Genomic DNA, 283,853 nt, shown 5'->3' on the forward strand with positions numbered 1-283,853 from the left:
TGTTGCTTTTTTGTTCTGCTCTACCTTTGTTCTTTCAATTTAACCCATCACATCTTAAGTCATCTCTGGTTTTCCCACTACACTCCTCTTTCCTCATGTCTGTCTGCATTCTAGTTTCCCACACACTGACTTTCTCTCCTTGACATATAACAGTACAGAAATTTTCTACTTTGCCATGTGAGGCCACAATTGCCTTGCTATGCCTGATTTGATTAAAAGAAAACTCAAAGTAAATAAGAAATCTGCTTATTTTTTACTTTAGAACTAATAGCTTACAATTTCCCCAATACAAAATGAATATATAAATAAATGGGACACTTCTTGCCCTGAAATAAGTACATAAATTCTGTTACGGGAACAGAGGGAGGAGTTTTACTGCAAGACAGTAAGGCTCTTACACAAAAAAAGATACTGTCCAAAAGATATCTACTATTACTTAAATCTGAGTGCTGTTTGGAACTGTGGCATTTCATTAATTTATAAAGATATGGGCATTCAAAAGTTAAGTTCAATTAAAATGCTAAAATACAGATTTCCTGGATGCTAACAGTCATCTCAAGTGATGGCACCGCACCAGCCCTCAGCACTATACAGTCACGTGGTCAGATGGTTTTAAGTACTACTGAATTATCCTGAAATATGTGCTGGTCTGTCAGCTGTCCTCTTGTGTTGAATTTCAAAATACATCTGGCATCCTGGGCTTTGTGAAACCAGAATGAAAACATTGATAGCTGTTGGAATAACACAAGAAAGCATTAAGTACTGATGTTTTTATTTAAATCACTCCTGACACTCAGTTATTGATTCAAAATTGGATAAAATGTTTCTGTTATATTTTACAAAGTAAAATTTTAAGTCATAATTTTAAAACTAGTAAATTAAATCAGTAAAATGAGTGTATTTCAGGGGATGAGTGATATCTGTGCACACAAGCAGAATAGCTGTTTAGCACTTCAGATTTGATCAAATGTGCAGTAAAACACTCTGTGAGAATCCACCATATCTTGGCATTGCCAAACACGGTAAGCTTATATATTTTTAATAGTTCTTCAACATTGAAAAATACTATTCTTTCAGACAAATACTCTGTATACCCATGAATTTGGAGGAAGCTGTAGCTGTTTAAAACAGACTGGAAACAATATAGTCCGTATGAACACCATCTATCAGCCCAGCTCCATTGTTATGAACAAACCAGCAAGGAATATCAACGCCATGCTTAGGATCTCTTCTGTAATCCTTCTGCCAGCCCCTGAAAGGGAAGATACAGTCATGGAAGCATTGAAGCAGAAACTGCACTTTGACAAGGTAATCTTTCTTAAGTCTTTGCTAAGGGCTTAATTATTTTTTACCTTGTTACTGTCAGTTCATTGTTTTTAACAATCATTGTGGCATCTGGTTTCTTGGGATCAGACCCAGGATGAATTTCAAGTATGGTGAAGTCAATGGGGTGGAAAAACTGTCCTAAAAATAGAAGCCAAAATTAGCATTTTGGGCATGTTGCACACATTAAAACAGAAAGAAACCAAACAGAAACTCCAGAAATTCTTTCTACATGCTGTTTTCCATGTCCCCTCAGGGTTTTCAATAGATAAGCAAACACCAAGTTTTGTGTAAGGTTGAATGTATGCCTATGGTATTACTTACTTTTTATAAACCAGAATTCTATGCATATCATCTGGATCTAAGTTCCAACTTCTGAGTGCACAGTAAAGTTAGCCTTTTCTAGATATCCTTCAAGATGTCCTCATTTTGTGTCTTGTCTATTCAGTTGTATTTATTACATACTCTCCAAGTCTTTAGCTTTTTTTTAATCAAATAACGATAAAGAGTGTTCATCTCTGAAATTTTCGGATGTGATTATGCTCAGAACAAGGCTGACTTCTAAGGAATTTTCATACCCCTGCCAGAATTAGCTTTCACACACTTTTGCCCTCTCTGGGCTGGTGCAGGATGCTGCTGGTGCTTTGAGTGCTGTAATGAGCACAGATTTTAGATTACTTAGTGAAGTACAGAAGCAAACTCAAAGATGATGAAAATAGTGATGAGATGTGTAAGTCAGTGAACTGTAACATGGTGTACCCACATGTCACGTGGGCTTTTGCAATTTTCTTGCTACTTGCAATTCACACCATAGCAGAATAACTTCTGTGTGGAGAAGTCCTTTAACCTGAGGAGACTGGAGCAGGAAAACATAAATAACATTCTATCCTTATGCTGCTCTTTTTCTGTTTAGTTATAGCATTTCCCACGACACATGGATTTAACATGTACTACCACTGACACCTTGGCTCACTCTCCTCAGGCCTCAAACCGCATACCAAGACCAAAAAGAGTAAGTTCGCAGCAGTTCATTATTTTCCACGGTGAGTAAATTTATTGACCCAAAATGAACGTTTGCTGCTCTTATCTGATTTTGTAAGTGAAAATTGGAAGGCAAGGGAAAATGGCTGCTATGTGTGTATTTTCCAACGGACAATGCACACCACCAAACCCACCACACTGGCAGAAGACAGGATTCAACGGGGTCAAAATTTTGAATCCTGAATTACCAACTTCTCCTTATACTAGAATTAAGAATGTTAGCTAACATGAGGAAAATCTTAGACGATACAAGGCATTCTGTGATTTTAATATATGTTAGTAAATCAAGATATACCTTAACAACAACTTTTCTTACAAGGATGCACTAGCTGAGGTTTGGCAAATTTTGATTGAGCAAACATACATTTTCTCAGAGTGCTTGTACTTAGGAGAAAGTTGATAAGATGAAAGGAGAGATCAAACCATCAAAGAGACTGGAGGAATAGTGTAGTAAGAAAAAAGAAATCTGTATGTGTGATTTAGCAAGATAAAGAGGTTTAAAGACTCCAGTGAGAACAATGGATGGTAGTGCTTTCAGCAGCAGCAGAGAAATTTATGAAAAGATAATGCATAAAGTCTGAGCCCAGAATATTTTGTCAGAAATCTTAATAAGGCCAATCAATGTTATCTCAGTTTCCTCCGCTATCTCAGTTCAGAAAGGCTAAGTATAAGACTATGTCTACAAATTTTGTAGCCTCATAAGGAAAGACAAGCACGAAAACACTAAATGAAGTCATACCTAATAATCCATGGGTCTGTTCAGACAGTTTATCACTTTCCAATGTATATAGTCCTAGGAAATCTTGGTGGAGAGGATGTTTCTTCCATACTTGGTGCAAAACAATAACAAATGAGGCACTGCTGCCCATTGAGAGCACCAGATTTTTTTTTCTGTTAATTATCAAAGTTAAACTGAGGAAAAAAGAAAAACTTGACTTAGGGCATTGTGCTTCCCAGACTTAATAGCAATGAGAAGAAACTTGAGAAGAAGAAACATGTCCAATAAACAAACATGGCTTTATAAATTGCTCAGTGTTTTTCAAAATAGAGGTTTTGCTGCCTAGTTTGGTCCGTGTGAATCTGTCTGTGTTCCCAGACAGTCCAAGACTCATACTAAATTACACTGTAAAAGGTTACTTAGCCTTTAAACTTTTCAGCAAGATGTTTCTACTAAAACTCATCCTATAACAGCACAATTAATCACAGATAGGTTAGTGATATGTAGATACAGCACCTCATGCTCAGTAATAAAAATGTTATTAATAAAACCATCACTTCCTTGCCTGGATGCTACCTGATACCTTTTCCTTTTGTCTTTCAGAAAAGACAACTCCTGAATTGTCTAGGTTAGTGCTAGGATAAAGATTTGCTTCTGATTGTGTTAGTGATCATCAATGTGGCTATCATAATAAAACAAGCATGCTGTATGAATAACAGTTCTGCTCCCGTGCTCTTTCTGTTGCAGTGCCATGCTTTGAGAAGGTATTCATTTTGTTCCAGGTACACAAAGAAAATGTATATGAGGAGGAGGAGGAGGAGATGCTGCCCATTTCTTTCCTAAACTTCCTTTTGCACGGGTATAAATGATTCTGTAATAGATAGATCTCCAGCTGACAGGGCAAAATGTACCTATTCTATAAATATCACAATTCCCATTTCTTAAAATGGAGATTGTTTACAGCACATTATTATGTCTTTGAAAGATTACACACTATGTCTAAAGTTACTCTTGAAATATTTGCATTAAGCATAATACCAAATCTAGTTTTACCTTAGTCATAGTAATAGAAAATCAGGGAAAATTCTTCACTTTTTCCAAGCAGAGGAATTTATGAATAATCATTCAGCAGTTACACAACAAAGTAGAGAACAGAATCCAGCAGGACTTGAATCAATTTCTTTTGTATATTCAGATAACGAACCTTAAAAGTACATTATTGATCAACACTAAAAAAAGTGTAGAAAGTAATACAGGAGCCTGATGCTCTTTCTGTAAGCCTTACCCTTCTTGTTGCAAGGTGACTGAGTCAAGCCAGGTGAAACCTGTTTTTTCATTGCCATTCTGAATTGTGATCTTCTCAGGAGTTACTGTCAGTTTTAAATCCAGGTGCTTATTTGCAATGCCAAGTTTTCCAAAATATGTGTTTTGGATCTTTGCATCACTATTTGCTCTCTTATCACCAATGAGTTCTCCATTGACTGTGATGCCTAATATAAAAAGGAAACATCAAATATTGTTTTATAGATAGGACCTGATCAACTGATATCAAGGAGTGTCATGGAAATTTAACAACAACTCAAGGAAACAAATACATGTTGAAAAATAGATCAGAATTACTTGTGCATGTGTGTACCAAAGTAGAATAAAGTTCTGGGGCCTGTTCAGTGGATTTCCACAAAGACAACAATCACTTTATCAAGAAAAGTTTAGTATTTCCTAGAGCACAAAGAGTCTGTGATGGGCACAAATAGCTTGTGTGACATAGGTCTCTCTTTACTAGGTATTCCATGAAATGGTAACCTAAGGATTATTTTATTGCTTGTATTACTACTCACTGAGACAAATTATGTCTCTCAACTCTCACAGTGGTTTTCAAACAAAGTTGAAAAGTTCATTTTGCTCCAAGAAGTGAAAACACAGTCATGGTAAAGGTAGCCTATCACAGCTACCGGAACTCCTACTAACTTTGCTGGGAAAAAAGCTTACATGGTATAAAAGAGAAACAGCCTTTAAACATAAGACATTTTGTTGTAAGCATCCTGATTTAGTGTATTTAAAAAAATTTAAAACTCACCTGTAACTGGGTCATTTATTAAATTTAAGATAGCACCTGGGTTTTCATTGATATTGAAACAAATGGCATCTTCTTTTTGTGGCACTGATATAATGAAGTGTGGGTCTCCATCAACTGTGAAGGCAAATGACTGGTATTTGTATAGTGATACACAGGTTCAAAGTTCCACATGAACATTTAACATTGTGGCAATGGAACTGCTGATGGTGGGCGCCAGCAGGAACTGGTCCCTGCACAAGCCACATGCCCAGCTTAGTCCAGCCCATCCTCCAAAGGAGTGGTGGGGTCCCAAGGAAGCTGCTACCACCTCCCCAAAGTGAACTACGGCCTTTTCCCCCTCATCTTTCCCAGGTACATGACGTATATCCTGTGTCTCTTGACCACTGCAAGATTTGGCACGTGGATTGTAGGTTGAGGATGGCCACCTCTAAGTGCTTATCTCCGAGGGCCATTAAAGTACTACTGCGGGCCGGAAGTTCATCTGAATAGAGAACCGGCAGTTATGAACACAAAGCCTGCCAATGGGAAGGAGGACTAAGAAAATGACCACATATAATCTCAGTGACTTGATCTTTAAAAAACATTTAGAGATGTTTAAAGTAAATTAAAATACTAGCTCCTTGGAAATAAAAGACGGCTGCATTTGTGGAAGGGAATTATCTAAAAGACTCATAAGAATTGTGCAATTTAGTCTTAAATACCCTCTTCTGTTCTTCTTCTAAGCACACTACTCAAACTACTCACCACTAGTATACCATGTGGGGTGTGACGTATATAGGTAAGATTGTGGAGCTGCAGAGAGTAAAGGAAAAAAAAAGTTAGAAAACCTTACATCAAAATGGAATATTTACACACTATCATCTGCACAGTACATGTAAGATGTCAGGAATTTAATATGCTAGGTAAATTGCTAATTCCATCCTAGTTTTTAAAGCATATAGTCCATGGAATGACAGTTTGTGCCCCTTTTGAATCAAGCAAACCTTCAGGATACAGATTTCACTTGTAGTCTAAATTGCTTTAAGGGTTTCCACAAGGCCCAAGTAATGTATATGTAGGACACAAATGTCTCAGAGTTAAGGATTCAGCTGTCTATCAGCAAGGATGTGCAACATCATCCATTGAAAACTTTTGAGGTTTTGACATTTGTTTTTTTCCAGAATGAATTTAAGTCTTTTCAATGAAGACTTGAGAAAACTAGACAGAGGCAGAGATTGAGAGAGACTGAGACTAATCTCCAGAGCAAAAACTTAAATCTAACTCTCCTATTTCCACGATTGCCCAACCAGCACTCTGAGAGTCAGTTGCTGTCTCTCTCTTGAATAAAACAGTTTCTTTCTGTGTAAGTAACTGAACTTATTAATTTAGCCAGAGATGCTGACATCACAGGAGAGGCAAATTCAAATCCATCCTCAGTTCTTGAGAAACAGCTTTCAGGAAAAAATGGTGGTTTGATGAACTGGTATTTACTCCTTAAAAGCTATTTAGCTGAAACTTTTTCATCTGGTATTATTCAACCTTTAAGTGTGTTTTTAGCAGTGAGCAGAATTTGGAAGTATTTGTTAAAATACAGTTGTAAACCCAGAAAAGGCAGTTTCTATCTCTCTGGTAATTTCAGTTGCGTGAATCAATTCTTTTGACAGATGCTGCTTCATTCAGAAACTTAAACTAATGACTTACCCAGTGTAACACCTGTGACAGCCTGTGCTGTGAATGAAACAGAATGTTTTAGACGCTAGAAAGAATAAAAAACCAATCTTTCCCACTTCCTTCCTTCCACCAAACCCAACTCCAAAATCTTGTAATTATGTATAAATTTCTAAATATTTAAAAAGAAAAACTTAGTCAAAACAGTTTATTTAGTACTGCGACAAAGCAAATGTCATGAACAGGCAGAAAGCACACCCTACTTTTCAGCAAACATGTTACTTCTCCAAAGGCATGGGGTTTGCTCTGTAAGGGGCTGGGACAACCTGCTCTTCCCCGATTCCTCTGTGCCATCTTGTTCTAAACTGTACTACTGGGAAGTCAGTAAGATTTACCCACCTGCTTCCACATTTTTCTAGTCTTCTACTCTTTTTACATCTGAAGCTATGGAGGGGTGTCTGAAGACGGGCTGTGTGCTGAAGAAGTAGCAATCACAGCATCAATGAAGACATCTCTATATGATAGACTGCTACACACAGGTATCTGGGAGCCAACAGTGCTAGCCCTGGAAAGCAACTTAGTTGTACTGGGCCTGAATTTGGTGATGGTGGGATGCTGCAGTTATCAGAGATGGGGGAACCACACTGAAAATGGTATTTACAAACTTTTCCAGCTGAAAAGTTTTTAATCTATTTATAACACAGTCTTGATTTATTCACCAATAATTTTATAAAAATATTGCATCCTAGATCAAGTGATGCAGGAAATAGATCTCTAACAGTTAAAAATATTAAGTAAATTTAATAAGAAATGTACATACCTTCAGCTGTTACCATGGGTAGGTAAGAAGTAAAAGGAAGAAAAAGAGAAATTTACAGTTTCAGTTGTATGATTAAACATGAAGGATTCTGACACTGTTAAAACATATTCTAAGAAAAAAATTAAAAACTGTTTGACAATTCAACCAGGTATCTTCAGTATTTTACAATTCCATTTCTTCCCAATGATACAACTCAATATTTGTAGATCAAACAGAAACCCACTGAAAGTAAAAAGCTGTTACGTGGGGCAGCAAAACTGCAATTAATTATGCATATGACAAGAGGACTATTAGTAATTGTTTTATTGTTATGCCATTTCCACATTGCAAAATGTTCCTTATTGGTTTTACTCTTTTGCAGTTTTCAAGGCATTTGATTCATTCTACTAAGACTGACTGGACGATTCAGTAATCTTATTTGTGAATCTAGACTCTAGAGTGTGTAAAAATTATTTTCTTTTCTTATACAGCAGCAGTGTTTTGAGTATTTTCTTCTATTACTGCTCTATGCTTTCTATATACAGAGATGATTTACTTGGAAAGAGGTTCAGAAGAGGGCCTTTGTACTACAAGTACCTGGAAAGGGAAAGCAAAGAGCTGAAGATCAGTCTGAGTGGATGCCACTTCTGTCAGATGTTTGGGTAAGTTTCTCCATCTTATGGAGTCCAGCTGTAAACTTTAAAGTCATTATGCTGTATAGTGACTTTAATGTTAAATTAACCATGAAGCGTTTTTATGTCAGTATCCCATTATGATAGTTATGAAAAATAATGCAAAAAATTTATTACCAGAATGCTTGAAGAATTATTCAGAATTGGAGGGCACTTAGCAATTAATTGGTTTCAGGACTTACTCCAGCTGAAAGAAAAACCCGCTAACCTCCAGCAAGCATCTCTGTTATACTAAAATGCCATAAGTTACCAGGCCAAATTCAAGACATGAGAAAGTTTTTTATCTAGAAGCCAGATGAGAGCCCACAGAGAGCCTGGGAGGAACTTTTAGGGGTCCTAAGCAAAAGTTTGAGGAAAAAATAATGGATGCTAATAGAAGAGATCGGAAAGCCTCATGAAAGGTTTGTCAGACGTGTTGAATGAGGGAGAGATGAGGATCGCCCGAACAAGACATACAGATAAGGGCTTTGGGGTGTACTGCACAGATAGCATTTGCCTTATTTTGCTAAAGAGGAATAGAGTCATTTTGTTTCACACAGGTTAAACAAAGAGGCTGAACTGTATGAAAGCACAGCCTTTCACTGAGCAAGTAGTTAATAATTAGCCAAAGTATCAGAGGAGTTGAGAACAAATTGTGCACCTTCAATATAATTGCTTCTCTTTCTGCAATATATATGAATACTGTGTTTTACAGATATAATCTCCACCTTTTTACAAGCTGATATATCCTGCATGAGGAAGATCTCATGCAAATTTTCCCCTTTAATGTAGAAAGATGTTACTACATCTACCCCTAAGCTGAAGTATGTAGAAAAATAAAGGAGAAAGTGATGTGAACTAAACTGAATATAGCTGGACTATTAGATTAGAAATGCTTCTTGGGTTTGGGGTTTTTTTTGATGTAGTATTTTATATATTTAGCTTAAAACACAATTATTTTGAGTTTATAGTATTTTGCCTGTATGATTTAGTAATGAAGGATGGTTTGATAGAAATGAACTTTACAATGAAAAATAATTTTGCATAAATCATACACGTGCAAGGCCTGGAAAGTAGATTTTTCAGATATATTTTTCAAACTATGCCCACATGAAAGCCTTTCTTTAGGGGAACATCAAAGGAACACTTGGCTTCTCAAATAAAGTAAAATTTTGAAAATGTCTATACCTTCAATGGGTTTATCAGCAATCCCATCTTGATTGTTATAGTCTTCTGGCTTTGTTACCACCATGGATGTCAGTGGCGTTACAAACTTGTATTTTAGTGAGAGATCCAGGGCTTTGGCTGTAAGATTCTCCTTTTCTTCTCCTGTAGCTGCAATACTGAATACAGGTAGAGACTCCTAGCATCAATGATTGCTAAATTGCTCACTGAACTCTGGATTAAATATTTTTCTTTGAAGTGAAGTAATTTCTCTGCAGCTAATTTATTGATGAGGAATATTTGTTACAGTCTAAGAGCACTTCTGATTCTACTGGCTATCCAAGAAAAAGGCAAAACTGTGCTTCATATTTGCAGTAATTTAAAATTGTTTAATTTGCAACCTGAAACAGGAATACTGAGGTTGGGGAGGAGAATAGGTTGGGGGATTTTCCTTAATGTGTTTTATGCTTTCCCATTGGCACCTCAGTGTGATGTGAATTTCAGCTTCACATCCTAGCAGTTGCACCAGTCAGATGGCTTAGTGGGTTCATAGCTAAGACATTATTCTAGATATAATTACCGTTTTTCCAGGAGTTGTTCAATGGTGAGATAAGCCCAGAGCCTTTCAATGTAGTCTCCAAATATGTATTCTTGTTCCTGGAAAGCTTTATCTGTTTGCTGAGCATCTTGTTGTGTAGTATATGACAGGGCATCATTAGCCTGTTAGGAATATGGAAACTTCCTGTATAAGTAGCCAGGGACTTCCAGAACCTCCCAAAATCAAGACCTTCACATCTGAAAATCTTATTAAATTGAAAAACAGTCTGGTACTATGCAGCATGTGCCCAGGAAATTGTCAGTGTTCTATCAGGATCTTTGTTTCATTGCTTCTGTGAAGGTTAGTAGTGTATGCTATAGGACATAATGAAGTTTCCAAATTCACATGGCATTTTTGTTCATTAGAATTTGGCTACTCAGGATTTAAAGAACTTTGATTATGACACCGATTTCACACAGGAACATGTTCAAGCAGATATGCTGGCTAGCTTACTATTAACACATTATTTGTATTTGAAACATACCTAATTTCATATAATATATTTAATACACCACAGTGCATGGGGCATATATGCAGTTCACAGTATTTATGATAACATGATCTATAGTATGTTTGTGTTGTGTTTCTTGAATATCAGGTGCAATTATTTTTACAGAATCCAGATCTGGAGAGGTATTTAGATCACTTGGTTTGTATTAGAAGTAGACTTCTATTGTAAGAGGAAGGCATTTCAAATATTCAGCTGCCTTATCTATCCATCAGTTTTCTTCACCCAGTGAAGACTAGTGTCTGTGAACACCGAACATTTGGCTCCTGAAAGAATCAGGTAGAGTATTTAGAGACTAAAAAAAAAAAAAAAAAAAAAAAAAAAAAAAAAAAAATCTGTTAGCAAAGCTAATCCAGTCAACTGCACAAAGTTGTTCCAGACTGACCCTTGTATACCTAACTGAGGCAAGTAACTTGCAGTTTTAAAAGCAATGACTTGGGCTCATTTAGTTTCTCACATATGCAGTAACACATCCTGCCACTGAGGTAAAGAAATACCAGTAAATATTTTAAGTATTGCCAGCTTTGAACATTCAGACATTTTGAGTACCTTACTTAAGCCAAAGAAATCCATACTTACGCCTTCTCCTCTCACATCTACAGTCAAATGGTTCTGGTTGTTGTCTATAAAGCGCCCAGCCACCACAATCTCAGACCCATCATAGAAATGCTTAAAATTGTTTTTAGTTAGGTCTAATATTTCATTTTCTGGGTAGTTTAACTCTATATCTGTGAGCATGGGATTCGACACCTCATCATAAAATCCCTGCAGGATAAAAAAAAAAGGATAACATTTAACTACCATTGTTTCTTTAACTCATAGGTAGATCTGTATCCAAAAACATCCTGCTATTTCAGCAATGAAAACTAAAAGTGTATTTTAGAAGAAATATTTAAATATTCAGTTAAATCCCAGAGCACAAGGCCTAAAAATCTACAAATAATGGAAATGAGAAAGGAGATACAAACTCTTCAGTCTCACTAAGAGAGAGGAAAAACACCTGAGAACAACATGCTGTGGATGATGAGTTCCATCAATGTTCATCAAGAGGGATCCCAAGCTTTCCCCTATTTGATGGAAATAAGTTTCTAGATCTATTCCCTGCAGAGACAAGTGACTGAAGTGACAACATAAGCCAAAGAAGACTAGGTATTTGATTTTGGCAGAGCTTGCAATGAAATCCAGTATCTAAATTCTCTGGTGAATTTTTCAAATGGCTGCTATTGGAATGTGAGAAGTAAAGGTCAGCTCTGTACTGCCTATACCTGTTCTCATGCCTTATACAACTATAAAATGCTTCAAAAGTATAGTAAGATACATCTGCTTGCAGTAAGTTCCTAAAGACAGAATATCTAGAGCCTTTATGCTCTGTCATCCCTCTCTTCCCTTGACATGACATTAACTCCATGATCTGTGAGGTATGGGAGATATAATTTTGCTGCACACCAAAGTGTCCTTCAGAACGATGACTTGTGTCACCCTATGCCAAGTTTTGAACCCTCTTCCATAGCCCACAGTGTGGGAGCAGCTCAGAACACCTGGCATTTGTTTTCAAGAGTGAACGTTAGAATTTGTTGTGCTGCATGTTTGCCAAGTCTTTGAAGAACTAGTTTTACAAGGTCAGGTCAGAGGATGGCCTGGTGTATGCCTGGGAAGATGTGGCTGAAGACAGTCATGAGTATGTGTATGGAATATTTTTATCTTTAAGTGTTCTGAGGACTGGCAAACATCCCAGCTGAGCCAGATATGCGCTCCTGTGTTAGTAATATTGGCTGTACGCTGTTAGTTCTTTCCAGATCCTTGTTGAAACATATATAAGTTTGATTCTTTTGTGAAATAAACGGAATCTTGTACAGATAGCTTGAGCGCTTAATTCAGTTGCCGCACACAGTATCTCCCTTTTACTGTCCTTCTACTTTCTGCTTATATAAGGGAAGGGGAAAATTAAATGCAACTAATATTCTGATTACAGCAGACTCTTGAGTATCTCAGTACCAGATTACACTTTGGGATTTTGATTACTTCAAAATAAGAACATCTGTATAGTTATCTGAATTAAGGTCTCTCTCATCTAATTTAAGTGGTGATTACTGTACCTGAAGCTGTAAAGCTGCATCAGAGTCAGGATAAATCCGACGGGCCAATCCTTTATTCTCCAGCGCCATCTTCTCCAAGAAGCTGTAGTCAACACCATAGCCAAAACCAAGATTGTATAAGGGATATTTTCCTTCAATGGCTTTTTTTACATGCTCCTGAATGTCCTGAGTATTTGATATGCCTGCATCAAACCAGAAAAAGTTTGAGTTTTCTTCATAAATAGATAAAATTATCACAAAACAAAATGTGGCTAGTCGTGTTTGGATTTCTTAGGAGGCGTTATCAAAAATTTGTTTTAGTAGTATGATGCTGGTATAGTAGAATTTAAATCATGAAAACATCCAGAAGTCAAAGATGGAGGCCAATTTTAACTGAGCATTTTTTTGTTAGTTAATTCACTCACTTTATTATTCCATCTAACACAAACTTACCTACGTTTGGTTGGCCATCTGTTAACATAATAATTATAGAAGCGCTTCTCTTGGGTACAAGGTTTCTTTCATGAGCAGCATTCAGCATATCAATTCCCCTCATTATACCACCATGTAAATTTGTCACTGCAAGGTAGACATAGAAATTTGGTTTCAGCACAGACATTCAAAATACAGGCCCATTTTTCACTGAAATCTGACGAGCTCTCATTACACTAGGAAAATGAAATATTTGGATTTGCAAGCAGGGGGATGTTTAGATAGAAAAGTACCTGGACTTTGGAAACATAAGAAAAAAATAGATGTCATGTTCTGAGTAAATTTCAACTTTAGAAGTGTCCCATCAGTAATAAAAAAAAAAAAAAAAAAAAAAAAAAAAAAGCTTTAGCATTGTGTTCACAGGCTGAATCGATAAATTAATTTACACAATGACCTATTGGCAAGTCCAGTAAAGTACTTACTGCCTGCAGTGTCAATGCCCCGAACAAACTTCCTTGCTTCATCCAAATTCTCAGGAGTGGCCTTGATTAAAGTTTCTTTCCAGGTCTGTACTTCACTACCAAACAGTATGAAATTGAAGAAGTCATCTTTAATGTCATCTAAGATTTTTAGAAGTGCTTCTCTTGTCTATAAGACAAAGAAATTTAAATGTATGGTTCAACATTTAACAAAATAGGTGCTTACAGATTTTACATGATTAATCTCTCAGCATTTGGGTATTTTTAACTTTTACACAGTATGTCGTGAAAAGATTCTGAGCTTGTTCTGTCCTTGCCAGTCCCTGTGTCTATTTCACAGTAACTCCAGTGGAGTCTATTTCACAGTAACTCCAGTGGAGTCAGCCAGTTGCAATTACATCTGGTAAATCTTTGTAGCTGAGATGAAAATCAGGTCTCATGTCATGGATTGCTGTTTACACTGAGGTAAGCTGGCATGGCAAATTGAAAGTGATGGGAAATGGGTAGCTACGGGTTGGTGGAGAAGCTCATACGCAAGCAAGCGTGGATATTTTGATGTAGCATCAAAACCTGAAAATTCTGAGCGTTAGTTTAGAATGAGGACTCCTAACTATGAAAAGAGCTGCTGCTTCCCAGAGGAGACAGAATGAACAACATAGATAATGCACATAATACTGTATGCACATTTTAATTTTGGAACTGTCCAGTACATGTCACAGAGCTCTCTGGAAATGTTGATATTGAGAGTTTTGAACTAATAATATTTATAAGTAAGTAAATATGGCCTGAATGTATAGAATTTTGTTCTGCAGTAATGCTTCAAAATAGTACTTATGGTAGTGAGCATTGGAGAGGTCACAGCATAAAACCACTTGGTATAGCTTAAGCAGCACATACACACTATAAGCCACCATGTCCCTTCCATCACAACAGAGGCTCTTTCACTGGGACTCTATAGTAATGTAATAACTTACCTGTTCTATTCCTCTTCCAGACATTGAGCCACTAATATCTATTACAAAAATGACATTCTTGGGCAACTTTGGTAGATTTGTTGGTGCAAAGAAGTGTACAAAGTAGCCATTGACAATCTGAAAAACAAAATGTAAAAAAAAAAACACCCCAACTTTTGTATATTATAAAGATAAAATGGATAGAGAACAAATTAGTTTCATTTAGTGCCTAGCCCCTGAGTGGACTAAAAGGTTTTAATGGCCCCGACCAGTCTCACCTCTGTCCATGTGCCCAAGAGCTTCATTTAAGTGCAAGCCTGGGCCTTTAGCCCCTGCCTGAGCTATACTGTAATAATACCTGTCTCCAGCTGTGTCACAGCCATACCTGTTCCTGTCCATGGACTCCACTGATTTGGATCCTATCCTGCAGACTGACATCCCACCTTGACCTCGGGCTGCCTCATCACCACAAACTTGCCTGATGACCTGGACTCTCAGCTGAATTTGACTACCATCTCTGGCTCTGCCTTGCTCAGGTAGTGTGGGGAGTGGGCTCGTGGCTGGTGAAGCCCCTGAGCTGCCAGCTGCGTTGTCACACTCAGGTCCCTCTCCTTTAGGGAACAGCTGGCCCCTGCTGCTCCCTGACTTTTACTATGCAAGCTAAGGTGTTCAGCAGTTCAAAATTTCCAACTGTCAGATTTACCTGCAAATCATCTGGAGCTGTTCTCTTCACATCATATCTTACAGTAAAATCCCCATCCAAGACAGACTGTGAGCAATTTGCACAGGTTCGCTGCTGATCAAGAGTTGGCTTGAAAGAGATATGCCCCTGAAAAGAAAAGCCTTCATTAGATCTGAACCTTAATAGATGAAAATTTTCTACAGAACAAAAAGAAGTTTGTTTTTTTGTAAAACTAGCACATTTATACTCACAGACATGAGAATAACCTGTTTTATCAGGTTAGGTATTAGTTTGTATCCGTATGTACTTATGTATTTATTGATGGGTAACTGATATGTGAAGGCTGCTATCTAGAGCTTTCTTCATATGTTTACTTCCCCATCTGCCTTGGTTCAGCCCTCCACTCTGAATGACACCTTTGATAAGGCTGTTGGGCAGTCTATGTCTTAGGAATGCTACCACCTCCATACATGACAAAACTAGTTGTTACTGACTCAGTTCTTCTGTAAGAAATAGTCTTACTGCTATCTAGGTTTCCAAATACTGCTGTGGGACAAGGCCTACTAGTTTTGGTACAGTATCATGCTAACAGCTATGTGGTTTCTGAACTGCATGGAGATGGCCTTCAACTTGCTAGCTTGGAATTCAAAGCTCATTTGCACAGACAAGCCTTTACTGCATTTTCTCTGGTTTTTTTTTTCCTCTCACTTCCATTGCTAGCACTGACATTATTATTTCAGAATTATAACCATAATAAATAAATTATGGAATGCAGTAGTCATCGTACCTTTTTGTCTGAAAAAGTTTTTTTAATTATATTTTGTAGATCATTGGTGATGAATGTTCCTTCTGCTTCCAGCTCAGTGATACCCTGGGGCTCAAAGATATTTACTTCAATCTGAAATATTAATTGAAAATTCATTGTCATTGATTACCCCACAATATATCACCAACTTAGCCATTTACAGGAGGATCAGCAGGCAACTACAGATGTGAAAGAGGGATTTTCGTAAAAGCAAAAGAAATTTACTTCTGTATTTCATAATGGCAGTCCAAATCCACACTTGTGTGGACACACCATCAGCCAAACAGGCCTTTTTATACATAGAAGTTAAAAACAAAGCTAGAAACAAATAAACCTTAATAGAAATATAATTTGTTTGACAGCTAGATACTAGAATTTTGTAAAATGTCAGTAAATACTCAAGTCCTTCAAAAATATAACCCAGCTGTTATCTGTGAGTTGTGCCCAACTTCACCCTATATTTCAGTATGCCTTCTATCATAGTGTCTTTAAAATAATGCTGCATAAATTCTTATAGATGCTGAGTTTTGTCATGATTTTTACAAAGCATTTTCTGGGTATACAAAGGAGAAAAATTTTGCCTTAGAGCTGGGTTTTAGTAAGGCAGACAGGAGTGATCAAACACAAGTTTTGGCACACAAAAGCTGCAGTATTCTAGAATGCAATATATATACCACTGTAATTTAAGATGATGTAATTTCATGGCGGTGTGAGAAAGGTGTAGTTTATGCTATAAAGGCATTTATAAAAGCTATTAGTCTTCTATTTTACCCCAAGGCATCGTAATGGCTTTTTCAGGTTTCCATACATCATTTCTTTTGGAGGGTTAGTCGCTGAGCCAATTTGTCAGGCTTACAAATAAAAACCTGCACTAAAGCATACTGGTGTGGACTCCCCATGTGATTCATTAGAAATATTATCACGGGCCTTTAGCTCACCTGTGAACCAATGGGAATGACCATGGTACTCCACTTTCAACAGATGTACAGAATTTCATCATCTCTTAAGTTACAGTCCAATTTGATAAAGTTTGCCATTTACCTCAAAATCTTTGACAAGCTGCTTTGGTTTTACTTTGATGAACATCTCATATTTTCCAAACTGTCGCTTCAGCAGTTCCTCATATGTAAGTTCAAAAGTGACTTTACTGGCTGCTTCAATGTTGACGGAGACAGTGAATTTTTCTGTTTTTCTCCCTGAAGCTCTGTATTTAAGTGGGTAAGAAAAAGAATATTTTTATCCTCTTTCACAATATTTATTGTTTGGGTTGGTGGAGTATGATTTTCAAAAAGGAGTAAAACAAAGATGGGACTTTTGATCTATTGCTAAAATCATACCCAAATTGTAGAATTTATTCAAGTTTCCCAGTGAGCTCAATCCTAGGAACAGGTCATACAAAGTCAGTGAAAGTTGCAGAAACAGTCTTTCCATAACTGCAGATACTGCCTGCTTAGTCAGAAGTTATATTTCCCTCTTCTAATTTATACTACAATAAGTCTAACTTAATGATTGTCTTTTGGTCCTGTAAAAAACAAACTTCAGAAATATGCCAGAACAAAGTATTTCCAATCTCACAATTTGCTATGGCATGATGGTGTGGAAGCCACACAAGACATCATTCTTACTTGACAAGACCAGCAGTCTGTCCCTTTGAAACAGCCTTCTCATATTGTTTTTTTGCAACTTCTTTTTCCTTTATGGTTCCAGGATAAGTGACACCATCAATTGTCCTGCAGATGAAAAAGTCCTAGTTTAGCTGAATGGTTTGCACGGATACATGAAAAGTTACTGCAGGCAATTCTCTGTTTATTGATTGGTTTGCTAAAAAGCACTTTCAGTAATCTGATATTGCCAAGATTTGAGGACTTTCACTGAAGCTAGTCTTCTCAGTGAATTTAGCTGGAATGAAGAGCTCTGTGCTCAGTATCTTAAGAGAATCTAAACCAATTTTTACTTTGAAAATTTATTAGATCAAAACTGGGCTGACAGCAACACTACTTACACCTGCCATATTCCTACACTTCAGCAGCTTGACCATCTTGTCTCATCTAATGGCAAGCCAACTCTCCGGATGAGAATCATCTGTCCAAATGTAGCTGTCTACAGCTGAATATTTCATCCTTAGAGTCCTTACACCATTAAACAGGCATTTCTCATAGGGGATTAATCTCATCCTATAATAAAAGTTCTACATGCACTAAGAGTAGTTGTGCCCTAAAAGCTACTGTTTCTTTTCACTGAAAATAAAACAGGCATAGCGTGATTAGCAGAGATCGCGGTGTTTAAACTGAACTAAACCTCATAATGGTGTGAGAATTGCGTATTATTGCAACTAAAGGTACAAATAGAATTACTCCTTTATATTTCCTGCCCTTCATTCAAATATGATTTTTAAATGAAGAGATAAATTAAGATATAATGCCATCAGGGAAATTAAGTAATGGAACTTTTCTGGTTTGATAACACCAGAGTAAGTAAGTGGTATTTCTGAAAAGGTGAAGGGCTCGCCAGAGAAGATTCTCCCATTCCCTGAGGTCCATGATGACGAATAGAAATAATTGAAAATTAGTCATCTTTTCTATAGATGTACCAATGTTTGCCTTTCTCCAAGTATCTTGCATGTTAAGTTAATAGTACCAGAAAATTACTCAGCAGGCATTTAGAAATCTATCAAATGGCAAAGTAAAAATGAACATTTGGGTTCAGTTTCTCCTAGTTGCGTTTGCACAGATTTTTAGTCTTTGCTAACAATATTGTAAAGATTACATACATGCTGAAGTTGGTAATGAAGGCTGTCTTAGGGAGTTCAACATCGAAGAAGACTTCTTTGTGCACATTTCCACGATTGACAGCTCGACTGGTGATGACATTGTGGGCAAATCGGGAAGTTATTTTACTATCAATTTTCATGCTATAGATTTCTATCCCATTGACAACCTGTAGATTGAAAAATGGAAAAAACCCAAAGAGCTAGCTGTTACACTGATGTCTGTGTTAATCAGCCATAATCACATTTTTAAAAAGAAATCACGGCAGGACATTCTATCGCTCCAAAGCAAAACAGGAAAGACCTAATCATAAGAACTGAAGCACAGCTGTGTTTCCTTGGATATCTATCTCACTGCCACCACAATACTATTCCATGAGTTATAACTATAGCCTCTTTAACAAAATACTACCACCACAGCAAAGATACTGCCATTGTAAGAATAATTTTTTTTCTCTACCGAGACTGTGACTTTTATTTATGATTAGTCAAAGAGCAAACAACTTACTGCTGCCTCACTGTATTAGTGACTGTAGTTATCAGCTTAGTGGATGACTCCTAGAGCAGGGATATAAATAGTCATCTTGTTTAGAAATAGACCTAAACAATTTCAGATGGCTCCAAATTCCATTTTGTGTTATTCTCAACTTCCTCACAACTGGGGCTTATTTTTCTTTAAACAAGGAAATGGGTAGGGCAATACTTATTTTCTTTGAATGCTCAGGTATAAGGTTGCTGGAGAATATATGAAAGCATAGGTAACAATAGATGTGACTCCTTAGGCAACTCCACAACAATGTCTGCTTCTTGCAGCAAAACCAGCACTGGAAAGAACCTTGGAGTTTGTTTGGTGGGCCTGATCTCTGGTGGGTTGATTAAGAAGGTCCCCAAACAGTCAAAGCATTTAAACGTTGCTGGAGTCCAGGTGCCAAGTGGAATCACCTCAGGGATGAGGTCTCTTGCCTTCCTTAGAAATAACTACAACATAAAATAAAAGTAGAAATAAAACCAACATAGAATGGATGTCAGAGATACAGAGGTGACTTCACAGAACTTTGCTATTTATTCAAATACAACGAGGTTAAAAATAACTTGTTCATTCTCCTTCCTTGTCCAGGAGTTTCCATCAGAGCTTGGAAAGGAACTGTCTAGTTAGTCCTACTGCCTAAAACAAGCAACTCTGGGCTACTCCCCTCATCATACACAATCAGAAATATCCATTTGCTCAGACTGGACTCACAGAAACATGTTTTGAACACAGTAAGAACATTCTTGTCACTATAAATCTTTCTCAATACCCTGGACAAAACCAAGCCTTACTCACCAAGTCATTATCAGCATTTCGCTTCTGTAAAGAGAAAAACAGGGAAAAAAAATCATGACTAAAGTAGGAAAGCTGCATTTAGAAATAAATCACTTAGCACCTATGTAGTTGTCTTATGCTTCCAAGTCAAAAAAAATTGTCCAGGAGAAGGAAGGCTTGAGAAAGGTCCTCATTAGTAAACTGAAGTAAATCTGGGGGAAAAGCAAGGCATCTGAGGCAGGTATAATTATTTTGCTTACCGTGTTCCCAGTTTTGGTGAATCTTCTGGTTTTCATTTGATGTTAGTGCATCTTAAATATCAAAGGTTTGAAAGATAAGTTAAACTTTGAATGTTGCTGATTTTGTATTTTGGTCACGTGACACAAGAAGAAGTTACCTTCTTTCAGCTGAAAAACAGTAATGGACTGCCTGAGAGATGAGGGGAGAGTGAGGGGAAAAGAGGCTTGAATGCTCAGTGCCATTTATATTTAAATGTCGTCGAGACTAAAGAACGCACTAAAATCTGCTTAATGTGGCTTCCTTGAGTACAGGTTGGCTGTGTGGTAATGTCAAAGTAAAAACAGAGTATCTTGTCCTGAGGGTGACATCTTTTTCTTGGGAATTCCTCTTTCTGGGCCCTGTGGTACATATTTTGTCTTTTCAAACTAATTCTCCTTTGGAAGAAAAAGGGGGTTTGTATCAAAGCATAAAAAACCAGTTTGCACATTTTTTTCCAGTCACACACACATCCAAACTATCAGGCATCCTTATACTCTTTCAGACTTACTCCTAAATTTTTCCTGTTTCACCCCAACAGCCTGCCATTCTAACATGAATAGGTAAGATGGTAATTTGGCAGGCTAACAGAAAGGAGAGGCGGTCACTGTGAAAGGCTGCATGGAGGAAAAAAAAGCCGTTAGAACTTTTTTTTGGCATATTTGCTCCCAGAGTAGGTGCAAATATCAGAAGCTCTACAAAAATACCATGTACTCTCTTCTGAAAGAGAGAACACGCTTCAAATGTACTTACTGAATCATGTTAAAATAACAGCTTGTGTAATTCAATTCCTGTAAGCATAGCTGCAAATACCTTATCTCTTTTGGCTCTAAGAGCCTCATGGGTCACATTTTGTGCAAGCATGTTTACCTGCTCGGCCAAATAGAGGGGTGAAGACACAATAAAGTAGCAAGTCAGATACACATCTCAGGTACATTTAAGGCTTTTGTTACCTTTCACAGTTAGGAGTTTTACAGGTTGGAAACTGAGACACAGAGGGTTATTTTTTATTTTGGAGTTTTTTTCAAGACACTATATTAAATCTATGGTAATGCAAGGTTTTTTGGGGGGAGGCTTCTCAGCTTCTGTAAGAGTCTGGCCAAAAAGTCTGTGCACGTTTCTCTAGGTTCATCTTTCAAACTGTTATTGCCATACAGGTGATTTCTGTGTGTACGTCTCTCCTGTTTCAAAAACGTATGTGGGCTTTTTTAGTGCCTGTGTAGAGTATGTTATCAATTCAGATCCATCCTTTCCCAAACTGAAATTATCTTTTCTATATCTATACTGTCATTATGGCTAATCATTTCCCCTTACAAAACACAAACTGAGGTATGGACCCTGGGAAATGAAAAGCTGGAAGTCACTGAAATGTTAGTTTGGTTGGTACAAACTTTTCCTTAAAGTGGAATTACCAAGCAGTTTAAGAACACAAAAAACTTCAAAAATGTGTTCTTTAGTTACAAATTCTGCAATTCTGACTACTATCGCCTAAATTAAAAGATACTTTACCTTCATTTAACTTTCACGGAATTGCTGTTGTGCACATTCTTTATCAGAATTATGGGTTCTACAGTAGTTTTGAAAGAGTTCTGTTCTGATTCTGTAAATATTTTGGGGGGTACCCTGCCATTCTCATTGAAAAAGAAAATACAGAAAAATGTCTCAGTGAAAGGTAGTCTATTCAGAATTAGTCACTTCGTACTTGGGCTGATCTTCAGTGGAGATACTCAAACCCATCTGGACATCGTCCTGGACTACCTGCTCTAGCTGACCGTGATTTGCACAGCGGAGTGGATTAGGTGACTCTGGGATTCTGTCTTTTTTTTTTTTCATTCTTAATGATTCACTTGGATATAGCTAGAGACCTCACTAACATCAAGGTCATTTTAAGCTATGTGGGCAGAAAGTGATAGTGTCCCACTAAAAAATATGTTATGCAATTCTAGACCAAACTGAGATTTTAATATCCTCTAGCTTGTGTAATTACAGTTACTTGATAAAATGTTTCTATAGTATTTCCACATATTTGCCGTTGCACCAATTATTATAATTTTTTTTCAGTTGTATAACAGTAACAAATTCTGCTTTTGTTTAATACTGTTTTGCTGTGGCAACAACAAAGAATACAGGTGCAAAAAATCTATAGAAATTGGAGAGGAAGAGCAGAGGAAAAAAGAAATTTGAACTCCCAAGAGAATAGGGAGGGACAAGAGGGCTCCCATTACAGTACTTCCTGAAAGAAGCCCTGATTTTACGGCTTGGGAAACTAAAACACAGCATAACTAAATGATTCAGAAAAGTCTGTACAGTTAAATTGAAGTGACCTCTGGGAATTCACAACACTGAACACAACACTGATATATTTGCATATATCGCTAAGTACTACATAGGAAAAATAAGGCATGAAAATTCTTTCCAAATCTACAGCAACATTAAAGATTTCATCATCCCGAGTGATGCTAATTGGTTATCACAGAGAAGAAACCATAATGCAGCTAAGCTATGAAAACTAAACTTCCTTGTGAGCTATGTAGGAGTCTCGCTGCTGCCAAAATGAGAGGGCCATAAAAGGAAGGCCATATCATCGCTACCCATGCTTTGAAGGCTTTGAATATGTAGTTCTACAGGTAAGTTTTTAATCTAGAAAAAACTTTCCTACCCTTAGTAGCTGCATGCATAGGAACAAGGTGTACAAGTGCATGTAGGGATCTTTGATTCGGATTTTTGTTCAATTTTCAGCAGAACTGGGTCTGCCAATTGTGTTTACTTGACTATGGCTTTAAAAGCAGGTTTGACAGCTTCAAGGTCATCAGCCAGCCAGACTTCCAGCCATGCTTCATCACTCCTCACTGGCAGAGAGGGATGGGGACTGAGACCTTCACACTTACATAGCAATCTCCTCCATTCCAATCAAATTACATTTGCATAAAGTATATAACAAAACTGGGAGAATCAACTGACTTTTCTGTAGTGTTCTGCATGTATGGATGGAGCATTGCACAAAGCTTTGGCCATTTTCCATTGAGAAAGGCTTTAGCATTGCAAGACATACAGAGAACAACAGGTAGTATGGTAATCAGGAGGAAAAAGCTACATTATATCTGGGCTACATAATGGTTAAATAATAAGAATCCATAGCATCTCCAATTTGCAGCAGTAAATCTCAAGCTGATTTTTAAAAGTTAGATACGTTATTATCCTGATTTTCCAAGAAAATGTCTTGGCAAAGACCATAACCTAATCAACAGAAATTGACTGTAAATTGTTTCGTCCTGCTCTACCCACTAACCTACAATGCTCCCTAAAGACATTTGCCGTCTGTAATTTTTCATTGTATGTAACTGCTGAAAGAGAGCAAAATAATTTATTGAGGTGAGGAGTAGTGGCTGACAACTTAACTGAAGAAAATTAGGCAGAACATCAGGAAGCACTGCCTTACTCAGAGATCCAGACAAAAAAAGAATGGCCCCTTTGAGGGAGAGAGAGATATTTCGTGTTACGCTAACATGCAAATCCTTTGAGAAAAATCCTACCATGTCATTTGGATAGTAGACATATTTACCTGGATACCATGTTACATCCGTTTTCTGCTTCTTGGAAGCATCTTTTCACTGTTATTTTGCATTGCTTTACAGGTGCTAAAGTCAGTTCCCAAGCTGCACCAATTGTTTTACACATTTAAATATAAGACAGCTAAAACATTTACCATTATGTGATGATGAGAGGGAAAATAGAGGAAAGTGATGCTTTTAAAAGACAGATAGGAGAGCTTCTTCAGAGCTGATTCAAAACTGAGGCTGATTAGAGGTAAACTAGTCTGAGTCCCAAGTCTGATCTTGAGTTCACTGGTAACAGAGAACACAAAGCTCCTGGTGGCAGCACTGTATGAACTGTCTGATAAATGTTGATATATGGCAGGAAGTTAATCTATGAAGAATGGGAGCCCCATTCATGGTTGATTACTTACCTTGATGTTTCTGACATGTGCTACCAAAAAGTCTGATGAAGCAAAGGCAGGAATCAATAAAAAAATACAAAGCAACAGATGGTTTTCCATTTTGGAAAAAAGTAAGGTTCCAATCTGAACGATATGCATAAATATATAATGCTTTGTTTACTGAGTGTTAATAAATAACCCAGTGTGAAAAGTGGGATTAAACATTAGGCATTCAGGAAAAACCAAATACTGAATTTTGAATTTGCATAATCTGCAGAACACAGTTACAAAATAGCGTTACAGAATTTACAGAATATTTCAGCGATGTCTCTTCTATGTAATATCTCCAAACAGAAATTCAACAGCTGTTTCTGTACCAGCAAATGAGATTGACCTCTGCTCCCGACTCACCTCTTTTCCAAACGAAAACCGTCATCTTTCTGATACCTTCTTAAAGGCTGTTCCTGGCTCAAATTTATTACAGCCATAACAGAGCTTGCAGTCTCTTACACCCATTTATGCTCCTCTTCAGAAACTACCTCCTGTAATCCTGCATATCACTCAGGTACCCAGTTTAGGTATCATTATTTGACATGTGTCCTGACTAGTCCAGAAACTTTGTATTACATGCTTTCCTATTCATTGTCATGGCTGAAACCCAGGTCCAAGCTCCCAGGGTCTTGCATCTTGCACAATCAATACCCATTCAGCCTGCTGCTGCAAGGCCCATTTTCTTTATTTGTTATCTTGACAGTGTTAATTCTCTCTTAATCTTTTCAACTGGTTTCATCTCCTCCGTTGTATGAAACACAAACTTTGAGGTCTGGGAGCTAAATGCTCAGTGATAATAAAGTATTCAAGTTCGCAGAATTTGGGGTATTTTCTGTTTTTCCTGAAGTCAGCTTTCTGAGACGTGCAGCTGTGTGAGGGACACAGGACAGGTCCAGGAGGTCCTTTTAAACCAGTCTGGAGCTTTTTTAACCAATTCTCTGGCCCATCCAAAGGTGAGAGGATGGCTCTGGTGAGCAGCTGTGCTCTGCCAGGCCTCCGTGGCCACCTCATGCCCCAGGGTGCACAGCAGGGCGGTGGGGCCCGTTGCGGGGCTGTGGGGCGTTGTGGCACAGCTGCCCACAGGGCTGTCACCGTGTCCCTGTCCCCACCATTCCCCAAGGCTCAGCACACAGGTCCCATGGAGCAGCACGCCAAAGACCCTCGTCAGACACTGTTTTTGAGGGGACAGCTTTGTTTCTCGGACCGTAACAAGAGGGAAAGCCAGCCTCACCGCGACTGTTTGCCGCCTGCCTCACCTCTCCCTCAAGCTCCCTGCCCACTCTTAACATGGCCGCCTCACCCGCTTCCAAAATGGCCGCCGCAGCGCCGCGAAGCGCTCGGCCCATAGAGACGTGCGGCGGTCCGCTCTGCACGCCGCTGCGGCGTGCTCTCTATGGCTGTGGGGGGCCCTGGGGATCTCTATGGCAGCGGCGGCCGCGCTGCCGGGCGGGCGGGCACCGGAGGCGCCGGCCGCCAGGCACTGACCGGGCCCGGGCGGCGGGAGGATGCCCCTGGCTGCCTACTGCTTCCTCCGAGCCGTGGGGAAGGGCAGCTACGGGGAGGTGAGCCTCGTGCGGCACCAGCAGGACAGCAAGCAGGTAGCGAAGGGTTAGTCGCAGGGGGGCACGGCTGCGGCCGAGGCTCGGTGTGAGGGGAATGGCCGTGGCCTGGTCTGGGGGTGCCGCTGGGGCCGTGGCCTGGTTGGGGGGTGCGACCTGTGGCCCGGCCTTGGCGTGTGGCCCTGACGACCGCCCCGGGCACGGCCAGGGTTGTGGCCTGGTGTCAGGGTGCAGCCGTGCCCGAGGCCTGGTGTTGAGGTGCTACCGCTGCCACATGAGCTGGGCTTGCCCGTTGAGGTGTTCCTGTTTTCCTCCCTTGTCTATGAAGACTTTTATTAACGGTGTGGAGAAGACTCCCCCCCCCCCGCCCCTTTTAATCTCAAAAAAACCCAAACCAGACCCCCAAAATCCTCACTTTTTTTTTTTCATTTAAATAAAAGTGCTTATTGGGGTTTTGTTAAATGTATAATGTCTTGTTTTGGGGAGGAAAACCTAGGTTTGGTAGTCCTTTGGGTGACAGGAAAATAACAGCCGGCTTTTTTTAGCGTGAAGCAGAAAAGGTTGCTGTTGGCTTGTTACTGCTCATGTAGTCTCTTCAGGACATGCACGTGTGGTGGGGATAAAAAAGATAGCGAGGACGGAAAAAAACAGCTTCTGGTGTTGGCTTTTGCTGTCATCAACTCTGCTGGAGGAAGATGGGCTTTGTGTTTGCTGTGTTGACTGCAGCAGAACCGGGCAAAGTTATGTCAGATTTGAAGTGCAAGCATTTTTTTCTTTGCCTTTTTGTTGGAAATTTGAAATAATCTGTCTTGCCTGGCCAAAGCAGATGTGTCTGATAGAAAATGCAAGAGGATAAAGAAATGGGCATGGAGAACATCCACAGAGAAGTACTGCAGAAACCTTGGGTGTGAGCCTTATGCCCAGGATTTGACTAGAGATGATGGGAGAAGCGTTTGTGCCTGGTGGTGATCAGAGGGCGCGTCCTTTCCGGACAGAGGCAGGGAAGAGGCTGGAATCCAAAGGCGAATCCCTACGACCTGTGGGTTGGGTAGCAGCAATGGCAGCACTTGTTCGCTCTGGGCCAGTCACCACGGTGCATAGTCCAATGTCCGCAAAGAGTTGCTAACCTCATCATCCTAAAAGTAAACAGTGCATTGAGGTGACTTTCAACCGTATACAGGTCCTTGGCTTTCACCTCTTTGTCATGCTGCTGATTATTAACATTGGCAAGAGCCTTGCTTCCTTATCGTTGTTATTTTATCTTAAATATTTGATGTGTTTTACTGTGTCTTATCTTTTGCCAACTTTTATAAAATTTCTTCTGTAGCAGGATGATTGAAATTTTTTGTTGTGACTTTGGCATAGTGCTACATGTTCTGTGAAAGAAATTATATTTTATTTAAGCGTATTTGCTGTTAACTGAATGGTGGGTTTTTTTGCGGAGAAGGCCAAGTGGCTCCAAATGTTTAAAACAAACAAACAAAAAAACACCAAACCCAATTTGTACACAATTTGGTATCAAATAAGGCAGAAGAGCATCTCAATAGACTTCATGGGAATCTTGCCAGGATAACATGCTCATTAAGCCAAATATAACCAATGTCATGTTTAAAGTTAGGCTATGTGCATGCTTTTTGCATTTTGGTTGTATATCATCTAAAGATAGATACTGATATGAAGCTAAAAGGTTTGGGTTTCCATGCCCAAAAATACAGTTGTAGTTGACTTGTGACACAGAACACAGTAGTTACAGCATTTCTATTTTACTTTAAAGTTAGATGATGCTGTACACAATTAGATTTCTTATATTCCTCTTGGGAGCTGTGCATTGTCACAGGTTACAAGAATTGAGTAGCTTGTCTAATATCCAGCAGACTTCTGAAACACAAAATCAGGAGGTACTGTTGATTTCTGCCTAACTGGTTCCCTTGGTATATAGGGGGCAGTCTTCCTCAACACTAATTAAATGTGCTGGACTAAATTAATAGGGCCAGCCTGGGAAGTAGACACCCTAAACAATTGCTGAGGACACTGAAATTGAGTAAATAAAATTTTTTTTAGATATTTTGATTTAAGAGCTCTCGGGTAAGAGTGGAGTCAGGTGTATACCATGGCATGATTGTTCTGTGGAAAGCTGATGCACTAGAAGTGATTACCACAAAATTTACATCAGGAAGGGGGCCAGGTCAGACCTAAATATTGGTGCTGTGTATGATGAATGTGTGCTATAGATTTTATTGTCTCATCTTCGGCTTCAAGTATATTTTTGCTAAAACCTGAAATTCCTTAGAAATACATTTGATGTAGTACATATTAGGGAAGTAAATTACAACTTTCATATCTAGTTTTAAAAAATTCTAAACTCATCTTAATACAGAATAAAAGAAATTTAGCAATGAGCATAGGACCTTTTGGCTCTTTCAGCATGACCAAGACTCTCTACTTCCCTGTAATAGTTCATTTCTTCTTGAATAAGTTTAAGCCTGCATATGCAGAAACTCATAAATGCAACAGATAGTTTTAGGTCAGGTTTTAAAAAAAGTAAATTACATCTGCGTTCAGGTTTTCGAGAAAGTATTTTTTCAATGTGCCCCTAACTGTACCTGCCCTCCAACTGCATCTCTACTTGCTACATTTCTTTTCCCGATAGAGACGTTTTTCCCATTTTCCCATGCTTCACTGTTTTCTAGACTTTTTGTACAAAGCAATTAATCCCAAGTCAATTCTACCTTGGAGGTCTTCTGCCAGGTACAAGTTTTTTAAGAAAAGAACGAACAGACCTGAAAAGCTCGGCATTATTTTGTGCGTTCAGAAATTCGGGTCTGTTAAGTATTTCTCGTGAATATGACAGTGGGGAATTTGTAATCTAAGCCTCGAAACTGAGATTTTTAACAACTTTTTTGGTCTTCAAATGTATGATCTATGTTCGCCAAATTTGTGAGATGTTATTTCTTGAGTTTCTCTTTTTTTACAAAGAACATACATTTCATTTCTGAAGAAGTGAAAGGAAAAGTCCACCTTTCCTTAAAATTAAATGAAAGGAGTTGCGTTTGGTTTTCTAGCAGAGAAGAGCAAAATAAGTCTAACCAGATGAATTTTATCCTAGGCATCCATTATCATTTTTTGCATATGACTGCATACTTTCCCTAATGTTGTTATATTTTTTAAGTTACTATTGAAATGGCCCATTTTGAGAGTAACTGTGATGCACAAACAGGTATTTCAGGCTTAAGACATGAATGATAGAAACATTTAAAATGGGGGGGGGGGGGGGGGGGGAAATGTGAACATCAGTCAAAAGAAAGCAAAACACCACAAAATTCCTGTGCAGAGTTTTATTTGGGGAGATGAATAGAATAGCCACACCTGTTCCATTTTTACGGTGTAATGGTAGAAATGATATGTAACTGCTAGACAAATTGCAGTCTTCGTATAGAGTAACGTGTGGAGATTTCAAATACTGTATTTCCTTTAGATTTGGGGAATTCCCTAGGGCTTCCGCATAGTTACTTCATCTCTCATGATATACCTTGCGATTTCTTTTACAGTATGTCATCAAAAAGTTAAACCTTAAAAATGCTTCCAACCGAGAGAGGAAAGCAGCAGAACAAGAGGCACAGTTGTTATCCCAGCTGAAACACCCGAACATAGTCACCTACAGAGAGTCCTGGCAGGGGGAGGATGGCCTATTATATATTGTTATGGGATTCTGCGAGGGAGGAGATCTGTATCACAAACTTAAAGAGCAGAAGGGCAAGCTTTTGCCTGAGAATCAGGTGGTGGAGTGGTTTGTCCAGATTGCCATGGCATTGCAGGTAAAATAAAGTATAACTTTGTCACCTTCAGATATAATTTGGCTCTTTCTGCATTTAAAAATTCCACAGTTAGGCTGCAGCCTTTGAATTCCAGTTTGGCTGGGTTAGCATCTAAATACAGTGGTTTTTAGTACATTAAAAATGTTCACAGGTCATTGCAGTCAAATTAACTATTTTAGGTGAGAAATTGCTGTCATATTTTATGTCAACACCTCTGTATCACAGTAGACAGTGGTAACCTCCAGGGTGTTCGCAATTCTAGTCTGAAACGCTTCTCTGGTTTGAAATTTTAGATTAAATTTACAAAGTGTAGTTTAAAAAGAAAAAAAAAAAAGATTTGTTTCAGAAGCATTTTTTGTTCTGTAGTTTTGCTGGTGTTTTTCAATGGTAAATTTAGACTATTAATTCCTCACTCCTATTAAATCTTATCTCACTCTATTGAAATATCGTAACTGGAGGTTATCAAACTTTAAAGACAATTGTTATAGTAATAAAGACCAGATATAAATGTTAACACTAAGAAATAAGAAATTGGACAGAAGATTCTATCTTAAAATTGTCTGTTGTGATCAGACATACGCCAAGTCTACAGTACTGCCTGTTCTTGTTTATTATAAGACTAATTTTCTTCCCTCTTTACACAAAGCTCACATTGTATTTTCCACTGAAATTTTATACTTAAGACTGAGAAATGATTGTCAAGAAATGGAGGCAGCAGAAAGTGAGTTAAAGTCTGAGCCTTAACTTTACATTTTTATTTCCTCTTTTGTGCTGGCTTGTTAGAGCCACACAGGGAGATTTCAGTAAAGCAGTGCCAAGTTTTGGGTCCCTGCCTATATCAGTCATTCTTAATGTTGATTCACTCATACTGTCTTTAGCAGGAGCACTCCTGACTTTGATAGTGATGTATGTGTCTTTGCATTTGTATTTCTCCTCTTTGACTTGTGTAGTGTGATTTTACTTTTCAGTGTAAAAAAAACAATTAGGAGTTACTTAACTCTATTTATATTTTTTTTTTCCCCCAGTATTTACATGAAAAGCACATTCTGCACAGAGATCTTAAAACTCAAAATGTTTTTCTGACACGAACAAATATAATCAAAGTGGGTGACCTGGGAATAGCCAGAGTGTTGGAAAACCAATATGACATGGCCAGCACTCTCATAGGCACACCATACTACATGAGCCCCGAACTCTTTTCTAACAAACCCTACAACTACAAGGTAGAGTATGTTAATGCAAATGTCGTTTCTATTTCATTAGACAACTTATTTTGTTTGTTTGAGAACATTACGATCTTATCTATTGTTTTTAATTTCGTATTGCTTCCAAGTCTTTTTAACGTCCCCGAAGACCAAGCAAAAAAGTAGGGAAGAGATTTGCAGGAACCTTTATTTCTGGAACTGTGTTTGCTGCAGTAAGTGGGAATTCATAGTACGTGATAAGTTATCCCAGCCAAGGTGTTCAGCAGGCTGCATGTACCTATCACACTATGCCAATGTAAACAAAAATATCAGTCTATGTTAGATAACTGCATTTTCAAAATTTATTATATAACAGACAGGAAGCTTTATACTCAAAAGTCTGTATTAGACATAACAGCAGCATTAAAAAAAAATTAAGTAGAGAAATAAGCAGAGTTGCTGTGATTTTAAAATAAAACAAAATAAAGCAAACGTGCTCGTGTATACCTGCTCAGCTCTTTCTGCAAACCACATGCACCATAAATATGACTGTCTACAACGAGCAAGAGCTGAGGGAAGACTGTTCTTTCAATGAAAAATCAAAAGATTTTCATTTGCCAGTTAGAACTGATATTGTACCTTAAAAAAACCCCACCCAAACAAATCCTCCTAGAAACAGCAACTTTTTACACTTCTTTTTGGAAAAATCTGGTGATATTTGGAAGAAAATAATTCAGTTGATGAAAATTAAAAATAAAAGAGTGTGACTGAAGCCAAAAGTTTGCAATGGAGTGGTCTTAATTAGTTTACTGTCATTAAAGGCCTCTTTGAAAGCAGGTGACTAAGTCTGGAGATAAAACTTCTACAATTAATAAAAAGCTCCCAAAACTTTTTTTCCCGTTTTTTTCAGTCTGATGTTTGGGCATTAGGCTGCTGCGTTTATGAAATGGCTACACTGAAACATGCCTTTAATGCTAAAGACATGAACTCTTTGGTTTATCGAATTATTGAAGGAAAGGTAAAAATGTTTAAATTTATTTTATCTGTGCTTGGATTTTCTATCTAAAACTTGAGATTATCTTTTCCAGTCAGAAATACTGCATGGAGTTAAAAATATTTTGCATGTTACATGCATCATCATGTATGTTGTAAGACTGGTACTTCATGATAGTATATGATGTAATATCAGACCCAGGGAGTTACTCGTTTGTAGATATAGCTAGGGTTTCTTGTTACCCTTTTGTGTAACTAGTATATTGATTAATTTTCAAAGTTCTGAGATTACTTACTTTCTTAATTTGTTTCTGGTTTAAGCGTTGTGCAAAAAATTACATCGCTATTCATGTGATGCCATTTTCCTGTTAGGTAAGACTAGCTTATTTAAGTATCTGTCTTGCTTTGGCATATAATGAAGTTAGTATGGATTTATTTTATATAAATTTTTAAGCCTATCCACAGAACTTTAACTGCTGATATTAATAAAAAATTACAAACAGTTCTTAGACAAAACACTTAGAATTTCTATATTCTGTTTGATGTTAAGCACTTGGGTAACTTTCAGCATATGAACAATGGGACTATTTTTTATGCAGAGTACGAAGCTGAATATAACTGTCATGCATAAATAATCTAGCAGTAGCCCCTATTGACAAATCTGTTAAATAATATCAGACTTCCCTTTCCTTTTACAGTTGCCACCCATGCCAAAGGATTACAGCCCCCAGTTGGTCGAAATAATACGAACTATGCTCAGTAAAAAACCTGAGGAAAGACCTAGTGTGAAAAGCATATTACGACAGCCATATATCAAGCACCAAATTTCTTTGTTTTTGGAAGCCACGAAGGCGTAAGATATTTTCATTTGAGTGATTCTGTGCAAAATACTCATGTTACTGTCGTCTTTGTTTTACAACTTTTCCTATTTTTTGTAGCAGGATAAAATTAGTTATGTGCGGTTATAAAGCATACGAACATATGAGTTTCTTTAAATTCTTTGAGAAATAGGAGGGAATTAGAATGGAAACTAGTTTTTTCTGCAAATGCAGAATAAAACTGTGAAAGTTAGGATTGCACAGCTTATTCAGAGAGTTTAAAAAAAAAAAAAAGTAGCGCCAGTATTTTCAAGGAAGTGAAAGGAAATATACATCTTTCCATATGGTTCTTTAAGGCATTTATCAGCTGAGAGTTGTAATAGAAAGTTCCTTTTGATATTCACTGATACAGTTATTTTTATTTGTCAGGTTTAGTCAATTATTTTACTGCTTCCAGATAGGACTGATCTTGGTGTTATGCAGAACAGGTGTACATTGTTGGCAGAGTCTGAATGGTGTTTTTAAGCTCCTTTTTATTGAGATGAAAATGAGTATGTTGTGCACAGTCTGTTGAAAAAGCCCACTATCTTATACTCTCTGTAAGCTGTTTTTTGGAGTGGCTTTTTTTAATTAGTATAATCTAAAGAAATATCTTAAGGTCTTGTTGATCGTGATTGAATGAGCAACTTTTATTTTCTTTACAGGAAAGCAGCCAGAAGTAATAGGAAAACAGTGAATTCTAAACCTAAAGATCCTTGTTCTGTGGTCTCAGTAAAGAATGAATCTCATATCAGGAATGTTACACACCAAAATCACTCCTCTGAGCAAGCCAAGAAATACAAAGTTGTAAGAGATATTTTTTTTTTTCTTTAAGAAAAAACAAAACCCAGTTGCTTTTTCTAGAGAAGAAAACCAGCTTTATAACAAGTGCCTTGAGCATTCGTGAGAATATAGATCTGATTCCTAGCAATGTGTAAAATTCATATTAAGGAAGGAATTGTGTTTAGGCAAGAGTGGAAGTAAATAAGCAGCTGTAGATCAGTAAAACTAATTGCAGTGTCTTAATTATAAGACGTTAACTAAAGAACATCTGGTTTTTCATTTGTGGGTCACTGAGTTACTCGTGGAGTATTTGAGGTCAAATATTTTTTCAAATATATGATGGTGAGTGGTAGTCATTTTTTAAATACATGTTTTTGACTGGAAAAAAACTAATTACAGTTACAACCAAACATTGTTTATTGTTGGAATTCTTTCCAATGGTTAGAACAAATCTTTTGTAATGGTTAATCTTGTGCATGTTTTTTTATTTTCTGTAATGAGTCTGGTATTCTGGGTTTAAGCTTTCAATGCTGAAATACTGAATGTACATGGTGGTGTACATCTTAAAAACTGTTGGTACTTGTTGGCTCCTCCCTTGTGGAAGAGCCAAGGGAGTACAACTTTTCTTTCATGGTCCTGGTGAAAAGTAGGTGTACTGCATGTTTATAAACCAATGCCTGAAATAGGTGATTTGCAAATACAGTGTGTATCTCTTTAAAAATGTGGGTTGCAGCTTTTTTGAGGATCTTAATCTGTACTTGATCATAATTTCCTTGCAGTTTATGTACTCTGGTATGTTAATGATTTTCCTTTGGTGCTTAGAGTATTCTTTAATATGTGCATAATACCCAAAAGGTAATTAATTTTTTTGTTTCCCTTTTAATTCCAGAATGAAGAAGATTGCATCATCAAATATAAAGCCACCAAATTTTGTCCCTCAGAGAAACCAGCTGTTGAGTTGGAAAGAAAACCAAGCAATAATGATTTGAACAACCTGGGAGACTCCTTAGCTACAGTTAGTGAAGTGAATATTGATATCTTACCATCTGGAAGGACGAAGTATGGAAGCGAGAAGTATGGCAGTGAGCATATTCCAGAGAATAATAAAGCAAAGTATTTAAATGTTCCAGGGAGTTCTAAAATAACATCCAGTAGCCCACCAATTAAGGAAGATGGACTACAGCAAAGAGCAAAGCAAGCTTTTAAAGCTGAAAATGTTGAGTCTAAGCAGTCTTCTGCAGATGGTATAGAAGAAGATGGTGACACTTTGAAGCTCCTGCAGCCTGTATCAAAAGACCAAAAGCAAACTGACCTGGTAATGCATTTATGCTTACTCGAAATAGACTTTGAAATAGATTTAACAAATGGCCAGCTCTTAAAATTTAGAGAGCTGCTGCACATGTTTTTCTGTCAAAGTAGGATGCTGCTGATGCAACTATTGAGATGCTTAAGTAGTTAGGAGCCTTGGCTTCAGATTTGCAAAGGCAGCACCGTGAAGTAATTTTAGGCTTGCATCTAGATGATGGAAATGTTCTGGCTAATCTTGAGTTGGTCCTGATTTGGATGGGGGGATAATAGGTGGTAGTTGCCTTTTCATTGCATTTTGGTCTACAATGAGATTTTCATACACACTTTTCTAATGAGAAATCATTATCTATTGTAGAGCTTGGATTCTACTGAAAAGCTGCTAGCACCGTTTGTTCCTGTTGTAATTCAAGTAAGTGTCCTTCTTTGAAGGTTTAGTAGCTTAAAAATGCTGGTACAGCAGGTATTTTTTCTAACTGTCTATCAAGTAAGAGTTTATTGTGGTTATAACTGATATGTTAAGGTGGATGCAGACCAAATAGTAACGTGGCCTGTGTTGATTTTTTTTTTTTTTTTTTTTTTTAAAGGTGTGTATGTGTAAATCTGGAAATGGCGTGTCTACATTTTTTTAAAAATACTTTTACTTATTAGGATGATGTCTGTCATGGAGCTTCAGGAGATGCTCAGGAAAAAATTACTTCCCACTTGCAGCCTCATAGCTCTGTCAGTGAACCCTCTCTCTCACGGCAGCGACGGCAGAAGAAAAGAGAGCTAGCTGAAGTCTGTTCAGAGAAGGTGCAGATACTAAAAAAATAATTTTCCTCTTTCCTTTGAGACTCTTGTGTTTTTTACTCTTTAAAAATGGGACCTATTTTTTTTTTTAAAAGGGTGGGGTTTTTAATGCTGTTCTTGTTTCATCTGCATCTGTATAACTTCATTGGTAACAAAATGCAGAACACTCAAGATGTCCTTTAGAAGCAGTCTGTAAGTCTTTGAAAATCTCAATAACCCTCACAGGTGTGAGGTGGGTGTGCCACATGGGGGCAAGGAAACAGAGTGAACTGTGGGCTTTGCCTTTGCTGTGCTAGTGTCTTTCCTAGCAATTCCCATCAGGACTTCTCATTGTTTGTGACTACAAAATATATAGCAGTACTTTTCCTGACTGTTGTGGATAAGGCTACTTGTAGTGGGTAGTAGATTGCTAGTACTTTAGAGTGGACATGCATAATGGCTGCCCTGAGCTTATGAGTGCAAACTCTAGGAAGAAAATCTTGCCATGCACTTAAGATAGGGCTTCTGTCAATGCTTCCACACTGAGCAGAGAGATTTCTTTGGGGAAAGGCACTGGCTATACAAGGATAGAGAAGAGGGTGATTGGTGATTGATACCCTGTTTCTCTCTTGGGTTTTGCTATTTGAGGGTGGGGACAGTTGTTGCAAAGGCATTGGCTTAAAAATAGTCTGGGAGGAGAGGGGACAAGAGGTAGGGATGGAGGGAAGGGAAGTGGATGCAAACAGTTGTGGAGAGGGAGGGATGAGGTTGGGAGATGTGAAGAGGTTACAGTAGGATCCAAAACCTCTGGCATCGAGCCTTACCATGCAAGAATGTCTTCTAGATAGCAGAGTACTTTAACTTTTAATAAAAAAGGTATAAATTCTTGCTTGCTTCTCTTTCAGTTCAGAACAGTTGCTCCTCGGCCTTTACCTTTTCCTTCTGACGCGAAGGGAAAGGCAACACAGAGGTGTGCAGAGCAGCATGGTGCTGAAGCCTCTGAATCTGTAAATAGCACCAAAACCAGTCAAGTTGCTATTTCAAAGGTTAGTGCTGAATACCGTGTCAGCTTATTCTTGTCTCTCATTCCTTCTGAGCAGTTTGTTCTCTGAGTGCATGCATAGTGAGTAAAGGAATGTATAGTAGCTTCCTATCTAATGGAAGTCCTGTCAAGCACCTGGTCAGTGTGGGGTGAGAAGCTGCCTTGCTGAACCATGGAGGTCAGAAGCTCCTTTTCTAGAGTGCATATTAGTCTCATTGACCAAGACCATTTTGTAATAAATAATGAAGCATTTATTAGATGATCAGAAGGTCTACTCTAATAGCTCTCTCTTCCATGTCAGTTGAAAAGGATTTTTTGCTTTATAGGTGATTAGATAACAAAAGCCATAATGACAATTGCTAATTAATATCAAATTAACTTCTTTTAAAGGAGCGGCCCTTGTCAGCAAGGGAACGAAGGAGGCTAAAACAGTCTCGGGAGGAGATGTTTCCCTCTGGTAACTTTCATGTTTGCATGTTAACATTTTATGTATAAGTAGGCTAATAACTTCTTTGTGAAGAAATTATAAATTCTTGTCAGTTCTTCACTACTATCTTCAGAAAGATGCACTAAGGGTCTAGTTCTGTGTAACATAAAAATTTCTGTTAACATGTGTGTATTTTTCTGCTTCTTAGTTATGTTCAATTGTGTTTAGTGGTGACAACTTGTCTTTGAAATGTATGTGAAGTGCAGATTATACACCTTTCAGATAGAAGCTTCAGTGTTTTCTCTTAACAGAATACCTACCTGCCTGTCTTCTGCCAGTTGATAGATTTTTTTTTTTTTTTTCCTTGCATGAACATGAAACTAATTTAAAATACATGCAGCTAAGTTGTAAATATTGTAAAAATGTCATCCTTCCAGTGATTCCAGCAGGACGAACGTCAAATAGTGCAGTAGTTGAAGCAAAATCACATATGGAAAATCATGTTAAAGTTGCTCAGTCCTCATCAGATCCCAGTATTTCTCAGGTAAACTGGGGTCATCTCCTTTTGAAATCTTTAAATGCAGGCACAATTTGGGAAGAAAATTATATTTAAAAAAAAAAATCTACGTGTGGAAGAAACTCTCAGTCAGTAAGAGTGTACAGTTCTCTGTAAATACTGCTTTGTAGGTCCTGGGGTAGAGTACGGATCTCTAATCCACTTTTTTGTCTGGCAAGATCAGTTTACTGTTTGAGGCTCTGTGTGTTTTCACTCCACTTGTCAGAGACAAAAGCTAGGGAACTCTTACTGATTGTTACATGGGCTCTCTAGATTGCAGTGTGTATTTTATTTTGGAAGGGAAAAAGTTTATCCTGAACTCTCCTTTAGTTACTAAATTTCTATTAACAACACACTCCCTTTAGCCTGGTACATCTAATTTTGCTTTGATAGTGGTGGTTGAACGTTTTTATTTTTATTTTTTTAATCTGTAGTCATGCTAAGTGCATACATTTATGTGCTGGCAATAAGGAATAGTTGCTAGACGAAAAGTGAATAGTTTTTGTTAACATTCTCTTCCTTGTCCAATTAGAAGGTCTTTTTTAAGGTTTTAAACATACATTTGACAATCTTCTGCAACATCAGGGGAACATTATTAATACCAATAAATGCAGAATAGTAACAGTGAAGAAATATTAGTCTGAAATTCAAAGTGTAGGCTCTATTTTCCTCAGCCCAGCACTTGCATGGAAAGTATTTTGCATGTTTTACCTGTGTGTGTATGCTTATAACTGGTATCTAAATGCAAAAGCTTCATCTGCATTCACAAACTGAGATTACATAAAGTTCATATGCACTAGTTGTATGTGCATGTGCTAGTGATGTTTTTGCATATTATGCTATGCACTGAACACAAGACTGTAGAGACACAAGTGGTTAAAATCTGTGTATATTTTAGGGAATGCTGGGAACTTACTGAACTGATAAAACTGTTTTAAATACTGTTTTTAAATGTGTATTAAAGACCAATAGACAGGCTAAGGGTAATGACTTTATAATATAGTTGGCAAAGAACTGACACAGATATATGATTGAATTGTTTTTAATAGAGGCACTTGGTGAAGCATTTATAGTGGTTAAAACTGCATGACTGAGATGTAATGCTAGTCACATAAGCATTTCATAAAGTGTGTTGATGATGTCCTGTGTATTAGCTTGTTTTTAAAACCAAAGGTTACACCTTTTAAATATTACCAAGCAGAGTCTGTAAAAATATGCTGTTGAAAGTGTTTCTTCCGTGTAAGAACAGTAATTCATGCCATATTGATAAATTACTTTCAGCTATTAGAATTTTTGTCATTTATTCCCTCTTCACTTAGAGAAAGAGAGAAACCCATTGCCTGTCTGATGATGAGTTAAGCTCTTCCACAAGCTCTACAGATAAGTCTGATGGCGATTCCAAGGAGAGGTAAGTATTTTGTTCAATACTGTGCAAGAGTTTTCACTGCTATATTGGACCTTGACTTGGAGTGGGGAAAAAAATGGCAGGAATTGCTTTCACACTTCATCACTACGTAGTGAGTGGTTGAAGAAGTATGTGATGCATAAAGAAAATGAACTGCATTTAATTGTTGTCTCTCTGTGACTATAACTTTCGATGCTGAACTTTCTGGGACATGTGATTGTGTACCTCTGGTTTTTGTCAACTGTAGCTTCCCAGGAAATCAGTATTCCAGCATCAAAGGACATATACTGTCAGGATGCATTAAAAGCATGAGTTAGAAGGTGCCGATATGCTTCCTTCCCACTGTGAAAGAGGCTGAATTTATTTCTGATTTTGTCAGTGTAAGCAGCTTTTCAAAAAATATTATTTGTTGCATTACCACAGATGCAGCTACACAGCTAGCTACACAGGCAGCCGATAGGATTGTGAATTGTTGCTAGGCGAATGGGCTCTGAGCCTTTGTTAGATGAAATACTGCTAATGTTGCTATTGATAAAACTGCCCCACAAGAAATAATTTAACATGGAATACTTAGCAGGACCTCACTAAACTTATTTAAAGTCCTCTGAATGCAAGGTGAAAATTGCATCATGAATGGTGACTGAAGTAAATCTTATTTCTCCTCTACTAGAAAAAGCAATATGAATGAAATGAATGACTTGGTGCAGCTAATGACATGGACACTGAAAATGGACTCTAAGGAGAACTCTGAATACTGTGTAACCTCGACTCCAGCCCCAGAGTTTAAACTTCATAGAAAATATCGAGACACTTTGATTTTGCATGGAAAATCACCTGATGAATCAGAGGAATTAAAATTTGAAGAGATTTCTTCAGGTCTGTTGCTCTGTTGATGCTTTAAATGAATGATTGTCGACTGCTAATAACCAAAGAAAACCTGCTAGTGGGCAACAGAATCCACTCTTACTTCTTCTCAAGTCTCAACAATGCTTACAGAAGTAGACATCCTTCTAAATGATTTTGTGTGCAGAACTGCTGTAGTTGTTTACTTGTCAATGAAAGGAATGTGTGATCGATCTGTGTAATTATTAATGAAGACAGAAAGCTGGTCTGCAATATGATTTTTTCCCCACGTGACTTATACTTAAAAGCTTCCAAAATGAACAGTTGGAGTTGAGTATTTTGAAATAAGATTTTTAAGGCATTCAAATGATTTGATAGCTGTAAAGCTTTGTGAATTACAGATAAAGCTGAAATTGTACACAAAGCATTAAACACAGTGGAGGTTTGTACGAGTATAGAAGTTCATCCTCATTGCAGAATTTGGGCAAGCTCATTTTTCCTACATATACAGGTGCAAGAATTGAATCAGTTTTCATATTTAAGGTCTGATTTGGACCTTAAGTATGTATATGTATTCCAAAAAGCAAGAAAAAATTGTATTTGGTATGACTGCACTTACTATACAACAAGAATAAGTGAAAAAGCTGAGTGTAGGTTTTTGAAGTCTCTGACCTTCATGTGCTTATTGTTCTAAATGATAGGGATTCTACTTGTAACTAGACTGGTGATAGGCAAAGTAATGGGAGAACACTGGATTTTACTCTGGTAAGTTGATTCTGCATAGCTAAAGTAAAACAGGTTGAAAGAGGTTGTCTCTAAACAAGTATGACAGAGTGTTGAAGGTACAAATTTCAGTTTGGTGGGTTTTCTGTCTGTTTTTCTCACTCTTAAGTATTGTATAGCAAGATCCTCCAGCTATTTACTTAGTACCATTTGGGATGACAGGGCTACTGCATTTCTAAGCTGAAACTTACTTTATTTAGATCAGATATTTTATTTTCAGAAGGTGACCCATCCTATGAAAGGAGTGTTGGTTAAAAGAGCAAGCTAGCATTCTCAGTTCTGTTCCTAATGTAGGCCTGCCCTTATAAAATGACTATCTCTTCTTGGCAGCTTCAGCTGGGGAGCAAAAGATTCAAAGACTCTTTAGACAGGCAGATGACAGAAATGATGCCATTAATGTTTTACAGTGATTAAACTTTTTTTACATTTGCTGCAAGTACAAATGATTGAATTATTAAAATATTTGGGTGGTGGTGTAGTATTAGAGAATAGTACTTTTCATTCAAATAATATTTGCAATATAGTATACAGGAACTACCTGAAATGAAGTTCAGGGACCTACTTGTGCAAACTGTATCTGCATTGACTTTGTACTGATCAGTGTTTTAACAGTTAGCATCTGAATGCTTCTGATTCACTGTGTTTGTTGATCATGATAGCTAGCCAGTTCAGATAACAGTTACTTCATGCAAATGGTCAGCTGAAATTCTGTGGTAATATCTAACAGTCATCCCATATTCTTCTTCTGCATAGAGTATGAAAATTGACTATACTGAAAGTAATTATGACTGCATTGGGTTTTGGGTTTTTTTTTGTTTGTTTGTTTTTTTAATAGATATGTTATCAGTTCCTGACAAGATTAGGAGAATGGTTGAAATCCTGAGATCTGATGTAGTGCAAGGATTGGGAGTGAAACTTCTTGAAAAGGCATACAGCATCATGGAAGAAGACGATGAAGTGAAGAGAGAGGTGAATGTCTTTCATAATAAAATTGTTCCATTTCTTTATAAACCTGGATAAATGAGCAGGGTCTTTACTCCTCCCTTTCCCCTCCCTGCCTTTTTTTTAGATATTGATACAGTAGTGCAAACCTTGATTCCAAAAAGTAGTCGTTGGCAGGAAAAGGCCTAAGTGTATTGTCATTTTCAATCTTAAAAAAGTTTGATTCTGAATGTAGACTATGTTCAGTCACAGATTCTTCAGAAAGCATAGGAGCTTTAGAATTGTACCATAGTCCCTGAGTTTCTAGAAGATGCAAGGGATGCAAATTTACTCTGTAGTGTTTCTCCAATAATAATTTCTTTTGAGCCATAATTTTTTACCTCAAATTACTTGCCTCGTGCCCCTTATGTTCAAAGTGAGAAACAGTTTAATGTCTGTTCCTAACAGAGGTGAGTGAGCAGTATCTCAAGCTCATTTGATTCAAAACTTAGTTACAAATGAAGTACTGCATGGGTAAGTATAACCTGTGAAGATCTGATTTATATTTTAAATTGTCAGGTGGGATTTGGAACTCTCTTGCCTTTGGACAACAAAGAGTCTTCCATTTTTCTTCCCTCCCATCTATGTTGTCAAACTTCACATGCTGCTTTCACTTGAGTGCTTTGGTATTTTTTTTTGTTAATATTTTGGTAGTTCCTGCTTTTTTCAATGTTAATAAATTTTGTGTTTTTTTTTTTTTTTTTTGTGTGTGTGTTCTAAATAGCTGCAGTTGCGGGAGCATATGGGAGACAAGTATGCAAGTTACAGTGTGAAAGCACGCCATCTGAAATTTCTTGAAGAAAACGTGAAGTTCTGACCAGAACCTTTTTCCTAGAGAAAAGGACTGTTTTATATCTCATTTGATAGATTGAACCAGCTTACATTTATCCATTGACCTCCTTTGCTGGAATAAGGGGGTGAACTTGCAAAAAATGTTAGAGCTTGTAGTAATATTTTTCATGTTAAAATGTGAACCAGGCTATCACTTTCTCAGAAGATAAACTGTTTAGTTTAGTTTTTATTCTCTTAATGAAACTTTAAAAAGTTGCTTTTTATAGATGCAAAGAAGGATGGATACCAAGTTTTGTATACAAAGGAGTATCAAAAAAAAAAAAGTTTTGGTTTGAATTTGTCATAGCAAAAGGTTTTTGGTATGGTCACATACTAAATATGGTAACGAAATCTATGCCAAGGCTATGGTGTGATAGGCTATAAGCTATTACATTAAATAGTTGTGAAAATTTAGCAGGGAGAAACAATTACTAATTTTTGTAGCACCAAAAGCTCTCCAGGTTCTGTAAATTGCCAAGTTAAAGTGCTGGGGGGCAGGGGGGCCTGTACTGCTTTTAAGCAGAGCCTTTGCTTTTGTGTTTTATTGCTAAGGCAATCACCAAGGTGGTGGAAAGTATTTGGTAACTGGATAAAATAAGTCTGAAAATGTTTGAAGGGAACACAGCCATGGTTACCATGGTCCCAGCTGGAGAACTCCCTTTGCCTTACAAATACTAATTCCTTTTACAAATGAAAAGTGCCCAAGACCAGGATCACTTAGAGAAACAGGCATCTTAGCTCTTCCCTGTCTTTGCATCTAGGTTGTGTTCCTAGACATGCACAGGCATTGTCATGTACCATCACTACAGAAAAAGCACGTGTTCTTTTTAAAGGATAAAGAAGTCAAAGGGAATTGAATTTGTAAAATAAAATTTTAAATGCACAACCTGTCTCTTTCTCTGCCTCTAGCTTTAATATTGTAACCTCCAGTACCTATGAAGAAGACTAACATGACAGCCAGTAGTAAAAAAGTGCAATACCTATGGATCCTGCTGCCTCTCACATACTAGATGTTCAAGTTACAAGGTTTTAAGAGCTACTGTACCATGCAGAGTCAAGATGTTACTTTCTCTACTCAGGCAAATTTATTTTAAACAAAAAATGCCACTCTGCAGTCTCCTATTCTAGAACAGTTTCTAGTTCTTAGCATTTTTCAGAACTGTGGGGTATGTACTGTTTTACAGTACTTAAGCTGTCAGTAGTGCCAGGTTGTGTTTTACACATGGTTAGAAATATCTTAGTAGAAGTCCAGCTGTATATTATCTTTTAGGCTACAGCAACAGCTTAGCTATACTTGATTTGATTCACTGTGTTCCTTTTTACTAATGTACTTGAGTGAGATGTGACCTCCAGTAGCCTTCTAAAGTTAATCCCCCCACCCTGCCTTTCCAGTGACTTCACTGAAACTCCAGGAAAAATTTAGTGAGCCTTCATGCTCTCTGCAGATCTTGGTGTGCTCACAGTAAGTATACAAAGTAGTAAGAAAGAACCCAAACACTAAGCCAAGAAGTATCTCCCAGTGGAAACGCATTTAACAAAATTTAACAAAATTTAACAAAGTTAACAGCGTGAAGAACCACATTTTTTAGCTTTTAGCATGTCTCTTTGGCTTTCTGTCTGCTGGCTTCTTTTCTTCTGTTCCTGACTCTTGGACGGGTAGCCACTTCAGAGGATTGCGGCGGTACATAGGCCACGGAGGGAGGGTTAGCTTAGAGAAAAGGAATGAAGTCAGAACATGTAAATCAAGATGCTAGATAAGTGTTTTGTAGAGCTTGTTAGGAAAATCTCATTCCCTAACTATTGTACCAATTAGTCTTAAAAAAGTTCATACAATTTCATACTATAAAACAGAGAAATATACATACATAGTTTAGATTGTATACTGCATAGTCATGCTTAAGTAAGCATGACTAAAGGACCCCAGCTCATTGCAAGGAGGAGAATGACAGCACCCACCCTGAAGAAAAAGGATACCACTGGACTAACGCGGTAACGCCGGCATCCTAGCCCCTCTAACGCCTCTGTGAAACCCTGCAATTATCTGGCATCATAGGTAAGTAATTGTAGCAAGACCTACTTCAGGGACGTTTAGATCAAGAAAGTAGCAGATGGATGATGATGCCATAGAATTATAGCGGCTTTTCAAAACAGTAGTATGTGTGTGTTAAGTAGCAGTTGGTCAAATCGTGTTGTATCTGAATGCTTGAAAGGTATAAGAACCATGTGTAAAACCGCATTTGGTGTGCCACCATTGGAACAGGACACCTCACGTGCACGAATAAGGAATTACTCTTGTAATTCTATACTTTGCGTCCTAGCCTCTCTCCTTGGTTGGCATGGGCCTGGTGCAAAATTTTCATGACAAGCAACTACTGCACAGAAAGCCTCACTGTCCTTTCTGTTATCAGTGCTATCAGCTTGACTTAAAAGTAACACACAATTGAAATGAAAAATTAATTCAAAACCAATATTAAATTGCAGTGTTTTCTAAAATCTTACTAGCATTTGAGAAAAGGCACTTACTGGCTTGTAAAGGACTTTCTTCAGATCAAAGAAAGTAAAAATATGTATTAACAATCTGAGTTATATAGCAAACATTTGTCTGTACTGACAGTCCCTTAATTTAATGATTATTTCAGGTTAAATAGTGCATGTATTTTCTGGTTTGGGGAAAAAAAATTCTTACCAAACATGATAAAGCAAATCCAGCCATAACTATGTAGACAGTCCATCCAAACTGTTCAGTGATGTATCCATAAATGAAACCAATTATCTGGGGGAAAAAAAAAAAATTAAAAAAAAATCAAACTTTAAATAAACAAAAACATTTCCCATGCCATGATTAAGTTTGGGGGCAGGGGGCAGCAGTTAAGTAGAAAAATACAGGTGTTTCAAAAGCACAGTTCATACATCTTTCTAACCTTGTTTTCAAAATTGTAGGCCAATAATGAAAGTAAAGGACTGAAAGAAGAAAAGTCTTAATCTATGACAGCCCCTCTGATCTTGTCTAAAGCTTTTTGTGATCCAGTTAAGCCAAACAATCAGAAAAAAACGTTGTTTGTAAAATCAGAAGACAAAGTCCTTGTTGTTATTGCCCATAGTTCTAGTATACTTACTGCAGAGACAAGAATGATTCCTTGAAAAATCTGTTCTGCTAATTTTTGGCCCTTGTAGTCCTGTAGAAAGAGATACGTTTTTGTCAATTACCCAGAACACAAACCTACCAGTTAAACTCTTTCAGGTTAGAGCCTAGAGTCAGCCTGACCACAGGTTCTCAGCTTTTTCTGTTCAACTTTCAAACCAGGCTGGAATTATTTTTCTTAGTGTCTGGATTTCCAGCGTAAAAGAATTAAGCTCTTAATTCACACTTAACACCTGCCTTCTATTCTTGACCACATCATCTAAAAATAAAAGCAAGCACAGTCTGTTCAGGATAAGTCATGCAAGTTCAAAATACCGTTGCCGTTCGCTTAATACCGCTATGCAAAAGCCGTAACACCAGCAAAGAGTACATGCTTGAGAGGACCCGGTACGCGTGTCACCTGCGCTTGCACGGCTTTAGAAAGCGTGGCTCTCGCTGAGAACGCTTTGCCTTCTGGCTGTACAGAGCACAGACAGACCGGTACAGAGGGTTTCCCTTGCGCAGCTCTACATCGCCGTCACTTCACAGCCCGTTAAAGCTCGACTTTTCAGACCAAAAGATCGAAATGATACGGAGTGCCAGCCCTCGGCCCCGACAGCAGTTCCTCACACGCAGGTACCGACACCGCACGGCGGAAGGGGAACGCTACAACCCGCACGCAGCCGCGTCGCCAGCAGCGACAAGGGGCCGAGGGCCGGGGCGCGGCCGGTCCTCCCGTGGCGGCTGCCCTACCATCTGCGTGGGGATGGAGCGGAAGATGTTCAGCATGGCGGCGGCGGCGGAGAGCGGCGCCTCCCGGTCCTCGTCCTGCTTCTTGTCGTAGGCGTCTCCGCTTTCCTCGCCGGGGCCCCGCGATGGCTGCCGGCTCTCCCTGTCGACCAGCGAGGAGGCGGCGGCGGCGGCGGGCCGGCTCGGCGGGTACCGCTGCTCAGCACGGCGCCCACCCCGCTGAAGCAGGACCGGAAGGCGGCTGCTGAGCTGGCCGGAAACACGCCCCCTTCGCTCCGCCCCGTCCTCCGTCAGCCCGCCGTGGCCTCCTCCCGCCTCAGCCATCGGCTCCGCGCCGCCGCCGCCCCGGGCCTGGGCCTCGGCCTCAGCCTCAGCCCGCCCCGCGCCGCCGTCGCCCTGCGCCGCCATCGGCAACGGCCGGCGCCGACGCGGCGCGGGACGCTGTCTCCCCGGCAACGGCGGCTTCGAGCCTCAGGACCCCTGACTGAGGGGCCTTCAGGCGGCAGGTGCGAGGCGCCGGCGGGGTCGCCTGTCGGGAATCGACGCTGACTTGGCAGCTCGCGGGCGGCCCTTCCCGCCCAAGGCTCGACCTCTCCTCGCGAAGCCGCCGGCAGCTGCCGCAGGCCCGCTAGTGGTGCAGCAGGGCAGGCGCGGCGCGGCCTTCGGCCCTCGCGGCCATCAGGCATCGCGGCGGACACCTGCGGCCCGTTGGGCTTCTGGTGCGCGGCGGCGGCCGCGCGGGCGGCGCGCTGCCGAGGTGGCAGTCGGCGGCGGCGCGGGCGGACGGTGAGGGGAACGGGGGGGAGGTCTCGGTGGAGGAGAGCTGGGCTCGGCCCTGCCGGCCTCGGAGCGGGGCTCCTGGGGCCCCCGCCCGGGCTGTGCCTCCCGCGGGCCGCGGAGGAGGAGCCCCGCCGCGGCGGCGGCCGGAGGGAGCGCGGTTTGTGCTGCTGGGCGATGCAGCGGGACGGGGGGGGGAACGGTCGTGTGCCCGGCTTAGCGTGTGTGAACCGCGTCGCCGGAGTAACCGGCGTTGCGGCGGCGTAGCGACGAGCGGGTGTTTTGAGTGTTTTAGCGTGGGTTTGTGTTTGCACGGACAGTAATTTCAGGAAAAGTCAGTCTGTAAATGCTTTTAGCGCAGGCTGCTGTAGTGTCACTGAAGGGCAGAAGTCGTATGTAGGTGCGTGCGCCCTCAGCATCGCTGCCGCCGGGGCTGAGGAGCATTGCATTGTACTCCTGTAAAGTAAGGCGGCGTGTCCTGACCCGTTTCAGTAGTCCTGTAGGCACGGCACATGGCATTTAGTTGTTGTGCCCGATAAACGTATCTTCCCCGTGGGAGAAGTGCAACAGCGGAAAGAAGATGGTTACGTCTGACACGTATAACAGTCACAACACAGTTTGCAGTATTTTAATTTGGAGATTTTGCAGTGACAGAACTGTTGCTGTTCCGTGAATTTTGCGTGTTGTTATGGTGTGAGTGCTTTCTGTGTGTTACTTGAGAGCTACTTCACATTCCACGTTAAGTAGTTCTTGTTCTGATTTTACAATCACATTTACCGTTAAATAATGAAGTGTGTTTGAATTGCATACCAAAATTGCATCATTCCATTGTGTTTTTACCCCCTTCTATAACGTGATGGTAACACCTTCTTTCACACTTTTGTGATCTTTTTTGTGCAATGACACTTCAGCTGATATGCTGTTACATTTCACGTAGAGAATTTCATGGTTTTGGAAGTGTATAATGCTATTTGTTAAAATCTTATAAACACTGTGTCCTGCCAAAATCTTGCTGTTAGTTATGGAAAGAAATGTATAATCATTTGCCTTATTGCTGAGATGCTTCCATTTCAGATAGTTAAACAAATTTTTTCAACAGTAAAGAAACCACGTGTAATTTTCCAGATTCTTTTCAGATCACTTATGACTGGCAGAAGGAGTTGGTTTTTTTTTCTGTCAGTGAAGTAAGTGGCAAGATCTGTATGTCTCCCTTTTTATCTCCGAGTTCTTCTTTAGATATGTCATTGTAGCTACATAGTTACTGAGATACTATACTCAGTTATTCAAATGTGAAATACGGCTTTGTCTTTTTAAGAGAAGGAAACATTTGCTGCATTTGGAAACTGTTTGGATGTTCCTGGTGATAGTGTGCTATGCCTTGTGTAGGCATGCGCTGGACATAGGAAGTGACTGCTGTATTTTTTCTCTTGCAGGTTTGTAGGAACCTTATGCTAATACATAAAATAACAGAAGAAAAATGACATTAAGGAAAGGTATGTGTATATGTGTGTGTCTAATGTTTTTAAAATCTCTTTTGTACTTTTCTGAGTTTCCCAATCTTTCTCTGGTTATATTGATAAACTTTTTTCTTCTAAATTTTCAGTGAACATTTCCATCCTTGTAGTGGCTGTTGTCATATTTTTGCTAGTTCTTCATCATAACTTCCTAGGCCTCAGTGACTTCTTGAAACGGGAATTGTCAGGTACGTTGGGTTTTATTTTAATTTAAATTTTCTTTCTTTTTTTTTTTTTTTTTTTTAAGGTTGGTGGGAAAGTACATGCTCTGGCCAGGCAGAAACCACCACATTGCTGAAATAACTTGTATGATAATGATCAATCATTTGCATAACAAGATATGATTTTTGTATTCTCTTATGAGTAGACCTTTTCCTGTTCTCATACCCAAGAAACTTCAGCTTGGTGGGCTTGTCTGTTCTTGCTGTCCTGTGACTTTTCTCAGCCAGGAAGCCAGGCAAGATAGCAGTAAGGGTTCCTTCTGGCTTTGAAAGTCATAAAGATATGATTCATTTTTACTTAGCAAAGCAATTTCATTTTCCAGAGTCCACTTCTAAGAACTGCATGTGGTCCCACAGAGCCTCTCCATGTCCCCGTTAGCTGCCAAGCCCTAGTTTGCCACTCCTGGGAGCTGTTGCTTCTGGGTAGCAGTTGTACAGGTGCTTCCCAACAGTGGTAGAATAAGCCTGACAGGCCTTAACTACGAATCAGTTGAAGTCAAAGCTGTTGAGCTCTGTCATTAGGAAGTGGCAAACAGAGCAGAAGCTGAGCTTTGTGAACAGCAGACCACTGCCTGCAAACTGCCAAGTCCCTGTTTGCTATGTTCCTCAAATTATCTAAAATTATCTAATATGTAATAGTCTAGATCATCTGAAAGGTACCAATGTTGTAATAAAAAGTCCGGGTAGGGGGCGATTTGCCAGCTTTTACAGGTGATGTGGTCTAGTAATAAATTTCAATGCTGACCTCCCATTTTCCTATCTGTGCACTGTGAGTATAAATTCTTGTGGTTTGAGCTTAGATAATGTAGTGTGATCTGTGATCCCTGAATAAACATGGGCTGTACTTAATGCCTTGATCTTTGGCGGGAAAAAATTCGCAACAGTGACTTTAATTTAGAATTTTTGTTTTCTTCATTGGTTCCTACCTAAGAGGAAAAGAAAAGATAAGAAAAAGAATGAAGGGTGATGTGGAGAAGACTAGGAACGTGGTTAGGGTAAACAGGAGGGGGAGGTCAGTGAGATTATAGACAGGGCAGAGGGGACCAAGGGTAAGTGCAGCTTACTGTAGTTTAAGCCTCATTTTAGTACCTTGTTGTGCTGTGTGTGAATATGTATGGTTAAATGCATGTAGTTTATTTGTAAGTGTGATGTTTTCCTATTCATTAACATCTCAGATTCTCAAGAGCAGGTGCTCTATTTTAAGTGTTTGATATTGGCACGCTGTAATCTACACCTCAGCTCGGACATCCAAGTCCTTGTGTCTTAGAAATAATTGAAGGTGTTAGGAATTTTAGTGTGGTAGTAATGTCTGTGTTTCATTTGCATAAAACAATTATGTGATGCCATTTGTACTCCACAGATTCAAATCCATTAGGACTTCAGCCTATAGATTTCATACCTGCAGTTCCCCAGAGGCTGGCAGATGAAAGGAATGATAAGGAGATTTCTGTGGTCATTGCAGCATCAGATGAGAGGCTTGGGGGTGCAATTGCAGCCATGAACAGTATTTACCGTCACACCAAATCCAACGTGGTTTTCTATATTGTTACTTTGAATGATACTGTGGATCACTTGAGGTAATGATCTTTTCATTAGATTCCCACAATACTGTAAAACTTAAGTATCTCTGAGAAGAGGAGGAGCTGACTTTCCCTGGAACTGCACTCCTCTAAATTGCAGTCCTATCTGCTGCTTCTTATTGCAGCTTTTTGACAAGGCTGCTGCGGGGAGCCCTACGGTCATTCCTTCTGGTAATGTTTCAGGGATGGAAAAGAGCCATCTTTTCCAGCGGTGTTATATCCAACAGTGGAGTTCGTTGGTGGAGGGGTTGTAAAAAGTACTTCCTACATTTCATCTAAGCAATTCAAATGCTGGCGATGAGGTTTCTCCATTTTTCTAGATTGTTCTTTGATCCTTTTATTTTTACCCACATCCATTCACACTGATACTTTTTGTGAAGGATCTGTGATAACAGGACCACATACTTCCAATAAAATAAGAAGCAACCTCATACCTTTCATGTGTCACAGCTGTGCAGTATGCTGATGGCGGGCATACCCCTGCAGTCGTACAGGACACCACCAACATCAGCCATAGATTATATTCTACATGTATGTTTGTTGGATAGGGAAGCGAGTGGCCAGATCAAGGTCTGTGTCATTGGCAATCGGATCTCTTACTTTTCATTTGATTTTGTTTTATTTAACAAGATCTGTGCCTTTCTCCTGTTTGCAGGCTGTGGCTAAGTAACACTGCTCTGAAAAATTTGAGATACCGAATTTTGGATTTTGACCCTCGTGTCTTAGAAGGGAAAGTACAAGTGGATCCTCAAAAGGCAGACACCTTAAAACCAGTGAGGATGATGTCGATTACTTTTTGCAATTATTAGTTAGTAACACTATATTTTGATATTGGCTTTTGAACACAACTCGAGATCAAAACCAAATCTGTTAACATAGAAGCAATCTTTTATAATCAAATTCCTAAACTTCAGTAAGTTTCCAGATAGTGAGAGATGGATTTGAGTATCTACATATGCATGCCTAGTATCATTTTTTGCTGCTAGCTACAGTGAAACACAGCAGCTTGCATGTCAAGCATGCCAACACATCAGAGATGCTACAGATATGTGTGGAGCAATAAGAAATTCTAATATAGACCAGTTTAAAGTTAGTTTATCAATGCACAAATTCATAGGAAACCAGGAATTGATGGAACCTGTTTATTTTAAATAACGTCTAGGATATTGCTGCCTACCTTACTTCATTGATAGAAGTTGTCTTGGACCTTAGTGCCATAGATAATTGCCAGGAGTATCAGTCAATTTCACATTTATTTGGACAATTTTTCATTTAATTCTTCACTTCTTTTGCTTTCTTGTTTTCACAGTTAACCTTTGCAAGATTCTACTTGCCCAATTTGGTACCTCATGCAGAGAAGGCCATCTATGTGGATGATGATATAATAGTGCAAGGTATGGGACCTTTTCTTAGCCTTTTGCCCCTGGCCTTATGCTGAGGTCAGTATGCCATCTCCAACAGTAACCAAACACTTCTACTTCACAGAAAGATATAGAAACTTTGTAAATATGAATAAATTGGATTAAACTGAGTGGTTTTTTTCTGCTGTAACAATGGACTGAGCAAAAAGTCACTAAGTGCTTCAACAGGATTACTTTTAATTTTTCTGTGCTTACTTCCATTTTCCAGATGATATTCTTGAACTTTACAACACTCCATTGAAACCTGGACATGCAGCTGCATTTTCAGATGATTGTGACTCAACCACTAATAAAGTTGCTGTCCGTGGAGCAGGCAATCAGGTTAGTTTTATTCTGATTCAATGGTAACAATACTAGAGATCCCAGGCTTTGGAAACAAGCACTTGGTTTTAATGCTCTTGCAGTTTGACTTCCAAATGCAGTGAACCTAAAGGTGTGACTGTCCCTACCCAAATCAATTTACTCTGATGTTTGTGTTACAAATGACGCTTGCAGTTTCTGTTTAGGCAAGGTAAAAGCACTTCAAGTTTTTGCTGTGCTTTACAATGAGGGCAATTCCCAGTGTGGAACAGCAGGAGGTCTTAGAACATTAGAGGGAGAATTTTTCATTTGTGAGTGTATAAAAAGTGCTTTTCTGGGAGTGGTACCATATTAATAATATGGTATTATTAAGACTGTGCAGCATTCCTTAAAATATGTGGTTTATATAACCATATTTTTTAAATGTAGACCTCTTAAGCTTTCTTTCTCTCATTTTGAAGGAAGGTATTTGCTTTAACAACTTCAAGTTATGCTTGTCTGTTGGGAGTTGTGCAAAATTTTTCTTCAAATAGTAATTTGACCATATTTTAAGCTAATTTCTACTCTCTTTTTTTTTTTCCCCAGTATAATTATATTGGGTTTCTGGATTACAAAAAAGAAACCATCCGAAAGCTTGCCATGAAAGCCAACACCTGCTCTTTCAATCCAGGAGTTTTTGTTGCCAACTTGACAGAATGGAAATTGCAGAACATCACTAAGCAATTGGAGAAGTGGATGGCACTTAATGTAGCGTAAGTACCCCCAAGCTGGGGGCAACAGTGGGTCAGGGGTTGGGTTATGGTGATGGCATTTAACTGTTAAATGAAAGGCTGTATGTGTATCTGTGGATTCCTGTCATGCAGCTGCAAGTGACAAATCAACTGATTTAGGGCCACACAAGCATCCTTTCCCAACTTTTTTTCATCTTCTCTTCCAGAGAAGAACTTTACAGTAGGAGTCTGGCTGGCAGCATCACGACACCTCCACTGCTAATTGTATTTTACAAGCAACATTCCAGTATTGATCCCATGTGGAATGTCCGTCATCTCGGTATGTATGAAACATTTGTGACACTGTTCCCCCAGTGTGCTTTCCCAGGTCTGTAGCTGGACACCTAGTTGATGATGCAGCAAATGGATCTTTTCTTCCCCTATTTTATACCTTGTTCTTTAAGAAACACTGCTTTGCAACACCATCTTGGGGTTTGTGGGCCTGATCCTTCATGTTCTTTTTTGAACTGCCAGGGGAATAGCTCTTGAATTGAATTACTCTCAAATTACTTCTCATTTTCTTCTTCTTTTTCCACATATATATTGTATCTGTAGGTGTTTCTTCCAAGACTGTTGAGAAAAACAGACATTCGTATCTGTTCTGCTAATGGTGAAACCCCAATGCTGGGAGAGGTTTCTTAGGTTTTGTTTCCAATGAACAATTCATAGGCTGCTGAATACATCTGGGTATTAAGGGGGTTTTAAAGAACTTGGAAGCTAAGGCAGTACATTAAAATAGATACCGAGACAAATCAAAGTGGCATTCAGCTGCGCCTGATTATGTTTTTCACTTTGCCCTGATTTCTGCCTCCCATATCACCTCCTTTCTCCATAAATGACAGCATTTCCTTTGTTGAAATCCTTTGTTTTGAAGTTAAAATGTTGCATGTTGGTGTTTCTGCTGCCTTTATTTCAGGCACTAATGCTTCTTTTTCAATAAAAGGGTCTAGTGCTGGAAAAAGGTACTCTCCTCAGTTTGTGAAAGCTGCCAAGCTGCTCCATTGGAATGGACATTTCAAACCATGGGGAAGAACAGCTTCATATGCTGAAGTCTGGGAGAAGTGGTATGTCCCTGACCCTACAGGCAAGTTCAGCCTGCTCCGCAGACATTCAGAAGCCTATGAAGCAAAGTAGAGTCAATTTTAATAACTGACGGCATTTTCTCAGGAAACTTCTGGAGCCAAGCAGAACTTTTTTTTTTTTTTTTTTTTTTTTTTGCCAACTTGTATTAGAGAGCAGTCCTTGCCTTCTGGAGCACAAGGTGACGCACTTATTCAGGTGTGGTTCTGAAATCCACAGGTCGAAAGGAGACTCGCTTCACTTGTGTGACAGAAAACGCTACTCCAGCAACACTATAGAAAGCAAGGGAGGATCTCCACAAACTAGCACTTTTGTTAGTTCATTTCTGTCTATTGCACGTTCTTCTGCTCTTTACTACAAGTCTTCTACAGGAGGATCACTTTGTCAGCTACAGAAAAGAACAGTGTCTAAGAACAAGCTGCAACTTCAGCTGGTGCTTGCACCACGCAGATCTTGCACAGCAATGTACTGTAATGAAGAGCTGCTTGGGTTTGTTCTGTTTTGGTTGGGTTTTTTTTTGTTTGTTTCCTTATCCTGTGAAGTAGTTTCCTCAACAACCCTTTCTTGCATGAGATCTCCCCCCAACCATTTCTGTGTAAGTCTTGCAGAATTCTGCAAAATTGAATCTTGTTTTTTTGAAAGATGAATTTTTCAAGTATTATTTCACTATGCAAAGTGGTTTTAACTGCCAGTGAACACTAAAACGTTTTTTGTAAAGTGGTGGAGAAAACTTTGTTCAAAAATAAAAGCTAATTTTAACATCGTTGACTCAAACCTCAGGTAAATGGCAATCTGATTCTAGTCTTGATCTGATATATGAAGTGCATTTCCTTTATACTTAAATACAGTAGCAAGTGATTGAAACTGAAGTCAATTGATCTCATCTTTGCGAAAGCAATCTCATTCTAAAATTGCACAAAATGTTTATTTTGGGAATCGGTCTGTATGAATTACAGATTAATTTTGTTACTGTTAAGTTCCTCATAGCTCTCTCAAGTGAGCATGGCTCTGCTATAGAAGTTTTTCCCAGTGTGCCTTTCCCAGTCTGGCCCTTTAAACTCACCAAGCAAGATTCCTGTGCCCTTTTGCAGCTGGCTGCCCATCGCCTTTTCTATAGGTAAGTTGTTTTTTTTCATAGTTGTAGTGTTAAGTTTGAGTAGTGGTTATTATTAGCTGATCTATCCCGGCAGCTACTGTGCCAACCATTCCATTTAATACAGGTTTGAACTCAAGTTGTCATTTTTATTCAATAATACTGCTTGTGAACAGTCTTCAGTATAAGGTGATTAGACAAAAGGCTTTGTGTTAATGCAGTGACGGGCTCAGTGTTGCATGCTCCGAGATACAGGCCAGCAGAGAGCTAAGGGGCTTGTTCATGAGTACAAGTATGGTTTTAGGACTGCTTTGTAATTTAGAAGGATTTCGAACTGCCTGACTCATTGCAGTCGCTGTCTATAGTTCTGTTTCTGTCATGGATGGTGATCTGTGGTTTGTTGCCTATCGTTTCTTTTTCTGGGTTTTGATGAACAAGAACCATTCTTATCCTTGAAGTGGTTAGAAGTAATAAAATAAGTTCAGTTACCAATCTTTGAAAAATTGTACTAGATCAGTTGACACCAACTGAATTCTCATGACCAGGCTGTATTTTAGGAGGCCTAAATAAACTGCATGTGTCTGTGCTGCACTTGATACTTTTTTAAGCTACCTAGGAAGACTGTGCCTCAACATCCATTTAGGGAAAATACAACTATCTATTAGAGAACACAGCAATCAGACCTTTAAGTTAATAGGAAGAAAACAGATGCATAGGAGGAAGATGCTTGGTGTCAGGTGTTTATTCTAAATTCTTAATTCATTGAGCAGCCGCAGGGCCTCTTGGTAATTCTCTTGCTACCCCAGTTCCGCTATAGGCTGAGTGCAGTAACACGTCCTTATCACACAGGGCAACATTTTGCCTTAGTTACCGGTTGTTGCCTTGTATAATAGATGTCATCAGGAAATATGTCTTTTGTTCAAAAGCACTCTAAGAACAAAAAGCTTGTTCCCCAGTAAAGACAGATTACCAATACCATAAGCTAGTTACCTTTCCCAATAAAGGTTCTGAACATAGAAAGCAGTACTTAGATAAAATACCTTATGTCTAGCTGAAGCACGTAGCATGTTCTAGCCAACCTTTACATACAGAAGTTCTACAAGTTTTGCAAAAGTATACTGAAAAGTTACTGACTTAAGTCACGCTCTACAGGTACACTCTCTGTAATCCTCTAGGAAAAAACAATTAAATTTTATGAAGGGAGGATGAAAACTTACCTTGAAATTCAATTGCTTGAACATGACTGGAATTAAACATTTACCATTGTCTTTCAAAGAAAAAGACAAAGGGTTTATCCTTTTGAAACATCTTTTTATAAGGCAAAGTGAATAAACTAACACAGTCCATTAGGAATTTTTTTAAAATAGGCTTTAACACAGGAAATAAAGTTTAGGACTTAAAGCTGAATACAGTCTATTTCCTAGACTTGTATAAAATGTGGAACGATCAAGGGAGATACACTATTATATACATTATTTGACACAGCAATAATTGTGAATCTTTGCAGCAGCTCTGGTATGCAACATTCCTCCAACTTCTGCTGCAACACAAGTCTTCATGACTGTTCTGAAAGCCAGTAATAAGTCTCCAAACAGTGTCTTCAAACATAATTTATTACACATAGTCTGTATTAAAATCATAGGCATCATCTTCATCTGCTGTCTTATCCAAGCTGAGTGATAGTGAATTGGAATGTTCACTTTCTGAGAAAAGAAAATCATGTGTTAGTGAAACCAATGCAAGTGCTGGAGTACTAGAGACTATCCTTCAAGCCAGGGTTTTTAATACAGACCTGCTATCTGCTTTTCTGAATTTGTAGGGCTTGTTTGTTGTTTTCCAAGCTTTGCTTTCCTGGTGACCTGAACTTTGGTTTCCTACAAGTCAGAGAGGTCAGAGATATGCGTTTATGCAGGTATTGCTAATGAAGTCTCCCATGCGAATAAAACCTAGCAGAGACTGATGGTAGAGGGGATGTCCCCTTGTATAGTTGGTCAGGAACACACTACCTTAGAACTGACTTAGAACAATGTTGTTTCCTTAACTAAACAAAAAGCCCAACCCTTATGTCCAGGAGAAAAGCTTTTTGATTACTCCTGGTGGCTCCACAGTGCCTACACATTCTCAGTTTACAGCAGGATACTGACTGGGTACTTGGTGTCAGGATCTAAACAGGTAGAAGCCTAATGAAACCCTGATTTACCTCTTTGACATCTTTTTCTTCTTCTTCTGCATCATCTTGATCATCCTCACTTTCTGTGAAATCCTCCTCTTCTTCTTCTTCCTCCCCCTTCTTGCCTGTTTCCAAGTTTTCCCACTCTGATGCTTCCTCTATCACTTTATTTTCCTCTATTGTCCCATTTGCCATACCAGGTGACTGGAAAATGATGCTGCTTGCTGGACTGGGGTATTTTAAAGCTGGGAAAAAATAGGAAGTGTCAGTTAAGTCACTGTTAGACAGCAACAGATGTAATGCCTACCCCCTGAGAGGACAGCCATTTTAGGTCAGGGCTAAGAAAAGACAGTCTTGCCCCCTCTCTTCCACAAGACAGCACTCCCACATAAGCAGGTAGAACAAAGGACAATTCCCTGAGAATAGCTTTCCCTGAGGCATCTACAGAAGACTGCTAGGAGCTGAAAGACTTGGATTTGAGTATAGATTGTACTGAGTAAAATGTATTTTGTTGGCCTAATGAGCCAGTGTTTATGTGCTCTTCAACGTTCTTTTCCCCTGTTTCCTACTGAGGAGGGTTAGGTGAGATGAGCAGAAACTAAGACCTAGCAGGGGTAATTTGTGTTAAGATACCACACAGATGCACTGTTCTCTTGCATCAGAATCCACTCCATTCTTAAAAGGTTCATATTCACTGCATATTGGCAAAGCTATCATATAAACCCCAGGAGGACTTCCATTCAAAATCTCCCATTAAAACTACTACTACCACTCTTAATGGTAGCAGTGCGTTACAGTAACAGTCCTACCTTGAACAGTGGTGGTGTTTTCTTCTTCTAGGTTCTTTAAATTCCAACACTCCTGCATTTCAGCTATTTTGTCTTCTGTAAGATATGGTGGCGGTCTCTGAGATACTGGAGGTTGTGAGTGGTAGCTTATTTTAGCTCTGGGAAAATAAAATATCAGCATTAAAAAACAACCAAAGATAACATAGTTAAATCACTGTATTTAAAAATAAAACCCAGAGCACAAACCTCTCAAACTCCTCAACCTAACTACTCATTTATTATTGTCTGCTTAACAGCAGTTAAATAGCTATCTAAATTTGACTCTGAAGTTGTCAATAACACTGTCAAGTAGATAGCCCACTCCTGAGAGGAAAAAGAAATGGCATACTTTGTCACCACAAATCACTTGCCTGTAAAATCATGAGCTGCAAAAGCAGCTGAACCACTTGAGCAAGGGAAATACTCACACTCAATTACCGATTCTGAGTTACGTTTATTCCCACCCCCAGAATATAGGAACCACTATAAATTTACACAGAAAATTTACCATGTCCTTTCCCGTCTGTGTAAGAGGACTACATGGACTCAGTATTTGAGAGAAGGCAAATTCCCCTAACAGAGTTATAGCAGAAGTCAGCAAACTGGCTATGGAGTAACATGCAACATGCTCTGACCCTTTCCATGTGCCCTTCACTACTTTAGAAAATTATCCATGGTTGGCGTTCTCTAAATCTGTTAGCCAATCCAGCTCTCTTTACCAAAGTAAAATGTGAGAAAGCAAACAAAGGAAAAAAAAAAAAGCAAAAAAAAAGCAGTCTCTACTTTCTAAGTACTTCACAGGACTCAGGGCTTCTGCTGTGCTGGATTAACAGTGTGAAAAAGGTGAGCAGCGTAAAGCAAAATTCATAGCATACCTACCCTGTCCAGTCACAAAGTAGTAACTTAGCTATATTCTCTATGTCAGGAACACCTCCCTTTTTCAGCATACCCCTTTTCTGAGCAAGTAAAGTCAAAAACTCTTCAGTGTTCTTGAAATCTGGGATACTATAGTGCATCATTACCTAGTGCAAAAGAAAATGGTAGATTCAGAAAGAGATACCCACTTTTATCTTAGTTTTAGGAATAAAAGAGCAAATCAAATTGGATTACAATGAGGATGAACAACTATGTGAAGAGCTGTTTTTCTCTTGCATGTGGGAGTACACATTACAAAGCAAAATGTCTACTTCATCAACAAATTCATCTGCCATTCACCCATACTAGTGGGTGTACAGAGACAGCACAGTGGTTAGTGAAAACACAGTTATCACAGAACTGAATGGGGATCAGGCTTAAGTTAATCTACTTGAAATGAGAGTGAAATCAGAGTTGGATCTGAGGTCTTCACTGTAATAATAGGAAGCAGTGAGAATATCTTCATTTTTCACTCTGTGATACTGTAATGAAGTCTTAAAAGCAGGGTTTTTAAAAATCAGAAAAGTTATTGGGAAAATAGACTCTGGCTGACAGGATCCTGGCATGCTGTTTCTGCCTTCTGTTTATAAGGATGAAAAATCACACTTAGCATTGGATACACTAGCCAAAGTTTGCTACTCTGTATGGTTAGGGGAAAGCAGTGCAAAAGCCACCAGAATTAGTTGAAGTAAAATGAACTTTCGTTATTGGCCTAAGCAGCCTACAGAGAAGTCAAATTCAGTGAGAGATGGGGAAAAAGATGGAGCTCACCTGCTGTTTACTGCAGTGATTTAGAATGGCATCTACTCCTTCAAGCACATCTGCTGAGTCTGATTCTTCAGTGTCTATGATACTTCTCAAGGCCAGTGCCAGTGCACTGTTGGAAGGATCTGCAATTATACTTGGACTGTCTAACATCTTTGTCTGTTTATCAATGTGCACAATTTGCATGGACCTATTCAGAGAGAAAGGCACTGTTAGTAAAGATAATCAACTAGCAAAGGACTGGTAATGGTGAGGAATGCAAGACAAAGCTCAGCATTGGATTGAATGCACTTCATCCAGAGTCAGTTTCAGTGCTTTCTCATCATATGCTTTGTGTAGGACAGAAATCCACATGTACCAAAAGAGCAAGCTTATACACTGTATTCTCTCCTGACAGCTTGCATCACACAGATCAGTATCTTTCACCCTGGAAAACTGAAACATGCATTTAAACCTGCACACAGGGGCATACTTTGCCCCTAATGGATGGGAATTGTACACAAACAAACTCGAGGTGATCAGAACACAAAAACAGAGAAAGGAACAGCTTTTTTTCAGACTTGGCTTACTTGGTAACACCTCTTGCTAGGCCAACATTGCAGGCACGAACTCCTTTAAGACTGTTGATTATGCTGCTCTTTCCCACATTAGGGAAACCTGAAGAAAACCACATAAATCCTTGTAAGTTAAATAAGAAAACTCAACCTATGTAACACTGATCAAAACTGCTTCTTCCAGGTGTCTTTGTTAAAGTACATCTTCAGTGTGAGATCAGAGTTGGATCTGAAGTCTTCACTACAGAAGTAAGACAAAGTCTGTATCCTCATTTCTCACACTGATAATAAAAACACTGAATGTAACACCACAAATCTTATCAGGTAAGAGGAAGGCAGTGCAAGCTGCATGGTATGTAACCTGCTTCTCTTGTTCCCCTAAGTTGGTGAATCAGCTAAGGCCTCACACAATGTGGCTTCCACAGATCACATACACTACATGCATTTAAGTGCAATGTAGATTGCTGTCAACTGAAGTACTACAATAGTGAGTCTTAGATGAAGGTAAGAATAATGACTAGAAAGCCCATTAGCAAGTCATGTGTTAGTTGTTTTACCCAATTTATAATGCAGGATATGAAAGCTTTATGGGAGAAGGAAACTCCTCCTGTCTCTCCAAATGCTTACCTACTACCCCAACCTGAATGGCTTTGTTTTGAGTCTTCCCGTGCTGTTGAAGAAGTTTCAAAAGGCATTTGCTTCCAAAACATTCTGTGGTTCTTGATAAGTCAACACGTGCACGTCTTTTTTTGAACTGTTCCTGCTACAGGATTCAAAGGCAAAAAAAGCCCATGGTCAGGAGCTATTTAGGGAGATAAATAAATCTAAGCATATATATTTATCTACTGTAATGTTTCCAACTCCTATCCTCTATTAGATGATGTTACTGTGTTCTTCTAAACAGAAGAAATTAGTTTAATAAGAAATTGGCTAATCAGTTAAGTGACAGTAAAAAAGGTAGCTGTCGACTACTAAGAGAAAAAGGAATGTGAACTGATGTAGAGGTGTTGTGATGTCAGTTCAGGCTGTATTGCAGTTTTGTTGTGCAACCATAAAATAATCATGTACGTTTAGGTGGTAGAATTCTTAAATCTGCAACTTCACTCAAAAGACTTCAATTTTTTGAAGGATTTGAAGACCTGCTCTCTGCATTGCAGTTTCTGCGCCATTTCACAGGAGGGTCTATTTCACTATGCTGTTATCAGGGTTAAGGCATGTGAAGCATTATGTATTAATACACATTCAACTCAAACGAGCATCTTCAAAGAGTTGAGACTAGGACACAGGGAGCTAACCCCTTTACTTCATGAAGAGTATAATGTCAGGTGCTACCTTTATTGATGGCCAGTCAGGATGAATGCAGTAGTATAGCCTGCACCACTTTATCTACAAAACAACTCAGATATAACTGGTGCAACCATCCTATGTAGAAGATGAAAAATTCCTCATCTTCCTCCCCTCACTGTCCTTCTTACAGTAGAAAAAAGACTTGCTTTTATTCTAGTCCAGCATCCTGGGCACAAATAACAATATGTATTTCAACAGCAAGAATTCACCCACTGTACCACAAAGCTTAGTCAAAGTGGACAGGCATATCCATTAGTCACAGCAGTATAATCAAGCAAAGGGAAAAGGAATTTTAAAGAACAGGAGTTCCTGTTTCTCAACACGTTTCAACATGTATGACTGCAAACACATATGACTTAGTCATGAAACAGCCTGCAGTGCTCTTACCATAGTCCTGTCCTTCATCAGCGTTGCTGATTTAAAAGCAACCGTTGGAAACTCCTTCTTCAAATAATGCAACCATTTCTCTAAGTTCTCCTTTGGCACTAAATCTGGAAAAAAGAGCACAGTCCTTTCACTTCTGTGAATCTTAAATGTCACTGTGTGGAGGAAATCTAATGTATCAGGAACCAGGCTGTATTTTGTCCATTTAGTACGCTTCTTTACTAGGGTTTTCAGCCAAACATTACTTGTCATAAAGTACTGGGTATGTTCCCCAAAGGCACCCAGTGTTGCAAGTTTTAGTCTTTATTTTCTGCCTCAAGCAGAACATACTACATACTACCTGGCCTCTTTGTCAGGTTTTTAATGCTGGGGTCTTGCTAGGAGACTTTTTATGGTACAGAGTGATGTTCTGTGAAGGATTATCCCATCATCCCTGCAAAGGCTACTCTAATACAAAGTTCCCTTTGCTCTTGCTCTTTGTATTTTCTTTTTTTGCTGCTGGTAACTCAGTAATTTCCAGCCTTTTTAGCTGGTTTCACTTGCTTTTGCGTGGATTCTTTCATACAGCAACGGAAGGCAGAAAATACTTCCCAAAGCCAAATTTCAAATCCAACTATTGCATTGATTTGCTGATCTTTAACTCCCCATTGCCTCAGTGGGGACCAGCATTGTGACCTCTGCCTACTCACCTACGTTCACAAAAATGTTATAAAAATTTTAAGATCTTTAACTTCTGTCAAATTTGGCTGAGACTGGCCAATGCCTTCAGAATTTATTGCAAAAGAAAGGGGCTAATGTGCATTTACCTGTCTGTGGTGTTTTCTTAGCAAACTAGACCAAAAGGTGGAGGAAATGTGACCCCGTCAGTAGGGCAGCGAGCTCAGAGTTGGATCTTATGTCCTCAAGGGAATCTCAGATTCCTTTAAAATCTTCATAGCTCACCTACCACAGAACCACACAGTTACCAAGTAACACTTCAAGGAAACCTGTGCTTCTTACCAATTTTGTTCAGAACCAACAGCAGCTTTTTGTCTCCTCCAGAGCAAGTTACAGCTTGCTCCAGTTGAGGACACCGGCAGCCCATTGGATCTCTTGCATCTAAAACCTCTAGAACCACATCTGAGGCCTCAATTACCTAGGTCAGAAAAAAAGAGAGAAGACTCTCAAATAAGACATGACAGACCATTTGACAGATAACAACTCTGGAATAGCTGTGGCTTACAACAGTTACTGTTGAATTTCACAGAATGATTGGTGAGGTTTCATACGACTGTTCTTGTTTGAGCTCCTTTCTTCTGAACTACAAACCAGAAAGCTGAAGCAATTTTCATCTTTTTCCTCCAAAGGCAAGAAATCCTTAGACACTAGTACCTCATTACTACAAGAGCTCTTTGATCACTCAGTATGTACTGACGTTGGCCCAAGAAGTCTAATGCCTCAAAGTGCTGGATGTCTCACTAGCTCACACCAGACAAGACTGAAACCCTCCCAGTTTCTGTTGTAAAATCCCTTACTTCAATGTTGAAGTTTATCACAAGCAACCTTTATACTCTCTAGCAGCTGCACAGTAATGCAAAGAAGGAAAATAACAAGTGGTCTCATTGCTGACTCTTACATAAAAATAGTTGAAGCGTCTCACCTTCTTGAGCTCCCTGCAGAATGATTTCTTTGAATTTTTATCGAGCAGTTTGTTAGTCTTTGCTTTAGATTTGCCAGAGGATTCCTGAATGCAAATAAAAATGAAAGGGAATGATTTAACTGAGAATTAGTGTATTATACTTGTGTGCATATACAGCATGAAAATACAACACGTAACATACTGCTTATGAAGATGTAGTTTCAGGATGACTTTTATTGCTTCCATAAGCTTCAAAGAATCAAAATCATACCACACACCAACCTTTCCCTCTGCTTTTTCCTTGACTTTAGCTGCATTCTTTTTAGCTTCAAGCTTCCTCTTCTTTTCATGTTCTTTCTGTCTGTTGAGCTTCTGCTTTTGTTTTAGTTCTTCAAGCTGAGTACAAACAAAAACCCAAGCCAGATAAAACACATTTGAAAGTGGTAAGGAAGACTGTTCTTTCTCCCTGTTTACTTATTTCTGACCAAAGTTCCTGGGACAGCTTAGTTAGAATTCACGGCTGTCCAAGTGACACTGGGAACTTTTTTTGCATCCTACTGTGGAAAGAATACTGTTGCCTTCAATTGCCTTAAAACCAGAGGCAATACATCTATTAGCTAGACCCCAAAATAACAGCCATACAGCAACGACATTACAACTGTTAAGGGTGCTGCTCTCATGTCATGTTACTCCATGCTGCAGACAGCAGATCCTTATTTTTAGTATAATCACATAATGCCAAGACTTAACTTCTAGCATTCTGATGGGACACCTATGTATGTTAGCATCACAGGCAATTTGGGTTACATTAGAAATGAAACTTCCAGCATGATTTATACATACAGTGATGAAATGGAGGTTAAAAATAAAAGAACAAACTGTTACACACTGTATAATGCTGGAAATAAATATATTATTTTTCAAAAGTACATGTCTACTAGGACCATTTACAATCTACCACGATTGCACTTCTGGGTGCGCACGTGCACACAAAGCTTCCTTGAAGATGGGAATGGTCTCAGTTCTTGTCCTCTTTACCACAAACTGTATTTTACCCTCTGCTTTCTTTGCTCTGCTTCCCGTAGAAGCTCTTCCTTAAATGGTGCAGCACTGGGAACACCGGGATCTTTCTTGGGCTTTTTGCGTCCACGTTTTTTGGCCTCCTTCCTGACTTTTCGGTGGTGTTCTCTGATCTGAAGACAGCAACAAGAATATTTTCTCAGTCTAAGGCAAAAAAAAAAAAAAGGGTTGTATCCTTCCTCTTTACAGATAGAGAGTAAAAAAGGGTACGTTTCTGACTTGAGATTGAAGTCTTTCGATTGCATAATGTCTCATTGTAAAGCTAGACTTGAACGTACCAGCACAAAATAACGCAAAATGTAACGACGTAAAAAACCTACGCTCCTTTCTACATCGTCCTTCAGCCTAGGGTAACTGGAAAGCAAATTCCTCGCTACAGTCCAGACTCCTTAACGTTCAATGTAACATCCTCGTTGTGTGCACGTATACGCACAACATGTTTCCGTAATAGTATATAAAAAAATGCTTTTAGCGTTAAATTAGTTAGCATGGAGCTTTAATTAGAAAACGACAGACACTTCCCCCCCCGCCCCGCTCCGTGGGGCAGGGGCAGCCCGGGGGGCTCCCCACCGCCCCCAGGGCCGGGACTCACCTTCTTCTGGATCTTGTAGCGCTTGTGGCAGGTCAGCCTCTTGCTGGCTTTCTTCAGCTCTGCAAGGCACCGCGTCCCTCAGCGCCGGCTCCCCCCGCCGCGGGGACAGCCCCGCCGCTCACGGGCGCCCGGGGAAGCGGCCGAGCTCCCACCGCCGCCCTTCCCTCCAGCCCCGGTGTCCGTCCGATTCCCCCGAGCCCCGGGGTCTGTCCGGTTCCCCCGAGCCCCGGTGTCCGTCCGATTCCCCCGAGCCCCGGGGTCTGTCCGGTTCCCCCGAGCCCCGGTGTCCGTCCGATTCCCCCGCCCCGGCCCGCCGCCGTTCGCTCCGCCACGGGCGGCCGACTCCCCCGCCCCCCCCCCCCCCCGAACCCCAGCCCGCCCCCGTTCCCCCGGTCCCGGGCCGCCGCCCGCCCCCGCCATTCCCTCGCCCCCGAGCGCTGGCCGGCGATAGTGCCCGAGGCCCGCGGCCACCGGTGCCCCCGCTCCCGCCGCTCACTGGGCCGCTTCATGGCGCCGCGCTCGGGCCGCTGCCCCACGTGGAAGGCCGCGCTCCTTCCTCCTCCCGCCGGCGGGCGCTGCCGTAAAGCGAAGCGGCCCTTCCTCGCCTGAGGTGTCGCGCGGGCTCGGCGCGTTTGGCGGCCGGGCGGGCTTTGCGGCAGCGGCGGGCTCGGCGGTACGGAGAGGCGGCGGCGGCGGCGGCACCGAGGGGCAGCGGCAGCAGCGGTGGCGGGGCGGGCGGCGGAGGGCGAGTGCGGCCGCGGCTGTCGGAGGCGGAGCGCAGCCGGCTGGGTGAGCGGCGCGGCGCCGGAGTCGCGCAGGCGGGGCGGCGGGCCGAAGCCAGGAGGCCGCTGCCTCCCTTTGTGTGGCCGCCGCGGGGAGGCAGCGCCGCCCGGCCGCGCAGCAGCTCCGCCGCGGCGGGCCCCGCGCCGGGCCCGCGGGCGCCCAGCCCCTCCGCCTTCTCCCGTCACCTTCCCCCGTCCCCGCCTCCCGCGGCGACCCCGACCCCCGGCCCCGGCCGCGGCCCCCCTCGGCGTGGCCGTCCCTCAGCGGCGTCCCGGCCCCGGTGTCTCCCTCGGTTCCTCCCCGCGGTGTCCTCCCCGCTGCGCCGTCCCGTCCCGTCCCGTCCCGTCAGCGGGCCGAGCTGGCAGCGGTGACAGCGGAGGCCGGGGCCTCCGGAGCGAGGCCCGAGGGACGGGAGCGGGTCCTGCCCGGGGTGGGTGGCAGCGCGGGTCGGGGAGGGGACGTCGTCCTGTCAGGCCGTGAGGGCGCAGGCTGGCCCGGTGCCCGAAAAGGTATTTTTCTTTGTCTCCTTCGTCTCCTGCCAACAATAACACCTCATAAACTGAGCAAGGTGCGAGCCGGGTGCAGGCGGGGGCCCGCCTGCGGGACGGTTCGGGAGAATTGCGTGTTTTGCCTCTTTGTTTCTTGTCCCAGTGTAGATAAGAGGATCGATGTGCTGTGCCTCTCACTTCTTCACCAACTTTCTCCTTTCATAGCGTCTGGTTGTTGCCCTCCCCCTTTTCCTATGTTGTAGCGGGTTTCAGTGTGATCGGTAATCGGGGGAAATTCTGGCTGTGTTTCCCTCCCGTGTTCCGTTGGCTAAATTTGGCATGATTTAGCGAGTATTTCTGTTGAAACGTGGGAGATCCTGATAACGATAGAATACTTTCTGTGGTATCTATCGGCTTTTAGCTTTTTTCTACTTGGAGGCAGAAAATGAAATGTGAGCTAGAACCTCATTGGCTTGTTTTAGGCGTGTTATTCAAGTGCATGTAAAAACTGTTCATTTAATGAGGTCAGACTGGGTAATACTTGTGGCGATCAGTCTAATACAGCTTTCAGGAGAGGCAGTCTTCCACCCGTTGTGTATATATTAGTGTACGTGTATATCAGTAATGGCCAAAGCATTTCTTATAGAGATGTCTGTGGTTATGTGACATTTTTATGGGCGGTCTGAGCAATTATTAAGAAGACGCTCAAGCTCCTGTTGCACAGGAGATGCCTTGTTTCTAGCGGTGGAGATTCTTGGTGTGACTGTTGAGAGATTTGTGAGTTAGCAGTTACATTGCAGAAGAAAGTCTAGGAGACATGTTCTTAAGTAAAACAGAGTGCATTTCTGTGCACAGTAGGATTATCTGTGTTTACGAGCATGGAGATCTAGAGAGAAGTTTGCATTTTGGAGCCTGATGCTCGGTAGGAGTTTTACGTAAGCAGTTCTCTCACTGAGTATTCATGATGTTCAGACTGATATGTGTTTTGCAACGTCCTCGGTTATTAGAGGAGAAAAATGGTTTTGGAGGCTGTGTACAGAATGGCCAGGTGTTTTGATTATAGAAGTGTACACCAGCGTCTGCGTATGGCTGAGAGCTGCAGCATACATGCCTCAGATGACGGACATGGAGAAGCCTATATGCAGTTTGCAGGCAGGTGCTGGCTGGGGGGTCCCCAGATCTTTATTTCAGGATGGGATTGGACTGAGTGTACTTTTGGGTTCCTGGGTGAATCAGAATTATTGATTCCATTAGTCCCTCCTGCTTTTCTTTCACAACCGAGAACTTGTGTTTTCTAGCAGCCTCCACATCAGCACACGCCTAGTGTTAGCCATTCGATACTGTAGCTCTCGGATAGAAGTTGGAGGCAGTGCCAAAAGCGACGGGCTGATTGACCGTTCCTGAGATGAATTGCCTGCTAATAAAGCACAGAGTTTCCCTGTATGTGCATGTTATGCAAATGTCCAGAATACCGAAGAGGGAAACAGTCTCTCTGGGGTTTGATTGAAGACAGTAGTTGTATGAACTGAATAGAAGCAATCATTTTGCCATAAAATGGTTCTGTACATTTCACGTGGAATTTGTGAAAAAAATCAGACTTGGAAACTGCTTAGGAATTGAAACAGGTATATCTTTAGTGAACCTGTATGACTGGATATTTAATGTTGCTTACTTATGAGGATAAAAATCCACTCTGAAGACTGCTGGAGGTGCATCATCACTAGAGAGTCTATTAAATGTTTCTTGACTTTAAAAATTATTTTCTTATTGTTATAAGCACTGTACTACTTCAGATTCTGTAAGTTTTACTGCTTTCTGGTTTTTACTCTCAGGTCAAATATTGCTTATGTTTACTTCTCCTCTCCTTCATGAATCATTCTCTAGCAAGTGGCTAGAAATCTGTAATACGTATTCAGAAACATTAGAGAAATGTGTTTTTACTGTAAAAAAGACAGAAATGTCTAGCGTTCTGTGTACAAAATTACTTTGTAGAGTTTCTGCTAGGCTAAAAATAGTTACCTTCTGTTTCTTGCTTTTTTTCTCTGTCACTGTAATTATTCAATGTATTCTTTGATTTTATTCTTTAATTATCTATCTACTCTCAGTTTTCTTCTCTCTCTCTTTCCGTTTTCTTGTCTTCCAGTTTTGACTGTACTAACACCATTGCTGGTTAGCTACTCTTAGAGTGTTACCTTCTCCCAGTATCTGTACTTGGCCATCAGACACTATGAGGAGACTGGCTTTTCGAGGTGCTGGTTGTACTCTGGTAAATCTGGTAAATTATTGATTGTATGTGCACCATTCTCTCCATTCCTCTGCCTTAGGCTTTTGCTTTTCTTTATCCTAACTGTTAATTATTCCTGCCTTATTCTTATTCATCTCATTTGTGTGCTTGAAATTAATTCTGTCTCTAACATAAATGCTCAAATGCGGTTATGTTGTGCTGCTATACCTTGTAAATCAACTGTGTGCTTCCTAGAAGAAATTCCTCGATTTGGTTGGAAAACGGGTATAGGCTGGGATAGATGGATCTATTCTTTCTTCAGCCTTTGAGACAGCTACAAATAAAGATATTTTTCTGATGCTGTAACTGGAAGTTGGGAAAGAGCCAAGAACTTGTTCCGTAAATCACCATAGTTGTTGGATGGTGGTTATTCATTTGTCACTGGGTTGGTAAATGGAAAACTATGGCCAATAAAGGAGGTGGCTTTTTCTACTTCTTGGTGATTGAGCCATTCATCCTACACATAAAGTGGGAGTGGTAGGTCACATGATGGTCCAGACCTTTTTTTGGCTTCAGTCTAAGACAAGGTATTCAGTAGCTGTTTGAATTTTCATTTGTAATTTGTTTTCTGTGTGTTTTTTTAGTTTGTTTGTTTGTTTGTGGTTTTTGTGTGGTTTTTGGTTTTTTGGGTTTTTTTTAATTTGATGTGGAATTACATGCATTTACACCAGAACTAAGCGCATGTCTCTGTACAGCTTTTTCCTTTTAAGCAGCGGTTCTCGCTTAGTTATCATGCATGGGATGAGGTATCAAAATGTAGATAGTTTTAAGAACATATCCTAGTAAGAGCTGCTAAATTAATCTTCATCACGGAGAGCCCTAGGCTTCCTGACATTTCTGTCATCGGTTACATTAAAACTGTAGGACCACTTTGGTTTCCCTTCACTCTTGCCAATTTTCAAAAAGCTGGTGTTTAGATATATGGCTTAACTGAACTCTAGTATATAACAAACATATGTGACTCATCCTAAGCATTGCTAACTTTATAGTTAGCTCTCACCAGAGAGTTTAGATGCAATGCCATGAGTTTAAGAACGTCTCTCTTCATTATAGAAGAAGTTGGATTCCATGGGTTCCAAGAGGCGAAGAGCTACCTCGCCTTCCAGCAGCGTCAGTGGAGGAGACTTTGATGACGGCCACCACTCCACGAATATACCAGGCCCAAGCAGAAAGAGGAGGAGACTTTCCAATCTCCCAACTGTAGATCCTGTTAGTACCTTCTTATTATGCACAACTTTTTTGAGGGGGGATACTGTATCCCTGCCTGGGAAATGCTGGATTGTAAAATGGATGATCGTATGTAGCACATACACACTGGCCCTGAATCTGTTGTTGCCTTTGTTTAGGATCTTGTTCAGCTTTGGCTTGTTCTTGTCTCCCCAGTTTCATCTTTTTCTTTCCCATTTTCCTTTTGCTGCTTTTTTTGCTGATGATTTTAGCAGATGGAAGGATGTTGGAGAAGGAGCTGAAATCATAACATGCAGAAGTTGAGAGCTGTGTCTGAATAGCAAATGCAGAGAGAGATAAGTGGGGAACGGCACAGGCAGCGATTGCTGAAGTGTACAATGTCTCTGTTATGCCTTTGATTTAGTAGTCTAATTTTAATTAATTGCAGGGCAGAAGAACCCCTGTTGTTGTTTTAGATGTCTGTAACTCGGAGAGAATTGTACTGAATTAATTTACATTTTGAGTGTGTTCCTTAGAATTAGCATTGAAAGAAAGCTCTCTGTGTTCAAAAAAATAAACTAAAATTCTGCAGTACCTGGCATACTTGTCAGGTATCGTACTAATGTATGAGATGCGCTGATTTCTTGACACTTCTGCTTTAGAGAACGCTGTGGATTGGCAGCTTGTCTTTCCCATTGTAAGCAGGCTTTGATTTGTTACCCCCTTAAGATTTTCTCCTTTTTCATTACTTTGTTGTTCTTACATTTTAGATTGCTGTATGCCATGAACTTTACAACACCATCAGAGATTACAAAGATGAACAAGGCAGGCTCCTTTGTGAGCTTTTCATTAGGGCACCGAAGCGAAGGTAAGACCATGGTTCTGGTTAAGCCTTGAATGTGAGATTTAATCAGGGAGTAAGTAGATATTGAGGAATACTTCAGCATTAATAGCTGTGATAAATTTAAGCTAAATTTGTCATAGTTTCACACCAGTGTTTGATCCGAGTATTTGGTGTAATTATTCAATGGGACATGCTAACACTGGTGCCCTTTTTCAGTCAAAAAAGGATACAATGAATTAATTTAAAATGTTTCTTGTGACACCTGCCTAAAACGTCTATGCCTTTGACTATAAAATATTCCACATAAGTGGTGGAATGTAATGCTAAGGGCATATCTTGGGAAGATTAATAGAAGTGACCTTTGCAAATGCAGTAGATAAAGTAAGAGACTGAATTTTATCTCAAACTCAGAAAATTGAGGATGATAACAGAACATGTAATAAAGTAAGCCTACTAATAGACCACTGTCCAGATCTTTTAGCTGTAACAAAAACTTACTGGAACTTTCTTTGTTTTATTTAGTCAGACACATACGAACTTTAGTGCTGTGGTTTTGGTTTTACCACTTGGAATATAATGCCTGTTTTTGTGATTGCAACAGAAATCAGCCAGATTATTATGAAGTGGTTTCTCAGCCAATCGATCTAATGAAAATCCAACAAAAGCTAAAGATGGAGGAATATGATGATGTGAATGTGCTGACTGCTGATTTTCAGCTTCTCTTTAACAATGCGAAGGCTTACTATAAGGTGAGGAAAATACATATAAAGGCTCAAATTCATTGTAAAAGTGGTAGAGACATGTTCAAATTCTTCCTTGGTTTGGCAAAAAAACTTTTCAATTTAGCCTTTGTTGTTGGTAAGAGAACAGCATACATTGCAGTTATTTGCATATATATTCCCGTACGGTTGACTGTATCTTTGTAAGATGTCCTACCATAGGAATCTTTTTATGGAAAACTATAGAATAATGTGGGGAGGATCTTCATGTAGTTTTCCAAAAGAGAGAGGAAACAAAAAAAGAGATGTAAACTGAGAAAAATACTCTTCTATCAAAGCTTTCCCATTTCACAACACACTCTGTCTAACCTTTTGGAATGGAAAAAGATTTTTTTTTTTTTTTTTTCCTCAAAAGGAAGAGTTTATAAATAAGCAAGCACACAGTAGGAGCGTTGAATCTTTCTCTTTCACTGGCCACTTAATAATATGAAAAAAAGGCACCTTGATTATCGTGGTCAGTGTTGATAGATTGTGAGTGTACATGATGATACATTTCATCAAGGTTGCAATCCCCATGTCCATTCCCTCAAACTGGGTGTATGTTTTATTTTAGATGTTAATGGTTTTCATTGCAGTTGCTGTAAGGAAGTGGGAAAAAAAGATTGGATTAATCTTGTTTAATGGAAGGCTATGTTAAATACATAAAACAGTGAAATTGTATTTAGTGACTGAGATGATACAGCAAATCTAAAACTGCTAATATTACCTTTCATATGTCTTTGACTTTGGAGATGATCCAAATGACTGCTTTCTGAGTAACCCAACCAGCCTAATGAGGTAACATTCAGAAAAGCAGTGTTTATTTTGTTTATGTTTGTGTGTGCGTGTAGCTTTTTGAAAAACAGTCAGATTTATGGATTAATGCATTTGCACATTCTGGTCACAGTAGAAAAAGCACAAAGGTTTCCAGATTCATTGTGTACTCCCAAAGCTTTGCAAGGCACTCGCCCATTAATGTTGGCTTTTTCATGGTTTCTACTGAGGGAGAAGTCCTTGATGGCAGGAGAGAATGATTAGAACTTTACAGAATGTGTGCTGCCTTTGCCTACAGAATAGCGGACTCAGAATTATGCCTGTATCATAAAAATCTTGCATGTAGAATAGAAACAGGTAGTCATCATTCTAGGATGAAGGAATGTTGACGTTTCCAGAGAAATTTTGGAGTTGCGAGCTGGAGATATGACACACAAACGTAGCCTCTTCTTTTTTTGTCTTTTACCTTACCCACGCGGTTCCAATGACGCATATAAAACAGGGACAGCTGATTCATTGTCAGGGTCTTTATTGCAGCAGGTGTTTTATTGGCAATGCTAGATTCGAATGCAAACCTTTGGTTTTTTAGTATTTCAGTTCATGTCTTAGACTTTTGAGCATCTTGCATTAATATAGAAGGAAGGAGACTAGTGGAGCAGAATACCCTTCAAATCTGTTCCTCATAATTAACACCTGGTCTAACGTCTTGAGAATATTTAAGCCTAATAAGGTAAGCTTAAGAATAGTTCTCATGTTGGTTTCTCATTTGTATTCCAAGCTGTCAGAGGTTGAGAGAGTGAAGTAAGAAGAGCATAATCAGCAGTAATAAGGTGACATATCTGCAGGAATACCTGAAATAGAGGTTAAGTGACAGAGGAAAGGGAAAGAAAAATACATAAGAGTGGAAAAGCAGTCTTTTTTCTGGGTAGTGTTCTTAAGTAGTAATGTTAATAGGCACATGCTTGTCTGCCCCTGCCAACTCTGTATTTACAAAACTTAATTTGCTGACTCAATTCTTCTAGCTCTTCCAAAAAATATACTTAGATGTGTACCCAGGTGGTAGCATCTTGTCAGGTTCTTTGGAATTTCACGGTTAATGCTGAGTGTAAATCATTGCAGTGCTTTCAGAGATATTGGCACATTTGTTGGCATTCTTACTCTGTAGAAATTAATTTTCAAGTGCTACACAATCGCAGCAGTACTGGCTAAAATCACATTTCTGGCATACTGATATTTAGTCTATTTTAAATATCAAGTGTTATGCTTCAGCAAAACCTAATGATTTCTCCAGATTCGTCTAATAGGCTTGTACAAGACTGGACCCAAGTAATTTTATTGCTAAGTTTTCTAGAAAAACTTAAATGCTTTGGAGTGATAGAGGTTATATTTTCTAGTGCTTATTGCGATTCTTAACATCTCTGTTGAAGAATGACCGAAGCAGGAATTTCCCAGGTTTTCCATTATTTATTTAATGCATTTAGTACCTTTTAACTACTAATTTATCAGTTTCCTTCAGATAAGAATGATCTGAATTTTGAGTAGAATGTTTGATTTGTTTTTGCAGCCCGATTCTCCTGAATATAAAGCTGCCTGCAAATTATGGGAGTTGTACTTGCGCACAAAAAATGAATTTGTTCAAAAAGGTGATGCTGAGGAGGAAGACGAAGATGAGGAAGGACACGACAATCAAGGCGCAAATTCTGAATTAGTAAGTGTGGGTGGGCATAACAGCTGTAGTTGGAAGAGGCCGTGGCTGTGTATGGCACCTGACTCTGAGAGGGAGATTGGCCTCCATATGTGAAAAAGCATTAAGTCTTTTCATAGTTAAATTATGCCCCAAAAGGTATTTCTTATACAAGTTAATTAGTTAATAATTTCACAGCATTGTATGTGTGTTTCACTTTTGCCTAGCAAAAAAAATTATGAGGTTTTCTGATACAGATAAAACGTGGTTTTGGTTTAGTTGAAACTAATATGGTGTGTGCCTGATATGCCAACATTGAGATTTGATGCAAGCAACCTTCATGTCTAATGACATCGTTTTCCAGCGTGTGTCCCATTCAGTTAGTGCAGCTGTTCCTGGAGTGTTTTATAAGCCAGATAGGATGATAGGAAGTTTGGGCTTGTCTAGTTTTTGTGATGTTGGGATGCATATTTTCATTAATGTTGACAACCAAGTCTATTCTAACAATATGTAATATATGTCTGACAGTCTGCAGTGTAAATGTGAAATTGATTTTTTTCTCATGTGCTTTACCTAAATGCATGAACAATGTTGTTTTCAAAAGTTGTGTCTGTGTTTTATAGCTGATTTTTTCTGTCTTTGAAAAGTAAATTAATATATTTCAGTGCAACCTGAAGCACTCCACTATGGCTGCTATTAAAACTTCTTCTGATTTGATTTCTTATACTAGTCATCTCCAGGTTACCTGAAGGAAATTCTTGAACAGCTTCTTGAAGCTGTAGCTGTTGCCACAAACCCATCAGGACGCCTCATAAGTGAACTGTTTCAGAAACTTCCTTCTAAAGTGGTGGGTATTTTATAATATTGGTTGTGTTCTAAGTTGGAAACCTGGACATTTATGTAACTGATGTTATATGCTATGATGGGCACACTCAGGGTGCAGTTCTTTGTTACTGTCTCATCAGTGGCAAACTCCAGCTGTTTTTAGAGCTTCCCTCCCTTCTTTGCTCTGACCCACTCAATCCCAGCCCTTCACTGTAGATTGGGGCTTGCCCTGTTCTGCCAGTTTCGGTAATTGGCGTTTTTTGATGCAGAGTTTTTAATCTTTGTAAGTATGTCTGATTTCACTGTTCTGTTTCGGGGTGTGGTGTAACAAGTTTAACCAGCAAAATAAATACTCTGAAGACCTTCACCACATATTTGGCTTTAAGGCAGAACAGTTCCTTTATGTCAGTTTATTGATGAATTCTAATTCCTTCTATCTGCCTTATGATCTGGCTTGCCCAAACTGAAGCCTAGTGCTATGTTGATGAAGCTTACACTGTTCTTATCTGCAATTCATCTAATAGCTCATTCTGTGAGCTATTAGAACAATAGCTTTGTGACTGTTTATAGTAATATATAAATTATTTTTGTTTTCCAGCAATATCCAGATTATTATGCAATAATAAAGGAGCCCATAGATCTTAAAACTATTGCCCAAAGGATACAGGTACAGTACGTCAATGTATCAGAGTATAGACTTGTTTAACAGTAAGCATTCTGAAATTGTTAGAAGCCAAATTTTATGATGGTAGGAAAGGCAATGTGTTTTTCCCCTGCTGTTTGAAAATCTGAACACTATGCTGATTTAATGTTCTGTGCTGGGTTAATGCTGCAGAAGTAGCTGTGTTGAAGATCAAGCATCATAAACTGTAGTGTGCTGGCATTGAGCCTGAATATCGTGGATTTCTTGATGTTTAATGGTTTAAAGTAGTTCCTTGGCAAGTACTGCTAATGTAAAACACTGAAGTATTGAAGCTTGGTTGTGCATTATCATCACCTACTTTTGTTGTAGTGCTATAAATAAATGTTTTGTACTGATACATTTTTCATCTTACTTCTCCAGTAATTTGAAATACTGTTCTGTAATTCTAGCATTTTGTGTAATAGTGAGCACACAGACTAATTGAACTAGCAAATAAAGGTAAAATAACATTTTGTCAGAACCCTTCAAAATTAAGATAATCTAATTTATTAAGTATTTTTTCAATCTTTTACTTAGCATTCGTAAGCTCTGTAAGGACTTAGCACTTTCTTTTTGATGACTTTTTCCAGATGCTTGTCTGTCCTCTTTATAAATATGTTCTTGTTTTTCTATAAATGTTCCCTTTATTCTATACGAATTCCCTTTGCTTTTCACTATTGACTTAGTGCTCATGCTGTCTGAAGTTTGCCACTTTAACCAGTTACTTTTTTTTTTTTGTGTAGAATGGAACTTATAAAAGCATTCATGCAATGGCAAAGGATATCGATCTTCTGGCAAAGAATGCCAAAACCTACAATGAGCCTGGATCACAAGTATTTAAGGTTAGTTTCGGTTGTTAATAGTTTGATTTGCGTTCAGATTTTCTTTACTACTTTCTGTGCTAATTGATCCTTAAATAAATCTTTAGCATAAGGACTCTGTTTGCATTTTTTTAAAAAAAAGCTATTAGTGGCTTTTCCTTTGTTTGTATTGCTTTTAGTATAATTGGGGTGTCATTTTTTTTTCTTGAGGTGTATGATTTTTTCCAATTAAATTTTATCTCGGGATATGAGTTATGTGGCTTCTTTGGAGGAATGGAGGATTCCCGTACTTGTGATTGAAGTTGAAATGGCTGAAACTACATGTTCAAGTGATAGTGGTAGCACTCAGCTGTTAACTTCTTTCCAGATTGCAGGAACTGTTTCATCATAACCTTAAAAACTAGTCATGCATTTTTTGCAGGGTTTTTGAAGATCCTCTTCCTTTTAGCCATATTTTTGTGACCAGATTGCACCTGCTATCTTTTTCATACTTAGTTCACCAGCATTTTGTGTACAAATTATCACATCGCTGTTTCCATACACTCTGGAAGTAGGAGAATTTCAGTGGTAAATTATTCCCTTGTGTGTTCGGTTTTAAAGGCTTTGTAGTGAGAGACCTTGTATATGTATAACACTGTTATTTAAGTGGTTCTTGGACTTTTCCAATGGCACTTCTGTTTGGACTGTAGTTTCAGTTCCTAGTGACGTTACTGACACTTGTAACATCGCTCAAAGTTTGTAATCTCTATTTTGTGAACTCTTACTCTGAATATTGAGTCCACGGGTATAGAATGAGAGCATTATAAAGCTTGGTAATGGTAGTATCTTTTTGATTGCAAAGGCACAGAAACTCATTTGCCTGTTTAGTTCGAAGTGGTATTCGCGTATATTTGCAAATTGTAGATTTTTTTTAAAGTATATGACAAAAAATGAGCTCGAAGCTACTCAGCTATTCTATTCAGTTTTTAGAGGCCACTGTGGGTGTATTTCAGGCAGACTTTGTTCTATGCTTCCTTTCTCATGCAAAACTGTTTTATATCTAAATGTAAAAACGCCTCCATTTTTGTTTTAGATTTTTAGATAGATGGGTAAACCTGACTTTCAACATTAAACAAAAAAATTCTTTTAATTGACAGGATGCAAATGCGATTAAAAAAATATTTAATATGAAAAAGGCTGAAATTGAACACAGTGAGTTGGCCAAGTCAAGTCTCCGAATCAGGTACTGCAAATAGAGTTCTTTTTACAATCTCATATAAAAATGTCTATAGACATTCCCTTAATTTTGCTGTGGAGAATATAGTGGGAAATAATTGCTTGAAAAGTTAGTTTATTGTTGTTTAAAAAGTTATAAATAATAAAATAGTTTTTGGAAGGAATCTTTTTACTGAAATACTTCTGTGGTGAAATATTTCTGTGATGTACTTGATTATGAAAAACAGTGTCAGTGGATCTTTTATAACTTAAGCTATGGCCACCTTCCACCACATGTGTTTATAAGTTAATAACAGAAGAGGAATAGTGAAGAACAAGGTGCTTTGATGGGCTTTGCTTTACGAAAAATGCTGGATATTCTTGAACCTTGTTAGGAGCTGCAACATAAGAGCTCACAGTTAATTAGGTAGGGGCAGAAATATAGGAACAAGACTGCAGGCAAAAAATATTTAGAGGGAAGTCCACATTATATAAACTCTTGTTTGAAAACCAATTTCTAGCTATGAAAAGAGGCACAGAACACTGAAGATCTGGACTTATTAATCAGTGAAGCATAGATTTGGTCTTGAACAGGCAGGTATAAAACACTGTTGATAGGTCTATTTGTTTCATGCAATGATTTTATTTAGGAAATAACATTTTCTTCCTGTGACAATCCATAGTGTACAGAGAAGTGACGCAGTCATTTTAGATGTTTCTTATCTGAAATGCAATTAGATTTCTTCTCGTATAAACTTTTTACTTTTGAGTGTTACTCATAAGTAGGTTTAGGTATTATTTGCCAGCATGGGCTGTGTCATTTAACTAAAAAAATAAAGCAATGTCTTGCAAGTCATCCAAGGAGTTAGCAAACTCTTTACAAAGTGGACTCTCTTTATGTATTTGAGCTGTTTACTGGTATTTGATGCTGGAAAATAACTGCTGTCATTTCCTGCAAAGGTTTGTATGATACGACTGAAAACACTACCACTCCTGTACTTTACTGAAAGGCAGTTTAAATTTTTTTGTTTGAAAAATGTGTAGATGGTGTCAGTATTAAAAGTATTGCTTAGGATTATTACATGTGAAAGAAATGGAAGTTATCCGATTGATCTTTACTATTTGATGCTTTGAGACATTCAACCTGTATAGTGTTTTTTCTGGTTCATTTGTTCAACGTTAGCATGCTTCCCATGTTTGGGTGAATCATTGTTGGAGCATATAAAAATATAAAAGCAGAAATACTGTTAGGGAGTAATTCCTGACACATATTTTAATAATTTTCCTTCTTAAAAGTACGTGTAGACCTTGATTCTACAGACAGTGAATATACGTATGTGTTTGCTTTGCATTAACTAGAATTACTTACAGGCATAGAGGTTTTCTATTTAAATTTTGATTTTATTTTATATTTCTCACTGTGTTGGCCATTGATGAAGCTCAGGATGTCATGTGTGTGTGTCATGTTTAATTTTGAGGCTTAACTGTTTTTCTTCAAAATAACGCTGTTTGCATAAGAAGGGATGACAGATAAATCACACTGATATTTGTTAGTTGAATCCTCTCTTGCACTGCCAGCCCATTTCCACTTCTCAGCTACCATATTCTAGATGTTCCCTTATGTACTGTGTTCTCAATAGACCTGCAAATCCTGAAGTAATCTGAATGTCAGAGTAATTGACAGCTCCCCTCTTTGTTTCTCTAACTTGGCCAGAAAAAAAAAAAAATTATAATGCCTGAAGCAGGCTACAGTAATATTGGGCTGAATGCAAAAAAAATTGGGGTGAGGGAAAAGTATCATGAAAACCAAACCTTTCACCTGCTGTTCTGCATTTCACTGGTTGCTTTTTTTATCAAACCATTATGCTTTTTTTTATTCTTTCTGCTGAATCTACATCACTGAATCATTATTTTTAATTTAAATTCCTAACTGCTTAATTGTCTCAAAGGGGGGTCTCCTTTACCTATTGCTGATTTTGGTAAAATACCCCCATAAGTTCATTTAAAGTTAATTTACTATATTTTTCTTCTGAATTTACATCTGTTTTCTATGTCATTGGTGGATCAGACTCAAATTCATCATAATGCTACTAACCTAAGTTCTATAGACATGTTGCCTCTGTGTCAAAAATCATGCTTTTCTATTGCAGAGTTCATTGTATCCTTTGTCATACTAAATTGCTCTTTGTTGGTGCATTTAACTGTCCTCCCTTAAATAAAGTGGCAAAATAAAGTTGCTTGACAATATGCACTGTCAAGCAGCTTGACAGTGATTTTGTTAAGTATTGATAAAACATGATTGGATCTGTATGATTAGCTTTATCTGGATGCTAAGGAACATTTTGTTGGCTGCTTTCACTGCTATTGTAGGCTGAGCTTTGTGTATAGCTATTAATCCTCAATCTAAATGTTACCTTCCTCTGACTTTATAAACAAAATCGATATTAATGCTGGGGCACTAAAAGTATCTTAGTATTACTTTACTTTTAGCTTTAAAACATTTTATATCTGTCTCTGAACCTTTTGGCTGATCTATCGAAGTAATTCTGTAAAAAGCTTTATCCTTGCTGTGGCTTTTCTTGGGTCTAAGGTGGGCCTCTTTTTTTCCCCTTTCCTTGGCTTGTCTCTTCTGCCTTAAGGACTCCATCAAATTTGACTGCTTCCAAGCTGACAGGTCCTTCCTCACAGGGTAAAGGCAGTGTTGGTGATGAGAGAAATTCTTCTAACAAATATTATCGGTAAGTAAATTGTGGACTCGGAGGAAAAGCTGGGTTGTCATCATATGGAATTAATAAAACTTTGGGGTTTTTTTGTTTGGGTGTTTTTTGGGTTTTTTTGTTTGTTTGTTTTATTTGAGAGTGCTCTTCAATATTAACTCAAATACTTTTTAGATTCAAATATATTTCAGTCAAATATCTATTAAGTATTATTTAATGTTACTTTGCTGTAATTACTCTTCCATGTTTGATTTTATATTTAACATTGCAAAACACCTGTTGTGAAATACTCTGTATGCGATTATTTCCTTAGAAATGTTCTGAAGAACAATATGTTAAGCTTCATTACAAAATAAAGCAGGTGAAAAAAACCATGGAATGTGTTGTAAACCTAAAGAATTATATTTGGAGACTAAAAAGAAATAATAAGTAGGACTAAATAATTAAGAGATGGATGGTGGAAAACAATGAAGCCTGTAAAAAGAAAGTATTGCATTTGAGATGCATTTATGACAAACTTGCTGAGTAGACTGGGTTACTGGAGGCTTTCTGGTTTGTTCTTTCAGTCAACAGTTGAGAATTTTGGTACCTAGCAGAGGCCTTGTGTCTACAGTCTCTGGGTTACTGTCTTGATACAGTACTACTCCTGGTTAATTCCCTGTGCGTATACTCTGAAACCATGGTTTTACACAGCAGCTGCAAGGGTGTTTAAGGGACTCAGCATTTGTACAGAGTTGGTGTCATTTTAAGCAACCATCTGCTTTTTCCCAGTCTTCACTTTGCTCCCACAGGGCAAGGCTGAGCCCATTGCTGAAGGTGCCTTAAGAGCTGACATAGTAAAAAAGCAGAGATTGTCAGGCATAGCCTACAGTGTGGGTATGAAATGCTGTGGCCCAGGTTTGGGACAAAAGGGAGGAAGAGAGGGATACTGAAGAAGTCTGTATGAGACCATAGCCAGCGTGGATGCTGACTTACTCCACCTAGAAAGCAGAGGAAGCTGCTTCACATACAGGCGCTCTGTGTGCTGAAAATGCCTAAGGTGGGGATGGGGGAATGGGAGGAGATAGCATATACTGCTTACAGTGTGCTGAATTCCTTCACGTAGACGAATCCCTATAAAACAGGATCAAATAACAAAGTTATTAATTGGGAGGGACTTGTTATCATCCCTCTTCTCCCTCAATAATTCAAATATTCAAGTATTCAAAATAAGACAGAAGATAGCTAGCTTGAGCTCTAGCTTTCTGATTGTGTCCAGTTTTTCAGTCTGATGGACAGCCTCTTAAAATAGAGGCAGACTCATGGGTCATTAACAGTTTCTCTTGTTAAGGGCTCCAGTCTTTTCTTGCATAGTCGTGTCTGTATTCTGATAATGTAGGCAACTGTCATGAGCTTCACTTGTTTACTTACACACTCTGAGTGACTGTTAATGGTTAACATGATAACCTTTTTTTTTTTTTTAATTTTGCACATTTTTTTAACTTTTTCTCTTTTATAGTAACAAAAGATCAGCCCAAGGGGATCGTTTATCAGCAATAACCATGGCATTGCAATATGGATCAGAAAGTGATGAGGATGCAGCTTTGGCTGGTAGGAACTGAAATGCAGTTTCTCTATTTTCTTTAATTAAAATGTTTGGAATAAGCAAAACTGTAGAGCTCCCAATACATTCAGATATCTTTGTTTCAAAAATATTTTGCAGTGTTTCCAAACTGACCCTGTAATTCTGTTAAATCCAGTCCCTGTTTCCTCTTAAGTATGAATTTATAAATGTACAGCTGGTAAGATAGGGTAGGCCAAACTTGTTTGCATGTTTTGAATTTAGTGCGTGTGTTTCCAAGTATACTTATGCAAGCTTTAGGAAACTGTTGCTTGTTTTTATTCTTTCCGATATGAAACAGAGGAGGAGACACTGGAGAAGACACTGGGTGCTCCTTGCAGTGAAAGAGATTTATAGCACTGCAATTGTTTGAGAGAAATCTTGTTCACACTGGCTTGTTCTCTCTTGTGCCATTGGGTTTTCTAAGTACCTGTCAGGTTTTATTTTTTTAAGGTGAAGATAATCTATATGAGGTATAAGGATAGACAAATGTTAGAACTTAATTCAGAAATACCTGGTCTAGCCTAGCAGTTGTGAAGTCTTGCGTGAAGTTTTATGTTAAAACAAAAGCACACATAAAAAGGTATGCCTTCATACAGCATCCTTAGTTTCATACTAAGCATTCTTTAGCATTATACTATAAGCATATATGGTGTAATATATGCTTTATAACAGATATTTCAGTATTGGTCATAAATTGTTACAGGTGGTTGTCTTTTAAGTTAGCTTGCCTTGATAGTTACTGTCTCAGTAAATTCCTTGCATTCATCTCAGAGCAGGTTTCCAAAATGTTTTTGTATGTATACCATTGTTTTATTTTTTGTTTACATTATTTCTGCATTGATGTGAAATGATGCATTGCTTCAATATATATTTTTGGGGCATTTATTTCACACCTGGTAATTGAATTGTACTCACCACTGTTTCCTAGTGGATGGATATGCTGTAGAATTTTTTGGATCATTTTAGGTCTTGCTGCAAGCAAAAGCATTTTTATTCCCGGTTAGCCCAGAGTTCAGTTACTGCTTCAGAGCAGCTGCTTTCTGGGAGGTGTGAGGAGTATTTATTAGCTTGGTTCAGTGTGATTGTTAGCTGCTATTTTTGCAAATTGTAATTCTGTAAAAATGCATAGCTTTTTACATTTTTGTGATTTAAATTCTTGAAGTGATTTAACTGCTTTCAGGTGCCACCTTTGCTATAGACATTACTGTCATTTTCATGGAGCCTTTCATAAGCATCTGAGATTTTTGCCTGGCTGCTGTTGAAGCTCTATCTTTATTACATTTACCTCAGAGGCAATGTCAATTTTTTCGGCAGACATCTGTCACCTGTAAGATTTTCTGTCCCTCCAACGTACTACTTGGACATCCCTATGCTTTCAGTCTCCACATGAAAAGGATTTTTATTTAAACCAAGTGGTCTTTTTATTAGTTGCTCTGGTATCTCATATTTTTTCCTTCCTCTAACACTCGTTAAAATAAGTGAGAACTAGGCTGCATGACTGAATGTTAAGAGAACTTTCTCCTTCTCGATACAGAGAACTAAATCTTTATGAGCTGCTTTGATTGCAGCAGTTGCCTAAGCAATGAAAAATACCTGTTTCCAACTTGGAGTTTATCCTTAGTTTCAGAGGGTGTCATGGTGTGATGGAGCTTGTAGAAGATTTCCAGCTCAAATGTACTTGGACATGAGCAGCTTCTGCAGCTCCCTTGCTCGTCATTATAAATCTGTAGAGGCAGGCGTAGATGGTCATTATTTATTACTTACAAATAAGTATTTCATTTTGTAGTAAAGCTATTTTATTTATTTAATTTAGAAATGTTTTGAGACTGGATGCTGCTTTTGGTTTTACGAGCATCTATCTTCAGTTGGATTTAGAGCATTCATTTTTGTCTATGTGCTTTGGGACCACAAAGGAGACAGTATTTAAAGCAAATCACTTACTGAGTAATGACTAATTTTCTTTCATATACATTCAGATGCTCTCCTCTCTGCTCTTTTTCTGCCTCATCACTGAGTAAGAGTACATGTATATGATATATGCATTTATATCTGATAATAAAGCTCAGTTCACATTGTAAATTAGACGGCTTCCTCCTTTTGCAGTGAAGTTAATTTAACATCACTCCATTATGAAGCTGTCCCTTCATTAGGAAACAGTCACTGTAGTATGGAATGAACAGCAGGAAATACATTTTGTTTGGGATTGTTGAATGGCATATATTTTGTGGTTATGGTGTACTGAGGGGTTTTTTTTTCCTGTATCTGCTAACTGTAGTTGTGGTAACAGCTGCATGGAAGGGGAATAACTGACTGTTACTCTCCACTGCCAGTGTGTGCTTGGTGGGGATATGGGACCTGGTGCTACTGCATATTAAAGAATCTACAGTCTTGCATTAGATTGTTCCATAGCAAAATATAGATTTTTCTGTCTTCTGATCTGAATAATATATTCTTCAGTTCTTAAGAGAACAGTTTTCATATTGGCAGAACACTATCATTTTCTGAATATGTGAGAATATATGTTTGACACATGGCTTTTAAAGAACATATACACATCAGAATGAAATGTTTATAGCTGTATTACAATATTATATAAACACTTTCCTTTTAGTGCCTGTTTAATTTACTGAGATTTTTATTTTAGGGAGTGCCTTCTCCCTAAAGTAGTGTTCTACTTTTAATACAAAGGAAGTACATTTCTCATTTAGGGTATTGAACTGCTTTGTTGCTGGCTGCCACGTGTCAGAGAATAGCAACATACTTGACTAGTTTCTTATTTTTTCTCTTTCATAGAAACAAGTTCTGCTTTTTCTGTTTTGTTTCTTACTTTTTGATGGAGCACTCAGAACTGAACTGAGTAAACAAAACCAAAGACAATATTTTGCTGCATAATCTATTTTGGAAACTTACTTTACCTGATGGCATTCTCTTAGTTGTTAGCATTTATCTCCATGTTCAGGTTGATATGTTAGGTACAGGAAAACATAGTGCTACCTCCAATCTTTTGTTTCTACCCGAGTTATTCTGTCCAGCTCCTGCTTTGCTGGCTACTGTGTAGTAGATGCTACACCATTAAGTGATGCTGATTGGCATTCAGATACATAATTAAGATAATTTTGAGTGTCCTCCCTGAATCAGTAATGAACATCTTCATTATGTGTTTGCATGTCTGCTGAGGTCTGCTTGTGTTTTAGCTTACATCTAACTTGTCTGGTAGGACCCATACGTCATACACTCACATAGATCTGCAATGTCAGACTGCAGAGGAAAAATGATAGTACTATGTTATGCAGTCAGTGTCCCCTGTCTTTGTCATCATTTCAATATGTCTTTACTGAACTTGGATAGAAAGCTTGAAACATTGCCAGCCTCCACTGAGCAATAATGAAAATGCCAGCTGGAAACTTGGCGTGAGTGTTAGAGAACTGTCTTTTGTGTAACTGAATTACCCAGTGTGTCGTCTGCCAAGCTTTCCTTCAAACTTTAACTCATGAGAGGGGAAAAAGGGTGAATAATTTAACTCTAATATGTGCAAAACCACGTAGATTTTGTGTTATGCCTTTTTGCAAGGTACAAATGACACCATTTGTGTTAGTGAGAAGCATGCAAGGGTTGGCCATTTATTGCTTCCCATCCTATATTTCCACTACCAGTGTATTTTCATTCCTGTTGTGTTTCTGTTGCTCATGTAGTGTTTCTTCCAATTTTATCTGCAGTGTTAGTTCTTCATAGCATTTCTTTCATTTATCCTAATCATGAAGCATAATATATGCTTCATATAGATAACTAGAAAAGTTTACTATAAAATTTGTAAATACTTTATTATGAAATGTTTATGCTAATTATTTAATAATTCTAAAATATTTATTTCTCCTTCATTTTGCTGCATATATTAGAAGTGTACCTTCAGGCTTTAGTGTCAGTTTTTTCTGCTAAACTTCACAATTTTTTAATTGAGCTGTGATTAATATGGTCTAAAGGGTTATAGAAGTTTTGAAGTCACCTTTTCAATATATGTGCAAAAATTCATTTTTAATTTCGCCATTTTGCTCAACTGGCTAGGCACCTTTGAAAATTCCAGACATAGTTTGTCAGTTTGTATTCTTGTAGTGAGCTCTTGTCAGGTAGCAGAGTGGCAGTAGTTCAATATACAAATGTATTTGGCACAAATACTAGTATTAATGGTTTGATGGGTAAATAAGGACGTAGCTGTTGTATAGGTAGTGAGTGGCTGAATAGTCCTGTTATGTAGTCTCATATATGAACACTTCTCAGCACTTGTAGGTGGCAAGGGTGACAGTGACAGAACCGAAGTCTCAATCTGATAAGAGAGATTGCAATACCTAGATAAAGTGCTTTTTTTTTTTTTGTTAGCTTGAGGCTCGTAAGATATATTTGTGATGTCCTTTTCTGAGGTATGAATCTGACTGCCAGAGAGTGGCTGAACACCCTTGATAGAGGGACTGGCTTTTCTTCTGGTTTAGATCTTTATCCACATGAAAAGTCAACCAAAAAACCCACTCTGAGTTGTCCTGCTGATTTTCCTGTTTTTCCTTTCTCTCTGTGCAGCTGCTGCTCGTTACGAAGAGGGAGAATCTGAAGCTGAAAGCATTACTTCCTTCATGGACACTTCTAATCCTCTTTATCAGCTTTATGACACAGTTAGAAGTTGCCGAAATAATCAGGGCCAGCTCATATCTGAACCCTTTTTCCACTTGCCCTCCAAGAAAAAGTATCCTGATTATTATCAGCAAATTAAAGCACCTATTTCATTGCAGCAGATCAGGTAAGAAAACAGAATGCAAACTCTTACCTGGTGGGAAACTATTCAAGGGTTTCTTTTATTTCCAGAATCCTATCTGGTGGTCAAGTTGTTGATACCTAATGCAGTGTATACCATCGTTCCTCTACATTTGGTTGCTTCTTGTTTCAAGTCAGTCTGCATCAGTCTTTTGATCATCTTTTACAGATGGCTGCCATTAGGTTTATTTTCCATGGCGTTTCATTTGTAATGTGCCTGAAAGGTTGCCATATCAATAATTCTGAAGGCTAGGTGGGCAGCAGAGATGAAAGCTTCTGCAGAACCCGCCATTATTCTCTTTCCTTGACCCTGATGGCTTGGTTACTTCTTACTCCCATGTTTTTTAAGTTAATAGTCTTCAGCAATGTGAATTGTAGAAAGGTAGTTGCAATTACATTTCTTTTGTCTAGGTCACAGTATAACTGTGGAGAATAATTATTTGCATTCATGATGTAGCTAGTCTGGACTGAAGTAAGCAGTACACCATTTACAAATCTGTGAGCCATGAAGCGTTCATCAACTGCCAGAGCACAGTTGTCAGATTAAAAACCTGAGTGAAAAGAAGTGAGCCATATCTTTCTTTAGTGGTCCAAGATAAGCTAATATGATGGATATGTGTCAGGGTCCTGAGTGCATTAATAGACCTTAATGGCACTGACCAGCCTTGGGTGGCCCTGGCCTCCCACCCAGTGGCCACTGGGGCTCCAGTCCCTGCCTGAGCTACACTGCAGGAGTGCTGGTCCTCCAGCTTTAGTGAGTGAGGACTGGACCCTAACACTCTTCATGGGTTTGTAATCCACTCTAATACATAGGTCTGTTAATTTTAGTTATACCGTAATATTTGATAATATGATCTGCTAGACAAGGTAACAAAGCTGTTTTTTTGGTTTGGTGTCCCCCCCCCCATCATAACCCGTCCGATGGTGTTTTGCATGTTCTGGGGAGCAAGGATGGAGCTCCCACACTGGTTATCTATCCGTCAGTGGCTTTAAAGCATTTTTTTCTTATCTCATAGTACAGCTGTTGGCTTGGCAAAGAAAGTGTCTTGTCTTGAACGAAGCACAAAATGTACTTGATGGGAAAAAAAAAAAAGTGAAATTGAGAAAAATCATTGACAGTTGTCAGGAAGCTTTTTGTCTGAATGTACCAAAGAGTATCGGCTCAAATTATGTATAAATGGATTTAAATGGGAGAGACTTTCCATTAAAAATATACTTGATATCAGTTATAGGACAAATAATTTGCCATAGGGAGGCAGCTGTGTTTCTGCTTTCCTTACAGTTTAAGCAGGCTGCATCTGGCTATGTGAGCAGTACAGAAATTCCATGCCAATATATGAAGACCTGTAGAAAAAAATGACTTATCTTATTGCCTGAGAGCTTAGAAAATAAAAAGGGACAGTCTTTTTAAAAATAGTGTTTGTAGCTTGCAAGTTAAAGTACGTATTTATAATAGTCCAACTTCTTTTAGCAAATTCTGAAATTCAACTGTTCTTTAAATTAGCACATAATCATCACTTTTTTACTATACCTAAAAAGCCTTGAAGTCATGTATATGTGTACTTAATTGATGTGCTTTAGGGAAAACTGAGGCTAGCATGATTTTACTGATACTGCAGATATGTCTTTAGGTATTCAAAACTTCCACTCATTAGGGGTGGAGGTTTTTTGTGGTGTTTTTTTGTTGTTGTTGTTGGTGGGGTTGTGTTTTGTATTTTTGGGGTTGTTTTGAGATATACATACAAAGAGCATGTCTTCTGTTGACAGATGGGGACAGAAAAGTTAATTGTCCTGGTAAAGTTGAAGGTGTTGGAGTGAAGTCTGGCATTCCTGTCTCATGCCTGTTTTGCTTTGGCATCTGGCTACCTAGGCTATCCTGCCAGAATGAACTGTGAAATGTGTGGCTGTTGCAAATTTTATAGCTGGTCATGTATTTCAGGAGTTTGTGTGTGTTAAATGCAGGAAAAGCCTTACAAAATAATATATGATTTCTAGAGGGAGAATATGGGTATGTTTTGTTTTAATGGGATGTACATTATACCTATTCCAGCCTCTCAATCACTTTATGAACATTATAAACTTCAGTCATTTGAGCTGAGTGCTGATCCCGAGCCATTCCTGGATGTGGGAGGTAATCCCCACGTTTAGTTTTAGGTTTTAGTTTTCTGCTAGTTTCCTCAGACTTGCTTTTTACAGCATCACAGAAGAGCTGAGGTCGGAAGGGAGATCATCTGGTCCAATGCCTGGCTGTAGCAGGGTCACCCAGAGCCAATTGCCCAGGGCTATATCCAGTCAGGTTTTGAGTATCTCTACAGATGGAGACTCCACAATCTCCCTGGGCAACCAGTGCCAGTGTTTGACCATCCTCACAATAAAAACTAAAAAAAGTTTTGTTTTTTTCTTCTTTTTCTTGTGTTCAGATGAAATTTCATGTTTCAATTGTTCCTGTTACATCTTGCTCTGTCAGTAAGCACAGCTGAGATGAGTCTGGCTCCCTCTTTGTTCCCTCCCACCAGGTGTTCATACACACACTGATGAGACTCCCTGCCTCAAACAGGACAAAACTCAGAGCTGTAGAACAAGAAAAATGTATTTAAAAAGAGAGGCATGACACTGTGAAGGCTGTGACTTTTTCAGGTGTGATAAAAGTGCATGGTGTGGAGGTTATTTTGCAAACTTAACGTAGCTGGTGAGAAGTCATTCTGTAATTATAAGTGACTGGAGGAATAGTCGGGAAATAATGCTGGAGAATGTGTTCAGTTACCTGGTACATAAGTGCTAAATCCTGGCATGCTTACAAGAACTCTGTTCCTTATTAAATTTTACAGCATTAGTAAGTATGATCCCTAAGGAAAGTGGGCCAGGCTTTCCTACAGCAGAGGAGGGAAGCACTTCAGGGAATTCCCTGGCAGCAGTTCTCTCCTAAAACACAGGTGAGAGTGCTGTGGGTGCACGAGTGCTGAAATCTGTATCTTCTTTGGCACGCCCTGGTGTCTTGCACTCCAGGAAGCTGGGGTTATAGATGAGGTTTAAAAAAGTGCATGGATCCAGTGTAAAACACAGTTGGTTTTGTGTGATGTCTACTATTTGGGATTTGAAACACGTTTTTCTTATGAACGTGCATCCTTTTGGACAATGATCTGCAGCACAGGAATCTAAACGTTACATTTCACTGCACTGGGATGTACTGAGATTCTCCTGAAACTGTGAGATTTGTAGTGGCTCTTGTTGCCTTTGGATTAATTATCAATTATTTGAGTTGAACTTATAGTAAATAAGATCATCTGGTCAAGCATATTTTGCCTTATAATTTAACCACATCTAGTAATATGGCAAATAAAGGAGTGGAACTTATCTTGAAGTAATGGAGACTTCTGTCTGGGTTAAAGCCTGAATGGTTTATAGACATATTTTTTCTTTTTTTAAATAACAGAGCTTAAGCCCATTACAAATTAAGTTCTTAATTTAAATAAAATTAAAATTTACATTAAGATTTTATTATTACATTGACTTTGGAAAAATAATATGACACAGTGTTTCAGTTTGCTTCATTTATGAATGAGCCAATTGGGAAAATATTCTCTACAGAGAAAATGATGTCTCTGTAATACTTAGAATACCTTGTAAATTTTCACTTCATCTGAGATTTAGCAGTTCTTTCATTCCTTTTTCACTTAATATAATTTAATATTTGTTGAATATTGTACATTTTTTAAATCTTCTGTGTAACCAATTTTCCTACCTTAGCAAGTATTTTCTGTGCATATTGTACGTAAGGCCTTTATAAAATCACAGGTTCAAGTAAACAAGGTTCCCAACGTACTTTGTAAGACGACGACTGTCATTCCTCAATAGGACATTTGTCAAATGCCTTTCTTGATTGTATGCATTCATTGTTACTGGTTTTTTTCCTAAGGAGGCAGGACTAGCACTTCACAATTTCTGAATAAAACAAGTTACATGATAACTGCTTTTAGCCATGTGTTTGAATTTGTTTTCTAGGAATTTTTTAGGCATGCATATGTCTAATAAGATGGATCTTTTGATCATATGGAGAGAGTATCTCTCATCTTCAGTTCTTTCAGATATTCCACCTGGAAGGGCTGATGAGTTTCCAGTAGACCCTTTAGGGAGTTGAGTGCCAGCTTACTGTATGTTTTTTTAATTACTATTCTAATTTTGACCAAATTAAATGTCATGCCAGTGTTGTTTTGGGTTTAGTGGCCTTATGAAACTGTAGCCTGCCTTTTAAACTACTTTTTTCCTCATTTTGCAAAGGTCATTATGTTTAAAAAGATATTCTTCCAAGTTTTACTCATGCTTTCAGATACAATTGTATCACTGTCAATTGTTTCACAGAAATTTCTCTTGGTTTCTAGTGTATAAGTTTAGTTTGTATTATACTAGCAGTGACTTTCTGTAGAGCCATGGATTTGGTTGGTTTTAGCCTAGCTTTGCAAAATAAACTGATGTTTATAAAATTCTTTCCTTCCAAGATTGGAAAGATGGCTTTTAAAAAATTTATTGTGAAGCTGCATTTTATACTCTAAATCCAGAAAAGGCACAATACTTGAGTTCTGCTGAGTTTGAGTATAATTAAATCTGTTCAAAGTACTTCTGTGAATAACTTTCTTAGTCATCCTATTGTTTGCTGACAGCAAGTGCATTGAAGAGGATGGTAAGGTAGGAGGTTATTTGCAGACTAGAACAGGATTGCTTTTGTGCCAATGCATTTTTTTCATTCTTCATATGTGTGGTTGGAAGTCGTCTATCTTTCCAAACCATATGGGCTAAGTCTTTATTTTTACTTTTGTTGTCAGGCCTTTCATGAATACTGTGAATCTAGGTTGTTTGCTTAAAGTCAGATAGCCTGCACCTTAATTATTTGGTGTGGATAAACAAATGCTGATAGAAGCAAGATTTTATTTCCTGGTAAGATAATTTGAATGATAGCTCATCCTCCCTTTTTAAGACAATGTTTCCTCTTCCTCTTGTCTTCTGGCTCTAGGTTAAGAGTTAAAGGAGTAAGATATAAGCTGCTTTTCTTCACATGTGAGCTACTGTCAAGGTCCTCACCTTCTCCACCAGCTTAAAGATTTTGTTTCTACAGGGTCATGAGAGAGCAGAGAACAGGTGCACATAGAATGGTATTTCTAAGACTAGTGGCAACTTCTTATGTTTTTTCTGCTTTTTGCTGCTTGAGGGTTAGACTGCTGCATTGTAATATGCATAGGTCACTGCCTAAATCCATACAGATGAACCTAGTGTGGGATACCAAGACTATGTGGAGTAAGTGGTATATTTTTAGATGAAGCATGTGATAGTGGTGTTCTGGGGTCTGCATGAGCTACCTCTCTGCCTCTGGGAGGAGAGGTAAACCAAATCCCAGGCTTGTTAGTGTCAGGTGGCTTGGGATCTGCTGATACGAAGAGTCACCAGTTTCTTTCACCATATCATGAAATCGTACAGGACTGATTTAGAATTCTCTTTTTGTAAAAAGAAAATTGTTCCAGGCAGGATATATTCCCTAGGAAACACTATTGCCTTGCTTGTTCTGCCTGCAGCTTGCTTTGAATTTGTTGTGCTTCAAAGGATATGGCAAATTCCGCCTTTCCTCAGTTTGATAAAACTGGCACCTAAACATAGAGAATTTGATTGATCAGGATATGTTACTAATCAGTAAATCTGATTTATAGTATCATGCTGGCAGTGTTACTTCATAGATTCTGGACTTAGAGGTGATAAGGATATAGAGTTGTCTATTGGCTTTAAGCTCAGGAGGATGGTCATTGATGCTGAGTTTTTAAGTCAGTGTAATCCTAGACCTTCAGTGATTCTTTCATGGCAGCTTTAAGTTGGGTACAGAACAACTCCAAATAAAGAGGAGTAGTACCAAGTGGTAGTAGGTAGAAACAATCTGAACTGAAGAAGTGGTACTTCAATTAAGAGGTAGTCCTTTAGGTTACTCTTTCAGAAAGCTGAATCCAGACCTCATGCAACAGCAATCAAAATGTGAACTTGCAATTCTGTAATTCTAATTTAGTAAATTAATTGGAAGGCTAGAAACTTTTATAGTTTTTATTCTTCCTGCTGCCCACTCTCTTAAAACTTATTTTAATTCTCTGGAAGAAGGCAACCATGCCAGAGTTGCACAACAATGTTTATAAAATACATGCTACTAATATTTAAACAAAATTTGAGCCAGGAGTTGAAAAGCAGGAATGTTGCGTACAGACTTGCTTACTTGCAAAAGGATGAACTGCAGAGTAGATCTTGAGAGGACCTTATCCCAGCTTGGTTGTTATGATTTCTGAAGCATGATTCCTTGTCCTCCAGCAGTTACCTTTATCAGTAAAAAGCATTGAGACATTTTAGACATTTATCTTAAGTATTTAATACTCAAATCTAAGGCAGTTTGGTTGTCTTCACTTTATTAGATTCTTAGTTAGAGCCTAATTCTGCAAAATTGTCACTCTGTGTTTCCACTTGGAAACAAATTATGCTGATACTGTCTACATCCAAGGGGAGAAAAAAAATCTGTTGGGTCAGCATTTCTCGCCAGTGCTGCTCCTTAATTGATTTCTACACAGGATTTGCTGCTTTTTTTTTTTTTATTAAATGTTCTTAATCTCTAAAGTAGTTTAGCTGACTTGGGTACCTTTTTCTAAGATGCAGAATTGCCTTTAGACATTATTTTTGTTTTCCATTAATCCTTTGGAAGTTTGAGTCTATTTTATAAACATCATTAAACAAGGAAATTACTGCTTGTTTACATACTTAATTACCCTATGTGCCTTGACAAATTGGACTGTTCTTAAAGAATTCTGTTTTGAAAAAATTAAAACTCACTTTTGATGTTTTTGATAATTATGAGCTTATTAGTTGGGGGTTTTGATACAAGGTTTTTAAACTTTTCTGTTCCATGTTTTGTTGAGTATTCTCTTAATGATGTGTTAGCTTCTGTAACACCAACAAGTGTTTATGTGCTGAAGTCCTGTAATTGCTTGTTGGACTACAAGAATTAATTACATACATTTTATTCTGTAGATTTTGCTTTCTGTAACAGAGTGTTCAAATTAGCTGCAGAAGATGTAAGGTGACCTGTAGTGTTTGGTACCAGACAGTGGCAAGAGCATGAAATAGACTCAGTGTTTACATCCTCAGTATTTATGAGCCTATGCATCATACGCTAGTGGTTTAGGGCAAAATAATCCTGAATTTAATGGGCTTTTTATTTTGTTTTTGACTTTTTTAATACCAGTCACGTATTCCTTAGCATATGCAAATAATTGTTGCTGGAGTTTTACAAGGTAGAAATGGCAGACTGACTTTGCCTTTTCTTCCTGGCAATTTAACTGGTACCCAAACTCTTTTGCTTTTGGGTGTATGTGTGTTTGTTTGGTTTTTTATTATTATTATTATTTGTATTTTTTACTAATCTAATGAAAACTATATTGGTATGTTTTGGGTTTGTGTGGCAGTGTTTTGGTAGCAGGGGAGTGGGTTACAGGGCCGGCTCCTGTGAGAGGCTGCCAGAAGCTCCCCCGGCTCCAAGTCGGACCCAATCGGCGATGGCGGTAGCGCCTCTGGGAGAACAGGTTTAAGGGGGGGAACCCCCGGTGAGCGGTGGGATTGGAATGCGAGAGGAGCCCCTCCGCGGATACCGAGGTCGGTGAAGAAGGAGGGGAGGAGGTGCGCCGGAGGAGGTGGATGCCCCCGCAGCCCGTGGGGAGGCGGCAGGCTGTCCCCCCCAGCCCGTGGAGGGCAGCGGGGGAGCGGAGGCCGCCCAAGATGGCCGGGACTCCATGGGAAAGCCCGCGCTGGAGCAGGCTGTGCCTGAAGGACTGCGGCCCGTGGAAGGGACCCACGCTGGAGCAGTTCAGGAAGAACTGCAGCCCGTGGGAAGGACCCACACTGGAGAAGTTCGTGGAGCACTGTCTCCCGTGGGAGGGACCCCACGCTGGAGCAGGGGAAGAGCGAGGAGTCCTGCCCCTGAGGAGGAAGGAGCGGCAGAGACAGCGTGTGATGAACCGACCGTAACCCCCATTCCCCGTCCCCCTGCGCTGCCAGGGGGGAGAAGGTAGAGAAAATTGGGAGTGGAGTTGAGCCCGGGAAGGAGGGAGGGGTGGGGGGAAGGTGTTCTAAGGTTTGGTTTTACTTCTCAGTATCCTTGTTTTGATTTGATTGGTAGTAAATTAAATTGATTTTGTTTTTTTCCCCAAGTTGAGTCTGTTTTTTGCCCATGACCACAATTGGTGAGTGATCCTTCCCTGTCCATGTCTCAACCCACAAGCTTTTCTTTATATTTTCTTCTCCCCATCCCGCCACAGGGTGACGGGGAGCGAGCGAGTGGCCTCATGGTGCTTTGTTGCTGGCTAGGCTTAAACCACAACATGGTAACTCTCCTTTTTTTGGATTTGCACAGTGAGTGAAGCTGACAGGAAAACTTTTTGATTATCTGTTGCTTCAGTTGGAAACATTAAAAATAATATAAAAAATAATGCATAAAGGTTTGCAAGATACTGATGACTTGAAGTCTTAAAAAAGGTACATGAACCTAAAATGGTTCATTTTAAATGAGAATGGCAACAAGTAATTTTCTCCACACCTTACATTTAGGATATTCGTCCAAAATTGTTTTTCGCTTTTCTCATAGTCATTGAGGACATACTAGTTCTTCAGATCTGAAAGAAATGAAAAAGAAATACGCTACATTTCAGTAAGGTGCATGCAGCTGCCATCCTGGCAATGTGCAGTTAGTTGGATGTTTCCTGCAAAATGTATTTCCATCATGACAGCTTTATAGACACATGTGCACTTCTCAGTAGTTTTTATAGCAGTTTCAACTCCATGCGGTGTTTAATCCAGCTGTGACTTCCTCATCCTTGGTGACCAGTGAAGAGTCTGTTTAACACAAGTTGAACATTGTTACTCTTTGTTCACTGGTTCAGCTGTAAGGTCACATTGGCAGGTAAGGTTTAGGACTAAAAGATACTGTATTAAATTTATTTTGTGGTAGTGCTTATGTTCCATCAGGAAGGTTTGCGTTCAGCTGGGTGCTGTGGAAACCAGACCAGGTTTAAAGGTGGTACATAACGGGTGGTTGTGACAAGCAAGCGGGTGAGGAAGGAGATGTGAAGGAGGATGACCGTGTTTTGCAGTTGTGATAGGGTTTGGTTTTTGTGTTGTTGCAGATTACTATATTCTGTTGTGTTTAATGAGGTGTTGGAAGGTTTAAAAAAGTTGGCTAGAACTTTCACCACTTGGGCGAGGAAATATGAGAAAACACATTCAATTATTGGCAGACAGTGCACTGATTCATCTGTTTAGCATATGAAAAATGACTTTTTTATTGTTAGTCCTCTTCTAACTCTTTTCACATGAAGCGCACTTTGTGTGTAGCACCAATCAATATCCAGGTGGTTTTAAGAGAAGGCAAAAATTGGAGGGGGTTAACATGAGAGGTGTTGCACACTTTTGGTTCTCACTGAAGATGAGTGGAATTGATGTGTAAGGAAGTCATGGCTGTGCGGAGCTAACCCATCGCGTTGACGTCATACCCAGGACCTACAGGTCACAGCTGAGGTGTAATGGAGTACTCTCAGCAGGTTGTGCTTCTGCCTCATCTGTACCACATCTCGTCTGAGCATGAAAACAGGACTTCAGTCTGCACAACTTTCAAGAGGGAAGCTTTCAGAATTATTAAAATCATTCTTTAAGAGGAGATATGTTTCCCTAATATAGTTACAATTGGAAGATGTTACTGCAGCATCAGGAAAAGAAGACACGTTCCTGTAATTAGAGCACTTTGGATATTGATTTATCATGAAAATGAAGATGTTAAAGAACTGTTTTGCAATGTGTAACTTGTGAAATATCTAATTGGTATTTCTCTTTTGCAGAACGAAACTGAAGAACCATGAATATGAAACTTTAGATCAGTTGGAGGCTGATCTGAACTTGATGTTTGAAAATGCCAAGCGCTACAACGTTCCCAATTCTGCCATCTATAAAAGAGTACTGAAAATGCAGCAGGTTATGCAGGTATGTGGAGTAGAACAATCAAAAGGATATAACTTCACATGTGAATTTATTTCCCCAATGAATATTCTTCCAAAATAATTTTTAACTAGACCTGTATTTGCAGTAGTATTTTCTTGCTTAGAGGGAAGTATGGGAATGAAGAGCATCGTAGGGTGATTTTTCTTCAGCACACCTGCTGCCTTCTGTGATTTCTTTTGGTCACTTTTATTCCTTACTATGACTCTTAACCCAATTAAGTTGTGAGAAAATTGATGATGTGGGGTTTTTTTAGGGTTTGCAGGTAACTGGAGGATGCTAAAACACTTCCAATTTCATGAAGTATTCTAGCTAAGTGCTGCAGTCTGGAATGGCATTGTTTTCAAATTGGTTCCTCAAAAATTCTTCTGACAGTTAAAAATAATTATACTGCTATTTTATGTCGGCCAACTTATGTTAAAGAAATCACTGGAAATGTTTTGATGGTGGTTTAGTCTCAAAACCCATAGCTGTATCTTTCTTTCTGCATCTGATCTGTTCTGATGTTTAATACTGTTCTGAAAATGTCCAGCAGTGAGTTTGGCTTCAGTGATTTGTTCTTTTTTCAGGCAAAGAAGAAGGAGCTTGCTAGGAGAGATGACATTGAGGATGGGGACAGTATGATTTCTTCTGCTACATCTGATACTGGAAGTTCAAAAAGGAAAAGGTACGCACTTCTGTAGCTCCTGCAGACCATGGCAGTGCTACATCTTTTATTTGCTAAAGAGAATATTAAGCCATGGTTTTTAGCCATTTGTGTAAGGATTTATAATTCTGAAACTTAACCTCATTAAGTGTTCGTTCTAATTAATTCAAAACTATTTGCTGACTTTATTTTCCTTTTTTGGTCTATTAGTTGGCAGTTGTCAACATAACTTCAGTTCAGTAAGTGGCATGGACACTGTAGTTGCACTGAATTAGGTAATTTTGTCAGTGGATTTCAGGATTTTTATTTGTGTTTTATTTTTTATTTAGCCTAGTGTTTGGACTATCTTCACAGGTTGTTAGCAATTATTGCTTCTTTTCTACTATTTCTCCGGTATATGACTATTTATGTAGTTTGGATAGCAATTTCAGAATGTAATTAAAGTTAACACTATAGTTGAATAAATTTTTTGGAAGTTTATAGTATTACTGTACAAATATTTTTATTTGGTGAAGTCTCCTGGCATAAACATTTTCATTTTCCATGACCTGAACTCTGCTTGAGAAGTTTTCATCATTAATGTTAGAGGATTGCTTCTCTCTCCCTTCTGAATTTGCATTCTTTGGTTACCTACCTGTCAGTGGCTGGGCTGAGGAGGATATTTGACAAATAGATAAACTGTATAATTTGTATAATGAGTATAATAGGTTGATTATTCTGGATACTGTAATGTAAACAAAATTCACAATTATTTAAAATATACTCTTTTAGTGAGCAATAATAATGATTTATGGAAAGTATTCTTTAACAATGATAGCTGTTGAGTAATTAATACTAGTGATGTGTTTCACTCCAACAAGGGATAGTTTCTCTAGTCTGCCACTTGGTATCATTTGAAATAAGTTCCAACTTCTGATAATATTATTGCAATAGTAGCAACTGCCAGTGTAAAACTGTAATTCAGCATCTTTCTTTGGTGTTACCTATGACCTTCAGCTTCCTGTATTTTTAGTTCTTTTTTTGTCAAAGTAACAGCAGTTGTTGGGGGGAGGAAGGGAGTGAAATAGAGCATCAGGAAAGATTCACTTAAGAGCAATCAAGTAAGTGCAACAATGTAGTCAAACTATCTGCAGAGATAAAATGTTAACATGGACTTAGGTACTACAATCTAGGGGTGCTAGGAAGAAGAAACATACTGAATGGTGAGACCACAGTACCAAGTGAAGATCTGGAAGGAACAAATTGTAAAAATAGCTAGTGTTGTGATCCTCAGATTCAAAGAGAAGTACTAACCTAATCAAGTAAGTCAAACTGTCATCAGTGTCATTTAACTCTATGTTGTTTTTGATCACCTTGTGCAAGAGAGTACTGAAATGCTTAAAAGAAAAAATCTGTCAGGCCTTGTCATCTCAGAACAGTAAAAGAGAAAAAGTTGTGTTCATAGATAAGGGAAATCAAAATTATTTTATTTTTCTCATGCCTGAAGAGAACCTGAAAATGTTTTTGATGTTGTCAGTTCAATACTTGTTATCAGTTTCACTTGCTGAATGATAGGAAGTAAAAGAAGATTGTAAATGCTGCTGATAGCAGAAGTGAAGCACTGAGAGGAATTCCAAAATGTTGCTGAAAAAGGAAACTAATAACCCAGGCAACATTCATCCCATTGTGAAAATAATAGTGACACAGAAGAAAGTTGTTTGAATGTCCCCTTTTATGTCCCCCTTTATTGGCAGGCCTTTTACTATTTCTGCTTTGGTTTTGCTTTACCTACCTCCATTGAATTAAATGTTGAAACTTGGAAACATGTTAAAATGTGGAACTCAGAAGCATGTCTCTGTTCTGGCATTGCTCATCTGCTAGTATGAACCACTAACTGTTTCCAGCAGTGAAGATAATGCAGAAAAAAGTTTTTAACCTATAGAAGATACATTTTGAATTTTCTCACATGTTATGACATTAATTTTCATTACTTAATTTGCTGACCTCACCAAGGAGCAAGAGGTATCTGAGGCATGAGACTATGCTGGATTAGGTATATTTTAAATGTAAGAGGAAAAGGTCCAGATGATGGAAAATCTGTGATGCAGTTTGGTTTCTAGCAAGTTGTACAGTGATGTTTTGCATATTCTGCTAATGAAGATAGTTTTTGTTGTTGTTGTTGCCTTTACTGATAATATGGTGAAAGTTATAACTACTTGAATAAGTCTTACAGAGATTGCAATTTGGAAGCTGGTTTAAAAGACTTTGTAGAGAGTGCATTTCTAAGAGTGCCACGGTATCTGAGCTGAGATTATACATTATTAGCATAAGCTTTCCTCTCTCTTACCTGATTTGCTTATAGATCTTGTAGTATATGTACAGGGAGCCATGTATAACTGTTTTCCTGATAAGCTGTGTCTTGGTTGTGCTGTCAGATTTCTTGAGACAACCATAATAGCTACCCATAGGATGACTGTAAAGGTTGTGGTGATAGCATGTATGTAGCCATTTTCTACCTGGGTTTGCCTGGTGAGCTTTATTGACTTGTAACTTTATTTGACTGTGGTTGACACATATTTAAACAATTCAGACCCTTCTTTCTACTACATTCTTGATGTCCTTATTTTCATGTATCTGGTACTGAAGAAGGTACAGCATTACTCCAAGATAAATAGCTCAAGTCTTTGATATTCTGTATTCAGCAGAGGTAGTCATGAAGATACTGGCTGGGGGGTGTTTCATTGTTTGCACTAGATCTTGAGGTCTTGACTGATCTGTTTTCCCTGAAGCTGGAAAGTGCTTAGAGCTCCTTTTGACCTTTGCACTCTTGAAAACTAGTTATTTGGTTTATTCTGTAGAACACTTAAACTTCAAGGTGAATGAGAGAAAAATCATACCTTAAAGTTGGTTTCCTGTTTATTTAGCAGACTGCTGGTTACAATGCTGTCATTATTTGCAAGTGGACCTGTGTTTCTAGTACACTGTCTTAATGTTGAACTTCTTGTGTGTGTTTTTAGGTGGTTGTGGTTGTTTTTTCATGGTAGAGCGTAATGTCATTTTGATATTAGTATTGGAAGCGGGGAAAAGAGCCCCTGACGTTTATTCTTTTCCTTTTTGTTCTTTTCCTTAACCTAACAGTAAAAAGAATATACGAAAGCAACGAATGAAGATCTTATACAATGCAGTTCTGGAAGCTCGAGAACCGGGCACAGGCAGACGGCTCTGTGATCTGTTTATGGTTAAGCCATCCAAAAAGGACTATCCAGACTATTATAAAATTATCTTGGAACCAATGGACTTAAAAATGATAGAACACAACATCCGCAATGATAAGTATGTAGGGGAAGAAGCCATGATTGAAGACATGAAGCTCATGTTCCGAAATGCAAGGCATTATAATGAAGAAGGCTCCCAGGTACTGTTTTGATTCTGCAGTCACACTTACTTTTCTGCTTCTTTGCAGACATGTAAGTTATGTTAGGATGCTTTAGCTTTGACTATTACTCACATTACTTATGATAATTGTTTATTGAACTAAAATAGAAATATGACTTTTTCTTTCTGCTGATGTTTTAAATTCTGTCTTCATCTATAGTTGTATGAACATAAAATGCAACACGCTCCTTTGCGAAGGTTAGACTTATTTCCTGTTAGCTAAACTCCACTACAAAGAATGCCAGCTGAATGTTTCCTAGTACGTTTTTAAAAAATAAGCTGGTTATCAAATTCTCATTATTCATCCTCATTTAATCACGTGAAGGTATTTGCACAGTGAATGGTCATCAGCATGTGATTTGGAGCTCAGAACCTCTAAGAAGGGATGTCTTAGTTGGAAAGAAAGCAGCTTTGTTTTCATGGAAGTGGAGGGGTGTGGGACATCAGACTAGAAGACCTGACTTGTTTAGCCTGGCAAAAGGAATCTGAAAAGAATATGCTTTTCATCTACAAATATATGGTAGGGTGTTTCTATGTTGTGATGTTTCTCAGCCAGCAAGCATGCTGTCATGGAACAGAGTGGTGGTAAGAAACCTCCAGCTATTTCTAATGAGGAACTTGATCAGCTACTGTACAGGACTTTATGATGAAGTTGTGTTCACCGGGGTTGGATTCGAAGACCCAGGAGGACTGTTCGAGTCCTTTGTACCTTGATAGAATCACAATAGTTCAAGAGATCTTTCATTGCTCAGCAGAATGGTTTGATAAGGGCGTTGATAAGACAACTGCACCTTGCCGTTTTGTAGTCTTGGGAATAGAAATGCAGCTTAATTCGATAATTTATTCAAAGTTTTATCTCCCTGATTTAGATGGTGTTCATCAGTTCTGCTTATCTGTATAAGTCTATTAAAGGTATACATTTGAGAAACAAGTCCTTCTTTTTAATCAAGTAGTTGGTTTTACATTCAGCTTTTTCAAACTAACATTTAAATGTTTCTAGGGGGCTAGTTCTAAACTAGTCTAAGCACAGTAAACCTTGTTTTGTTTTGTTTTTTGATTACTTTACTGATTAATAGGTGTACAATGATGCCCATATGCTGGAAAAGATCCTTAAAGAAAAAAGGAAAGAACTGGGACCCCTAGCTGAAGATGATGATGTTGCATCCCCTAAACTAAAACTAAGTAAGGCAACGTCGTACATTGCTATGTCTCATTTCAACACTTATGTCTCATTTCAACACTTACGAAAGCCCAACAATACAGATTAAAAGATCTTCCTTTTAGAACAGAAGACATGATCTGCAAATTTACACTGACATGCAAAGTAGAATTATGTTTTCAGAATCATGACAGCAATGGTGTGTTTATATGTGCATATAATAGAATTTAGTTGTTGCATATAGCATTTTCTAAGAAAAGTAACTCAGAATGAAGAAAGAAAATGTAGGAATTGTTGGAATGACTGGCATTTAGTCATGTGGTGTTATCCAAATGTTAGATGTTGCATTATGTGCTCAGTAACACTTCATTAGCACACTTCATGTGTGCTGCTGGGTTTGCTTACAAGTAAGGTGCTTCTCAAACTGAGTAAAGCTCTTAATTTCCCTAGTCAAATGTCTGGGATTTCCACAGAATGATAAAAGAAATGTGAGCTTTTTTTTGAAAATTATTGAAAGCTATGAAACCACAGAAGTAAAATTTCCAACAATGTCTGTTTCTACAGCTGTTGCCCTTACAAACTAGATTTGCTACTACTCAAATCTTATGTCCCCTTAATATGTGTTCAGAACTTAGCAAACTGAGAAGGATAAAATTGCACAGAAAAGCTTAAAGAAAATAACTGCACACAGCCCTCTTGAAAATAGAAACGTGCAGCTCTTAGGTAACATACAGGTAGTAGAGAATTCACAGGCAGAGACTATACAGTACAGTAACAGAGATTCTGAACTAAACAAAAAGCTAATCTGATTGATAATCCCATGGGAGGCCTTATTTTACATTTTACCTGTAATAATCCTCTCTAATTTGGCATAAACCTGTCATAAAGGAATCTGATAATATTTAGAATGCTTAATTTTAGTGATAGCAAAACCCCTGTGACGACTGGATTTTTAACAGCTGTAGAGAGAAATTCATGTAGAGCTAGTAAGACCAAATTGAATTTAGAGGAGTTATTAATAACATTAAGTAGGAAAAGATGTTTTCCATGCTTTAGTCTGAAGAGACCTTTGCCAGGTGGACCACATAGTAACATATGATTCTCTGTTTGCCAAAAATAACATTTTAAAAAAAATTTTTCATACAATTTTGAAAAATAAAGGAAGCTACAACTTGGAATGGGCTCCATGTTGTGAGTCTTCTGGTCATACCATAAAGTGGTTCTTCAGTAAGCAATTCTCCAGTGCAAGGGAGATGGACAAAGAAGTGTGCAAGCTCTGTTTTTTATAATGATTTTTCCTTTTTTTTTTTTTTCTTCTTTTTGTCTGCTTAGGTAGAAAAAGTGGCATTTCTCCTAAAAAATCAAAATACATGACTCCAATGCAACAGAAATTGAATGAGGTGTATGAAGCAGTTAAGAATTACACGGATAAACGAGGCAGGCGACTGAGTGCCATCTTCTTGAGGCTGCCATCTCGGTCTGAACTTCCTGACTATTATGTAACCATTAAAAAGCCCGTTGACATGGAAAAGATCAGAAGCCATATGATGGCAAATAAATACCAGGATATTGATTCCATGGTAGAGGACTTTGTAATGATGTTCAATAATGCTTGCACATATAACGAGCCAGAATCTCTGATTTATAAAGATGCCCTGGTCCTGCATAAAGTTTTGCTTGAAACTCGGAGAGAAATAGAAGGAGATGAGGATTCTCATGTGCCCAATGTCACTTTGCTAATTCAGGAACTTATCCATAACCTTTTTGTATCTGTTATGAGCCACCAGGATGATGAGGGCAGATGCTACAGCGACTCCTTAGCCGAGATTCCTGCTGTTGATCCCAACTTCCCAAATAAACCTCCTCTGACTTTTGATATTATCCGAAAAAATGTTGAAAATAATCGCTATAGAAGATTGGACTTGTTCCAGGAGAATATGTTTGAGGTACTGGAGAGGGCAAGGAGAATGAATAGGTGAGCAAAGCCATATTTTTTAGGTATCCTTTGTCCTATCACATGAGTTTTGCATGTTAACATTAGACGAAGGCTGAAGTTTTTTTAAGGTGTTTGCTTTCCTTGGTATGGGTGTTCAGAAAACTAAATCTTAAAAGCTCTATCAGGTCTTCAGTGGCATGTATGCTTTCATTTAAAAACAAGGAAAAAGTTAAGTTTTCTGCCATGAGATAATTTTGACATTAATCTTCCAAAAGTACATGACATGAAAACCAGGTTTGTGCTAACTTTCAGATTGAAAAAATGAAGAGGAGGAGCTGTTCACTAACTGCTTGACTGCTCCAACTCTTTTGGAGCACAGTTGTATGAGTTAAGGTAATATTGTGCAAAAACTGAACACTTGCAACTTCTTGCCATGTTTTACTTGAATAAGGTAGGGTACTTGGGGATGTGCAGGTGAGATCTTGACTCTGAAGGAGAGGAGGTAAAAAATCATATTAAAACATCTACTAACAGAAGCATGTGTAATTAACATAAGTTAGTTTTGTTAATAATACTGTTATTACTTAAGTTTTCAGAAGTTAACAGATTGTAGAGGTCCAGTGGCAAGTACTTTTGGTTGCAACTAGTTACCTTTGATTTTTCTGGTGTTTCAGGACTGGTGTATACAAAAATACTGTTTTGGGTAAACTATAATACAAACTGAGAGCAGAGTAGCAGGTGGAGCATGACTTGCTAGTGTCTGCTGCTGCTTATTGTGAGTAAGCACAGAAATCTCTTGGTAGAGTGAAGCTTTAGTTTTATCACTAAGCGTGGCAATTGATGTGTATGTGTTTAGGATCCTGTTTGACTCTGCACAAACTATGTTTCTGCCCTGTTGTACGTATTTTTGTACAGGACTGATTCGGAGATTTACGAGGATGCGGTTGAACTTCAGCAGTTCTTTATTAAAATTCGAGATGAACTTTGTAAGAATGGAGAGATTCTTCTGTCACCCGCTCTCAGCTATACCACCAAGCATCTTCACAATGATGTAGAAAAGGAAAAGAAGGAAAAGCTGCCCAAAGAAATAGAGGAGGATAAGCTCAAAAGAGAGGAAGAGAAGAGAGGTAGCTACTTTCTTTTCATTAATTTAAAATGTATTGATTGAAAAATGTACCTATGCATATGATGTATGCTCTGCTGTTGCTGCAGCTTTGCCTACTGAAGGGACCTTAATAGTCTAGTTGTCCAGCAAGGGTCTTGTATTTTAAAGTTGTTAGAGATTTATTTTATTTTGATCCTTATCAGCCAGGCCAGATGGCTTTTAAGAAGATGTAGGTAGATATTAACCTATGTAAACTCTTTAATCGGAGCACATTGGGGTACCAGTAGTCTTATTTCAAGGATATTATAAAAGAAAACAATAGGTTTTTACTATAGCTTTCTGCTGATAATAAACTTAACAATGACTGTTCCAATTGACTTTTGGTCATTTCCTCTTTGACGAATACTGATTTCTTGATGTGCTGATGGTGTTTTCTGTGATCATACTTTTAACACTGCTAAAGAAATGGTATTTAAGTAAGCCTGTCGTGTTTCTTACTTGGCTACTGTGAGTGTGAAGAGGAATGGGCTTGCACTATTTTGTAAAGCAAGAAACCTACTGTGAAGGTACTTTGTGTTTCACAGCTCCTGGCAGTTACTGTCCATATAATCATTGTGGAATATGTCTAAGGGGATGAATAAAGCTCTCTAATTGACCCTTTCCACATATGGGAGCAGAGCTGTTAGCTCTTTGTCCTTGAATTGTCTTTCTAACGTGGTTCATCTTCCCACATAGCACTGATGTCAGCAGCAGTAAAATCTGGTTGCTCCAACCAGGCTCAGTATTATAAAGGGACAACAGCTGTGATGCCCTTCTTCTGTCTTCCTTTGAGAGCTAAAAACCTCAAAGAAAGCAAACCATGTCTTTCTGAAGGCTTCTGAGCTCAGTGCTGTCATTGAGTTCCTCTTCACTTACTGGGAGGGCTCAGTAAAATTCAACTGAAGAAGGGAAACCCAACCTTCAGCAGCACCGGTAGCAGAAAGGCTAGCAGCACAAAACACACTTAAACCCCTCCTTCACGATGGAAGTCAGCGATAGAGGGATGCATCAGGTATTATGTGTTTCTGCATATGGCACTTCTGCACTCAGCAAAGGGTGAGGGTGTTCGTATCAGTAATCTTGGCTAACGTGGAAATGTGGCATTACTAACATCTATTTTTCCATTCTTGAAATAAGAAGCTGAAAAGAGTGAAGATTCTTCTGGATCAGCTGGGCTGTCAAGCTTGCATCGGACCTACAGCCAGGATTGCAGCTTCAAGAACAGCATGTACCATGTAGGAGATTATGTGTACGTTGAGCCTGCTGAAGCCAACTTGCAACCTCACATAGTCTGTATTGAGAGGCTGTGGGAAGATTCAGCTGGTAAGGATGCCTTTGCTACAGGAAAACAATATTGTGAAACTTCTTATTACTGTTTAAAACTTCCAATTGTAGCTTTTGTTGTGTAGATGTTATTTTATTTGCAGAGGTATGTGTGGACTGGTGAGTATTTTTCTTCTTCCTGAGTTGCTTTGTTCTACAATAGAGGAACTCAATTTGTTCCACTAATATGAAGTTCTTGGATCAGCACAGGTTTTTTTGTTGTTCATCTCCACCTATTCTTAAATCGTAAGCATCCCAGAGAATAGGCTCTTCTAAGTGGGATGGGCTCCTTGTAATTTAAGCGCAGAAGAACACATGGAGTTTTTCTTTGCTGAGAAATCTGAAACAAAGTTGGGCACATTTAACTGCAAATGTTCCACAGAACAACTCCGTTTCAGAACTTGCCATTGTTAAATTTCAGAAATGAGCTGAGTCTTGCGTTCCTAGGCAAATCAAGCCATGGCAAGTACTATTTTGTTTTTTCTCATCAGTGATGCCTTCTGTTTGCAGCAGGTGCTTCTCTTAAGTGTAAGGAAGGCTAGAGAGATGTCAGGAGTATCAGATAAGCATGGTGCATTCTCAGCAATCCTGGAAACTACAGTTGCTGAGAGCTACAGTGGGTTACAGTGGAATGTACCGTTTTAGTGGCACTTTTTTTTAAAGGGGTGGAACAGATGTGTTACAAGGACAGATTAAAAGGACCATGACTCTTAAATTTCAAGAGAAGTGCAAGACAGGATATAATTAAAGTTTGCAAAATCATGAAGTGGGTAGATAAGGTGAATGCAGAAATACTGTTCGACAAATCCGGCAGTACTAGAGTTGGAGGGCACACACTGACACTAATAAATCAGATTAAAACATGTGAAAGTGTTTGGCTTTTTAATGTAGTGGGTGGTGAGCCTTGTGGCTTCCCCAGGAGCTTGTGGAGGCAGATTACATCAGCAGGTTCAAAAATGGGTGAGACAAGTCCATGTACAACAGGTCTAAACCAAATAATAAAGGGAGTAACCAGCAAATAACAGCCAGATAAAGAGAATAGCTCTCTAACACCCCTAATGCAATGACTGTAGAAGGAGTGAAATGAGTTACGGAGAGTGGCCAAGATCAAATGCATTCTCCAAATAGCCTGTCCTGCTCACTCAGTTGGATGCAGTGTATTTGGGTAGATGGACCATTGGCCAGTTGGACATTTCTTATGTTTGTTTGTCTGTGATGGAGAAAGTGAATAGTACTTTTTTTTCCTGATTCAGTCTACAGATTGCAGGTTTTCTTTGATTTAGAAAAATAGTGCATATTTGTAACTTCTTTATAACTCATTGTTAACAATTTGATTTGTCACAGCATAACGCAGAAGAAATAGTTCTTAAAAAACCATGAAACCAGTTATCCAAGGTTCTTCAAATAATCAGGTGATTGTTCTGTAGACTTTGAAGCCATTTCAAGGCCTGAAAGTCAAGATTTATAGATAAGAACTGATTCTTCCTTTATTTTGCTGAATCAGGTTTTACTGGGGAAAAAACAATTAGTGGGCTTTTTAAGCAACCTGAAACAGTTAAGGAATCTTGTCCTGTTTTAAACCAGTTTACTCTCATTATAAATGACTACATGGCTATTTGATTAATCAATCAGTCTGTAGTTGTTTTTTTCTTGCTCATGCACTAGACAATATGCCATTTTGCATTTTTTTTCTATTTCTTTCTCCCTTCTCATTTTTGTATCTTTTTTTTTAAAGGAGAGAAATGGCTCTATGGCTGTTGGTTTTATCGACCAAATGAAACGTTTCATCTTGCAACACGAAAATTCTTGGAGAAAGAAGTTTTTAAAAGTGACTATTACAATAAAGTTCCTGTTAGCAAAATTTTAGGCAAATGTGTGGTCATGTTTGTCAAGGTGAGAGACTATTCAGTCTAATTTGTTAAGCAAATAACACATTCCCTTCTATTTTCTTGAAGAGCTGTAGGGATTCTAACATAGAGGCATTCTACTAATACTTAAATAAAATAGGAGTTGTTCCTGTGTACTGTTTGTATTCTTCATTTGTTTCATGAGATAAATAGTTCACCCAAGTGATGGTGTTTCCTAGTGCCTGTTGGTTTGTAGAATCATATGCTTATTAGATAATTAGCTAACTGATTTTTCAAAGCATGTGGTAGAGAAATTGCAGGTAACTCCTTAAAGGTTCCCGTAAAAGCATGTAGATTTAGGTTTGGCAGAGGGAGACTTGAATGGCTTGGTAAGAGGATGAAGTCTTTCATCTCTGTCTCAGGTTTGATTCCACAACATCCTTGTGCAGAGGATTTTTGGCTTGTTTGCAACTTACCTATCTCAGCCAGTTTTCTGAAGGTAGTGTGTTTGTATGAACAACATGCTACAGCTGCTGAGGTATCACGGTCACATATCAATGAGCATGGAGCTTAATTTCCCCCCCCTCCCCAAACTTGGTGATTGTGTCCTCTTTCCAAGTCAAAGCTCAGAAATCTTGTAAAGGTAGTTTTAGGCTGCAGATCTTGTACTTGTTAATGTACCGTTTTGGTAAATGAATAAAACCTAATTTTTCTCATGTGACAACCTGTATTGAATTTAGCCTCTTCTTTAAGAGTGGGATTTCTTGTTTGCTTTTAATTTTTAGTATAACTTTGATGTCAAACTGGAAGAAAAGAACTCATTAGAAAGCCTTTACTAGTCTAAAAGCATTTCTGATAGAAACATTAAAAAACCAAAAAACCAAAAAAACAGGAAGCATGAGAGGGAGTTCACTGTGTGTCTGTGGGGGCTGTATGTGTGTTGCTGAAATATTTCATATTTTTTCTTCAATCTGCAGGAATATTTTAAACTGTGTCCTGAAAACTTCAGAGATGAGGATGTCTATGTCTGCGAGTCACGTTATTCTGCGAAGACAAAATCTTTTAAAAAGATTAAACTGTGGACTATGCCTGTAAGCTCTGTAAGATTTGTCCCACGAGACGTGCCCCTGCCTGTGGTCCGTGTTGCTTCTGTGTTTGCTAATACAGACAAAGTAGATGAGGAGAAACACACTGAAACATTGGAGGACAGCAAGGTGGGAGAAAGTATCCTTCATCTTGAAAAGGTATGTAAGATAACAAGTGGAACATCAATTATGTTTGACAGATAAAGAATGACAAAATATGAGCCCTTATGACTTTGGTTTCACAGCATCCAGACACAATAAAATATAAATAAATATAATGTTTCTGTTATAAATTATGTTATACACATTTGTAAATAAATACAAACAAAATATAAATAGACTAAACAGAAAATAAACTGTGTACATATTTGCTAGATTCTACAAATGCTTTCTTGTGATCATGTGAAGGGGTTGGTTGGGCTTTTTACCACTTCAGAAAAGAAAATTACACTTTTAATGTAAAGCTTGCCTTAATCCTAAAGAATCAGTAGAACTAAATGTCTAGTTTTAGTTCATGGCAATGCTGAAATGCTTTATTATGTAGTATTTCAGTACAATAGTAACTAGGCAGCAGTAAGCAATATGTAATATTCTGTTGTTTGTGACCTATTTATGGTTGATAACTGAGCGGTTTATTGTCAAAATGCTTAAGAATATTTCTATCCAACATACTGGGTAAAATGGTTTATTTTATTGTATTTAGAGTCATAAAAGAAATAAATTTAAATAAATGTATTAAATTAAATTAAATGTATTAAATTGAATTAAATTTATCTAAAATAAATTTAGAACCATAAAAAAATAAACTGAGAGTTATAAAATAAATCCACATTACATTGAGTTCTCTAACAGAACCTCAGAACAGAATACCCAGCACACTCATTGTCAGCTTTAATCACACACTTATTGTATATTACTGTATTTATTCACATCATGACAAAAGAAGGAATTATTTCTGCCAAGAGGATGAAAACTTGTAGGGTCTTTTCCTTCCACACCTTGGGGAGATAGCCCGTGTTTTCATTGGTTTTCTGAAATCTTAGACTAAAAGATCAAATGAGGCACAATGTGAGTTTTGACTAAAAAGTAAGAAATCAAATAGGGCAAGTGGTATGAATTTGCAAGCAATGCATGGAGTGTTCATATTATTGTATATGAGAGTTAAATCATTCAATTTCTATGTTTATTAACTTGGCCATATACTCAGTTCTTGCCTCTTAAGTGTGTTATTGTCCTTTAAAACAAACCATCAAAACAAGCTGACAAGGCTTGGCTTGGCCAGATAACTTTGAAGCAGTAGAACAAAAAAAGGACCTGTAAATTACAGTTCTGGCAAAATTACAGCTTTGTGAAATAGGAAAGCTTGCGACATACATGGAAGGTATCTTTGGCTTTGCTATTTCATTTTTAAATTTCAAGGCCCCTCACTTTGGCATGTACAGCTCTGTTTAGTGTTTACCTATTGTTGGTAACATAAAAATAGAGCAAAGTCTTTTACTTGCACCTGGCATCTTTTTATTTATGTGTTTGGTTTTCCTTCTTCCACAAGTTCCTAAATGCATACTCTTCTGCAGGACAAAGAAGATGTTCCTGTAGAAATGTCCAATGGAGAACCTGGTTGCCATTACTTTGAACAGCTCTGCTACAATGATATGTGGCTTAAGGTTGGGGACTGTGTCTTCATAAAATCACATGGGTTAGTGCGACCTCGAGTAGGAAGGTGAGTGCAACTTCTTTATTTGCAGTTTATGTCTATAAAAATAACTTGCACAAAAGATGGGCTTGTTGCAAAGGGTATAAAAGAGGATGGGGAAAAAAAAAAATCTTCTGAATGAAGCAAATGTTACAAGCTCTTAATAGATTGAGGTGGAAGTTTAGCCACCTAATAAAAAGGTGATGCAGTTGTACAGTTGGAGCAGGCTGTTGTTCTGTACTCATTTTTTACTGACAGCCTTCCTGAACAACCTAGTGCATCCAGCTGTCTCATTTAGGATGGATGGCCCTTCGTTTCTGTCAGTGGTTTGGTTTTCTTTCCAGAATTGAAAAGATGTGGGTGCGAGATGGAGCTGCATATTTCTTTGGTCCAATCTTTATACATCCTGAAGAAACTGAACATGAACCAACTAAAATGTTCTACAAGAAGGAAGTGTTTTTGAGTAACTTGGAGGAGACCTGTCCGATGACTTGCATTTTGGGTAATTATTAACAACTTTAAATCCAATGGACACTCTTTTTCTTTTCCTATAGAATCTGAAGTGATTTATAGCTATGTGTAGGTTTGATTCCAAGTATGTTTTTTTCATATTGAGTGGGGGAGGAGAGATTATTCAGTCCATTTCTAACATGCATTCCTGATTTTGGGACCTGTAGTGAGAATTTTCACTATAAGGAAGCTTTCTTACAATAAGGGAATTACATGTATGATATCAAAGTGAACGTTGTTTGCAGCCAGAGAACATAAAACTCCATTATTCTCACTTATTAATGTAATTGTTCCAGTATGTGTTACCTGGAAAGTTGGTCCAGAAGGAGGTTGAAATTTGGTTTGTTGCATAAGATGCTGACTATGTACTTTGTTTGTAGTAATGATGCTGTGCTAAATATAGTTAACTGACTAGTGGTCATGGGGTTTTGTTATTTTGCAGGTTTTCTCATTCTTTAAAAAGCCCAAAAGCTGCATTAAGTTTGTGTAGGTTTCTTGTGAGTGACATTATTTAATAGAGATATCGATTGGTGTATTTTCTGTAGTTTCACCAAGTACTGGGAATCTTCCAGACTTACGAGACTGGCAAAAACATGAGTCTCCACACTTTTTGTAAAATGTCTGCAAGCGTGGCTGCCTTCTTACCCAACTCTTTCATTTCTGCAGGAAAGTGTGTGGTTCTGTCGTTCAAAGACTTCCTCTCCTGCAGACCAACAGAAATCTCTGAAAATGATGTTTTTCTTTGTGAGAGCCGCTACAATGAAAGCGACAAACAAATGAAGAAATTCAAAGGGCTGAAGAGGTTTTCACTCTCTGCAAAAGTTGTAGATGACGAAATATACTATTTTAGGTAAAAATATGATGGGAATGAGGGGGTCACCTGCGCACTCTTCTGTATCATGGTGGACTGACTCTGGTTGGCAGCTAAGCCCACACCTAGCCACTTGCTTGCTCCACCACAGGAGGATGGGGGAGAGAATGGGAAGGGCAAAAGGAAAAAAAACTCCTGGGTCAAGATAAAGGCAGTTTAATAATTGAAGCAAAGCTGCACTCACAAACAAAGCAGAATAAGGATTCACTACTTTCCATTGGCAGGCAGATGCTTTGCCATTTCCTGGAAAGCAGGGCCTCAGCATGCATAGTGGTTACTTGGAAAGACAAACACCATAGTCCTGAATGTCCCCTCTTTCTCCTCCCTTCCCCCAGCTTTTATTGCTGAGCACGATGTCATACGGTATGGAATATCACTTTGGTCAGTTTGGCTTAGCTGTCCTGGTTGTCTCCTCTCCCAACTCATTGTCCACCCCCAGCCTGCTTGCTGCAGGGGCGGAGTGGGAAAAAGAAAAGGCCTTCACCTTTGACAGTGAACCAACACTGTTCAGCAGTTAACTACAACATCAATGTGTTATCAACACTGTTGTGGCCACAAATCCAAAATACAGCACCATACGGGCTACTATGCAGAAAATTAACTCCATCCCAGCCAGACACAGTACATATGTAAAAGTCATAGTTGTAGGAGAAGGTGAATTTTGACTAATCACACTTTTGGGGAAGAAGTCCGTATAACATCAGTCTTTTCATAGTCTTAATACCAGTGGATGTTTTCCTTTTCTTCTCCTGACTTTAGGAAAAGTCATTACATTATCAGATTAGTATTTTAATGACATCCAAGAGAATTTACCGAAGTCCTCATTATGGGTTACAAATAGCTTTCCATTTGGTGAAGATTGGTATTAATAAAAATATTAAGTTCTAGCAAGTAAAATGTAAAATCTGAGGAAGGTGTGGTGTTAATTGCCTTCTATTGCAGAAGTGAAGTATTTGCTGCATTGAAATCCCCTTCTAACTTATAAAAAGTTAAAAAATAATTTAAAAAAATCCTTGAAACAAGTGACTGAAATGAAACACTGGCCATAGACACTGAATGATTTCTGCTCAGTGTTCTGAAAGGAAGCACAGGCACATCCGGAGTCACCATTGTTTCCATGTTGTTCAATGATAAAGGAAGAAAAGTTGGTTTTCTCTTCAAAAATATATGCTATCTCCTGTAAAGTATGAGTGTATTCTTACCTGTTTTTTGTCTTCCTCCTTCACCTTTCAGAAAACCCATAGTTCCTCAGAAGGAACCATCTCCACTACTGGAAAAGAAGATTCAGCAGCTAGAAGCAAAATTTGCTGAGTTGGAAGGAGGTGATGAGGACATGGAAGAGATGGGAGAAGAGGAAGGTGATATGACTGAAACACCTTCTATGCCTCAGCTTCAGACCCCGTTAGCTAGTGAATTGGATATAATGCCTTATACTCCACCACAGGTGAGGATCTTCCTTGAGAAACCTTTAAACCTTTATATTCCACATTCTTTCCCCAACCCAAATAAACGAAGAAACAGTAACATTTTATCATATACACAGAAGAGATTTATACTTCAGTTTGTGAGTCTGTGGAATAAATTACACGGTACAGTTTTGGCATATCCAATACGATATCCAGGTGATATCTAAGTACGTTAAAATATTTTCAAAGGAAATCATTCAGTTGAGGAAAATCTAGGGTACATTTTTATATGGTATGCTAACATTATTTCTAATTAGTAGGTTTTCTATGATGCTTGTTCAGAAATATCAGATCCTTATATTAAATATAAAGTTGGGTTTAATTGTAATTCTCGATTTACCTAATGCACTTTTTTAAGCTTCTCCTTACATTTTGAAAAAAGCTAGCATTTTGGGTGTTACAGTTTTGCTACTTTTTTAGAAAATGCTGTACATCATCCTCAAAGGAAAAAGAATAATCACTTTTTTAGCATTGAGTTACCATTCTTACTTGGAAATAAGAACTTGTTAAAAGAAGAACTTGATGTCCTAGAAGCTTTAGTATTAATTTGCTGATAAATGGATAGGAAGTAAAAGAGGAATTGTGTGTGGTCATATGCCACTTGAATGCAACACGAGTCATTGCAGCTGCTTAAATGGGGGACTTTTGATCCTCTTCCCTCTCTTGCTGTGTTTCTTACACAAGTCTTGGTATTTATGTAACTGAATACTGAAGCAGGGTAAGGAACTGCTTTAACTAGAAATTAACCTAACCAAAAAAGTTTGTTTGCAACTGGATTAAACCCTTTATCTGTCTCATCACATTGCCACATCCAAGCTAATGCCAGCATTAAAGAGGCAATGGGAATGACCGGCTGGGAACAGGAGGGAGTTTCAGACACGTTTGTAACCAGCAATATGGATTTCTGCTGGGTTGCGTTGACTGTGAAGTGACAACCTCATTGGTAGGTGAAGAAAGGATGTGACCCCTGGATAGAAATAACTGTCTTTGGATGTCATGAAGAAGAGTTGATGAAATGGAAAGCTTTAGCTTGGTTTGTCTGTGATTTTTGCCCTGTGGGCAGACCACCAAATGCATTTTCCTGTGCAAATTGTCTTGCTGCTATTGTTTTAATGTGCTGAATTTCATAAGTAGCATGAAAACTCTTGCAGAGTGTTACAAATAGAAAGCATGTTACCACCATTAACCACCTAATGTAACACTTTAGGAAGGGGAAGGTTACTTTTTATAAATCAAAATATTACCATTGTTAAGCATGGCAGCTGCAAGCAGTTTAAATAGGGATCATGGGACATTAGAGATGTCCTCAAACTGCCTTCTGCATCATTCACTGTCTTTTGATCTCTTTTGCTTTCTGTCTTCCTACATAGCTGTGTTTTGTTCAGATTCCCTTGAGAAGTTTTATTTAAATACTAATATAAAATATCTCTTTAAAAAGCCAGCTTGATAGTTGCTTCTTTTTTTTTTTTTTTTTTTTTTATTGTTTGTAATGGGACAGTCTTGCAGAGCTTTCAGGAGAACTAGTGAGAAGGCTCAGTGGATATATACAACATGTGTGTATATACCTTTAGACAAATGTGAACTCTGAAGTCTAGAACTTGAAGTGAAAACAAACAAACAAACAAAAACCCCCAAAACCCCAACAAATAAGGAAAGCTGAAAAGGATCAATAGCAATGTATGCTAAGAAGTGAATGATGATACACAAGTGCCCTGGCAGATTCCTCATGCTGCTGATTTGGAAAGAACAGGCATGTTGTGTCTGAGCTGGCGTTCAGAGCACAATTTAACTGGTGGAGAGGTAACTAACATGTAGGACAGAAATAAACTTTCTTCTTCAGATAATCTGTTCTATTTATGTCCCAAATGAAAAGTGTCTTTTTAAACAGAGCTCCTAGGTAAAAAGCATGTGTTTGCTTCATGTTCTCTTAAATGTATGGAATTTTATTTAACAACTATTAAACCCCAAAACTTTAAAACTTTTTTTTTTCTCCTGATAACAAAGCAGCTCTTATTACGTCTAAGGGTAAAAGGAGTCAAGACAAGTGAATACGTGGTATTGTGGGGCTTGACAGATAGGTGGATGATGCTCTCCTGCTGCAGTTTGCTGTGAATCAAGTCAAACCTAAAAAAGAAAAAGATGTGCAACTTCATTTTTTGCTTCAGCAATGTGGCTGAGAAAAGGAATAAAACATGTCCTGGTTTATTTTTTTCTCTTAACACATTTAAAACTGAATATGCAGTTACCCAACTCAAATAGAAAAGATTCTGTTCATTTACAAATGGTTGTATCGGAGATGTAAAAGAATGGAGAATACAAGAACCAAATTCAGAATTCTTACAGTTTCTCAAAGTCCTGTTTGCCCTCCCAAACTGATGGGTAGGCTTTTACATTAGATTACTGTTATTGAAAACTGTTGCAAACACTGTAAAGGCAAAACCAGCTGATAAACTTGTAGCTATCTAAGTGCAGATGTCTAAGAGGCCACATATATCATTAGATTTTCCTGTTTCTGAATTGAGAACTCTGCATCTGTCAGTGTGGGCTTGCCTGAAAAGCCAGTATGAGTTGTACATGCCCTGTGTGTCATCCCAAAACCTGTGTGGACTTTTCTTCACTTCCTCCATCTTAGAGACAAACCTAGAAGACTTCCTCCCAAAAAGACAAGTGTTGTCTTTAGGTTCATAATGAAAACATTAAGGGTGGATTGCCATTTGAAAATTAATACAGTGAAGTTTGAAGTAACATACAAGTATGCCTCAGTTTATCCAGTGCCTGGCTTAAATTGATGAACAGGATTTTTTAGGCATCTTGGTATTGCTGAAGCTTTGTTTTTAGCTGAGAAAAGAGTATTGAACTGCAGAATCAAAATGGCAAGTAGAAGGAATGTTACGGATGCATGTACACTCAAATCCAACGGGTGTTAAAAGTCAGATTTATTCTTCAGTAGAAAAGTTTAGTTAGAACTCCAGTAACAGTAGTGAACTACAGGCTCAGTGATGTAAGGGGAATTAGTGCTACACAGCTGACTTAAGAATCCTTAAGATTCAAAAGTGATGACTCAAAATGTGCATATCACTCTCCTAAAAGATGAGGGCTCTCTCCCTTGAGGGGTTACCTTGGGCGGTGCCCTGACCCAAGGGGGAGTCCCCAACTGCAGACCCGCTGCTCCGCGGAGGACTGATTCCCACATGTCCTCTGGTGGGACCCCATTTATACCCTTGTCGAATCTGATCTGTGGTCATTTTAATCCCTGTTGGCCAAGAAGGTCACCTCAGTGTACCTGGCACGTCTTGATGGGCCAGTTCAAATTTCAGCCTGCAGTCTCCAGGGTTTAGGTTTTTTTTCCTCTTCTCCCTGCCTGGAGAAGTTTTATTTCTGACTGGGGTGGGAGGGGGGCGGCGGGGAGTGTACTGCCACAAGGAGTTAGTAAAGTGGCCAGAATTTCAGGATAGGAAGAGAACAGTTGCGTATATTTTTCTTTTCTTTTTTTCCCCACCAGGTATTTGGAAACAATTACACTTTTCAAGATGGGAGAAACTCGTAATGTTCAGGATTATAAGAAGGGCCATTTGAGGGTTTTGGTACGATGATACATTTGTGGGCCTTGTTGATCAGAGTATGGGTGAATTATGGTCCCCTGTGACAAATATAGATGGAAGGAGCCTTCAAAAAGGGGGTTCCAGCTGTGGTGTCTCAGTGGTTATCAGAATAGGTTAAATTTTTTGATGTCTGGAAACATCAATGAGCTCTCAATGGGAGCATCCATGGTGGGAAAATCAAAGGAGCAGAATTTTTGTTGTCCATTGTCGTGGTTTAACCCCAGCCAGCAACTAAGCACCACGCAGCCACTCACTCACTTCCCTCACAGTGGGATGGGGGAGAGAATCGGAAGGGTAAAAGTGAGAAAACTCGTGGGCTGAGATAAAGACAGTTTAATAGGTAAAGCAAAAGCTGCACATGCAAGCAAAGCAAAACAAGGAATTCATTCACCATGTCCCATCAGCAGGCAGGCATTCAGCCATCGCCAGGAAAGCAGGGCTCCGTCACGCATAACCCTTACTTGGGAAGACGAAACGCCATAACTCCCAACGTCCCCCCTTCTTCTTCCCCCAGCAGAGCATGATGTCATATGGTCTGGAACATCCCTTGGGTCAGTTGGGGTCAGCTGTCCCGGCTGTGTCCCCTCCCAACTCCTTGTGCACCCCCAGCCTGCTCGCTGGTGGGGTGGGGGGAGAAGCAGAAAAGGCCTTGACTCTGTGTAAGCACTGCTCAGCAGTAACTAAAACATCTCTGCATTATCAACATTGTTTTCAGCACAAATCCAAAACATAGCCCCATGCTAGCGACTATGAAGAAAATTAACTCTATCCCAGCCAAAACCAGCACATCCATCAACATAAGAATGTGATGTGAACCTGTTGTGCAGGTAAACAGTGATCAGTAAAACTGGGCTTTGGGTTTTTCAGGGAGAAATGTCTACTTACGTAATGAAAGGTGAATACTAGAGAGAAGGGGAAGTCTGGCAGGCAAAATAGAGAGTATTTAGGGATGAGAAGAGTGGAAGGTGGAGCCAGGGGAGGTCGGGGTTGCAAGGGCCAAGGATGAAATGGGGAAGCATTTCCCTAATATGTGCAATGGTAAATAAAATATTTTACTCAACTTGTGTTGGCAATATTTCTGAACAGCATAATGGATGAAATCTGTGACATAACACAATTACTTTTATTCTCTTCTGGCCTTCCAGAGAGTCACTTATTTGCTACTCAGCCTCCTTAGTCCTCTCGTTCAGTTTGAAATTATTTTAGCTAATAGTAAGCATTTTGTGTTGTCTTGCAGAAAATTTTTTGAAGCCTCACTTATAAAGGTGGTATTATGTGTGGAAGGGTTGAAAAGCATCAGAATATTGTGGGGGTTTTTTTGTTTGGCTGGGGTTTTTTTGCCTATGTACTTTTCATAAGTGTGTGCATATGCTCTTGTCATGCATCACTAGGTGCAGTCTCTCTTTAGGGGCTGTAAGGCTGGATGGTCCTTGTGCAAATATGTTCAAGAGAGATGCGGGAATATTTTAAAATACTGTTTCTTACAGCTTTGAATTTTGTATGTCGAGAAGCTTCTCTTTTGTACACTTGTGGTCATAACTGCTTTTTCTCACAGTCCACTCCCAAGTCTGTTAAGGGCAGCACCAAGAAGGAGGGATCAAAAAGGAAGATCAACATGAGTGGGTACATCTTATTTAGCAGCGAGATGAGAGCTGTGATTAAAGCTCAGCACCCAGACTACTCTTTTGGAGAGCTCAGCAGGCTTGTAGGAACTGAATGGAGAAACTTGGAAGCAACAAAGAAAGCAGAATATGAAGGTAAATAAAAACTAAGATGCTAAACTCTTTTCTGCTTTTTTTTCTTTCTCAACACGTTCACTACTGTTATTCAGATGACAGGTTTAATAAAAGAAGATATTTATGTTTGTGTTCTGGACGTACCTTAAAGAGAAGTTCATATTGAGAGATGACTGAAGAGGAGCAAAGCGCATGTTTAAGTTATGTAGTGCACAACTGATAATTTAAATGTCTTTGCCACAAATAACCAAATGAACAAAGACCAAGAAAATGGGGACAAAATTGGGAAGCCCCTGGGCTGGAAGTCAGTTGGAAAAATGGTTTCTGAAAATTTCCTTAAAGGAGGACTGGGGGGGGAATTTTGGACAAGAAGCTCTTCAGAGCTGTAGTGGGCAGGTAAGAAGGCTTACAGCGGAGCGGGAAAAAGTTCTTTGATTAACAGTACTTAGAGTCCTAAAAAACTTTGGCAGAATAAAATCAAGGATACAGAGTCTGTTATGATACTGTAAATATGCCCTATTGTTCAGTCACAGTATTAATCAACTGTTGTAATTGATTTTGTTGAGAGATTTCATAACCTGAAGTAAGCCTAGGAATATTTCATAGGCATGAGATACTTGAGAAGTCTCTCCTCGTCTCTTCCTCTCCTCCTCTCTTTCTCTTCCTCCCTCCTCACTTTCTCTTCCCCCCCCTCCTTGCTTTCTCTTCCCCCCCTCCTTGCTTTCTCCCCGCCCCCCCCTCCCCCCGCCTTGCTCTCACTCTCTCTTCTTTCCCTCCCTTCCCTTCCTTCTGATATTGGTCATTGTGTTTCAACTTTATTTGATTAAAATAAAATACAATTGATCCTTAATAGCAGGCCCTTACCCAAGCCAAATACATTGGCTTAACATCCGTAGTTACTACTCTAGTTAATAATGTGTCAACACTTCCAATATGAAAATGATACTTTTAAGCAACTGTTGCAGTTTTATTGGAAGAAAATGCTACTTTGGAACGGAAAGTTTCAACACCCTGGAAAGTTATTGCCCAATTAAGTTATAACTTTGCTTCTTTAAAAATGAGATTTGATAGGTTTTCTGCATACTCATAACTTAAAGGCACCTTTGATCTTCAAACTAGAAGTTTTGCATGCTATCACTTTCCACTCTCAGCCGCCTCAGTCCTTTCTGAATTTGCAGTAGTACCTCTTTGCAATTCTGGAGAGTGATACAGCACAACTCGGCTATGTGCAAGTTTTCTTTGCAAATGCTGTGAAGGGAAATGGTAATGCTCTTTCTTTGTGAAAGTACTATGGCCTTTTTTGCTGTTGTAGTTTCCTTTTACAGCCTTCTAGGTGCACATGGTATCTTTTTATTGACAGATCCCTCCTTACAGCCTAATTCTTAAGCAGTAAGATGGCTAGCATGTCATCACTTCCTAGCTTAGAGCAGCTTGATGTCTTGCACTTCTGCAGGAAGACATAGCTGTAATGTAATGGTAGCAACAGTGTCTGTCCACTGTGTTAATGGTGCCCTACGTGCTTCCATTTTAATCCTCTTTCTCAATTAAAATTTGCCAAAGCTTTTGGGTTTTGGGCTGCAGTTTCTCTGGCTTGGTGTCTGCCCCGAACTAGACTTGCTTTCATTTGTTTTTGAGGGGTTGGGATGGGGTTACAAAGCGTCCAAACTGTGTTTGCTTACCATGCGTGAAAGGAGAGGAACTCCTCTCCTTCCACTGTGACGAGTCAAAATTCATATGCTTTCTAGTGTGGATGTGCACCAGGGAGAAGGGAACAGGCATGGTTTGACATCTCAGTGAAAAAGTGCCTTTCCATGTTCTGGTGAAAAGTAGTTTGCATTTTAGATCCATTTTGACCTGCTGAAAATTTCATGTGCAGGGTAATAGTTGTTTTTTTAGCAATAGTTGAGCAAAGAATAGGCTGCGTTGGAAATGCCTGCATGGCTAACTACACTGCGAAAGCTCCTCAAAATAAAATAAAATAATGCACGTGATTGAGGTAAAGGCCTGTTTTAAGGCAAAGCTCTGTTCAAAGCAGAAGGTCTCTTTCCTGTCTCTTGAGATGTGTTGGAAATGTTGTTTGAATGATCTTAAGTCCTGGCCTAAACGATTTAGGTTTAGTATTGAGTATTAAGGTGAATACGCAAGGCTGAACTTTTAGACACCTGCTACAGTTCACTTTGGCAGTGTTCTTTCATCTGTTAGTTCCATGGCAGTCATGGCATGGATAGAGGCTAGGTAAAACTCAAGTACTGTGCTATGTCAGGTCCTTCTTCAAAGCTCAGCACTCTGAAGTCTGATAAAGCTGAACACTTGACAGTAATTCTTCATTCATCAGAGTGTCTCCAGAACTTTTGCTTTTGTCTGACCATTTTTTTAGCTGGCCAAAAGTAGGTGAGAGTCAGAACAGCTACTTCATCTTTTGCCCAAATGCTTGCTCTGCTCTGAAGAGGATTATTTCATTTTTCTGCTTCAGGATCTAGCTTTGAATGTCTTGTGTATTTTGTGCTCAATCACATATGAGTTCCCTGTAGTAAATTTAGGAGTTTCTGTGCGTCGTCATCTCTTCCTGAAATGACAGAAGTGAAAAGGAGGGAGGAAATGCTTTTGGAAATGAAACTGGTCTTTCAGTGCATGAAGTGCTAGAAGCTGCGCAAACAGGTTCTACAGGAGACAAACATGTGATAGATGTTCAAAGTTGTATACTAGACAAAACGAGTAACATTAGCAGGATGCATAACTTAATCTCCTTGATGAAATCCTTCTTAGCCTTTGTTTGACAGAGGACCTTGGTTGCTGTTTTAGTGGCAGTTTTCATCTTTCACCAACTGCAAGAGAACTTCTAGCCCTGCATTCACTGTTATTAAAATTTGCTGGAGATGTATGCTGCATTCATTTATTCTTTGTTGTTCCTTATTGCGTCAGTCAGATACAGTGTTCAGAGTAAACAAATCTGCAACTTGCATGCCCCCAAAGCACCTTGAGTGGGCATTCAGTATATCTCCTTTTTTTGTTTGCTTGGGTTTTGGTTTTTTTTCTTTCTTCTTCCCATGACCCTTTGCCCTTCCCTTAATATAAAATTGTCCTCTGGTCAGATTCCCTTGCAGTAGATCTTTTGTTCTTGCAGTCACAGTGAGAAACTTGATTGAGATAATGACCAGATTCATCGTACAAAGGACACACATGACCTCCAGTGAGCAGCACAATGTGAGTTAGACATCTTCAGCAAAAAAAAAAAAAGAAAAGAAAAAAAAGAAATAATAGCTCAAAGGGGACTAAATGGGGAAAATTACAGAAAGAGGCAGAGAAAAATATTTTTGGTTCATCAAACTGCTGCTTGTTATGTTCCAAACACTAAGGACCTATCTACACTAGGGAAACTTAGCAAATGCTTCCCGACTTTGCCATCACTTTTCAGCTGCATCAGTAGTAAAATATATGGGGAGCCCAAGAATAAACGGGCTACCGGCTGGCGCTGTTATCTGCTATTTGCTTCTTACTTCAGGGCATGTCTGGTAGACATGGTGCTTAAAATTCCAGCAGCAGCTAGTAGTGGATCTATGTGAAAGCTGCCAGCCTTGGCTGCAACTGGTTTAGCTGAGCCAGTGGTGTCAAAAGAGGGAACGTTTTGCCATGTTCTCCTAGTGTGGACCGAGCCTAGTGCTGGACTGCTGCTTCATGTTGGTAACACTGGTGTTATTATCAAATTTGTTCTTTGACTTTTTAAATTTTTATTTTATTATTTATTTATTTTTTATTTTTTTTTAGAAAGAGATAAAACTTTGTGGAATATTTTTCATGAAAGGTTCTCTAAAAGTCTTAGCTGCGGCCACATGAAATCAAATCATATGCTGTATAAAAAGATTCATCTGTTCTACTTTATATTTGACTAAACTATGCCAGTGTTTGACTAGTCCTTTTTAATGAACAGATAATATTTTGAAATTCTGGGTTACAAAACAGAACTGAAAATCTAAAATACTTTTACAGAGCGGGCAGCTAAAGTTGCTGAGCAGCAGGAGAGAGAGCGAGCAGCACAGCAGCAGAATTCCTCCCCCCGGGCAGGCACTCCTGTCGGGGCTCTTATGGGGGTGGTGCCGCCACCAACACCAATGGGAATGCTCAATCAGCAGTTGACACCCGTTGCAGGTAAAACGTAGGAGCTATGACCATTTTTTCCTCATCCACTATATCAATCCCCTTCATAACTCTGAACACTCTCTTGGGTCACTTTGTTCTTACGGAAGAAAAAGCTCAACCTCTTCAGTCTTTCTTCATAATGAATATACATAACCGCAGCAGTAGCCTGGTAGTCCCACGTTACTTGCTCCAATAGTGAATAGCCGGTTGAAAATGCAGGGGGAAAAGGGTCCTCCTTGTGCGGTAGTCCTGTTCTGTTTGTGTGCAGTCGTGTTTATTCGCTCTACTTTGAGAGTTCATGTTTAGCCCTGCTATGGCAGGAGGGGAGCAAGCTAAATACTCTTCTAGTGCATGCAGCATTAGTGGAAGTGGTAAAGTAGGAGGCAAATTATTATTATATTTTTTTATTGTCAGGAAGGTGAGAGGCAAACAGAATCCAAACCAGATTTTAAATCCAAGCAAAAGCTTTACAGAATTGCTGATTAGACACTGGTAAGCAGAGCAGACTAGGATCTAGAGCCATTGCAGAAAAAAATACGAAATGCCAACATTGCTGGTTTTCTCAGGTGATTTTTCAGAATAGAGCTGAGCTTGGAAAACTCTTCCACAAGGTCCCTGTTGCTGGGTGTTGTGCTTGTTACCAGTTGTAATCTGACTTGAGTTCATAGGGAATATGCTCAGAGTAAGTGTCTTCAGGATCAGATCTGAAGACAATGTAGTCCACTGGAGATTCTTGTATGGGAATCAGCCATACGCTGGTGAGAAAATGAATTAGGTATGACCTGATAGGTTGTTTTCCTTCTCCCATTTCTAATCAAAATAATTAGATTACTTCAGTCAAGGTCAAAATAGTGCCAAGTAGGTAAAAATTAGTATCTGGAGGGTTTTTGGTTTGAGTTTTGGGGGTTTTTTAACTTTCCCTTAAGGCATTCCAATTATTCCATTTATTCTTTTGTCATTTTTCTTTTTCTTTCCCGTCTCACAGGCTGTGGCCATATTTAGAGCTGGGAGCCTGAAGCATTTTTCATCACGGTCTCTAAATCCCTTTTCAGTAAATAGGCTGTATAGATGTTTAAACTGAAGGCACATTCCTTATTTGGTTCATGGTCTCCCAATTACAAAGCATTTGTTTACGCTGAGTTGCATTTTTCTTTTGTTTTTTTCACTTTGTTCTTGATAATTTTCCTCTGAACTGTTTGCAGTTGGTGTGTGTTTGTGTGTGTGTACACATACCTGTGCATATATTAAGAAAAGAAAAAAAAAAAAGAGTTCTGCAGTGATCTCTTTTGTGAGTAACCTACTTCAATCTAGAATATGTAGAAATGTCATCCTCTTGTGGTTGTGTTTTCTTGGTTTGGTTCTTGGTTTTTTGTCATTGAGTCACATTTCCAATTTTTTTGGAGGTAGGTGTAGGTGAGCATTAATACTTATTATTAACACTTTCTTAAAACTTTTCCAAAAATGTGCATTCTGCGAACTACACATGCTAACTTACTTCCTATGGCAGCCTCCTCAAAAGCAAACCTGTATTTAAGACCATCATCTTATTCAAGCAGTTAGACATTCAAGTCTCTTCACTTTGGCATTTTGAAATACTTCCTTAAAGTAGATGATCAAGTGGATCTTTTTAAACTCTTTCTATTTTTATGGCCCATTTGAAAAACACAGTCTTTCATCTTTTGGTTTCCACAAGTCTTACTTAGAAGTATCTTATTCTGTTGAGACCTCTTTCACATCCTCCTCCATCATTTGATTGCTTTTCTCTAGTTCAGAGAAATTCTCCACAGAAGTTCATAGAACTTCTTTATGACCCACTAGTCCAAGAAATCTGGATGCCTTCTGAGATGCATTTCTCTTAGCGTGCAGCGCTCTAGTTTCTTGTAAATTCAGGCATTACAAAAGTTTATTTAATCTTACATTTTTATAGTAAAAATGGGAGAACAAGTAATTTGAGAGACATCATAAATCATAACTGTGGGAGCTGGAAATAGTTTGCCCATGTTTACTAGTTTAAAACCAAAGTGGTAACTCATACATGGGGTATGAAAGTCGCTGCTCTTAGAACCTTGTGATGAGCTACAAGAACTGTCTTCTCATGGGGATTTGATGATAACTTTATTAATGCAGCCGGTTTTTGAGTGAGTATTTTATTTGGAAATGTAGAAATGAGCTTTCATGATTGATAAATATGGGTTTGTTTCATTGGAGGATTTTTGGTTTGTTTGTTTTAAAGCTTCAGAAGTGTATGTAAATGCATTGAAGATGCGATTGCAGCTCAGAGTGCACTGGAAGCACCAGGCAGTAGCTACAGTGAAAGCCCTTTATTCTAGGGATGCTCTTTGTTTTTCTTCTTTTACTTTTTCCATTAGAAATATGGATTTCACTACATTAATAAAGAGGTACAGATGAGGTTCTAGTTATTTGAAATAGGGACTTAAGACCTATTTAATAAGTGTCAGTCTAGGTGTCCTGTGGAAAATGGAAGTTTGAGGGAGATCAGTTCTTTATTTTCTCATTGTTTGATCCATGTAAAGCTTTTGGAATTTCAGGTTTCTCACCTTTGTAACTCTTCCTGAGGAAGTCACAAATTGAGCTTGTATTTTGGAGCTGCTTGATCTGTTTTGATAGTGAGCTTGTGACAGCTTTGTTTTCAGTCAGAGCTGGTGTGAGTTTTTGGCCAGTCTTATTCTAGAAATCCCTGTTCTGAAAGTTTCTTTTATGAGTTACTGGGAGTGTGGCAAAGACTCAGTAGGTGGTTTCTTGGAATAGGCTATAGAAGCCCCAGCAATTTTGCATTTCTAAACTTACCTCATCTCTCTAGACCTGCTTCTGTCCTCTGTCATCTTTTCATTGTCTTTCCAACCCCCTTCCTTGGTTACCTGACAACACATCCATTTAAATTAAAAAGCCTAGAAAACAGGCAAGGGACAAGCAAGTTATATTCCAGGACCTAATAAACATAGTGCAGTTATATTGTGTAGGCTCATGGATAGAAGCAAACCTGAGCTGAAACCAGAATAAGCTCCAAATTGTCTTCCCTCACATGCAGAAAACTAAATTTATGAGCAGCAGCACAATACTGTCTTCATTGTATCACTGATTTTCCTATAAAGACACCTTGAAGACATTGAAATTCTGTAAGGAACTGCAGGTGCTCCTTTTAAGTCCTTTTACTTCGGTCTAGTGCTGTGAGTGTAAGTCGCTGCAGCCCAGCACATCCTGTGCTGTCAGGTTTAAAATTTGCATTACTTCCTTAGTTCATACTGGAGATGGTTTAATAAAAATCACCTGTCACTGCTGTTAGTTTTAAGTATGCGAATGTTGTAGGGCTTTTGTGTGTGTAATTTTGCATATACGCTGCAGAAAAATGTATAGGTTTTTATTTTTGTTCCAGTTGGGTTTGGTCTCTTAGCTAGCCCATGTAGCAGGGCCATACGTGAAGCTTGTGTAGTTAGTGTTGTGTTTGTAATCTGTATGCAGATGGCAGAGCTTTAAGCTGTATTAAAATTGCTTGCATTAGTAACATTTAATTGTGGCTGAATTTATTCCTTGTGTTAACATATCTGAATATTCAGCATTTATTGCCCCATGAGAAACATACAAATACACTAAATACTAATTCATCAAAAGAATAGTGTTTTGTATTTATAACTTTATTTTTAATTTTTGTTCATTTTTGCAAGATACTAATTGTAGTATTGTCTTGCTGTACTAAAGGTGCTTTTTTTTTTTTTTTTTATTTTGTGGATAGTGCATGTCTTACTGTGTAGATCATATTGCATGTTATTGATGCATGTTTGAAATTTGTTGTGTCCTTCAAGGCATGATAAGTGGCTATCCACCGGTGCTGCCACCTTTGCAGGGCCCAGTTGATGGCATTGTTAGCATGGGCAGCATGCAGCCACTTCACCCAGGGGTGCCCCCACCCCACCAACTTCCGCCAGGTATGCCAGGCATCCCAGGCATCCCACCACCCGGTAAGAATGTCATCCTCATTCGCTCCTTGTTTCATTTTCATGTACTTGCTGTTTAACCAGTTGTAACAGAAATTATCTGCAGCTTGTTTTGGTCATAGCTTTTGTTTCTGAACATTGCAGGTTTGTTTAGCTGCAGCGCACACAGTGCACTGCTGAATATATGAGATACGTGCAAAACGTTGACAGAGCAGCATGTCCAGTAAACTGGCAGGGAAAGGTTACTGGAGAAATGTGATGCTGCTCCAGCAGTAGTTTTGCTCCAGCCAAAAAACTTGACAATTGTGCTTGAGTTTATCAGAGGTCTGAAAAGCTGAAATCAATCTATTCATATTCTTATGTCATTTGAATAGCGTCCTTCCACTCCTCCTTTTCTTATTTAAAGTGGGCTTATAAATGAAACTTATTGCTCTCATTCCTTATCAAACTCTTTTTTCAGTACGTTAATCAGTAGTCAGATTACCCTTAAATGAACCTGGTCATGTAAGACCCCTTGGCCATTGGAGCACTGACATATGTTATTATAAAGCAGTGTTCAGATTAAACATTGTTGGTAGAATAATAACTGGAAATACTTGGTGATGAGGTGAACTCAGTACACTGTTGTGGCCAAATTTTGAATCGATTTTTGAGAGCATATCTACTACATGTTTGCTTTTTTTTTTTTACACACTTTGATGAAAAGCGAGGCTGAATGAAGCATAAACATTTTTCCAGTGTTAATCCCATTAACAAGTACCCATTATGGGGAAAAATGTTCATCTGCCCTCTCATCCTGTTTTCCGTGGATTCTTTCTGTTTTTACCTCTGATAACTCATGTGTCTGTTTAAAAGATGTGCATCCCATATGTTCAGCAGTTAAACAAGCTGTGGACAAAAGTGGTCTCATTTGCCTCTCCTTACCGCACTTGCAACTGTGTTTATCAGAAGCTCTGTTAAGACTATCTGTATGTAAATTGGTTTGGGGGGGGGGGTTTCATTTGTTTGTTTGCTTGTTTTTTAAAAAAAAATCCATCAGGTGTGCAGCTTGCAGCTTTGCTGGTGTGTATGATTCACCATAATGTCATGTAGAGGGAGTAGGAAAATAGCTGTGTGTCTGTGAGCCTGTCCCCGACTCACCAAGGCAGTGACATTTAGCACACATCAGCAACATACAAAAATGTTTGGGAGGCGAATCCAGGACAATGCATTTCTTTGAAGAGTTTTTCTAACTGGAGAAGTGGGCTGCGTGTATGATGTTTAAAACGGAGAGGATATGGATTAGGGAAAAAACAATGCCTGGGAATGGAGGACCACATGTGAAGTGGTGCTAAATGAGGCTGGGTGGGCTAAGGGTGAAGCCATGCTCTGATGCTGGAAAGGTGGGGGTGCCCTCCTCCAGACCTCTTTGCTTTGTACCAAAAAAAATCCATGCCACAACTTGTGTTATCAACGTTTTTCCTAACTTCTGACTTGCTGTTAGTACAGAGGCATTTAAAATGGGGGCTGTGATCAAGTGGAAAATGCATTCAAAATATGCTTTAGTGCAAAATGCTGTGGCACATCTTTTGATCACTGATACAGAAACCTGCATGCAAATTAAACCCTCAGGAAGAGCACAGTTAATTTGCAGCTTTTCCAATGAATGAATATGAGAAGTGGCATAAACAGAAGGAAACGCAGCAGCACACCCAACTTTTCAGACGAAAGCATCTATATGTGAAATATCAGGAACTGCATGACTCTTACGTAGATTTATAGATTTTTGTATGTAAGACTGACATGGGTGTTTTCTGCTGCGCTCTGTGCAATAGCGAAAAGTGTCAATATGTTTGAGAAAAACTAACAGTTTTTATTTTTTTGAAATTTATTTCAAATGTTCATCGGTCTTATATGTAAGACTATTAAAGCTTAACCTGCAAGTTACGTTTTATGTTAGTGAGATCTAACAGAATTTGTGCAATGGCTTGAATTTCCTCCTGCTGTGAATGTATTTTATAAAACTGAACACAAGGAAATGTTAAATGTTGCTAAAGCAAATCAGCATTTCCTTTCTTAAAGGATTCCAGGGAGATCCTGTCAAGCCGAAGGCATATATTATGAATGAAAAGATTTAGTCAGGCAATGACTAAGTAACATAAAAAAAACCTGAAAACCAAAAATTATTCACTTTGCATTTATTTAATTAAATTAATTCAACAGGCCACATATCGATGTTTGGTGGGGTAGTTGTCATGTTGGCTTTTTTTTTTTTTCATTCAGAATCTTCTAAAGTGTTGTTTTTACTGGGGGAGAGGGGGATATTTGAATGTCGTACATATGCTTAAAATAACTGTGAGCAATGATATCAAAGTATAAATTCTTACTATAGAAGACAAAAGAGGTATTTGTTACTGCTCTGAAATAAGACCAATTATTTTATATTTTGGAATATAGGTGTTATAGGCCAAAATGTGTCCCCCATGGTAGGCACTCCAGCACCCGGAGCAAGTCCTTTTGGACAGCAGGTGAGTAATTTTTGCATTATTTATGAGGCTCTAGGGCTCTGAATTAGCATTTGAACAACATCTGTCGTGGTTTAACCCCAGTCAGCAACTAAGCACCACGCAGCTGCTCACTCACTCCCCTCCCCCCTGCAGTGGGATGGGGGAGAAAATCAGGAAAAGAAGTAAAACTAGTGGGTTGAGATAAGAATAGTTTAATAGAACAGAAGAAACTGATAATGATAATGATAACACTAATAAAATGACAATAGTAATAATAAAAGGATTAGAATATACAAGTGATGCACAATGCAATTGCTCACCACCCGCTGATCGACACCCAGTTAGTCCCCGAGCGGCGATTCCCCCCCCCCCCACTCCCCCCAGTTCCTATACTGGATGGGACGTCCCATGGTATGGAATACCCCGTTGGCCAGTTTGGGTCAGGTGCCCTGGCTGTGTCCTGTGCCAACTTCTTGTGCCCCTCCAGCTTTCTCGCTGGCTGGGCATGAGAAGCTGAAAAATCCTTGACTTTAGACTAAATATTACTTAGCAACTACTGAAAACATCAGTGTTATCAACATTCTTCTCATACCTAACTCAAAAACATAGCACTGTACCAGCTACTAGGAAGACAATTAACTCTATCCCAGCTGAAACCAGGACAGTATCTCACTTATAACCTGTAGGGGTGCATATAGCCCAGGAACAGCATAAATGAAATGTACACCGATGTATTTAGAACCAGTTAATATCTTACACTCAAAGTGTATGTCGGTATTTGTTGGTTGAATTGTTATTAGACTAATTAGGTTCTGTCCAGTGGGATAACTTCTGCAGTGTAAGCAAGACAGTGTTTTGTTTTGTTTTCCTTCTACTAAAGATGAGTCATTTCAATACACTGTTAAACTGCTGGTAATTTAGGTTTTGCATGCTTCAGTGATGCAGAGAGGACGCTGTCCACTTTCTCAGCCGTTGAGGAGTGGGTAAAAACTGTTTTGTTTGCTCCTGTATTTCACGAACTGATGAAGCAGATGTTCATTGGCAGTTCAGAATTTGTGAGTTTGGATAACAGTGATGATCAGATGTTTCTTCTCAGAGATGAACACAGATTAAGTATTCAGCACATTTCCAATTTTATTGTCTAAATTTTTGCATCATAAAGAGAAGTGTGATTTTGGCTAGAGGGTGTAAAGAAAACCAGAAGTTGAGTGAGAAAGTAGTGGAGTGTATATGTCATGACACTGAGTTATTCCAGACCACAGGATATCTCTGCTAAGAGTTCTCAGTACTGCTACTTAATCACAATGGTGGGAATTCTTCTGTGTGACTGGGGTTTTTTTGTGTGCCTGCGATTTTTGCCTGACAGTGATTAGCATTTATTCTGTGGAAGTATCCCAGTCGTCCAAGGATCAGGGTCAATTTGGATTAGATGTTTTAGATATAAACCCCACACTTCACAGACCACACAGTTTCTGATGAAATTAGAGAAAGCACGAAATAAAAAGGAGGCAAAAGGAGTAATTAAGATTAATAGGAGAGAGGAGAAATGGTGGTAGTAATCAGAGTATGTTTACATAGATTAGAAATATGAACAATGTTGTCTGTTAAATATGAATATGGTTTGTTTGCACTTCTCTCTGTGCATCTCACTGACCCCAATAGATAGCCCTGGCTGAAGTGGGTGTCCTCCAGGGAAATTTTCTTACGCCTTTGCTCATAACCTGTTTTGAAGCTCCATTGTATGAGGATGACCTGATGCACACATGTGAACTGGCTTCCCTGCAATTCCCCGAAATGTGATCTCTCCATTACTTTGTCATTGCAGATAGGAATCCTTGGCCCGCCGGGACAGCAGGCACCGCCTCCGTATCCCGGCCAGAGCCCAGCGAGTCAGCCAGTTATGCAGCAGCCCACAACTCCCATGTTCGTCTCCCCTCCACCAAAGACACAGAGGCTTCTTCATTCTGAAGCGTATCTGAAATATATTGAGGGGCTTAGTGCTGAATCAAATAGTATTAGCAAGTGGGACCAGACCCTTGCAGGTAAGGCTTTTGATAGAGTGGAATGTTTCCACACAGAACACACTTCTTCATAACCATTAATATCTTTTGCTTTTATGAAAAATGCTAAATAAATCTGCTGCTTACTTAATAAAATGTACACATGCAAGTAATTATTAAAAAGAAATCAACAGAATGGGAATATATATGTTATCGGTAGACTAATTCCATTGATGTTGTATAAATCTAAGAATCAATTGTATGGGCTTAAATACTAGGAGTAAAAGTTATACTGTAGAATTACATTCAGCTTTTTCTAGAAAAATTGTGGTAAATATCAAAGCCAGTAGATAACTGGACCATTTCTTGACCTTCCAGCACGAAGACGAGATGTCCACTTATCAAAAGAACAAGAGAGCCGACTCCCTTCACACTGGTTGAAAAGTAAAGGGGCTCATACCACAATGGCTGATGCATTATGGCGTCTGCGAGACTTGATGCTACGAGACACCCTTAATATCCGTCAGGCATACAACATAGAAAATGTTTAGTCGCATAATTGCTTCTTTCTTTGATACCGGCATATAAGGAGTTTTGTGGAACAATAGCTGTTTTAGTTACTGGGTGGGAAGAGATAACCAACAATAATTTGTATTGCATTTTACTGTACATTGCAAGACCATTTTTATATAAGGACACTTTTAATAAGCATATTTCACTTTTTGTTATATTAAGTTGACTTTATCAAATACACGGATTTTTGCATATGTTTCCTTTGTTTGAAAGGCGATTTCATAATTGGTTAAGTGTAGTCAAGGATTCATCTTTCTTATACTTTATTGCTGAGAATCGGATGCCATTGTTTTTATATAAAAGAAGAAAAAAGAAAACAAAGTATTTACAGATTGATACAGTGGAATGTGAAATTAGTCATAGTTTACATCTTAGAAGAATGTGTGTACATGTGCTTGTGTGTGCTAGCCACTTCCAGCAGAAATCTTGCTTGGATGTGAACAGGGAGGATCTCTTAAAAGAAGCTAAAGGTAAGATGTGCATTGACGCTAGGGAAAAATGACATTTCAAGTCAATACTGAGGCAGCTGAGTGGGCCACAGCAATCACGGAAGTGCTAGCGTGGACAGGACGAGGGTGTCTTGACCACTAATGTTGTCCAATCCCGTCCAGTTAATTGTGTAGCCAAGGCCGTTGCGATCCTAAATCAGTAACAGAATACATGTGCTGGCATGTGCTTAGAAGGTGAAATGTTTCATCTACCGTGACCTGTGTTGGGGGTTCTGTGATGTCCCTAACACCGAGCAGTGGGAAGGGGAAGCTTCCTCCCTAAGCAATTCCGTCTGCATGTGGGAGAGGCATGCAGAACTTCGAACCAGTTCAGGTCTTGAAAGGTAAGTTAGAGGAGAAGAAAAGTTGAGTTGTTTTGTTAGTGAAGTAACGTGATGTTTTTAAATTCACACATATTCTGTTAATGATTGGGCATTGTAAGACATTTTTATATGCTTTCTTTAAGTGTATCGATTCACCTTAATGAAAGTTTTGCAATGCAAAATTTGACACTTAAATTAACTTTAAAGTAAAATACTACTGTACGGTATGTGTAAGTTCAGCATAGCGAGTATGTTGGAGAAATAGAGTACTTGCATTGCAGCCTTCAGAGGATTTGGGGGTTTTTTGTTTTGGTTTGGTTTGTTTTTTTTTAAGTTAAGTAAGGTAGGTATAGACTCTTCTTGCCAAATTTCAAGGTTGTGGCTGCCTTCTGCTAAAGACTTATCTGTCCTCGTTACTAACCAACCTTTCGGACTGCAAAGGTATTTGTTTAAAGGTAAATCCTTTAATGTATTTAATTTTAGAAAAAGAATTAATACTTCTGGATTGCATTAAGTAACTGGGAAAGCTCTATTAATTTGCAAAAATTGTTGGCAGGAACGTGGTCACTGCAACTCAGTCCAAAAGAACTGATTTACTGATACACTTCGTCTTACTGCTAGAGATGTTCATCATGTGGAAATGTTTTTTAAAGTCTAATAGTACAGAACACTTTCATTTCAGTATATTTGGCAGAAGGTTAAATATTTTTCTTCAAATACTGGATATCTTGGGTTTTGTTTTGCTGATGTAATTAATACTGATGAGGGAAGTGACGTGCAAGTATAAACTGTTACTTAATTTTACTGGCTAATTCCTCTCCCTCTCCTATTGCAATCCTCCAGTCATTGCACAGAAAACAATGTAATTACAAATAGGCACTTAAGGACAGTTTAGATCAGATGTGCAATGGACGTGAAGAAAATGGAATTAAGCAACATATAGGGAAATTACAATTTTGAACTCTACAAGTAGCACACCTGTGGTACAGAAATTCTTTACTGGCCTTTGTAAATTATCAATTTTATTTAATAAAGTAGAAACTGAATAGTCTTAGACCACCCCCATATATACAGTATCATCTTAAAATGTGATTAAATTACCGTAGGCTTTGCAATTTTTAGCCACAAAGACGGGACGTTGAAGTGAATCAGGCAGCAAATCCTAGTTTTTGAGTATTTGGAACTATCAATGATTGTACTAATACACCACCAGATTCTCCTACTTCTCAGCATTAACAAAAATTACACCAAAGAACCTGGGATGGATTTTAGTTAAGTTATTGTTTTATTTATTTTCTTTTGAGGACTGGATGGGACTCCCTTTGGAGCCTGTATAACTCAGATGTTTAATTTATCTGAAGGTCAGTGATGAGCAGACTTGCAGCACTGGCTCTCTCCTGCCCGAGCAGCTGAAGCTCTACTTTCGCTGCTCTTTCCGGCCCAGGAGCAAGAGATTGGAAGTGCAAACGAAACCTGGGTCCTCCCGCAAGGCAGTGCAGAGCACTACCACTAAGCCACTGGGCTGGCCCTAATCAATTATTTTAAGCTTTGTTTATTTATTTCAAAATCATGTCTCTGTATATTGGAGGCATTTCAGTCGATTGCAGTAAAATTTAGGATATAATGGCTACAGTCTAGAATTCAAAACCAGCAAAAGAAACTGTTTTCTGACTCTGGTTTAAAAAAAAAAAAAAAGACATGTCTGTCTGTCTTTCTTTTTCTCTCTCTTTGTGGGTGTTTGAACCCCTCATTTGTTTTCCACTGCCGTTCATTGTACTGGCGTGAACAAAACTTTCATATTAAAATAAAAGTATGTATGGGAAATGGTTGGCTTCTGTGAGAGTGGAAAACAGATTAATCTAGGACCGGTATTTTCATAAACCAGTTGGAGGTGACTAATAATTATTTGTTCTCTTCCTCAGTCCTTCCCTTCCATGAGAAAATTTACTGTTTGTGTAAAAATACAAAACGTTGATGTTGGTGACTTTTTTTTTTTTTTTTCAGCATATGTTTTCGGACCTGGTTAATCCATGCTTGGCTTTTCATTAGATCTTGTACTCCTGAAGGTTAAGCTGCTAACCAGGTTTATAACATGTATGTACCATCACTTTGTTTACCTGAGTCTTTTTAATTTGAATAAAAATAGTTTGCAAAGTGTTTTGGATTAACCAGGTTTGAGTGTCCCATCAAGACTTTTGTTAGGATTTTATTTCAAGTAATTCTGGCTGTTGCTGATCCAGATTTTATTAAGTCCTTGGTACATGCATGCTTGTGCGTGGGTAAAGAATCCTGTTTATATTGTCCTGTGTATTTCAAGAGGTGCCTGGTAGGTAATAAGAACAGTGATGCTGAAAAATATGGTTGAAAATTGAGCCATAAGGAGCATGAACAGTTAAACCTTGAAAAATATGTGACGCATTGGGAACAAGCTGAGTGGAGATGATAAGATTCGGTCAGGCCCAGATGCCCACACATTAATTGCTTTGAAAATAAACAGCAAGCCTTAATTTCATACTGGAAGCTAACCTGGTTCAGGACTGTCTTTTATGTAGCTGTGTAATAAAGGAAATTAGAACAGTAATATGGAAAAAGCATCTTTTACACAATAAAATTAGAAACCAGGATAGAAATTTTCTTTAATACCACAAACTGCAAGAAAAATTAAGCAATAGCAACCTCTTAAGTCTCAAGGTGCCTCTGCCATAAAATTTACAAAGAGGTATTTAAACAACCAGAGCAGAGCAGATAGCATTATATTTAATTAACACGTATTCATGTCTTTGACCCAGGGGATAAACGCTGCCTCTCATGCAGGCTGCCACCTTTACAGAACTTCCACCTTTCTAAAATTTGATAGTGCAGTTGCACAGACGAGACTAATTCTAATCATCCTGTACATCTTTTTTTGCTCAGACTGAGATACTGAAGATCATCCACAGATGTATGTAGCTCCCTCTTGGCTGCAAATGCACTAAATTGGAGCAGTGTTTCAAAATGTCTGGGTACTCTGAACATCAAGTAAGAAATGAGATCTGATTCATTGATATATGTGAAATTTTTTTATTAATAAAATAAACCTCATATCCCTTTTGCTTACTGCATTTTCCAGCAAGTCTAATTTGACCATCATGCAAAGAAACAAAAGGACAGCTGCTGCAGTGCAGTAGGATCTGGTGATCCTGGATAAAGAGATTCCCAGTCTCTGTCAGGCTTCGGAGACATGGTGGTCTCCTACAGTCAGTCCTTCCTGTGCCAAAAGGGATCAGAAATCCAGTGCAGAAATCTGGCCGTGCAGATTATCATCTGTTAAAGGAGGCAGTGGAGAAACAGGAAAAGAAATGGAGGAGAATGCACTGGATTACACAGCAACATGAGTAACCGGTGTGGCTCAGCCCAGGTTAAGCTAAGCTTGATGAAAGCCTTGGACAAAAAGGGTGAAGGATGGTTAGTCCTTCATGAAGTCTGTGCAACTGTCTCTACAGGGAGTGTCCAAATTCAGTTTCCATTGGATGATTTTTGGGAGGACTATAATTAATCCTCACGCTTTATGCCAAGCACCAATGTCCAGTGATAACTTAAGGAAATTCCTTGGGACCAGTCATCCCACCAGTGCCTGTTGCAGGCTTTTGCACCTTTCTTGGAAGCACCTGGTGGGGCTAGCCATAACCAGAGCGCAGGTACAGTTTTGTATGTGTGTGTGAAGTCCAAAGCAAAATCTCGCCTCCACTGAAGATAGTAGAAGTTTTGCTCCAGGGAAGAGTTTACAAATACCTAACAGATTAATATTTTTTCCTTTTTCTACTGTTGAAGAGCTGGGACAAAACTCTGCTTGCACCCCTATGCCAGGGAGGAGTACAGGCTGGGCACATAGACACTTTCTTTACTGGAACTTCTTTTCAGTACTTCCCTGGCTCACCACAGGTCTTTCAGCAGGCAGCATCTTTGGGTGCACAACAGCAGGGAAACAAATCAACGAACATCCATTCTTTCCACAAAATCATTCTGAATCGGTCATGAAATGGTTCCCTATCTAATGCTGGAGTGGTGAGCAGCATTGCTTGTACACAAGTATCGCTGTTTGTTCGCAGATGACTATTTACTGCTGCTGCTGCTTATACTAAGTTGAAATTTTCCATGCTTGATACCTATATTGGCCTGACTTCTGCAATTTGGAAAGCTTTCAGCAGAAATGCTTTGCTAATTCTCAGAATTTCCTACTGTGGCCGCTGCAAAGTGAACATATGAGACCGCTGTTCGTAGATGCTAAGCTGCATTCTGGGCTGACACCAGATGAACTCCCTGAAGAAGGAATGGACGTGCTCAACTCCAGAACTGGCAGGGGCTCAGCAGCACTTAAAATGAGAGCTGTGTTCCTGGCTTGCTCCCGCAGTGCATAACAGAAGCAGCGGTGTTCCCAGTGCTAGCCTGAGCTCCGAGCCGAAGGAGAGTTCTCACTTCCTCCCAGTTGCCCACCACCACAGCAGACAGATAGAGGGGGAAGCTGGAGGATGGGAAGGAAATAGGGAAATGTGAGCCGGAAAGAAGATGGGGAAGGCAAAGACCACAGAACTGGGTATCAGCAGGGATAAAACTGAGAAACCAGATGAAGACCTTGGTTGTTGAAGATTGGGTGTAGATTAAAACTGATACTAGATCCCAACGTGGGCTCGGTACTGGAATGGGCTGGGCACTGGGGCCTTACAGCCACTCTTACTTCCAGCGTTAGCAAGAGACTGGCAAAATCGAATGCAGAAGGATCAGCACTAGCAAACACATTGCGGAATCAAGAATACAGTTCAGATTTCTTAATGTCAAGCTTCATCTTCTGTCATAACAGATCTGTGTTCTTACATAACAGATCTGAAATCGTACAATGCCAACTTGGACGATTTTATTCCTGCACTGGTCACAAAGACCAGTGTCGCAGAATTCCCTGACACCACAATTCTTGTGAGTGACTGCAGCCTGTCTCTTTCTGTTTACCTAGCTGGAGACACCTAAGATATCTTCCAGACATGCTTGGCACTCTCAGCTGCAAATGGGAAACAGTGCTGCAAAATAAGAGCTCTGATGTGAAAAATTTGGCCTCAACTCACCAATGTCTGTGAAACACTCTGCTATTATTACAGGAGTGCTAAGGGAAGCCACAGGACGTTTTCATACCACGCTCCTGAGGACTGAGAAGTAACTAGGGCATGAGGCTTTTTCTTAAAAAAAAGCAAGGATATTGAAAAACTTACTTGCTCTATGGAAACAAAGAACCAGCAGGAGAGAGTTCCAAAAGGCTCAAGAAGTAAAGGCAGATGGAGCTAAAGCGTGATAATTTTCAAAATCTGGCTTTTTATTAATGCTTTATTCTTTATTGTATTGCTACAGTCAGGATTTAGTTCAGTGGAATGCTCTGTGACTGCAAAGAGAAGCTTGTGCGTGAGTGTTTGAACTTGGGCTCTACCTCGGAACCAAAGTCAAAATCTAATCCTTATTACTTCTGAAATAGAGGTTTTCCCCAAGTAATTCATTTGCTGTCCAGTCAAAATATGCAGTGGCACGGTCACATCTTTAATTCTCTGTCAGTTTTTTATCTCCTGAAAACACAAGTAGCACTAGTCCTCCAGATCAAGTGCTTGGAAGACACGACACAAAGTACAGTGGTTACCCTTTGCTTGCAAGTTGTGTACCTGCAGCATAACATCTTCACAACAGCCATTGTCTCTTTAGTTGATGAAAACTTAGTTCTGTGGAAAACGGCTGTTAGGAATTAGCACAGGAATGCATGTAAGTGTATGAACTCCCTTGGGTTTGTTTTTAGGCTGAACTTAAGAATTGGCTTCTTTGTGGAACCCTCAACATATACACATACCTTCAGAAATGAAACAAATTTCATTAATAAATGATCTTCACTGGTAATACTGCATCAGTCACCCTAACATGGCCACTTACATGCTCCCACGCACTTGAGAGCTAGTGTCACTGTGTTAAGGGAGTAAAACAAAACTTTAAAAGCTGTCCAGGTTATAGTAGTTAGCTCCGTTTTCCTTCTCTGGGGATACAGGAGTCCTGCAAACAGAAGTCAGGTTTGCTAGGACTACTGTTGCACATTCCTCTAAGCTTGTGCCTGTTACCACATAAACCCATCAGACTTTTCCCCCCAAAGCCCTCAGCTCAATTAATTGTTAGAGTAGCAACAATGGGTATTACAGCACTTGTAGGCAGTGAAGCCTGAATGCACGGATGACTTTCCAAACAGTGTGGGCTGAGTAAACACGGAGCAGTAAGTCTGTCCTCTTTTTATCTAGTTAAAATTATGTCACACTGGAAAGAAAACAAATCAGATGCCAGAGCAGTCTCTGTCAGTACAAAGGAAACTAACTAAAAATTACTATTTCCATTGTGCCAAGATGCTATGGATGCAATATGTAACATTTCTTTCCCATTGGTCTTGGCACAAGAACAGCGTCTCATCAAGCAAAGAAAAGCAGTAGCCAGACTCTGTTTACTCAGTTTAGTTTATTTAAAAGTACTAAACAAACATGAAATAAGTGGCAGAGGCCTACGTACAATGAACTTTTCGCTACTGTATTTGGCTTAAATACAAAATATTAAAGATACGAAGTAGATGGAGGAAGAACAAACTGCCACAACCATCTGAGAGCGTATTTCACAATTACAGTTCATCTTGCAGACAAGATCTTCCCCTACCATCAATGTGGCAGTAATGCTTCTTTGGTATTAGTACAGTTGAAGCATTCAGGACCTTCCCCTTGAAACCTTTCAACTAGAATTCGTTTTTTTCCATCCTTGCCTCGTACTGTCTTTCAGATCGTTTCCTACGGTAAACGTCATCTGCCAGAAAAAGATTTTATTATATTAGCGTTTTCCAAGTGCAAGATAATATTAAATGTATGAAGCCGGTCATCTCTTTTTAAACATTTCAATCCAATTTTCTCTTGCAGACACTAACAGGCAACTGAAAATTCAAGCCAACACAAATCCTTATTGCCACTTAAAAATAGCTCAATGTTCTCCCTCCTATCCAGGCTAAAGTTCTTCCCATCAGTCCTGATGAAATGTTTTTATAGGAAAACTGTTTCCAGTGTGATACAGTCATTTCTTGTCTACTTTCCCATGAGGGTGATTAAAAATACAAATGTCCAAACTAGCTGAAGCCAAATGGAAATTAAATTATAGGCACAAAGTCAATACCTGAGGACTGCCAGCATGGCTTCAGTATTTTAGCTTTTTGCCTTTTTTTAAAAAAAAAAAAAACAAAACCAAACACAACACAAAACACGGGAATATAGCCACCTTCATAGTCTTCCTAGCTGTCCTTCCTGCCTCCCCTCACCTTGATAACCCCCAAGTATCCATCACCAAATAAAATCTCTCACTGACAAAAAAAAAGCTCATCAGTCTTGTACCTTGTCACTTTGCATGGATTATGAGCAGTAATAAGGCTAAACTGCACAATTATTGTTACTGTAGTATAGTATCATTTAGGCATAGCTTTTTTTTTTTTTTTCTTCAGGAAAATAAGGCTCAAGCTGAAATATAACGGCTGCTACACAAGTGTGCTTTAGTTTCTAACCTGACTTTATTACTATACAGGTATGCCTCAGAAATTACTAAACTGAAAAAACACAACAAACCCACACCTTCAGAAGTGAGCAGCGAAGCAATTTTGTTTGCAGCGAGTCTGTCAGCTATGGAAATTGTATCAAGCTGTTTTATTCTACAGGAGACTCAGCTAAATTTCCCATGAAAATGAGAATATTCCCATATAACATACAGTAGAGCTGATCCTTTTTCTGAAGTACACAAAGATTTCTAGCAAGGCTTCTAAAAGGGAAGAATGCCACATTAAAACTAAATGCTTCAGCTTCTAGAAAATGAGTCATGAGAACGTAGCTAATGGCACTCAGTTTCATACTTCTTGTTCAATTACCTAATTAAAAAAGTCACGTTTCAGATGAACCCACACCTACATTTAAATTCTGACGACCCCTCAAAAGACCCCGAGTCTTTTTCCAACGTAAAAAAAAAAAAAAAAAAACAAACCCCAAACGAAACTAATTTAGTATTCTAAACCCTTTTTTTGTTTGTTTGTTTCTGCCCAGTGTCTTCTGCTAGGGTGGCAGAGTCTGGAGGGTCCCATCCTGTACTAAAGAGGGAAGCGGCTGACTTGCTGATTATCTTTGAAGTCCTCCAGGTGAGGACCCCCCCCCCCCCCCCGCACCAGACCCCGCTAACTCGTTGTTGTTCTGGGTAAGGGGAACCGGAGCGCCGGTGCGGTCACCGCCGGCAGGTGCTGTGGCACACGGGGCCGGGTCAGACCCGCGGCGGGGCCGGGACCGCCGGGGGGGGGGGGGAGGAGGAGGGGGGGGGGGGGGGGCAGTGATGACTCAGCAGGGAGCGGGCCTCCTCCCGCCGCCCCCCGCCGGCGCGGCCCTCACTCACAAAAGGTCTCCTTGCCGATGCGGACGTTAATCATGAACCACTCCATCGCTCCCCCGAGGAGGAAGAAGAAGGGCAGGAACCTGTACACGCCGAAGCGCCGCTTCCCGGGCACCAGCTGCAAGAGCCGCTTCACCCTCTTGCTCACCAGCATGGCCGGGGCGGGACCGGCGCCCTCAGCGCTTGGCGGACAAAGAAGAAAACGGGGGGAGGCGTGTGAGGGGCGGAACGGGACGCACAACGGCCCCCAGCGCCCCCGCCGTCAAACCGCGACCGGGAGGCCAAGCCCGCTGTGGGAGAGCCCCGGGCGCGGGGCCGCGGTCCCCGGTTTAGTCCCCGTTACGCCGGTGGAGGGGCGACACGGGGATCGCCCGGGACCGGCTTCGCACACCCCCCCCCCCCGCGGCGGAGCGGCCGTGGCGGCCCCTCCGCTCCCCCCGCCCCCCTCGCACGGGCGAGGGAAGGCGCGGCCAATCAGATCGGCGGTGCCGCGCGCCCCTCACCTCCCGCGCGGGCTCCCCGAGCCCGCAGGCAGCCCGAACGGAAGGACGTGGTCCGTGCCCGCGTGACCCCGCTGAGGGGAGGCTCGCCTCGCCTGATTGGCCGGGGCGGGGCCGGGGGGCGGGGCTGCAGCGGGGGACCACCGCCGCCCCCCACTCCCCGTCCCCCGTTCCCCCCCCCCCCGCCGCCCCCGCCTGAGGGGCCGGAGCGCGGCCAGCGGAGCCCGCCCGGGCCCCCGCCGCCCCCAGCCCTTCTCCGCCGGCAGCCGCTGCGCGCCGCCTTCCACCACCGCCGCCCCGTTCCCTTCGCGGCGAGGCGTGGCGCGGCCCGGCCCCCTCGCACCGGGCGGCGGGGATTGGCCGGGCGGCGGGTGTCTGCCGCGGGCCGGGGCGACGAGGAGAGGAGCGGAGCGGAGCTAGCCCCGGCCGTGTGCGGGCTGCCCCGAGGCGGCGGCGGCCGGCGGGACCATGGCGGCGCTGGGCATGGCGGCACTGAGGAGAGGCGGCGGCGCGGCCCCCCGCCTCCTCGCCGTGGCCGTCTCCTGCCAGAGCTGCCGCCCCAAAGCCAGCCAGTGCCCCGGGGACGGCGGCCACGGGCAGCCCAAGGACCACCACCCGGCGGCCCCCGGCAGAGCCCGGCGCGGCGCCGAGCCCGGCCCCGCCGCGGGCAGCCAGCCCCTCCCGGCCGAGGGAGCCGACACCAAGACCTACTTGTGGGCCAGGTACCACGAGATGAAAAAGCTGGTCTACGGTAAGGGCCGCCTCCGGGCGCTGGGACTGCCACGTCCTGCCGGGCTTGGCCTTTTTCCCTCTTTTTTTTTTTTCTCCCCCTCTTTGCATCCTGGTGCCTTTCCCCGCGCTGCAGAACTGGGGATGTGCCCGTTGCTGTGCCTCTGCCGGGGTTAGAAGCCTTCCCCCCCCCCCCCCCCCCCCGGCAATGCCATCCACATGCCTCCATCGCCCGGGGCCCTCTGGGAGGGTTTTATTTCTGTTGAAATCTGGCCCCGGTCTCCCTCTCCCCATCGTGGGCTTCCCTCTGTGAACATCCCTCAGCTGGTCTCAGCGTTTCAGGACACGCAGAGTACGTGGGGTTCTAAACAACCGGCCGCCCTAGCATGGATATCGTCGTGGTGAATGGTTTAAATGAAGGGCTTGTTGCATTTTTCTCTAATTTGCCGTTGGTTGGCATACCAAAACGTGGTTAGACTAGAACAAATAGACAGTCATGTTGACTGATGTGGTGAGGAGTCCAGGGTCCAACTTGTAACTCTCCATTGGTACAAGGGTGAGCGTGGAGAAGACTGATGCTACAGCTGCTAGGATGTCTCCTGATCCTGAGCTCAGTTTGCGAAACACCTTTTACTCATGTGTGCGTCTGTGCACGTGTGTTTTTGCCCCTCTGACCAAGAAGTTACCTGGCTCCATCAGGTATGTTGAAATCTTGCTAAGCAAGGAGAAAACTCATGCCAAATCCGTCCATGTGTAAAACAGGATTGTGGTCTTTTTGGCAGCAGCAGACCTCCACTGTATTAAACTCTCCTAAAAATATGAAAAAGTAGCTTTCATGGCATAAGGGCAGGGAACTTTTCCCTGATGGTTTCTTGATTCTTGGAATGCTGAAGGTAAGCACCGTAGAGAGCTAGGAAGCGTCACTTTGCCTCTGGTGTCAAATAGCTCTCCGTTAGCTTTTGTTTATCTAAGGGTTTGGAGAAGGACAGCAGCCAGCCATAGGCATCTGGAAGAACCATCTCACTGTTCTGAGATTGGCAAGTTCTGTCATTCCTTCCTCCCCCACCTTCCAGTACACGAGATTTGACATAAAATCTGAAGTCCTTCATGATGCACAAATGTAAAGGAATTGGCCGCCGATCCACTGGGTGCTCAGCCTGCTGCATTCCAGCTCTTGCAGGATGTGAGCTCCTTTGCCTGAGCTGTTGAAGGCAGTACAGGGTGCTGACAGAGGACAACAGCTTTGTGTTAACTCCCTGCTCCAAGACTGAGTTGTGGTTTTAGCCCCACTACTTGAAAGAAGTTCCAACTCACACGACATGTAATGGTGTTTGGACATTAATATCCTCAAAGGCATTTTTTTTCTTTTCCATAATGGTATTGAAACCATAGATCTAGATGTGTTAACAGACTGTGTCATGGTCTCTTGGGAAAATGCTCACTTCACTATGTGATGGATTGTGAAGTTTGTATTCACATAGTTGCACTTTGTTGGCATGCAAGAGATAGTTATTACTTGAGGTGGAGAACTAGTCAGCAGGACTAAATACAAAATGAAGTTCGGTGAAGTAGCCCATGTGTTACAGAGCAGACTCTACAAACCTTCAGGTAACTATTAGACATGTTGAATAAGAAGGCCCTCGTTTGTTTAAAGAATAGCTCCTCAAGCCAAAATTTCAAGACTGTGCTGTTATTCAAGTCTTGTCAAGAAAAGACATAAACAGAGTTGGTCCACATCAGTTTTAATTGTTGCTTTGACGACTAAACTGAGTTGTGCAAAACGGGGCATCAGTCTGTTCTTTGTTCTAACTCTGATGTAAAAGTGAATGTCTGTGGCTGGGTTATGGATTTGAAAACATCGTCACATCTCAATACTCATCAGCATTGAGTTTTAGAAGACTCCTGTGGTGCCACCTTCTCCTTCCTTCTCTGAAACTCCACCTTTGTGAAGTCCTTTGTCCTGTATTGTCAGTTATTGCTATTGGTTTTGGAGAGAGGTCTCTGCCAGGAGAATTTCTTGTGCATTTTCGAACCAGCTCTTGCTTAGGACCTGATTTATAGAGCAATGTTGCATTTTTGCACGGAGGGGATTCCAATGATAAATGCTGACTGAGTTGGGTGGGGCAGGCTCTGTAGAATGAGAGCTTCTGTGCAGTAAAGCTCAGTGGTGGTATGGGTTTGGTGGCCAGAGCCCACAAAGGTGCTGCTGAGGTAAAGTCTCCCCTTAGCATTGGCTCAAGAGAAGCCATTCTCTTCATTATTCCCCCTTACATTTTACAACACTGACTCTTAGGACCAAATTTCATTACCTGTAATAATTTGAGGCTACTACTTCCACTTAATGTGCTTTTTTTTTTTTTTTCTCTGCCAAAAGGAAAAGTATAATCGCATTTGTCAGAGGGGTGGTGTTGAGCAAGACTTGCTGTATTCTGATTTAATGACATCTGAAGTGTCAAGGAAGGCTGATATGCTCTCTCAGTAAGCAATGTCTGAAGTCTTGCACTCTAGGAAACATCCAGTCCTGAAACTGAATGGAACTGGCAAGTGAGTGAGGATTTGGCTGTAAGCAAGTGTGTATGTTTTTTCCTAGATCTTTCAAACTTGTAAGCATGGCTATAATAAATCAGTTTTCCTAAGGAACCTTTAAAATAACTGTTAACTTCTTGCCTCTGCATGACAAGCTTGAGTGTAGTTAAATGTGAGAACTACTAAGAACAGAGACAAGTTTACAGGCAGCAAGAACATGGTTAGGCATTGATAACACTGAGGGTGTAGCTCAGAGGTAGTCCTTGCTCTCTTTAGTGTGTGTGGATCAAGAGATACCTTTGCATCTAAATAATGCAAGCTGCAGTCAGCAACGTGTGCCCATCACATTCGGAAATGGGAGAGAAGACGACACCCCTGTGTGATCATTGCATTGGTGATTTTGGTGTGGCGCAGAGCTGGTTTTTGCAATCTAGCACATTTTGATTCTGCTTGTGTCGCTAATCTCAAGCAGGCACAAAGATTTAAGGGCCTCACTCTTTGCCAAACGAGGAAATCAGTCTAGTGCTATGACAATAAATGCCCTGTGAATCGCTTAGGGAGTGTGCACATTTCACTAGTTGTGGCATCTACAGATTGAGCTGGGACTGGGTATGACAATTAGCAGCCAGAACTGGAAGTGCGACCAGTTATGTTAACCTCCCAGTTCTGCTTTCCTAAATGTAAACATTTTTTTCTTGTAAAGAACTCTTATAGCAGCATTTGTCTAGTGCCTTTGTGTATATAAAAAATGTCATTTTGGAATCAAAAAGTATTTTTTAATGCTGCTTTTGGTTCATGCAGATTTCATTGGTGAGAAATCCCACAATATTTAGGCATAATGGCATAAATTTAAGACTATGGTCCGGAGTAATTTTCAGTACTCTTTTAACATGGTTCCTCTGCCCTTTAATGTTCTTTAAGTAATATTTCCCTCTTCCTACCCTCTTAGTAGAGGCATCTACTTCGGCTAGTTGGAGTGCTTTGCAGGAAATGGTACAAAACAACAGTTCAAAAGGATAAAGAGGTACTTGGAAGGGAGGAAAACTGGCAGTTTGTCTTCAGAAAGCAAGTCAGTGTGAGCAAAGGGAACTTTTTGATTCATGAAGAACGTGGAGGATGGTGGCCATCTGCTTTTCAGTATCGTTCTTTTCCTTACTAGTCTTACAAAGAAATTAGTGCAGCTGTCTGCTGTGTTGGACCTCTGGGAGTACAAAGGCTGTAGATGGGTGTGAGTTGCCTTTTTTCTGTATTGTTCTTCCCTAACATGCTGGATCTGAGGCTGAGAGAAAAGGAGCGTTTCCTGCATGATCCCGTTGGTACTCCTGGGAGCTCAGAAAAGCACAGGACGTGCTTGGCATCTCCTGACCAGAGCGTTTTTCACATCAGAAGGGGCCATATGGTGTCTTGGCATCTCTAAACATTGCTTACAGTTAATTACCTGCTTTTGTTTCCATTTCTGCTCTCATGTTGGGGATTGAGTGTTATTGCTTTCTAACAATGTGGGCTATTGCCTGGGAAGAGGCACTTGTGCAGCCATGAAGATATTCCAATTTAAGCAGCTGTTCAGGGCCTCATAGTGGTAAAATAAAGGAGATGTTGTGTGTTTACCTTGCATTTACATCCAGGTGTAAAAAATGCATGAGATCAAACACACTTTCTTGTGGTCTGCCTTTGTTGCTGAGTTTCATCATGTGCTACGGATATGCAGACACTTCCCTTAAAACCATCAGAGTTGCAAATGGGAGCGAATTGTGCAAGTATGCAGATTCCAGGCATTTGTATCTATTGCAAGAGCTGCTTTTTCCCCACTGTCCTCAGATGTATGCACGGCGGTTTTCCCTTAGATCATACTTCCTGGGTGAAATGCTGAGTAGACAGTGACTAACTGTGATACTGTCTCCCTTTCCAGTTAGGAGCCAGATGGAAAGAGTAGTTGGGATTATCGTTCTTTTTTAATAACCCAAACTGGTTTTCATTTTGTTTTTTTCTTGCTGTATTTTATCATATCTGTCCAGCAATCTGTTTCAGTGTCTTAGCAGAGGAAAAGCAAAAGCTATCGTTCTTGGAAAAATGGCATCTTCATGGGCTTCTGGAGGGTGTCATCTGTTTGTTTTGACTCGAGGATTGCCACGCAAACTGAGGCAAAGATCCCTGGCAGATTACGTGCTGAGTGTCAGCAGAGCAGCAGCACCCAAGTCTGCAGCCCAGGACTTGATTAAGCACTCAGAATTTGTAACCACCCAGGTGATTATCTTTAAAAAAAAAAAAAAAAAAAAAAAACCACAAAACCAAAAAACCAACAACAACAACAAAACCTAAAACCAAACCATAAAAACAAACTTCTTGAAACCTGGCTCAGTAAGCCAGGCATGTTCGGCCTCTTGTATTGAAACTGATCTTGCGTGTGCTCCCAGCTTCTCTCTTCCCTGTGGTAGTTTGAACCTGCAGAGAGTCTGCATGAGCTTAAAGAGGAGATGGACACCTACCACTCTATTGAGGAGGATGCTGCAAATGGATATTTACACTGAGCCAAAAGTGTAGCATGAGTCTCTGGACTGAAACCCAGAGCTTTTTCCTTCTCTCTAGGAGATGAGTGACTTTAAACTACTATAAATTTAAGATGGAGGGTGATGGCGTGGAAAGAGCAAGCTGTCAGCAAGCTGCTGTGAGTTGCTTTGGTGACAGTGATGTGTGATAGGAAACACAGCAAGGAGATGTGTGGTGCTCCAGGAAGTGTGCATAGGGAATGTGGTATGTGTGAGGCAATGGTGATAAAGCATTTTGGCTAGAGTATGCATTTTTTTTTTTGCCTTTATGAGGTAAGAGAGAACACGCTGTGTAAGTTAGTGACAAAATGTCTGAGTGGGGTAAAATGATGTGGGCAGGAGGCTGTCAGAGTACAGCAGTGAGGCTTTGTATGTTTGAGGCTGGCAGGGAGGAGTATGATTTCATCCAGTGGGTCAAAATATACTTCATAAATTATACTGTGGCACAGTTACTGCTTATGCTCCTGATCACAGATAAGACTCGCTTCATGCACTTCCAAATCTCAGACTACGCTTTCCTTGTTACAAAATCGTATCGCGCCCTTAGCTTTTCCTGATTGTATTCTTGCAAAAGTTGTGGCTGGCATATGTTGCTGAATCTAGATGGGTCTCATGTCTTCTGTGAAAGGAAAGATGGGGTTCAGGCAATGGTATTTTGTGCTGCTTTCAGACTATCAAACTGTGTTGTCATAAAGCTGTTAGCAAATGGTGAATGATATTTGCACTGTGATGTGATTAGGGTTGTGTCATTTTCCTTGTGAGGAAGAAAAATAACACTAACACCCTGCACATCCCACTGTATGCTTAGAAAAAGATCTTCCTACAAGTTATCTGGAGGTGAGGACAGGAAGTGAAGCTCTGTTTGTTTATGGTGCAAAGAGCATTTATGATGGGAGGATGAAAGTTGTGATCATCTGAATCCTATTTACATTTCCCATCTTTTAAAATCCCAGTGGAAAGTACTCTGATTGCATCTGCTCTCTTCAGCCTCTTCCAGGAACTTTGCCACCAGCAGAGTCACTGAAAGAGAGCTCTTGTTCCTGCTGTGTAGTCAGTAAGTCAGCCTTCCTGCCTTAAAATACGGCTTTCTTTTCTAGTAATTCCTCTCTAGCTGATCTGGTGAATTGCATTTGAAGGCCAAAGGAAAGTGAGTTAGGAGAGAGGGATGGGTATGTTTTGTAATGCATCTCTCCCCTGAAAAATAAATATTATGATATATCTGAATCCTGTTTCTTTGGTCACCTCTTTGGATTAGCGCTCACAAATGTACCTTGGACTTTTACCTAAATTCTGTAATCATTCCAGACAAAGTCTTTATTGGGAATGGCTGGTATCTCTTTCTAATAATATTTTTTTTGTTCTAGATTCAGATGAAACTTGGTTTTATAGCAAGGAAGCACTAAAGAACCGGCACAGGTGTTCTTGCTAAAAGCCAAAAGTTAAGGTAGGAAGGGAAAAAAAATCCTACCCACTGATGCTGTGTAGGATCTGAAAAATGTCTGCACTTTTCCTATCATTCAAAGAGAAAATTACGCGTCTTTGAGGAGGGAGGAAATGTCTCCTTCCCCTCTCTGTCCTCCAGTGTGGATGTGACTAGGCAACCTACTACAGGGAACTATTTTTATTGCTCTTTCTCATCTTGCAATGGACAGCTCTCGTGGAGCGGGAAGCCTGGGGGGGGGTCTGTTCCTGTCTCTCCCATTGTGGTGCCGCTAAAACTCTCCCCACTCTAGACTAGCTCTGAAGAAGGATGTACAGGTAGTTCAGCTGCTAGGTCACTTAACCCCCATTTTCTCCATGGTCTGGGGAGCAAAGTGTTATTCATAAGCACTTTAAACAGTAACCCTGTTTTGAAGTGACAAACCACACACAAGGACCGAGCTGTTTCCACAGCTGTTCATCAGAGGAAAGCAGATAACTTGTTGCTATCAGCATTACATGCTCTAAGAGCGTAGCTTAGTGTGTTTTTCTTCACGTTTTGTTGGTGTTTGTACAAAACCTTGGTTTATCCTGCCCATTAATAATAATAATAATAAAAAAAAGCCCTAACGGTACCTGCAGAATTGCTCTGTGGAGTCTGGTTGCTTCTGTGAGAAACAAAAAATGCTAAAAGGCAAACCTCAAAATTTATAATTTGAAGTAATCTAGATTTCTCAGAGAGGAGAGTTAGTCTGTTTGTCTTGCTCAAGTTTTAAGTGAGGGGCACGTGTTTTTGTGGTCATACATTGCAGCTACGTTTCACATTGGCGAGCCTGCTGAAACTGCAGCTGCTGTGAGCTAGAAATTTGACACTTCAAAATCTCGGGTCTGCTTTGCTTCATGTAGGCCAGAGACCCGAGGACACTGATTGTTTCGTGGCTTCCTGACGCAAAAGGTCAGTCTTACTGTGAGAGTGGTTAGCACCATCACCAGACGCAGCCAGAGGTTTCACAGTGTGTTTTTTCACGGGGAGGATTATTTGAGTGAGTTAACAGCAGCAGGCTTCGACAGCAGCACTGTGCTCCTTTGCTGCTGCTGTGTGGTACTTGCAGCTGCTGTCAGGTCCGGAATGAAAAGTTGAAATTTCAGTGATCCTCGCAGTTTCTCTAACCTCTCCCCTTTCCCTTCTCTTAGATCTCCTTCCACCAGGAGTCTGCAATCTCCTCAACCCAGCCGCTATCTACGCTAACAATGAGATCAGCCTGGGCGATGTTGAGATATATGGCTTTGACTATGATTACACATTAGCACAGTATTCTAATTTACTACACTCTATGATTTTCAACACTGCCAGAGACATCCTAATAGAACAATTCAAGGTAATGATGTGCTAAGAATTTCCACTCAATTAAGCTTACTGCTGTCTTTGCGACGCCCCAGACGTGCTTGCAAAATGCCACACTGTGCGCATGTGTCAATTACTTGTTTTATTAAGACAAATTTCTTGTTTCACAATCTTTGATTGCAGAAAGTTTTGTCTGTACGTAGAATTAATTTCCTTTGAGACAATTTACCATGCTCTACATTCCTGAGGTTTTATAAATATGGAACAGGAACCTTAGTCTAGAAAGGTCTGGTCTGTTTTACATAACTATGGAAATAATGCCCACAGAATTGCTGGTTCGAGGTACACATGATGGATAAACATGAACCATGGGCCAACACTGAAGCCATACAGGACTTGACATGTGCAAGTCAATATGGATGACGCTGTATAGCATGTCCAATAACAGACACCCTGTTTGCAATAAGTGACTGGTGGTGCATTTTCTTCTTGTCATCTCTTTCTTTGTAGAGGGGCTCTGCAGTGTCATTGTTTTGCCAAATATATGCATTGAATGGAGCTTACTAGAAGTGTCCTCACTACCTGAGTGAACCTGTTACATTTTCACTAGTGTCCCTTACACGAGAGAAACTAGTTTTAGGGATCCTGTTCCTCTATATCTTTCTGTATTCATCCACTTTCTTTGTTGAAGGGGCAAAATGAAGTGCACATCTTCCTCGGTCAGTTTATGCCCGGGGTGAGACAACTAGTAGGACTAAGCCAGCTCAACAGGTGAAATAATTTTGTTGATAACCCAATGCTTATGCCTCTAACGATGTCACTGTTTGTCTTCCCAGTATCCAGAAGGGCTTGGGAAGTATGACTACATTCCAGGGTTTGCCATACGTGGACTTCACTATGATGTACAAAAGGTAAGCTGTACAAAGTTCAGTCTCCTGGGCTTTGTCTTCCATTATGTTATGTTTTTAGTGGAAATACTTTCTGTCATTGCTTGCAATAACATCAATCACCAAACTGTCAGTGAGTCTGGGTGGCTGTGTTTTTCATTGCTTAGGTTCTTCTTGCTTATAAACCTTGCAAGGGAAAGATGTCTTGTGTTTGCGTAACCTCTAGCAGAATGAGACATTCTAGCAAAGACCTCTGGTAAACAGCCTTGCCAATTTAAAAGTCATTTAATTCCACAAGCTAATTAATAGAAAGCTCAGCTTGTTTGTGTGATCATTTCTGTCTTTCAGGAAATTTAAACAACAAACCTCAATCCTGCATCTACAAGTACTTGCCAGGAGCAGAGGCTCTATGTCTCACTCTAATAATAAAAATGACTTGTCAGGAGAATGCTTTAGGAAGCCTTCCCCACCCCCCACCCCGAATAATAGGACTGCCTGGAAAAAGATCCAAGCTACTTGAGATGCATGCTTCTTAGCAAGCATTAGCTTTAACCCTTTTCAGTGCTTTGGACTGATTCCCTGAAAGCCTGTTGCCCAGTGATGTCATGCTGGCTGCTGCAGTCAGGTGGGAGCACAGCAGAGAAAGTTGCTTCGCTGTAGTAGCTTTTCTTATGTTGAGCTTTGAGCAAATTCAGGGAAGCAGGCACTACAGGCTGGAGTGTGTGTGCTGTTCTCCAGCAGTGGGGAAAAAAAAAAGAGAATGAAGAAAAAAAATACAGAGAGAGTTTTCCTGTGTCTTTTGTCCTAACTGCAGTGACAGCATGGCAGCAGACTGCTCATGCCTCTGACTTTACAAAGAAGTAGGTCTGTGAGAAACTGAAGTTTCTTTCTCTGTTCAAATCTCTGACTGATGTATCAGAGAAACACAGAGGCGACTGGCCTAGCCAGGCAAAACACTCTTTGAGTGAGTAGGAGGTGAGAACTCTGTTTTCTCAGGATCAGAGTTTGCAAAACACACGAAAAACTGGGTAGTGCCTGTCTAAGTAAATTGTTCAGCATATTTGCCTGCACTCCTTCCAAACTAGTGGGAGGTCTGCCCACGGTGTAACAAGCTGCACTGATATGGTATCGTGATAAAAGAAGGTGCCTGAAGGTTGTGAAGGCTCTGTGGAATCAATTACCTTGCACTGTGGTAGAAACAGGACAAATAGTTTGATGCTGTGTCCTTATTCAAGTTGCAGAGCAATGTGGGTTTAATGTAAGGCTGCTTTCTGTGCCCAGAGAACTTGTGTTACGCTTCAGAGTGATGGATGGAGGAGAAGGGATGACTCACAAATAGGGGAGTCTGATACAAAAAATGCAAAGAAAGCTCTAATGTTACCAGCCTGGTGTGCTTCCGAACATCTTTGCTTAAATGTCTATTGGGGAGGGGGAGAAGTGGTGGAGGGGAGAGCTCTTGTGTGAAGAAAATGCAGCTGCGCTCTAAACCAAAACTTGCCCACTTAGTTCTGCTTAAGATAAATGTGACAAGAAATAGATCTCTTGTGCACACAAAGCTCCTTTGGAATGTGTATGCTTTTGGAAGGGAGATAAGAAGAGACTGTCTGAGTCACAGAAACATTGTTCTCTGTTTTTCAACTGCATCCCTGTCCACAAACTTTGGAGTGTAATAGGCCGTGGTACTTCATCTCATAGAAAGATGGTCTTTTGCCAGAGAGTCCAATAAAAAGTCACAGTATGAGTAAGTGTGTGTAAAAGTGGCTGAAGAGTAAGTGCAGCTTAAAGTACATAGATGTGTGATGTTTATATTGAATTTTATTTTCTGAATGTCATTTGTGTGGAACTTGAAACTTAAATAAGATTTCAGTGTAAACCTACCCAATTCTAACAGTAAATATCTATCCCTTATTGCAGAGTCTTCTCATGAAGATCGATGCTTTCCATTATGTCCAGCTGGGGACGGCATATAGGTCTGTCAGTTCTGAAAATAATTTTCTAAATGCCTATATGTGCAAAGGTGGATTACTAAATCTGAGTGTCTGTTCATGGCATATGGGCTTTTTTTCTGAGCAGAGCACAGTCTCATCTGGCTTATCCTGTTTGCACTTGCTTCAAATGCTTACCTGGCATATAATTGCAGGAGTTATTTTTCTCAAGTATTTCAAGCCAAGTGTGGGTGGGAAGACCTGGAGCTTTTTGTAATGGTTAATAACACATCTGGTCACGTACTCTGCGTGATATCTGAGTTGCAGCTACAGCATGCCTGGGTTAATGTCTCTGAGCAAACATTGCAACTAGGAAAGGACTCCTCTGTATGTCATCCAGATATGTGCCTGTCTTCTCCAAGCAGGAGTGTATCCCAGCAGTAGTCTGCTGTGCCTTGTCACAAAGCTAAGAGGAGAGTGGTCTGGATGTGCAAATAAAATCTTAAAGCAGTGCAGACATGTCAATAAAGTAATGATGCATCAGAATCTGGGCTCAGTTTAAGGCCTAGGTTGTCCTGTTTTTCATTCTCTTCTGTTGCTCTCCAGGGAGAGCAGGGTGTGCTTTGGAAGAAGTGGCTGAAACAGTGCAGAGCAAACTTTTATCCAAAAAGTTGTGAGACTAGAGACTGGGAGAAAACCTTGCCACAAAGTGGAGTGGGGTTGGTGTGTAATAAGTAGTAATTCCTAGATATAGGTAGCAAAGCTCCTGTAAATCTGTGTTGTATTTCCTGAGCATGGAAGCCAATGTTGGTTTTTTTTCTTGAACTCTGCCCTTTTGCTGTTAAGCTTCAGTTACAGTAAACACTCTAAGAATATTAAGAAGGGAGTTTCATAATCAGAGAGAACTGGCTTCTTTGAGTGCTAGCTTTTTGGGGGGAGGGTGCAGGAAGAGGGGCTTAGTGCTGCCCTGTATTTCACTTCAGCTTCATGAAGAGATTTTTAGTGAAAACACATTTAAACGTTTTTTTCCCTAGTGTCCTTTTGTAGCTATCCTTCTTGGAGTGTCCTTTTCCTAAACTGTCCTTTGCTTTTGAGCAGAACTGAGGCAACTTTTAACTTCTCAGAGGCTGTTCAGACTATTTTTCCTATTCAGACTGAATAGGAAAGGAGAAAGGTGTCCTGGTTTCGGTTGGGATAGAGTTAATTTTCTTCTTAGTAGCTAGTACAGTGTGTTTTGGATTTAGTGTGAGAATAATGTTGATAACACACTGATGTTTTAATTGTTGCTAAGTAGTATTTATCCTAAGTTAAGGGTTTTCAGTTTCCCATGCTCTGCCAGCAAGCAGGTGTACAAGAAGCTGGGAGGGAGCATGGCCAGGACAGCTGACCCGAACTAGCCAAAGGGATATTCCATACCATAGGACATAGTGCTCAATATATAAACTGGGGGAAGTTGGCCAGGAGGGGCGGGTCACTGCTAGGGCATTGGTCAGCAAGTGGTGAGCAATTGCACTGCGCATTACTTTCTTTTCTTGGGTTTTATTTTTTAAATTATATTCCTTTTTATTATTGTTGTTGTTGTTATTATATTTTTATTATTATATTTTCATTATTATATTTTATTCTACTTTAGTTATTATATCGTTCTTATCTCAACCCACGAGTTACTTTTTTTTTTTTCGATTCTCCTCCCTATCCCACTGGGAGTGGGGGGAATGAGTGAGCAGCAGCCTAGTTGCTGTCTGGGCTTAAACCACGACAAAAGAGAAAGTTCCTGAGTGCTTGATTAAACAGCCATCAAAAATTGTGCGAGAGGCAAAACCTGCAGCGCTCAGACAACCTGATGTTCATGAATGGTACAGCTCATAGCCATACCTGTGATTACAGTGTTTTGGGGAAAACCAGCAATATCTGTTCAATGGTCTTAGCAAAGAACTTGTTTTGCTTAGGAAAACTGAATAGGAAGGAAATGTCACTTTCAGAAAGCTGTTTTCCTACACCTTTGCATTTAATGGTGATACACCTTGTGGAAGCAACCTCTCCAAAACTACAGTTACCCAGTGCTGCCAAAGTCAGGTCATGGGGCCGATTTGGTGGGGCAGTCCTGTCAGCAGATTGATAGCATACAGAGGGAGGCCTCTGTCTGAACTCTGTTGGAATGTGGATAAAGCCCCTCAATTAACTTGAAGGAGTAAACAAGGTATCTGAAAAATGTCTCGGGAAAGATCTTATGTGAATCTTAAGAAACCATGGAGCTGTCAGGCTCTCTGGCTCTCTTGTGTGCAAGAGAAATGTGTGAGTTTTAGAAAGGAGGCTGTTTGTCCTATCTTCTCTTTCTCTGCAGTTTGTAGCTCTGTGCAGCCTGGTGATTATTGACAAAACTATTTCTGTTGTTTCATGTCTAGAGGGCTCAAACCAGTGCCTGATGAAGAGGTAATCGAACTCTACGGTGGTACGCAGCACATCCCGCTGTACCAGATGAGTGACTTCTATGGCAAGGTATTGTAAGTCCTTTACTGCTATGATGCATCAGCTCTTTTAACAGCTAGGGAAACAGTGAAATATATGAGCATGTAAATGACTCCAGCCTCTCTTGGACTCCAAAAGGCTCAGTCCCTAGTGAGCTGCAGTGTGTGTTTTTGTTCTAGTGGGAATTTGCCCCAGAGGTTATTTAGCAGTTTAGCATGTGAAAGCCATCTGGGAAGCTTTCCTAAACATCAGGGCTATTGGCCTAGTGCTGAATGGTTCGAGACTGATAGGGAGATGTTCCTTGCTTGTTCCTTGGCCAAATCTAGCTCCCAAACTACCAGGGCAGCCTGCAATGATGGTGTTTGCCGTGAGTTATGTGGAAGGGGGTATGTGTGTGTAGCAGCAGGGTGCTTGTAATGCCTTTCTCTTTTTGGTTTTGGGTAGGGTTTTTTTCCTTCATGAAAGGGATCCCCCTTACCCACCTCTTCAGACCTACTCAGTGGATATTATTCATAGGGCTGGCATCCATGAGTGCTGGGGGGTGTTTTTTAGGCAGGAAAAGCTTACAGTCACAGTAAAGGACTGAAATTCTATCCATAGGAGCTGTAGGAATCCTTTGGTTGCCTGAACTAGAGGAATTTAGGAGATATTTTTCTTCATTAAGTGCCTAGTGTGGTGCAGTGGGCAAGCGGGGCCATTCACATCCCTTTCCCCCCAGAACTGCTTAGTTTCTTGCCTTTTGTCAGTTCGGTAGCCTTAGGGGAAGCTGGAAGGAGAAGGCTAGGCTTTCTCCGGTAATACCCCTTTCAGTCTGCTGTGTGAAGTCTCTAGCAAGGTCACTTTTTGTTTTCTTTCTCTCTCTTGGGAACGATTAATCTGCGTGGTTACTTTCTGGATACATATATACTCTGTTTATAGCTCAGTGTTGTTTCCAGCTTTGAAATAGGATGTTGCTGTTTCAAATTTGTTATCTGCCTGTAAACTTCACTCGATTAGCCTCCCTCTGTGTAACTCTCCTCACTCTTGACAAACTTGAGATGATTTAACCTTTCTTTTTAAATAATTGTAAACATAAAATCTGCTTCAAGTTGCGGCCTTTTGTAGCACCAGGTGCTCATGCCAAGGTGCCTTTCTGTGCTGCTTTGTGCATACCAGGTGTTCCCTTCTTTCCTAATAGTTTAGTACTGAAAAATTTGGTATAACATTTAGCCACAGAAGTAGGAATAGCAGCTTATTCTTTGCAGAGAGGTGAATCTCTTTTCCTCATAATGTAATGGACTCCATAAACTAATGGGTGGATCCCAAAGAGAACAAAAGTATATACAACTAATGGCATTTGCATCCAGCAACATCTGCTCAACCTGTGCCACTAACACCTTAGTGGGAAAGCATCTGGGTTATGATGACTGCTAGTGTGAGCAAGTGCAGTGCAACTGGTGTGGAGTGAGACTGTAGCAGGCATCTCTGACCTTGTCCTCTTTAGTCTGCCACACTGATGTTGCTACCTGTATGGGTAACAGGAAGGTCTGCCAGGTCAGTGATTCTAGGCAGCAAGACATAAGAGAAGTGGGACTGATGTAGCTGAAGTGTGTAAATATTCTTCCTTAAGGATTTTCTTGATCCTCTGTTGGCAGGAATGTGTGGACAGCTACCAGCATCCCAGCACCTGCAGTAAGTAGGCACAGATCTTGCCCAGGGTTAGACAATGCAACTAGTGTGGCTTTCGCTGGCAGGACTTGTGCTGCCCTGTAATGAAGGTGGGGAACTTATGGGTGTTGTGGAAAAAGCATATGTAGCGCTCTTTCTAAAACTACGGTCCAGTTTTCATCCTGACTTGTGTCAATATGTCTGCTGTAAGGAAGTTGAGGCCACTAAATGGAGGAGGGGAGGCTGGACTTGCTTTGTAGAATGATGGCAATAAGGCAAAAAAACTAAATCAGAGTTGACTACCTACAAGGCAAGTCTTTGCTGTTAATATTGAACATTTAACTGTCTCCTCTGTGCTTAAGCTCTTGGTGGGACAGATCATTGCTCTGCTGCGCTCTGCTAAATCCCATACCTAGTGATTTCAGTAGGAACTGCCTGTCTGTGTCCCTCTTGCTTCTTTCCCAGAATCCCTGAACAGGAAAAAAGGTAGGGGCTGTTTTCAGGAAATTTTGGTTTTGCTAGTGGGAGAAATGTTCACACACATCAAAATGGACAAAAGTCTGTTGAAAGGATTCAGCAAGTATTGCTAAGCAGCACCACCATGTGCAATATGTGGCCCAAACCAGAGGGTGTTCTTCGTGTTCTCTTCTGCTGTAGGTCAAGTTGTCCTGTGCTGGATGGATGGATGAATAGAAATTTTATAACCTTCAGCACACCCACATAGGTCTCAATTGTGGCATTTTTGGTAACAGACCTCAGACAAAATGCTGGTTGTTATTCCTTTGCCCTTTTGCATCTTTTCTTGAGCCCAATTTGTGTTGTCCTGATATTGCCTTCAGATAGTGCTACAAACAGAGTGCTGGTCTCTTGTTCTACCCTTACAAGACCAGACTAAATGGGAGATGTTACTGTTGTTACATCCTGATGTGACAGTGGCACATGTTTGTCATTAGGCAGCATGTGCCCTCTGTCAGCTTCCACCATGTGTACCTTCTGTGATCTTTTGGATACTGCTTTCATGTCTGTCTTTCACATAGCTATAATAAGTTCTTTCTGATGTGGACCAGTATTATCCTAGAGAGTTGCAACTCTGTGGCTATCAGTCATGGATTTCTCAAAGCTCACATGCACAGGCATTGTGACTGGATTGCCAGGGCACCTCTGGTGACTGGGTTTATTGAGAGGTCTATGCACTTCCCAAACTGCTTTTCATATAGAAGACCTTGTGTGGTGGGTTGACCCTGGCTGAGCGCCAGGTGCCCACCAAAGCTGTTCTGTCACTCCCCCCACCTCAGCTGGACAGGGGAGAGAAAGTATAACAAAGGGCTCGTGGGTCGAGATAAGGACAGGGAGAGATCACTCAACCAATTACTGTCACGGGCAAAACACACTCAACTTGGGAAAAATTAACTTAATTTATTGCCAATCAACCAGAGTAGGGTAATGAGAAATAAAACCAAATCTCAAAACACCTTCCCGCCACCCCTCCCTTCTTCCCGGGCACAACTTCACTCCCGGATTCTCTACCTACCCCCACCAGTGGCGCAGGGGGATGGGCAATGGGGTTACAGTCAGTTCATCACACGTTATCTCTGCCGCTTCATCCTCCTCAGGGGCAGGACTCCTCACACTTCCCCTGCTCCAGCGTGGGGTCCCTCCCACGGCAGACAGTCCTCCACGAACTTCTCCAATGTGGGTCCTTCCCACGGGCTGCAGTTCTTCATGAACTGCTCCAGCGTGGGTCCCTTCCATGGCGTGCAGTCCTTCAGGAGCACACTGCTCCAGCGTGGGTCCCCCACGGGGTCACAAGTCCTGCCAGAAAACCTGCTCCAACGTGGGCTCCTCTCTCTACAGATCCGCAGGTCCTGCCAGGAGCCTGCTCCAGCGCGGGCTTCCCATGGGGTCACAGCCTCCTTCGGGCATCCCCCTGTTCCAGAGTGGGGTCCTCCCCGGGCTGCAGGTGGAGATCTGCTCCCCCGTGGACCTCCCTGGGCTGCAGGAGGACAGCCTGCCTCACCATGGTCTTCCCACGGGCTGCAGGGGAATCTCTGCTCTGGCGCCTGGAGCACCTCCTCCCCCTCCTTCTGCACTGACCTTGGTGTCTGCAGGGCTGTTTCTCTTACATGTTCTCACTCCTCCCTCCGGCTGCCATTTCTGTGTCCCGCAATTTTTTTCCCTTCTTAAAAATGTTATCCCAGAGGCGCTACCACTATCGCTGATGGGCTTGGCCTTGGCTGGCGGTGGGTCCGTCTCAGAGCCGGCTGGTGTTGGCTCTGTCGGACATTGGGGAAGCTTCCAGCAGCTTCTCACTGAAGCCACCCCTGTAACCGCCACCCCCCCCCCCCCCCCCCGCCAAAACGTTGCCACACAAACCCAATACACCTTAGTAACTGTCCCCTTGGCTGATCTGGCACTTCAGCGATGAAAGATGAAAAAATTGATTCCAGTTTCAGCTTACCAGCGAGACTCACCAGTCCTCTGCACAGGTGGTACATACTGAATAAACAAGCTTTATTTTACTGGAAGGCCTCTCTGGAGCCAAAGTTGGCTGTTGACTTGCTGATAGATTTGTGATTGATAGGCAATAAAAATAGCAAATGTATGGGAGAGCTGCAACCTTGCCTAACGCAAAGTGAGTTACTCCTTGGTCAGGATTTAATTGTCCGTATCCACTTGACTTGCTGGGTGGGCTGAAGTTCTTCTTTGTGCCCACTCCAGGTTTTCCATAGTGACTCAAGGGCAGACAGGCATTGACAAACTGCTTGTTGGAGTGATACTTGCATTGCTGTGTGAAACCTCACTGGAGTGGTTAGAGCAGCTTTGGTGCCCATGTGTCCAGTGTCACAGCCTGGTTTAGATGAGCAACGGGGCACCTCCAGCAAGGGCCATAGCTGCTTCTGTAGCAGAGCATTGTCTGTTGGCACCTGTGGGAAAGCCAAGAGGCCAGGTGGGAAGCAGAGGGCAAGGGGTTGAAATAAAAGTTAATGTCTAGGACTGACTCCTCGCTTCCTCCACCTTCACCCCATGGTGTTAATGATTCTGGGTTTGTTCAATGATTTCTGTGAAGGAGAAACCTCTCTCTTGTCAAGTGTTAATGCATTAGGTTAGTGTTTTTGTTGAGAAGAGAGGGCTACTTGCTGAGTGTTTTTCTTTTTTTAGCCTGGAATGTCTTCCAGATGGTACTGAATGATATGAGTTTGTTTGTTGGCTTTGCTTTTTTTTTTTTTTTTTTAAGTATTTTTTTTAAAGTATTTTTTGTTTAATGTGTCTCCTTCATTTTTTTGCTTTCCAGGGTCCATCACTTAAGCAGTTTATGGACATTTTTTCTCTTCCTGAAATGACACTGCTCTCTTCAGTCATTGATTACTTCATAACTCATGGCATTGAGTTTGACCAGGTGCATCTTTACAAGGATATATCTGTAAGTAAAATGTCGACTGTCGCATAGCTCATACTACATGAGAATTGTGAGCTCTTTGGCTTGTGAGCACTGGTGATTTCTGCAGCACCCAAACCTAAGGAGCTATTACTGAGTAGCCTAATATGACAGCGTTGTTGCCCCTTTAGGTTAAAGCATTACCAGGGAATATTCAAAGTTGTGTTTTCAGAACATGTTAGGTTTCTGTCTGTAGTACAGAATTGGTGTTGCTGTACATTTTCTTGCAGGAGTGCCTAGGCTGCTTAGGTTGAAGGTCCTTCAGTGGGAAATACGTCACAAAGCTTGTGTAAATGTTTTCTGGTTCTGCAGACTTTTAAGCTCTATGTTTTCATGTTAATATCTCATTTTTCAAAGAGGCTTGGTCTGACCATGTACCAAACAGTTTGGTTTATACAGCGATTGTTGTGAAACACCTGCCCTTGCCTGCTCTGAGAATCCACCCCTTGCCTTTGCAGCTACAGAGTAGTCTGATCCTTTGGGATGTTTTCCAGTGGGTGACTGTAGCTTTCAAGAGCCGGTTACTCCAAGGTGCCAGCTGTGCCTTCCAGCTTCACTCCTGGCATTTGAAAGGGCTGCGTGGGATTATCAGCATTGTTTGGGGGTACTGTTTGACTTCTTAGTTAATGCTGTAGGCAAGATGTAATTGCTTGAGATTGCTGCCCTGGGTGACTTCTGTTGACAGATGATGCATCTTCCTTGGTAGCCAAGTCTTATCGCATGCCTTTTTCCATGGAAAGGGGTTTTTGATTCGTACCTTGTGGGAATCTTATGCTCATCCACTGGTAGAAGCCCATACTGAACATACGTATGTTCAGTCTTCTTGTGAGGGAAATGGAGCTCCACATCTGTGCTGCTTCTTTTGTGATAAGGATCCACCTTGTCAGCTTTGCTGCAGCCAAGGATTACAGCTTACGTTCTGACCTTCTGCTACTGCTTGATAAGAGCATGTCAGCCAGTTTCCCACAAGAGCTTAACATGTTTCTAGGGTGTTAGTTATTGTAGTTGTTTTCGCTCTTGGGGTGGGGAAAATGGGGAGAGGGGATACAGCTGACTCCTGAGGCCTTTTGTCAAGAGTGTCTTCTGAACCTTCTTTTGAGGTCAAAATGGATGTGTTCCTAATTGAAATCTTGAGCGTGGGTGGGTGGTTGCCACAGCCTAATACATACTCAATACAGGGAAAATGGTATGCTCAAGGCCCAAAACTACTGAGTGCTAATCCTGGCATTTGTCTTTGCATCCTTTGCTGAGGGATGTGGTCATTCCTGAGAAGTCACTGAGGTAGGCAGAGAAGAGAGCTACAACAGAAAATCTGTGCCAGTGCCTGAAATCTATACTGAAAAGTTGGGGGATGTCCTGTGCTCTCACCAGAAGAGTTCTTGCTTTTTCTGTACAATGAGGATCCACAAACATTTTTGCAAAGCTTATCCCTTTGCAGTACCCAAGTGCAAGTGCAAAGAAATTGTTTGCGGACATGAGCAAAGAGATCCTTTTGGGCCTATGCAGACATGTGTCCGAGAGGACTTGCATAGCCCCAACCATTATTACAACACAGGCTGACAGTGGGTTAAGACCTGTCTAAACCTGACACTCTTCTGTAATTCTTAGTGGTAATCCTAATTGCATCGCTGTGTGTTTGGGAGCAGGTTGAGTGCTAGAGACACTGCACTGAGTCAAAAGGGCAGACTCTAAAGCAATGGTAAAGGTTGAAGCTGACATGTAAACCAAGTAGTTCAGTCACGCCAGTTTTGTCGCTTTGTATTTGAGAGTAAGAATGTACAGTTTACCCTGCTTTTCTTTGGACGAGTTTGTGAGCCCTGTTTGTCACCTCCCCAGGCTACCAAGATTTTACCTGCAGGAACCTTATAGTTCTTCCCCTTTCTTTTTTGTTGTTTTTTTTTTTTTCTTTTGTTTTTTGGGGGGGCAGGAGTTTAGAGAAGGAGCACACTGTAATCTCTTTGTCCTGCAAAGGTAGTTTTTACACAAATCCAAGTGTTGCTTGCTTTTAGTGCCAGTGCTGGTCAAGAGAAAGTTGTTATCTTGCTAGCGCTCTTGCTTTTTTTTCAGTTTCTTTCCAATAAGGCACTCTCTTGGTGAATGAGATGTGACCTCTGCCTTTTTACCATTCAAATCTACATGGTGGAAGGAGACTCCTAAAACTCTGTTTTGAAGAGGTAACGCCTCCTCCTTCATTGTACCCCATCTGAGTTGTAAATTCTGGTTCTCTCCCAGCTTTGAAGGAAATAATTTTTGGGGTGACGAGCAGGTTTCACTAGCACTGCTGTAAGACCAAGTGACTCTGTGGCATCGTGTGCAAGTGTCACTGGAGCAATGTCAGTGGTGAGTGTGGGAATCCAGTCTGAAAGGGCAACTCCCAAAGGAGCACACGTAGTGTAACAGGGATTTAAGGGTCCTGGGGAAAGGCAGCATTTGTTTGCCTGTCTGAATTGTCAGGGATGAAAATGGTACCGTTAAAACAAGCATTTGCATGTGCAAACACTGCAAAATATGTTGATGCTCTTGAAATGGTTTTGTGTATCTGATGTATCTCATTGGATAGAGACTTGGGAAGAATCTCAGTTGGGTGTGTCCAAAAATGTGTTGCATCTTGGCCTCTGGCCTGGAAAATAGAGGATATTTGGATGCCCTTGACAATACCTGTTTTAACTTGCCTCCCGCCTGAAAAGTGAGCAGCTCTGTTTTGGCAAAAAACGCTCACCCTCCTAGTGGAAGCTTCTGCTCTGCCTGTGCCCACTGGCCCTCCTTGGCTTGTGGGGAGTGTTTTGGAGTTACAGATGCTCACCTCTGCTGCTGTTTGCCTTGGCCACACTCCCATTGTTTGGGTCACATTTCGCAGAGCTTCCACAGGCATAGGGAGGAAGAAAAGCCAGCCAGTGTCTGGGCCAGTACAGTTTTGGGGCAGTAAATGGTTTTGGAGTTGCAGAGTCTTGATTGCCTTGGTACCAGTGTGTTAGCATGTGCGTTAACATGTGCTGGTTTCCAGGAGCAGGAAGGAAGTTGTGCTCTCATGGATGGGTTTTGAGGTTTCTCCCCTTGTACTGCATCAGCTGAGCTAGCCACTGTGTTCTTCTTTTTGGCATGTTGGTGAGCCTCGCTCTACAAGGTCTTCTGCTTAGCATTAATGTAGCTTTTGTTCATTCAGCAAGAAGAGGGGATGTGTCATCACTCTATTGGTCCTCAGTAGTGGCATAAGGTTTGCATGCTGGGAAACAGGAATGCCATATGTAAAACTGATACTTTTTTCCCTGCCCTTTTCTTTAGGATGCTATTAGAGATGTACATGTGAAAGGAGTGATGTACAAATGGATTGAAAAAGATCTGGGTGAGTTTAAACAGAGCTCTGGTGCCAAATCCATTTTGATGTGTCTCGTCCTATGTGGCGTTCTTTGTGAGATGACTGTGTAGGCCCTACACACAGTCACAGGAGTCAGGGGGATGCAGAACTTAATGAAATACTTGATTGTGGCATGCCTAAAGGCAGCTGAGGGGTAGAGTAGCATTAAGAACTGAGCGGTATTTAGGGTCAGATGGAAGATCTGTTTTAATGGAGGAAACAGCTACCTCATTGCTTGTGTTTCTGTTTTCTTCAGCTTGTAAGCGAGGGATGGTGGTCCTTGGCATGATGTGAACATGCAAAGGCACCATCTGGGAAGGCTTCCTGGTCACTCAGGGGAAAGCAAGCTCCTGGTAGCAGCATGGCCTGGAGTGGCTGTGCCTGTCCCATGTCACAGTATGGTATCAACGTTTTTTGCCAGCCTTTTCAGTTCCTCAGTCTTTCTCTTCCCTCTAGATGGGATTGATGAGGATGAGGAAGGCCATTCTGTCACCATGGTGGTTCACTACCCGCCTGTCTGGGGTGGATCTAACTCAGGCCTTTTGCATCCCTGGTGGTATAGGGGCTAGGTTTGTTTCTGTTTTTAAAGAAATGTGGTTGTGACTTATGCCAAAATTTTTTGATTGATGATGTCTGTTTTATTCTGATATAGAACAGTATATTCTGCATGGGGATGAAATCTATGCTGTGCTAAACCGACTGGTGAACCACAAGAAGAAACTCTTCCTTATTACAAACAGTCCCTTTAGCTTTGTGTGAGTACTGTTATTGCACATTGATGGGTCACCACAGTGCAGCAAGAGCTGTGCAGTGCAGTCTCTCCTGTGAGCATCTGAAAGTTGTATGCTAGAGGTTTTTATGGCAATAGTCATGAGAGTGCTGTCTGGGAACCGGTTGTGGTGAATGTTGCACCCCACAGCGCTCTCTACATCGACTCTCACTTTTTGAAGAAGGTAGAAGGCTGTGGCTGGCCCCAATGTTACAGAACTGCCACTTTGGATTACCTCTAGCAGTTTTTTCTGCATCACAGACTTCTTTGGACTTCCCATGTTACAGGAGAAAGGGTGGGACAGCTTAAAATGGTTAAAGTGCTACATCAGTACTCCATGCAATGAAACAGCCTGGGGAGGGGGGGGGGGGGGGGCGTGTCACAAATCTCTAAGCTTTCTTCTCTGTTACTGAAATGAGAGTAAATTTAGGACAGACTGTTGTAAAGATGCAGTGTTGGGTGAAAAGGAGTACTGGATCTGTTAACTTTTCTGTTCCTTTGCCCTTAGGGATAAAGGAATGAAACACATGGTTGGCAAGAACTGGCGGGACTTATTCGACATGGTCATTGTGCAAGCTGACAAGCCCAACTTCTTCACGGATCGGCGGAAGTACGTGTCCTGGGGCAATACTGCATTGCTGCATGTAGGCCTGAGGTTTTGGGCCCCCTTCCCTGGAGTAAACGGCTCCTTTTACCTTCCAAAAAAGTAATGGTTTTCTAAGCATAATCTAGGTCCAGTAGGCATCCAGCCTTCCACTGTCCTTTCAGATACTCTCTGAGGAGGTGAAAACTGACCAGTCTGGGAATAAGTGGATAGACTAGGTAGTGCCAAGCAGAAAGCGTGTTTCTAAAATTGGCTGTCTTAAGTGTCATCAGTTTTGTCATGGTCTGGGCTTAACTTAGATTTTTAGGGGTAACAATGTACTTAAAAGTTCAGAAAGGAAAGAGGAGTGGAGTGGCCTGTATGAAAGCTGGCCATTTCTTGGCTCTAGGTCTTGAGAGTGTGCCAAAATCTTTCCTTTTCCTGTTCCCCACAGCAAATATCTGTGTGGTTTGGGTTTTTGTTTTGTTTTGTTGTTTTTTGGTTGTTGTTGTTTTTAGTTACTGGATACATGCTGTTTGGTAATTGGCAGCTTTGGGAGCCTTTGTACGTGGCAGCTGGGTTTTGTGGTCAGTTAGGAGCTGCCAAGGGACTAGCTGATAGACAAGCTGCTGTCCTCGCTTTGTTCTTTGGATTATTTGCTTTGGGAACTTGCGTCTGCTTTGTTGCCTCAACTTATGACTGACCAGGAATTAGTGCTCTTGAGGGAGAGGTCTATTTTTTCCTCTTTATGTATTTTCTTCCCCCATTTCCCAGGCCACTAGCATAAACAGGAGTAAACCTACGAAATGGCTTTATAAGCTGTGCTGACCTGGTAAAGGTTTTCTTCATGGGATGTAGGTGAAGTGTCTTACAAATGCAGCCTGGAGCTATGACGATCTGGCCCTCTAGGATATAAAACCTTATGGCTGCATGGTGCCTAATGTCCACTCATGTAGTGGGCCAGTGGAATGACATGGCACATACATCCAAGGTAAGGGAAACCTCCTGATGTTGAGCTGTAGTGAATTGTGGAGTGTTTTATCTGAGGGAAAATGCAGGTGTGCACTGGAGATCACTTGTGGCTGAGAAGCCACTTGCCTGGGTAGGACGTAGAGTTCGTGGTGGGAGGCTGGATTCCTTCTGCCCTATGGCAGCTCAGGATCATACAATACTTCTGGATGAGATTGTGCTCTGCTTGCAGCAGGAGCAGCTTCATACCAAGGCTTTGATCCTGGAGCTCACAGTTTGGAACTTCTACCCCAAGAGTGAGCAATGTTCCCCTCGAGCATGAATGTTAATGGCGGTCAAGTAACTTAAGCATTGTTTTGCTTCTTCTGTCCAAGTGGAAGGTAACCAGGCAAGCCCTTGGGAACAACAGGAGCCAGCTCCTGTCAGCTGCCGAGATCAGCACGGAGGCTGATTTCCATCCACCCTGCAGACTGCTTTATCCTATTAAAACATTCCATGGTCTCTGGGCTGGGGCATAGCCAGACTGGAACAGGACACAAAGTGTTTCATGGCAAAGCCTTCTTGGTCTTAGCATTTCAGAGGGAGTCTTTATTGTTATTATTTTTTTCCTCTTCTCTGTATCTGAAAAGCAAGAAGAGTTGTTAGGGATATTGGCATGAAATGGTTACAGTCAATGGAAGCATTTTGAAAAGATATTTCCCTCTCGCACTTTCTCTTCCCCTGAGAAAATAGTGCAGAATGCCCAGAAGGTCGCTTCTCACGTAGAGATTTTATTATGTGTTGTTACATAGGTAAACAAGTTTTCCAATTCAGATGTTGTGGTTGCTGGGTAACAATCGCCAAAAATCAAAAGAAGTTGACATCTGCCCCTTTTTTTTTCCAGACCTTTTCGAAAATTGGATGATAAAGGCTCACTGCAGTGGGACAAAATAAACCAGCTGGAGAAAGGAAAGATCTACAAAGAGGTAAAGTGAATGGGTGCATAAGGGGTATGAAGCAAGAGGCTGAAATGGTGGGGACTTATAAGACAGCTGCAGTTTTGGAAGTCACTGGAAAAGCCTGGAAGTCACTGGAAAACAGGAAAATCTGCTTTGTCAGGATAGGGGAAAATGATGGGTTCTTCTGTAGGTCATTTGTGGCTGTTTGATGTTTGAAAAGTGAAAAATGGAAGTCCTTGTAAAGAGCACCTGTGATACTTAGAGGGCATTTGTAAGAAGACATGCTCTAGGCTCTGTGTGCTGCGCTGGTTGGTGGTAGCAAGAGATGCCCTCTGTCCACATGCAGAGAGCCCTTGCTGGCCCGGTAGGACACTGTCCCCCTGAATGCTTTCAGCATGTCTCTTGGCATGCTGTGGAGCAACAGCCTTGTGATTTGCATGCCTCTGAAAAGTCTTTCAGCTTCCGCTGGGATGTAAGCATTAGAATAAAGGGTCTTTTTCTATATTGGAAAGCCCTGCCAAGGCTTGTGTTGTCTGTCAGCGTGTGATAAACCAGCCTCTGAGAATGGTGATAAATGCTTCGTGCCAGGTGTAGAAAAGGCTGCTTTCCTGGCAATCACAGCTTTTTACAGTTGCAGGAGGCAGAGCTGAAATAAAGTATAACAGAGCTGCCTGGCAGGAAAACTTTTTGTCTGCAGCTCTGAAACAGTCTTCTACCCAGCTCCATGTAGGTCATGCTGCAGAAAGGTGTGTAACAGGAGTGATGTATTCCACCCAGCTCAGCTGGGCTTGCCATTAGAGATGGACGCACAACAGGGACAAGGAGGGAAAAGGCAAAGCAGGCCTAGTTAACTTAGGGTGTTGGGTGCTTGCCTTTCTGCCCAGGAGGACCTGTGCTGAGTTATCTCTTCCAGGCTGAGTTTTTCCCTGCTGCTGCCCTGTTTGTGTGAGAAGGGGTAGCAGGGAAACATCCTCTGCATGTGTGGCAGAGGTCAGTGAATGCCCCCTGCCCCGGTATACAATGAAACCTTCACCCTAAGAGCTCTGTTCTGACATTGTCCAGTGTGGCCGATGATAGTGCAATTTTCCCTTGGCTCTTCTGATGACCTGGTCCTGAAACTCTTGTTCTGGAGGGGCTCCCAAGAGTGTGGTAGTTCAGGGTAAGAAGGCAGAGTGCTCTGCAATCTGATGTGTAGGCAAAGATCTTCCACACCTCACTCCAAATTGTCTTCCATAAGGTTGGAAAAGGTGGACTTGTGGAGGAGGGAATAGAGAAACAAGGGTGATCAGATAGGGTACAAAGCCTGGCTCCCATCCCTCTACCCTTCCTGAAGGACGAGCATGTCTGAAGGATGGGCTGTTACTCTGGTGAGCTTGCTGCCTTGGGGTGTTCTTGCAGCTGGTCTGTCCCCTGAGAACAAGTTGCCTCTGGCTTTAGGACGGTTTGTTCTTGGTTATGTGAGCTGTCCAATCCCACAGGAAGAAACTGTTAGTGAGATCGCAGTCAATTAGCTGGGACCTGACCTGTGGTAGAAAAGTAGGTCATGTCCCTAAGTAGTGCCGTTGGGAAGTCTCTGGCCTGTCTGGTGGGTCTGTCAAAGTGCTCGGCTAGCATCCCATCCTCTGCCAAGAGCTTGGAGCTGGGAACATACAAGTAGAGCTCGTACAAAGTCTCTCTCACACGGGCAAACTCTCCCAGTGGGTTAGCAGCTCCCTTAGGAGAAAAGATGCACCTCAGCCATGGGGTTTATTGCTGAATTAAATCCTGCTCTTGACCACCTACATCTTGTGGCGACATGTTGCTCACCCAAGTGAATGAGGAAGGGAAAAGATGAGGGAAGAAGGAGGGATGGGTAGGATTTTGGGCTCCTCTCCAGTTCTCCCCCACCACGATGTTCATCCGACTGCATCAAGGTTGTTGCCTAACTGTGGTTCTTGGGATGTGAAAGAGTGTGTATCCTGGTTGTAGTCCACCCTGTCCCCAGCATTTCTGGTTTCTTGGAGTGCCACAATATGCTTTTTTCTGCCAAGTGTTAGTGACCATGGGCCTTGCTGTGCTGGTGATGTTGCTAGAGGCCTCTGAGCTGCCTTGTTCCTCTCCCCTGAAGCACAGCTGTATGGTGGTTGTGCTGTGGGCATCTCATACGAATGGGACCTCAGGGCTTGGTGTTTTGCACTGGGGACTGGGAAGGTCAAGTGATGGCCTTCTAGTCCCTCCTTTCTGATTGACGTATGTACTCCCATCCCTCCCCTAGTCTGTGATCTCAGGAGGGGAGGAGGACAGCCAGCTCCTGGAGGTCATTTAACAGGTCTGTGGCTCAGTGGAGGTCCAAGAGAAGGTCTCCTGGTTGTCAGGCCCACTACTGTTTGAGGTGACCGGAGCACAGCAAAAGGACCATCCTCCTCCCAAGGCTGGGGTCCATTTCCCTGCTCTGCCAGTGGCCTTGTGAGCAACTCTCAAGAGAGCAGCAGCAATGTTGTGTCCAAGAAATGCAGAGGCCTGCCTGGCCCTGTGTTTCCGTGCTGCTAAGGGAAGTCTGCACAGCTCCAGTGGTGCTGCAGCAACAGGAGGCCCAGCACGCTGGTTCTGGGCACCCTTTGCAGTCCATATAGTGTGTTGTCAGCAGCCAAATGCAGGGCTGCAGGCTGTTGTGGGAGCTGGCTTATATTTGGGGGTTTTCTGTCCGGGCCAGTGCTGTTGGGTAGGCATGCTAGTTCTTTCCTGGCACTGGAGACTGGCTGGGGAGATTGCTGCCAAGTGGCTCGCAGGTTTGCATTGGCTGCTTGTGCTGACACAGTCTAGTCTGCTGGTGCTGGTGGGGCCTTTTCCTTTCCTAGTGGGTTTTGTTTCCATTGTGACTCATGTGGAAAACTTGCGTGGAAATGGAAGGGGGGTCCCTGAAGTCTCCTCTGTGTGCAGACGGATGTTTGGAAAGCCTTGAAAGCTGCTCTGTGCAGTGTCTTAGCTGGTGCTTTGGGGTTTGGTTTGTTTTACTTAGCTGTGAATCTGCCCAAGCTGCCTGGCTTTTTGGCTGGGTTAAGCAATTCCTGTGAACGCGTGGGTGGTGTTAATCTTTTGGGTTGGGATGGTTGTCAGTGATGTGAGAACAGCCTCAAGTGCTCCTGACTCCAACAGCCTTGCATGATAGCACTCACTTCACCCCTGATGCACTCGGTGAGGTGAAATCATTATCACCTGAGCCCAACAACTTCTAATCCCAGAACACCTGGGGTTCTTTCTGTCCATCGCTCAAGCTTTTCTAATAATTTAGGTGTCTTTCACTTTTGGCCTCTAAACTGCCTCCTTTTGTTGCCTTTTTAGTCCGTGTAGTCCTCTTGGCTTGCGGTGCTCTAGAGCGCAGAACTTGCCCTGAATTGCCTATTGGGTTTGGAAGAGTTTCCACCTTTTTCTGTAGCCTAAGAAAAGCTGCGGCATGTACAGGAGGGTTGTCACATGGGAAGAAAGTGAAATAAGGTGGGGAAGGACGGAAACCTCTGGGTTTGGATGGTGGGGGAGCAAGCAGGTTGAAATCTCATGAGAGTGCTCACATCTGCATGCAGTAAGGTGGGACGTCCAGTTGCATTGACAGCGCTGTTGGGGTGGCTGCCCGGTACCATGCAGTGAGGATGGAGGCATTTGGCCTGTAACCACGTTTCTCTCTGTGCTCCTTTTATTTGCAGGGTAACCTCTTTGATTTTCTGAGGCTGACAGGCTGGCGTGGGTCCAAAGTGCTCTACTTTGGTGACCATCTGTACAGCGACCTTGCGGTAAGTGAAAAGGTCTCTACTCTCCAGTGAGGTGGGAGCAGGTCTGCGTGACTCTTGTGGTTGCAGATGTGTTGGCGTATAAGGCAGGGCCCTGCTCCGAGTGCTCAGGTCTCCAGTATGCTGTACTGGGTGCTCTGCAGGCTGCAGCTTTTGGGGCACACATAGGACGCATAAGCATCCCCACTTTGCTGTCACGCAGAATCAAGCAGTGGAAAAAGGGCTCCCAAAGTACTTTCTGCAGGTAAAGAACATCTGCTGGTCTGTGAACTTGAGAGCAGTTTGTGTGACTGACTCCAACGTTCGCCACAGCTGGTGGCCGGGAGATGGGTGTTACCATGGCATGGGCCATGGATGCCTGTCCCCTGAGAATCTATAATGGGAACAGACCATTCTTCTAGGAAACAGGGTTGTGTTTTGCTTTCCATCTTTATGTTGAATTCTTGGTTGTTTTTCTACCCCGACCTCTAGGACCTCATGCTGCGTCATGGCTGGAGGACTGGAGCCATTGTTCCTGAACTGGAGACGGAGATTCGGATCATAAACACAGAGCAGTACATGCACTCCCTGACCTGGCAGCAGGCTCTGACGGGACTGCTGGAGAGAATGCAGGTAAACAGCTCCTGTCTGAGAGGGGCAGGTAATATGTTGCCTTCTGAGTCTGCGTTTTGGGCTTAGCATGGGAATCGGGGGATGTACCATCTTGCCTGTGTTCTCAAAAATATCTCATCCTCTTGGTGCAGCAGACTTGTGGGTTTGTGAGTTACGGTGGAAACTGGGGGGAGCTGAGGTGTAGCCTACAGGATTGATGCAACGTGGTGCTTTCTGCTGTTGTCTTTGCAGATGTATCAAGATGCGGAGTCGAAGCAAGTGTTGCTGGAGTGGATGAAGGAACGTCAAGAGATCAGGTAAGTAAGTGCTGTGCCCCTCGTTCATGAGGTCTCTCAGGCCAGCACTGGTCTGTTTTGTAACCTGATGTGGGGACAGTGGTGCTGCAGCTGTTGGGCTGTGGTCCTCCCTGGTGTCCCATGTCTGGGCGGGATGCAGCAGTGCAGCCCTGCAGCTTGGGAGGTTGGACAGGTTTGAAGGCAGGGTGGAAAAGGGGATCTGGTGTCACCCTGTGCTGGTGGGGGGTTGATGGGCCGCCTGCTACTGCAGGTCCTGGCACTGCGGGTGGGTCCCTGCCTGTAACAGGTATGGTAACAAGGAAGAGTAAAAGTGTGGTGAATATTCGTCACAGTCTCACTGTACGGAGGCTGGTCTGCATTGCAGCCTGAGTGGGAAGGTACTTGGGGTGATCCCTAAATGTGTTCTGGGAGTGGGGTGGCCCAGAGCTAAGGGATTGGAGGAGGAACCTGGGACCCTGGCCTCTTATCTAGAGCACCATCTCTTTCCTCTCAGGTCACTGACGAAGAACCTGTTCAACCCCCAGTTTGGAAGCATCTTCCGCACCTTCCACAACCCCACGTACTTCTCTCGACGGCTGGTGCGATTCTCTGATATTTACATGGCATCCATCAGCTGCCTGCTGAACTATGATGTGAATTTCACCTTCTACCCCCGGCGCACCCCTCTGCAGCATGAGGCTCCGCTCTGGATGGATCAGCTCTGCACAGGCTGCATGAAAACCCCCTTCCTGGAGGAGATGGTGCATATTCGGTGAAGGGCCAGGTACTCCGGGCAACAGCACACTGCGAGTCTGTACGTGGGGCCGGGCTGCTCGGCCAGCAGCACCTCTGTCTACCACTAAAGGGCGTTTGACACTTACGTATGTGTGTAGATGGTGTGTTTATTTTTTCCCTTCACTGGCTCCATCCCTTTCCCTGAGGTGCGTTGCAGGCTGGACAGAGGATGGGTGCTTGTTCTGGGCCATAAGTAAGTGAGCCGCAGGGAGTCCTCTACAGGAGTAGGTGAGAAGGAGAGCTAGTGCTGGTTGCTCTGTGCCAGAAAAGTGGCTCAGAAATGGACTCCTGAGTCTCGGGTGCTTGGTGAGCACAACGCAGACTCCCACATGAGGTATTACAAGGTGTGTCAGGGCTGTAGCTTCCCCTGATATCCTTGGGTATTATGGCGTGAGTGATTCTGCAGGTAGACAGTGAGGGGACAGGGTTGCCAACGGGGCAGCCAGTGAAGCACATCAGTGAATGCATCACAGATGACAAAGCATCATCAGCAGTGTTACCTACCCAGAATGGTACCAGCAGCCCTGAGCCCCATCCTGCTCCTCACCAGACTGGTCTGTCCAGCTGGTGACTCTTGTAGGTAACTGTTAGTTAAATGTGCAGGACGTGCAAGTCCTGTGAGAGCTGGGTGGCAGTAGGTCAGAAGGCCTAAAACCAAGTGTTTAGTGACACGCCTTTTTTTTGAGTGAGCTTAGTGCCATCCGCTGTCAGTATTTTTTGGCTTTGGTACCATGTAACATCGCTATTTTGGCCATTGATGTGGTATGGTCTGTTGTGACTTGCGCAGGGACGTGCAGGGTTGTCAGCAGAGGTCCACCTGTGTTTGCTGAGATGTGGCCGAAGGTGTATGGAGGGGCTGGTGAGGATGCCCTGGGGCCACGTGAGCTTGAAGTGCTGCTGGGTGTTGTGGGTCAGAAAGGGGAGCATGGCCATGCAAACCACTGTGGTGCCTCCTGAGAGGAACCAGAAGGAGGAAGAGGAAAGAGGTGATAGTAGCGATGCCAGAGCGTAGAGGACTGGGGACAAGGGTGATGGCCTGGAGGCCCAGACAGGTCAGCGCTGCTTTTGGATGTGAGGGGCAGAAAGTAGATTCTTCACGCAGCTCAGGGCCATGCTGTTCTTGGCCAGGCTTCTGACTGCCCTGAGGGACAGGCAGGGCTGTTGGGGAGGGGTAAAGGGGCAGGCAGGTGGGGTTGGTGAGAGTTAGTTTGTGCGACCCTGATGCTGGCTGGCCCTGGGAAACAGGAGAAGGTCATGTCATCGGAAAGTCGGGTGTGTGGGAAGCCAATGGCTATGGGATGAAGAAGGGGTAAGAGGCATCTCGGAGGAGCGTGTGATCTGTGAGGGCCCCAAAGCATGCGGGAGATAAGTAAGTAATGCGGCTGCTCCCACGGGAGACAGACAGGCAGGGGCAGTCAGGGGATGGTTGAAAGCAGAGCTCTTGGTGCAGGCGCTGGAGATGTTGGTTGCCTTGGTCCACCTCCTCCTCCTCTCACTGCTGCACTGTTTGCAGGTGGCAACAAGGGTGACAGTGCCAGCTTGCTTGCAGGGGCAGTGAGTGTTGAGGTGACAGGTAGGAGCGAGAGGGAACAGAGAATGGATGCACTTCTTGTGCTGGGTCTGGCAGTGAGCAGGCAAGGAAATGGGTGGGCAACTGCAGAGCATACGTGATGGGTCTTTGGGATGCATAGTGTACCTGCGTGGCAGGTAAGGGCTGTCGGTTTATGGGGGAGGCTGGGGGATTAGCACAGGGGCAGGCACGGGTTGCTTGTGGGCTGTGGCAATTGCTGTATGGGCTGAGTGTTGTCAATGTGGAGGGCAGCCATGGGAGAGGAAGCAGGTCAGTGTGGGGGACCCTCTGCCAGGAAACTCCTCAGAGAAAGGTGCTGAAGTATAAGGTGTAAATGCGGGCAACCCTCAGTGAGATACACACACACACACAGGTCTCTCTCTCTCCTCCTGCATGTTCCTCCCCCGTGGTGTGCCAGGCTGGCCTGTCAGTCTGTCACTTGTGTCTCACTGCCTCTTCTTTGTACTCCGTGCCAGCCTGACGCAGACTTTCAGAACGCCTTGCTCTTGACTCAGTGGCCTGAACGATTGCTGTTAACGTAGCTGCTCTAATCAAATGGTTGTAGTATGCGCACGTGGCATTTGACGTCTTTGTGCTGTGTGTAGCGTGAAGGCTCAATAAAAGTCTGCAGCATGTGTAACTAACTAACCGACTAACCAACTCACTGCAGGGGTGGTGCTCGTCTCCGCTCCTTTGCCTGCCCTGGGGGTGCAGCTCCGGGTGCACGACCAAGGAGGAGCCTGGGGCAGGTGTCCGAGAGACCGGGGATGGAGGTGTCCAGCGCGGAGCAGCTTGTGCCCCGTATGGCCGCAGCGCAGGCGGGGGGGGGGGGGAACACGGGACGGGACGGGGATGGAGCAAAAGGGGCGTTTGGGGAGGTGAGGAACTGGTGTGACTCGTCCCTGACGGCGGCGGGGGCAGCGTGGGGGCGACGTGTATCGGGGCAGAGGCGGTGGGGCTTGAGCGGTTTTATTTCTCCGCGCCCTCCGGGGCGCGGCGGGGGCCGGGGGCCGAGGGGCCGGCCCCTCGCTCACTGCAGGCAGGCGGGGGGGTCGGTGCCGGCCTCCGCCAGCAGCGCGTCCTGCGGGGGACAGACCGGCGTCAGACCGGCGGCCCCCCGCCCCCGGCGGCGGCGGGCCGGGGGCGGGGCCGGGGCCGGGGGCGGGGCTCACCTGCAGCGGCTCGTAGTCGGGGGCGTGGCCGCCGTAGAGCGGGTTGGGGATGGCGACGAGCGGCCGCTGGGGGCGGGGCCTGGCGGCGTGAGGCCCCGCCTCCTCCTCCTCCTCGCGGAGGTCCGCCTGGAAGGGGCGGGGCGCGGGGCGGGGTTAGCTCCGCGCGGGCGGAGCCCCCCGTCCCCGCCGCGGCGCGGTCCCTCGGGGACCCGCGGTGCCCCGCACTCCCGCCGCCTGCCCCGGCCCCGGAGAGGCCGCTGCCGCCTGCGCTCACCTGAAAATACCCGAACTGCTCCTCCCGCCGCCGCCTCTTCACGCAGTAGTAGGCGACGCCGGCGCCGGCAGCCAGCGCCAGCGCGAAGCACAGCGCTGACAGCGTCCCCGTGGCCACGGAGGCCGGCGCCACGCCGTTCACCTGCGTCGAGAAACGGGGGCCCGGTTACGGCGGAGCGACGGGATCTCCCGCACGGCCACCCTGCTGACCGTGGGCAGCCCAGCCAAAACGAGCCGTGCCGGGGGAGCAGGGAGGACGGGGCCGGTCGCGCCGTCCCTGCTCCCAGGCCTGGCGCCAGCTGTTTCGGCGCCTTTCTTCCCCGCCCGTGCCCTCGGACGCTCACCTGACCAAGATGAACGATGGGCGGTGGGATCCTCAGCGGCTCTGCAATGGCGTGAATGATGCCGTTGAAAGCTATGATGTCCCACTCCACAATCATCGTGTCATTGATCCCCTTGGCATCCTACAGCACAGGACAGAGGTGATGTCACCCAAGCGGAAAGCCTCCCTGTTGTTCCCCATCTCAAAAGAGATGCGGTGAAAACTTGCGGGGTTTTTTTGACCTCAGCCGAGGTTAAACCTACTGAGCGCTCTGTACTGTTGCCCACTGGGAGGTCTGATATATGGAGGTCGTATCCTGACTGGGACGGGATGATGGTGCCCGTTGTGAGGTTGAAGCTGAAGAGGACAACGTTGCTGGAGGACACGTGGAGCTTCAGTTCTTCTCCTGTCAGCGTCTGAAAAAGCAACAGGGAGCAGGGGTGAGAAGCGGCTGAGCTGGCTCTCACCCCTTCCCTCCTGCTGCGTGCAGCCTCTCTCCACGGCCACAAGACAGCTCAATTCATGGACAACATGACTCAAAACTACTGTGCAGAGAAGGGGGGATAGCCATCCTTAGACACAGTCAAAGCTCAACTGGAGAAGGCTCAGAGCAATCTGACCTAAATGGCTCTTCTGAGTGAGGGGCTGGACTAGAGACCGCCAGCGGTCCCCTCTGACCTAAATTCCTCCTCCTTCCCCAGACTCTATTTCACTTCACCATCATGCCAGCTTTGGCGGGCTCCTGCTCTCCTCTGGGGCTCTGATAGTTTGTTCCATGCGCCCTCGAGCGGCCGCTCATCCCTGCTTGCTTACTTCATTGTCTGCGAAGCCAGAATTCAGAGGGACAAAGAGAGTTTTGGGAGCGGAGTCATCAGACAAATAGATGAAAAAATCCAGTCCTTCTTCTGTGTCGTTGGCAAAATCGAGCAACATCTGGAAAAGATGGGAGATCTTCCCCATCAGCACACTGCCGGCAGCTCAGTGCTGTTACCTTCCCCAGCCCAGGCAAGAAAATGCCTCTGTGTTTGTATTCTCTACCCCGCATGCAGACCAAACCACCACTTCTCCCTGTTACGGCTGATCCCTCCCTCTGCCTCTTTGCCGGCTGCTGGTGTACCAGAGAACCAGGAGAGCATTGCTTACAGAATAGAAGGTGGAGAAGCGAGCGTCGTCTGCGAGCACATCAGGGAGTTTGCCGCTGCACCAATACCCATCTCCCACGAACCCATCACGGCAGGTGCAAGTCAGATCTGCGAAGGAACGCCAAGATGTGACTTGACTTGACTCGCCTATGCTGGCTCCACTGACCACCTCTCTCTTGACTTCTGGATACCACTCATCACGTTCCCTCCCGGCGCAGGCATAGGGAGAGGGGGATGTGCCTGCCGGCCCGCGCCTCATGCTCCGAGGGCAGTTCTCTGCCTGCTGCCCCGACACCCCTCTTGTGCCCAACAGGACCGACCCCAGGCAATGTGCTCGCGCCACTTACTTACCCTTCTCCCGGTAGCAGAACGCATCCCAGGTCTCACTCAGGTTGGTTCGGGAGCCGTAGTCCACGATGCCCACTCGGTTAGCCCCACAGCTGGGGTTGGGGTAGGCCGTGGGGTAGCCGGCTGTGCCATTGTCCAGCCAACCCACCAAGCACAGATGGAATCCCATCTAGCAGAGGAAAATGAATGATTAGATTACAAATAGTATCCTTGGCCCAGGTTTTCCACCCTGATGCACACTCCCATCGTGCAGCCTTATCCGACATCCCCCCCAACACCTGAAGAGTTGGGCACTGCCAGAGCTCTCGCCCCAATGTGACTGGCAAGACCCACTGGCCCTCCTGGTTTCATGGATGTAGATGGAGCAAACAGGGCCTGCCCGAGGGCATGAGACGTCACCCACCCACAAGTCATGGGCTCGCCACCGCTGGACCGGCCCCAGGGAGAAGCACTGCGTGTCCCCACCCCACGAGGCGATGGAGCTCTGCATCCCTGCCCTGACCTGCTGTGCTGCCGAGAGCTGCTGTAAAGTGGCCAGGGAAGCGCCTTCTGCGGCACAGGCCTTCTGAGCTTGCTCGTAAGTGAAGTCGTACTTTTTTCGGGGTGACTGCAGATGAAATACGCCCATAGTCTTATCTGCAAGATACCAAGGCCAGGGAGCATCAGTACGGTATGGAGAGCGAGCAGCCTCCCTGGGGCAGTGGCGTGGGTCCCCTGTGTGAGCACGGACAGCACCGCCAACGGAGGGTGCTCTGTGCTGCATGGGAGGGTGGGATGTGGACAATGCTCAAGTGAGGAGGAGGTGGGATGCAGCACGGCTTCCTCTGAGCTTCTCGCCCTCCACGAGGTAGTCAGTGCTTACTGGCAGTGTAAACCCACCAGAGGCCATCTTATGCGTCACACCGGAGCAGACAAGGACGGCTCGTCCTCCCCGTATGACATGTAGGGGAAAAGGGGAATGTGAAAACCAGACAAAGCTACAGAGACGAGTCCCCGGCCCCTTGGCTGTCCCACCGTCCAGCTCTCCCGAGGGCTGCCCTAGCCAGAAGGTGAAGGATGAGGGAGTGTGACTTCTCCATGGAACATCATCCCCGGCACTGCAGGGCTGCGCACACTCACCATGAAAGTGCAGGTCGGTGCAAATGGCCTCCCGATGGCACTGCCCGTTGTCTTCCAGGCACCGGTCCGTGGGGGGCACGGCCTCTTCCAGGCACTGGATCCCGTCACCAACGTAGCCCTGCTTGCACTCACAGCGCCGCTCATTCTGCAGCACAAAGGAAGGATGGCGTTTGTGTGAGTGCAAACACACAGATGCCAACTGGGGATCCTTGTATGCCTGTGAAGGTGGGGATGAGCCTTCAGAACGCCTCTACAGCCTGCCAGGACTATGACAGAGCTATGAAAGGCCGGATGGCCTCTGTCCTACCCCACATCCAAGCGCACACAAACCAAAAAATGTCACATTGAATCCTTGTCACATGCTGTTTGAAAGACAGCTGAGTTTTGAGGTATGGGGCTTGTGATTCTTGGACTACATCATGCTCCCCGTCCCATCTTCTGGCCTGCAGTGAGCAGCTCTGGTTCCTCTGCAAAAATGGCCGGCATTGTCCTCAAAGGACCATCCCAGAGCCCCCCAAAACAGTCCAGAAATGCCGCAACTGACACAGCTTATACCCCTTAGGCAGAGGGATGGGAAAAAATGGCCTTAGTATAAACATCAGCGGGACCTTCACCAGAGCCAGGCAGCAGACAGGGCATGGCAGCAGACCAAGGGCATGGCCCCTGCCTGGCAGTAAGGACCTGCAGGATGAGCGCAATAGCTGAGAGGACTGAAGAGGAGGGGCGGGCCTGGGGACTGCAGTAACAGGGGACACTGTCACGCCACTGTCCTCCAGCAGCCTGAAGCATCCCACAGAATCCACCCGCGCTGTTCTCCCAGGCACGCAGATCTCCCCAGACCTAGGGGACGTACTCACCGGCCCGGTGCTGATGCAGTTGGCGTGCTGGCTGCAGTCCCCGTTCCTGCCGTCCGCACACCTGTCTATGGGGTCGCAGACGTAGCCGTCACCTCCGTACCCAGAAGCACAGGCACAGGAGACGTTCACGCCAACCTGCGTGCACTGCGCATGCCTGGCGCACCCCCCGTTGTCCTGGCTGCACATGTCGATCACTGCAGGGATAAAAGCGTTAGGTTAGCTAAAACACCTTGCTAGGCGTCCTGGTGGTCTGTCTGTCTGTCCTGCCAGTTGTCACACCGATGTGGCCATCGGGAGATGGTCACCTGTTGTCTCGCTATGTTGTCTGCTTTCCCCTTCGCCCGCCGCCCAAGCCCCCTCGTGGCTCCCCCACTACCTGAGCACGTTCTCCCATCTCCTTCGTAGTGCAGGTTGCATTCACAGAGGTTGTTGGAGCGGCAGACGGCCTGGGGGTGGCACGGTGGAGAGCAGGTGGGCGTCATGACTGAAACCAGAACACACACAGGTCAGGAATGATCTAAGGGCTGCAACACAGGCATGGCTGCCACGGCCAGCCTCTGCCCCAGGCCACCTGCCCCACACTCGCCCCTCTCTCCCACTGCGCTTTTCTGCAGATGCCTTGCCCAGATACAGAGGACCGTTACTCCATCAGATACACCTCAGGCCTTCACCTCACCCTCAAGCTCTTCATGGAGCATCTCTGAGCTCAGGGACTTGTTCACGATCAAGTGGAGCTTTCCTCCTCCTCCTCCTCACCACCCCAACCCTTGTGAAATTCAACAGCAAGGGCCAGATCTCAGGATGAGCCCTGCAGCCGAGAGCTCCTTTTTGGAGATATTTCTGACTGGCTGCTTGAACAATGCAGCTACCGGGAAAGAGGCCATACGGCACCGGGTCCCAGGGAATAGTGGGTGGTGGGGCTTGGCATCCCTCACCTAGTCTGATTTCACAGCGGTCTCCAGCCCAGCCCTCGGCACAGAAGCAGAAGCCGTCGCCATGCAGTCCTCCGTTGCACACGCCATTCTCAGTACAGTTACACTCTGCGAAGAACGGACAAAACCACTGTCGCGGCACCTGCCTTGGTGGCAGTGAAAGGCCACGGGACAGCCACGTGGCAGAAACGTGGCTTGTGTGGGCAGTGCACGAGGGCAGGCACGGCAGCACGCGCGCATCCCTTCCTGTCGCCGCCAGCCCTGCAACACGCACCCTTCACAGGGGAGGGGAAGCCTCTCTGCACCCACAAACCCCCATCATTCCCCTCCCCGGGCATTTCTAGAGATGCGTTTTTTCACTCTGAGTCCCTGCAAACATACAGCCATCAAAAACATTCCTGGAGACCCTGTAAGGCCCAGCTTGGGATGGGAGGATGGGGGACTCCCTTTTCCTTCCCTTTGCATCACAGGGGCACAGGTCGCTGCTGATCATGTCCCAGGAGACGCTCCTTCTGTACAGGGTTCATCGCAACTTACTTATGGATTTGTACCCCAGCTCAAAAATACATCTTAATACTTTCTGCCCGACTGGGGCTCTCAGCTGTGCTTGACAAACGAGAAGGGGTCTTTGACCCCGCAGGCTCGGCACGGAGGCGAGGGCATTGGCAGCACGGCTGCACTGGCCACAGCTCCTGGCACGTGCCACCCAGCCTTCTCAAACTATAGGTGGATTAACGGCTGCCCGGCCAAGAGCCCAGGGAGGGATGTCCCCAGCCCCAGAAGTCTAACCCGAGTATTGTGGGGACTGGTGCGAACGTGGCAGCGCTGACTCCCGTGCCGTAGGCTGCCCAGCACCTACCTCCTCTCCAAGTAGCACCATGTGCCACAGCCACCTCTGCACAAACCCTCTGCATTGCTGCCACCCCACAGCTTCCCCCTTACCTCGGCAGTCTGCCCCATATCTGCCCGGCGCACACAGCTCGCAGCTGGTCCCAATGTAAGCCTGGCTGCAGTTGCATCTCCCCGAGCCACTGATTTTGTCTTCGCAGGTACCACGGTTACCGCACGGTGCCTCCGGCCCTCCCGGGCATGCTGCAAATGGGGCATCTTAGTGAGGCTACGGTGACAAAGTGACCCTGCGCTGGAGGGAAGCCACCCGTTGCCCCCGTGCAAAGCCTGCACACCAGGTGCCACGTGAGCTGCCACTTATGGGGTGCTCGGACCACAGACCCTGCTTGGCAGTCTGGGGAGTGAGTGCTGGGGACAGCCCATGACAATAAACCTTAGGAACAGGGGCAAGAGGGACAAATTTGGCATAGCTTCCAGCCTGGGAAGACCCTCTGCTGCAATGTGCTGAGGCTGTGCTGGCCCGCCCCACGGTAACCTGGCAGGAGACTCATCCAAGAACACAAAAGCTGCCCACGCACAAAGCGCAGAGGGCAGATGCCAGGGAATGGTTGAGCATCGGCAACATCTAGGGGTGAGTGACGTGTCTGACAGCCCCCCCCCAGCAGCCCTGTGCCCAGGGCTCTCCGTGGGGACAAGGGCTTCTCCAAGGAAAGAGAATTCCCCGTTACGATACCATACACGCGCGCTCCCGGGGATCATTCCCTGCAGCCTCTACGGACTGTAGCTCCCTGCCTGAGGTTTTGCCCACCCTTGTCCAGGGAAGCACGTTCACGGACGCCAGACGTCTGCGCTGAACCACTAATGCCGTCTTCCCACAAGAGAAAGGGCCGGGGTGGGAAAGGGTCGCGCGGCTCCTTACCCTGACAGTCACGGCCATAGTGGTTCGCACAGCACTGAGGGACCCACTGGGTGGAAACGCAGCTCCTCTTGCAGCCTCGTTTCAGAGGCCCCCTGGAAGAGAAGTGTCTTCTGAAGGGGTCCCACGGGGAGGGTGGCCAGGATGGCCGCAACAGAGAGTTGCGGTGAAACAGAAAAGTGTTTCTCAACAGGTGGTTTCCGTAATAGTAGCAGCGCCTGGTTTCCCCCTGTGAGGAAACAGGCAAAACACAGAGTTTGCCACATTGGTCACTGACGTCTCACCTTGACTTTTCTTCTGCCACTCATTCAGTTTTATGAGAAGTAACAGAGGCTTCCTAACATGCGACGGGGCTGGTGGCAGAGGAGCTACGGATGTACCTCAGGGACACGCCAGAAGCCCGGCAGAGAGACACAACGGGCGATGCAGTGAGAGTGGGGTACAACCACTGCCCCCCAAGTCTGCTCACCACCTGACCCCTGGTCCATCTTCAGCGGCCAGGCCAAGCTCTTTTGCTATAAATCACCCAGGGAAGCCCCCAGTGTTGCTGCAGGGACCACTGCAGCCGCTGTCACCCGTATACGGATTGACTAAGCAAAGACCAGTGGAGACCCTGACCCCATGTTGCCCAGCCCAGCTCCTGCCCTACAGGACCACGAGACTTGGGGCCAGGCATGGGCAATGCGACCGCGTCAAGGGACTCGTCACGTGCAGGCGTGCCTTCATTTTGCTGCTAAAACACGAGGGGCATGTGGGTATTGTCATCAGCCCTGTAACAGGCCTCCTCGGTGACAAAGCTGTGAGCTTTACCCGTTGAACGGAGCCAGCAGGGCAGGGTGGCTCAAAGCCACAGAGTCCGCAGCTCTCTGTAGATCCCTGTGGAGGGGAGAAAGAAACCTCACAACAACTCAATATGTGCTTCTGCCTCTCTCGGCTGCTCGGAGCTTTGCCGAGGAAAAGCAGCAAGCCCTCCTGACATCCCTCTTCCCAGGCATGGGGCTCAACAGGTGGCACAGATCCTCATCGGCCTCATCGCAAGTGCTCACCTGCAGCTCAACAAAGCTGAACTCATCACACCGAGATCCCAGATCCGGTGGCTCCAACAGCCTATCGATGCCATAAGCAATGCCCCCATTGAATTCCATGTGCCTCTGGATGATGGTGGCATCGCCGTTCCCCACCAGCAGCTCCCCCTACCAGAGGAAGAAAGCAACTTGTGATCCTGGCACACCCCGCATCCTGGCTGCACCACCCAAAAATTGCCCTTTTTGGCTGCCACGACTTCTCAACCACCCCAAAAACTCTCAAAAAATCTCTGTGCTCATGTCCTTGACCACCTTTCCTGATTGCCACTTTTCACGGCCATCTCTCCTAAGAAATAGCCTCTATCCATGCAACACGTGCCCTGTAAAGGTCATGGCAGCATGCGGTCGGCTTTGCAACCTGGTCGTCGTGACGCGCGTGTGCAGGTACCACATGCCTCCACGCTTCCCTCCCCGCTGGCCACAGAGTCTGGAGCCTCTCTACAGGCTCAGCTGTAGCCAGGGGAATGGGGTGTCTCAGCCTGCAAGCACCCCAACTCTGTGTTCACTTTCTGCCGGTGACCAAGAGGGAGCATCGGTTGCCCCGTGGCTATGCCCAGGGACACTTGCTCAGTGGAAAGTTGAGCCCAGCATTGCCATCACTCACCACGTGGGTTTTGCTGCAGCTGAACGAGACAGCGGAGCCGTGCATGGTCCGTATGGATTCAACTTGGGGCACATTACCAGCAACAATCTAAGAGGGGAAAAAGAAATACGTGAAGGGAGAGACAGGCAAAACTGGCAGTTCATACTTCTAACGGGATGCTGCCTGGTGAGGACAGGGGTCGGCAGCCACGCTGAGAGGGAGTGTGATGTGGCAGCACGTGAAGGCGGTGTGGGTGGAACGGTGTTAACTATGCCGGGTTAGTCCCAGATTCCTGAACCACTAGTGAGACACCAGCATGCGTGAGCAGGCCCTGGTTTTGCTCAGCTGGACTCTTCCTTTGTTCACCACCCCTATGGACAAAAGCCTGTTTACGAGCCTTGTGATGGCACTCTGGCGGTGATGTGGCCTCTCCAAGAAGCTGATGACAGAAGGTTTCAGCTCAGCCACGCTGCACCAGAGGTTCATGATGAAGCCGTAGCTGCCTCAAATGCTCAAACAGCTTTGGGTCTTCTCAAGACAACTAATATGCTGTATGTTCTACAGCAGCAAAATATTTGGTAAGGTCGCTCTGTCGTAACCACAGGCAGGCGGTGGCACCACACGTGGCCTCAGGAGGTATAACCCCGTTTGTTGTCACTTTTACCTTTGTGTCCCTGATCATGTGTGCTTTGAGGTAGGAGGCCAGCACGTCCCGATGCTCTCTGCGGTACAGCCACTTCTGCCTTTTCTCTGAGAGGGCGTTAAACGCAGCATCTGTGGGCCACAGCATGGTGAAGGGTCTATGCCGGGGGTCATTAACCAGTGGCAGCAGCTCCGCGTCCTGTCCGAGATAAGACGGGATACAAAGAAAAAGCCACAAGCCAAAAGTAAACGTGCACACGTACACACCACCTCCCCACAGAGCAGCAGGGGTCAGGTCGCTCACCTGCAGCAGCTTGCTATAAATGGTGTACCCAAAGGCCTCTGCCACTTGCGTGATATTTTGCTGCAGAGGGAAGAAAGCAAACAAGTGTCACTAAGAGGTCCCCCTCCAGGACTTGGAGCAGCAGTGCAGGGGAGAAACCAGACGGTTAACAACTACAGTAGCTAAACACAAGTCTCTCTCTGTCATCATCACACTGATGGATTTGGCCTGGCGAGCGCTGGCATTCAGCAGCCGCCACTCTTCTGATTCATCCTGGGTAGACACCGCTATGGCAAGAGCTGGGATGAATTTCAGCACTCCGTTGTGCTGTACAGAAAATGTGTTATCTTCTGTAAAACGCAGGATCTATAAGCTCCTAGCGCTTGTTTGAGGAGCAGCGGAGAGACGTTGGCAATCTCACGCTGCAGTCTGCTCTGCAGTGGAAAAGGAGTGCGATGGTTGGCATGGGACGTGATCCCCCTACCTACATCCAGTACTCTTGTTCCCTAGTGATGGATAAGGCTCCCTCTGTCCCAAATATGGCTATGCCACAAATGCGGTCACCTTCACAAGCCCAATCTGTGCCCTCAGACAAGCCCTACACAGGTAGGAACAGGGAGGAAGAGCACCCCACGTGGCCTTGGGCTGAGGGCTTATCAGGGCACAGTCACGGCTTCAGCCTTACCCGTGAGATCTTTAAGGAAACGTTACGGTCCACCAGATCACTTGGAATGAGGATCTTGTTGATAAAATGAATGACGCCGTTCACGCCGATGATGTCACTCACAACCACTTTGGCTTCCTCATTGAGATAGATGCTATTCTGAGAGAGAAGGGATGCGATGAGGTATTCACATCCACGGCACCGCCCTGTGACCCGTCTGCAGGCCTAGGCAAGTCACTTGCCACAGCCACAGTGGCCTTCAAATGACGGCAAAAGTGACATCCTGACAAGTGTGACAGGGAAGGGAACTGTGGCAGAGAACTACCTCTTTCGCTGTGATCTTTATTTTGTGACCAGATAAAGACGTAAGGGACTCCTGGGCTTCCAGGTCACTGGACAGCAGTTTCTGGCAACCCACCATATGGTAGCGAAGCAGGTCCCGGAGGAGACCTCTGCTCCTCCACTCCTCAAACTACAGATGGAAAACAAGAACGAGGTCACACTGGGGTACTTCGCCTTGCAGGCGAGGCCCCCAGACCCAATGAGGGAGACTTGGATTGCCCAAGCCCCCTCTGACCCATCCCTGCAGGAAAGCCAGTCCCCCCAAAACACGGTGAATGTACAAAACCATTTCAGAGCTTTGGGAAATTTCAACCAGCTTGGCAAAACCAGCATTCAGGTCCCTCGATGGAGGACAAATGACCACATAGGCCTTGAGGAAGTGACACCCGGGATATGCAGTCGTTGGGAATTGTTCCTTTATTGGGTGTATGGGGGGGCCCCATGAGAAAACCGTTGGGACTAGCGATGTGAAGCTGCACAACAGGACTTGTCAGTGATGGTATTAAGATAGTCCATTACGTTGACACCAAAAAGCTGTTGGTTAAGAACCTGGTTCACAGAGTCATGAATAAGGATCTCTCCTCCCTCAGGTCTCCACTTGCCCCAAACATCCCACTGTTGGGACTAGAAGGAAGGGACTAATGGAAGTGGAATGGCAGGGCCTGGGGCACAGAGAAGGAATAAGAAGTCTTTGTCACAGATGCCTTGAAGCCTTGCTGTTACCAGCCCCTAACAGCCAGGGGCAACGAAAGTCACCACGCATCACTGATTTGGCACAGTGCCTCTGAGGACCGTGAGACAGTCTCCAGTAAGGGTCTCCTTACAACAGGAGCCACGTCCACCCCTGCCCAGACTGTCTCTGCGGTGAGTCCGCCTCCAAACCTCTGCTCTTACACTGATGGAGAATGGGGGATGCCTTCAACCCTTTGCAGTGCAGCCCCTTTGCCTCAATTTACTGGACAGAACAGCCCCAGAGGGTACGTTGCCACAACTGGAGCTTGCCAAACACCTGACAGTGCTTGGGATGGGAGGACACTTACCTTTGTGGTGTTGCCTATGAAATCTGCCCGTGGGACAAAGACAGTGAAAGGCCCTGCCCCGTTGAGCTCCTTGATGTTTTCCGCCTGTGGTAGAAGAGCATTTGTGGGAAGGGAAACAGAAAACATAGTTCCAGTTAGCAAGACCCTTTGCAGAAAACCCTAAGTGGGATTTACTACACAGAGACAAGCTGTTTGTCACCAACCAGTATCATCTTAAAGAACACGGATGCGTCTTCGATCCTTCCGAGCTCCTTGAACAGAGAGAAACAGCTGGTGTTAGCAAAGTCCCTTCCACTTGTTCCTCACCAGTCAGCACGGTGACCTGTGCTTCCACTCCAGGTCATTCTCCCACCCCAACGAGACACTGGTTCTCCTGACACACCATAGTGATCTTTCCCTCCCTCCCTTCCCAGCACTGTGGGCATGGAAGATGTGGAGGTTACAAAGCAGGCAGTGACTTCTACCTGGACCATTTACATCAAGGATGCTGCAGGATGAAGCAGACAGAGAGATGAAAGCTGGTTGCTTCTGCAGCAGCTGTCTCATAGGTTTAACTGCCCCTGTGCTCATGGGACACCTCAACTGCTTCACAATCTCTCCACTTTAACCTTGCAGCGCTGCCACTACCAGTTCTGGGATGCTGTCCAGAGTGGCAGACATAGCCTTGGCAGGGCAAACTCCCTCTCCTTACCACACTAACTTCCAGTAAGAGCAGAAGCACAGAACCGAGTCCATCTCTTTTCTCCTGGCTCTGCTGTAGGGATGACAGCTTTTATTTGCCACTACCAGAAAAGGTCACCGGTTTGCCCAAGGACAGCTGCTGTATTGGCAACAGAGCCAGAGATAGACTGCTGCCCTCCAGACTGGATCCCAAGTCCTGGCATGGCCACAGGGTACAGCTGCCCTGATCCCACAGACTAGGAGAAGTGGGTTCCCTTGGGGAAAAAAAATAAATCACTCCCATTTGCTTATAACATTGAGAAAACAGCACCCTGGAGGTATGGCCAACGTTGCTGACAGAGCAGCAGTGTTCACACCATGACTCCCTTTGGAGCAGTCACTTTACTGTGACTGTCTCCCACAAGCTGGCACACCAAATACACCTACAGTTTATGGATAGTTTGCCTCAAAGCACCTGTCTCCACTCCTACACCACACAAGTGTCAATATGACACTACAGATCTGCTCACCTGCAGCTTACGCTTGGAGGGGAGGGAGCCGTTTGCTGCAGGGCAGGGGCCCGAACACAAAAGAAAGATGCTGCGCATGCTTCTCACCTGATACACTTTGCCATGGCAGGTGAAGCCATCTCCGATACTGTGCCAAGAGCAGGAGCAGTTTCGAGTGCCAGGGCCCGTGTACTTGCAGAGCCCAAATGGACTACAGCCTCCGTTGTTCTAGCAAGAAAAGCAAAAGGCTTGCACGGAGGGGCGTCACCAACAGCTTGAATGGCCACTTGCATGCAGGAGCTGCTAACTACATCCAGCCCAGTGAAAAGGAAACCATTCCTCCCACCTGCCTAGTGCCTTAGAATAAACCTCACCCAAATCCTCAAGGGCTTTTCAGCACCAAATCCTCCCATGAAACAAGACTTTCGCACCTTACTTTGGAACCCAGAGTGATGACAAAAGCCATGATGCAGAGAGACATTTTGACATGGCAGCGATGCCGTGACCACAGATTACTCTTAAGCTTTTGAGCATGTCCCACACAAAATGGATGTAGAGAAAGAAACCCAGATGCCTCCAACCCTATGTCACTGTTTCCACACTGCTTCTCCCACAAGAGGGAGTGCCAGCCGGCCCACATACTCGCAGGTCATTGTGAGAGGCAATGGAAACCAAACACACCAGGAAATCCCTTCGGTATGTGAAAAGGCAACACAGCCAGCTCTAAATGAGCAGGCTAACCCTGTTCTTGCTGTTAACTGTTGGGAGAAAGGAACGCTTCAAGGCTGTGGCCTTCACCTCTGGTAACAGCAAAACGCAGACGTACCTGTTCACACAAGTTGATGGGGTTGCACTGGCTCACGCCATTCCCACTGTAACCAGGAAGACAGTTGCAGGCAACCTGGAGGGAGAACAGATGCTCTGTCTGAAACCTGGACCCAGTAAAGAAAATACACAATGGCTGAGCTGGGTGGAAAGTCTGTGGTATAGCACTCATTGCTATTCATGAATAACCATGCTTGTGTCGACAACAAACATAACCTGAGACTGCGTCCAGCCTCTAGCCAACAGAAGGCATCTGCTTTCAAGGAAACAGCAATCTTTTCATGCCCTTCCCAGGCAACTTTTCTATGTGGAAAGTAATAAACATGAGGCAGAGCATTGCAATGGAAAGGATTGTCTCTAAGAAAATTACACAGCTGTGACAACCTCCATAATAACGTTGCCCTGACATCCATCTTATATACTCACCTTTCTTGGGCCTGTTTTAATGCACTCTGCGTTGGTGTGGCAGCCCCCGTTGCTTTCGAGACAGAGATCAATTTCTGCGGCAAAACAATAAGGCCACATTATTGCTGAGGGCTGCTCAAGGCAGCTGGGAATTAGTGACCCAAAGAGGTACTGGGAAAGCAACAGAGAGGACCTTCCCAGCTTGGGAAACATTTTGGTGGAAAAGTGACTTGTGATAGCAAAGGAAAAGGGTACAACTGCAAGTTCTACTGCCGCATGTGGGTCTCAGTTGTAATAAATCTGCCCACAGAAAATCCCACGCCTGCCTGGGTGTGCTTTAAAGGATATGAGAGGACTGGACTCTCCCACAGCTCCATCCTCACATTGGAGCACCACTGTGGGAGACTGCCCTCACCCTCTGTCTCTGGACCTCTCCATGACAGGCATCAGGGCAAGAAACCTCTCAGGGCTCTTTTGGTTTGAGACCAAAACACTGGTCTGAGGCCATCCAGCGAGACAGGTGCCAAGGGCAGTGTGGGCTCTCTGCCCAGTTTTGGGTGGCACTGTGCTGGGACAGTGATGACCACTTCACTAAACAAGACCTGGGAGAATGCTGGGCACATAACTACAGGCATGTATGTACACACATACACGTATGTGTGCATACACCTCAACAAAAACCAGAACGACGGTTGAATCAAGATCAACCAGCAATTACTTGCTTTGAAATAATCACTGCATGAACAAAGTGAAAGGACAATTCAGTTATTCAACATTTCAACTTGCAATTTTAATGCTTTTAGTCTGAAATTCCCCTTTGCATGGATGATGCCTCACCACTATCACCAAAACATGCACTGAGCACTCACCCATGCAGAGCGTCCCATCTCCAGCATAGCCTTCCTTACAGACACAGGTTCTCTCTCCTGGGGACACTTTAGTACATACAGCGTGTATGGAGCAGCCACCATGATCGATAGTGCATGGATCTATTTCTGTGACCCCAAACAAGAGAAGCAGAATCAGCTCAGAGCATCTAGGAAAGATGAACTGTGCCAGAATGATCATCTATCCTAACAAAAATCACAACATCTTATTAAAACCCCTTAGTTTCTCGATGAAACTGTAGGTCCTTTAAAGGCGTGGGGCCTCATCCACATCTGAGAGAGGCCAGTCCAAAAGTCATGCTGAGCTTAGGTAACCGCAAATTGGACTAAGAATTCTTTCCATCACAACATTTGCTCACTGAGGACTAATGAATAGACGAGAAAAAAATATTTTCCTGCATGACGTAAATTATTTTTTTGCTCCCCCCGCCCCCCATTTTCAAACAAGGGCAATACTGAAAAGAAACTGTGATGTCTACCAGTATTATGACTGTTATAGTTTTATCACTGTGAGTTCTTTTTCTTGTCTGTTTGCTTTTCACATAGACTGTGTTTGTATGTAGCTCTACAGCAGTATCCCAAAATCCTACCTTATTTTGCCACAACTGCTGCACTGCTTCTACCTGATTTTGGCATGGCCAGCAAATAGGAGGAGCACAAAATTCTAGGGAATTGAAGCACCCATATTCCAGGGATTCATGGCCGAAATTGTTGTATCTTTGTATCAGAACTAATACAACCCATTCATGTGCATCTCTCTCCACAAACAATAAGAACTGCCCTGCTACACTTGCCTGCCTTTTTATCCCTCTCTTGCAGGCTCTATAAATATCAAGAGCATCCTGTGTAAAGCTCTGGACTGGAAAACATCTCTACCAGAGCATGGCAGAGTTTATGGCGGATGGCTGAGACAAAAAGGATTTGAATGATCTTTCCCCTGGCAACATCATGCCATTTATTTCACAAACAAACCCCTTGTCTTTGCATAGCTTCAACAGGTGTTTGCCAGCCTTGAACCTTGCCCACACTTGCTGGACATACCTGTGCAATGGGTCCCATTCCCTGTGTATCCAGCAGAGCAGAAGCACGTAGGTGGGGAATCTGCGGAACTATTGAGGCAGCTGAAACAAGAAAGGGGTAAAGAATCACTGACGACACCTCCTGATTTACTCGGCCCCTGGGAAACACTATCCAAGTCTGGCATATGCAAGTTAGAGACCACAATGACCACAGGAGGAACATGCCTGAAGTTGCTGTGTATTTCTTTACAGCACAATATTCAAGTCACGCTGGCCAGGGAGCTGGCATCCAGGCACAGGTTTCACACCTCGCACAGTGCACCTTCACCATGCCCACGTGCTTCTGCATAGTACAATGCAGATGGTTGGGTCATGGTACCGCAAAATAGGAGACTAGATCACGGATGGAGAAGGCAGCAAGAGGGAGTCATCGCAGCCCATCAGCCTATTTAATTCCTTGGCAGGGGCAGGCGAGGCAGAAAGGGCTTGTAAATGGGTAGTTGATTTGCTCCATGAATAAGGCCAGACTTGGAGTACCTTGGAGTATCTGCTTTCTCCCATCCACACATGCAGAAGGAACTTGGAAAGAATTTATGCTCAGACAGACAAAATCCTTAGGGAAACTGGATGCAGCTTAGCACCAAAGAGAGTTCCCAGAACGGAACTGACATTTATGCATCTTTAATGAGTAGGCACCTTCTCCCAGCCCTCTGCGAAGCCCTAAACACAGAATCACCTCTATGTAAAACACATACAAACTCACACGGCTTTCTCAGAATGACCCAGCCCCTTGTCTCTACTTACTTGGCCATTTGATGGCAAGTGTTATTGCATAAGTCAATCTCAATTCCTGCAAGAGAAAACACAAACGTGACTTGGCATTTTCAATTTAGCACTTGCTGGGGCCATTTCTGCCATCTAGAGTAAAGGACCCTGCAAACAGCCTCACTGCCACACTTGTGGTGCCCTGACTGATGATGGGACACACCAGCAGTTATGCTAACTCTCCTGTCCTACATGGCAGCAGGAAAACGTCATGGGATTTATGTTTTGGCACTTTGCAATGGAGTGAATTTGATGTTCTCTGTCTGAGCTAATGGTTCAATTTGATCCCATCTGCATGGCCTCCACACTGCTAGGAATGAAACAAGGACTAAAACCTTGTTAATCCAGACATACAGGGCCATTTGGCTTTGCCTCTTTCGAAGCAAAAAGATGAAATTTTTCATGCTTTACATTTACACTAGACAGGACAGCTCGACTCATTTTCCATTTCTAAATGCCCCCAAAACATTTGACTTCACTACAAAATCAATCTTTGTGTGCAAACTTTTAATATCCCAAAGTGTTTAGAAGCTCAGGTTCCTCCCCACCCCAATGGTAATCATAATCCCAAATCCCAGGAACAAACATCTCCAACATATTACTTTGACATACAATGACAGATATATTGAGAACTGCAGACCATGGCCTGAGCTCACCTAAATCAATGCATCTGTAAGCAGAAAAAGCAACTCAGCAGACATATTGGAGCCCTTCAGAGGCTTCAAAACAAGCCCTGCCACCTTCTTAGGCAAGTAACAGGAGTCATGGTCAACCCAATCTAGCTGGGAGCTTCCATCTCTCTCTCCCAGGGCAAGGGGCTGTTCCTGAGGTGCCTCAAATCTCAGCAGAGATGGAAGCAGGGGTTACGCTTTTCTCTATATGAATTTCACCCAAATAACTCGAGAGCTCATGTGCTGTTGGGGAAGTCACACCACATATGCAGCTTATGTGCAGGAATGAGCTAGCGCAGTCTGATAAGCTTTCGGGGGGGTGCAAAGTACATGCGACTGTGGTCACCTTGCTCAGCTAACACAGAATTGCTCTGGCAACTGAAGACGATCACGTAGATTTCTCTGCCAAAAAGGGAATATTGCACCATTGGCCCCTTCACACTCACGTACTTTCTTGGCAGGTAGGGCCCTTCCACCCTGGGAAACACTGGCAGCTCCCGTCCCCTTGCAGTCCGTCGTTACATATGCCGTTGTCGCAGGCACATTCTGCAGGGGAAATACAAACACTCATCACTGTCAAACCGGCCAGGTCTCACAAGCAGAGTCCTGCTGCCATTTCGCTGGCTGCTCTGTTCCTAATCCAACGCATCAAACTGCCATAAAGAAAATGTCACAGGAGTATCAGCTCTTGTTCCCTCACTACTGGGCCAAAAAGCCCAGGAATAGACCACCCACCTCTACTTTCCGTAGTTTGGGTAGCAGCAAGATGAGCGGCATAGCACAGTCAGTCATGCCTTGGTTTGAGGATGAAAAATGGGGCCACTCCTCTGGCTGACCACAAGTGCTCACTCCCGCTGTCCTCTCGGTGGCCTGCCAGCTGTTTCCCTGGTTTCCCTGTCTCAGAGGTCTTGGGACATTACTTCCCTCCCACGACCCCTCCCGAGAGCTGAGACGTGGCCACTTTCTCCCCTTGCAAGCAGGATGGTAGCAACAAGCTGCAACAGCCATCAGTGTCACCTGATTTGCAGTCAGCTCCGTATCGGCCCACTTCACACATTTCACAGGCAGTGCCGTGGAAACCCTCCAGGCATCGGCACTCTCCGCTGCCCTCGATGCCGTCCTGGCATTCCCCGTTCCCAGAGCACCACTGTCCTGGCTTTCCTGGGCACATATCGCACATGTGTCCGTAGTAGCCGGGGCAGCAGACGGACCTCTGGAGAACAACAAGAACAAGTTGGGTTAAGCCATCTTGTGCAGCACAGACAAGGTACAGCTTTATTGTGGAAGCTACTCTATTCCTTTAACTATGCGATAGCCATGATTTCTGACAACGCATGAAAGGGCCAGATGTGCGCAGGTAGGACAGAGTGAACCCCCTAAAGTGGGGTGCTCTGTTGCCCAGAACTTCATGCAAAGGTTGGCACTGCCCTTGAGCAACACTGGCCATTTAGTGAGCAATGCAAATGTTCAGTCCTGCGCCCACCCAGCCTATCTCCTGCCTGTGTCCCTAGGGTGTCCCACCAGTAAGATACTCTGTTGGTCAGAAAGAGGCTCTGCCACAAGGTGATTTGGTTCAGAAGGCTGATTTAACTGCTTTCACTTCTTTCTGCATCTACCCATGGAGGGAGGAAACCATGGTGGGACCAAGTTGGACAGTACAGATGAAGAGAAACATTGTCTAATGAAGGGATGCAGAAGTGCCCGGTGAGGTACAAGTGCTGACTGAAGCTCTGCATGCGAGTACTGTATGTCCAACTCCCTCTCTCCTTTCTCCTCAATCTCCCATTCCCACTAAACTTTCCAGGGAGATGCTTCAATACCTATAAGAGCTCAAATTCACACAAGTCTTTCTTTTACCATTTCCTCTTCAAATGTTTTCCCCAACCACGCATTTTCACAAAACTGGTAGGGGCCATAACAGCTGCGAGACCTTCTGCTCCTCCCTTTGGTTCGGCTCCAATTAGTCATCAGTTATTTGGGAAGGCACATGCACAAGCAAAATACCATCATTCATGCCTCATTTCCTTAGGAAACCAGACTACAAATGTTCAACTCCTTCTCTTCCTCTGCAGGACAAAACCCAAAGCAACAATACCAAAACAGCAGACCACAATCCATCACTGTGCAGACATTTCCGCAGGTTAGTTTTTTCTCCAGTGCCCTCTATCTCCAGGATGGAGAGCGACTGCCAGACAAGCCCAGTCTCAGCTACACAATGACACAAACGCAGCCAGGACCTCAGCACAGGCTGTATTTCCATGGCTGTATTTCTAATACCCATCTTGCTTTTGTCAGAATGAATGCAAGGCAAATGTTTTTCTTACTAGAGAAACTTTTGCACAGGTGAAATGGCAGCCAAGTATTCCCGTATCTGCAGAGCGTAATTCACAGCGAGCGAGATTCTTGCTTCCTGGAAATTCCTGCAGATATAATTAACACAGATACAGGTAGAAGATATTACAATATTTAGACAAACATTGTACATTTTGGCGCATATGGCAGTGTTCTTGCCTAACAGAGGAATTGTGCTTTTTATCTTACAGGAACAGCCCTAAAAATTTGGACTATCCAGAGCTGAGACCAATAAGGCATCTCTAGACATGAGGTCACCACACAGAGTCTATTTTGCGACCTGCCAAATCCATGGTATACATGTCAGTATGAATACTGGGAAAAAGCAACTGGAAAATTTTTGGCATAAAGTAATGAAGCCTAAGAAGCCAGATGTGGCTGCTAGGGAATTCATAGCCAGCACGCAGATGACATGTTTAGCCGTTTTCCTCTCTGGAAATGTTCGTCACTCACTCACAAACAAGCTGCAGGCCCGACCAGCCCATCCGTGTGAACAAACCAATGGTCCAGGCTGGGAAATTGCTGTTGGCACCCCTAAACAGGCTTTCCTTGATGATAATGTCAAAAGAGTAAAAGATGAAAAAAAGACATCTCTTCTTCCCTGCTAAGGGGGGAAACTCCTCACACTGCGTGCTCTAAAGTTCTCCTGAAATTCAGGCAAAGCCTGGTGCCAGCTCTGTAAGGAGCCTCATGATTTACATTTGTGTTTTTCCTGTGTAAGCCTCCCTTGGTTTCTTCTTCCTCTTACAAACCTTGCTAATGAATGAGCCACAGAGGACTCAAGGGCACATTTTTTCAGGTATTGAGATGACATCTGTAGAGCAGTAAAAGGACATCAAAGCAGTATCTGCAAACCATCTGTGAGATGTCACATGAATGAAAGACTTACCACAAGAACTGATCCAGGAGGACACTTGATCCCCTTCTCACACTTGCCGCATCTTGACTAGGGCACAGAGAACAGGACAAGTCACATGTGTGCCCTCTACCAACGTCACACCAAGACACTAATCTTGATTACAAATGGTGCTGTACAGGCTGCTGGCTGGGACAAAGACAAAGATATATTTATCTCTGTGGCTCAAAACACCAAAAGACGGAAAATCATGATGCATGATCCTCAGGTCCCGGCTGCTATCAAAGGCTTCACACAAGGTCTTATTCCTGTACTCCAGTGGTGTACACAAGGTCTTACTTCTGCACTCCAGAGACTGTACCACAAAACAAACCAGAAGAGATCACATGCTACACCTTTCCTGAGATCCTAAGCTGGGATAGGGCTTTCTGTAGGCCTGAAGTTCCTTCATGCAAGGCTGCAGATACTTTTTTTCTGATCTGTAACAAAGCAGGCATACCTCAGTCTGACCCTGCAGTCTTCAGATGGCCAAGAGCCACAAGATACATGTGGCCTTTGGCCATGACTCCCAGGCGGACCACAGCATTTCCTAGGGGCCTTGTGGTCATGCCATGCAAGAACTGGGCTGGATTCTCCTTCCACAGCTGAGTATCTGCGAGTCCCTGCACCAGCCTGCCCCACGGCTGGCACTGTGAGGGAGCCCCAGCAAGTGAACTGAACGTGATCTGCACAAGAGCTGCAGATCTGCTGCATTAGAAGCACAGAGTCTGAGGCTAGGAGGTGCCAAGTCTCCAGGATGTCCCATTTCACATGACGCTCATCTGGGGTCAGACCACAAGCTACTGTCTCATCCACGTGGAAGAGACAAGGTAGGTTGTCTCCTATTCATCAGTTTGGTTCAGCAGGTGGGGAAACCCTGTGAAATGGTGGTCAGCTCCTCGGTAATCACCATTACCTTTTGTATGGTGGTGGTATTGGCAGTGCAACGATTCTTCTGTATCTGGAGGACCTGTGAAACCCCGATCAGCATGCCATTCTTCGTCTCAAGAAATTTTCCATCCAAAGGAATATTATTGACAAAGTTCTGCAAAGGAGAAGAAAATGGCTGATACGATAACCTTTGACTCCTCTTGCATGGATTGTGTAACAGTTGTCAGACAGTCACAGTAAACTTGTGAGGGTGTGCAAAACAGAAATGGATGTATCCAGCCACCAGCCTTAGAAAGTGATAGGTCAAGCCAGATCTTCAAATGGCAGAACAGTCTTCCTTCCTTACCTGGGTGCTGTTTTGATAAAACATGAGCCAGTAGGAGAGCCCTAACATGCTGTTCTTATGAATTCCACTTCTCAAGTCCGTGGGCAAGAGCTTCTCTCCCAGTACAATGTGGTACTGCACTGTCTCGTTGTCCTAAATACACAAAACCACCAAATGTTAGGACTCTCTTGACTTCCTAGACTACAATTCAGTCAGAGGTATGGCATAAGAGGAGTTCCTAAGCATCTGTAATGGCTAGTTAAGCCCACAGAGCCTACTAACTCCCTATCACAGATGACTGATCACACTTGATGACCCTTTTACTGGATGAAGCCATAAATGCTTTTGGAACCTTTCAAAAGGTCGAAAATTGCCACAAATATGCCACAGCCAGCCAGGAAGGGCAACATGTCATGCCATCTATCCACACACAAATCTACTCAGAAATTTGCATCTGGAGTCCAAATACTGTTTTCAGATCCCATTGCAACACCCCAGAAAAACCTCTCATTTCTCTCTGCCGCATTTCTCCCAGCTTTTAGCATCAGATATGCTTCTCCTCTCCATGCTCAAATCCACTGAACTCAAGTTTATGATCTGACAGTGTACATGTCCCTGCACTTACCACAATACATACTCAAACTGAAAGGAAGCAGTGAGCTTACCAACTGTGTCACATTGGCAGCATGGCAGTACTCCTCGATGGAATTATTTCCAGGAACAAAAACTGTGTATTTTTCAGAGGACTCGATTTTTCCAATGAGCTGGTATTGCTAAAAAATGTCCAAGCAGTAACATTAGCTATTACAGTTGTACTTACTAAAAACCAGACCATGCATGAAATCAATTACACGAGCGCTAGAAGGAATGCTTGAAAATGGGATATACAACTTCTACTCAGTCACACACATCTAATTGCTTGCTCCTCCTCCTGGGCTGACATAAATGCAGCTTCTCAGTTATGAACAAGTCTTCCTTTTCCTCTAAGTTTCTCTGCCCTGCACAAGCATGACAGCGCCTGCGGTAGACAGGTTGTCCTCCACTGTAATAACGTGCCAATGATATAGAGATCTAACTAAGTATATAACTCTCTGGCTGCTCAAAAGAGCTTTCCGAGAAGATCCCTCATGAATGGTAGGAAACAGGTGGTCTCCCTTGTCTCACCAGGCAGTCCAAATTTCGGTCCCCCAGTACAAGGTAAGGTGGGCATTTGCTCAAAACACAGTTCTGACAACCACAACAGTGCTCACCTCAGCTGCTTACCTGTAGCAACTCCTTGAATGTGCTGAATGAGGCAACTGTCTCAAGCTGCTTCTGCAGACCTGGAGGACTTGGTGGGATATCTCCTGAAGGCAGCAACAAAACCTGTGGAAAAAGTGAGTTCATAAGCAAGGTTGGGCGAGGGGCTCTGGGGGAAATCACACTAGACTCCTGCCCTGCTTGCAAGAAAGGCAATTAGAAAAGGCCTCATTTTACACAATTCTGCAATAGCCTTAACTCTTCTTCTGTCAGGCAAGAGAAGAGGAACTCGCCTCCCGCTTGTCCTGGAGACAAATATTTTAAACATTAAACACTGCTGCACAGGAAACATCTGTCAGGACCTTGTGATAACCAAATATATTCTTGACATTATATCCCTTCCTAACTGTCCAGACATGTATTCCTCCTTGGCCCAATCACAGATGCTGCAACACAAACCTGCTGCTACAACTGCAGCATTTCCCAGTATCACACGTACTGGCGTACCTCACTGAGGACATGAATAATGCCGTTGCTGGCAGGGATGTCGCTGACGACTATACTCGCATTCTGGATGGTTAATACCTGCAAAAGTATCAGAGGGAGAAGGAAAAGGATTAGAAATTGCCAAGCAAATTCAAAACAAGTATGTTGTTTGTTCAGGTTTGCACATGATTGATCTGAGTACAATTTTTGAAAGATGTCTGAATTTGAGGGCATCAGTGTCCCATCCAGGCTCCCCACTGGATACAGCAGCTCTTGAGCAGTTTAATTTGACACTTGTACATGTGCATTATGTAAGAAACCCTTACGCCGCTCCTGGTGTTTATCTGCCATCTGGTCTGTGGGTTGAGGGTGGGCAATTCTGGCTTGTCGTATTTTTTGAGCTTTTCAGAAGTGAAGACACCTTCAAGAAAGTGGGCCCTGAAGGGAACAAAGGCAGGTAAAGAAAAGATTAGGCACTGTTTGTAATAACAGGGAGATAAGACCATACCACGCAACATTCACGTCTCTCATGTGAAGTAGTTACGCATGGGGAGAAAATGATAGAGGGAATTACTTGTCCTGATGCCATCTGCATCTACATGACAGGGAAAATCTCCCTCTGCAAATACATGAAAAATAAATCCACTTCCCATGGCCTGTGGTCCGTTACATTTTAAATGCCTACTAAATTCTTTGCCTGCTAGATATTTAATCTTGCTTCTAGATTTATCTCAAGATAACTCTTTATTGGTCTTGTACAAGCAGAAATCCAGCTCACAGCTTTGTTATTGTTGTTTGGCATAGGAAAGCAAAGGCAGGAGTCTCCGCATACCTGACTAAAAATGGCAGCATGTAGGGGGTCAACCAGAAATCTTTCTCCGTCTTGTTCAAGTTTTTGATAGCTGCCTCTGATGGCACCAGCACAGTGACATTGGTTCCTGCTGGGATGCTGAAGAGAGATTTCTGTTGTCCAAAGCACAAAAATGAACAAATAAGACATGCCACTGCCACACCTATACCACAAAATATAACCAACAGCCATCCCACTCTTGCGGTCGCATAAAAGGGATGTGTAGAAAGACAGCATATGCTCAGCAGCACAGCAGGCCTCCTGGGCGTGGCAGGTAAGTGCTGTTGGCAATCGATGAATGTCGCAGGTGGTTTAGCCAAAACAGCTAACATCCATTTGCCAAGGGAAAACCTGCTGCTTTAAGCCCTACTTCTGTACTTCAATTAATCTTCAAATCCATTCAATCATACCAATAAATCCTTTCTGAACCCTCAACATCAGTTTTAGGGGAGAGACCAAGATTATTCCTAGCACATACAATGTATGCAGCAGGACAGGTAAGCTAAAGCTCAATTAGATGCCATATGTCATAGCATGCTTCCACAGACTTGCTGCAAGTCTGCAGAGTGTCTCTGGTATTGCCACACCAGAGACAGGGAAGCAGTAACAAGAAAAGGAACAAACATACAGTCTAACTTCTCAAAGCATGCTCTTCTGAAAAATAGCTATTATAAAACTGCCCCTTTTTCTTTCCCTTCTGTGCTATTTTATGATGGCCAGGAGTTACAGATGATGCAACCGTGAAAATTAAGTGTAACACAGCCCCAGCTTCCTCTGGTGCTAGAAACACACTCACAACCCTCACTCTATCACAAACTCCAGAGCTTTTCTACACACCTGCTCTGTAACGATTTCTCTTTTGCTGTTGTTTTGTTTTTCTCTAATGAAAAAGATAAATGGAGTTGCTCTTTCTGTAGCAGCAGTGTTTGCAGAGACGTCACTTCTACCGAACTTACCCGTGCGGGCATCCCATGGCTGTTCTTACCTTAAGCCAGTCATAGAAGCCTGCGAAGTGGGAATTCCTGGCCAGCTCCTTCCAAATAGAAACAACAGAAGGGTTACCCCTGCTGAGCACTGGCGTTGCAGGGCTGGGGGACTCAGGGTGGGGGAAAGGAGCCCTTTGCAATATCAAATCTGGCAATAATGACTTAGACATTCCTCTCTCACCTTACAACCACTACAGGCACTGTGTATCATGGGGAGGGATGGGCACTCCTAAAAACACTCCAGGCATTAAAAAAAAATATATTCTTAAATAAACAAACTCTTTTCAACTCATCTGCAACTGCTCATGTTTACCAGGGACAGGGATTGAATCCACAATGGCCTTTGATATTTCTAATGACAGAAAATGGGCCTAGCAGCATTGACCTGGAAAAGTTTCGAAACAACAAAAAAACCAGATCACTTATTGCACAGGACAGACAGGGGTGAAGCAGCTTAGAAATTATTGCCGATGATTTCACGAACACGTTGACCTTGGCACCAGTTCTGTCTCTGTGGCCTTGGGCAGACACATGTGCTGTGCTCTCAGGCTGGTACTGGGAGAAGGAGTAAACTCAGGTAACAGAGAATATGAAAGTAAGAGCAGAGCCGTTTCTCTCCAATCTCAAGAAGACCTCAGACATTTATTTTTTTACTCACTTTTAGAATGTCCCCATAGCATGTCATGCCATCCCCCATGTAGCCTTGAGGGCAAGCGCAGGATCTCTCTCCTCCTCCAAGGGGTACACACATAGCCTGAAAATACAAGGAAAGAAGAAATTAGAGAGTAAAAACAGGTTATGCAGTGTTGTACCTATCTAGGAATTGAATTCTGGTCTCCCATGGCCTGGGCTAGGAGAGCACACAGAAGCACCTTCCTCCTATTGCCTTTATGGTGGCACTGAATTTATACCTCCTCATGCATTAAAGCCTAGGTGATGGCTTTGGTTGTGTGAACTCACAAAAATCAGAGGATCCACCCGGGTAAATCAGAGACCAAACCTTTATAACACATCAGTGACATGCCAAGAAGATGATGTAACGTAAATCCTTGCAATTCTCTCAATGCTGTGGCTGAAAAACCTCTGTCAGGGAGCAGAGGAGCCTCAACTGCCATGCCAGCCTTGGGACAGCACTTTAGCTACTCACCAAGTCATGGCAGCCACCGTTGTCCATGAGGCATGGGTTGATTGCATCACAGTTGTGGCCATCACCAGCATAACCCCTCTTGCAGACACAATTGCTCTGCAAGAAAGAGACATTTCAATTTTGCAGACCTATCAGAGAGTCCTCATTTGCTACCCAAAAAAGGCCTAAGGCAGCAAAACCTATTCTCAATGTATTTTCCCAAGTTTTCTTCCTGGTCCCTCAAGACCTGGAAATGTGGAGGTATTTCTTTAGCAGGTCATCATCCTCTATCACGGCACACACGCTGCCTGATTACTCAAGCGCATTGATGCCTTGCACTGCTTGGCTGTAGGAGGGTCACTTGAAGATGATGGTTTCCTTCTTTATTTCCAGCTTTTCGGGAAATGACACAGAGTTAGTGAATGGCAGAAAGAGAAGAGGGGTTAATTTCAAAGCTTCCTGCTTTCAAGATAGCTAGGAGAACACTTGCACATCTCACCTCACTAACACGTGCGGAAGATTTGGCACCTTTTTTCAGCACATTGTGCAATGCTCCCCTGGCTCAGCGGGGAGAAGCACTTTGAGAAGCAGCACCCTGAGAAGCCGTTTCTGCGTGCCTTCCCCCTATCTCAAGATGCCCGACTGCCAGCCCAGCTCCCTCCATGGACTATCTGAACAGCTGCACATGCTTTTCTGTATATTTTAGCATTGCCCAGAGACAATGCTGTGATCTGGGAACAAGGAGGACACAGCAATTTATGGCTTATACTGAGCTGTATTATGGAGTGTAGTCTCTTCCCTTTGCTGCATGAAAGTTTCAGAGTAGCACAGCAGCCTCAAACTCATCAGCGCACCTCACCTCATGCAAGCACACCGTGTGGTTTTAGCTGCAGCTGGTGCTTCTGGCAGCAGACAAGCAGGCTTTGCTGCTGACCAGCCCAATTTCTACCTCTGGTGATCCCAGGCCATCTCAGAGCAGCTTAGGAAATGATAAGTCCACTATCGGACTGCTTAGAAATTATTGCATTATAATTATAGCATTGATCATACCTGTCCAGGGCCGATATAAATGCAGTCAGCATTGATGTGACAGCTCCCTCTGCTCTCCAGCATGCAGTTGTCTATAGCCACGCACGCCTTCCCGTCCCCAGTCCAGCCAGTGTTGCACTTGCAGGTGGCGGTGCCAGGGCCCGTACTGGTGCACAGGGCCTCCAGGAGAAGGGAGAGAAAAGGAATTACACTCAGCAGAAGAAGGGAGGGAGTGCAGTGCAAATACAGCAGCTAATCTCCTTTGTCAGACTGTGGAGAGTTTCTGAATGACCAGTTCTGATTCCAGCACTGCGGGGGGCAGCATGGAAGTATCTTCTCCAGAAAAGTCCTGGACAACTTCATAATAAATTGATTCCGGAAACATTTAGTGTTTTCAGAGAGGCAGACACTTGTGTCTAGGGTGGCTCAGAATTCCCAGAGCATTCCCTACCATCCTGTAAAGCTCTTCCATTACAGAAGAAATATTCCCTGAAGAGGAGGAGCACAATCTCCTGCCTGGAGATGCGGGATGGAATCAATGATGGAGGGCAGATCTCTCTCAGGAAAGACCTACTTTGTACTCAGTGCTATCCTATTTCCTTCTATACGGCACAATGTGTTCCTCTCAATGAGGGGTCTAAATTATGCTGAGGTCTGACTGTTTGGCAGTCATTGCCATCATAAAGCACCACAATTCTTTACTAAGGATAATAACGTAGCGTTGATGGTTACTAGAAATATGAGTTGCAGCTGACAGCTCAGCTACAGCCTGAACACAGCAACAGAGAAACTAACACACGTTAGAAGAGCTTGAGGGGAAAATCACTACAAACCAAAAATCAGTACAGCTAATCTCTGTAGCTGCCGAAATATCTGGTGCAAACTCTCCCTGGGGTGTCACGTTTTGGCACCAACCCAAATGACTGACATCCTTACAATGACTGTGTCCAGGTACTTGTTACTCCACCCCATCTTACAGACAGGGAAAGTTAGCACACAGAATGCGTAACAGTCCCAGGAGTCCTGGATCCCTGCTCTGATTGATAGGAGCTGCTTCTCCACGCTTTGACAGTCTGACCCCACTTACATTCTGTGAACAGCCTCCTCGTTCTGGCTGACTGCACAGGTCGATGGGCTGGCAAGAAAACCCGTCACCTTCGTATCCATCCGTGCAGATGCACCTTAAAAGTATAAGCACAAAAGGGACACAGATAGAGCAGTCCCTTCTGAAAGCCAGCAGAGAGCCAAAAGGCAGTTTGAACCTCTGAAGCAAGCAAGAACCTGACTTTGATTTTTAGCAGGTTGGCTGCATTACTCAAACAATCCTGTGCAACAAGTATGCAGACATATATACACAATTACGGGGCTGGCAGCCACAGAGCCGCTGTGTGCCTATACAATGACAATGTGCCCCCCTGAATGTGCATGCCAAAAGACTGACCTTGCTGTGTCGTTGAGGCTGCAGACAGCATTCTGGTGGCAGTACTGGGACAGCCCGCTTGGGCCACAGTTCTTGGACATCTTGTCACAGAACTTCCCGGTATAGCCTTCCTTACAGGACCAGGACTGACACACACCACCGCTGCCAGGCCTGTTGTCACAGATACCATGGACACAGCCACAATCTGTCAAGTACATGGAGTAAGATCAGTAACTACAAAAAGTCCAGAATCCACCACAGTGACGGCATTTTGTAGATTCCCAACTTTCCTTTACAACCTCTTACGACACCAAATGATCATCCCATTTGTTTCTGACAGAGAGACATCTGCTAAGAGACATCTGTCATAACTCAAAACCTGGCCATGGAACAGATCCTGTGACCACCTGGGTACGTGTTTTTTATAGGCTGTAAGGACAGGCTCAAATTTAGGCTATCAAGCTCAAGGTCCTTGTCAACTGTCTTTTCTTTCCTAGCAAGAGAGATCTAAATCAAAGTCCCACACCTAAGTTTGGCTGATGTTTCCAAGACCCCCATCACCATTTTCATATCAGCCATTGTATTGGGTGTGTGTGGCAAGGTTTTTGGTAGCAGGGGGGGGTTACAGGGGTGGCTTCTGTGAGAAGCTGCTGGAAGCTTCCCCTGCGTCCAACAGAGCCAGCACCAGCCGGCTCTAAGACAGACCCACCGCTGGCCAAGGCTGAGCCCATCAGCGATAGTGGTAGCACCTCTGGGATAACATTTTTAAGAAGGGAAAAAAAGTTGCTGGGGGCACAGAAATGGCAGCCGGAGAGAGGAGCGAGAACATGTAAGAGAAACAGCCCTGCAGACACCAAGGTCAGTGCAGAAGGAGGGGGAGGAGATGCTCCAGGCGCCGGAGCAGAGATTCCCCTGCAGCCCGTGGGAAGACCATGGTGAGGCAGGCTGTCCCCTGCAGCCCAGGGAGGTCCACGGTGGAGCAGATCTCCACCTGCAGCCCGGGGAGGACCCCACGCCGGAGCAGGTGGGTGCCCGAAGGAGGCTTTGACCCCATGTGAGAGACTGAAAGAGTTAATGTCTCAGACATTGTGGTGGGGCAAGTTCTGCTTAAAGACAAACCCTGCACAGCAAGGAACCAAGGTGAAAAGCCCATCAGCTCAGACATCAGCAACAGGAGGGGGAGGGCGTGCTGGAGGGTGCGCAGCTCCCTCTTCTGATAAGCTGTTCTGATACAAAGATCGAACAATGGCCATGTCTGCAGGGAAGGAGAAGTTTCTCCACAAACGACCCCCAAGCCCAAAGGCTCACAAATTGCTCATTAACCTGACGAGTTCGGGTGCCTGCCCGAAGGAGGGGCAAGGATGATAAAAGGACACAAACTGAAGCCCCGGGTGCGCAAGCCCAGCAGGACTGGACCCCTCAGCTGACTGAACCAACGCTGGACCCAGCACCGGTGAAATCTTTCTCTCTTCCTTTTTCTCTCTCTGTCTTCTTCTCTCTTTCCTTTTCCTTTTCCACAATCCCTACACCTCATCCATTTCACGACATAAAACGTTGACCAAGTCTGAGACTAAGAGTGGATCCAGCCGCCCCTGGGCCCTTCTCTGAGGAGGAGTCTAGAAAGCAAGGGGGTCTGCTCTGAACCTCCTGACTCGACAGGAGGGATCTCCTTATTCCCTGAATTGATGTGTATGGTTACCCTGGGTTACATGGTTTACAGAAGTAGTTATGCCAATTCCTGTTGTGAGAAACCCTGTCACTTACTACCACACCTCCCCGGTTCAGTTTACTTCTGTCATGAATAAAATCTTTAACTGATCGTTTGGTGTCGTTTCACCTTAATTTAGCCCGAGGGAATTTTGAATTAAACACGACTCCCTAGTCTGTCCAGTCTGGGTCGTGACACCCCGTGGGAAGCCCGCGCTGGAGCAGGTTCCTGGCAGGACCTGCGGATCTGTGGAGAGAGGAGCCCACGTTGGAGCAGGTTTTCTGGCAGGACTTGTGACCCCGTGGGGGACCCACGCTGGAGCAGTGTGCTCCTGAAGGACTGCACCCTGTGGAAGGGACTCATGCTGGAGCAGTTTGTGAAGAACTGCAGCCCGTGGGAAGGACCCACGTTGGAGAAGTTCGTGGAGGACTGTCTGCCGTGGGAGGGACCCCACGCTGGAGCAGGGGAAGAGTGTGAGGAGTCCTGCCCCTGAGGAGGATGAAGCAGCAGAGACAGCGTGTGATGAACTGACCATAACCCCATTGCCCATCCCCCTGCGCCACTGGTGGGGGTAGGTAGAGAATCCGGGAGTGAAGTTGTGCCCGGGAAGAAGGGAGGGGTGGAGGGAAGGTGTTTTGAGATTTGGTTTTATTTCTCATTACCCTACTCTGGTTGATTGGCAATAAATTAAGTTAATTTTCCCCAAGTTGAGTTTGTTTTGCCCATGATGGTAATTGGTGAGTGATCTCTCCTGTCCTTATCTCGACCCACAAGCCCTTTGTTATATTTTCTCTCCCCTGTCCAGCTGAGGTGGGGGGAGTGATAGAAAGGCTTTGGTGGGCACCTGGCATCCAGCCAGGGTCAACCCACCACAGCCGTGTTTTCTCCACTGTTGCTTGAAGGGACGCCCATGATGACATTTCTGTCACTTCTTTTGTGACGCTGGTCTTGCCAGAAGGGAATCCCCTATGAACTTGCACTATACCCTTGCCCTACATTTTCCTCTCATCTCTCTACCGGAATTACCAACCTTCGTCACAGTTCTCGCCATGCTTGTTTGGGTTTGAACAGATGTGGCAGGCTATTCCTTTGAAGCCTTCAAAGCACTGACAGTTGCCACTCCCTTGTATGCCATCGCTGCACTGGAAGGAAAACAGAAAGAAAACCAGCGTGACTGAAACTCAGGGAACCAAGGCAAAGCCAAGGCTTTGATATCTACCAAAGGCACTTTGATACTTGCAGTAAAAAATAGGACTTTGAAGAGCAGTGGTAGTAATACAAAATCCCACATAGCCAGAGCTGTCCCCAAGAGCCATGACATGATTCACATTAGAGCTTAAGATAGAAAACTCACTGAGTATGTGCCATTCTCCCTGGATCTTCTGCTACCACCGCTGTGGGCTTAGCCCTGAAGCACAAACTCTGAATTGTACTTATCCACAACTACACTTTCTAACCACACTGTTTCAACTCTTCATTGCAATATAGCAGGATCTTTTGTACTTACATTCCCCCGGCCATAGCATGGATTGGAATATCCCCCTGGGCATGGCATGCAGTCCGGACCAAAGAATCCTTTGCAGCATCCAGGTTTCTGAAACAAAAGCAAAATTGGTAAGGTATGACGTGACTTAACAAGAATTGCCTGGAGTCATCCTGCCCTCCTAATTCTGAAATCCTAGTCCTCTTCTCTGCCATGGACTGAAATGGACTCTCTCATTTGGCATCCTCCTGCACTTAAATTATTTTTCAACAATACCCCTCTTTCTGCTCACAGCCTATTCTTCTCAGAATAGATCACTATTTTCTGCTCTCAGACTTCAACAAATAGGGTCCATGTTTTCTGTGAGCTTTTATTTCTTTAATAGCTGGCCCACTCACTCCTACTTTATGCTTGCTGAGGACTGTGTTCCTTTGGAGGGATGGAGCAGTCCTGGATCGCAGGTTACAACTGACTAATGGAAGAACAATCACAAGACAAACAATCAGCAGTATTCAATGTGACACCCACAAATCATTCCACATAGTTAGCACTGTGAGAGCTCAGGAGCTGCAAACAAACGTGAGGTCCATAAACTTGCTAAGATCGAATTTCCTGAACCATCTGACAACCTTTCATAAACAGGATGCTATCACTTCACAGCTCACCGCACTTTCCCTGTGCTCAGCTTCCTTTGGGTGAAATGCTAAAACCAGGGCACTCTCAGAGAAAACATGCCACGGCTAACACTGCATCATTTGTCTCATGGCTTCCTCCAGCTTGGTTGGTTGCAACTGGTGTGCTTTATTTTATTTATTTACCGTACTCAGGTTTAACTGACCTGCTTTCTAACATTTGCAGCAGGTTGGTACCCTGTGTTCTCTCTGTTTGCCAAAGAAAAAGCAGGTAGCCAGTTCATGTGATGGTCCTGGGGACAGCCCTTTGCATGGGACAGCTTTCCCTTTTGCTCCCATCCAGCCCTCTCTCAGCTCAAGGAGTCAGAGCTCTTCCTGATGAAAGAGGAAGGGCAAAGCTGGGCTCCTTTCAAAGGGAATGTGGTCTTCCATCACACTCACCGTGACGGTTTGATTGCAGTACCTGGCGCACCCCTTCTTCAGGACATTCAGGCCTTGTGGATCATGGATGTAGACACATTCTTTTGGGAAGAGCGTTGGTTCCTGTACAAACAAATCAAGTCATCAGCACTATAAGCTTCCCCTCTGCTCTTTTTGCTGCAGAGAGCAGCTATGCCTATCTCTGAGCTGAGGAAGTTCACAGAGGAGCCAAGGTGAATAAGATATCATTATGGCATGCCTATCATGAAAGAAGGCACACAGCGCTTTCCTCTTGCTCCCAGAAGACCCCAAGTCTGAGCCAAGGTGCTGCCCTTGTTCAAATAATAGTATCTATGATAAGGGAGAGAATGAGAGTAGGGAGTGAGGGTAGGGAGAGAGGGGGAGGAAGAGAGGGAGAGAAGACAAGGGGGACGAAAGGGCCTGAGTGAGAAATAGAGGGTAAGAAAGAGGGAAGGAAAGAGAAGGGGGGGGGAGGCAGGAGGGAGGGAGAGTGGGGCAGAGAGAGTGTAAGAGTGAGAATGAAAGAGTGAGGGTGGGAAGGAAAAAGAGGGAGGGAGGTGAGACAGAGAGAGGGGAAAGGACTGCAGATAATTTTGGAACAATGCTCAGTGACCTGTCATGGAGTTAGACATGGACAGATTGGGCCCCAGATGATTCTGGCTTCACCTGCCTCAATCAGATGAAAATGAGCAACTAGCGATTTTGCAGAGCCCTACTTCAGACATGCATGCTGAGACCGCATCAGCAAGTTCTCCTGAAAGTCAGATCTCTCAGAAGACACCCAACAGTTAACAGTGGTGAACACCTCCCTGGCTTTCACAAACATCATCTTGGGCCTTGCCTTTACATGAGGATTTCCTGGAACTTGCTGTTCTGCTAAACTCAGCATGGGATAACTCAAACACCAGCACCCAGCCTCCTCCTCCTTTACTCCACCTTCAACTTGTTCTGCTCACCTCTGAATCAACAGGGAGCACAGGCCAAGAAAAAATTGTTTCTCACCCTCTACAGTGCAGAAAGCTTGTTGTGATTCTCTGGCCATGACATAGGCAGTGGTAGTACTGGATGGTACTAGTGGGATCAGGCTTGGTTCTAGCAGTCTGGAGGAGCTGGCAGACTCAGCACCTGAGCAGGAAAGCCTAAAAGCTGCAAGTCTGCATTTCATTTAGCCCAGACTGTCTCACAGTTCTCTCCATTGATTCAGCAATCAGACTTCAGAATAAGAAATAGCACAGAGCAGTTAGCGGGTGACAGTCTGGGATCACAGAGCATGGATGTGTGGGGAGTATGTATCCTCTAACAAGCCTCTCTAGTGGCTGCCTTTCCTGCTCTCTATTTATTTGAAAGTGGCTCGGGTTAGAAACCGTTTGTCAGTGTCTGTATGTCATCATGCAAAGAAGAAATTACTGAAATAACCACAAATATTTACCATTTCTCTGCTGCCAGGTGGGCAAACGCTGTTGTTGAGGGCCTCACAATCCACACAAGAGCCCTGTTAAGAAAACAAAAGGGGAAAACCTTAATCTTCTCAAAAGGAACCCACTCCCCATGCCAAGAATGCTACAGAGCTACTGTTCCCAGTATATATCCAAAACATCACAACATGTATCAGAAACATTCCTAGGATGGAGTTTCCACACTCTGAAATGGGGTAAGTTTATCACTTAAATAAAATGACTCCTTTGGCTTGAGGAGGTGCTTGCACCTGACTGCAAGATGGGGTCTGTCTCCACCCTGTGAGTCTTTGCAGCCTCTAGACAAGCAGCTATGCTGGAAAACACTTTGGGCATCCATGCAGCAGGCCTCACTAAGTCAGCAAGTTATGTGGACCCTCTGGCCACTTGGGATTAACTGCGTCTCTCCAAATCAGGTACCTCTTGCCTATTCAGAGCCTCATCTTCTTTCTTTAGGAACATACCAATGATCAAATTATGGAGCAAGCACCTAAAATAAGGTATACAAAACTGTTCAGGTGAGAATATTGCACAGCATTTGTAGCTCCTGCTACTGAATGACTGCTTTCTGTCCAGACTACAGGACACCAATGCTGACAGCTATGGGAACAAATGAATGTCAGCTGAGTTAGCAACTGTGGTGTGAAGATGATCATATAAGGCCTTATGAAAAGGCAAATGTACTTCTGAATCAAAGGTAGGATGGGTGCAAGGAAAGAACAACAGCCTGCAAAGAACATTAGCTGATTTCCAGGAAAGCAGTGCCAAGTGCTAGCAGAAGAAACACTGACGGTGCTGACGCTGCCTAAGTTCACACCAGGGGACCTCTCAGAGAATGCATTTCCCAAATGCAATTTACACAGCCTGCTTTTGTCCTTCCACGTGAGTGTGGGGTCTACAGCAACCGCTAGCGTGAGAATGGGAGAAGCTGACTTACTGTCACAATTTTATGTTGCTCTTCATTGCATCTGTGAGGCAAAATGGGAATTATTGAAGGAGGGATGAAGATGCCGTCCAAGGTATGAATAATACCATTTGATGCCACAATGTCTCGCATGTTTAAGGGGATCCCCGATTCATCCATCAGAATTCTTCCCTGATGCAGAAACACAAATAATTTATCTGCATTTTAGCCCATTAGACTGTATCAACTACAAAAAGCCAACGCAGGAAACAGGTGGTACACAATATCAAGTGCAACCACACAAATGGTCAAGCCTCTTAGTGGAGTCACAGGTTGGATAAGAAGCAAACTAATTCAATGACCTCATTTAAGTCTAATTTTTAAGCAGAGATGGGCTGAAACCACATTGTTCAGAACCACATCCACACATTCTCCTAACACAGGAGGGTTTGCCCAAAAGGGGTTTGATTCATACTTACATCTGCACTGATGTTGATGGTAAGTATCTGGTTAGCCATAGTAACAATGTGTGGCATCATTATCAGTTTCTCTACAGTCACCTGAAATAAAAACACAATGGGACAGTACCATGAAAAAGCAGGGTCATTTCAGTACAGCTTACAGAATGCTTCCATGAATCCCATCAGTTAAAAAACCTTCTAAAGGGGACTTGTCTTTAACATTTACATTTCATGAAATACCTTAAAACACAAAAAATGGGTCAGAGGGAAAGCCAGGACTTCATGTGAATTGTTTGCAATACCACAAACACAGTGGTGCTGGCAACTGCAGCCTTGGTTTTCATTCCTTGTGTAAGTAACAGTTGAGCACAGCTGAAATCAAGTCTCACTAATAGTGTCTCTTACTAATACAGCTGCAAGTAGGGTCAGACTAATAAGGAGATTTTCCAGGACATATTCAATAAACAATGAAAGCTCAGCCAGAAGCATGATAGAGAACATATTTTGACTTAATACATAAGCTTATTTCTAAAGGCAGAAAAAAATGTAAACTGCAGCTAGTGTACTGAGAAACTTAATGATTTGAGAAGTAAGAAGTTCGGAGAACTAAGACAATTGTTACTTTTGCGTCCAACAGGTTATTAAAGAGTAGCTCAGCTTGTTGCCATGTTGTTATTCATCAGTTGCAAGTAAAACTAGGTTTTGCTGTTTTGTCAAAGTGCTGCTCATTTTCTTTACTGGAATTAGGAAAATCACAAGGTCTGACATTTGCTTCTCAGTAAAGAATGGAAATAATATTGATATTTCTTAATGAAGGACATGACATTGTACCATAATGCTTGAGTATTCACTTCCTCCACAGGTTTTGAGTCTAACTTTAAACATTTCTCTTGTTTACTGTATAAGGGAAAATGTCTTGTGGATGCACTGTAATGATTTTATTTACCCTGCCATTAATAGTACACAGCAATGTTGGTGCAAGAATTGGCGGTACCAGGTCAGATCACAGGCTCACTTGCACCAGTTCTCCATCTCTAACTTTAGCCACTGGTGGAGCCCATGGATTGAGGAAAAGGAGCAGGGAGTTTGGACCAATTCTTCGCTTGGTGATAACTTTTGTGTTACTGCTATTAGTGTTTTAGGGAAACTGTAGGCTGGAGAGTTCAGAATTAAGGTACGCTCCTAATTAATAGTTTAACAAATTAAAGTGATAACAAGAGAACAAACTCTGCCGGACAATATTTTCATTGTAAAGGCCAACCAACTAAGGAGCACCATCACTCCCAGGAAACTCAGAGTTTCATGATGGAAGAGCACAAACTGTCCCTTTTGGCAACCACTTTCATGGTAAACATTTTGCCTCATCAGATCCTGAATCACATCTCTGCTCCTCCAGGGGAAGGCCAAAAAGTATCAGCTGAAGTCGTTGACACTCCGACCTCTATGCCAAACCACACAGTTGATAATATGCTGGCCCAAAGGACCCCAATTATCTGGAATTAGAGCTGCCTGCCTTACCGCTGCTGAAGTGTAGATATGATGTTTCACAAGTTCCTGAAGCTTATTTATGCCCTAAGGAAAGAAGAGAACATAAGAATTAGATACCCCTTCAATGCTCAGGAGTAAGAGGAGGCAACTACATTTTCTTTTAACCGTGACTGACAATGCCAATGTACTATAGCGAGTAAGTTCCTTCATTTTCCCCTATCCAAAGCCGGGGTGAGGAAAGCAAACCAAATGTCAGATTTAAACAATCTAGCTAACCATGTTTCTCACTGCAGGTTCCAACAGCATTCACTTCTCTCCCAAAGCCTTACAGAAACAGAGACATGGCTTAGCCATTTCCAGGAAGAGCAACTTTCAGCAACGATCAGATACGTTGCACAAGCCATTCCAGCACAGCCTAGTGCAACACAGTTGGCTCAGGATGTCTTAAAGTTCTATGAGCTCTCACCTCTGTGAAAAGATAAATGAGCCTTCCATCTCTCAACTTATCCACACCATCATTGCTGGGTACAAATACAGTAAAGGGGCCTGGTCCATCCAGTATTGCAGGCAGGCCGCAGTTCTGCAAAAACAATAAAAGATTTCGTCATGGATCTAGCATGAGTTAGTGAGGGGAGTCTATCAGGAAGGGGGAGGAAACGCTAAGCAACCCACTAGAGGCAGAGCTATTGAAAAGCAAACATATACAAGAGGCAACGGGACACCAAGGATAGGTATGAAATATAACAGAGGTATAAATGCCACAAAAACATAGCTTGGACAATGAAGCCACTGATGTGAATGCAGCTAACGTGTACAAGGGAGTACTGGCTAATGCTCCCTGCGTGCTTTAAACACACAGGACACATACAGAGAATAAAACTGGATCTTTTTGCCTGAAGAGAAGAAAAAGAGGATCAAGTCTATAATCACAGTTGCAGTTAGTGAATTTTGTAAATGACTAACAGCCACAGAGCTGAAAACAAGCAGGCCAAGATTGTTGTAAGCAATGCTAGAGCAGATCCAGATGACTCTGATGGAGGTAAAAGGAAAATCAGTGAAAATCAGTGAACGAATGTCCCTAGTGAAAATAGTAACTAAATAAACCCTGGGAAGCAGCCTCAAGGGTTTATAACCTAAGAACTGCTTTTATTTAAAGATCTACACCCCAAAACCAGGTAGCTACAATCTAGCCTGGCATGGGCAGTCATGAAACCTTCACTCTTTGTCCTGACAGTGGTCAAGAACTAAACATGCTTTGGAGAACAAACTCTCCAGGGGAGAGGGGAAGGGGTGGTGGGGAAGCAGATGGGAAAGAGGCGTGTATGCTTGCTGCTTGTGCCAGATCCCCTATAGGTGTGAAAACTCTGATCTTTTCCATTACATTTGCTTATGTAAAATACACAAAATAAGAAATGACACAGAAAAAAGCATCCAGAAAGCAAGCCAAACTACTGAGATGTATTTAAATGTTTTTCAAAATCCCCACAAAAACAGCAGCAGGCTTTGCAACAGCAGCAATGCCACACCTTCCTGCAGCAGACACAAACATGCTTACCTCCAGTATAGTTTCAAATCTACTGAAGATCTCCATTGAAGCAAGGATCTCACCAATGGTTTTCTGCAAGAAGATACAAAGAGGAGAAAAATGGCTGGGGCTGAAGTGAGGTCTGAGCACGTACTGGAATGCCCTTGGCCAGTTTATGTTTGTGGTTTGCATGTAAAGATCTACAGGATCATCATCCTCACAGTCTTTAAACCCTCTGTATTGGCCAGTAGACCTAGCAAGGACTGAGCCTGCAGTAACTTAGGCTCAAAGTCTTTCCCATGCACAACAAACTAGATTTTCCAAGGTACCATGCACTTGAGCACCCTTCTGTTTTCCTACTCCCATCTGCAGACTAAATTAAATGAAGAGGCAATTGCTCACTATCATTAAACTAGAGACATACTTCCAGCGATATACAAATCAATTCTGGGCTGGTAGGCGGTGGAGCTGCTCTGTCATCTCAAGTATCCCTGTGCTTTGAGGACAAGAGTTCACTCTACTGCCTGCAAATGAGCCCCAATGCTGAGAAAATACAATACGTATGCATATTCCTGAAAACACAGAGGAAATGGATGCCTTCCTTTTTGCCACGTTGCCCATGAAGACAAAGGTAACAGGAGGAATGTCCCTTCAAGTATCAAAACTTGTGAAGGGACTTGTCTGACTTTTATTTGCAGGAAACTGCATGGTTTTTTGGCAGAAACTGCTTCCCATAGAACACGCAGAGGCACAGAACATTATTTTCAAGGGACACTACTGGTACAAAGGGATTTGATGCCAAAAATGGCTGAGGTGATCACTAGCCTTCATTGCAATCGCAATGGGAAACAAATGCCTGAAGGAATCCCGGGAAAGACAAGCTCTGCAGGGAGCACTTTTACTGTCCTGCCATCCCAGAATTGCTGCAAACCCTTCCCTGCAGGTACGTGCGATCTTTACCAATGGTGTAAAGTAAATGCAAACTACTACCAAATTCCTACTAAATCCAAGAACTTGTGTCATTCTCTGAGAAATTTTTTTGCAAGGAGGTAGGAGGTAACAGGGCCTGCTTTCTGCATATAGAAACAATATAAAAATGCTCAGGCATAGCAATGTAGTAGCTACAGCAAAAACTTCTCTCATCTAACAGGGAAAAGTGCTTAGCCACTTGAACCTGAAACCCCTGCTCAGTGTCTTAAATTCAAGACATGACTTCAAAATGCAAAACTCTAATGATTATTTGTCCTCATTTTAAATATTTTTAATGCAAAGACAACTTTTTGATTCTAATTTCAAAATGCAGTACAGACTGATTAAAGAAAATCTTCATTTGATTATGTGAAAAATGCTTTTTCAATATTTATCCTGTAAAATATGTATTCTGTAAGATACGACTGAAAAAGAGCTCATTTGCTATGAATGATCTTACTCATGAAAGTAGAACCCTCTACTCATCCAAGCACTGTAAAAGCATCATTGCGAGGCCTGTATCTGGCTTATGTAGTGCTATTAGCTACTTTTAATGGTATGCTGACATAATAGTGCCTAGCAGGCCTTATCAGGAGCTGAAAACAAAATAAATAGGCTTTTCACTTTCAAAAAAGCCTCACAGATTTGGAATTTTAATGATGAAAATATATTTTTTTTAAAGTGTTTATTCTACTGTCCCATAAAACAGAAGAAATACAAATGTCTCTGTACCTGTGGGTTTCTGAGGTTGTCAGTGCTGGTTTTTTTCCTCAGGGTGTTAACGATATGCATGATGCCATTGGCTGCTGGTAAGTTTGATTGCAAAACATTGTACAGTTCTCCCGGCAGGTCTTGATATCGAAATGATTTGCTGTACATCTGGATAATAATAAAAAGTTATTTTCTTGTGGTATACCTCTGTTATCACAATAGATCTATAAATCATTGTTCCCTTCAGTGTTCTCTGCCTATGGGTCAGCAAGATGAAGGTACAACCCGAGTTACTGTGGAAAAAGTAAATTTAAGGGGTGGCCTGGGTGTAAAACAAACATCCCACCTCTACTTGAGTTGGGGTAATATTTCGATCCTGGGGGGTACTTTTAAGTCTTATTACAGAAAGAAGACCTAATCTGGGACAATCAGGTCTAGAATTAAGTTTGTCTGAGTGTGAATGATGCCTGACCCCAGCTCTGGATCACAAAAGGGTCCACTGACCATCAAGTAGCTGCTGCATCAGTCTGCCAAGCACAAGGAGGGGGGCACAGTGCCTCCTGGGCACCGGAGTACAGAATTTGGAGGCAATCCTGGAACTACAGCTTTAATTGCAACTTTTATTGGCTCATAATGCCAACAAGGAGTCTTCAGAACAAAGCCAAAGCAGACAGGCTCGCTGAATTACAAGGCACATATCTGGTCCTTCTATATTGTATACAACCACGCACTGAAGCTGGGCATATGGAGGTGTTCCAAGGGTAACCTACAAACTAAGCATCAAGATATTGGTGCTGCAGCCATAATCCAAGTTCAGGCAAGCACAACTTCCCCACGCTTTTCATTTCATGTCGTGCATTTCTTGAACTGCTCCTCCCTGCCCTGAACTTCAGTTCACATCACTGAGGATTCTGGCCGAAACAAAGGAAAGGGAGGGCAGACTTCCCAGATCAAAAGACTCCTGAGTAAACAAACAGGAAAGAAATTTAAAAGGAGCATCGACAAGCTCAGCTCAGATTCCCTGGCTCCAAATACTTTGTCCTTTTGATGCATGCAGTGTGCATGTATTATGACCCAGACCTCAAGGCCAAGGCTGGATCCTCAGAGAGGAAACATACGGCCCTCCCTCGGCCAGCTGTGAGCACGCATGCAGGAAAAGTGTAGGATAGAGAGAGAACAGTGGATGCTGGAAAATATGAGTCAACTGCAAAAGGGAAAAGGGAAAAAAAGCCTTCCATATCAGAACATAATGATGAAAAACTCTTTGCTAGGATGACTAAGAAAAATAAAATAGAAAGAGGGGAAAAGGGAAACTGCAAGAGGAGACTATTCAGCATGTGGCTGTGTCCAAGTACACAATCTCCAAGGTGAAGCATTCAGTCTGAGAAGAGACTTTGCTGCCTCTTCCATGTCAGCCACATGAATATTGTGGCTGCTAACAGCGTAGGGAAAAGGTCTCTTCTCCAGAATACATATACAAACCAAGGAAAGACCATTTACAAGATGGATTCTGGCTAATTGGTTGTCTGCAAGACAGAAGTGGTTGCTTGGGGTGTCAGGTCTTAAATCACCTTGCTTTGGAATCCACAAAGGAGCTTGTTGCTCTGATCACAGGCAGGCTGATTAGAGAAAAAGGTTTTCTGGTTAAGAAAGCGCTCCAAGGAAACTATGCTCAAGCTCCAGTCTGTCCTACATGAAAGCTGCGGTCCAGGACTTCCATCCATGAGATCCTTTACCTGGCCACTGAATGTTAGCCGATGTCCTGACAAGGTCCACACAGTCTTGGCTTTTATCATGTCTTCTACCAAATGCAGACCAGGAACGATGTGCATTCTGCACAAATGCTCAGCAGTGGTATCCTTTGGGGAATAAAGACCACACAAAGAAGATAAATGACATGCTCTTTCAAGAACCTCATTTACTGAAAGACCCATGACATTACCTTTCTCCCATCTAATACACACAGAGAAATTCTTAGCACACAAGATTGAGCTTCCCTCTTCATTTTGGTTCACTGGAGTAGCACTGTGGCAAATCTTTTGCTTCTGTTTGTGTGCACATTCAAACACAAGGAGACTGATTAACCTGCAAGTGACTTCAGAGCAATCCCCTAGACAGAAACCTACTGGATTTGGACAATTTAAAAACCATCCTTGCATGCTTCAGATTATAAAACTTGCTGAAGTTCCCCATACACAATCTTTGTTTATGTTGGACCATGTAGGTGGTCTAAGCTGCTGAATTTACACTTAGTTTCTTCCTTTCTTTTCTGGGCTTTCCATCACTGGTGGTATTTTAAGACAATCCTCTGGCAATACTGATTTAGGTGGAACTGGTCCTTGTGGGAACAGGTAGACTAGATAACACAGGAGCCTCTCCTGATGTATTTTCTATGAATCCAGAAGTTACCATGATGACCTAGGCACAAGGCCTGACTTGTGTTAGTGGAAACTTCTGCTCAACTAGGTAGTAGGAGACAGCTAATGTTCCTGGCATTTTTAGGGTAGGAGTTGCTCCCTAGACTATATATGAGTTACTGCTGCTGCATAGATAGCTTTGCTATCAAGCAAAGGAATGATATTTCTAAACCAGTTGAAAATGTAATGTTCAGGTGGGGTTGGTCTGTCTGGATTATTTTTAAGACATTTACTTTCTCATATCCGAGTGCTACCTGCAAGCTAGCTGCCACCTGAAACACAACAGGCACCTTGTATGAGCCGCATTTGTAGCTCATGTGTGCTAATTTTTAGCTCTGTCCTGGAGAAATGGCTTATATACCTTCTCATCCTCATGAGGAATAGCCTGGTTGGGAGCTTAACTGTGCAAAACCTACTGCAAATGAACACAATTTAATTTAAAAAAAAAAAATATTATGACCTGCAGGACCTGCTGAAGCCTAGAATTCTCAAAATCTTGTCCTGGCTCCCATAGCAGTTTTCTCCAGCACTGCCATATGTGCTGTCTCCATTAATAAAATGAGCTCTTCTCAAGAAGTTGATACCGTACTCACATCTAGGGCCATAGGCCCAAAATCCAATACTTTGCTGCAAATCTCAGCCCCTTTTGAAAACCCCACCCTCAAGTAGTGAAAAGCCACCTAAAGTTATGAGAATAGTCACACACAGGAGGTTTGAGCTTTAAATGAAGAATGGCCAGAAAAACTTACACTTCCTGACATTATAAACAAACTCTGTCAATATTGAAGAGAGAGAGAGGTTTTAAAAATAATGAGAGGGCTATAACATCCTTTATGAGACTGCAACTTAACCAGACAATGAAGAGTCTTCCCAAGAGATTGCTTCTATAAATACTGCCTTCCAAAGTTCCTCTCTCATGTGTCAATCAGTTTTTACAGGCTGCAGAACTCGGGCAGGAAAGAAGCCTAAGACAGCAAAAATTTGCTAAAACCAAGAAAACTTACGTTAAATTCCATTCTATCGTGAATCGGAAGAAGGGATGGTACAAAGACTGTGAAAGGCCCGTATTTAGTCAGCAACACTGAGCAACCAGAAGCTGTAAAAAGAGTGGCAACATGAAGTATTTACTTGGCATGTGATTTAACTCCAGCAATAATTATTCCTCTTGTTAACAGCACAATTCAATCTAGACATTTTTGGCCTGATGCAAGTAACTAGTACTTGTTTACAAGGAACCAGAGGGAGTCTGATATTGCTACCACAGCCCAGCTTGGTTGCTATTAGTTTTAGCACTTGCCCACAAGATTTCTGAAGGATTGCTGGTGACTTTGGTCCACTTTGAATCACTGCTGGAATTTGCAGAATATTCATAATAATTTTGTTCCTACATGCTTACTACCTTATTCTTGGGCCAAGTGTCCTCTGTCTTCCCCTTAAAACAACTAATTTTTGGGTGTCATCAGGATTTACTGAAACTAAATACTTCTTGAGTAGCTGCTACGAACCCACAGTTGTCACTCCTCACTCAATCGTCAATGGCCCATCAACAAAGTCCACATCAACAAAGGTCATTAGGTATTAAGTCCCACTGCACAGGAGTTAGGAACCCAGAGATCTTCATGCAGTTGCCCATAGCACAAATCATTACAGAAAACATGCAAAAAACGAGTGTTGGCAACACTGATACGTAGCAGGGAAGGGTATTCACAAAAGCTAAGCTGAGCTTTGAGCCCTATCTCTATGCTTCTCTTAAGTTAGTGGAGATAGAGAAGACTGTGCAGAGCATGAGTTGGAGAAGGTATCTAACGTAAATATGCTTTGACATGAGCTAAAGGGTTCTCATTCTTTCCTTGAATTACAGCGGGGCAAAAATTAATCTTTGCAGATATCGCTCCCCACACTTGCAGTACACGGGTTCTAAAACAGTCTTCTATGCTTTGCAAAGCAATTCCTCACTCAGAAAGCACCACGGTACATAGAATAAAGCCTTTTCATCTCTATAATAGCCACTCACACGTGTGCTGGCAAGGAGGCTGTTTAAGGCTTAGTAGATGTTCTACTAAGCAGAGGACCCACGGCACACCAGCCTCAAGCATCACTGCTAGAAAACGCAGCAAAAGCTGAAAGATTGCTGAGCCTTCAACATAGATACTGCAGGTGGAGGCCCACTGCTGGTTTGATGCAAACCGGTTTGAATCACACCCCCAAAGGCACGTTTTCCTTCTTCTGCAGATATGGTACATCCTTCACCAGGACTGCCAATACCTAATACTCATCCACAGTGCTCTCTGCAACGCTATCCTCAATTCACAATCCAGAACTGGTAATACGAGTTCAGAGATGTGATGTGTTTAGTTTTGCAGCCCATGGTCATACGCTGCAAAATAAATCTATCATGCTGAAAGGCTTTTCACCTTTTCTGACACACTCTTGTCCCCACATTTGCTCCATTCCCCAAAGAAATTCAAAAGACATTTACCAAACATTTTCTTGGCGACGTTTAATTTCCTAGCAAACCTTCCTCGTGAATTATGCTGATTTATCTCGCTCAAGAGATCTTTATAACAACTTCTCCCATCTCCAATCTCCCCTTCTTTACATACACAGCTAAGAGACAAGAATGAAACATAACAAACCATTAAAAAACAGTTTGCAACACATTCAACAAATGTGATTAGAACAACATCTCAGTATCTACACTTGAAAGACAAACCCCAGCTTTAAGGTGTAGGTAAGAGCTTAGTAATTTCTGCCTAAACTAAGTGACAGGAGAAAAGATGCACACTGCTGGAGTGCAAGCAAATTTGGACCTACCCAACGAGAATGAAGATGCTTTCTCAGATACAATCAACAGAAGGATTGTCTGCTCTAGAGTTCAGGGTACAGGTAGGCACAATATATTTATTGACACCTTTCTAACTAGATATTCAGTCTGTACCAATCATTACAGCACCTGAAAATTTTAGGTAATGCGTAAAAACCACAGGCTAAGTGAAAACCTAGCAAACCGCTCCTATGTGACCCCACGGCTTCAGTGAGAAGTGCCAGCTCAAGCACATCAGTTAGCTACGGTTCGTCTTAGACTTAATGAGGGCCCCAGAAAGGCTAATGACTTTTCCAGAAAAGCTTATCTACATGTGAAAATCTCTGTCTTGATTCACACGGATTTATAGTCATTACTCAGAGATTACTTAAGATCATTGGCCGATAACCATGTTTTTTCCCGTTTGGGTTTTGTCCAAGTATCGGCTCAGCTCTTTCTGTTTCAGGGATGCAAAGACATGCGACACGGGAGGAATTTGACATTACTCCAGCCTCCGAGGGCTGAGTGCCAGGTGTTGGGGAACAGACATACTAAGGCAGGGACCATGCTGAACACCGTGTCCTGCACTTTGCTAGCGTTATCTTCAGAAAGGGAAGCCACTGTATTTCAGTTCTGGCCTGGAGCAGACAATGAGCAGGGGGATGCTAACAGTTTTAGCAGCACTGGAAAGGAAGGGTCAAGGAGATGGGACTGCTCTTTCCCTCTTCAGTCTCTCAGAGAAGCTCCACCTTCTCTTGGTAACACACAAAATTCTCGGTGAAGCTTTCTCTGGTGTTTGGGAGGCCATTATGCAAAAATAATCCTCGATCTGGCAATATTTCCCTTCTAAGGGGTATCAACTTCTAGGTGTTCTGCTCCAGAGGACTAAATAAGGTCTGATGTTTCTTCCATCAACTTCCCCTCTCCCTGTCAATCTGCAACTCTAATTTATTTCTTGCTTACAGGCCTGAGTGGGAGGACAGCCAAAGACTTGACCCTCAGAATCAAATGTGGGCAAATGGGAGCAAACAAGTCACACATCTCCCTTTTAATGATTGATTATTGACTGATAATACCCTACTACCACCACCAGCTTGGGGAGCTGTATCTCCAGTTCACATCACAGGACTCTGCTGACCCAGATTTAAAGCATCTTGTGACCCATATGCCAAAATTTACAATGACTGATGTAAAACTCTTTACTTTCAATGGGCTTGTTACAAACAGGATCTTCTCAAAAGGTGACTCTGGCCCATTCCCCTCAGTTAGCTCTCAGTTTCTTCAAAATTCAGCTCATCCAAACTCAGTTTCCATTCTAGTTGCAGAATAAGCTTCTTTAATAACAACCTTTAAACTGGCTTACCTAGGATTCCCCTGAGAATTAATTTCACACTTGGAAGTCAAGTCACAAAAATACTGCCGGCAATCGTTGGGAAATACAGAACACTCGGATGAAGGAGTTCTCCTACTCATCCCAGGCTTGCAAACACAAGATGCCTAAGGGAAGGCAACACAGTGATTATAGAGTTGCATTCATCATCTTTTACCCAACAAGTCACCCTACAAAAGAGCTGCCTGGTTTCCCTTTGCAAAATCTAAGGTGAGAAGAGCAGATTTGACCAGCATGATGGTGAGCTCATTTGAAGAACTTCTCACCTGGCCATTCTTCAGACCCTTACAGGTTGCTGACGTGTTGTTACTGCCCTTACCTCTCCTGGACGTCTGTAAACACAAATGGTAGAGTTTTCTGGGCAGCCTCCATTGCTGTCAACACAAGGGTTTATGGGCTGGCAAATCTTCCCATCTCCTTGAAATCCATCTTTGCAGGTACATTGATACTTTCGTGGTCCAAGAACCTTACATACAGCGAAGGGGGAGCATGGAGAAGCAGCACAAGGATCCAGAGCTGCAATTAAAGAGATGAGAGGTGAGAGTAACCAAATTTCTGTTTTCAAAACAGCACTTACTGCAGCACAGCAGAATGCAAAAGGCCAGGAAAGAACAGGATATAAGGAATTTATACTATTAAACTTCTAAAATTTCCCAGGAAAACAGAATGATTTAAGACAGCAGATGTTTTGGGTTTTTTAATCTGAGGAATTTGGATGACACGTTCTTTATGTTACTTCAGTAACAGAAGTGTGAGTGACAGAGGATGCTTGGATTTACTTCTGAATTTCCATCATCTGAGGATGTATGAAACTGCAGTTTGGTCAGCAAAAACTGCAAAAAGCCAGTGAAAATAGAGCTATCCATAGCTAGCTAATCACATGCATTTTATTGACTTTCTTTTAACAAAACAAATTCACAAACTTAAATTTGAAATCAGTGAAGAAACCCTCCAGTTACAAGCCTTATTATTTAAACTGGTATAGACTCACCAATACCCCATTGTCATGGTTATTCAGTACATACTTATAGCAAGTGCTGGATGGAACCTGCCACTCTAGTTCTTTTCTTGCTTTCAGGACCAAGTGAGAAGATAGCCAAAAACTTAGCCCTTAATCTTAAAGGGATTCCTAAAAACCAGGTTCTTAATCCGCCGCAGTGAAGTAGGCATTGTGTTCGCAATATTCAAATTCATCCAGAGATATCAGTGCAATAAGATTTTTCCAAACAGGGGTCCATTTAGGGTTACAGAGAAGTTTCTCACCTTGGCAAGTGTTCCCACTTTTTCTGTAGCCCAGCTTGCAGTCACACATTGCTGTCCCATCCCTTACCACGCACTCACTGTTGGCCTCGCATGTCACGCCTTTGCAAAGGGGAAGTTCTGGAATCACACAGCAAAGAGAGTTTCCCTTTGAGCATGCTGGAAGATAAAACTTACCTTACAAAATATTTGGAAATGAAGGCAAATGTGGTTTCCAGAGGCCCCCAAGCTGGCACAAAAGCCAGGGAGTATAAGTAGTGCGGACAGCTCTAAATTACCGGCAGCCTACAGGTAGTCAGGTCCCACAAGGCTTAGAGAGAAGAAAGGATCTATCTGGTTTCCAGAGAAAGAACAGAGGCACAAAGAGATGGTACATCTCAGCCGCTATCACAGAGTGGGGAACAGACCCCATCTTTTCCCTCTGTCTAGATCTCCAGTGCTCAGATCATCTTCCCTCTACATTCCCAAGCTATTAATTACCCCCCCCCAGCTCCTTTTGGGACACATGCATCCAAGCCCATATCATAGTTTAGCTCTAACAGCCCCTCTGCAGCTACCTGCAGCTACAATAATACCGTACCAATGTATTTACCTTGGTCGCACCTGGGGCCAGTGTAGCCTCCATAGCACGTGCAGCTTCCATTCCCAGCGACGCCGCTGTTGCATTCCCCGTGCACACAGTCACACACTGCAAGGAAAGTCCAGACAAAGCTGACCTTCAGCTGCAAGGCAGTGCGTAGGGCTCCAGGCATACATTGGCCAACTGCCCTGCGACTTGGCACCCTGATTTCCCACCAATAATCCACGGCAAACATAGCTCCTTTCAAAAATAAGGCCCATGCCAGTCAGAGCTTACAGAGAGCAAACTGCATGTCCTGGGGTCAAGAAGACAAAGTGCAGCCCTGCAAGAGCAACCCTGAATGCAAGATCTAGACCAGCTTTTCAGGCACGTGTTTTAACTTCCCACTCCTCTAAGTCACCTGCAGCCAACGTGGAAAGAGGCAGTGTTACGAGAGCCTAACACATCCGTGATCCCAGCACCAATGTCATTGTGTAAGCACAACCACCGAGATCGCACCTATCCCACCTGCATGGATACAAGGGAACCAGGGGCTGGGCAAAAAGGGCACCTTTAACAGCCAGGCTGCACTGGTCATAAATCACCTCCAAAAATGCCATACATGAGAAGAAGCACTGTGTATTTTAATTTTGTAGGGAGGGCAACAAGGAAGAAGCTGGGAGACAAGTGGAGCAGTTACAGGAGTCTGGAAAACAGTCGTGAAGTGAGTGGGGGTCGCTTCAGGGATGTAGGTAACAGTCTGGCTAAAAAGAGAGGGGAAACTGGGATAGGCCTGGTAAGGGGACAGAGAGATTTACAATAGGAAAAATGGACTGATTTGAGTGAAAGACTGAGAATCATTTGTCTAATGGGACAGTGGAAAAGGGCACAAAGACAAAATGCCAAGACACCTGCTATTGAACACTGCCAGCTGGCACCTTCTCCTCCTCTCCAGCATCCTTCCTCACTCAACCTCCCCTTCCTCTTTCCTTGCTCTCAGTTATTTTTGTGGAGGTTTCACCTGAATTACTCATCCTTACCTGACTGACAGTCTGGGCCAAAACGATTTTCACCTCGACAATTCTGGCAGGCAAAACCACCGTATTGCTCCTAGAAGGGCCCCAAAATGTCCCAGACGTTATTTTTCTGTATCATTGCATTGTTCCACACATTGTTATAGTTCAAAGTCTCTCCCCATTTCTGATTTCTGTGACAGCTGAAGCAATACATCGAAGAAAACTGATCTGTCCAGTGCTGTAGTTGTATTAACCAGCCCCCATGGCAAAGAAGATCACAGTGTAAGCTGACACACAAAGGGCATGCAAAATGCCAGCAAAACTCTGGTGGGCATTGAGGAAACAATGTCCTGATCACAGAGAGACAGGAATGTACCAGCTGGGTTCTGATATCTCTCTGAAAAAGGAATTTGGAATTCACTAATGCCAATAGGACTTTTCACATTGATTTTTACAGGGCTTGGGCACCTTCAGCATATATTTTAATTGATATAAGGTATCTTTGAGTTGAATCCAAAAACCATTTTTCTCAAAGAAGGTCCCAAGAGGTAGGGTTTTAGCTCACAATGCTATTAATTAAGGAAGTGGTAAAAACATACAGTTCATAAGAGAAAGTTTCAAGTCTGACACTGACCCATTAAGCTAAAAATTTTAGAAACATTGCTCTGTACCATTCAAATGTGCAGGAATTGTTTATGCTTTTGCTGTACTAAGTCTGGAGCTGTAAAGAAAACAATAAACACCTGCCCTAAATTCTCTTTCTATTCTCTCCTGCTTTTCCTGAGAGAGGGAGGATCTGCCTGCCAAGGTGCAAGACCAATTCATTTGGGAATTGTATCATCCAAGCCTGGAAAAGGTGCAGCTCATTAAGAGCCAAGTATCTCAGGGCTTCTTGCAGCCACAGACAGACACTGATCATTTCAACTGATCAGAGTGTTAAATTAATGCAATTCTTTCTTCATTTCTCCCTAGAGATCCTTCACCAACAGTGTCTTAGTGCTACTGCAGACCACACCAACCCTCCAGGAAAACCATAGACACTGATACTGGAATGACAGAAGCTGCTAATGACCTTCCAGGCAGAAGGGTAGCCCTCATCCAAAGCATCTGCACAGATGCTATACAACTCCCTCTGACAAAAGCACATCACCCTCGGAATAAATCATGCACTGACCTTGCAGATGCAGGTCCCGTTTTGCTGCATACCATCCAAGCATGACCCATGGCCATTGCAGGGATTTTGAAAGCCACCCGGACACTCTAGCAGGCAAAGAGACAGGCCAGACAAGATTAGATTGAACAACCAGCACTGTATCCCCCTTTCCATCTCCTTTTCCCCCAGGCATTCCAGTTGTGCAAAAGCAATGGCCTCTTCCTGAGCAAAGTCCCTGCCTGCTTATCCAATACACCTAACACTGGCCCAGAGCTGGTGAATATGGCCAGGAGTGGCACCAAGGAGCAATTTGGCTGCTAGCTAAGAAAAGCCTTTTATTGAAAGTCTAAGGAAAAGTCCCAATGGCCCATAACTCACTAAATTTCAGCAAAGGCACTGAAACATCTTTTAAGATTGAGCCACTGCTGCTAGCATCAGCGAGAGGCGGTATCAAACACCTGAGGGCAGTTCTGCAACTCAGGACAGACAGGAGCCTGCTTTGCAAAGATGCTGAGCATTTTCAGCTCTCCCTGACTTCATGAAGAGCTGGAAGTGTGCTCAGAAAAACATGGTCCACACATCTTTGGAGTGGGGTACCTCCAAATTCTGGGGACTATTTCTGATAATTTTAGGCATGTGATTCCTCAGACGAAGCCAGTTGCTTATTCAAACCACTTTGTGTGAGAATAGGCTCAAGCACTCAAACAATCTCCCATTTTCTGCAGGACTGGAAAGTGTCCTTCCATATTCCAGCAATCAATCATATAAGAAGTGTTTAGCTTGGTAGGTCTTGCTTTTGGATTTCTGAGACAAGACAAAACAAATTCTCATTACTTGGCATAACACTGAGTAGGAGCTTTGGGATGGTTATTTTCACCTTGGGTTGGAATTGCTAAGTATTTTCTGTGGCTGAATGGCTGCCTAACTCCAGACTATACAGAAGCACACGTGGCACACACACTGCAGACTAGAGGGACGTCAGAAAGAAATATCTTCCTCTTCCTTTGGAAACTTTTTTAAAGAGGAACAAAAACATCCCTTTCCAAAAGCTTATTTTTAAAGAAGAGACAAAAGGAAGTTCCACCAAAGGAGGTTATGTTATGTGTTAAATGTAAGAGGATTCAACTCATCTGAAGGAAAGAGATTCCTTCCCCATTATAATCTGAAACTCCCAGACAGATAACAGAGATCTTGTAAGTGTTTGAGGAATAATGAAAATTAATCACCTCAATGCAGATTTAATGCTTCCTTTTAAAACTGGTTTGACTTACTCAACAGCTAGAGAGCGTCGTAAAAAGATGAAAAACTTACCATAGCACTCCGTACCCCAGAATCCTGGACAGCACTTTTTCTCCTCAATTTCCTTCTTACATATGTGATGGCACCCTGGCTGGGAAAGTGTATTTTCTCCTAACTTGACAGTGTATCTTAAAAAGAACAATCCAAGATTCATGATTGCAACACAAACATACCAAACGCCTGCTAGAGGGTTTCTAAGCAATCACGTTGCAGTGCACTGAACTCTGAATGGAAGAAGGGCACTCATTCCCTCTGCCATACATGCACACAAGAGTCTGCACTTGGGTTATGTCTTCTCTAAGGACGCCCATTGATTTGAGCCTCAAAGATCGGTTACGAGAAATCTGCCAGGGACTGGACATGAGACAGGACCTTGGGCAGTCTGAGGGCATCAGGACTGAAACCTTGGATGCTGGAGGGTTAGACAGCACAGAAACAAAGTTAGGATCTCCAGGGTGACTCAACATTTGACTTCACACCTAAAATGACCTTGAAAGAACAAAATCTCCTTGCAGGACTTGTCCCTTTCTGTCTTGCACTAAAGATTCCAGATTGGTATGCTGGAAATTTGGATTTAATAGCTGTGTTACTCACAGGTTCTCCATTCAATCTTGGACAAACCCCTTAAAACCCCAAGAGAAGCATCTTCTTTTCAACCGTTCATCCATCAACCCTACACACAGGGTAAGCCCTTGGTGGCAGTGTCTCTTGTTCTGCATGTATGCAGTACAGAACTATTCCTGACTCTGTCCAACAACCACCATGAGAGCAGATAACACTCAGAAAAGCTGCATACACTCACATTATTCTTACGCTTCATTTTATTTTTGGCACAACATCCTTCCCAAAAGGAACTTGGAAATTGTCTCAATAGCACTGCCGCTTTGGCTTCAATCTGACTCCTATGCATGTCTGTGCAAAAACTGCTATAAACTGCAAAACTGCTACAGCTATTTTTAAAGTATTTCGACAGAATAGTGAATCACAGAAAACAGTAGACAATGGAGCTATATTTTAACAGTTAACATTCACTACTGAATAGATACACAAACAATGATCTATAGTGTTTCGTTTTTTAAAAACTTCCTGGTAAATTCAGTTTTCCTTCACTCTTTTCCTATTAGAGCCAAGCTCAACAGAATAAGAGCAAGGAACACATGAACAAGCAATTGTCATAAAGCGAACTAGGAAGGTAAAAAGTTCAGAGGATTATTGCTGGAAGCTGGGAGGATATACAAGGGGAACTATCATTATATTATTTTCCTAATAATCCACTACAGAATTCTGAGTCTGAATTAGGTTTCTATGCTAGACAGACCTGTGTTAAGTTGCTCACCAGGATTAGGAAACTCAGGTTGTTTAGGGCAAGTTAGAGGTAATTAGCATGTAATTTGTTCTGTGGATATACAACCTTATGCCCAGCAAAAAGTCCATGGGATTTGCAAGGAGACAAAAGCAACAACAATAGGGGCCATAAATCCATTTTTATACATCTAAACCCAAAATTCCTTGGAGCTTTAGAGCTCAAAAAACCATATGTGTTCTCCTGAAGGCATACACACTACTCCTTGCATAGCAGAGCTGCACCAACACCTTAACATGGTTAGGAAATAGGCCTTACCTGCAGCCCCTCACTCCTAATCCTTGGGTGGTCTTTAACCAGCCTTTTGGACACACCATTTTAGGTGCTGTGGCACAAGCAGTACATGCTGTATTCAAGGTAAACATCGTCTTGATATTGCATCGCATGGATTTTAACTTAAAAAAGAAAAAACAGAATGGAAATAAGCCCCAAATTAAATTGTTACCCTAGCCACTCATCTTGCCAACCTTTAATATCTTTATCAACATTGCACCATTCTTTAGATACCACTGGGGAGGGCGGTCACCAGTGCAGCTGCTGGGAGGTACACCACACACTCATATGGGCTAAACTATCATGTCGTGCTGCTGTATGCTACTCCGCTTGGATCTCAGCTAGAAGGCAATAGGGCACATCACAGCTATCTTATCTTTCCCCTACACCTCACAGCAAAAATTCTAACCATTTCTAAAATAAATTAACAGTGCACAGTTATTATTAAGCTGATCTTTTATAAACATGTGGTAGTGGTATGTGAGGACAAGCCCTAAATTAATGCTTCTTTGCCAGAAGACACTGAATTAAAATGCAACACAACATTTCTCTTCCATGCTATTGATGTGATCCATTTCACTGGTGGTTTCATTGCTGTTCTACAGGTCCAAAGAACCGAATGCATTAGCTCAGCTTATTTCCCAGACCCCAGGAGCTGCTCACACAAATATTTCTCATGGCAATTGTCTTCAAGAAGGTGCAGGGGGGTGAATTAAAAGGAAAGGTGCTCTGCACCAATCTGACCAGCTGGATGGCCCTTGATGCTTTGACCCCAAGTGAGAAGTCTCCATAAACATTGGCAAGAAGATCAGGTAGGAGACTTGGATAATTCAAATGGCTGGTGATAAATTCAGCATGAGTCCTTCCACCCAACCAGAATAACTTCAGGGGTTCAGGTTTCCTCACAGGGCTTTTCTGTACCCCTGTACCCAGCAATCCTGCTTCTCCAAATGAAACACAGCCAGAGCAGATGAAAACAGTACAGTCTCAGAGTGAATAATCATCATCATATGCCAACTTGTCATTAAAGCTCATGATTTTACCCCAAAAGTGTTTCCTTGAATTTCTAAACTCCTGGAGTCAAGCAACTGCACAGAAGCCTCATTGCTCATTTTAAAAAAAGACAATGTTTGCCACTGACGATGGCAGAGAAAAGCTGGGAGGCATGAGCTGTGTTTGCCCCAGAAGGTCACAGGCTGGGGAAAAACAACACAGCTCACCTCTACTGTGCCTCTACAGGCACTGTATTTTCTAAAAATAAAAACATTAGATCAAATTTTGGGAGGAGGCCTTGATCTGGGATTTTTTAAGCCAATCCTGAACAATGCTGTTAATGTAGCAGTTCTCCAGTGCCCAGAACTCCTTGTTTTGGATTCCCATCAGCAATCTCAGCTTTGCTTCCTCTGAACTTAAGCCCAAATGCATACATTTGCCTCAAGGCAAGGGAGGAAACCCATGGCTTCCCATCAGTTATCAACAATTCAGGAAGGCCCTCCCAGATGGTAGCCAGCAGACCCTGTCAGGAAAACCTCCTGAGAGATAACCCCCAAGTCCCAGGTCCACAGGGACATCGCCCTGGAATGGTTTCCTGACTCACACCCACGTTCCCCCTGCCTGGAGTTGCTGAGCTTTCTCTCACCTTCATGGATCCATTTTCTGCAGCCACACATGCAAAAATGCTGCTCAATGAAGAAAGTGATTTCTGTGTCTGTTGTTGCCCTTCACATGGATATTAATTTCTAGTTGTGCATCTAGGGCTTTCTTTACCATACAGTAGCCTCCACTTCCTTTGGTGGCAGAATCCCCACCAAAGGAACCTGTTATGTCAAGGACTCCTTTGCATTATCAACAGCTCAAAACCAATCTGAGATCCACCAAATCCACCTATCCGTGTCCTGTGAGCACCAGCTTTGCTGATTTTATCCAGCAGGACAGAGATCAGCTTTGCTGTTCCTTATGTTTCCACCCCACTGGCACACAGTGCAGCCAAAGGAGATTTCCCCTTTTTCAAAACAGAAAGACAGCCAATATGGATGAATAAACGAGGTGCTACCTCCAGAGCACTCTGTCTCAAAAGATCAGCAGTGCCATTGATGGGGTAGGGAAGAAGTCCATCCAACCACCTGATTCAAGTACAAATTAGGACTCCAGATTAAAGCTGGGCTTTTGAAAGGAGCCAGCTGAAGCCAGGCACACGGTTCTGACAGAATGGTACATCTCCTGCCTTTCTAGTCCCATCAAATCCCAGCTTTAACCTTCACTGAGACAGTGCCTCAGAAAGAGGAATGGGAAGATGGCCAAGGAAGAAACATAGAGGTGGACATCTTCCCATGAGTTATGATCTTAATGTTGTCAGAATTACCCCACAAACCTTTATCAGGTGTCTGAGGCACCCCATCTGTATGAAAAAGACCACACAAACAATAGAGCACAAACCACTAAATTAAAACTCTCCAATCTTCTATTTCATCTTTACTTCCAGACATCAGGAGTTAGCTGTCAGACAGAGCTGAGCCATTAAATGTGTTCTCCGTCATGGTGGTGGAGGAAGACACCATTATTCACACATTGCTCCGTTTTCCTTCTCTTTCCTTCACCAATGTGGCTCCATTTCTAAATGCAGAGGGACACTGGGAGAGGAGAAGGGCTGTTACTCCTCCCTGTTGGCATCTTTAATTACTTGCAGGACTCTAAGACAAGACAGTTATTGTAGAATTCCCCCTACCCTACCTTCCTGGGACACTTCATGAACTTTAGGCAGCTTTCCAGTAAGATCTTCCCCTTTTTATAAGGAAATACGCTTGTGTCAGCAGCAACAGGCAGGAGGAAAGAGGAAGAAAACAGCTGTGTGGAAAATAATAAAAAAAAAAATTTCCCTTCTTATTTGAGTGACAGAACTGATGAAGCAGTCATTTTCTGGAGTGTTTTGCTTCTTAGGAAAGCAGAAGAGGGAATCAAGGGACATAAATGCAACAGTTTGGATACTTAGATTTTGGAGAGGATGAAAGATAGACAGGAGTTTGAGTCAGAGGTGGCTCCTGGGGCACAGCCTCATGGAAAACAATGATGCACTGCTCCCTTGGGCTCATCTGTGACCGCTGTTTCTACGTTTGAAGACACTGGAGAGGAAGCAGCGAGAGGGAATATCTGTCCCTGTGATGCAGCAATGCTGCCTGGTGGGCTGAGAGTCAGTGAGGTGCACGGTGGCTATGCCAGCAAAAAGGGATGAAAAGAGTCACCGTTCCGATCAGGTGATGTCATGAGCTTTTTGGGTACAAAACAACAGAAAAGGAAGACTGGTGCTCTCAAACAGCTCCAAACTTAAAGGAGACTTTTAAAGCAGAAGACTTCTGGCTGTAGTTTAAAGAAGTTAAGAGCCGGGGTGCCTCTGTCCACACTGAGCTCTATCTTGCCGGGGCTGGACTGTGCTCTCTCCCTGTGCTCAAACACATGCATGTGCATGAGCAGCCACTGCCCTCTGTGCTAAGCTGAGACATATCTGAGCTTCTGGATGCTGCAGTGTTTCCTTCCCTCCTCTCACTCTGACACAGATGTCCCTTACTTCTCAAGTGCTCACGTTTCTCTTATTCCATCTCAAAAGAATAAGCTGGGAAGGGTTTTTTAAGGGCTAGTTTAATTCCCCTCATTTCGCCCTTTATCTTTTCCTTCCAAACCGTAACACAAATCCTTCTGCATGGCAAAATCTCAAGGAAGAAAGAAAAACACATTTGGACGTCAGTGTTTGGCTCCAACAATCCTGGGAGCCAGTTCTGGAAACAGCCATTATCTAATGAATCACCAAGTTTCCAGTGCATTTGCCCTTTACAAAACAGAGCTGTAGACACATGCTTGAGTCATTATAGTGATGCACCTCCCCAAGAACTTCTCAATAACACTTTAGCTGAACAGACCAGTGGCTCCTGGACACACAAACCCTTCGCCTTTGTCCGAGGAAGACACTTTTCAGCATGAGGATGAACAATCAAGCTCAGAGATCACATAAGACAAGATCTACTATTGCCCTGGGTGTTCCCCACCAATCCCAGCTGCAGAGCACTGGAGGCACAGGGATGCAGAGAGCACTCCCCTTGTTTCCCACCTGCCTCCATTCCTCCCCTAGCACAGCCTGGGACTGGCCTCCGCCCAGCAGATAAACTTTCACGGTTCTCACATCTGCTGCATCTACCCCAGCCCATACCAAGAGGTATACAAAAACCAAATCAGGCTAACAGATATGCTGTCATATTTCAGCCATCAAATCGAGCCCTGAGGCAACATCGCTGAAAAACAGCTGGCACAAAATCTCTCTTTTGTCTCTTGATGGCCCCTGCAAGCCAACTGAGGCCTCTTGTGGAATCACAGCACTTCTACTGCAACTGGATCCAGTGGCCATCCTAAACTATCAGAGAAGTCTTCATCAGACCCTTGTTTTTCCTTACCTCCCATTATAACCTTCCAAATGTTTCTTCTCTTTCTCCAAAGAGGGAACCTTTCGGGGAAAAAACTCTAAAAGGGAGTTATTTTTCCTGGATTAAATACACTGCTCCAGAGGTGATTCAAAATATTTCACTTCTCTGTGAGTGGGTACTCATTACCTGATATTTTAACTGTTTCACACCAAGCCAGACACCTCAGTGATTACAGAAATCAACACAGTGTCTCAAGGTGAAGAGACCTAAATTTCCACTTACACCAGCTGAAGATGTGAGCCCATGCCTCTGAATGCACTACTATACTGGAACCCATCTGCCCAGAACCCATGCCTCCAGACAAACAAAAAACACCAGCAGAGACACTTCTTCATGTTTGTGCTCAAGTCACCTTAATGATCGTACAAGCCTAAAGGTTCATGAGGTTCTTACCTTATTTGTATGCTTATTAGTCATTTATAGCCCTTTTATGAAAGGGTCTATACAAGACCTTCGACTCCAAGTTCTGACACTGAAGCATCTTTTCAGTGCTCTGGCTTTTTCTAAATTAAGTCTTTCAGACCCACAGGCACCTTCCTTAGCACAGGTCTGTCCACTCCCCACAAGGCCCCTCTTTGTCATTCAAGACAAGACAACCCTTCTATAGCTCCGATCCCCAGGGAATAAGATTTCCAAATGCCCCACACAACTTCTGACTTTGTAGGCCAGTTCATTCCTCCAAGAGCAGGACACAAGAAGGGCAATGGCAGAAGACAATATAGTACGAATTAGTGTGAATTCTAGCCTGCAGAAAATGGGATGCCTCACCATGGAGCCTAGAGAATAGATCTACAAAGGGATCATACATTCTTCCAGATGCTGCTACTAAACACAAGAATGGAGATAAAGGAATCAACAGAAAATCAACAAAATTGAAACAAAATCAAAATTATTCCACACTCCTCATTGGGGAGTTGCTGGGAAATGTACTTGAAACAAAGGTATCTACCCTGTTGCAAAGCAACAATTTGATGAGATTTTTAATTTTTTTTTTTATAAAATTCTCCTAGGAAACTTATGGACCTGTCCTGCCAGATGCTAAGCTCCCATCACACGTATTGAAAATAGCGGAAGACAAAGATGCTGAGTATATTCTTTTCATATTGCTACTTTTGCATTCAGTGCAGAACATAAATACAAATTTAATCTGATCTAAAACTCAAGCAGCTCCCTTCAACTCTATTTTTAGTTCCTCAGTTTAGACGACACACATACCCGTACATAAGCAGAGAAGATACCTTACAGTCCTAAAGTTTAATTATGGATGTTATTCTGCACCTAACTAAGTGTAAATAAAAAAAGCAGTTTTGGGGAGGACTATTTCATAATGCACAACTATCCAAATATGAAGAACTGTTCAATGAACATTTAAACAAAGACTCACAGACTTACCTTCTGACTCTGGCAGTCAGCTGTAGGAGTGAAGCATGCTGCTAAGAAGAAAAACAGCAACCCAGGAGGATGCATTTTCATGCTTTTACAGGCAGGACCCTTTCCACAAAAGGGGTGGCGATAGAGGCTGCAATTTCTGTAAGATAAGACCGCCTACTAAGAATCAGATCCAAGACAAACCAGAGGTTAAAAGTAAACAGGGACAGAGCATTTTTGCACTGTGCTTTTTGGCTGCAAAACCTTCAGAAGTGGATCTGCTACTTCTAGTGTTACATCTGAATCAATACCACCTTTTTCTTTCTTTCTATTCCTTTTTTAAATGCACAAGCAGAACTCCTTAGTAAAAGGTTTACTCAAAACAGGAACATCTACGGATTTCCTCTTACATATCAGTTCAAAACAGAAGGAAGGAAATCCTTAGTTTTCAACTAATTGGAATGAAAAGAGGTTAACTGTATACTTAACTGAAGGCAAATCCAATGGGCAAACTTAAATACCATGAATTCATGAAGGGTAAGTTAACTTCCTTTTACCACTGATATTAATATGTCCACAACACCTCAAACAGAAGGTAGACCAGACCATTGCCTATCCCAAAGAATGCATGAACAAAACAATGCAAGTGACATGCTGTGTTTCAGAGCAATAATGTAAGCACATCCTACCAATCAATCAAGCAGTCTGGGTAGGCTTTGATAATTATTTAAAATATTTGAGTTTCTCAGCAAGAAAAGCATCACATTTTGCAGCTGCTACGGCAGCAATGGCAAAATACATCATTTTCCAAACACTCTGCTGACAGCTTGATGAATCCAAGGAGCACTTCCATAGCACTGAGAATAAGAAAGTCCCAAAACGGGATTAAAAAAAAAACACATGCTAGCCTGAGGTATGGTCTACAATTTATTTTCTCCTTTTGAACATTACAAACAACCAAGAATTGATTATCGACAGATTTTACATGGACTTTGTTTCCCTGTGCTGCCAAGAGAACCCACTGTACTGAACAGTCCAAGGACTGTTTCTGTTAGTAACAAATCCTACTGAGCAATGAGGGATCCTTTAATTTTTGAGCCATTAATAGTATGTGAAGGTGCCTAAATGAAGCCAGGATAGGAAGCTATTCTTGTGTTTACATAAATAATTGAGAGCATTAGTATTTTTTTGCCCCCTGCATACACGCAAAGATACACATGCTAACATATAAAGTTTATAAGAACTGCTGTACTTACTAGTGCCGTTAATTGTGCTTTACCTCTTCCTCCATCCTACAGAGATAGCCAGCATGATGAACAGCCAGCACTATTATATATCATGCACTAACAGGAAGCAGATAAGTCACACAACCATCCACTGCAACCCATGTGAGAAGTACCAGCCCACAGTTCAGTCTGACGGCTCAGCCCACTTGTCCTGTTACAGGACAACTGCAGCCCTGGGACCATCGCTGCCCAACAGACGGCCACTCTGTCAGGGTCAGAGGGTTCACACAGCTCTGGAAACCATTTGATAACCTGCAGATCTGTGAAATGAGGCAAAAGCAAGATAGCTCAGAGCAGTTCTGGTGGGATGGCAAAATCGCAAATGGACAGTGGGGACGTACAGGAGGTAGAAATAAACGGATGCCTGTAAAGTTGAAAGCAGACAACCTTTATTGCTAAAACACACACATATTTATAATCACATATTCTGCAAAGTCACTGTACACAAGCACAGGCATAAAATATGATTGGTTATATCAACTCTGTACACGCGCATAAACATAGGACATAAATGGTTATATCAACTAAAACATGCAAAACTTGTCTCAGTCTAACTGGTCAAGATAAACTGCCGAATTGAGGTTCTTTGTGCCAAGTTCCCTTTATCGTGGAATGCACACCTGTGTTCTTCTAATTGGCATCTTTCTTTTTTTGTTATCTTTTTTATTCTGTTCAAGGTCTTCTAAAGGCATCTGGAATGCTCTTGCGACCATTAGCTAAATATGTGTCCACAATTCCCCCTTTTTTTGTTTTTCGTCAATTAACACCTGCTGTATTGCCCTTTGCAAAGATCTATGAACACAATTAATTAAACACGGTAAAAGCAACATTATACCTAATAAAATACATAAGAATAAAAGAAACCCCGATTTTTAACAAAGATACAAACCAACTCCTAAGTCCCCATCCCGCAGCTAAATGCTCTAAGCCGAAATGACAGCTTTCTTAATTGCCTTAAAGCTCTTGCAGCTCCTTCTTGCCTCTGCAGTTCTGTTACCTTGTTTATTAATTGCTCCACTGTCCAAGTTCCTCATGTCCGTTGTTTTTCTGGTGGTTCAAAGTCCGTTCATACTGCAGCTGTCACGTACTCCGGCCCACTCATGCTAACTGCGGCCTACTTATGCTAACTCTAAATAATCAGGCTCAAAGAAATGTCCCCAATTTTCCATGAAATCTCCCACAGTTCCCCCTTTTTGTTTTTTGTGCAAGCCAAGTTACATGAAATGCTTTTGCAATCATACGTTCAACTATTTTTATGATACATGGTACAATCATTACAACTGCTAATATTACAATTAAAATAACTAAGCCACGCATAAGCAAATCTTTCAACCATCCCATAATTCCCAAACTTGCTAGCCATCCACTTAACCCTGTGTCAGTTATCGTGAGCCTTTTACTGTGAATCATATTGATATCAGGTGTTAGTAACATAAGTCGTCCGAGGCTACATGGCCTCCCGTTAAGTTTCAATGGAATTCCGCCCCCCCCGCGCTCTATCCCCACAAATTAAAAACATCCCCGCAGGTAAAGCAGCTGGAATAGAAAAAAGAGCGTGATATTCTGGAATAGATATAGTTACACCAAGCTGTAGCATTTCTATATACAGGCAAAATAGCATTTACATTCTGACCCTTTCAAGTGGTGTTATAGGTGTAATTAAACATCACACAGGCATTCATGACTGATCCTAACAACTCTAACTCTTGAGGTTCTTGCATTTCTTGAGGCAGGTGTGCAATACACACCGTCCCAATTATCGACACAGGATTGTGGGTTAGTACAAAGGGAAAATTCAGGCATTGGATCTGGCCAGGTGTCTAGAGGTAACCCCACCAAACAGGTAGAAAAAGGGTTTTCAGGGGTAGCGACAGAAAGACATATAGCTTCTTGATGCGTTATGTTCGCCAAAGTTACCTGTACATTCTGTTTTGGTTGTTGGATCATCCATTCTTCACTTATGTGTGTCACCCATAATAGGCTGAATGCAGTGAGAAGGAGTCCTTTTAGGTTCAGTGTTTTTCCAAGGATGTAACGACTGTCCAGCGTTTTACCCACTTTGCTGGTACCCATCTTGTTCCGTGATCTGTAACAACACAAGCATAACCTCGTCCCCAGGTTATTAATTGAAACGGTCCTTCCCATACATTTTTCTCAACGTTTTTAACCCTAACTTGAACATTGCTATTAACGTCAAACAAATCTCCTACCATGCCTTGCGCATGTTTTACAATTGGTGGTACACTTTCGCCATCTATCAATCTCAAGTAATTCAACACATATACAACTTTGTTCAATCGTTCGTGACGAGTAGCCATCTGCTCTCCCTCCTTTTGTTTTTGCAGTTGGCGTTTCAAAGTCTGATTCATGCATTCTACAATTGCCTGGCCTGTAGGGGAATGTGGTATACCTGTGGTATGTACAATACCCCATTGACTACAAAACTTTTGATTTGTCTGTGCGATGTAGCACGGCTCATTGTCAGTTTTTATCTGAAGTGGAATGCCGTGTGCTGCCAAAGCCGAACGCAGGTGTCGCTGGACGTGTCGACTTGTTTCTCCTGTCTGCGCTGTTGCCCATACAGCTGCAGAAAAACAATCCACGGACACACGGACATATTTCAATTCACCAAACTCAGGTACGTGTGTTACATTCATTTGCCACAATTGTAAAGAATGCAAACCTCGTGGATTTACGGCTCCAGGTGAATTTGTTCCCACAAGTTGTCGTGTTGTCGCACGGTTCACCGGCACGCTCTGCTGGCCGTTTCCCGCCATCGGTGGTAGTGGAGAGCTATTCTTACGATATTTAGAATGGCAAACACGAGCCGTATGGCCACCCTTCTGGCATCCTGCACAAACGTGAACTGGTGTTACAGTTTGTTGTCGATACTGCAAATGATTTTGTCTCGGTTTCCCTTTAGCCCGACATCGTGCTTTTAAATAACCAGGCTTTCCACAATTGTAACATTTTTTATCCCCTCTAAGTGCAACCGCAAACGCTTCTGCTAATACAGTCATTTAGAATGATATAGTTCCAACCTTGTTGATATGGTTGAGGCATGTAACAATGCTGGCATCTCTGGGTAACGCCATCAAAAGCTTTTTACAGTCAGCATTTGCATTCTCTACTGCTAATTTTAGCGCCAAGGCATTCTGAGCCTCCACACTTGATACCTGTTTTGTTACTGCATCTCTTAGTCTGTCAATGAAGGACATGTACGATTCCTGGGGACCCTGCTTAATCTGCGTGAAGGACATAACATTTCTACCCTCTTCTAGCAGAGTCATCATTGCTTTAAACGTCATTACTGAAGCAGTTCTCAAGGCCTCTACGGGAAACCTTGACTGTAATCTTGGATCAGTAAATTTGCCAGTCCCAATAAGGTGGTCCATTCCTATTGCCTTCATGGGGTCATCATCGGGTCTATCCAAATTTTTTATAGCAACTTCTTCACACAGTCCCCTCCATCTGTCTCTCCACAACATTTTCTGAGTTGGCTTTAATAGCACGCTGGCTAATTGATCGCAATCATACGGAGTCAAAAGTTGAGCTCCAAAAATAGTCGAGCAGCGCTTCAGTGAAAGGAGCCGTCAGCCCATAATTATGGACTGACTTGCGCACTTCTTTTATCAAATCCCATGAAAAGGGATTCCATTCATTTGGATCATTTGCCCTCACTATAACAGGATAAGCATGAGGAACGACCACTCCCTCGCTTGCTGCTTTCTTATGTATTTCTCTCCAGTAACTTCTCGGGTCACAGCCCAAATCTTCAGCTACATTGTAACTTGGCGGCGGTTTTTCTTTTTCTAAAGAAATATCGTCTCAGGGAGGTTCTGACCAATTATCATCATCGTCAGGTAAAGGTGGATACAAACCCGTAGATGGCTTCATCGGGCGTATTTCTTTCTCAGGGTTTCGTGGTAGAATAGGTGGCAATGCCTTTTTTGGCTCTGGTGTATCTTTTACTGAACCATCCGGTAATGTCATTTTATGACAAGTACAGTCAGAGGGACAATGCGAACAAGATGACTCATTGGTATCGTGTCTGTCCTCATCGCCATTTACTGACACCGATACTGTTGGATTCAAAATCGAATTTGCCTCCGCTACCACCTTTCTTTCTGCCCGTAAGGATCGTATATTGTCAAAAAGCAACCGCCAAGTAGTAACCAGTTCTTCAGCGTGTTGATCCCCTTTAGAGATCGCATCCCGTAATTTTGTTCCAATTTCCGCCCAAATATCAGGCTCAAATGCGGTAGCCGTTTCAGCAGGATAGCCCTGAACTCGGCACCATTTCAATAACCTTCTCACGGAGGATTCATTACATTTAATTCTTCTCTTAGAGAGTATATGCAGTAGGAGTCTGACTATTGCCCTTTTCTCCGAAGACATGTTCTGCCCCATACTGCCCCTGGTTGCTCACCTTCCTTTCAGGTGTCTTCTTAGCCTAGGCTCAGCTTCCCTGCTTCGGTCCCGCCGACAGCAGTACCTCCAACCAGGGCTTCTCGTGCCGCGTCTTCTGCGCTCTCAGGATCACGTCGGGGTCACCATTTGCAGGAGGTAGAAATAAACGGACTCCTGTAAAGTTGAAAGCAGACAACCTTTATTGCTAAAACACACACATATTTATAATCACATATTCTGCAAAGTCACTGTACACGCGCACAAGCATAAAATATGATTGGTTATATCAACTCTGTACACGCGCATAAACATAAGACATAAATGGTTATACCAACTAAAACATGCAAAACTTGTCTCTGTCTAATTGGTCAAGATAGACTGCCGAATTGAGGTTCTTTGTGCCCAGTTCCCTTTATCGTGGAATGCACACCTGTGTTCTTCTAATTGGCATCTTTCTTTTTTTGTCGTCTTGTTTATTCTGTTCGAGGTCTTCTAAAGGCGTCCGGAATGCTCTTGCGACCGTTAGCTAAATATGTGTCCACAGGGACGTTCTTGTGGAGGGGGACATTAGTACGGAAGCTGTACAAAGCTTTCTTTACCTAAAGTCGTGGTACTAGACTGGCCAGGTGAACAGAAGAACGAGACTGCTTCTCTGCTTCATCCTACTTGTTAGGCATACACAGCTAAAACAGGCAGCCTAGAAGGACGTTGACTGCTTGTGGATGGGTTTTCCAAGAGCTGGCTATATAATATAGGGATTAAGTTGCCAGTACTGGGCATCCACAGATAGCCGATAAGCTTTTAAGGTGAAAATAGCTTACCCTGAGGCACTTGAAGACGCATGGGCATTTTTTAATGAATCTTCAGACCATTTTCTAAGTGGCTCAACACTGAAAATGGTACAGGGGGAAAAGGACACACAAAGAGCGATTCCAAGGCTTTCCACTGCTGCTTGTCATCACTGTACCCGACCTACTGCAAGGAAACTAGGAAAGGAAGGGAGAGAAAGGCTTGGTGAAATTCCTGTCTGAATTAAATAAATCAGATTCACAGCAACATTAAAAGGTTCACAGCCAGCTTCCTTATCTGACCATACCTCATTTAAAGGCAAGCAGTAAACCAGCAACGTACAGGCTAAAAATGCAAACACCAAGTAGTGTCATTGTACAGCAGCAGAACATAAACTGAAAAATCAAAAGGTCCTCTGTCATCAGATGCTGCTTTTCTGATCAAGCAACACAGGCAGCATGTTTCAGTCACTGCATATGAACTGCTCTGAGAGAATGGAAACTTACTTTGTGGATCACTGGTGCTGCATCTGGAACACCAAAACCTCTATCAACTTTGGATCTGTGTGATTCTGGGAATTAGTAAAGAAGGCAAAGCACCAACTGCCTCCAAATCAATGGGTGGCCAAGAACCATTAATAATGCTCAGCACACGGTGGAAAGATGCCAACATGCTTGCAGTGGCAGTCCAGTTGGCAGTATCACCAAAGATGGCAACACTGGCATGGAAACAGCACAGGGAACAAAACTGGGTGAAATAAACACAAATTACTGCTCCACTTACACTGTTCCTGTTCTCTTCTGATGAATGGATTCCTCCTAGGCAGATAGACAGATTTTCTTAAGGATTATATCAATAAAAAGCTTATACCTTAGAGAAAAAATACATTGGATCAATTTCTTGATTCCACTGTTTTGTCCAACACCCTTCAAAATCTGTTGATAAATAAAAAGCAGTTCCTTCACTTGTTTCTCTACAAGACCAGCTCACATACACAGACGTCTGCACAAAGCAATTCAATCCCCCAAAATCCCACAAAGCAAGATCCTGAGATCTGTCAGAGCTCAACATCTGCTTGCTTCTAAACTGTCCAGAATTTACAGAGGAAATACCCAGTAGTGCATTAGGAATGAAGCCACAGGACATGCTATGTCACTAGCAATTAAAGGAATATGTGAGACAGGAAAACTGGGAAGAAAAAAACCCCCTTCATCAAAGGGCAAATTTATAGGCAAGACTTGTAAGAATCTGATGACAGAGTATCCAAATGGCCCTGTGCAAGCAGGGTAGAGGGGTTTCATTCACATCCTAGTCAATGTTTGACTGAAACAGGATTAGGCAAATCCAATTTTAAAACATACAGTAGGAGTTGTCAACTGTCTGCCAGCGTGTTTATCTGTGAGATTTAGCACATGGGCTTTTATTTGTTTTGGAAAGCATGGAGGTTGACTTATCAGTCAAATGTCTGCTGCCCACACAGCAGAAGGAGGCTCGTTTAGCAGTTGAAGTCACAGACACGGGTCTTGGAAGCATCATCTTCAATTTCTGGCCCTGATGCAGACAACTTCTACAAAACACTAATAATTCACCTTGTGGTCTCAAGTCTCCCAAATCATCAGCAGATTGTTGGCAAGCAGCAGTGCTCAGGAGTTTTGCCTCACTCTTTTTGCTTTATGCATTGATGAAAGGTTGGATCCTCTACAGTAACTTATCTAAGACCTGGAATTTTTTTCTGTGAACATATTAACATTCAGAGTCGAGAAACTACTGGCAAAAACTACTCAACCTGTTCCATAGGAAAAAAAAAAGTCACCTGAGTAAAGGCAAAGGATATAGCTACGAAGCCTTCCCACCTCCCTGCCTGTGTCACATGCTGCATTTTAAAATGCTGGGTCACCAGCACTTCTCTGAAGTGCGTGCAGCCCTGGCTAGCTTGGGCAATTTCCTGCTATTGAAATCTTTTGTTTAAGCAATCTTTACAGAAATTACAGAGCCAAGACAAGTGATTTACCATCCAGTCCACCTTGCCACACAGCTTCTGTGGGAGCTGACCATTTGGTAACATCCACAGAGAGAAACAGGTGCTCATTCTGCTCTCCTGGGAAAGCTGGGAAAGAACATAAAGTCTCTTTGCTCTGAATTCTAAGTGTGTAAGAAGGCTGTGAGTCTGAAGAGGTACTAGCAAAGGATTAAACAAACCAAGCCAGAAGCGCTTGTGTGTAGGAAGAGGGCCAGCTGTACCATACTTACTGAACATACCCCTGAGGATCTTGTTGCAGAGGCTAGGACACAATCCTACTTTTTGGTTTTGGTTTTTTTTTTTTTTTTCCTCTTGGCAAGTTAGAAGGAACAGGAATTTTAAAGTTTGCTGATAAAAGCAAAAAAACCAGACAGGTTGCACAGCAAATAAGAGTCTGTTTATCTCTCTCTCACACATGCAGTGGTCCATTTCCAAGCAGACAGGTAGAGCTGCCTGAGCACAGTGGTGTTGTGGAAGAAATTATCGCAGCTGCTCACATCCTGTTAGTTCAAAACCTCGAAGGGCAGCAGTACAAATTTCAGTATGTAAATGCTGTAAGTCCTAGCCTATTTATTGCTATTGACTCCTAGTTTCTTTACACATGCTTCTGCAGTGAAAACCAACTACATAGTCCCATCTCTTGGTTTTACTTTTGTACCTTTCCCACCTATTAAGCAATGCTCTGGGATTATACTGGGAGAGTCAGGCACTAAATTCCCCATAGGTATTCAATATGAATTAGAAGTCTCAGTAAAACTGTTTGAACAGGCTGAGTTACTGAAACTCACCCAGCACCTGCTCACATCAGCATGACTAAAGAGGCAGAGTGTTTTCCCATGGTGGTGCTGCTTATCCTTCACATACTGTTATCTATAAGGGATAGAAAGGGCCTGTAAAGTGCTTGACTAAAGCCATAGCAAACAGTTTGCCAAGGATTGCACTGAAGTGCCTGCCTGAGAACAGCATGGCAGAGATGACAGTTGTGATCCCACTAACTCAGCATTTTCAACAACTTTAGAGATGCTAGGGAGTTCTTATCAGCCCCTCTCAAAGACCTTAAAGCCTGAAGCACAAGGGCTTAGTGCCCAGCTTACCAGCTATGGCCATTGCTCTTCATGTACCTATTCAGGTGGGTTTTTTCCACAGCCTTTCTTTAACACCTTCTTTTTCTCATGAGTTTCATATCTCTTTTCCACATCAATTTTTAGCTTTCCAAGTTACTAAATGCCCTTCATTATCAGGTAGACAGCAGGAGACAGAAGTTTGGAGTCTGTCTACTCTGAACCACAACATCATGCTTTTCTTTGTGCTGCTGCTTCTCTGCCCAAGATTTGATATGTCTGAAGATTAATATTGCAGAAGTAAACTTTTTGATCAGACATTCAAGCAAGAAGCAGCACCATTTTGTATTACTTTGGGGTTTTTTTTGTTTTTGTTTTTTTGTTTTTTTGTTTTTTTTAAAAGAAACTCCTTATCAAAGCTGACAAGAACAGGAAGACAAGTCAAAGGGGCTGATGTAAATACATCACTGTTCAGTACATCTACAGCCAGGCAGATCACAGTGTGCTGTAAAAGCAGCATGGGAATGGACACAGGACAGACAGGATGCAGGTCATGCTGTCGTTTCTTGCAAAGAAAACACAGTTTAGCTCAGGTCAGCACCTCGTTTACTTTCCTTCCTAAGGAGATTCATTTACAATTTTTCAATTGTAATACAAGGGAAGTTTTAAAACCTTTGGCCAGATCCTCAGCAGATGACACTGAACATAAATAATTGCATGGGTCTTCCTAGGGTAGCACACATTTACATCAGCTGCAAAGCCAGACTGTGGAAGTCTAAGATGGTTTAGGAGATACTTCCCTGAAAAAGGTTTCCCCACCTGTCTATGCATATATCTGGTCCTAACTTTAGCTACTCAGATATTGTCTTAATGTTGAACAAGGGTTGGAAGCTGTAAAAGATCTGAGTATAAAGGATTACTAAAGAAAGAGAAATATGCATGCAGGGCTTCACAGCACTCTTGCAAAAAGAGAGGAAGAAATCAAGACTCTTATGTGACCACAACTGCTTACAAAGCTAGTTCATTTCACAGAACCATCTGTAGAAACTAGTTCTTGAAAGCTCTGAGAAATCTTTATGAAATGAAACTGTATGCCAATTCATAAAGATGATGGATTGTGCATTTAAGGAAAACTCATTTAAATAAAACCCTGTACTTCAAAACAAAAGATTACATTAGAATTAGACAATAAAGGCAGAGTGGTGCGGAGGAATGACAGTGAATAAAATTCTTCAACTTAACATTGCATTAAATGAACAGAAATTTGCACCCACAAAGCACTAACTCCAGCGGGTTTTAACACAGGCAAAAAAGATACCTAGTGGCAGGAGAGAAGGGGATTTCTTGTTTTGGGTTTGGCTGGGTTGTGGTTTGTGGGTGTTTTTTTCCAGGTAAAAATGAAAAAGAGCTAAAGTTTCAGGGAAGATACTTTACTTTGCATAGCCCATGCTTTACCTAGCAGAGTATAAAAGATTATTTATTGAGAAAGTGCCTGAAAATAAACAATTCTGATAGCACCATAGACGAGATACTTAATGAAGAATCAAGAAATACTGCAGTACGTACCTAATGAATTATTGAACATTTTGTTCATCTTAAGATGTGATCAGTGTTTACCAAGATCTCAAGGGGGAATTGTACCTGTTTCCTGGATTAATAATCTGATCCAAAGGGACAGATTTAATGTTTTAAACAGCTGTGGACTTAAAAGAATTTCAAGTTTAATCACAGCTGTATTCTTGCTGCAATAAAATCTGAAAAGAGATCTTGACTGCTCAAACCATGTAACAAGCAGGGGATTATCCTTGCTTATTCCAATACACGATTCTATGATGACATGCACTAGTGTATTAAAATACATTTGAACAATTGGGCTTTACAAAAGATGCTTAGAAACAGAACTCAGGTCTGTCTCAAGCACAAGGCCTCCCCCAGGACAGGCCTCACAAATAAGATGGAAGCAGGTTTGACTCATCCAGAAACACTGACAAGTATAACCCCTAATATGAGGTGCAGAGATACCCATTCATGTTGCCTCAAATCCCAAGCAGTTCCAAAGGACTCATTACAGATTCCCTCTGCATTCGCTTAAACCATATTGTAAGCGATCTCTTCATCTGACAAGTTCTCAAATGTTTGCAGATCAGACTATTTGAGTTGCCACAGGCTCCTCTGAAGCATTACCTATGAGAATTACAAATAAGTTATTAACAGAGTTACTTCAGAAAGAACTAATGAAGACCTAAACTTTTAATTATATTATCCCTAGAATTTTTATTTTAGAAATTAGGTTTTTTTCTACCTAATGACAATTAGGCTTAAATGAACATAAGTATCCTTGATATTTCAGGGAATAGAAAATCTTCAAATACAGGAAAATTTAGTTTTCCCCAAGAGTCTACAGTACCTACCTTAATTGTTCAGTTTGGTCTAAGCTTGAGAGGGGCTAGTTTCCTCTGCTAAACTATGAACAGAGCAGCACTCGAGTAATGCTCCTCATCTCTTTGGTTGCTTAGGGAACTCCACTGAATCCTGCAATACAATTTGACTTTGGATCCCTGTGTCTGTCATCCTTGCACTGACTGCAACATTTCTGGCATCTGGAGACCAAAGAGCACAGCCAAACTCATCAGCATGAAAAAATACTCCATGGAACCACCAAATTCTCAGTGTCACTGTGGACTTGCCATTCTTGGAGAAAACTCAAAACTTGTTTGGACTAGGCCCTGAGCAATCTGAAGTTTGCCCCATTTTGAGCTTGACTGTTAGTCCTCCAGAGGTCTCTTCCAAACTAAGTTTTTCTATGTGTTTTTTAAGGAGCATCATTTTTAAGCAACACCAGCTGGCACATATGTATCAAAACTGTTCTTCCCTTCTTAATCCCAGTGGACATGGAACAGTCTTTTTCAAAGTCTCAGTATTTGTCTTCATAATAGTAGGTACAGATTTTGCTGTCATGGGTGAGGCTAAAACTTGGTGGGCACAGTAATATTCAAGTTAAAGATGACAACTTGGAAAGCAAATCCCTAATATCTGATGGAGAAGCAAAAGTACTTGAAATAAATCCTCCTTAAATTGCGGCTAGAAGCTGCAGATCCTCAGTTTCCATGACTCAGCTCTATTTCTGGACCAGTACAAACTTGCTATAGTAGAATAAACTATTTTCTTCTTTGATCTTGCTGCATATTTCATACTTTACAATACACTCTAGCAACATAATAGGTGATAAACTGCCATATGGTATCCTGCAAACACAAGATAAACTTGAATAAAGACAAGGCCAAAAGAAAACTGTCAAATTACACTTTATTTGTATTGACAAGATAGGCAAAAGAAAGACTTTGTGTTCAGAGATACAAATTCATTATTTGCTGACAAAATGCTCTATACCCATGTTGGGTATTTCCACTTTCACAACAATACTGAGTGGATCTTTAACAGGCAATTCTTTATCCTAGGATAAGGAAAAAGAATGCCTATGAAAATAATTTCATAGGAAAATTTGTCACCTGCTTGTGGCTCCAACTTTACTGCTGAGTTCATGATTGGCAGCAAATAATTACATTTGGCCTCAAAAAACCCATATGTAAAACTGTAAGATCATTAAATAATAAGCATTAGCAGCATACCCAAAATACTTCTCGTACAAAGAACATTGCACTTGAACATACACAAGCATTTACCCTTATTTACACATTAGAATGTATAGAACAGCAAGACTGATATATACAGAAAAATAGCAGAAACCTTAACAGCCCTAGACAACAGCATATCTAGTGTTGACTCCTTAATTTTTCCATACAGTTTCCCAGGATGTCTCATGATTTTTTTCACTATATACTATTGCATAAAAATAGACTTTACAAGAAGTTCAGTCCCCAGTTAACACTTCAGAATATGTCTATGTATTATTAAATGTTCACTGCACTAGGGAGCAAGGTAGTCCAGGTCAGCTCCTTATTAAAAAAAACATAACTTGACAGGCGCTATCTATTTAAACACTGTGCTTTACTTTATAATAGACACTGAAATCACTTAGCTGTGCAGTATCTACCCAGTGAGTTCCAAAGGGAGTTCCCTACCACACAGGATCTCCCACTGCCTTGCAAGCAATGAGATTAACTTCTCCCTGCTTTCTGCGCTTGGAATAAAGATGTACCACTGGATCTCTCTGCTCCTGATGCCTTCTTGATTAGCATTTCCCTTTGGGGCACTATCAGTTTCTCCAAAGTGATCCAGTGTTAAATTCTGCATCAGATCCTGATTCTGAACATCATCAAACACAAATGTAAGGGCCTGCGGATATGTCTGATAACCCATAAGTACTCTATCTAAATCCCGGATTCGTCTTCCATCTGCAAGCTGATACTTATCTCTCTTTGGTGGTTCCTTAGCAAATTCAGGTAGTGGGTAACTGATATAATCTTCATCAAAGAGGAACAAATCAGAGCTAGTTAATATAAGTGTTTTAGGTTGAAGTGAACTAGTGTTTTGGGCAGAACCTTCAACATGATTTACTTGAAACGCCAACACATACAGAAGGATGTTGAGGGACTGAAGATTAGTCAAACCATCCATCTTCTCTGCCACTAGAAAAGCAAGGTCCCCAATTTCCTCTTCATTTGGATAAATAAATTTTACTCTGCTAGAGTGAATCAGTTCATAATTCTCCATTTTTCCTGCAAGAAACATATATATTATTACACTTCTATTCAGTACTATACAATACTTAATGCATTAGGATAAGCAAAAACCTTTGATAGTTGGCTGCAGCTGGAAGAATTCAAGTTTTGTATTTATTCATTTATGGTTTTACTTATATACAATATTGGAATAATTTTATTTGGATGGCAGATCTCTACTGGAGTCTCTCTTGCATTACCAACATACTTTTCTGCAGTTTCTAACCACATAACTTCTTCTGCCATCACCCTCAACTAAAGGAAATACAGCTGGATTCTCATCAGAGACTATCTACCTCCCTACCAGCTGACCTCCCCTGCCTCCTTCCCACTCCCCAGTTCTGAACTCACTGAAAGCATTATCAGATCACTGAACACAAACTTTTCTTTTGAGCTGAGAGAAAAGGCAGAAATACAATAAAAACAGAAAAAGACGACTCTTATACCCCTACTAGATGTGCACATTCCTCTGCTCCATGCTACTCTCTGGCAGGAGGTGACACTGCAGTTGCTTATTCCCTATAAGTGCTGAACGACACAGAAAAGCTTGAAGGAAGCATGCCTGCTTTTTTCACATAAACCACTTGGTCAAATAAAAGGTATGACCTCCCATCAAACCTTGCACTTTCTGGGCTTACACAGCTCCTTAAAAAGGTAGCAATAACAATCATTCTTCACAAAAATGCCATTTTATTTCATACCTTCAACTGGCTTTCAGAATTCTAAGCAAAAAAGTTTCACCTGATACTGGAATTGAACCTAACACACCTTAAAAAAGTCTAGCTTTCACTTCACTACATTCTCACAGAATGACAGGATTCTTTTATTTGACCAAGTGATGAAAAATGTAACCTTCAGACTTTGTTACCTTCACCGTTCTTTGAAGGCTTACAAGACTTCATAGGTTAGGCTGAAACTTGCAGCGGGAGCTACACTAGTACACTCCCCAAAATACTGTATAGGAAGTGCTCTTTCTGCTGGACTCAAGAAGCCACCACTAACTTCACATGTGCAAGATTGACTATATTTAACAATTCTGTTCAGATAAGACACATGCAAGATAACTGAAGTCAGGGATTTTGGTTGAAGTATCAAATAGGAAACAATTGATGCATAAATTTCCCTCAAAAGTTTTTAATCAGTACACTTTAAATGATGCCTTAAGTACGATGCCTAAATAACTCATGACATGCAGAAAAGACCACTTACCTGTGTTTTTACTCCCAAATTCAGAGTAGAAGTCTTTATCTACTGGTTCAGGTGAAGGTGTGCGTGCAAGCAATGACAGAACTGCCATAAGCTGCTGTATGAAGGTGTGAGTGTTGTAACTGTCTCTTGTCAGGCAGGTGACTATATGATCTGCAGAGTGTCCTGAAGAGAGAACAGAATATAAACTACTCACAGATCTGTATATGGCATTATCCTAATTTCTTCAACAAACATGCGACCGCCACCAAAAAAGATTTCATGCTAGGATTATTTCTCCTGAAAACGTGCATCATAATTCAGAAAGCTTTCAAATCCTTGGAAAATAATAGAATCCTTACAAATCCCTCAAAAAATAAAGAATATAATTTCTCTTGATTTAAAATATGACATACACTTATGATCTAACTGTTCAACTATTGCTGTAGGGGTTCAACTTTATCATCATCTTATGTTTACAGTTTATCTTACAGAAAAAACTGCCCTCAGCTTTCTGTGTAAGGTACTTTAAATAATTTCTGCAAGAGAAATTCCCCCCGCCTCAAGGTCTCAACACAATTAGAAGACATTTGAGAATACAGGAATGTATGATTCACATGTAGTGGGACTCTGAGGCAATGCACCAGCCCAGAAAATTTACCCATGTTATCTACATTAAATTTAAAGTTGACATCATTACCTTTCATAAACTTTAAGGCCTCATTTTCTACCCAAAAAGTCAACCATCAACTACGCATTTTTCAATGCGGGCAGTACCTTGATTTTACTCTTTGTTGCAAGCCAACGCCTCAGAACAACAAGAAAGTCTTTAGAGTTCCCTTTTGATGTGTCCTTAAGACAGGACAATTTTTAAAAGCACTTGTGGGACCAATTAGTTCATTGATATTAAGCTTCCCAGTTACCTTCATTACAAGATGTTGCGAGACAGTATTATCAGCCTACTGGTAGAGCACCAATGTTACATTAACTTGATTTTTTTTAAGAAGCAACAAAATAATATACTCTTCCCTTTCACTAATAAAATAAAGACAGGAATCCATCTAAGACAAGACTAAACAGACAAAATAGAACTGGAAAAACTTAAAGCACAAGATGTACTCACCAGTAATTCGGAAGTATTGGTCAAACAGGCCAACATTTACTGACTGCAGGTCATTAAGTTTTAGCACAAAGCAGCAAGAGAGGTGGAAAGAACTATTTTCACAATCTGAGTTTTCTTTGTTCCAAAAATCTGTTGAAAAAGGATATACGATAAAAAAGTAAAAAAAATATTCTTCTTTCCTTAAGCATATTTTTTTAATGTTAAAATCTTGTACCTATATCACACTTGAAGGAAGACGTTAGGAAGAAAGTGGGAATACTAGCTAATTATTTCTCAAGCAAATACAACCAAATCTCCTCGTTAGCAGTGTTTCTTGAAGTAGCCATCACATCACAGATTTAAATCAGCAGATTCATTAACACACCACTCGCATGAATTGAAGGCACACCATGAGTTTCATTACCCTTCATTTACCATTTTGGTTATGAAAGAGCCTTTAGCTACCCAGGTGATGCTAGGGACTATGAAATGACATCCAAGAAAAGCACAGATACAATGGCACATGGAAGGGTCTCTTTTGAGAAGCAGCCATGACTCAAGACCCTGTTTTTTGACTATAAAATCCTCGCGCAAGTACTTTGCATACAGCAAACTGTGCCACACTCTCCCTCAACTAGGATGTCCAAGTAAGAGTATCAACAAAAACTGGTACTTAAACCGAAGACAAACACACAGACAGGGATTAAGTTGGTAACCTTATTAAAGGATCAAAATAGCTATCTTACCTGACTGGTGCTCATCAGCATGAATGAAAGAATCATCCAACAGAAAGTAAATAGCTTTTGTTGAGAGAAGCACACAAGCCATCACTTCCACATTGGGAGTCTTGTAAAACAGAACTGAAGACCACATGAGATGTCTCAACTCTTCATTTTCCACCTAAGATGTAAATTGTATTTCATAAATCACTTGCACGCTTTGATATTTCAGATAGTTTCATCATCTTAGAGGCAATTTTAGGCTACTAGAAAAACAATTTCAAGATCTGAAGCATCTGAACATGCTATAGTCAAAGAGCAGAAGTTCACCTCAAAGCTGCTAAACACTGCAGCAGTCTACCAAAAGTCTTTTGTGTTTACATAAGAAAATTATTTTTCTGTTGTGGTCTAATTATTCCAATTATTCCTTGTTTTCTGACCAAAACTAGAAAAAATAAAAACATCTAGTGCACAAGAAAGGCTTTCTAGAATAGATACTGCAGCCAAAATTTTAATCAATAGATGAGCAGTGACTCCCAAGCCTCAACTAGTCTATTGAGCCTTCAGATGCCACTGTGGGGTTGGATTCAAAGATCCTTAAGAGAGGACAGAAACAAAGCTTGCCCACTACAGCTGCTGTTCCAACTAGGCATCTTCCCAGCTTCTAGCTTGATGAGCTTACTGCAAATCCTCAAGAGAGTAACCTTTCTTTATCAGCTTCTCCTGGTGTAAGAAGAGAAGCACAACTTTAACTTGTGCTTACTTAAAAGATTTGGAAGTGAGGTAAGGGAATAAAAAGTCTCTATTTCTCAATAAGCTTTTTCAATTGACATTTGTACTCAGACCACAATGGTTTATCACTCAAAAAGCCACACTGTGAATTTAAGGTAAGATTTGTACTTTTAAATTTTATGTTCCCCATACAGACTATAAATCTGTTTTTCATAAATTAAGTTTATCTGCTCATGTTTCTGGAGTACCTACAGCCATGCACATGTGTTGTATTCATGCACCGATACTACACAAAGGAGTCAGGACACTTATTTATTGATTTAACTAGATACCATCCCAAAATAATTCCACTCCAGTTATTTTTTCTTTAAAGTGGCAAAAGGAAAGAAAAGAGGAACATTCTTGGAGTAATCATATCTTCAAGATATACACTAATGTACTCTCCTGTTCTGCATCAAGGATCCTGAAGGCAAAATATGCCTGGCAGGATCCCAATCACTCTAGCAGGGAACCCAAAATGGAGAAACACAAACAGGTTTCTGCCCAAAACACTTCCAGGTTTCACAGAGCTTAACTCTTGTTTTTAAGTTTGATCAGGAAAGTTGTTTTTAAAAGACTGTCTAGTACTGAAAGGCCACAGGCACTTTTTTATACACCTGGGCTAGGCACAATACCTCTGCAACATTGCCATGGAAAAACTCAACTAGGGCACTTCCTTTCAGCCCAGCCACATACTGCAGAGACACAGAAACATGAAGGTGAACAGGAATCTGGTTATCTTCTGTTATCTTCTGCATGAGAAATTCAGATGGATATAAAGACGACAGCATCAGATGAGGCTTGCAAAAGCTAGAAAAGATCCAGAAAACACATCATCAAAATTTAAGGAAATACACAGCTCTTCCCCTGCAAGCATTAATACTTTATTTTTCATTCAGAAATTAGGAACAGGCAGCTTCTATCCTTAATAGTTTACTTTAAATGATTTATCTTGAGCATAGCTGTCAATCTGCCATGATCTCAGCCTGCAAGCACAAGAAATAGGAAGTCTCCTTCCACCAGAAAATATATTTTATGTTGCAACGATAAAACAAAACAGGAACAAAAAAAAGAGGTAGACAGATACAGTCCAGGATAACCATTCACACATGCTACAGACTAGCAGAATGAAAAAATACTTCCATCAATACTACAGGCCAAAAATAATTACAATGACAACTGCAAACACACTGGCTAGGCCACATTAAGTTCAGCACTGCGCATCAGACCTTTTATGGGAATTGTTACCTTGCTGACTGACCATGTCTGTTTGCCTCCACAACATGATTTCTTACAGCATCTGATTTGCTTGAAGCTTTGAAAATAATAATAGTTTTAACATCCTGCAGGAGTGTCCTTAAAAGACTGTAGATTCTTAGAAAGTGGAATTTCTCATGAGGTAGAACAAAAACTGCTCTAACAAATCTGTATCCAACAAGTAACTCCAGCACATGCCCATCCAAAAATGAACCCTTCTGCTGGATGGAACCATGAGTCGGATGCAACACAAGTGATGCTAAAGGAATCCTGTTGAGCTTAAATACACCTCCCAACTCTTCTGTGCCTACCCATTTACTTGGCAGTAAACTGAAATCCACCTTTACTATATACAAATGCTGGGGTGTTAGAAATATCCAACATGGATGGACCACACAGGGACCCTGGTCAGAAGATTTATACACTGAAGAATAAAGTGCAGAACACAAAACATTTTTTGACCATTCTTTGTTATTGCCAGCTGACTCTGGTTGATGCAAGATTTTCTGAACATTGGTTTTATTCCCATAAACAAGATATGTTGGGAAACAACCTTTTATTTCAACATCTTCTGCTGAAATGCAATTCAATTCCATAAGCTGACAGAGAAACTCTTGGAGGTTTGCTTTTCCACAGTACAATGTAGAGCTTGGTAACACTGAGGTGTGGTGTTGACAGCAACAGGTGTGTAAACAGGAATAAAAGTCTTGAAGATTCTGGGAGTCTGAAACAATAAGCAAGCAGTTGTCACTGTTTTTCAGCTTCAGTGTTAAACAGATTTCTGGCAGGAGGAAGCCAAATTCTATTAGATCAGTATATGGAAAACACAGTGTTAATTTCAAGGCAGAAGGGATGTGCTGGCAATTTCCTCTCAATTCCTGATGAGGAATCTCAAACACCGCTAGCATATCATTGGTCAAAACCAAACATGAAGCAAACTGCCTGAGTCCTTTATGAACGTGAATAGAAAAACTCCAGAGGATTTTGACTACATCAATACTCTCCACTATGTTGTCAGATGACCGAGTATCTGAAGTAGTGCTGAACTCAAAAGTCTGATCTCCTTCATGAAGTCCCATTTCAAAATATCCATCTTCCTTGTCTGTGGTTCTGGAATCACTTCCTTTATTCTCTGTAAAGGAGGGGGGTGATCTCTGCACAGTCTGCACTATCAAGGCAGAAAGGTGCTGGATAAAATCTTGGTTTGTGGCAGTGTATGACATACAATTAAAAGGCAAGATGATGGTGTTACAGGGGTCAGGCACCGCACAGTGTTCTTCCTCTGAACGATCAAAACTTCAAAAGAGATAAGCCACAGTGAGTACAAGCTTCAGTTTAAAAACAGTCATAGCTACCTACAATTCATGGTGCTGCTGCTTAGAACTTCGAGGTTTACTGTTGTTAATACAGTTAAGTCAGTGTAATTTTGTAAAACATCTTTGTACTGCACACAGCCATTGATTTTTAAAGGCTGGTAGCATGTAATTCTATAGAAAGTAAAAACTGAAATGTTTAACTCATCTTCCATTTCCCATCCCCAACAAGCATATCCTTACAAGTTAAAGCACTTTGTAGTACAGCTATTGCTGGTTTTGAAACTACCAACTGCATTCCACAGTTCAAAGGTTGAAAACACTTTACACCATGAAATTGATTTTGGTTAAAAAAAAAAAAAAACCAACATAAAAACAACAGAGGCAGCATGCAATGAAAGAGACTGTTTTGCCTTAAAGGCCAGGTTTAAAAATGCAGCATCCACTTTTATTACCCAAAAGCTAACAAGGATTTAAACCAGAACTTAGACATCTAGCTTACCACATATGATGACCGCTTCCATACTCTTTGCATGAATCCAGTAGGGAGGCAGGTGCCTAAGGAGAAGAAAACATCAGGAAGCTATCAACTACTTACAGCTGCTGTCAGACTTCAGCATACATGAAAAGCAAAGTGAACATTGGCTCCCACTTTTTAAAGCTAGCCGACTCACTGCAAAGTCCTGACTGTTGTACTCATGGGCAGCTGAACAGCTATCCTTTGAGGATCCTGAAACACTGTTTACTTTAGGTTGGGCATTCAATTAAGGCAGGAAAAGAATGAACTCCACTGCTAGCTTGAGAACAGATCCAACCTGTGACCCATAGACATTTCAGCACACTATAAATTTTTACTGAAGTGAGGCAAAAAGGTGAAGGAACTTGACAAAGACCAACTATACCAGTAGCAAAGGAAGAGATTCCCCCAAGTCTTGCTGTCTCGTTCCTTGAAGCCATGCATATGAAGAGTGTTTCCAACACAACAGATGAAATCACAATACAGAAGTTATCAAACAGCAGGAGTTGGAAGGAGACAAATTAAGGCCATTACCTATTGACAGGGAGAAGATCCTTCCACTCTACTAGCAAGAAAGTAGATACAATAGAAGTCTTACACTCAGTATCTAAGTGGATATTAAATGATGTGATACTAATATTGGGTAAGCATCTCAAAGTCATGACATAGTGACAACAATTCTCTGCAACTCTGGTAAACTTGGATTATGCATTTAATTTACAAGGTGGACCAACCCCTTGATTCAAATTTGGGGCTACCTCCTTTTACATTATAATAGCTCTGAGAATCAAAAAACGTTGCTATGGATTACTATGATAACAGAAGTTTAATATCAGAAATAAGCTTACAAAAACACTTTTAAAAATACCATTAAACAAACAGAAGGATGGCAACTACCTGGTATTTACATCTGGAGTCTGGTATTTCAAAGCATCTCTGGGGAACTGTATGGTCTGTAGGAGTCGAACCACTGGATTGCAAAAAACTGCTGGCTAGGACTGTTTCTTCACAAATTATTTCTAGAACAAATATAAACAGCTCTTAAATCACTGAAGTAAAACCAAAATGAATGTCTAATAGTATTTGCCAAACCAGTGGAATTAAAATTGTATAAGACCTGACCATAAACCTTCAACTAGACTCAGAAGGTCTGGTCTCTCAAATGCCACTTAAGACAATCATCTCACCTTATTCGGAAACTTTTTGAAGGGTTCAAAGCTGAATCATCAGTGAAAACTTATAAATGCATATACACCAACATTCTCAGGCACATTTGACTTTTTGCCTGTTTGATATTCACAGCATTACGCTGACACAACAGAGCAAATCAATTTTCAATATTACTCCTGAGCCAGCCAGCTCAATTATATAAACGTGCAAATAAACAACAGAATTAGTGTGGGTATGTTTCTGGCTTAAGCATAAGAACTCCTGCACATATGTTTCTGGATTGATGGTAAAGTTTAGTAGGTTACATCAAACCATCTCACAGAGGAAACACAAGAGTATTTATTATTTGAACAAAATACTGTGTTAGCAAGAAGGAAACTCAGATTGACAGGAAAAACAGAACGTGACAGCATTATTTTTGGTTTTCTGTTTCCTGTATAAATATTTAATCTTTTTCCATAAGCCATTTGCTAGTGACATTTAATTTGAATAATATGTAACGGAAACAGATGGTGTCTAGAAAAACTGCAGAGAAAACAATTCATAGAAATAGCATATCAGGAAATTAATTCCATTATTCATGATTTAAGGTCTAAGTGAAACTAATTGCCTAGCATATTTCCATTTTTTAAAATAGACTTCTCAAAATCAGTATTTTGAAAACAATCCTCAATAGCTAAATATGTAGTAAATAATCAATTTCTATTGTTAAAGCTGAGAAACAGCCTGCCCTAGTCCTCATTTTCCCACTATTTATAAAAGCCTTCCCCAAGATTCTACTAAAGGAACCTTATGGAGAAGGACTACAGTAAATAAACCTTGAATCTTACACCAGTCTTTCTATAAAACTCCCAAGTACTTCAGAAAGAAAGATCTAGATTTTTTTTTTCTCCCAAGAGTCATTTGCTCCTAAACATTTACTGTAATAGAAAAAGACTATTGATGAATAACTTTTAAACAGTCAGTGATTGCTAGCATGCATTTTTACAGACAGTCTGGTATAAAACTGCATGCTGTTACATAGACAAACTGTCTCAATCCTGTAACTTAAATGCTTAATACTTTAAAGCTAGCATTGACTTCATTTTGGAAAAACCAGCATTTTATCTGCAGATTAAGTCATCTAGAAGGACTACAAAGGCAAGTGATGTACATAAATAGCAACTAAATCTGTATCTAAGTTGTCTGTCCTTTAATAAAATGCTGTCAGAACAATTTCATTTTTATAGAGTGAACTAAGAAACCTCTACTGATTTTGCAGAAATCACGGCAATGGACTTTTTTTCAAAGATGAAGCTTTTCAGCCATGTTTCTCTCCCCCATCCACCAATTTACTGGTAAGAGTAAGCTGTTCCACCCCATGTTATTGAGAATATAATCTCTGCTCTTTTAAATGGTTACGAAGTCTTCTCCCACTGTTCATATCCTACTTCACTTTAAGTTTTTATTAGGCAAAAGCAAAAAAAAAAAAAGTATCTTTATCTGTTCTTCTCAGTCACAAATGACTATTCACATAAGTCAGTCTTACGGGCTCCCTGCAAAAGATGAAAGATAAGCCATTCTTCTAAGTTCCTAATGCAACAGGCAACCTTATTTGAAACATACAGTAAAAAATTTTCAGGTAAGGTTAGCAGGTGCTGTAGAGCACAACAGATGTGCTGAAATCACAGGCTTAGCGAGAACACTAATCCCACAACTGTCTTTTACTCATCTCCTTTTTCTATCTTCCTTCTGGTTTGATAGAAATGCAGCTCTTGCAAAAAAGCAATAATGGCACATATGCTGCTTGAGCTCACATTTTGCAGACCAAGAACAGGTAGAGAAACAATTTTAAAACATGTCTATACATGCCATAGTTTTCCATTAAGGCATGTATCTAAACTAGGAAGAGATACATAGTCCTCTGCTGGTGATTTCTGCAGGACGGTGCAGTAACAGACGACCTGTACCCAAACTGCCACTACAGTTAATTAACACTACACCAAACAACAGGTCAGTTTTGCTGATTCACATACAACTTTCCATTTTCTAAGCCAATACTACCAGGTCTTTCTGCTTTGTCTTGATAAGCCCTATATCCATGCACATAATATTCATGTATATCAATGCAGCTTAGAAAAGCAGAACCAAGAGGCTCAGCCCAGCAGCACGATACATACATGATTACCTTGGCTGGAGCTGACAGGACGAGGCAGAGAGGGAGAGGAAGGACGAACAGTAAGAGAAGAACAGTTTGATTTGGAGCTGGCAGCAGTGAGCCTGGAGTCCTCACTGATCTAATAAAGAAAGTATGCAGTGATTAAAGAAAAAACCTAAATACCCAGGACACATTAGATCCTGAACTAAAGTAAGTCTACACAAGCTTTCTCAGTTTTAGTAAAAGGAAAGTTAATGCCAGCTTTTTTTTTGGGGGGGGGGGGGGGGGGGGGGTGCAGGGGGCAGTGCATCACATCCTCTGAAATTTCTATTTTCACACTAAGTGGAATCCCACTAAGAATTCATTTAGAGAAGTCATTCTGATCACTGACTAATCACTGTATTGACAAAACTAGCAGCGAGTTTCACAAACCATGAGAGAATGAAAACAGGGACACTGTTGGGACAAGACAGGTTCTGATAATAAGTTTATTACTAAAACAAGACTAACCAACTACACAGCACACAGACACACATGACAGAAGGCAAGGAGAATTCAGATTTCTGATTCTTTCCCACTGCTAAATATCCACAAGAAGAAAGTCTGGGAAAGTCATTTCAGTACTCTGCAACATAAGCAGTAAAATCACACCCCTACAATACTTGCATAAGACAAAATATGGCTGTTAAGGTCAACTGCATATTCATTGTGTACACCATTAAGTCACGTTATCTTTTCCTCCCACTTCCTCTCTCCTAAGCCAGCACAAAAAGGAAGGTCAGATAATTACTGAAATTACACTGAAAACTAAATAGGAAAAAGAGGCAACACTAAAAGTTCATACAACTTTAAAGCACAAAAAGCGTAAAAACTTTAACGCTAAGGAAAGTTTAATGAATTCCGTTTAGATCTAATTTGTAGAAGTCTTTCTGTAAGCTTCTGTTGTACACAGCACATTCTACTCCTCTCACAGCACCAAACTCACCTTTTTATCAGAGTTGCTCAGTTTGTATTTCACCTCCTTTGCTTTTTGAATAGCTTTTAGCACTTCCACAGTATCTAGTTCCTTTTCTGTGGTAACAATGTTATCCAAACAGACCTAAAAAAATGTGAAAACATCCAAAAATATTGAAAACAAGGCAGCTCTACAATTTATTTTTATTAATGTCATAATCAAAAATCATCTTCACTTAATAATGCACAAACTATGTACATCTTTGTAACCATTACACAAAAACAATTATCACATTAGACGTTGCTCTAACATGATAGGAATTCAGTGCAAACTCAGAAATGCTTGGTAAGCTTAACACCCTTCTAGCACAACTCTGTTTCAATATTAACATACTGTTACCCAATGAAGACAAGGCAGACCTTAGTTTAGATCCAGGAGCATAGTTGAATAATGTTAATATGGTTTCATTCTCTAAAGACCTTCTCCAACACACACTAAAGACTCATCAAGTTTTGGAACATTCACACTACTTTCCTCACCAGGCTTTAAAAAAGATTTTTTCAAATGCCAGCTTCAAAGGAAGAAGTGCACCATGGCTTACCTCTGAGGCCCTGTCCCCAAACTGAGCAAGTACTTTGGTCCGGTAATCAGGGATGATGCTCAATGGATTGCTGGATAAGACCACCTTTTCTAAGCACGGGAGGTTTCCTATATTTTTTACTTCATCAATCTGGAAGTTTTTGAATAAGGATGAATACAGATTAGCTAAATGAAAATGAACATACAGACTGAGCATTTCTTGCATAAATTACATACAATAAGCAGGGAAAAAAAAAAAAAAAAAAAATCGCTCCAGCCACTTTTATTTATTTGCAGTTTCACCCACTGAAAGACATTGCTTGTGATCTAAAGCACAATTCAACACTGAAAATCAACAGTTACCTGTTCTATTTTGTTGTTGCTCAGATCCAAGTTGACTAATGAGTACAGTTTGTTAAGACCACACAGCCTTTCCAGCTGATTTCCTGCTAAATTCAGAGTTTTGATGTTTCCCAGTTTTGTGTGAACACCTTCTAGTGATGTAAGCTTATTGTAGGATAAGTCTAGGTGAACAAGGTTGTAAAGATGCTACAAAAGCACAGAAAATCCATGTCATACACCAATTCATTAAAATTAAACAATATCAAAGACATTGTATTATGGCTTGTTCATTTTTTTTGTGCAACAGTGTTTTCTTGCTGGACACTGCCTAGCATGAAAAACATGACATGAAATTGTTGATTACACAGGTTCAAGCTTGTAGAAAGGGAACTTCCTCAACTACATTTTTAACAACCCACAGATACAGCTGGCAGTGAATGAATTTAGTTAAACACTAAATGTTTTTTGTCAATATTGGCAAAGAAATTAAAATATCCAGAGCAAGTAAGAAGTGCACCATTAAAAGAGTACTTGATGTTATCGAGGATAAGCTATTTGGGCTTAAACTATTCTCCATGAGAAAGATGAGCAACAAAATTCTAAAGCAAAAAAAAAAAAATCTGTGTTCTAAGGTCTCAGGAAGTCTGGGGGGAAAAAAAAGTCACCTTCAAAAGCACCACTTGCCTGTAAATTTTCCACCAGAGACACCCCATTGTGACTCAAATCCAGGAATTCAATCTTTGGAATTAATTTCTAGAAGACAAGAAAAAAATGCATGTGTTAAATGCATTTTAGCTTATAAATAAGGCCATACTTCCTTCACTATCAGCTGACCAACAAGCAAAGGAAAGGTATCATCTGATGCACAGCCTCTCTTCTCAGCTTTTGGTATTAAAAATGTATTCTGTATGACCTAGCACAACAAGAGTTGAATCTTGCTTTTAAGAAAACCAGGTTACTCTGAGAAGCATGGTTAAGTTTTAATTTGAAACCTGGTTTCTCACTGAAGACAAGTAAATTGCTCCCAGTTCAGACCCATTAACTATAGATCAAACACATTAATAGGTGTTTCCGTCTTATCTAACAAGTATATCTATGTTACACAGGAACATGGATAAAGAAGATAGTACCAAAAACCAGAATAAGTTGAGTGATTTGTTTCCATGTTTTGATTACACTAGCCAAATATTAGAAGGTCACACAAACCTCTCAAAAATGCACTTTAACCCAGAAAGCCTCTTATTTTTAGACGACTCAAACCTTGAATTTGATGCGGAATTTTGACATCAATGTATTTGCACCCACTTTGTTTCGGTTGTAATCTCACCAATGATTTGCCTTGTAGTTAAGGCCTGGACTCAGACCTGAAACACCCTAAGTCTACATCACAAAAAAACCTGAACAAGAAAACTGCACTCCAAGTCCATGATCTCTAGTCTATGTCTAGACCATGTATGTCTAGCTACAGACATAACTGCTTCCTGCTTCACGAGAGTAGCTCAAGTAAAAAATCATGTTCATATTTGACACATGTTCTAGTGATGAATGCTAGATTTTTTTTTAATAACTGATTACAAAATGTAATTCTAAGGTACTGGCAAAATACTCCAAATTTTGTTTCCATGCTCTTTATATCGTTTTGATGTCAAGGCAGCTGCCAGCAAGCCACAGGTTTTTAAATATGCAGGAAGCTTCAGCCTTGATAACACTCCAAAGTTGAGCTGAAGAGGTGTTTTGCTCTTTTAAAAAACAAAACAAAACAACCCCCCCCCCCCAAACTTTTGTAAGTGGCCTAAGGCCAATGCAAACAGTAAAAGCATGTTTCAAAAAGTCAGTATTCATGGAAGTGTTGCTTACAGAGCACAGAATGACAAACTTTGCTCCTTTAGCAAAGAAAATACTGTCATGGTTTAATCCCAGTCAGTAACTAAGCCATTCACTCATCCTCCCCGCCACAGTGGGATGGGAGAGAGAATTGCAAAAAAAAAGTAAAACTTGTGGGTTGAGATAAAAAGTTTAATAGTACAGAAAAAATAATAATAATAATAGTAGTAAGAATGGAATTACAATAATAATAATAAAAGAATTGGAATATACAAAACAAGTGATGCACAATCCAATTGCTCACCACTCACTGACTGATGCCCAGTTAGTTCCTGAGCAGCAATCACCCTCCCCAGCCAACTCCCCCCAGTTTATATACTAGGCATGACATCACATGGTATGGAATATTGCTTTGGCCAGTTTGGGTCAGCCGTCCTGGCTGTGTCCCCTCCCAACTTCTTGTGTCCCTCCAGCCTTCTTGCTGACTGGGGACAAGAAGCTGAAAAATCTTTGACTTAGTATAAACACTACTTAGCAACAACTGAAAACATCATTGTGTTAACATTATTCTCATACTAAATCCAAAACATAACACTATACCAGCTACTAGAAAGAAAATTAACTCTATCCCAGCCAAAACCAGGACAAATAACAAAGTAGTAAAAGAGAAAATCTCCTAAGCATTAACTTGCGTAGCTAATAAGCATGAAGTAAGTGCAACTGAAAATCTTTCAGAAAAAAGATATATAAACTAAATGCAAAATACCTGCTGTGTAATGTACCACAGCAGATCAGTCATACGTTCTTCCACAAATTAAAAAATATCTCTTACCACTGAATCATCAATTTGAGATACGCTATTGTGACTCATATCCAAAGTTGTTAAAGTTCTCCAAGTTGGGATAACTGCTGTCACTGGACAACTTGAAGTTGCACCCTCTGGCTCCCACTGATCAAACTCAGAGGCCTCAGGCACCAGGATTTCCTATTTAAGACAAGCACACTAAAATATTATGCTTATATCTTCATTGGAAGCTAACAGTTTTGCAAACAATCCAAACAACCTTATGTAAGTAAGGAAGATCTCTAAGCTTTATAATCACCTAGATTAAAGTTGTAAGTCTTAAAATGTTAGCTGACTGGGTCAGAATTATTTTAGATCTACAGGCAGGGAGTTCCAACACTAGCAGCCAATCCAAATTGGGGAATGTGGTAGAACAGAGGGACTGTGAAAATTATGGTACTGGATATCCCTTGCCAAATCAAAGCCCAGAGAAAAGAATAAGACATATGTATTTGGTTCTGGAGGAGTAACAGAAGCATACATTCCAATAAAAGCATCAGAAATGTCCCTGTGAAGGGACACACACAAACACTTTCTCCGCTCAAAGTTGAGATTCTGAAAGGTTAGCAACCCCTTTCAGTTCCATGGTTTTAAAAGCAGAACCTGCAACAGGCAGCACAGAAAAGTACATGGACTCCAAATGGAATTTCCACAATGGGCACGTTATTTTTGCAGGTGCTTTGAACACTCACCAGAAGTAGGAACTCACTCTTACCTTCATTGATGTTGCTGAATATCGAACACTCATTGTGGCCAGAGCATGTTTTGATGAAGTCAGCCCTTTGATAAGCTTTCCCCCACAATGACTGATCTATTTAAAAAAATAGTCATACTACAAAGTCAGAAATGCTAGAACAGACAAATATGAGACATGGAAGAGCCAGCTAAAAGCTTCAATAGCAGATTCTCTACCAATTTGGAAAGTAGTTACAGCACTCCCTTAAAATTTCCTGAGATTATCAGGTCAGAAATACCAACATTTGGTAAAGCTAAAGCAAGAAATTAGAGGCATGACTACAGAAAAAGTGAAATTCAAACATTTATTTGAACAAAGCTTCTTCTCCATTGCCTTTCTACCTGCCCCATGTATTCTTCAAGGTAAAACTACCCAGGCAGTTTAACAGGGCACAGTATTTTACTGTTACCAAAAAGAAGTATTTCAAGCTATGGCTTTACCTGCAGACACATTTACTTATGTACTGTAAGTTCTTTACTGTAAGAAAAAAGAAATGCCTAGGAAGTGAGGATAGTAATCCAAGCATTTAATACACTAGTGAGCTAATTGCACAGACTAAGTTTAAGATCACAAAGTCTTTTTTCTGTAGCTCAATTTGGAACACCACCAAAGGTCTGCTACAGCCTCTGTCCAGCAAGCAGGTCCTTCTCTGTAGACGGTCACACACTGTGCAACCACAACTGGCACATTTGCTGGTGTATCAGGGAAACCACACTAAACTGAGACACAGAGCTCCTGCCACCCTTGAAAAAAAATATTCTTTCCAGATTAACACTGTTAATTTTTGGAAGTATTTACTACTAGATGAAAATGTCAGTCTGGTGCCAGTCAATCCAAAATTTTTCACAAACATACAATTACAAAAGTCTTCAAGACTAAAGCCCCTTTTTTTAACCCCCATATGAAGCAAAGCTACACCTGAAACTATCTATGCTCACAGGAAAGGGGAAAATTGATACTATTCTGCAATATCATCTCTGCAGTATCTTAGACTCTCCCACTCTTCAGCCCACTGTAGTTTCTTTCCCACAATAAAATGTCAATAAATCACTGACTTCAGAAATCCACTTCAGTTTTTAACCAAGTCAGTCTCATATCAATGAGACAATTGTATTTATATACTAGAAGAGGTACAGCATCCACCAAAAGTGGACACAGAGAACAGACTGCAAGACAAAATCAGATATTATCTCTCTAGAAAGATCCAAAGTGGTCAGAAAAGTATTTCATAAAATACTCACTGAATAACTTCTACTAGAAACCCTGTCACTCACACTGAAAGCAGACCAATGAAAAAATTCTGCAAATTATCAAGCAAGAACCACTATACCCAAAAGCATACTTCCACAAGCAAATTTAATGTCAGGACATTTTCACAAATATTTGGCACTTTCCAAAAAGTACTTTGTAATAAGAGATCCCATTATAACCCATTTGTTAGATCTTCAAGGCAATGTAAAGCCACCCTGTTTTAGGTCTTGTGTATATGCTGGAAATCACATTCTTCTTGACACACACAGTACAAGCTATTCTAAACATTTAAATTTGGCATCCTTATTTCCAAGACTTGTGAAAAAAAACAAAAAAACCACAAAAACCCAAAACATTGTTTCACAAATGAAACAGCCCTTCCAAACATTGCAGTCCCCAATTCTAGCACCAAATCAAAGCATACAATTCTGAGACATGCAGCAGACCTGGCATTCACAGAGCCTCTATAAAATTATGAGCAGTATCTCAGTCATACCTCTATTTGATGAAGCGATTTGAAAATTGACAGATCAAAAGGCAAGAGATGCTCCTGAATGTTACTGGTTCCAAAAGGTCCCCCTGTTCCAGTGACCTAGTAATCAACATTTAAGAACAGAGTCAGTGCACGTAATCCAACTGGTCCACATTTCAGATAGTCTTACACAGGCAATAGCACAAATACAGCATCTTGGAAAGACAGCCAAAGTCCAACCAATTTTTCAAGTGTGGAATTATTCATGAAACTTGCCAATTAACTCTTCAGGAAAAAATTGTAGTTGCTCCAGCTAAGTCCGCTGAACTTGAAGCACTGAACTTGAACTGCCACCTTGTGCTTGTATTTTGTAGCACATGACGCATGCAAAAAAAACCCAAAAAGATACCATAGGCAAGACTGACCAAGGCTTCATTCTCAGCTGACCAAGCCAGAGCAGCATTCACTAAAAACAATTTCCTTGAAACATCTGGATCCTCCAAGACAGAACAGTCCTCAATTCCACTACAGGGGATGAAGTTCAAGGCATTGACAAGATGAGTTTGAAGAAAACATTAGACATTGGTACACATCTAATAAAAATGCATCTAGTATTTCCATGTGGTCATTGGATTCTGGCCTCAGAGCATGTCAACAGCATAAGAGACAGGTGGTTTCATTTATGTTTACTGTGAATATAATTTTGGGAGAAATATCTAAGGTTTTTTTCTGGTCTCATATGTATCTTACAAGGTCTGAAGGTACCCACTCACAAGCATTCAGAAGTGCCAGAAATTCTGAAGATGGGTATTTTTCTAAACAATATGCTCTTCTCCAGCCAGAGAATCCTCTGTTCAGAGCATTCTATACACAGAGGATGGCAAAGGCAACTGAAGATCCACAGAAATATGAGCACAGCTGTGGTTTTGCTTTCACAACTTCCTAAGTACTCCAGTGAAGCTTCCCCCAATCCACTACTTTGTTTCCCCTTTGAACACACCACACAGTTAAAAGGAAGCTCTTCTTGTAAGAAAGGGGCTAAAAAGAGTTTGAGCTATAGCAAGGAGTGTTAAAAAAAAATTACTCAGGAAAAGTCTTTCCAATCCACTTATTTGGTAGGAAAAAAAAAATTGGCTCCAGACAAAAATGATCTGTTCTGAGGCCATTTTACATATATTCTGAAATGGTATTTTAGCTAGAAATTCAGGGCCATCTCATCTATGAAACTGAGGTTTTTGAAAGTTAAAAAACCCAAACTAACAGATACAGTCAAAGGTGAGAAAGGGGACAGGATTTATATGCATGTATGCATATGTATACATATACACTGGCCTAAGCACAGTGTCTGCAAAGAATGCAGGGTTGAAGAGAATAGTATTTATCTATCACCCTATTCCTACTAGCACCCATTAAGATTCTGTGACTGCATCTCTACAGAGAGCACTGCTGAAGAGACCACATCAGACAATCAACATCTTTGTTAGAGAACTATATGCTATTGAAGGTTGACAATAAACACCTGTTTAACATTGACTTCCAAATGCTTGCACTTGTTTACTATCCTTAAAGTTCTTGTGCATTCAAACTAGACTCCAAAAGTATGCTAAGAACCATGTCAGTCTGGTAGAAACAACATCTCCAGTATCTGTGCAAGTATAGCTCACCTTTAAATACTTGAGTCTACAAGTGAAATCTAGAATATGACCTAGATCTGTTTTGGCATCTCCATTAGCACATGTAGGCTTCCCTTGTAGCAACTGTTGAGTGACAGCATATAACTGCAAGGGTCTGATCGTGAAGACTTCTCCAGCCATTAATAACTGCTCTCCTGAAAAACAGAGTATGATGGTATCAAATACAATGCTGCAATGGTTACAAAAGAATAAGTGGTACATGGAAGATCTGATGTTAGAGATTACATGTTTGTCATTTATACTCTAAGCTCATAATTGAGGTACCAAAGCAATGTCCTTTTTTGCCACTTTAAACTACAACAGCTGAATTAAGAATTTTTTTTAACACCAAAATAACCTAGGCATTCAAATGGGCACTCATCATACAAGCCTGAAGCTCCTAACACAGCTAATGGCAAATTTCCCTCAACCTTAACAGGACTGGAATCAAGGTTCATTTATATAATGTAAGAGACACTAAACTTTTTCTGAGATATCCTTAAGTTCTATAGCAGTTAGGACATACTCTATTCAGAAAAAGCAGTGCCTGCCATCTAAAAACCAGGCCTTACATCTTTTGCTATGCTGCCTAAATGCAGAACTGTAGCAAATATGTTTTCTCGGAAAGTATGAGGACTTTCACCACACTAATACCAACGCAAACTCCCAGAACAGGAAATGCATTATCTGATAATATTTTTACAATCCCATTTCATTCTAGGAACAGCAGGAAACAGCATCCAAAAGCCTCTGTGAAGGCACCATAAGAGTTAACATGGACTACAGCAGTCAAAACACACACATGTGGAATTAATATCTTTCTCCTCTTCCTTTTAGGGACATCAGTTTGACTTCATAGACAAGAGAGCATCAGCTTTCATGATAAGCAGAGTTCTCAGAAATGCTCTGAGGAGTAAAATTCCCTTTGGCTTCAGTGGGAGCAAGTCCAAGATTCCAGCTGCACATTACTGGAAGGCTACACTAATATACAGCAGTCAGACACCAATGATTCTGGTATCAGTGAGACTGCAGGCACTACAAAGTCAGGGAAGATTTCTTCAGGAGCTTCCTTAAAATTGTTCCAAAATTTGCTGAGCAGACCCTCTGAAATGGCTTCACCTAAAGTTAATTTTGTGCCAGAACAGTTTGAAATGGCATGCTGAAAAATGCATCACCTATCACCTCAGCCAACTGGAATTATACAGTGGCATCTAGCATGTTCTTCAAAATAAAATTAGCATTGGTTAATCATTTCACATGCCTCCTGCTGTTAATGAACCAGTTAAAGCTGTTGCAGTTACAGTAAGTGCATGTCATTTTCATCTGCCAGCCTCAGAAAAGGCCATCCTTTAATTAACTGACCAGAAGGTCTCATGTTTCCTGAATTCTGGAAGAACAATATTAATTTAGATATGTAAAGTGGCCTCTTGCATTTAACACACACTGTATCAGGACTCATTGATATAAAACAGATTTCCTTACAGGTTACACTAAAACATACCAAGACAGAAAGCTTAACAAAAGCTTCTGATCACCAGTACCACATCCTATCCTTTAAGGACAGACTAGTAGGCCCTTTCCAAAACCTAAATTCACCAATTTCTCTGTTTTGTTTTCGTTACAGCTCCTCCCAAAATGCAGCTTGAATCAAAGTGTAAACAGCAAGAAAAAGGTGAAGAGAAAGAAGGGGAAGAAAAAAATCTCATAGTCTGACATGGAAAATTCATCTCTCATTGCCTGGAGATTCAAAATCACAGGTATATGAATGCATGTACATAGAGGAAACCATTCCCAGTTAAATTCTTGCAGGTTCTTTACCTTTGTGGAATAGCTCTTCAGCCAATGCAGCAGTGATCCCATTGATCTCCTGCAAAGAATAAACTGTTGTAATCAAGTGTTATTTACATACTTATGGTTCCAATTTTTCAACATGTACCTTTGCTGAAGTCTCCCTTTTTTGCTGTGGCACAGGACTTTTTTTTTTTTTTTAAAACAGAAATCAACTGTGATTGTGTCTTATGGATTTCTTTGTAACTTGAAAATACTTCATAAAAATGACCTGAAATTATTTAATTTCATATTATTTTAATTTCCAACCTGGAAGATACTGAACTACATTTAAATAATCACATCCTGCATATATTAGAAAACAGCAACAGCAACTAGAGCAACTATTACTAGCCATCATTAGCCCAACTTGAAAGAAAGCTCGTTTTTGAAGAGACTATTACAAGTATTGTGTTCTTCAAATTTTAACATTAAGACTAACCTAATGCATCAATCACTCAACGTTTCCTCAGAATATCACTAATGCACAGAAAACTTTAAATTAACATGTCTACAGGGAAGAAGAGATATATAAAAAGTAATTAGTCTTCTGGAGTTCAACTCTATTATGCTTGCTGCAGAGCAATTCAAAAGCCCCTTTTCCCCATCCTACATCTTCACTACCCTCCTGGACCTACCCAGGTGCTCAATCTCCATTCCAGGCACTGACAGCTCTAGGAGGAAAGAAAAAGGCTGAAAACAATGCAGGGATTTGTTCTTTCTGAATCTGAAGGTGCACAAAGATCAGTACCAGTATTTCCCATACAGGCATACTTCTCTCCACAAAACCCAAATGCTCTGTGGAAGTCCAGAAATAGTTCTGAACATTTCCAACAGTTCTCTCTAAGGCCCACAAAAAGAACAAAATAAAACTATTTGAGATAGTGAAGCTTCCCCTAGACACATGCATCTCATTTTAAGGTAGCCGCAAAGGATAAACATACTATGGATCATCACAAAATGAATATTTAATGAGTTTACTTTGCTGACAAATCCCTCATGATTCATAACAAGGGAATAAATCCACAGGACATCTGCAGCAGACAGTTCAGCTCATTTGGTGAGGCAAGCATTTTAGAAAAGCACATTCTTAGTATAACTGAAACCCCACTCACTGAGGACGAACAAAGCCTCCACACCAGTTTTGAGAACAACAAGCTAGAAGCTGCATTCCAAAAAAAATTCAACAATTCTGAATCATTTGAATAAGCCAATTACAATCATCTGACATGCACAGACTTAATTGAAAACTATACTCTGTGTCTCTTTCATCTTCTGGGACACAGAGCAGAAATTTCCTCTAAATCTATAATTGAAACGAGATTATGACTTGGACTGTTCAGTGACTAGCAGGCAAAAAAAGCAACTCTATTCCTCTGTCTACAAGAGACCTCTGTCTTAGCTCTAACTACTTATATGCATCAAACCCACAGAAGTCCATTGTTTGCAGGTGTCTCTGAACAGCAGTTTGTGGGTACTCAGTTCTTCTCTTGCAAAAGCTTCTAAGTTAACAAACCAAATCTTCTAAGATGACAAAGTATAAGACAGAGCAACAAAACAAGCATCCCCTATCACTGCAGACATCCTATTCAATGTCAAAGTAACAACAATGTTCTACATTGCTGTCACATGCAACTGTTTCTCCTTGCTAAGCTGTACCTGGCTTTTCCCTGTGACATGCAAAGGCTTCAAAGTGGTTTTAATGTATTTACTGTAGGTATTTCTACTCCAGTTAGTTCTATTAACCTGGGAAGTAAAGTTAAATAATCCCTACTGGAAATACTACAAATAAGCATAGACAAAAAATATTGCAGCTTTCCTATATAAACTAATGAAGTAATATTAGGGACTATAATGGCTCAAGCATGCACATGGGCTGTCTGGTAACAAAAATATTTTAAAATAAGATCAAAGTTCTGCAGGAAGGTTATTTTCCAGTAGAATTGCTGTGGTAAATATTTAGCTTTTCTGCTGAATAACTAACTTCTTTTTTGTAAATATTTGAAAGTAGTCTAAAGTTCCAAACAAAAACAATTGAGTTTATACCTCAAGCCAGACTCCCCTAAAGCAAGGAAATGCAGATTAAGCAACAACTTTGCTTGTAATACACAAGCACAGCATAGAAACAGGGAAGCATTCATATCCAAATAATGCTAGCTCTTTGGAAAAGTAAAAAAGGATGAATATTACAGCAAGAGAAAAAAATAGTCTAACTGAAAAACAAGAGAGGGACTAGGAAGAATTTCTGCCTGCATAAAAACCTTTGTTGAAGGTACAGCACTGAAACATTAATGAAACAGACATCATTTAAGAGACAGAATAGCCAGAGAACAGAAAAATTACGCAACTTCTGAATGATCAGGAAGCTTGCTCCATCTGAATGGAATTGTCCCTACATTATCACGTGCATTTTTAATACATTTAAAAACTCTAATCCATTTTAGAGGGCTTGATCACGACAAACTAGTGCTTCTCACTCAAATCTGCAGGGCAATAGCAACACTATGAAGTAAACCTTCCACTGTTTATCTAAGTCAAACTCTAAAGTCTCACCAGGATAATTATGTTCATGTAACATAACTAAACCAGGTTTTTCTTTGTTGCTAAAACTTAATTAACACACCTAGTGGACCACTTGTGACTCATTTCTGAAGCCTTTATATGAAACCATGAAGGGCCACCTCAGCACATCCCACCCCAAAGCAATTACTGCTCCTCCTTTCCATTGAGTTCTCCAGTGCATTTTCCTCTATGAAGTTCATTCTCTCCCTTACAACATGATGCCATACTGCAAAAAAGCCTAATTATACACAAGAGATGAACAAACAAATTGCAATCTGAACATGAAAGGAAGCCATTGCTTCTCACTTCAAGCACCCTTTACCGTAACATCGTCTGCTGGCTGGAGCTACTTCTCCAGAGGCCACTCCATCAGTGTACTTATCATGGAGAAGCACCATTTTTCTTCATTTGGGTTACTGGAAACTGTTCCACTGTGAACCACAGCTCTAACCATTAACCACTAAGTAGGAGTGTGCGTGGATCAATTATGCAATGGTCCTTTGGAGAGCCAGCACTATTGACTTCAGCCTAACAACCAATTCAGCTTCAGATTTATTATTCAGCTTCCAACTATCCTGCCAGCATTTATTTTCTCCTCTTAGAGTCCCTATCCACATTACACACCAGCACAGTATCTACTGCAATAAAAAGTGGTGTCAAAAATCTTAAGAATATGCTTTGTTTGTTACATTATGCAACATGCTGAAGAAGAGTAGTTTCACCTATTTTGTGAAGATTCCACACAATTCTCTCCAAGTCAGAGAACTAGGGAAATACATTTAGGCCTCCATCTCATATGCTAAAAACATAACTTACATATAAATGAAAGTGTAGGAAGTGTGACAAGACTTTTGGAGTAGTAACAGGGAACTTGACTAGCAGGGTTTGCAGGTAGACCTCTAATTCCTTTTGTCTTTTCTCCACCAGGCTTTTGGAATTTTTTCCAATAATCTTCTTAGGAGGTAACAGATTTTTATCTATCTTCTTTTCTGAAACAAGCTGAAAGACAAAGACCAGAGTTACTACCCAACTCACCATCTGAACATGCACAAAAGATGCAATAAAACACATTAAAAGCATGTTGCCTGATCTTGGTAAGATCCAAAAATAAAATTACTTCAGTAAATTAACTATTGACCTCAAACTATTAGGTATTTTCAGAAATAACTTTTTATCACAAAACGATGAGAAGTTCAACAGTGTTTTCTGAAAGAATCTTTCACAGTACCACATGGTTGAATGTAACTAAGGTGATAAAACAACAGAATAACTGGTGCTTTTCTGAGAAAGCAGCCCAGTCAAATATAGTGGACTTTCTCTCATTTTCACTTGCTGTTTTTAATCAGCACTGGTTAGTAACTACCCCATGCTACTGTCTAAGGACAGTTTTATCATCCACCTTTCCCAGAAGAGAGTCCTTACTCCAATCCAGCTTTTGGTTACCAGATCAGCCGATCATAAACATCACTCTTGGCAAAACATTTAATGACTCTAGCCTGAACTCTATTCTTTCTGATACAAGCTTCTAAGGCTGAAGTTGTCCAGGCCAACCTCCCTCAGTTCAAGAGAGAAGTGTAACAGGGGCAAGTAGTATTGTTCATACAAAAAGGATTTAGTCTGCAGTTCAGATGGTATCTGGCAGATATTCTTGCTCTTTATTGAGGAAAGAATTTATGTCCCACACAACAGAACTATACAAACTGCACAATGTTTTGTAAGAGACCAAGGCCACAGTTTTAATATCTTTACCTTTTCATGCAGGTCATGGAAATCGCTGTAACGATGTTTGACTGTCCACTGATGATTGCCAACACTGACCTGAATAATGTACACCTGAAAAGAAATTAAAGTAAGCGCACTGCAAAGCATTTGTCTCAGAGAAGCTGACTGTGAGACATGCTGTTAATGTAGCACTATAAGGCGATTCTACATGCTTAAAGTAACATAGTTAACTGAAAGCTAACCCAAACTCTAAGATGAGTTTGCTGATATTGGATGCCTAATCTCATTTGCAAGGCTGCTCCACACACAAAAACATGCAGATGCTTCTTAATGTAAAGAAATGGCTTTTATTTTTGCAGCCCAAAGGTTAATAACCAAGATCTCTAAGCTACTTCTTTTTCTGAAGATTTCTGCTAGCTATGTTGGTATTCATAGCTATCCACAACCCTGAGACAGCAGCATCCCTTCTTCAATCTACCAAGTTCCACAACAGGCAGAGGAACTTGGCAACCATCCTGCTGTAGCTTCACAGTTAAGCAGAAATCCGGAGGCTTAACCCTTCAGAAATCTAGACAAATCCTTTGGTTGGCTGGATGTTAACTCTTTTATTCCTTTTAGGGTAAAGCACACAAGACAGCTTCCCGAGAGTTACAATCATGGCCAAATAATCACGACAATTATCTAAAGCAACCCAACATTTCTTTACACAAAGCTAAGTATTTTTAACCATGCATGTACCAAACAATTCAAGATTTTCATTGTAGGTGACTTTGCAGATTGAACAGTACTCGTTCTGCAGGAAACTCACAATCTACCTTTGGATATGCCAGAAGCAAGCCATCCCAAAGAAACTTTAAAGGTACAAAATAAAACAAAGTGGAAAACAAACAAGGCTCAGTAAAACCAGTTCTACAGCTACTTGAAAATAACAAATTAACTAACTTGTGTTATCCAATGCAACTATATTCCTTGGGGAAAAAAAAACAATTCACAATCAAATCTTGAAAGCATTTAATACAGTTGTGAACTTGCTTACTACCACAGATCACACAGACCTGACTCATAGCTGCTATGAGAATGATGCACATCTAGTTGCTAAACCCACATGAGGAAACAAAAAGCATCAACAGTTTCAATTCGTTATGTAAAAGGCCAGTTTTCACTTATTGTTAGTACAGACCAGCACAATACCAAACATTAAATAGAATACCACTTGCATTTTAAAAGACGAACTATATCTCATACCAATTATATTTTTGTAAGCATCTGACACTGGCTTGCTGAACAAAAACCAAGTCCTACAGAGAACTGAATCAAGATGTCTGACTAGTGCATACAGCAAGTGACACGTCAGTGTTCGGATGAGTACTGAAAACACAGATGAATGCCTCCACAGAATTACAGTCTCAATTAAGGCCTGCATCTGCTTTCCCATCATGTTGTATTGGGAAACAGCAGATCATGATTATTCACTGTGCCAGTGACAAATTAGAACACGAATAACCTGAGCATTCAAGTGTTCCTCATAACCCTGAGGAAAGCAAGGAGAGACTCAAAGAAACCAGAAGATTAAAGTTAGAACTAAAGTAGTACTACATTTATAAGCCATAGTAAGACCACCAGTTCTTTTTAAAAGCTGACTGTGCTAAATTATGGCAGATCAAGCATTACAGCTAAATGCAATGCAGCTTGAGTATACAATGCATAAAACCTCAGATTCGACATTGAAAACACAGTAAACTTCACAGCTCCCAGCCAACAGCTTATGAGACAAGGAAGGAATGCCCCTTCTCTCTGTATACAATACAGTCAGAGTAAATATGTAATAAAGGTTTCGTATCCTTTTGCTGAAACGGCAAGCACTGACCACTTCTAGAAACATAACACCGAGCCAAATGGATAGTCTGGTCAGGAAAATACCTGTTAAAATGAGTGTTTACATGCCCTGATACAATTCCTCAAATTAAGTCTTTAAAAAGCCATAGCATTCCCCATGTAGAATGCAGCCAGAGCCAGCAGTACATATTCACCCCTCAAACAGCATCAGTACACAGAATGACAGCAACTGATTTCATATCAATCCACAAGCTACCATCATCTCAAAGAATAAATACAAATGCAATATGCTTATGTGCTCCAAAGACCTGCTTCAATAAGCAAAACCCCCTAAGTTTCTAAAACAGTCAGGTATCCAAGTTCAATTAATTTTGAGCGCACTAATATGACAAGGCTGACAGTTTAAGATTCTTCAGTAACTGCCTACCTGTCAAACCAAATGCTAGAAGGCATACATGCAGAGATGAAATTCTCACACACTGCACTGTCTCCCAGACAAATACACCATGTGAAAACTCCACCCTTATTTATGCCATAAACTACATCTCTATTGAGCTAAAATGCAAAAGTGCTTACATTCACAGGTTTTCCTCCTCCCTATGTCTCTACCAAACTCTGCTGTGTAATAAATTTTGTACATCTTTCTATAAATCAGTCATTTTGGCTACGCTTACTTTGTAGTGTTTTGCATATCTGCAGTGCTGTATATTTTCAGGATTTTCTAACCAGTCACTCACCCACCCATCCGAGTTTACATGGAAAACTTGCATTTCTACAGTATCCCTCATCTAACTTCATACTTCAGTACTGTCAAGACAACAAGCACCTCACTTTACAGATGACAGGCAGAGCTGCCCACAGGAAGCCTGGGACACAGGTGTGACTGCAGCCAGTAGGTCCCAAATTCCAGAGCAGTGATGCAACTGCATCTCCTCCTCTCCACCCTGTCAAGTAGTCAGTTTACACCCATTCAAGGAAGCCACAGTATTTTCCTTAAATATCAAGGCTAGTATTTATATTAAAAACAGCTGCAAAAGACAGGAAAAGCAGGAAGGCAATTTTAGGCCAAACAAATGCATAGCAGGAAACAAATGAAGCACTGGCAGCCTTGAGGCCTTCCAGCAATCAGCCAGTCTTCATTCAGCATCTAGCTGGACCAGCACATGCAGGAGAAATACCTAGTAAAAGTGCTCATACATTTCTAACCCAACAGAAGAAACATCAACAAGTGCAGTATCTTTTCCTGCTGGACTTACCCATACCTTGCCTTCCATCCTAACAACTCCAACAAGAATCACATTTTCAAAAGTGCCTTCAAAATTACACAGAACTGTGGACCTCCCTGATATATTTTAGAGGATTTAATCTCACAACTGTCAAACGGATGTCATTAAAATAAGTCTCCTTCTATTGAGATTATGAGCTCTGAAATACAGAGTACAATGGGAAGCACACACGCAAAAAGAAAAATGACTCTTTCAAAAAACAAAGATGTAAATAAGACCACCGCCACCTTGACTACTACATGTTAATGGATAAAGATGCAGCTTGGTACTGCTGTATTTCCTTTCTCACCTTTACCAGATTTGACTGACTTTTACACTATCCAATTTCTTCACTTCTGTGCTGGTACAGGTCTTTATCACATCCTTACGTGCTGCTAATCTAATTTTGAACACTAAACACAAATGCTAATTTTTGTAAAACATTTCACCTTGTGAATAATTTTGCAAAATTTCTGTTTTCGTTTAAAGATTTATTCCTACATTTCTAATGGTTTGGGTCTATCTCATACAAACTGGCTGCAGGCTTGGAGTCCTGCTAACAGTTTTAGGAGGTTTACACACAGGTAAGTTTAACGCCTTCAAAAATGCAGCAAGAAAATCAAAGTAGGACCAAATACTGGTAAATCTTGCCTTTCAAACACGCTACTTTTAAAGCTCCCAAGAAAAACGGCATTAAAATAGCATGGTATTTCCAGAACCATAATCATTAAAAAAGAAATCTGTCCTTGAAAAAATAAGCTTCCTTGGGATTAGCTGCAGCAGCTTAAAATGTTATCCCCAACTATCAGCTGAACACTACCTGCAGCAAAGTTATACACCTGAACTACAGCTCAATCTAGCAAATTAATGAATGGTACTACCAAAGGCTGGCTGTACCACAATACGAGCTTGCAGGCCAAAGCCCCAAAGTAGCTAACATTTCACCTCCTGTGTCCATAACCACCAGCAGAATAAGGGAGCAGATAACATTTTGACATTTTCTCAAGTAAATTCACTTGAAATTCTCATTCACTGGTACTGCAAAATACTAATGAAAATTCTCAACACCAACATTAACACTGCTGAGTCTTGGTTCACACCTGAAATCAAAGTTTCCAGTCACCATGACACAAGTCTCACTATGCCTCTTGGCTGATCAGGAACTGTGAAAACAAACTTACTTGGGGGATGAACCACATCCTAACACACGCAGTGGTAACATCTCAACAGCAGCAACAGTATCATTTCTGTGAATACACATCATGTAACTAACATAAAGAGCTGAAGCAATTTTCAAGAATTTATTTTAAGCTTCTAACAAACTCCTTCACTGAACACTCATTACATTTTTGTCTGTAATTATGGCTACTCACCACCTGACAGTCATTCCTACACAATGATGTTTCAAGGGTTGTCAACTGGAAAGGAGTTAGGCCCTTCATGTACTACAGCTGTGTAAATGCTCTGTCCTATTAAAAACTCAGAAATCACTCTCCTGTTGCTCTGTTTTCTCTGGGTACCTTTTCAGAGGCAGTAACCTGAAATATTACTCGTAACTATTACACAACTTTACAAATGCTACCTTTCTAGACCACTGCTCCCCCTTCCCTTTTCTCTTTTAGGTTCCTACCTCAGGAAGAAACCTGATGTCATTATGTGCATTCTACAAAAAAAAAAAAAAAAAATCATTCAAATCACACTAAAATAAGGTAGGATCAGAAAACATTTTTTAGTTATATAACTAAAGGGTGGTGTGGTCAAGATGTTTTCTGTCTGCAATTATGCTGAGGTTTGTTTTATGATGAGCTTCTTCCTGAAAAACAGACCAATTAACTCAGTAGAATGCAGCCAGTTAAAAAACAAGTTATACATAATTTAATTCCTTCCCCAAACAAAAATGCTGCTGACAATCTTTCCTCTTTTTTTTTTTGTAGGGTAAGAGAAAAACTGTCTATCCCAAATTATCTGATTTCCTCTGAAAATAAGGTTGGCTTTTCAAAGGGGACTTTTTACAGTATTTTCACCTGAAGGAAACGTTTCCTACAATATTTAGTCCAGCTTTAAAAGCTATGTTTACTCAATAACAATTTTTCATAACCATATGCACATATACATGCATGTATCTGTATAAATAGACATGGGCAAGGAGAACACGACATTTGCAAACAGCCTCCACTAAAACGCCGGCTCTCCCAAAGGGCCAGAGCTGCGAGGAGCTCGGGGGGGGGGGGGGGGGGGGGGGGGGGGCGATTTTCACCAGCTGAGACCCGCAGCCCGGCTCCCGCCCGCCTTCGGGGCGGATTTCCCAGAACACGCGTCCCTTCGCGGAGGCAGAAACCGCTCAGAAACTTCTGCCGAATTATTCTCGCTCTGGCTTTAGCGTGGGTACCAAAGCGGGCCGAGAACTGTTGCTTGGCTTCCTCAGAGCCGGGAGGGAGACGGCGGCACTAACCAGGAGACACAGCGCAGCCCCAAGCCCGGCCTCAGCCCGCTCCCCCCGGCACCCCGCAGGCTGCCTGAGGCGGCGGCGAGGCGGGCCCGCTCCCCCACGCCTCCCCCCGCCGCTGCCACCGTCACCCGCCGCCCGGCGCGTCCCTCACGGCCTCCCCCCCGCCCCGGCTCGCCTCCGCGGGACCCCCGGCCCCGGGCCGCAGCCTCCCTCCGGCCCCGCACCGTGTAGGTCTCCACCAGCTCGGAACCCAGGACTCGGGCCTCCCGCGGGGGCTCCTCGCCGTCCTCGCCCCCCGCCGCCGCTTCCATGACGCCGCAGAGAAGCGCAGGGGACCGGCCGCCGCCGCGCTCACGCCGTCACCGCTCCTCTCCGGCCGCTGCTGCCGCCACCGCCGCCCGCACCGACCCCCTGACCAGCCCTCGCTCCCGCCGCCGCCATCTTGGCTTTGCACCCCCCCCCTTCGCCCCCCTCAGGGTGCGGTTCGTCCCGCCCGCCGCCTCTTCACTGGGCAGCCGCCGGCGGCGGCAGAGGCGGGGCCTGCCGCTGGGGGCGGGGCTTGCCTCCGGGAGAGGCGGGTCTACGGCCTATCGAGGCGGGGTTTAGGGGGGTGGGGGCCGCGCATGCGTGCTGGCTCTCCCAGCGGCAGCCTCGGGCAGCGTAACGCACTGCACGGCTGTGCGGTGCTGCGCGGGGCACCGCAGCCTTGTGCAATGCAACGCGGGGCTGTGCGGCGTAGTGCAACGCTCGGCAGGGCTGTCTGCTGCTGCGCTGGGCACCGCAGCCTTGTGCAATGCAACGCGGGGCTGTGCGGCGTAGTGCAACGCTCGGCAGGGCTGTCTGCTGCTGCGCTGGGCACCGCAGCCTTGTGCAATGCAACGCGGGGCTGTGCAGCGTAGTGCAACGCTCGGCAGGGCTGTGCGATGCAACACAGTGCTTCGCCCTGCGGTACTTGTGCAATGCAGTGCAGTGTCTGTGCCGTGCTATGCTGTACAGCGTAGTGCTGGGAAATACCATGCTGCACAGTACTGGGCTGTGCGGTGCACTGCAACGCAGGCAGCTCAAGGAGGTTCAGGCCTGTCCAAGCTGGCTGAAGGCAGCTACAGACTGGGGCGCGCAACGCGCACGGTGCAGATCTGGCAACGAAGGAAGGTGCAACGCAGGTGCATACGAGCACGGGGCATTTGAGATTGAACTGCAGAGGGCAAAGCCAGGCCCTGTCTGCAGAGGGCTGATCTTCCTGACAGTGGCGTGGCTGTGTTCACGAGCATCTGCATCTGGAAGCAGTCGAAGCCTGCTGCCAGCTGCAGACAGCCCTTGGTGGAGATCTGTGGCCGCCATGTGCTGCTGAAGGCTTGAACACCGTCACCCTGGGCCAAGGCACCGCTGCAGCGGTTCTGTGAACCAACATGCCTGTTGCCACCACAAATACGGAGCTGAGGAGCTGGGCTGATGGGCCGGACCTGCATGGACTCGGCCCAGGGCCTCAGGGGTGAGCCCAGAGTGAACTCAGGGTGTTGTTTGGGGTGACTTCACTGACGTTATGAACTTTGCTTCCCTCAGCGCACTGCCCCACTGAGCGCAGGGAGGGGTTTCAAGTCTGTGCGCACTGAAGTGATCTTGCCAGGAATTTGTAACATAAAAGTGGAGAATCTTAAAGGATGGTGAGCAAATCCTCCTTGGCCTTTTCCCTGTAAACCTGAGTTGCCCCGGGGGGAGTCACAGGAGGTTTGGGTAAAAAAGCACCTTCCAGCAAAATGAAGGTCACCTCTGTCCTACCTTGCGCTACCTAAGGGAGGATGCAATTAGCTCCGGCATAGCATCATTAATAATAGCAGAAGTGCCAAATGACCTGGGTGCAGCTGTGGCTTTTAAATTTGTCTGGACAGAAAGTATTTCCTCAGCAGAAGGGAGCTGCGGTGCAGAGGGAGCAATGCTACAGGGGGCAATGCTGGCGTCTGGCAGATGCAACCAGGACTGGGGCAGCAGATAAGTGAACACAACTCTGCAAATGGAGCTGGATAAACCCATTTTGATTTTATTTTCACTGCAAAATGCTTTTCCTTGGTCAGGACTTAGCCAAAGGATGATGTGTGTAAGGAGAAAACACGTATAGTAAAGGCAGCCCTAGAGGGATTTTCAGCAGGAGCTGGTGCTGAGCTCAGCGTCTTGATGAGATAATAAGTGGTTTCGGAGAGCAACTTTAATTAAGCTTCCTCTGAATGTCCCATCTCCTTAATTAAATAACAATTTGCAGCACTTGCACATCTGTCAGTTTTGATAGGTACCCTCCTCTTCTTAAAGCAGTTTCTGCCTGCGGGCACCGAGGTGGCTCATGGTGTGACAGCATGTCCTGGCTCTCGGAGAAGATGCTTCAACAGGAGCAATGCAGCTGGGGAAGCGGGCAACCGGGGGCTCGTTCAGCTAAAACCCTCTGAGGAGGATTTAGGTAGCAGTAAATTAAAGAGCTTCGATGTTGGTGGGTCTGGTCCTGCTCAGGGCCAGATGCCCTGCGCAGGGGAGGGGGACACTGGAGAGTTTTATTGTGGTTTGGAGCCATAACAGACTGCCCAAGGAGCCTTGCAAACAGCCCTGACCTCAAATAAAGCTTCAACTTAATTGGGCTTCTGCTTTTTATTTCCTCATATTTGACCTGAAGGATGCCTCTGCTTGTTTTGCAGTGGGTTGCAGCTGCCTGGAAAGGAAAACCCGAACTGAGATTTTTGAGAAAAAAGTGCAAGAAACCCTTCTGCCTGTCTTGGTACCTTGGATTGACTGACAAGTGCAACGGCACGTCAGGATGCCGCTGAAGCCCGAGCTAACGCACCGTACCTAAGTGCAGTGGCAGCTGGTGTGCCACCGAGCCAGCCATGCTCTGGGATTAAGGGCACTTGTGTTGGCAGCCCGCCTCAGGCTATAGATAGCTGCACTCCTCTCTGCTCTGGGTCTTTAGCGGGGAGGCAAGAGAAGCAGCAGGAGCGGATGGTTTTCCCCGGGACACCCCCATACCTGCCGCAGCATCCTCCCCCTGCGCTTTGCATGGCAGAGGCTCTGGGTTTCTCTACAAAACCCCAATTCCCGATACTTTTATAAGCAAACCGCTCCAGAGAGCCAGGGGATGCTGGAAGCTTTGGCTCCAAGCAGCAAGCGGGGAGGCAGGAGTTGGCATGATGCCCCTCGCCTGCGCCTCCCTCCCGGGGAGGAACATCACCTCTTGCTGCCAGATAGATTTCATCCTTCCCCTCTAGGCATACCTGTGCTTTTTAAGTCTCTGTTC

General features: G+C 42.1%; 10 protein-coding genes, 3 long non-coding RNA genes and 4 other non-coding genes across 48 annotated transcripts in view; 5 read left to right on the top strand and 12 right to left on the bottom strand.

Annotated features, from left to right (window-relative positions):
- Positions 1-234: 234 nt before the first annotated feature.
- LOC115333299 (inter-alpha-trypsin inhibitor heavy chain H3-like) lies at positions 235-24,387 on the bottom strand. Of its 4 annotated transcripts, XM_041118828.1 has the most exons (23): positions 24,286-24,375; positions 20,064-20,087; positions 18,743-18,909; positions 17,598-17,702; positions 17,014-17,176; positions 15,955-16,065; positions 15,189-15,314; positions 14,507-14,623; positions 13,536-13,701; positions 13,075-13,200; positions 12,643-12,824; positions 11,126-11,311; positions 10,021-10,160; positions 9,465-9,619; positions 7,627-7,632; positions 6,840-6,866; positions 5,904-5,951; positions 5,160-5,273; positions 4,368-4,572; positions 3,104-3,276; positions 1,353-1,464; positions 1,095-1,252; positions 235-731 (listed from the first exon to the last, which is right to left on the bottom strand). In XM_041118828.1, the coding sequence occupies exons 1-22, from the start codon at positions 24,373-24,375 to the stop codon at positions 1,123-1,125; spliced, it is 2,673 nt and encodes an 890-aa protein (XP_040974762.1). In that variant the 3' UTR covers positions 235-731; positions 1,095-1,122. The 4 variants fall into 4 exon arrangements, with proteins under 4 accessions (XP_040974762.1, XP_029851928.1, XP_029851930.1 ...); XM_029996068.1 differs by lacking the exon at positions 235-731 and having other exon boundaries at positions 756-1,252; positions 24,286-24,387; XM_029996070.1 differs by lacking the exons at positions 235-731; positions 24,286-24,375 and adding an exon at positions 20,303-20,359 and having other exon boundaries at positions 756-1,252.
- On the top strand, positions 7,244-14,893 carry LOC121232484. The gene is made up of 3 exons (XR_005930994.1): positions 7,244-7,345; positions 8,151-8,267; positions 14,854-14,893. It is a non-coding gene; the product is annotated as an uncharacterized LOC121232484 (long non-coding RNA).
- Positions 24,388-25,680: 1,293 nt separating the features above from the next.
- NEK4 (NIMA related kinase 4) lies at positions 25,681-43,324 on the top strand. 4 transcript variants are annotated; one of them, XM_029996074.2, is made up of 16 exons: positions 25,681-25,868; positions 29,414-29,680; positions 30,706-30,903; positions 31,775-31,882; positions 32,556-32,710; positions 33,380-33,521; positions 34,387-34,812; positions 35,161-35,214; positions 35,454-35,597; positions 36,479-36,619; positions 37,006-37,072; positions 37,423-37,586; positions 38,918-39,006; positions 39,674-39,879; positions 41,465-41,598; positions 42,335-43,324. In XM_029996074.2, the coding sequence occupies exons 1-16, from the start codon at positions 25,812-25,814 to the stop codon at positions 42,425-42,427; spliced, it is 2,445 nt and encodes an 814-aa protein (XP_029851934.1). In that variant the 5' UTR covers positions 25,681-25,811; the 3' UTR covers positions 42,428-43,324. The 4 variants fall into 4 exon arrangements, with proteins under 4 accessions (XP_029851934.1, XP_029851936.1, XP_029851932.1 ...); XM_029996072.1 differs by having other exon boundaries at positions 25,682-25,904; XM_029996075.2 differs by having other exon boundaries at positions 25,684-25,904; positions 37,480-37,586.
- Positions 43,325-43,951: 627 nt separating this feature from the next.
- Positions 43,952-46,802, bottom strand: SPCS1 (signal peptidase complex subunit 1). Its single transcript, XM_029996085.2, has 4 exons — positions 46,316-46,802; positions 45,558-45,617; positions 45,128-45,214; positions 43,952-44,149 (listed from the first exon to the last, which is right to left on the bottom strand). The coding sequence occupies exons 1-4, from the start codon at positions 46,718-46,720 to the stop codon at positions 44,027-44,029; spliced, it is 675 nt and encodes a 224-aa protein (XP_029851945.1). The 5' UTR covers positions 46,721-46,802; the 3' UTR covers positions 43,952-44,026.
- Positions 46,750-54,743, top strand: GLT8D1 (glycosyltransferase 8 domain containing 1). Of its 5 annotated transcripts, XM_029996081.2 has the most exons (11): positions 47,113-47,165; positions 47,226-47,271; positions 48,523-48,582; positions 48,693-48,791; positions 50,185-50,401; positions 51,060-51,177; positions 51,714-51,798; positions 52,034-52,146; positions 52,711-52,877; positions 53,063-53,175; positions 53,839-54,743. In XM_029996081.2, exons 3-11 carry the CDS (start codon positions 48,567-48,569, stop codon positions 54,027-54,029), a joined length of 1,119 nt encoding a protein of 372 aa, XP_029851941.1. In that variant the 5' UTR covers positions 47,113-47,165; positions 47,226-47,271; positions 48,523-48,566; the 3' UTR covers positions 54,030-54,743. The 5 variants fall into 5 exon arrangements, with proteins under 5 accessions (XP_029851944.1, XP_029851940.1, XP_029851943.1 ...); XM_029996084.2 differs by lacking the exons at positions 47,113-47,165; positions 47,226-47,271 and adding an exon at positions 46,750-46,818; XM_029996080.2 differs by lacking the exons at positions 47,113-47,165; positions 47,226-47,271 and adding an exon at positions 46,825-47,098.
- A 124-nt stretch (positions 54,744-54,867) lies between these two features.
- PBRM1 (polybromo 1) lies at positions 54,868-135,352 on the top strand. Of its 18 annotated transcripts, none has more exons than XM_029996049.2 (32): positions 66,049-66,109; positions 68,735-68,866; positions 69,929-70,084; positions 70,813-70,910; positions 71,488-71,635; positions 73,983-74,126; positions 74,833-74,949; positions 75,526-75,594; positions 76,353-76,451; positions 77,567-77,652; positions 80,264-80,362; positions 81,840-81,931; positions 86,514-86,730; positions 96,647-96,788; positions 97,373-97,470; positions 100,567-100,843; positions 101,940-102,045; positions 103,355-103,997; positions 104,874-105,085; positions 106,240-106,425; positions 108,161-108,318; positions 109,250-109,516; positions 110,932-111,077; positions 111,395-111,552; positions 112,227-112,410; positions 113,665-113,875; positions 119,055-119,256; positions 123,223-123,381; positions 127,194-127,349; positions 129,762-129,832; positions 131,637-131,853; positions 132,190-135,352. In XM_029996049.2, exons 2-32 carry the CDS (start codon positions 68,819-68,821, stop codon positions 132,360-132,362), a joined length of 5,139 nt encoding a protein of 1,712 aa, XP_029851909.1. In that variant the 5' UTR covers positions 66,049-66,109; positions 68,735-68,818; the 3' UTR covers positions 132,363-135,352. The 18 variants fall into 18 exon arrangements, with proteins under 18 accessions (XP_040974755.1, XP_040974754.1, XP_029851913.1 ...); XM_029996050.2 differs by having other exon boundaries at positions 69,932-70,084; XM_029996051.2 differs by having other exon boundaries at positions 68,735-68,857.
- On the bottom strand, positions 55,795-65,945 carry GNL3 (G protein nucleolar 3). 2 transcript variants are annotated; one of them, XM_029996079.2, is made up of 15 exons: positions 65,817-65,945; positions 65,321-65,379; positions 64,704-64,841; positions 63,931-64,044; positions 63,670-63,753; positions 63,030-63,165; positions 62,034-62,137; positions 60,927-61,062; positions 60,315-60,402; positions 59,752-59,935; positions 58,945-59,087; positions 58,048-58,184; positions 57,278-57,483; positions 56,861-56,942; positions 55,795-56,771 (listed from the first exon to the last, which is right to left on the bottom strand). In XM_029996079.2, the coding sequence occupies exons 1-15, from the start codon at positions 65,827-65,829 to the stop codon at positions 56,683-56,685; spliced, it is 1,713 nt and encodes a 570-aa protein (XP_029851939.1). In that variant the 5' UTR covers positions 65,830-65,945; the 3' UTR covers positions 55,795-56,682. The 2 variants fall into 2 exon arrangements, with proteins under 2 accessions (XP_029851939.1, XP_029851938.1); XM_029996078.2 differs by having other exon boundaries at positions 57,269-57,483.
- On the bottom strand, positions 59,376-59,451 carry LOC115333451. The gene has a single exon (XR_003920800.1). It is a non-coding gene; the product is annotated as a small nucleolar RNA SNORD19 (small nucleolar RNA).
- Positions 60,006-60,083, bottom strand: LOC115333452. The gene has a single exon (XR_003920801.1). It is a non-coding gene; the product is annotated as a small nucleolar RNA SNORD69 (small nucleolar RNA).
- Positions 60,504-60,577, bottom strand: LOC115333457. The gene has a single exon (XR_003920806.1). It is a non-coding gene; the product is annotated as a small nucleolar RNA SNORD19 (small nucleolar RNA).
- On the bottom strand, positions 62,901-62,970 carry LOC115333456. The gene has a single exon (XR_003920805.1). It is a non-coding gene; the product is annotated as a small nucleolar RNA SNORD19 (small nucleolar RNA).
- Positions 135,353-139,683: 4,331 nt separating the features above from the next.
- Positions 139,684-142,260, bottom strand: SMIM4 (small integral membrane protein 4). The gene is made up of 3 exons (XM_029996086.2): positions 142,150-142,260; positions 141,650-141,828; positions 139,684-140,038 (listed from the first exon to the last, which is right to left on the bottom strand). Exons 2-3 carry the CDS (start codon positions 141,798-141,800, stop codon positions 139,971-139,973), a joined length of 219 nt encoding a protein of 72 aa, XP_029851946.1. The 5' UTR covers positions 141,801-141,828; positions 142,150-142,260; the 3' UTR covers positions 139,684-139,970.
- A 130-nt stretch (positions 142,261-142,390) lies between these two features.
- NT5DC2 (5'-nucleotidase domain containing 2) lies at positions 142,391-173,220 on the top strand. Its single transcript, XM_029996077.2, has 14 exons — positions 142,391-142,897; positions 150,561-150,745; positions 151,548-151,622; positions 153,513-153,568; positions 155,929-156,022; positions 160,932-161,060; positions 164,358-164,418; positions 165,083-165,185; positions 165,708-165,809; positions 167,635-167,716; positions 171,370-171,456; positions 171,925-172,065; positions 172,297-172,361; positions 172,855-173,220. The coding sequence occupies exons 1-14, from the start codon at positions 142,615-142,617 to the stop codon at positions 173,114-173,116; spliced, it is 1,725 nt and encodes a 574-aa protein (XP_029851937.1). The 5' UTR covers positions 142,391-142,614; the 3' UTR covers positions 173,117-173,220.
- A 2,438-nt stretch (positions 173,221-175,658) lies between these two features.
- Positions 175,659-237,360, bottom strand: STAB1 (stabilin 1). Of its 3 annotated transcripts, none has more exons than XM_041118817.1 (71): positions 237,100-237,360; positions 235,845-235,980; positions 229,969-230,105; positions 228,360-228,475; positions 227,070-227,155; positions 225,920-225,989; positions 224,913-225,008; positions 224,324-224,440; positions 223,380-223,576; positions 223,034-223,167; positions 221,347-221,474; positions 219,872-219,963; positions 218,187-218,309; positions 218,022-218,069; positions 216,472-216,618; positions 214,801-214,863; positions 213,712-213,825; positions 213,276-213,329; positions 211,776-211,856; positions 211,330-211,488; positions 210,368-210,430; positions 208,939-209,040; positions 207,890-207,976; positions 207,413-207,524; positions 204,696-204,879; positions 204,342-204,435; positions 203,276-203,434; positions 202,247-202,342; positions 201,758-201,853; positions 201,099-201,146; positions 200,096-200,226; positions 199,590-199,701; positions 199,285-199,362; positions 198,802-198,903; positions 198,204-198,311; positions 197,560-197,691; positions 197,239-197,367; positions 196,317-196,373; positions 195,400-195,495; positions 194,093-194,288; positions 193,526-193,621; positions 192,384-192,429; positions 191,602-191,681; positions 190,543-190,668; positions 189,695-189,768; positions 189,270-189,344; positions 188,552-188,671; positions 187,478-187,525; positions 187,275-187,358; positions 186,218-186,364; positions 185,914-186,051; positions 185,250-185,309; positions 184,968-185,144; positions 184,325-184,411; positions 183,682-183,828; positions 183,446-183,511; positions 182,639-182,864; positions 181,813-181,962; positions 180,874-180,978; positions 180,315-180,422; positions 179,939-180,132; positions 179,082-179,226; positions 178,465-178,598; positions 177,966-178,131; positions 177,616-177,722; positions 177,286-177,405; positions 176,736-176,888; positions 176,495-176,614; positions 176,152-176,292; positions 175,878-176,003; positions 175,659-175,786 (listed from the first exon to the last, which is right to left on the bottom strand). In XM_041118817.1, exons 1-71 carry the CDS (start codon positions 237,129-237,131, stop codon positions 175,736-175,738), a joined length of 7,929 nt encoding a protein of 2,642 aa, XP_040974751.1. In that variant the 5' UTR covers positions 237,132-237,360; the 3' UTR covers positions 175,659-175,735. The 3 variants fall into 3 exon arrangements, with proteins under 3 accessions (XP_040974751.1, XP_040974752.1, XP_040974753.1); XM_041118818.1 differs by having other exon boundaries at positions 237,077-237,353; XM_041118819.1 differs by lacking the exons at positions 218,022-218,069; positions 218,187-218,309; positions 219,872-219,963; ... (9 more) ...; positions 235,845-235,980; positions 237,100-237,360 and adding an exon at positions 217,221-217,597.
- A 1,839-nt stretch (positions 237,361-239,199) lies between these two features.
- LOC115333307 lies at positions 239,200-242,746 on the bottom strand. Its single transcript, XR_005930993.1, has 3 exons — positions 242,338-242,746; positions 241,536-241,690; positions 239,200-239,690 (listed from the first exon to the last, which is right to left on the bottom strand). It is a non-coding gene; the product is annotated as an uncharacterized LOC115333307 (long non-coding RNA).
- Positions 242,747-248,675: 5,929 nt separating this feature from the next.
- On the bottom strand, positions 248,676-281,038 carry NISCH (nischarin). Of its 2 annotated transcripts, XM_029996067.2 has the most exons (21): positions 280,801-281,036; positions 275,054-275,137; positions 274,121-274,303; positions 270,734-270,782; positions 268,907-269,070; positions 267,267-267,362; positions 265,499-265,594; positions 264,772-264,924; positions 262,800-262,868; positions 262,137-262,322; positions 261,796-261,924; positions 261,225-261,338; positions 260,270-260,378; positions 257,830-257,951; positions 256,918-256,973; positions 255,094-256,398; positions 254,481-254,655; positions 253,102-253,255; positions 252,377-252,505; positions 251,278-251,439; positions 248,676-250,065 (listed from the first exon to the last, which is right to left on the bottom strand). In XM_029996067.2, exons 1-21 carry the CDS (start codon positions 280,885-280,887, stop codon positions 249,437-249,439), a joined length of 4,251 nt encoding a protein of 1,416 aa, XP_029851927.2. In that variant the 5' UTR covers positions 280,888-281,036; the 3' UTR covers positions 248,676-249,436. The 2 variants fall into 2 exon arrangements, 1 of the variants encoding a protein (XP_029851927.2); XR_005930992.1 differs by lacking the exons at positions 248,676-250,065; positions 251,278-251,439; positions 252,377-252,505; ... (1 more) ...; positions 254,481-254,655; positions 255,094-256,398 and having other exon boundaries at positions 256,912-256,973; positions 260,262-260,378; positions 280,801-281,038.
- Positions 281,039-282,593: 1,555 nt separating this feature from the next.
- The window catches only part of LOC115333308, a 1,646-nt gene continuing 386 nt past the window's right edge, over positions 282,594-283,853 (bottom strand). The window contains exons 1-2 of the long non-coding RNA XR_003920739.2: positions 283,831-283,853; positions 282,594-283,271 (exon numbers count right to left, since the gene is read on the bottom strand). The exon at positions 283,831-283,853 is cut by the window's right edge and continues 386 nt beyond it. This is a non-coding gene — a long non-coding RNA (uncharacterized LOC115333308). The remainder of the gene's footprint in view (positions 283,272-283,830) is intronic.

This window comes from Aquila chrysaetos, chromosome 20, assembly GCF_900496995.4.
Source record: "Aquila chrysaetos chrysaetos chromosome 20, bAquChr1.4, whole genome shotgun sequence".
In the NCBI taxonomy this organism is placed as follows: Eukaryota; Metazoa; Chordata; class Aves; order Accipitriformes; family Accipitridae; genus Aquila; species Aquila chrysaetos.

What these genes read in the sequence shown, in the direction of transcription:
- GLT8D1 (XM_029996084.2), top strand. An exon ending in AGGCAGACACCTTAAAACCA is followed by an intron (nt 51,178 to 51,713) that starts GTGAGGATGATG and finishes TTGTTTTCACAG; the next exon opens with TTAACCTTTGCAAGATTCTA. An exon ending in TGGATGGCACTTAATGTAGC is followed by an intron (nt 52,878 to 53,062) that starts GTAAGTACCCCC and finishes CTTCTCTTCCAG; the next exon opens with AGAAGAACTTTACAGTAGGA.
- NEK4 (XM_029996072.1), top strand. Translation starts at nt 25,812, where the DNA reads ATGCCCCTGGCTGCCTACTGCTTCCTCCGAGCCGTGGGGAAGGGCAGC. An exon ending in ATCGAATTATTGAAGGAAAG is followed by an intron (nt 31,883 to 32,555) that starts GTAAAAATGTTT and finishes TTCCTTTTACAG; the next exon opens with TTGCCACCCATGCCAAAGGA. An exon ending in ACGATGAAGTGAAGAGAGAG is followed by an intron (nt 41,599 to 42,334) that starts GTGAATGTCTTT and finishes TGTTCTAAATAG; the next exon opens with CTGCAGTTGCGGGAGCATAT.
- NISCH (XM_029996067.2), bottom strand. Translation starts at nt 280,887, where the DNA reads ATGGAAGCGGCGGCGGGGGGCGAGGACGGCGAGGAGCCCCCGCGGGAG. An exon ending in TGAAGAGCTATTCCACAAAG is followed by an intron (nt 269,071 to 270,733) that starts GTAAAGAACCTG and finishes TCTGTTTTTCAG; the next exon opens with GAGAGCAGTTATTAATGGCT. An exon ending in TTGGGGACAGGGCCTCAGAG is followed by an intron (nt 261,339 to 261,795) that starts GTAAGCCATGGT and finishes ACATTTTTTTAG; the next exon opens with GTCTGTTTGGATAACATTGT.
- GNL3 (XM_029996078.2), bottom strand. An exon ending in GTTGGTTCTGAACAAAATTG is followed by an intron (nt 62,138 to 63,029) that starts GTAAGAAGCACA and finishes TCTTTTTTCCAG; the next exon opens with ATTTAGTGCCAAAGGAGAAC. An exon ending in TGATGAAGGACAGGACTATG is followed by an intron (nt 61,063 to 62,033) that starts GTAAGAGCACTG and finishes TGAATCCTGTAG; the next exon opens with CAGGAACAGTTCAAAAAAAG.
- PBRM1 (XM_029996049.2), top strand. Translation starts at nt 68,819, where the DNA reads ATGAGGAGACTGGCTTTTCGAGGTGCTGGTTGTACTCTGGTAAATCTG. An exon ending in AGGGCAAGGAGAATGAATAG is followed by an intron (nt 103,998 to 104,873) that starts GTGAGCAAAGCC and finishes ATTTTTGTACAG; the next exon opens with GACTGATTCGGAGATTTACG. An exon ending in GTGTGGTCATGTTTGTCAAG is followed by an intron (nt 108,319 to 109,249) that starts GTGAGAGACTAT and finishes TTCAATCTGCAG; the next exon opens with GAATATTTTAAACTGTGTCC.
- LOC115333299 (XM_041118828.1), bottom strand. Translation starts at nt 24,375, where the DNA reads ATGGAAAACCATCTGTTGCTTTGTATTTTTTTATTGATTCCTGCCTTT. An exon ending in TTCATTACCAACTTCAGCAT is followed by an intron (nt 17,703 to 18,742) that starts GTATGTAATCTT and finishes TTTCATCTGCAG; the next exon opens with GACAATTGATGGTGTCACTT. An exon ending in CCCCACATGGTATACTAGTG is followed by an intron (nt 5,274 to 5,903) that starts GTGAGTAGTTTG and finishes TTGCCTTCACAG; the next exon opens with TTGATGGAGACCCACACTTC.
- SPCS1 (XM_029996085.2), bottom strand. Translation starts at nt 46,720, where the DNA reads ATGGCGGCGCAGGGCGACGGCGGCGCGGGGCGGGCTGAGGCTGAGGCC. An exon ending in GAATCATTCTTGTCTCTGCA is followed by an intron (nt 45,215 to 45,557) that starts GTAAGTATACTA and finishes TTTTTCCCCCAG; the next exon opens with ATAATTGGTTTCATTTATGG. An exon ending in GATTTGCTTTATCATGTTTG is followed by an intron (nt 44,150 to 45,127) that starts GTAAGAATTTTT and finishes CTTTTCTCTAAG; the next exon opens with CTAACCCTCCCTCCGTGGCC.
- STAB1 (XM_041118817.1), bottom strand. Translation starts at nt 237,131, where the DNA reads ATGCTGGCTATCTCTGTAGGATGGAGGAAGAG. An exon ending in CACCTGGCAGCAGAGAAATG is followed by an intron (nt 209,041 to 210,367) that starts GTAAATATTTGT and finishes TTGTTTGTACAG; the next exon opens with GAACCAACGCTCTTCCCAAA. An exon ending in CCGACTACGAGCCGCTGCAG is followed by an intron (nt 175,787 to 175,877) that starts GTGAGCCCCGCC and finishes TGTCCCCCGCAG; the next exon opens with GACGCGCTGCTGGCGGAGGC.
- NT5DC2 (XM_029996077.2), top strand. Translation starts at nt 142,615, where the DNA reads ATGGCGGCGCTGGGCATGGCGGCACTGAGGAGAGGCGGCGGCGCGGCC. An exon ending in GATGAAAAAGCTGGTCTACG is followed by an intron (nt 142,898 to 150,560) that starts GTAAGGGCCGCC and finishes CCCTTCTCTTAG; the next exon opens with ATCTCCTTCCACCAGGAGTC. An exon ending in TCCTAATAGAACAATTCAAG is followed by an intron (nt 150,746 to 151,547) that starts GTAATGATGTGC and finishes TTGTCTTCCCAG; the next exon opens with TATCCAGAAGGGCTTGGGAA.
- SMIM4 (XM_029996086.2), bottom strand. Translation starts at nt 141,800, where the DNA reads ATGCTGGTGAGCAAGAGGGTGAAGCGGCTCTTGCAGCTGGTGCCCGGG. An exon ending in CATCGGCAAGGAGACCTTTT is followed by an intron (nt 140,039 to 141,649) that starts GTGAGTGAGGGC and finishes TTTTTCTGGCAG; the next exon opens with ATGACGTTTACCGTAGGAAA.